This window comes from Fundulus heteroclitus, chromosome 20 (genome assembly GCF_011125445.2).
Source record: "Fundulus heteroclitus isolate FHET01 chromosome 20, MU-UCD_Fhet_4.1, whole genome shotgun sequence".
Taxonomy (NCBI): Eukaryota; Metazoa; Chordata; class Actinopteri; order Cyprinodontiformes; family Fundulidae; genus Fundulus; species Fundulus heteroclitus.
The window spans coordinates 41,161,989-41,435,339 of record NC_046380.1 but is presented as its reverse complement, the minus strand read 5'-3'; the positions used below and the strand labels follow the sequence as shown (position 1 = coordinate 41,435,339).

General features: G+C 41.4%; 3 protein-coding genes and 1 long non-coding RNA gene across 4 annotated transcripts; 3 read left to right on the top strand and 1 right to left on the bottom strand.

Moving 5' to 3' along the window:
- Nucleotides 1–7,699: 7,699 nt before the first annotated feature.
- On the top strand, nucleotides 7,700–13,144 carry LOC118556661. The gene is made up of 4 exons (XR_004927276.1): nucleotides 7,700–7,863; nucleotides 8,433–8,474; nucleotides 10,821–10,901; nucleotides 12,750–13,144. It is a non-coding gene; the product is annotated as an uncharacterized LOC118556661 (long non-coding RNA).
- A 16,977-nt stretch (nucleotides 13,145–30,121) lies between these two features.
- LOC105933956 (integrin alpha-5) lies at nucleotides 30,122–122,032 on the top strand. The gene is made up of 30 exons (XM_036151918.1): nucleotides 30,122–30,495; nucleotides 52,162–52,286; nucleotides 61,451–61,551; nucleotides 63,846–63,969; nucleotides 64,078–64,139; nucleotides 66,365–66,410; nucleotides 66,538–66,663; nucleotides 67,728–67,772; nucleotides 67,932–67,975; nucleotides 68,098–68,154; nucleotides 73,487–73,539; nucleotides 73,899–74,107; nucleotides 76,324–76,515; nucleotides 76,605–76,650; nucleotides 77,198–77,311; nucleotides 80,032–80,087; nucleotides 80,608–80,765; nucleotides 83,254–83,391; nucleotides 95,601–95,668; nucleotides 110,354–110,504; nucleotides 110,764–110,856; nucleotides 111,107–111,186; nucleotides 114,614–114,694; nucleotides 114,792–114,897; nucleotides 115,003–115,161; nucleotides 115,266–115,373; nucleotides 118,228–118,341; nucleotides 118,673–118,774; nucleotides 118,870–118,992; nucleotides 121,297–122,032. Exons 1-30 carry the CDS (start codon nucleotides 30,293–30,295, stop codon nucleotides 121,378–121,380), a joined length of 3,168 nt encoding a protein of 1,055 aa, XP_036007811.1. The 5' UTR covers nucleotides 30,122–30,292; the 3' UTR covers nucleotides 121,381–122,032.
- A 2,564-nt stretch (nucleotides 122,033–124,596) lies between these two features.
- Nucleotides 124,597–130,842, top strand: fbxo2 (F-box protein 2). Its single transcript, XM_021322788.2, has 6 exons — nucleotides 124,597–124,699; nucleotides 125,734–125,804; nucleotides 129,622–129,748; nucleotides 129,972–130,064; nucleotides 130,146–130,281; nucleotides 130,429–130,842. The coding sequence occupies exons 2-6, from the start codon at nucleotides 125,768–125,770 to the stop codon at nucleotides 130,561–130,563; spliced, it is 528 nt and encodes a 175-aa protein (XP_021178463.1). The 5' UTR covers nucleotides 124,597–124,699; nucleotides 125,734–125,767; the 3' UTR covers nucleotides 130,564–130,842.
- Nucleotides 130,843–133,696: 2,854 nt separating this feature from the next.
- On the bottom strand, nucleotides 133,697–136,147 carry LOC105934703 (small vasohibin binding protein). The gene is made up of 3 exons (XM_012874819.3): nucleotides 135,965–136,147; nucleotides 134,146–134,278; nucleotides 133,697–134,025 (listed from the first exon to the last, which is right to left on the bottom strand). The coding sequence occupies exons 2-3, from the start codon at nucleotides 134,257–134,259 to the stop codon at nucleotides 133,939–133,941; spliced, it is 201 nt and encodes a 66-aa protein (XP_012730273.1). The 5' UTR covers nucleotides 134,260–134,278; nucleotides 135,965–136,147; the 3' UTR covers nucleotides 133,697–133,938.
- Nucleotides 136,148–273,351: the final 137,204 nt, after the last annotated feature.

The window sequence follows — 273,351 nt, the reverse complement described above, 5'->3', positions numbered from 1 at the left end:
AACTATCCGGCCCCCCTCATTTGCAGATGGCGACGATATGCAGAGTCTTAACAAGGGAGCGTGAGAGTCCGCCATCAGAGGAGGCCAAAACTGAAGCCCCACCAGTTCCGCCCCCCCGCCAGTCCTTTCACTCCACAGACCAGCAGCCTCTGCTACCAGCCAAAGAGCAGGACGAGACGAAAAACAACGGGAAAAGGGGATGACTCGAGTTCCCAGAATCCACCAGGCTTTCTCTACAAGGTACACATTACTGCTTTCCAGTGGCAGTGAGTTATTAATTAAAAAAACTTATTTTTGGTTGAGTTTTCACTGTTTTCACAAACTTAGCATTGTCTGAGTCCTAAACCAGACTCTGCTTGAAAAAAAAACAGAGAATAATGCTTCGCAAAGTGTTTTGCAGAAAACTGCATACGATACCCCAGGACAGCAACAGCTTATAGTGTTTGTTGGGTTGGAATTAAAAATCTCTCTGCCCTACAAATAAAACATCACGAAACTGCACTTTCTCACTTTATCCAGTGTGGCGAAAGAGAGCATGAAAGCAATCTGATGAAGGGCCAGCTGCAATTTGAACAGGGGACGTCATCCTGGTGCTAGCTGACACCCAGAGGTTAGGGTGTGTGTGTGTGTGTGTGTGTGTGTGTGTGTGTGTGTGTGTGTGTGTGTGGTGCACTTGTCTCTCTATACTTGTGTGGCTCAATCCCTGACGGAAGACCAACATTGTGTGGAGATTCTCAGTTGTGTGGACATTTTGCTGGTCCACACAAAAATAATCATGCAATAGGCTCCTTTGACCCTAAAAATTACCCTGTAAATTTTTTACAGGTGGACCCCAGTGAGATAGGAGTCACTGAAAAGTGTGTGAATGACTCTGCTCTAGATCACCCTCTAATGGAAACTCTCTTGCACTGCAACGAAATAAGTGGGATTTTCTGATTGGCTTGTGTTGGGAATTTTCTGATTGGCTTGTGTGGGGAATTTTCTGATTGGGCAGTTCTGATCATGTGACACCATACTTAGGATGCCACTCAGAAAAGGATTCAAAGCCAAGTCCATTCTATATTAAGAAGAGAGGATGCTTTTTATCTAATGTTTTACTTGTTTTACTTGTTGAGATTAGATCTATATGGAGTTAACAGATTTTTTTGCAAATGGATTTCTTTTTAAAATAAATAAATAAATAAATGAATAATATTAATAATAAAATAATGATTATTAATAATAAATAATAATCATAATTACACATTTTAAAGGCAGTGGTCTATTTATAGTAGTATTTTAAAAGCTTGGCATCTAGTGTCAGTATTAAAAAATATTTAATTGACTTCCTGGTAATTATGACTTGAAACTTTTGGAAAAATATTTCCCACAACAAAAAGAAACAATTTCTGTTGAAAATAAACAACATTTTTGTAAAGACAATTATTGATTAAAAAAAATACTGTTATATTCAGAGGGTCCTTTGCACATATGTAAGTTTTTTTACATGTTTATTTTCAATTTGTGTTATTGAAATAATCAACTTAGAAGATATTTTAATTTTATTCTCACAAAATTATTTATCTTGGGTTGGAGATAATCATTAAAACTTGATTAAAAAATGACAACATTTATAATTTAATTTATATCCCCACAAGACAATATTGTAATGAGTTTTAAAAAAAAATAGTTTGTGGTTGCAAAAAACATATATCCCAGATATTTGTCACCAACATCTGATATTTATAAAATGTGATGAAAAATGGGCAAAACAAGGTCAACTACCTACATTTGTGAGGAATATTTTTCCTAACCTTCAACTCTATTGGCATTCTTCTAGTCTATCTGGAGCCCCTCAGGCCGATTGGCCATCCCCAGAAAAAGGGAGATTTTGACCTTTGGTGAAAAACAGAACTTTTTAAAGTTTTTTTTTTATCCCCCTTTCACAGTACTGCAGGTGCCCCAAGGTTCCAGCTTATGCCTTAACAGAAGGCCTCAGAAGCCTGAATCGGCCATTTAGGGTTGGGTTTTGGCACTTAGCAACTGGTTACGGAGATACTGGTGGTCTCATTTTAACTGTCTGATCAGGCCCTTCGCAACAACACCAAGTATGCCCCAATCGGACTTTCATAGCCCAAGCAGCAAGATCTAACACACTACCCTTTCTTGTATGTCAATGAAGCACAGCAGCACTGAACACTGACCATTTTGCGAGCTGTAGGGTGGAGTTAAAAGTTCATGCATGGGTCAGTTTTCTTGTCAGGTGTTCCCCTTTCAAAGGTGCCATGCATGAGTGCAACAAACTAACCTATGTGCAGAAGGAAGCAAATACAACTGTTTTACAAAATGGTGGATTTTTCCTCACAAATCCATTCAAAGTTATTGCAGTGCCCTAAAGAAAACGCCCTTTGGGACAAATCAAGGCTTATGGTGGAAGGTAGGAGTGGCCTTTCAGGATATTGGTGGTCTTTTATCGATCGTCGTATTGGGTTCTTTCCAACAGTGTTAAGCTCGGCTCAAAAGAATGCTCCAACGCTGAGAGGGCCCTCCAAACACACTCCCTTTTTGGACCTGTTCCCCTTAGAGTGTGTTTTCAGTTAACCTTTAAAACAGCTTCTCCCAGCCCATGGAGCAGATAGAGAGCCCATATTCATAGAGCACCTTCCTCTTGCAACCTAATCACGTTTGAAAGTTTTGGTAAGTCTATGTTAACTAGAATTTTCGCAGGTGTCTCTTTTTAGCAGCAATACATCTTCTGGTGCTCCTTTAACCCTATTTGGATCTGCAAGGGTCGACAGAATTGGTTGAGTTTGTCATAGAGGGCTGATTTTTAGAAATGTTGTTGTGGGTGAGAGACTAAGTGGATTCTGTGGCTTTGGTATCTCTGGGTCGTTTAGCTGGGTATGACAGAGGCAAGAAAGGGCAAATAATTGAACCTTTGACACCTCATAATTCAAAGACACCATGTCTGAGCTAGGCCAAAATCGGTATGCAGCTTCCCCTGCAAAGCCCCTACAGGCATGTAAAATACCAGCTCACAAGGAACTTCCTACAGCTACTTCTGGCTGGCAACATGCTAGCCGTTAGCCGCTAATGGGGTTATGTTCAACAACTCCTGGAGATGCCACTCCATGAGTTGGGTCAAAATCCTCTGCTGGGAACTGCCTCAAAAAGGAGGAAAACCCCAAAGGTCACGAAAGGTCAGTAATTAGATTGGCCTCCTTCAGCCACGTAGACTCACAGAATCTGGCTGCAAAACTCAACATTTAACTAAAAAGTGGTGTAGTGTCATTCCACACAGGTTGGTGTCACAGTGGAGCCTGGGTGGGATCATTGCTTGGGCGTCTGCCTCGTCTTAATGGGGTCAGAGGCCCAAAGGCAGTCTCAATCTGATATTGAGGGAACCCTTATTCAACCTCCTCTGCATGTCCCTGTGGTCTATCTGGAGCCCATCAGGCTGGTCACCCATCCCCCCTTTCACAGTACTGCAGGTGCCCCAAGGTTTCCAGCTTATGCCTTAACAGAAGGCCTCAGAAGCCTGAATCGGCCATTTAGGGTTGGGTTTTGGCACTTAGCAACTGGTTACGGAGATACTGGTGGTCTCATTTTAACTGTCTGATCAGGCCCTTCGCAACAACACCAAGTATGTCCCAATCGGACTTTCATAGCCCAAGCAGCAAGATCAAACACACTACCATTTCTTGTATCGTCAATGAAGTACAGCAGCACTGAACATTGACCATTTTGCGAGCTGTAGGGTGGAGTTAAAAGTTCATGCATGGGTCAGTTTTCTTGTCAGGTGTTCCCCTTTCAAAGGTGCCATGCATGAGTGCAACAAACTAACCTATGTGCAGATGGAAGGAAAAACAACTGTTTTGCAAAATGGTGGATTTTTCTTCACAACTCCATTCAAAGTTATTGCAGTGCCCTAAAGAAAAACGACCTTTGGGACCAATAAAGGCTTATGGTGGAAGGTATGGGGTGGCCTTTCAGGACATTGGTGGTCTTTTTCGATCGTCTTATTGGATTCTTTCCAACAGTGTTAAGCTTGGCTCAAAATAATGCTCCAACTCTGAGAGGGCCCTACAAACACACTCCCTTTTTGGACCTGTTCTACTTAGAGTGTGTTTTCAGTTAACTTTTAAACAGCTCTCTCCCAGCCCATGGAGCTGATAGCGACCCCATATTCATAGAGTGCCTTCCTCTTGCAACCTAAATCATGTGTGACAGTTTTGGTAAGTCTAACGTTAAGTGGAATTTTCGTAGGTGTCTTTTTTGCAGCAATATATCTTCTGGTGCTCCTTTAACCCTATTTGGATCTGTAAGGGTTGACAGAATTGGTTGAGTTTGTCATAGAAGGCTGATTTTCAGAAATGTTGTTGTGGGTGAGAGACTAAGTGGATTCTGTGGCTTTGGTATCTCTGGGTCGTTTTAGCTGGGCATGACAGAGGCAAGAAAGGGCAAATAATTGAACCTTTGACAACCTCATAATTCAGAGACACCATGTCTGAGCAAGGCCAAAATCGGTATGCAGCTTCCCCTGCAAAGCCCCCTACAGACATGTAAAATACCAGCTCACAAGGAACTTCCTACAGCTACTTCTGGCTGGCAACATGCTAGCCCTTAGCCGCTAATGGGGTTATGTTCAACAACTCCTGGAGATGCTACTCCATGAGTTGGGTCGAACTCCTCTGCTGGGAACGGCCTCAAAAAGGAGGAAAACCCCAAAGGTCACGAAAGGTCAGCAATTAGATTGGCCTCCTTCAGCCACGTAGACTCACAGAATCTGGCTGCAAAACTCAACATTTAACTAAAAAGTGGTGTAGTGTCATTCCACAACAGGTTGGTGTCAAAGTGGAGCCTGGGTGGGGTCATTGTTCTGGTGTCCGCCATGTCCTAATGGGGTCAGAGGCCCAAAGGCAGTCTCACTCTGACATTGAGGGGAACCCTTATTCACCTCCTCTGCATGTCGCTGTGGTCTATCTGGAGCTCATCAGGCTGGTTGCCCATCCAAAAAAGGATGATTTTGACCTTTTGGTGGATAACAGAACTTTTTTAAGTTTTTTTTATCCCACTTTAACAGTACTTGCAGGCGCCCCAAATTTTCCAGTATATGCCTTAATAGAAGGCCTTAGAAGCCTGAATTGGCAATTCAGGGTTGGGTTTTGGCACTTAGCTACTGGTTAAGGAGATACTGGTGGTCTCATTTAACTGTCTGATCAGGCCCTTCGCAACAACACCAAGTATGTCCCAATCGGACTTTCATAGCCCAAGCAGCAAGATCAAACACACTACCATTTCTTGTATGTCAATAAAGCACAGCAGCACTGAACACTGACCATTTTGCGAGCTGTAGGGTGGAGTTAAAAGTTCATGCATGGGTCAGTTTTCTTGTCAGGTGTTCCCCTTTCAAAGGTGCCATGCATGAGTGCAACAAACTAACCTATGTGCAAATGGAAGGAAAAACAACTGTTTGCAAAATGGTGGATTTTTCTTCACAACTCAATTCAAAGTTATTGCAGTGCCCTAAAGAAAAAAACCTTTGGGACCAATTAAGGCTTATGGTGGAAGGTAGGAGTGGCCTTTCAGAACATTGGTGGTCTTTTTTCGATCGCCTTATTGGATTCTTTCCAACAGTGTTAAGTTTGGCTCAAAAGAATGCTCCAACTCTGAGACGGCCCTCCAAGCACTCTCCCTTTTTGGACCTGTTCTCCTTGGAGTGTGTTTTCAGTTAACTTTTAACCAGCTCTCCCCCAGCCCATGGAGCAGATAGAGACCCCATATTCATAGAGTGCCTTCCTCTTGCAACCTAAATCATGTGTGACAGTTTTGGTAAGTCTACGTTAAGTAGAATTTTCGTAGGTGTCTTTTTTGCAGCAATATATCTTCTGGTGCTCCTTTAACCCTACTTGGATCTGTAAGGGTTGACAGACTTGGCTGAGTTTGTCATAGTCTCTCACCCACAACAACATTTCTGAAAATCAACCTTCTAAGTGGATTCTGTGGCTTTGGTATCTCTGGGTCGTTTTAGCTGGGCATGACAGAGGCAAGAAAGGGCAAATAATTGAACCTTTGACACCTCATAATTCAAAGACACCATGTCTGAGCAAGGCCAAAATCGGTATGCAGCTTCCCCGGCAAAGCCCCTACAGGCATGTAAAATACCAGCTCTCAAGGAACTTTCTACAGCTACTTCTGGCTGGCAACATGCTAACCGTTAGCCGCTAATGGGGTTATGTTCAACAACTACTGGAGATGCCACTCCATGAGTTGGGTCAAAATCCTTTGGTGGGAACTACCTCAAAAAGGAGGAAAAACCCCAAAGGTCACGAAAGGTCAGCAATTAGATTGGCCTCCTTCAGCCACGTAGACTCACAGAATCTGGCTGCAAAACTCAACATTTAACTAAAAAGTAGTGTAGTGTCATTCCACACAGGTTGGTGTCACAGTGGAGCCTGGGTGGGTCATTGCTCCGGTGTCCGCCATTTCCTAATGGGGTCAGAGGCCCAAAGGCAGTCTCACTCTGATATTGAGGGAACCCTTATTCAACCTCCTCTGCATGTCGCTGTGGTCTATCTGGAGCTCATCATGCTGGTCGCCCATCCCCCTTTCACAGTACTGCAGGTGCCCCAAGGTTTCCAGCTTATGCCTTAACAGAAGGCCTCAGAAGCCTGAATCGGCCATTTAGGGTTAGGTTTTCGCACTAAGCAACTGGTTAAGGAGATACTGGTGGTTTCATTTTAACTGTCTGATCAGGCTCTTCGCAACAACACCAAGTATGTCCCAATCGGACTTTCATAGCCCAAGCAGCAAGGTTAAACACAGTACCATTTCTTGTATCTCAATGAAGCACAGCAGCTTTGAAGATGGATGATTTTGCAGGCTGTAGGATGTATTTGAGTCTGGGTTGATTATCTTTGGAGCCTATTAGCTGTTCTTGAGGAGTAGTTCCCCTAATAAACCTAATATGTATATCCATTGCTCACTTAAAGTACAATAATGTTGTGCAGCAATGTTAGGAATATATTATTACCTAGTAGATGCCTAAAACCAGATAAAACATTTATTTTAAGAACAGGCAGAAATAAAATACAAAGTTTAAAATGTCTTAGTTCTGAATGGACTTAATTATTTTTGTGTAGTGGGGGAAATCACACTGAAATGTAGCGGAGGCTGAGGTCCAAGAGATGAGCTAAAACAAACTCTCTTTGGATTAAGATTATCAGATGTTTTTCTTCTTTTTTTACAACCAATTTTTTGCATCTGTATTTTATTTCAATTAAGTAATCTTACACATGTAATATGATGTGCATGCATTTATATCAATGTTTACACACAATATTATTTAACAAGTCACTCCTAAAAGTTACATACCCAAAGAAATAAACTATGTGTAGTTATTACATCTTTAAAATCAAGTTACTGTGACTTATAATGTCTTCCATTTCGATTTAGATTTTAGCAGACCACAGAAAAGTGTAAGGGAGGGGGAGGGGAGCCTTCAGTTGAACACCTGCACTGCTGACCTTTCAACAAGCCTAGTTGAATTCATGGGAAATGGGAATCTGTTAAACTAATACAAAATGGATCTATGCAATGTCTTCAAATGATTCTGCATCATGTAAAAAAACATATCTAAAATTCTAGTTCAACAAGATAATATGTTAGTAAAACTAGTTGTTGTTTTTTTTTTAAATAAATTTTCTTCCAACAAGCACATTTGCCAATAGGACTAAACATTCGTACAGGTCTTAAACGCATCTCAAGAAATGTATCAAAAGTCACTTGCAGCAGGAGCATGCAGAAACAGGAGCCAGGTCAAGAAACAAGTCTTGTAATCGGAGATAACAGCATTTTCCGAAATCTTGGGAAACATCATAGAAGGTATGATTTTTTTTATTTACATATCAAACCTGTTGTTGCTTTCTGCTAATAAGACAGGGAGGGTTGCTTTGTAAAGCAGTTCATATGATGTGATTTTTACACCCACAGCCCTGCAGTGTCTGTTGTTCTAATTACTACTCTGCAATAAAAACAATGCAGTAGAAAAGCTTAAAATACTGTAGTGGTGTGCTATGTTGAATTTGTGTAGAGCTCCACTTGCTTTCTGAGTTAGGCTAATCAGATGCTAACTGTGCTGAGTGCACCGGGAGTTGAGGCTTCATTTACAGCTTTGGCAGCTTGAAGTGCTACAAACATGTATATACTATATTGGTTTTAAGGGTGTAAATGTATTTTTTAATACCTGCTGTGAATAACCTTAAGTGCTGTGCATGTTTTGTTAAACATAATCAACATTTACTCAACCATAGACTTTGTACATTTTGGCTTTTGAAAGCTGCTGCAAAAATTTGTTTTATTTATATTAAAAATATATGATATGATATAAATATGATATTTATATGAAAGAGTTTATTTCTGTTTTTATATTTATGCAATGGTTTTCTCTGCAGATAATGATCAGCAAAACAAAGGAAGGATGAGGGAAGGAAAGGGTATGTTTACTTTTTCTATATTGTTATTATTATTTTTTTTATTTATTTTCACAACAAAATATAACAAACAGAATCCTGTTTCACTAAAAGAGAAGAAAATGTGATGGACAACTGCCAAAAAACCCTCAAGGGGCTTAATGAGTGGCAGTCTCCATAATAACAAATATATTTCAAGAAGAAAAGAGAAAAAAAACAACAACAAACAACAACATTTCAATATATAAAACAGTTAAACATTTAATTTAGACCACAAATCTATATGGAAAATTCAGACAACTAAGTAGCAGCAACTTTCCTCTCCGTTTAAATTCTTCTTTAGAAAGATCTGTCAGTGATGTGGGAAGACTGTTCCATATCATTGATCCTCTGTATAATAACTGTGTTTGAGTTGTTCAAGAGTAAGGAGGCCTGATAAGACAGCTACTACGAGTTGGATACTGGTGAAATTCATTATTAAAAGTAAAAAATTACAAAAGTGCTGAGGAAGTAACTTTTTATAGACCTATAAACGAATAAAGCTATTTGAAGTTGATTCACTTGATAAACACTAAAAATACTTGCCTGAGCAAACAGTGGTTGTGAGGGGTGTCTACGATTTACACAAAATATTAGCCTTAAAGCTCGCTTCTGAAGTCGAAAAAACAGATTCCAGTTTAGTTGGGTGGGTACTAGCCCAACCAACATTACAGTAATTGATATATGGATATAACATTGAATAATATAACATAATTGCAACTTTTTTGTTAATCAGGTGACAGATTTTTCCTAGTATACCAACCACTTTGGCTAGTTTTGTACTTATGGCACTAATGTGGGGTTTCCAGGATAAAGAATCATCTAGAATAACACCAAGGAAATGAGCAGATCTAACATTAATAGAAATATTATCAATTTGAATTTTCAATTGGAGGTTTAAACGTATCAAACTTATAACCAAAAAATATATAACTTGTTTTTTTATGTTAAGTGAAAATTTGTTGGACTTGAACCAATAGGATAACTTGTCAAGTTCTTCATTAACTACCTTTATTAAAATTTCAGGATTTTTATGGGAGTAATACACACTTGTATCGTCTGCAAATAAGATTTTAGAAAGTTTATCTGAAACATTAGGGAGGTCTTTAACATATATTAAAAATAACAAGGGACCAAAGATGGCCTCCTTATGGTAAACCGCACTAAAGAGTATATGAACTATAGAACATAGAACTTTACATTAGTGCTGCCAAACAAAATTTTATTCTTGCTTAACTCTTTTCTCTGTGCTGTTTGTCACAGCTTGCAACATTTTGCATTTTTGACATACTCTCACCTACCTCTTATGATACCTCTGAACACAGCCATTATTGTCTAAAATGCTGGCAACCATCTCTGAGCACACCCTTAAGTGAAAATGTCCAAACTGTTCCCAAAGTGTCAATATTTAGTGTGACTATTATTTTTCTACCAATGCCTTTGCATGGATTTCATTAGAGCTTCACATGTTTCCACTGGAATCCTTTTTCACTCTTCTGTGATGACATCCCGTTACCCTCAGTCTCTTCTAGCAAGGCAGTGGTCATCTTGTGAGTGTGTAAAGCGTAGTTATGTTTGAATACTGCTCTGCAGTTCAGTTTCCACAGTGAGGAAATCATCCTCTACTTCAGAAATGTCACAGTGCATGTTCCCTCAAATAACTTTGGTTCTCTACAGCCAGCAGCACCCATACAGCCCAAAACATGACACTACCACAACTGTGCTTAACTGTAGGCAACATACACTTTCTTTCCAGGGCTGTAAAGTACCATCCAATGAATTCTTTGTGACTCAATTTGGTCATTGGTGTTGCCAGATACTTATTTGGGTGGTAGATGCCTCAGTAAACAAGCTCTGTGCCCAAGGTACAAAACAACCCCCCCCCCCCCAAAAAAAAAAAAAGCAGCAGGGGCTCTTGAGAGTGTTCAGTGTAATTGTAGGTTTTACTCTGGTGTCCTCAGTAAAACCTAACGTGAACTGTGATTTGTGATTTTTTTTTTTCTTTTTTTCAAAGTAGTAGTTTTTGCGATCACCAAATTTCTCTACCTGAAATGAAACATGATGCACTTTTCAGACATTGATCATTGCTTTAATCTCTGGACACTGTTGCAACAGGTTTTTAAAAGTGGGACGTGTGAAATGAGAAAGGAGCATTAGTTAGAACTTTTATATTATGGACATATACAAGTTCTAACTAATGCTCCTCTCTCATTTCACACAATTTCAAAGTTTTGTAAATTCCTACAGAACACTTTTGCTACACAGGTTTATTTCTTTAATGTCTTTTAAACATAGGGGTGTTAAGGTGACAGGCATGTTCTTTTGTTCTAGAACTTGATGCAGTGACCCTAAGATCTCCAAGTGAGAACCAAGGAGAACCATCAAAGCAGTCTAAGCAGGCAGGAAAAACTGGTAAGCTTTTTTATTTAAACTATTGGATTCTTTGTTTTGATAATCCTTAATGCATTTTTTTAATTTGATTTCCCTTTTTGTAATATTAAAGTATGAAACCGAAATGAGTTTTTTTAATAAGTCCAGTCATATGAGAACTGAATTGGAGTCATCAGCCTTTAGCTGGTGTTCTAATTTATTTTTTTTGTGATATCAGTGAGACTTCAGAGATATGTTCCTTCTGATATACTGACAGTCCAGTGGCAAAATATCAAATGCTTTTTTTTCCAAGTAGCGGCAGAGGAAATTGTCCCAAAACGGGGTTTTACTAGTTCACTAGTCTGACAGAAATAATCCACAGTGATTTGTAAAACTTGCAAGGAACCGGTAAAAACAAAGTCTGGTAACGCAAACAACTTGTTTCATTACGTAAGCTGCTCACACCCGCAGCAGCGCGAGCTGTTTTAGCCCCACCCCGCTCCGCGTCATCTTCGGAGAAATCTTACAGAGCTTCTTCCAAAACAAAGCAGGTATAGCAGCTAAACTGAGCTCCCTTCTTTGTGATAAAATGGTATTGGTGTATTTATTTTGGTAATTTTACTGGTCACTTTAGTTTATTCTTTGTCAGTATTTAATAACATAACTCAGGTCTCGTAAGTTATTTTTCTTAAAAAATATCCGTTATGGTTAAAGTTGGTTAAAAAAGATTTAATTGAAATTCTGTGTCTGTGTTATTTATTAAAATGAAATCATTTAGCAATATCATAAAATATCCAGGCAGAGCTGCACATAAAATATGATATTAAATATTTTCAATAATTATCGATATCGATCAATATCCATTTTTTATCGATAAACTTTTTTTCTATATCGTTCAGCCCTAGTACAACAGTTACTATTGAATTAGCTTGTAAAGCGCAGTGCCTCACCGCACAGAGACATCACAGGATGTGATGTCAGGTGGACATTTTTCCCCAAATATGGGCAATAATGGCCGCCCCCCCTCCACAGTGATCAAGACGACAATTTATGCTTTTATTTTCTTATTGATTAACGCTAAATTCATTTAATCACCATGGGCGTATTAGTTTAAGGTATAGTTAATGATCCACTGATTTTCCCTTGTTGACTGGACTGGTCCTTTAAAAAAACTTATGATAGAAATTTCATGAATTTGATATATCACAAGCAGTTGGACATAAAAATATAATGATGCTCAAGGGCCCAGTTTTTGTCTCTCTATGCACTAAAAATTTTGTTATGTGCTTAAAGACAGCAGAGTGAGAAGAACTGGGCATTTTGCCCCCAGAAGCCCAAGTTTAGAACAACCTATTACCCATTTTCCATTCATGGTTCCAGCAGTACATGGCTCCACTCAGCTCGGCAGACTGCTGCGGTTCATATGCAATTAAACTTGCATATGAACCTTTTCTGGAGAGTTGGGGTCTCTGGTATGCCTAAGTGGGAGGTTCTTGTTGTGTGGAAGGAGTTTGTGTGAGATATTATTGGTCAGTTTGACTATTGTCGTTGATTGGTTGTATTAACTTGCCATGTTAGGTACACTGAAATGTAATTTAACTAATAATGTAATTTAATGTATGACAAACATGCAAACAAATAAGAGATCAGGTAGAATGCGATCACGTTTTCACACCAATGTATGGTAAAATGGTCATTTTGGCTGTAAATTAATCTATTGCTACCTTAATGTTTAAACTGATAAAATCATTGTGTCGAGATTGAGGTTTGGTATAATGGTTAAGAATTTAGATGACAAACCTTTGTTAATACATTGATGTAATGTAAATATTACCTACAATGCAAAAAATGCTAAAATGGTTTGAAGTATATTCTTTATTTGTGTTGCAGGCAAAGATCAGGATGTGAATAGACCAGCTATTGAACCTACATCTCATCGACGGCTTTGGAGTAAGGCCGAAAAGGCAGCAGTATGGCAACAGCTTTGCCAATATGTAACCTTAGAGAGTTCCTGGTAAAGAACCATGTCTTGAAGCACTTAAAGTTGAGCCTGCACTGAGAAGCCAAACTTGGAAAGACATAAAAAACAAGTTTACAATACTATTACTGTTCAAAAGCCGAAAAAACATTCTACATTAGATATGGTCAATCTTACATTGTTTGGTTAAAACTACAAAAGAAGTTGTAAGCAGTGCATATTTGGCAATGGTCCTTTGCCTAGTGTTTGGACAGCAGCAAAAATATGTATTTTTGTTCCATAAACAAATAAAATAGTTTGCATTCGGTCTCCACATTGTGTTCTTTAGTATTTAAAATGTTTATCTTAGTTCACAAAGCCTGTATAATGTAGTTAAATTGGCACTACTATATCTATAAAGGACAGTATATGTGAGAAGATATGATGCCGGGGGTTAAGGAAAAAAATAATTAATTATTAGAAGCTTAGAATGGCTTTTTTGATGAAATAAAGCTTGGCTTTTGGTGAGAAAAAACACATCCAAATCTACCCGGCAACAACAACTGGTCCACACAAGTCCACAAGAAAAAGATTTATTTTATTTTGAGCTTTTGGTTATCTAAGGTCACATTCTGAATCTACATTTTTTTCTAGTGGTGGCAATGTGTTTTGCACTGTTCTATATGCAGTGGAAGTAGTGGTCCACACAATGAACTATGAGGACGGCGTCCACACAATGTATTAAAGACATGTATGTGTGTGTGTGTGTGTGTGTGTGTGTGTGTGTGTGTGTGTGTGGGCGGGGGGGGCAGTTTCTTGCAGAGCATATCTCACCTTACATCAGGCTGCTCTTCACACTGAGTGTGACGCCCTTCCTGTAAACTTTTGACCCAACAAGTAATTTCAGGCCAGTGCATTATGAGTACTTGTTCTGTCTGAACCATTTAACTTATTAGTTGTTTTTTTTTATCAAATACTTTTGTTTTTTTGTCATCATCTCTGTAAATAATTTTTTACTGCAGATAGAATCTAAACATACAAAAAAAAACACACCAAAGATGTTCTAATTTTAAAATATTCTTTTTGACAATTCAGCTCCTCTTAATAATCTTTTAACTAAGGATGTCTAAACATGTTATCTTGCCTTGCAAAAGTTTTCATTCCCGTTTGAACTTGTAAACAATTTGTCGTGTTACAGCCACAAACTTCGTATTTTGTGGGGATCTTATGTGAAGGACCAACACAACTTGGCATCTGATTGTAAAGAGGAAGGAAAATTATGGCATGGAAATCTTTTGCAAATAACAATCAGAAGAGTGGAGTGGCCTGCAGCCAGGCTGGACTGTAGAAAGGGGTGCAGAGGCAGCCGCCTCGGCTCCTACATTTTAGTTTAACTCTTTTAATGAACACATTCATATCTCAAATATTTCCAAAGGAAAAAATAAGCTTACCAAGTGGATGTCCTCATGTGAATAACCAGTCACAATGCACACATTATCATTGTATGAGTTTAAACTCTAAATGAGCAGGTTTACCTACAGAAGTTGTACATCACAGTGTGCGGCTATGGTTCATGTATTATGTAATCTTGATGTCCACCACTTTTTTTTTTTTTTTTTTTTTTTTTTTTTTTTTTTTTTTTTTTTTTTTTTTGCACCGTAACGGCAAACATTTGGCACGTGCTCCACGCTTCCCTGTTTGCTTTGGTGTTTTTCAAAGACTGCGTTACATCGCCCCATACAGACATGGCAAAGTTCTCACATTTTGGGGCCTTTTTTGCATTTCTTTGTATAGGTTTAGACTTTTCTATGAGTGCCACCATGTTCATAGGGAAGTCTTTAGAAAATGCCCAAAAATACTTTTAGCACAGTCTCCAAATATCACTCTTTTGTCATCTGAGAGATTTTTTTTCCCCCCAGAGTTTTAGCTCCATCCATCTTTCTATCAACTGACTAGTTTCCTTGTACCTGCTGAAGGGAAAAAAAAACACACCATTAAGCCGCCACTGCTACGTTTCACTGTGGGGATAATATGTTCATAGTGATGTACAGTTCCATCCCCTTCACACTTCTCTTCACTAATCTTCCCTAACAAACGCCCATATTTGGTGCAGTCCAGCACCACCAAATGACCTAGACTTGGTTTGCCATTCTATTTAGGGGTCTCGGACTTAAGGGACTAGGGGGAGCACAACACTTTGCAGATTTTAATTTGTAATTTATTTCTAATAATTTATTTGAACTTTGTTCCTGTATTGCATACAGAGAATAAATGGGTATTTTGTGACGTGTTTTAGAAAAGTGTTGTTTCAAATGGAAAGTTGCACCTCGTCGCGTGGAATAAAGAAGTGATACCAGCTCTTCTTTAAGCAAGACCGATCCAGGATTAGAAACATCAGAAACGGCTGCATAGTTGGTGACGCTTTGCTTTCATATGAAGCCTATTTATGTCACACTTTCCCTTTAACACATTAATAATGGAAACAACTTTCATTTCAAATCTGAACTCCTTAGCTCCTTTTTTTTTTATTAACTCGTTGACATTTTTTATTTTTTACTTCTTGATTTTTTTTTTTTTAATTTGTCTAAACCTAATTAGAAATGTGTTGCCACACTGATTTAAAATAGCCATTTAAAGACATGCAGAAAACCTGCATTTCTCTAAGAGGCTTTGTGTTGGCAGGTCTCTGATTGGAATTTTGCTCAGATCAGACAGGATTGTAGTGCAACCGTTTATCATTAGTATTTACAGTGCTGTACTTGTTGACAATGTTTCTCTGGTTTAAGTTACCCCTACTTTGTTTTATATTATATTTTTATAATATTGTGGGTCATTTGATGCAATAATGATTAAAGGTATTCCATAATAATAAAAGGTATTTAAAAGAAATAGCAGTCATTCTCAAAGTTCATCTTTCACTGCAGTGTCACAGCTCCACAAATACAAAACATAAAATAATATAAACATACATCTTATCAAATAAGCTACTTTGGTACACCAGTTACTGCTAAAAAGCACTCAATTTCATTTTATATTTTCAACTATAGTGATATTTATTGATGCTCTAATAGAACAGAGGAAAAAAAAAAAAGTATGTCAGACAGAAAAAGTAAGAACTCTAGTTTGGAGTTTAGTCACCGTAAATCAGTTCGTAGGACAGTTTGTTTTTCATGATTGGGATAAACCAATGGATCTTATACACTCATAGTTTGGAAATGATCATAAAAATGCTCTGTGATTGAATAGTTTCCCAAGGTTTCTTTATTTCACTATAGAAATATGAAAGATTTTGACCCTCTCATCAATTACAAATAGATTGTGGAAAATTACTTTAAATCATCAAAACTGGTGCAAACTGCCGGTAGTTGGTATGAAACATCTTGTGGCTGGTCGCCCCTTTTCTGGATACAAAGAGCCAAAAATTATGGTAAGGTTTATGTAAGCAAAAACAAAATGGGGCCCAAAACAGAAACCTGAAGGATCCCTTAATAGGACTATAGTATCTGATGTAACATGATTCGTATTGAGACAGAAACAAATTAAATGATTTGGTTTAACTGAGGTCTTGTAATAGGTACAAAGAAGAATGACATCTGATCAAATATATTGCTAAAATGTGCCCTTACAGAATGTATATATTGTCATCTTGGAAGCACAAATAAATGCAGATACGTTCAAACTGTGAAGTGGTTAGATGTTCATGTGGAGGCATCCACACCAGAAGTGAATTTTAACCTATGTTTTCCATGTGTGTACTGTTTGTCTCTGGCAGCTGGACGGCCTGCTGAGGGGGATCAGGGAGGAGAGCTGGAAGCAGCACCAGGATCTGGACAACTACTCGGGGATCTTCTCTGACAAACTCATCCAGCCAGTACAGGCGGAGTGAGGCAACGGTCACTCGTCACCCTGTAATGTTTCTTCTTCCACTGAGCAGATGCTGAGAGAGACACACACACACACACACACACACACACACACACACACACACACACACACACGGAGTGATCCCATATGTTTTTGGGTGCAGAAGCTGTACAAACAAATGAGCACAAGTCCCTCGTGGCTTTCCCACATGCTATGATGATGACGATGTCGCAACCTGTGGAACAAACGTGACCGAGCTGAAGAACATTATACAAGTGTTTGGAAATGTTACAGTATTTTTGATCTGTTCTGTATGTTTTTACGATTTTTTTTTTTTTTTTTTTTTTTTAATGAGCCACTGTGAAACAATCCTCTTTTTTTAACCATGTTTTTAATCTTTTACAAGAAATCTCAATAAAGTTCTAAATGTCCAAAAAACAAGACTAAGACTTTAATGGCCAAGGATTTATGTCGTCCCATTTAAATAGTGGATTTTACAGTTTTCCTGAAATTATGTGCACGGTCAAAATAGAGGCCAATCACTGTAAGGATGTAAAAATATTCCAAAGTGTTGGAAACATTGAAAAGGTTGACTGAGGTATGCAGAAAGGATGTATCCAATACTGAAACCTGTAAAACGGATTTCCTTTAGACGATCAAAAACCACAGTGAGTTTGCTCATCAGTGCTTAGCTGGGGATTGGAAGAGGAAAGTAAGCGGTTTAACTGATTTAATGGCAGGTCCGTAGAAATTCAGTATTCATAACGAATGACGTGGATTTTTTTTTCCCTTCCACTTAAAACAGGTTCATTTTTGTTATAATGGCCTAACATGATACACCATCAGAAATTTGCTGGCAGTTTAGCAAAAGTATTTACCCCCTTACAGATTTTTTTTCTTTTTTTCAAATCACACTTAAATGCATGGGATCATGATTTAGTTTTTAAATTAATAACCGAAATAAACACAAAATGCACTTTGCAAGTGATGATTTAACCAACAAAGTATCCAAATTGAACAAGACATTGGCTTTGTTGTGTATTTATGAATTAACTGTGATTGATCAGTTTTTATTTTTGGTTGACTATAGACCCAAGAAACCTGTTTGACAACATGATGCTTGCTAAAAGATCTCTAAAAGCAGTACATCATGCCTTGATCTAAACAATTTTGAGAACAGATGAATCATTTAGTCTCAATAGGTTAGACATTTTTAAGGCTTTTATACTGCAGTGAACCAAAGTGAGCACAGTGAACATTTGATACTACTCTTTTCAGAAGGAAGGGCTCAACCCAAATCTTTAAAGAAGAAACTCTGTGTCTTTCTCTTGTTGACGTTCTGTTTCTCCGCTTCCTCTGGAGACAACTGGCTGGAACCACAGACGGAGAACTGTCCCAGTCCATTCTGGTCAAGCCACTATACCTGGACTCTGTTCCTGAGGAATGCTGTGCATTTTGTAATAAAAACCATGGCTATGCTGAAATTTTATCCGAGAATGAGAAAAGTGGAAGCACTTAAGGTTAGTTCATATGTTTAAGGGGAGCTCAGACTGCCGTAAAGCGGTGCTATCAGTCACATGACCCATTCAGAGCTAGATCCACACCTCTCAAGTTACATCGGTGAGTTTTTGAGAAGGGGTGCCTGCATTGAGCATCCATACACACAGTCTGTATATTGACATGACAAATAATTTAAGATATATTAAATTATTTAACTTAAAATTTAGGTCAAAACTTACACAGTGCTGCTTTAAACATCACAATATGTGGATTCCACTTTAGGGCAATTTTTCTTTTTCTTTTTTTTTTTATTTATATAAACAATGTTGGTAAAAATATTACAGATACTTGTACACGTTTTAATACTGATAACATATTAGTTTACTGCCATGCAAAAACGGTTCCTGCTGTGCTTGAGTGTTGCCACTATTTAGTCGGACTAGTACTAAATGCAGTTTGCTAACCAGAAGAACGTTCTTCCTTTCATAGAAACAATAACAGGTTCACCAATAGAGCATGCTGAAACATAAGTACCATGATGTAAAACTTGACAGTAAGCTCTCCTTTAAACCACATGATGAAAAGGTTGTAAAGAAGCTAAAGATAAAACTTGGAGTTTCCTTTAGAAATTGAGCTTTTCTTTCAGTTCATGGAAGCATCTAGTTTTAATGACCTTCTTGCCTGATTACTGTGATGTGTTTATGAATGCAGCTTCACCTCTCTGCAGATGGTGGATGCTGTCTATCATGGAGCTATAAGGTTCATAACGGGGTGTAAATCTTTTACTCACCACTGTAATTTACATTACTCAGGTGAACTGGTCATTATCAGTCCGTAGACTCATGCATCGGTACATTTTCATCTGTGAAGCCGTCCTTGGACTGTTACAACCTTAGCTATCCTCATGCTTGTCTCTGGAATGTTGTTCAGCCAGACTTTGCTCTCAGGACTTCCTCTCCTTCAGTGCTCCAGTAGTACGATCAGAACAACTGGAATTAAAGGTTAGATAAAAAAAGCGATGTACCCAGTGCTGACAGAGTAAATTCTAAAGCCTTCATCCTAATACGCAGACAGTGACAAAAACCATAAAGGTGTGACCTAATGTTAAATGGACTGAATTTATATAGCAGTTTTCACTATAGCCACACTGACACCAACTGCACTCATATTCATACAAAACCGTCATGCTAATGGGGGCCCCGGCATTGGACGAGTGGAAGCTGGAATCAGACCCACAACCTTCCGACTGCAAGACGATCACCCACTGAGCCACTATCGCCCGCAAAATGTTCATCTCTTCACATGGCCTTATGCAGCGCTTCATTGTATGGAGCTGTTAGTGAATAAAGTCACACGGAATTAGTTTAATACTGGTTTTGGATGAGACACCTTCCTCCTTACAGATTCTTTGAAGTCTTTTTGAGAGTTTGAAGAAAGCAGCAGGGATAAAGGCGGTCATTACCTCTAAACCACTGCGCTATATAATACACTGGAGTGCTGATTTTGGCGAAAAACTGAAGTCACTGGCCGCCATCTTGCTACTCCCCACTCTCACAGAATCCCATAGGATTTGGTTGCAACAACAAGCAGTTTTCTGGCTGTGTGAAAACATTTCACAGGTAATTCTACAGTCAGTGGATGTACTAACACTATCAACTACTAGGAAATTAGGTGCTGAAATATTTTACATGTTATTCATATTAAATATATATATATATGTATATATAAATGTGTGTATATGTATATATGTGTATATATGTATACATATATGTAAATATATGTTTTTGTATATTATTTATATATTTATAAATGTTTATGTATATTTTAATTAACAAAATGCAAAATATTTCAGCACATGACTTTCTCAGTACTTGATAGTTTTAGAACATAACATAAAGTATATGGTATTTGACATTTTAAAAGTCTTAAGCCCCCCCTGAACATGAGAAAATCATCGTTATTCCATGCTATAGCGCACATATTCCCTAGTTACTGGGGGGAAATAGGGAGTACCAATATGGCGGCTGGTGGCTTCAACGCGACTCGTTCTAACAGCGGGCTATTAGCACTCCAGTGTATAATTTAGCTCAGTGCTCTAAACGGACAAGACTTTGAATTATACAATTCAGAGAAATGTCCACTGGCAGGCCTGCAAACTTGCATCCATCATCCAAAAACAGATGGAGTATGGCTAACTTGGCAAAAGATCGCTTTCCACCCAAACTGGGTAAGGGCCGCAACAATCAGTGAAAAACTAACACTGAATGTGAGACACAGCGTTCCTAGAAGTGAAGCATGGTGGTGGCCACATCATGCTGTGGAGATGTTGGATGATTTTCTTTGTTTAAGCCCAGGAAAGCAAACCAGAGATTGTCCTAAATACAGGGCAAACCTGGAGGAAAACCTGTTCATGAAATTGGTTGACCTTTAAAGCACAACAAGGAGAATAGCCGAGTTGAAGTCTATCCTTGGAGGTAAATGAGAATCTGTGGCAAGGCTTGAGAACTGAGGTTCACAGAGACTCTCCACCCAATCTGACGATTAAGATATTTGGCATAGAAGAATGAGAGGGGTGGGAAGCTCAGCCTCTACATGTAAAAAGCTTTTAAAGACGTGCCCGTTACAGCTGGAATCACAGCAAAAAAATTTGCAACATGTTAGTTACAAATTAAATACAAATGTATGTTAATCTTTTCAGAGTTTTATTTGTTAGGACGTAGAAAACCATGGGTCATTTTCCTCGCTCATCACAGTTATGGTGTTATAATTACACTGGGCTGGTTCATCACATGGAATCCCCATAAAACACATTGAAGTTACTGTATGTGCTGAATGAGAAAATGTGAAAAATAAATACCAGAAGAAGACGAACCTGTTCAGTTGATCTAAAACAGCTGGTGATTCCGTATTGTTTTCTTGTTTGTTTTTTTTACCAGGGGGTTTATGCACACTGGCAGAAAGAGAACCTAGTCCGTGTTATTCCTAGACCGGCACAGCCACAAAGAGGATCACTTTAAAAGAAGATACAGTGGAGCACCCTGGCCTTTGCTCCAGTATGAATATAATTTATTGTTCTTTTGCTTTTTTCTCTCAATGAGGGGCCTCGGCTGGGTGAGAACATCTCAGGGGCCTGTTTCTTCTCTGCTGGCCTCGTGCTGATCTGCTTGTTTGCTCCTCCGAGGTTGCACAGGGCCACACGCTGCAATACGCTGCTCCATCTATAAGTAGCGTTAACTTGACGTGGCAGATAGTAGATAAACACAGAAAGAGCTCCTCTGACACCTATGGAGATTCAACCCCTGCACGGTCACATTCTTCACCTTTTAAAGTCCGCTCTGAGATGTGATTTGAAAGCCAGCTCACATCTCTGTATAAACACCCCGAGGTGATATGAAAAGTGATTTAAACTTCCTTTTTACTTCCATTCAACACTTCTTCTGAAACAGCAAAAAGCTTCCAGCAACAGCATTATGAACCGCCTCACATGAGAGACCACACGAGAACAAGTTACTCTCTGTGGAAATGAAGAGAGGAAATGTTTAATGTGCATTTCTTCCTGTTACAATATTCCTTTCCCCCCTCAAGCCAGGCAGATGACCGGTCAGGGCGAGGTCAGAGGTCAGGCTTAGTCGCAGTAAGAAAACATAATTGGGAGGTTTGAATGTGTGTGCAGCTCGGTGCCTTTGAAGCCAACACAGTTCTTCTTTCACCCGAGGATCTTTCACTAAAGCTGACGACTTTTTACTTGTTCTGCTAACATTATGTTAAATCTCATTCAGATTTTACAGGTTTAAGACATGAAAAGACTGGCAGTTCACATTTATATAAGGAATGTCCCGATCAGAATGTCCAAGATATTTAAGATGAGGGCAAAATATAGTCCCAGCCCCACCTTCCGTTAAAACTCATACCATGTATTGAGATACGTCATAAGCATCTTGTTGGAAAGGTAAATCTATTCTGGGAGTGGTGGAAGACTAATGAGCTGAACACCGGCTCCACCTCGTCAGCTGATCTGGTCAATCAGCTCATCATCAACACACCATCTTTGATCCTGCTGCAGTGCTGAAAATCTGCTGCAAAATCCCACATGTACAGACTGTTTTTAGTTAGCGTTTTTAACCGTTAGCTAAAACAGATGGTCTACATCTGACTATTCTGTTGGCCTACACCAACAAGCTCATGGGCATTGGACATCTTGCAAACTGTCACCCATATTAACCAGAACTTCATTTCAAAATTGCAAACTAAACCTTTAAATTATTCACCAAAGATGTTCATCACACTGCAGAGTTTGTGTTTCTGGACGGCAACAGATACGTTGTGACCACACATACAGCTACGTTTTCTACTGAGCTCATGCCTGCCCCTGACAATGTTTTCTCTACATGTGTGGCAGCGTCATGGAGCAGGCGGAGGGAGGCGTCCTGGGATGGGGAGTAAAATGACAGAGGAGCAGCATGCCCTCCCATGAAGCCAGCTCCCCCGCTAGGGGCGCCCCCATTCTCCAAAAACCTATCCGGAGATGGAGGCACCAGCACCACCAAAAGCTGTGCCCAACCCCCCCCCCCCCCCCCCCCCCCCCCACATAAGTATGTGAGTCTCTATACGGAAGACATTTTGCTGGTTAGGTTAACTGGATCCATAATAGAAGTGGTCGTTCTTTAAAGACTAGTTTTGCTTTAAGCAGGATGGCAAATGGAAGCATTAGAATCCTGGAACAGGTAGAAACCAATAAGCACCTCATTTACTGCCGGGATAAACTTGCTAGTGAGACCTTCTCTGGATCAGATGGATGAAGTATTTCATTTTTCTACTGTTAAGAAGTTATTTAACCATGAAGTCGTCCAAGCTGCTTGATGTCTCCACTCGGCCTGCACTTTTTATTCTTACAGTCTTAGTTGAATAGATGCATCAGTTTTAGATTCCTGTTATCTTGCAGTGTCTTTCTTTTTCTTTTTATTCAGTTAAAGTGTATTTATTGCATCATCTCAGTGCCTCTGGAATGTTGACTTAGGTTTGGATCCTTCACACCTAACTATGGGTATAGGTCCAGCCAGAAATCACTCCTTTTGATGAGGCCATCAAGTCATCAGCAAATCTGTTACAGAACCACTAGGCTCCATGTCTTCAGGTGGAGTCCGCTGAGTAAAAATCAGATGGTTGGTGGTTGGAAATGTTGCTTTACTTGTTTCTCATTTCATGTTGCTTGGCTTCTCCTTTTTTTTTTTTTTTTTTTTTTTTTCTTTCTTTTTTTACAGTTCTGGGAGTGACAGTGGGTTGCAGGGGCTCCACTTGGCCTGCCTCATGAATGGACCTGGGATGGAAGAGCTGAGTTGGAGAAAGTTTGGGTGACTCAGCTCCTCCAGACAAGTCTGGCCATTAACAAAGCAATCATTTGTCGAGAATTCCTGTCATGAAAAGTTCTCCACTTGGAAAGATTTTTTACCAAACCATGCTGTACATCTGTTCCCCCATCTGCCTGCAAGGAGCCAAAAGGTGTCCAACATAATACTTATTGGCAAAGAAAAGCAGAGCAGACTTACAGTGGCTGAGTTTCCATTGACCACCAAATTGCGCAAATTGAATTTACAAAAATAAATTTGCTTAATGGAAATTAGCCTATTTGAACAAAAAAAACCCCTAAAACTTACACACATCACTTGATCAACAACCAGATGTTGCTACTGGTTAAAAAAGACGAAGAAGACGTCAGGAAGTGGTAGAAGGCTGATGGCTAGGCACGTTATCGCGTGAACAAACTTATTCACAAGTGATTTTAATTGCATTTCTTATTCAATGGAAACGTTTTGCACACATTTGGAATGGAATCAAAGTTAGTGGGAAGACCAGGCTGTAGAATTCCTCCTTTAGTTCACTTCTTACTGTTTTTCCCAAAGGTCACATTAAGGTCCAAACAACTTCCTGCAACTGCCAGAAATTTGTCCAGAGCGTTAAAATCTGTTTGATCTACTGAAAAAAAAGATTAAATTAGCAAGTCTATAGAGCCACAATGGGCTCTTGAGAAGCAGGGTAAGCCTGATATCATGGCTCCAGGCCTCAGTCAATTCAGGCTGTTTAAATATGCACATGGTGACTTTAGAAAGTACTAGACAAAATTCCCCCAAACTCCCACATTAGCAACCACTTTTCTATTTTAATTGTGATAATCATGTGGCTCCCTGCGTGTGTAGGAGGCCTTGTGTATGTTTGAGTGTGGAGGGAAGAGTCTTCCATTATGCGGCACCAACAGCAGCCTGACTCTCCTGTGTTATGTCTCTTATCACCCATATTCTGACACAACCCAGACATGTTCTCCCAGTGTTGGAGAGTAGCGTTTGGCAGTCTGGTGGTTTCAGCTGTGAAACATTATAAATAATGTTCTCCACATGGCTGGTGAGATGGTTGTTGGAGAACGAAGCCTTTAAACCTAACAAGCACCCAGGTGGAAATGTGATTGCAGAAAAGCTGAAAAGGTGTTTCAGTGAGCTTCTGTTTCTCAGGCCTTTCCAATTAGCTTGCTAATGTAACTGGCAGAGCAGCTCTACAGCTTTTCACAAATTCACAGCCACCCTTAGCCAGGAACGTCCTGGTTTTCCTGAGACCTGAGCCAAATCTGTTAGGATCACCCTGTGCTCACTTCCCCTCCTATTTTCTCCTTTGAAAATTGTCTTACAAGACAGTCCACAGAGTCCATACATCATATGGGAATATAACTTCCTGTCTCCGTGTTTTCAAGCCAGATAGCTCTCTGTTTACTGTGTTTACTCTAGCTGACTGGCTATCAATCAACATAAAGTAATCTTTATGAAACCCAGGATTGCAAGAGATATCCGTCTTTATAACGACTGCAGCCGGGTTTCTGTGGATTTGTTCTGTTATCAAAAATGGGAAAAGCTAATGCTTCATTTGAGCTGGATGTGTATTTCCAGATTCACACACGGAAAAACAACGGTTGATTTAGAGCACGGCATGTGCTCTAATGTGTTTGCATCTGATAAGTTACTTTCAAAGCACAGCTGGGGTTTAAGGCCCTCGGCTGATGATTGGCTACTGTAATTTGACATATTTCAGGATGTTGAAACACACCACAGGAAGGGCCGGTTTAAAACTTAACCAAATACTGGATGCCACAGGAAAACAAACATTATGCAGGGTAAAGAGGACCTCTCCCCAAGTTCGTTACATGTTTTAAAAAGTATCCAATCACACCATTCAGGCAGCATTGAACTAGTTCACGTAATTAAAAAGTGTTTAAATGCAGAACAAAAATTTAAGAGGCAGCTTTTTTGAAACAAGGGACCAGATTTGGAAGTAGAACTGGAACTCCTCTTTAAAAGGTGCTATTGATAATTCACAGTGATCATTTAGCTCATCTATGCCCATATGGTGTTTAGGATTTTACACCTGATGGAACAGATTCCTTTCTATAGGGCTCCTAAATTTAGCAACTGAACAGAAAGATATTTATTCAGCACAGTTTAAAGAGATAGAGTGTGAGAATAACTGCCATCTAATGGTCCGTCTGTCATTTCAAATGTTTTGCAACCACATTTTCCAGAAAGACTTTTGTGACAGTATTTATTCCCCTTGCACAATTTTACTATGTCACATTCTAAATTGAAAAACTGAGATGTTCTTTTTCTTTTACAAAATAGGTCAGATTGGATGGAAAGTAGACCTGTCCAGGGTGTACCCTGCCTCTCGCCCAGTGAACGCTGGAGACAGGCACCAGCAACCCCCGCGACCCCATGAGGGATAAAGCGGCTTGGAAAATGGATGGATGGATGGATGGAAAGTATTTTCCATCTTTCATTTTGAAGTTTTGCTACAGATTTTCAACTGAACTGTCCAGACTTTGACTGGACCACTCTATAACATGAATACTGTTGATCTAAACAACTTCATTGTAGCTCTGGTTGTATGTTCCGGGTTGACTTCCTGCTGGAAGGAAAACTTTTGCCTCAGTCTCAGGTCATGTCAACCTCTGACACATTCATTTTCAGGCCTGCCTTATATTTAGCTGCATTTTTCTTCCCAGTTACTCAGACCAGCTTTTCTGTCCCTGGTGAAGAAAAGCAGTGAATAGAATGAAACTACTGCCACCACCATTACACTGTGAGGATCGTGTTTTCTGCTTGATGTGCTGTGTTTCTATTTTCCACATACACACACACACCCTTTGCATGTAGATCAAAAAGTTTGGCTGTAATTTATTGTATTTTACTTTTTATGAGTTATTGCTACAGGGCGCATTTTAATGTGGAGTGTTATTTTTACTGAGTTAACTCTCTGACTCCAAGTCTTGTTGCCTTTGGTCACCAACACATCATGACTTAGTATTATTCAAATCAGATAGGTTAACTCCACTCAACAACACCCCCCCCCCCCCTACAAACCAGACCCAAACACACATATACTCACATGTATACACATGCACGGTAGGACCTATTGATAATCACATACTGCATACCTGCCTGTCTGTCAGTTTGCCATGACAGAGAGAGTTTTAGCTCTGGCAAACTGCTGAGAGATGAAGCTGAGGAAGCTGAGATGAGGTTGGTTTTTGGGATTCCCCACTGGTCATGTTGATGTGTCTTGACATGTTGGCTTTGTTGGGGAAAAACATCCCTTTCTTACAGTAAGCGGTTTGTAGTTTGACTTGCTTTCAAGATAATTTATTGGCGGAAGATTTGCTCATAGTTCAGTGAACTGCTGGTTGAGACTAAACAAGGCTTGAAAAAAGATACGTCCCTCTGTGATGCTGATGTCTGAGGACACCTAGGGGCAGCCATCATCAGGACTTTTAGAATGATTGTTTGACCTTATGAGAGAAAACAGAGAATAACATAGTATTCTGCTGCTGAGCTACTCAGTCAGCTCAGTTATCATAAATTTTAGTGCACTCAGATTAAAATTCTAAAACAGTTCCACACCATTGATGAAATATTCTGGAGTACATTCAATTAAACAGCATCATGAAGACCAATGGGTTGTTGAAGAAAGATCCTTGTAGCAGGAATGTGATAGCACTTGTTCCTGTAATGTGTGAGAAAGCTAAGAAGTTCTGGGGGGACGGAAGTTGTGTACAACATGGAGTAATACCACTTGTTCCTTTGATGTGAGGTATGTATAAAGGTAGGATGGCATTAGGATGATTAGTGAACAGTGGGGATACTACCCACCTAATTGATATCCACCATTGCTGTACCATCTCCCAATAAAAATGGCCTTCACAGATTGCTCCATTGCCAACAATGTCTGTCTGTGCCTGCCTGAGAAGCTGCTGTGTGCAGTCTCATGATGGCCGACCCTGCTCCCTGTGCTGCACCAGCAATCAAGGTCTGAGCGGTTACAACTGCTGCAGCTCCAATTACTGTGAGTTGCTGCACCTGGGAGGAGCACTACATATTCCTGGCTCTCCCAGTGGATAACTGCCAGATTCTTGAAAGCTATTGTGTGAGTAGACCATTCAGCGTTCCTCGTCTGATCTCGACCCTGATCTCGACCTGTCTCGTTCCTGTTATCTCCTGCCTGCTTTGCCCCTGTCAGATTCTCCAGTTGGCTTCTGTGTTCTCTGTGTTCTCGCCACCAAGCCTGCCTACCTCTGCCCCTGTCTGAACCCAAGCCTGAACCTTGGACCTGTCTCATGTCTCTACCACGCTTGGAAACATCCGTGCAGTGTATGCGCTTCCTGTTACCGATGCTCTTGCCTGGATCTCGGATTCTGATTTCGCCTGGCCCTTCAAAAAACTTCAGTTGACACTTCTGGAAAACCTGTGGACTGTCTTCCTGTGCAAGACCCCTGATCTGATGACAACTTCCCTGCTAGGCTTTGCCCTGACTAGCCACAATGTGATTTGGATCAGTCAGTCAAGTGATCCGAATCATCTAGATGGAGCTGCTGGGATCAATCATCAGAGCCAGAGCCAGAGTCCTATGTTTAGCACTCATTGGGCAAGAGGCGTATTACACCCTGGATATGCCACCAGTCCATTACTGAGACACACAGGTCAGACAACCATGCACACACGTTCACACCCAATTACCAATTAACCAAACAGTCATATTCTTAGCCTGTGGGAGGAAGCTGGAGTACCCGGAGAGAACCCACACATGTATGGGGAGAACATGCAGACTCTATGCGACATTGCAACAGCTCTGCACCTCATCTTGCCATTGGCAGAGAAAAGTTGTCTAGTGTTGTCCCCATTTCGCTGCTTATTTCTACTTAAAAAAGCCTGGACTCGCTTGATTGCGTAATCCCTTAGTTGTCATTGTCAAATCACGTCAACTCATGATACATTGAGTGAAAAGGTTTTAAAAAAAAAAGTCAGACAGAAGTACATTTTGGTATAGTTCCTTTAAGTAAACTAGACTTAATGAACTTTGACCTTATGTACCGTGTACCCACACCTGAATTCGCTTTGGCCTGAGCATTGATCAGTTGAAGGCTGATTTGAGATGGTAGCTGGAGGTATAAATTATTTAAATAATGTAAGAAAGCATAGTGAGTGAATGAGAGTGAAAATCAAAGCATTGGGTTCAGGCCATGTTACTGGGGGCTGACACTCAAATGTAAAGATTTTAAAAGACAGTAAAGGTGGAGCAATGCATGACTAAGTTTAAATGTTAAATATTGTAGTACACTTGGATTAAGGCAACATTAAAAAAAGAAAAATAAAGGTGAAGAGGTGATAGGAGGTGGTCTCCTAACAAATGTGGATAAGGTGAAGTCTTTGGACGTTTAATCAGTCTATCCCATGATTGTCTCATGACTGTCTTGCATAGTGATGAATAAATGCACTTACCTGGAATTTGTTGTCTCAAGATGCCTGATTGTATTTCCTGTTTCCATTTGTTTCACCAAAATATAAGAAGAGACTATTTTTGAGTATATCTGAGTCCAAATTGGCCATAAATAACGGCCATACAGACGTGATCTCAGAACCAGAACACAACAGACAGGTCAGGGAGAAAGTTCTAGAGAAGTTTGGGGTCAGAGTTTAAAACAATATCTCAAGATTTCAGCATATCAGGAACCCATCATATAAGATTGGAAGGAGGACGTCACATCAGCAAATCAACCAAGACATGGCCATCCACATAAACAATAGGTTGTCCTGGGGACACAGCAAATATATAGAAGACGGCCCTTTGTTCAGATGAGACCAGTTTTACTTTGGCTAACACAACATACTAAGCACGATGTGTGCCATTGACATCATGGGGTGATTTTCGCCAGCAGGGACAGGAAAGCTGATCAGAGTTGATGGGAAAATGGATCAAGCTAAACACTGGGTAAATGGCTGCAGACAACTTGAGACTGGTTTGGACGTTCACCTTACAGCAGGACAACAATCAACCTCAAACATACAGCCAGAGCTTTGATGGAACGGTGCACTTAGAAGCATATCCATGTAAGAGTGCCCCAGTCAAAGTCCAAATCTAAATCCAGATGAGCATCTGTGGCTGGATTTAAAAATTGGTGTATGCATCCAGTCTAGTGAGTCTGTTTTTATTTATTTCTTTGCAATTGCGAGATCCCCCCCCCCCAAAAAAAAACACACACACACACACACACACACACACACACACACACACACACACACACACACACACACACAACAAAACAAAATTCCAGATGTTTTGAGTACAGACATAACCCCCAAAGACTTGCAGCTGTAATCACAGTAGTATTAAGGTTTCTGAATACAAATAGTAGGTATGGGGGTATGAATACTTTTGAAATCTTATGAGACTGCAACATCGAATAGGCTACTTTGTAAGATAAAGTCTCTCTCTCTCTCTCTCTCTCTCTCTCTCTCTCTCTCTCTCTCTCTCTCTCTCTCTCTCTCTCTCTCTCTCTCTCTCTCTCTCTCTCTCTCTCTCTCTCTCTCTCTCTCTCTCTCTCTCTCCCCACCCCATGTGAGTATTACATTTCTCCATCCACTCTGCGGAGCACTACACGGGACCTGTTGGAGCTGAAGTCGGGGCTTTTGGAACTCAGATTTAGGGGAAAGACCACAATGTGGCCGGGATAAGGGCCAGGACGGATGATGCGTGTTGCGCCGCGCCTCTTCCATGCAAGAAGAGTCTGTCAGCAGCAGAGATGGGCGCCCTTCCTGGACTCTCTCCTCCCCGCCGGCCGCGGGGGGACCGCTGCCGCCGCGCTGCGCTGCTCCTACCTGTAGCGGCGGCCGTGCTTCAGCTTTGCTCCGCTTTTAACCTGGACGCGGAGGGACGCGCCGTCTTCACGGGGCCGCGGGGGAGTTATTTTGGATATTCCGTGGAATTCTTCGGGAACTCATCCAGGTAAAAAAAAAGAAAAAAAAAAAGTTTCATGGCAACATCACGATGCTTGATTGCGTTTTAGCATCAACGTGTAGGACCTGAACAAAGAAATTTATGAAAAAAGAGAAGATCATTTTCTCCTAATTGGAGTCTTTTCTTTATTTTTACATTGTGGCCTTGGCTCTTTTAGGTAAATTTCGCACTAGGTAACATATTCGTCCAGAAATGTAAAAAAGTCACATCCCCCTCCTCCTCATATTATGTGTGGGATGAATTTTTAAAACAGATCTTTGACTGTTTCGTGGATTGCAATATTTGAAATAAAACACGCATCAGTCATTTGCACTTTGATCTCTTTCACACAGACCTACACGTGCACACACAGACAGAATTCCTGCGCGAGTCTGATTGGAACCAGACGCACGGGTCTGTGTGCGATTCAGCGAGGAGGGGGTTTAACCCGCAGAAAAGAAAAACACAACTCTTACCCCGGCCCGAGCTGGGCTGCAGGAGGACAGTGGGGCTTTATGATTGGTTGTTCTTTATTTAAAAATGTTACTTTTATTTTGACAGCTCGGGAACTGCTGAAATAGATGCAGTCAGAGATCAAAGGGATTACTCTTGTTGCCCTCTCTCTCTCTCTCTCTCTCTCTCTCTCTCTCTCTCTCTCTCTCTCTCTCACACACACACACACACACACACACACACACACACACACACACACACACACACACACACACACACACACACACACACACACAGAGACTAAGGTCCATCTCCTGGTTTCATGGTTGTATCTATTACAGATCTGATGTGCTTCTTGCTTTCATCTTAGGAGTATAAAAATAATAATACATTTCCTAAATTAAAAGAGGTGGCAGGAAACTGTGGAAAGCAGAAACTGTTGTATTTGCAGCTTTGAGGCGTTTAGAAAACCAAAACAGTTGCCCAAGGGGAATAAAAAAGGCAACACTATAGAAACTACAGTAGGTGGGTGATGATAAATTTGGCTCGGGAGACAAAATGATGCATGATATTGTGTTGCACAACATGAGAGGAGATTTTGCAATCTTGGGAAAGGTTAAAAAAAATTCCTTTTTTGTTTTCACAAATATCTTTTAAAAAAAATTGTATCAGTGTAGAATACCCTAGTCTAGATTTGACTAGATGAGGGTTCTGCAGGCAGCGACTCTAGAGACTTGAGGGAAATGTATCCATGGAGAAGGAATTGTATCCATCGTCTTTTTACAAAAGTGTTATGTTTCTAATTTATTTAAAATTTCTTTTTAAAAACTAAAAATAGAATAGTTTTTTTAAATGACAACACATTTAGTAGTTGACATTTGTGAAAAATGACAAGTAGTCTTTTTCAAAAGGTCACATAACCATTACTTCTCTAGACACACAGTGTTGAAGGAGGGCTGGTCTTGAAGTTGGTTCTTCACAGTCTCTCACACTATTTTCATTGGTTGTTGGTCTTCATGACTCCGCCCACAGCTCTTTATGAATTCTGTTCTTCCGTCTGGCTTGTGGTTTTTTTAATCTGTCCCAGCAAAGACTTGGTGCTGAGGTAGCGCCAGTCTTATGGTACCAGAGTTGGTGGAGACCCAGCACCTGATATGAAGCAGATGCTGGCACTAATTAGCTGTGGAAGCAGTTTACCAGTTTTACCTGAACCAGTTTGACTCATGTCGCTGTGCACACGACAGCGACCCATTGAAAACGTGATTGTTTCCCCATTTCTGTAAACACGTCTACATGACATTTTAATCGCGATCTCTGTATGCAACACAGAAACAGTAAAAACAGTGTAATTTTCCCGGCACTGTATTTTCTTTGAAACTCATCATGTGCATGCGTACCAACACTCCCTGCTGAAAAAGGTGTCACCACAACGGCATACTGCACATCTGCCAGGGCCTCTGCCAGGGCCTCCCCATACCGGACAAGTACGTTCACACTGTGAGGTCATTTCTTTCACAGCACAAATGACATTTAGGGCAGCAGTAATACTTAAAACATCATGCTGTGTTATTGCCGTAAGATTCTAGGCTGTAATAACCAGACAAGCCGACCACAAGCCAGAACCAAACTAACAAATCCATCAGAACAGCCATTTGGCTTCTCCAGCCACTGTTGCTGCTTGCTTTCCACAGCTGCAGGAAATCTTCAGAGGACTCAGTATACCACCTTAAGTCTCTTTTATACAGTTGTACTAAGTAAGGCCCCATTTGCTTGTGGCCATGAATTGACTTTTCACTTTGGGCTTTTGCTTACGCTTTTAAAAAGGTCATTTTTGTGGTTGAATAATGATACAAGCCATATATTCAGTGAGCTTTAGGTAAAAGAACTGGAGGCACAAAGCTGAATTTACTGTGGATTTTCTCTAATGCACATGGAGTAAAATTTGTGCAAACATCCCCATTAATATATCGATAAATATTGCTTTTTTTTAAGCCATCATCATGTTTCATTCTCATTGGATGTTTGACTACTCTTCTTATCGAAATTGTTAGTTAATTTGAACTTGTTGGTCTCCCAGTTTCTGCAACTGAGTGTTAACCTGTCCAGGGTGTACCCCGCCTCTTGCCTATTGACAGCTGAAGATAGGCACCAGCAGCCCTCGTGTTAGATAATGGATGGATGGATGGTTTCCCAGTTTGGACTCGAACTTTAAAGGAGCCATAAGCACAGTTTCAATATTTTAGATGGAAAGAACAAAAACATAGTGATGTGAAGAACTAAAGGTAATATTTCAGATGGACTATGGTATGATGTTACACCGCAGCTCTCTGCGTTGTTCTCCAGGCTCTTGTTTACATTGCCGGGCCGGCAATGTAAACAAGAAAGCATTATCAAGTTATGATTTACTCACTTCTTCACTAGACATGTTCCTCCGAAAGGTGATGCTGTTTTGCTGTGTTTTTGTCCTTTACAAATATGGCACAGGAGGCGACGCGTGAGAAGGGAAATGAGGGACTGGGTTTTGTTTTGGTCTACAGACATTGCTCAAGCACCACTTAGTGGTGAAATATCGCTTATTGCTTCTTTAAACATAGACTAAAAATGTTCAGTAGGGCTGAGATTGGGCCTACTCTGGAGCTTTTTGTAGAAGTCGTTAGAAGTCTGCTTTGTCTAATCCAGATATAATTTTTAGGTGTGTTTGGGACCATTGTCCTGTTGTTTTAACAATCTAACTCCTAGTCCTTCAGGCTAGTCCTGGTGGTCCAACAGGTCAATGGTTCCAAACATACATCAAACTGGTTTTGCAATTGATAAAACAGGCTAATAGTTGGCGTCTGGAGTGACAGACTTCAACTCTAAGAAATATTTGTGGACTTATTCTTTAAGGCTTGTTCTTGGTCAGGTAGCAAACCACCTTAAATCAATTCTGCTAAGAAGAGTGGTCTAATATCCAGGCAGTAGGATGGCTGAATCATGTGGATGTAAAGCATGTGTTTTTCTTGAAATTGGTAAGGCGCATTTCATGAATTTTAAGTGGGATTTGCTTATACGTTTGACCCCAAATGTACACTTCTGACCTTACTTCCTAACTCTGAGCACCTTTTGATTTTAAAAATCACTAAGGTTGTTTTTTATTACTCTCCAAGAACAAGAACGGATGAAATACATTGTTGAAAGAACAAAATTCATCTGGAAATAATGTTCATGATGCATGTATATAAACGTCTTGAGTTAAACTGTACATGATGAGAGAAATGCTCATGTCAAAGATGCTTTGCTGCTTTATGGTTGGTATAAAACCTGCTGAGGTGGGAAATAGAGCTTTTAACAGCTAACAGGCGAGTCTGCTCAAATCTTTAGCATGTACAGTAAATCCTGCATCCTCCTCCATCAGCCTCTGTTTCCTCTCACCAACACCATCTGGGGCTGAAAGGCGAAGATGTCGGGTTATGGTTGTGCATGTTTTCACTATTGGAAATTGCTTCAGATTCTCTGGGTTTGCTTTGTTAGGCCTGTGGTGCTTAGTGGGCTTGTTGTGGGCTAATTACTAAGATGTTGATTTAAACCCATTTGTTTTGAGGCAGCTGTATTTTCTTGCTCGCAGCAGTTATTAATCGGAACAATGGCGTGCTTTGTCCTCCGTCAGCTTCATGTGTTTTACACAGCCTACAATTGTTGCTGAACACGAATCCAGGCTGTTGTTCTGTGGGAAAAACGAAGTTCTACCAAACCCGTTCTTGCTGAGAGCATTGTTCCTCCGGGCTGCCGTGCATTCTGACGGTTATTAGGTTGTTTATCCGTAGGGATTATGAAGAGCAGCTCTTGTTGGTTCCACGCTAGCTCTTTTTTTCAGTTCTGCAGTGGCAAGCGTGAGTGTTGGAAGGTAGAGCGTCCATGCAAAGCCAAATGGGAAATAATTACACATCTGTTTAAGTCCTCACTAACAAGTACTCTGCTCGTGGTGAAGGACAATGACAAAGCTGCTGCGCTGAAAAACTCTCTGCTGGTTGGTTCTCCTAAAGCTCAGGCATATAACAAACATAATGTAGCTTTACCAGTTTTAATACAATCTAGGTTTCAGGACTTTTGAATCAATGCAGGTACTGACCTTTGACATGACTCAGTTTCCAGAGTGCTGTTGGCTGGTCAGTCTATGAGTTTGGTGGAGACTGAAAATGAGTAAATCTACCAGGCAGTAGGAGGTTCTGATTATACCTTTGAGTATAAATACAACAACATAATGCTATTTAGGACAATTAAAAACAAAATGGATAATATGATGCCACTGCCTTTATTTAACAGATAAGCAGCAGTTGTTCCTGTTGCTACTGGAATATTATCAGACTTCTACATAATATGTTAATTTTAAAATAAAGTTACCTTTAGCACTTTTTGTTTTTATTTTTATTTTGGGAGTATTGCCAAGGCTCATTGCACAGAAGGTTTTACCTTTGCCATTCTGCTCTTTATGGAGTAACATTGGAAGTCGGTTGGCCAATTAGCAGCTAAATCGTTTGTTTTATCTGCTCTGGTAGAGCCTGCCATCTGCTACATATCAGATATTCAGCTTGTAGCTTGACAGCTGTAGTTTTAAAATAGCTTTTTGTATTGCAACAGTAAATGTTTTCAAACAGCCAACTTTTCCTTTTTGGTTAGTAAGAGAAAAGCATTTTGGTGTTTTTGCAGCCAGCTGGGGGGCAGTGTGTGGCAGAAGAGGAGGGAGGGGCACTCTGGCCTAACTCTTGATTTAACCAGAGAAAACTCAGGTACCTTAACTCCTCTAAGGATGTAGCACACACAACCACCACCACAGGCATCGCTTACACACATGGAAGACACTTAAATAACACTATAAACAAGGGATTCTGTCGGAAAAAAGAAAAGCCCAAAAAAAGCGATTTCACGTTTTAAAACTAACCCAAAAAATGCAAACGGCCAACTCATTAAAGTTGCAAGCAACTTTAGAGAAACACAACCCCAAAGTTGCTTATAATAAGCAGACTATGCAACACTGAAGCTCACATGAATACCCCTAAAACTAGATAAAAAAATAGATTTAAAAACAGTTTTTCCCAAAGCTGTGAGGGCTATCACCCCCTGCTGAAGATCAAACAAACCACCAGCCAAGTTCATAGTCTGTTACATGTTTAGAAACACACCACTTGTTCAACAGATTCTTGTTCCATAGAGAACAATAACCTGTTTACATTGTTTCTCACATTCTAATGTCTATTTGCAAAATTCTGCTTTATCCATACAAACTGCACAGCTGTATAACTTGAAGATTTAAATGTATTGCTCAGCATTCTATTGTGTGCATGACTGTATCAAACAACAGAGAGTTTGTGTGATACACTCATCCCACTGCAGAGTATGTCTTTTTGACTCGAACATGAATCTAGGGCTGGACGATAATTCAATAACAATATATATCGATCGATAGACGTGTGGCGTGATAGGAAAAAATAGGGTTGATAAAACTTCGATATAGAAACAATTTTCCTTCCTTTCTTTCAGCCTATCATATTCGTTGATGCTACAGTCACTACTTCCTCTCAACCAATCGTAATCGCGGACCCAGGCACGCCGTCACAAAGCGGCGCCCTCTCAAACCACAACACAGAGCACGTGAAAATGTCGCAGCAAGGAGCGGCGGAGGAAACGGTCCTAAAACGGGGTTTTACTAGTTCGCCAGTCTGACAGAAATAAACCACAAACTTGCAAGGAACCGGTAAAAACAAAGTCTGGTAATGCAACCAACTTGTTTCATCACGTAAGCCGCTCAGCCGCTCACACCCGCAGCAGTGCGAGCTGTGTCAGCCCCGCGCGACACCGCGTCGTCTTCGTAGGAATCTTCTGGAAGTTCTTCCAAAACAAAGCAGGTATAGACCTAAACTGGGCTCCCTTAGTTGTGATAAAATGACAAAGCTTCCAAGCGGCATAAGGACATTACGCATGCAGTAACGTTCTTCATAGTGATGGATATGCTGCTGTTGTCTAACCTGACAAAAGCCAGCTGTATGTCGCTCCGCCTAGCTCCACTCACATACATCTGGGACACCGCCAGTAGAAAGTGATTTCTCCAACCAATTTTATGGTCTGGCCAATCAGGACGCAGGGCTGGCATTTCATAGATGTGACGTAGTGGAGACGCGACCATGACGTGAGACTGTTTTGATAGCAATGGCGGCTCGTCGAGGAAGCAAGCGTTAACATTGATGCTGCCATTTCTTCCGTGTTGTCCAATCTACCTAATATTGTTTCATTAAAAGAACATCAGAGAACGCCTCTGAAGGCTTTTGTTGGTGGAAACGATATTTTCGCCCTTCTCCCGACCGCATTTGGCAAGTTTTGTTTTCCGCTGCAGATGCGGACGCGCCCCGGAGCGGTTAGCGGTTAGCGCTAACTATATTAGGAGGCCTTTAGTCCTTAACGCGGTCGGCCCGGGATCGACTCTGACCCGCGGCGCTTTGCCGCCTGTCTTCCCCCTTCTTCCTGTCAGCTCACTGTCAATAAAACGCATGCCACTAGAGCCGCAAACACATTATTATTATTATTTTTTTTTTCCTGCGTCGCTATCATTGGCGTCACGGGTTAGCTTCGGTGTGAGTTGTTGAAATAGCACGTCAATAAAGATGACAGACAAGTGGCTTATCCAATCATATGCAAGAATTTTTGATAAGGCCCAGCCTTCAATAAAGGCAATTCCTATGGCGGTGTCCCAGATGTATGTGAGTGAAGCTAGGCGGAGCGACATACAGCTGGCTTTTGTCAGGTTAGCTGTTGTCTGCAGCTGAAAAACCTGGCTTCAAACAATTACTCGCCACTCTTGGTCCGCGATATAAAGTTCTGGGACGCAAGTTTTTCTCTGACAGCGCTCCCTAAATTGTGCAACTAGTGCAGAGAATCAGTGCAAATTGAGCTGCAATCTGTGTGTTTACACGCCAGAACCTCGGACCTCAGCCCTGCATCAGCCTCTCGATTATGAAACCTGAGGAGTAACTAGTGTACTATTCCCACCTAAATAGGCTGTATTATTTATTTATTTGGTATATTTATTTTGGTAACTTTTCTGGTCACTTTTGTTTATTCTTTGTCAGTATTTAATAACATAACTCAGGTCTCTTAAGTTATTTTTGTTTTAAAAAATTCTGTTATGGTTAAAAAAGTTAGTTAAATAAAGATTTAATTGGAATTCTGTGTTTGTGTTCCTTATTACAATTAAATAATTTAGCAATATCATAAAATGTCCAGGCAGAGCTGCATATAAAATATGGTTTTAAATATTTTCAATAATTATCGATATCGATCAATATGGATTTTTTTATCGATTTTTCTATATTTTTCTATATCGTCCAGCCCTACATGAATCTATTAGAAGCTAAGGACTATTTGTGCACATTAAACTTCTCAGAAAGCAGCAGTTGTTGTTGGTCAGTGCAATCAACTGAGATAATGAAGAAAAGTTTGGAAACATGTCTTGCTGTGTCTGCGTGTTATATGTAATCTGTTTCTCAGAAAGCAGCAGGTGTTGTTGGTCAGTGCAATCAACTGAGATAATGAAGAAAAGTTTGGAAACATTATGTCTTGTTGTGTCTGCGTGTTATATGTAATCTGTGGATTATGAGCTGGCGTCTGCCTCATCAGAAATTTCATTATGGTATCACAAAATGACAGGGTTTCCTGCAGCGCTGTCTTGGCGAGGCGGCCGCCTCGGCAAACTCACGCTACCATCTCGCCAACATTCCAAAAAAAAAAAACACAAAAAAACAAAAACAAACAAACAAACAAACAAACTCGATATGCATGCATGTTTATTTGACGTTAACACGCGTTTTTTTGTTGCTGCTTTCGCGCATGTATAAGTTATACTGAATGGCAGGGAAAAAACACATGGATACGCCCCCCCCGACCCCCCCCTCGGTCCGCGCAAAACTTGTCATCGTCTCTCCACTTCGCCAGTCGGTCCGCAAAAAACTTGTCGTCGTCTCTACCCCCCCCCCCCCACTCCGCCAGTCGGTCCGCGCAAAAATTGTCGTCTCCTGGTCGCCTGGTGGAGTGGAGCATGTTTTGTTGATTTCTACTTTCTTATAGACAGTCACACTACCCAGTTACATATTCTTTCATACTATACCGGTTTCATAGGAAATAGTTGCGGAATAGGGACTCCATTCTAAAGGTGTGTAACTAAAATCTGTGGTCCAGATAAATATTACTGGTGGGATTTTCTGGGTAATGTAAGGTCTCGCATCATTTCAGATTTTATAATTATCCATCCATCCATTCATTTTCTTCCGCTTATCTGGGGCGGGGTCGCGGGGGTAGCAGCTTCAGTAGGGAGGCCCAGACATCCCTCTCCCCAGCCACTTGGGCCAACTCCTCCGGGGGTATCCCAAGGTGTTCCCAGGCCAGCCGAGAGACATAGTCCCTTCAGCGTGTCTTGGGTCTCCCTCTGGGTCTCCTCCCGGTGGGACGTGCCCAGAACACCTCACCAGTGAGGCGTCCAGGAGGCATCCTAACCAGATGCCTGAGCCACCTCAACTGGCTCCTCTCGACGTGGAGGAGCAGCGGCTTTACTTTGATTCCCCCCCCCCCCCCCAAATGACTGCGCTCCGCACCCTATCTCTAAGGAAGAGCCCAGACACACTAAGGAGAAAACTCATTTCGGCCGCTTGTATCTGGGATCTCGTTCTTTCAGTCATGACCAAAAGCTCATGACCATAGATGAGGGTAGGAATGTAGATCGACTGGTAAATCGAGAGCTTCGCCTTTTGGCTCAGCTCTGTCTTCACCACAACGGATCAGTACAGCGCCCGCTTCACAGCAGACACCACACCAATCCGCCTGTCGATCTCCCGCTCCATCTTCCCCTCATTCGTGAACAAGACCCCAATATACTTCCTCCACTAGGGGTAGTACATCCTCCCCAACCCTGGAGGAGGCACTCTACCCTTTTCCGGTTCAAGACCACAGTCTTTGGAGGCATTGATTCTCATCCCGGCCGCTTCGCACTCGGCTGCAAACTTCTCTAGTGAGAGCTGTAGATCATGCCCTGATGAAGCAAATAGGACCACGTCATCCGCGAATAGCAGAGACACAATCCTAAGGCCACCAAAACGGATCCCCTTAACACCTTGGCTGCGCCTAGAAATTCTGTCCATAAAAGTTATGAACAGAATCGTGACAAAGGGCAACCTTGGCGGAGTCCAACTCTCACCAGAAACGAGTCCGACTTACTGCCGGCAATGCGGACCAGACTCTGACACCGGTCATACAAAGACCTGACAGCCCTTATTAAATGGCCTGGTACTCCATACTCCCGGAGTACCCCCTACAGGATCCCTCAAGGGACACGTTCGAATGCCTTCTCCAGATCCACAAAGCACATGTAGACTTGTTGGGCAAACTCCCATGCCCCCTCCAGGATCCTGCTGAGGGTGTAGAGCTGATCCAGTGTTCCACGGCCAGGACGAAAACTACACTGCTCTTCCTGAATACGAGATTCGACTATCCGACGGACCCTCCTTTTCAGAGCCCCGGAATAGACCTTCCCAGGGAGGCTTAAGAGTGTGATTCCTCTGCAGTTGGAACACACCCTCCGGTCCCCCTTTTTAAATAGGGGGACCACCACCCCAGTTTGCCAATCCAGGGGAACTGCCCCCGATGTCCACGCAATGCTGCAGAGCCGCGTTAACCAACACAGCCCCACAACATCCATAGCCTTAAGGTACTCAGGGCGAATCTCATCCACCCCCGGGGCCTTGCCACCGAGGAGCTTTTTAACAACCTTGGCAACCTCAGCACCAGAGATGGGAGGACCCAACCCAGAGTCCTAAGGCTCTGCTTCTGCAATGGAAGACGTGTTGGTGGGATTAAGGTGGTCTTCGAAGTATTCTGCCAACTTACGCATGAGGTCCCGAGTCGAGGTCAGCAGCACACCACCCCACACGATAAACAGTGTTGGTACTGCACTGTGTTTCTCCGTGGCCTCTCCGAACTCTTCCAATGCCCGAGGTTTTGCCTCAGTGACCAGGCGAGCTGCCTGCCGCTTTAACTGCCGGTACACATCAGCTGCTTCCGGAGTCCCACAGGCCAATAAAGCCCAATAGGACTCCTTCTTGAGCTTGATGGCTTCCCTCACCGCCGGTGTCCACCAGCGTGTTCGAGGGTTGCTGCCGCGACATGCACCGACAACCTTGCGGCCAAGGCTCCGACTAGACACCTCAACAATAGAGGCACAAAACATGGTCCATTCAGACTCAATGTCCCCCTCTCCTCCCTCGGGACGTGTTCAAAGCTCTCCCGGAGGTGGGAGTTAAAGCTCCGTCTCACGGGGGACTCTTCACAGCACGAGGGATGTTCCCAGCAGACCCTCACAATACGTTTGGGCCTGTCAGGTCTGACCGGCTCACCACCAGGTAGTGGTCGGTGGAAAGCTCCGCCCCCCAAGAGCACTGCCGCTTGCGGTTCCGCGTTGACGGACGTGGGTTACTGACCTGGTAGCTGTGCTGCCACTGGGTGGGTCCGGGGCTCTGGGGTCCCTGGGGTGTGTCGCCCTCGGACGGGTGCCCTTGCGGGGTTTTGGAGGTTTGGGTTCTGTGAAGTATGCCTCTTGGGATCTGGGCCGGTATATGCACCGGGTGTCTGGCCCTACCGGGGCCTCTGGTGTACTGGGGGGCCTCGGAACCTGTTGAGCTGGTAGGGGGGCATGAACATATCATGGCAGATGCTCTCCCCTTTATGGGTTGGCACTCTGCTAGTGGGGGGAGGGATGGGGAGTGGGGATTAACCCAACCTGGATGTCTATTGTCGTATGTGTGGTGAGTTGATTGAATGTCAGTGTGGGGGGAGGGTTACATCTTTCAGGTGGGGGGGTCTAGATGTGGATATTTGAAGGGCTCCGTGTCTGGTCCCCTATCTCAGTCCTGGTCCATGCCATCTTCCGGTGTGGGTTTCATCTGGGAAGAGGGTTTTTGCATGGCTCGGGCGGGCTGGCTAACCAGGGTCTTTTTTTTAACCTCCTGGACAGCCAGGAGGTTTGGTGGGTGGGTTGGGGGGGTGGAGGTGTTAGTCCTGGTGAGTGGTTGGCTCACGGGCCCTGCTGCCTGTCCCTGGCCCCCGGGCTTTGATGGTGCGACTGGCAGGGTCCCCCTCTCTGGGTGGGCTCTCATGGAACGGGGGTGCCTATTGGAGTCAGCAGGGGAGCTGCTCCCTAGGAGTGCAGTAGGCTCCCCAGTCCTTTTCTCCCCATCCCCAGACTCCTCCCTCTGCCTCCTCCATCACGCTGCCACACATGTATGACCTTGGGGAGGGGGCCGTTACTGGAGGGTCCCACTTTCTGATGACGTCCCTCACCCCAATTTTATTATGCATCTTAGACACTTTCACTCAAAACATTTTCACAACGCACATATATGTAGGGCATTGTTTGGGGGCTGGGGGGTAAAGACATCTGGGGAGGGGCTTTTTGTGTGGACCTCATCTCAGATGACTCCCTCTAGCCCCTCTTGCATTTAGACATTGAGAGTTCTGGGTAGTTGCTTGGAGGGAGTGCACTGGCACCAGCTTCCTTCCGGAGGGGGGGGTGGGGGGGGGGGTGGATGGCTCTGGGCACCCCCTTTGGCACTCCCAGTTTTTAACACACTTGAAAACAACATGCAACAGCACAACATCTGAGCGGACCCTGTTCTCCAATTGCTGCCCGGTGCCTGGGGCCTGGAGGAGGAGCGGGCCACCGTGTCCGGGTCCTTGGGGCCCATGGCCGGTTCCACTTCAGCGTAGCTCGGGCCGTCTTTCCTCTTCCCTTGGTGGGGGGGCAGATTTCCTGTGTTGGCCCCTGGGCGCTCTTGCTTTGGGCACTCTTGCTTTGGGGTTCCATTTGGGCGTCTGGGGTTTTGGGTCCCCTGGCGCCTGCCTCAATTCTTTGGCTCTTCACAACCACTATTTTCTTTTGGATAAACTTTACATACACAAGAGATTCACTTCTATACAGAAATCCCATATTTTTTAACTTCAGTTACCACATTATACATGTCAGATTAAATAATAATACATATAATTCAGCAATGGTATCAAGGTTTTACTTTATTGTATCTGTTATACTATATCTGTTGGTTGTGCTGTTCTTTTTACATCTCTCTTTGCAGGTGATGAAGCAGACTAAAGACGTTTTATCATTCTCTCCCCTTTATCTCCTCTTTCTTTCACCTTTTCTCCTTTTCTTTTTTTTCTTCTTGTTCTTCCTTTCCTCTCCTACTTTCCCATTGTAGTGTCTATATAATTTAAGATATTCCCTGCATGAATCATAATAAAACGATTTACAAGCATAAATCAAGCGGAGCACTATGACTTGTGAAAGTAAAATGTGTTGAGCTCTATGTGGCATTAAGACAACAATTCTCGTTGCTGTATTGCCAGACAGGACACTGAAAAAAAAAAAAAAAAAAAAGCTCCGCTCCTTCACCCGAGTGTCCAAGACAGACGGACGCAGATCAGATGAAACAACAACAAAGTCCTGGTGCCAAGAGCACATGTGGACACCCTTATGCTTGAACATTTTATATTTAGTGTGCACATTTTTTCTTGCTTTTTGAAATCATGACTGGATTTCAGTTAGCCATTTACAGTGTTGGGTAAGTTACTTTAAAAATGTAATCCGTTACAGTTACAAGTTACTTTGTTTAAAATGTAATTGTAGTGTAACTTTTTCGATTACTTTTAAAAAGTAATGTAACTAATTACTTTTGATTACTTTTTGATTACTTTGTTTTAATGAGTATTGACCCATGTTCAACATTTAATTTTTGAGAACTGAATGTGAACCTTAAAAAAGCGGAATTTCCTGTATATCCAATCAGTAGTTTAAGGACAAGAGTCAGCAAATGCAAATTCTGCCCTGTAAAACAATGACAGCACAATTGTTGCTGTATGATCTGAAGCCCAATTTGGAGCTTTTAAACAGGCTTTGAAAAACTTTGATAATTTGCTGCTGTAATATTATAGATTTTTTTAGAATAAAAAGCTAGCAGACGTGCATAATTAAAAACAACAGAAATACAATTATAGAGCATTCAGTATTGTAAGAAAGCCCTCACTGTTTCTGGATAAATACATTATTGTATGAGTTAAGTTCTGTTCCGTTTTCTGCCTTTTTCGTTGTAAAACGGCAACACTGTGAACGCTGAGCTGTCTGTGGACGCGCGTTTGATTTTCCGCTTAAGACAAAGTTTTGCAGTTTCACAACACACGTCGGCTCTCACTGTTTATTGTTGTGGGTGAATAACAAGAGGTGGCTGTCAACAAGCTTGAAGGCTGTCATTTTTGATGCGCTGCTTGAGCTGAAATAAAACCGTGAAACGTCCGCTCGCTTGCTGTTCTTTCAGAAGGCTCAGGACAGGATGGATCATCAGAGTGATAGAGACAAGGAGCCGTAGCGGGACACGGCGATACAGGGCGCAAAGCGCAAAGGTTTTTCTTTATATTTTGAAAAAAATGTAACTAAATTTGTAATTCTTAATATTTTCGGAAGTAACTGTAACAGAATTACATATTTTCTCACTGTAACTGTAACGAATTACAGTTACTCTTTTTTTGTAATTAAATTACGTAACGTCGTTACATGTAATCCGTTACTCCCCAACACTGGCCATTTATGGAAACTCAGTGACAATGAGCTTTATAGGACAGCAATGGTACAATTTAAAGATTGGTCACGTTATGTAAATATTTTACCTTACTGTTGGCACACAATGTTTTTTTTCTAAAATGTTGTGTTAGATTGATATACAATTTAACAAGACACATACCAAGAACAATTTCCCACTTTTGTCTCGCCAGTCCAGAGACTATTTTTCAAAAGTAGGGTTAATCTTTAATTAATAGGGTCTTGGGATTAATCTTTTTTTTTTTTTTTTTTTTTTTTTTTTAGAAAATGTCAGATAAGCCTTTTTGTTCTTTTTGATCCACACTGGTTTACTTCTTGGAATTCTCACCCTGTCTCTACCTTATTGGTAAATCCTGTGTTCTGTCAGAACACCATAATTGTCAGATTGGCATATATTGCTCTAAAGCGTGCGCAACATTTGAATTTGAGCCCTCAGGTCAGTATACTGACCAGCAAAAACGCTATACATGACGTTTATCAGAATCTTTTAAAGAGATAATCAGTCTTGACTGTGCTGTTGTTTCATGAAAGTAGAAACTGCCAGGTGTAAGTGAAATTTCAGGGATGTTAAGAGAAGAAGCCTTAATAAATAAAAACTAATTATGCAATGTAGTAAAAACGTTTGTGTGGGAATTTAAATTTAGTTAGTTTTTCTTTTTATGTTTAATCAATGCTTTAAATTGTTACTCGAGAATAATTTGGGTTGGATAAAAATAAAGTGTATGCCAATCTTACGGGTAGATTCAAATATCAGGATATCATATGGCTATTAACACAAAGGGTATGCCGATCTGACAACGTATGCTGTTCTGACAGAACACCTGAATCTAACCTGAGGCATGCAGTGTAGAGATGCACCGATCCGATACCCGCATCAGATATTAGCTCTGATATCGGCTAATTAGCTGGATCGGATATCAGATGAATGACGCCAATCCAGCATTCCGATCCAGTCATTTTTTAAATCAATATCATACACAGCAATACAGTTACAGCGATCTAGTCACGTCATTTCTGTGTTTGCAACACCATTAGTGGACCAAGCCAGGTCTGCTATTTGGAAACATTTCAAACTTGGTACACCAACAAATCTGACTGCAAAATGCACTGTCTGCAACATGAAAATTGTGAAGGGTGGTGATAATGTTGGTAAATTCAACACCACCAACTTAAATAAGCATCTCCAAAAGCACCATGCTGAAGAGCACACTGAGCTTTTTTTTTTAAACAATGTTTATGTCAAGCCTGATGCCTTCACTCACATGGCAAGGCATACGGTTCAGTCATTCAGCAGTAGTATTAGATCGGTATCGGGTATTGGCAGATATGCTCATCCCAGGTAACGGTATCTGATTGGATCGGAAAAAAAATAATGTCTAATTCAGTGCATTGGTTTCAACATTTTATGTATATAAAAAAAACTACAGAAAGGTGTGGCATGGGGGTTTGCACTCAGCCCCCTTGAGTCAGTACTTTTTATAACCATCTGCAATAATATGTGCAGGTCTTTCAGAGTGTCAACCAGCTGTGCACCATTCAGCAACTGACACGTTTTCCCCTTCTTTACAAAAATAGTCAAATTCTATCAAAGTTAACTTTGAGTCTGTGAGTCTTGTTTAAAATCCTAAATTAGATTTTGGTCAGGAGTTTTTTTACTGGATCATTCAAACACATGAATATGTTTTGAAGCAGATATTGCTTTATTTTTTTGATTGTTGACAATTTGGAAGATGCCCAGTCTTTGTCCAGTAGTAGACTGTATTTAGCTTCATCCAGCTTCCCATCAACTCTGACCAGCTTCCTGCTTTCTGCTGAAGATAATCCCTAACCCACAGCTTGATGCTGCCACCACCATGTTTCACTGCTGGGATGGTTTGTTCCGGGGATGTTTCCTCAGTGTGAGCACTTTCTACCACATACTCACTTTCCATATAAATCAGACTTTTTTATAGCTTTCTTTCAACAATGTCTTTCTTTTTGCCTCTTGTCTATTAAGGCCGGATTTGATGAATAAACTTTTTCTTTTAGTTTTAAACTTCTGTAATAGGCAGATATTTTCCCGATGAATGCGAGACTGAAAAGCTTTAATAGTGGTTTGTTTTTACATCGTATGCCAACATGTTTGACTGAAATCCATTCAGGGGAAAATTGCATGTTACATGTTTGACCTCACCCTGTCTGTGAGTCACTTCCCTGTGTGCAGATGTTCCAGCTGAAGAGCTAAAGGAAAGGAATCCTGCTTTCAGGTCTCAACAGATGCATCCATAATTCCACTGATAACTCAGTTTATTGTTAGTGAGTCAATCGCTGGCTGTTAAGTTCTCACTACTAGGCCCTTTCGTTAACTCGGTGGTATAAGTTACGACACCACATGAGCAGAGATCACAGGAAGTGGGTGGGTGATTAAGTCAACTATAGTTTTGAAAAAGAAGGTTCACTGAAAGCCTGTGCCATAGCTGCCTCAGTGGCTGCAGAGTGAGTATATTTTTTTTATTTTTTTTACAAGGGAAGGCTATTCTTCCGTGTAAATATTCCTCTTATGATCTCCAGATATATTGGGGGATGGGCGAAGAAGAGAATCAGATGGATTTCTGTTATTGTCATTAGTCACCGTTGTCCGTAAAGTTATAGCCTACGATTTGTTCTGGGGCAGGTTCTCAATTCCTTAAACACATATTAATGCATGCGCAGATGTGAAAGTCATACTCAGGCAGACATCAACTGCAGCAGTTTTTTTTTTTACAGTATTTCCCGCCAAATGTCAGGCATTTTATTCATGATAAAATGGGGGAAACCCTTTGAAGGTAATATTTTTAGAAGTGTACGAAAACGTCTCTAGTTCATTCTTCTGTAATCTCACGCATCATTTAACGTCCTGTAGACAGGGCGGATAAATGCTGACTGCTCAGCCTACCCAACAGAAAGGTAGGATGGCAGTGATACAGCAAGCCAATATTTAACTTGTCTTGCTTAGAAGAAAAATGTTAAATAACCCCAGTTATTAGCTTTTGCAAAATTGAAGTGTGTGCATGTATGGTTGTCTGTGTCTCTTCGTTTCCCACTGAAAGGATAAGCGGGTATAGACAATGAATGGGTCTTTTAGTAAGTGCCATTGGTGATGTGGCCCACCATTGGATAGTTTTGGTCCACCTTCAAGACTGTGCGTTCTCTCAAGCAGTTAACAGAGCTTTTCACTGCGTAAGCTCTAGTAACACCACAGAGCTGACATACAGCGATAGCAACCAGCCACAGAGCAAGATAGAGAGCTCAGTGGCCTGCAAAATGTCATACTACAGCTACTTCAAGTGATATCCCTTTGCAATTTGTGACAATGTCCAGGTTTAACGTTTCATGATTGCATCATGAAATAACTGTGACATAAACGTCTGTGAAACCTTGGCATACGTTGGCCTGACAAGCACATCAGTTATGTTAATAAGAAACACTTCTGATTGTATTTTGCACAAATGTTGCCAACATATTGTGCTGGAAGCATTTTATTCACAGCTGATATACATTTGAAAACCAGATGTTTACATATGCTGTAAGAAAAGAAAAATGACTTTTCCCCTTACTATCTGGCATTAAATCATGCAAAAGTTTTCCCTTTTTTTTTTAGCTTGGATTGCCCAAATGATTCTTTATCAACAAATGATGTTCAAATGATGTGACAGAAATTTTTCATAACTCTCTTCATAATCAGAAGTTGCATTCTGATGGACTCGCGACCTGTCCAGGGTAGACCTCGCCTCTAACCCAATAACTGCTTTATTTTGGATAAAAAATATAAAAATGTTAAAATCTCATGTATGATTTAATTGTGTATTTCCTGAAGATTTGAAATTACACCATAATTTGATTGATTGTGGTATAGATCCCCAATTTGACCAGGCTAAAAAATGAGAGATTAGGCACACCAAAATCATTACCAGTCTATTTATTGTTTAGCTAATGCTGATGGTTATTTTAAGATACTAGTTATGACAGATGAGCTTCCTTAAAAAATCTTTAAAAATAAATATGAACTCCATAGCTGTCAGTTAGACATTCAACAATTATAGCTCATCAAAGTCAGAACTGAGGAATATTCCTTCACATACAAAGGCTTGGTGGATATTCTATCCAATCAGCTTCTCGTTTTTATGTTCTTTTAAAAGTGGCTGTTTGTGTCAGCACTCTTGTGCAATGATTTTAATGCATAGTAATTTTACTAAATGTCAAAATTACAGTTGTAACAACGTAGTAGTGGTGGAAGAGATTTACCTCAGCTTAGATGTAACAGCTGGAAACTGCTCTCTTAAAACCTCATAAGTTGTGAGAAAACTTACAAGCCCCTTTAAGCAGAATCCTGTGGTGTCATTACTTCTGCCACCTTTCTGCACTTGTTTGTACTGTAATTGTAAATGTTTGACTAAATAAAAACAGCTAAGCATAAATTTAAAGCACCCATAAGAAATGGTCCGACTCAGATGGATCTTGGTACACATGTAGAGCAGTGATGGGTATGGAAAGGCTTGGATTTACAAATTTCCCAATATGTAGCTCATACAGATGCCACAGTGCTCCAATATTGGAACTGATGGATATGTGACGTAAGTAAATGTTTTTTTAAAATCCATATCCTCACTGTTTCCAACATCCAGCCACTGTGGTATCACATACTCACATGCCATTATGGTATTCATCTATATTAAGTGCTGGTTGTCTGGCAATAAGCAGGCGTGTTGCGGGTGATTTACAAAGATTGTGTCCGCAATTAATAAGACATGCAAAACCAACTTGGTCAACCCCATTTAAATGAGTAAACTGTGTGTGCTAACACTAGTTTGAGAGTGGCCCTGAAAGAAGGATTAAGTTCTAAGCAATGGACTTGCAATTAATAATGGTAATCGTTTTTAAAAAAAATCATGATAACATTGATAATAATGCTGAATATTACTGAGAGTGCAAGTACTGTATCTCAAAGTGCTACAAAAAATAAAAAAGATTAATATAACAACAGTTAAATTTAAAGTATTAAATATCTATCAAAAAACCTGGAAAAGCTTTTCTCTGACCCCCTCTGACAGAGTTCAGTCCCGGAAGGAGCTGTATGATCAGACTTACCTCGACATTCATCTCTAAACAGCTGGATCTACCTCTACCAACTCCTCACAACAGCTGCTTGTTGATGCTCTGTGTTGTGTTGCTACCATGTTGTCTAACACGCTTGGTTCCTGGCACTGTTAAATCTGTTGTGTAGCAGCATTTGGGTTGCTACGAGGAAAAGTGACTGAGAACATTTGAATGATTTGTAAACATTGTGGGAATACTGTGACAGCTGTTTGCTGCTAACAATGCTAGAGTTGGTGTCTGTCTCCTGGATTGGCCGATTGGTGAGTTGAGAAGTGTATATATATATATATATATATATATATATATATATATATATATATATATATATATTTGTATAACGGGCTATTTCAAGGCTGGGTTACATTTGATCTGGTTGTTTAGTAACCTTTGTCAGTGAGGGAAGTTTAGTCTTATCTTTGAACGGCTAACTGCTAAGCTAACCGGATACATAAACACTAGAAGTGCGCATGTGCAACCAGCAAGCGGAAACTAGCAAGGAATGAACATGCACAGTGGCATTATGTGAGTGCGTCAGGATGATTGGCATGTGGGACAACCAATAGATAAGGTGATTCCCCTGGAACTTGAGGGACAAAGGGGTGAGTACATAGACATCATATACGTAGACGCCTCGTCGGGCGGGTTCTGCCTATGCTGCGGATGTGTCAGAGCATCTGCCATGTTGAATGTGGCAAATCTGCAGTTAGTCTGAGTCACTTAAACAGTATCGGAGGGAGTTTAATCTCAGAACATACTTTATATTCTGAATATTTTTATTTTTGTAATATTACGAGTTTATTTTCATATCCCTTTGGCTTCATTCTCCTGACTTTACACTCGTAAAGAATAAAAATAATTAAAAAAATCTAACCTGGCCCTATTACTGCAGGACTGAGATAGTTCTGCAAACTGTGACTATTCTGGAAATGTCCACCCTTAATTCTCATAATATGACATTTTTCTCATAATATTACCACTTCTGTCTTTTTTTTTTTTACTTTATTGTCCTAGGACTTTTTTTCTCATATTAGTAACTTTCTCTTTATTATTCTCCCAGAGCGTCTGTTCCTAATCTGTGACTATACCAGATCTTAAAAGGTTCACATGTGAAACGGTTTTAGGAAATAATAATGAAGACCACAATTGACTTTTATATTCATAACACACACACACACACACACACACACACACACACACACACACACACACACACACACACATATATCTATATCTATCTATATATCTATCTATATATATATATATATATATATATATATATATATATATATATATATATATATATATATATGTATATGGCTAAATTGGACCAGCCTGGTGGCCAATTTTCATTAAATGCACATTGAACCAATAAGAGCAGAATGTGATGGTCCAATTAGCAGGGTAAGAGCACAGTTTTGCTCAAAATATTGCAATGCACACAACATTATGGGTGAAATACCGGAGTTCAAAAGAGGACAAATTGTTGGTGCACTTCTTGCTGGCGCATCTGTGACCAAGACAGCAAGTCTTTGTTATGTATCAAGAGCCATGGTATCCAGGGTAATGTCAGCATACCACCAAGAAGGACGAACCACATCCAACAGGATTAACTGTGGACGCAAGAGGAAGCTGTCTGAAAGGGATGTTCGGGTGCTAACCCAGATTGAATCCAAAAAACATAAAACCACGGCTGCCCAAACCTCAACTCTCCTGTTTCCAGCAAAACTGTCCGTCGGGAGCTCCACAGGGTCAATATCCACGGCCGGGCTGCTATAGCCAAACCTTTGGTCACTTGTGCCAATGCCAAACGTCGGTTTCAATGTTGCAAGGAGCGCAAATCTTGGGCTGTGGACAATTTGAAACATGTATTGTTCTCTGATGAGGCCACCTTTACTGTTTTCCCCTCATCCGGGAGAGTTACGGTGTGGAGAAGCCCCAAAGAAACGTACCACTCAGACTGTTGCATGCCCAGAGTGAAGCGTGGGGGTGGATCAGTGATCGTTTGGGCTGCCATATCATGGCATTCCCTTGGCCCCATACTTGTGCTAGATGGGCACGTCACTGCCAAGGTCTACAGAACCATTTTGGAGGACCATGTGCATGCAATGGTTCAAACATTGTATCCTGAAGGAGGTGCCGTGTATCAGGATGACAATGCACCAATACACACAGCAAGACTGGTGAAAGATTGGTTTGATGAACATGAAACTTTCTAAATCTTCTTATGCTGCTTCAAACATCAGGGGTCACCAAATATATTCCAGGCATAAAGAGCCTGACTGCATGGTACCTAAATAATTGGCCAATATTTATTGCAGTGCAGGTCTTAGCGATATACATTGTTTTTGCAATAGTTATATTGGGATATATTGTGCAGATGTACTGTTAATCAACTTTTTGATTGTTTTTCTGCTGCTTGTAAGACTGTTTACTTTTCTTTCTAGTATTGGTATATTAGTTGGAGCTCCGAAAGCCAACACCAGCCAGCCGGACATCACACAAGGAGGAGCTGTGTACCGGTGTTCCTGGAGCCAGAAGAACTGCAGTGTTGTCAGCTTTGACCAGCAAGGTTTGATGATTTTGTTTACACTCGATTAATGATGAATTTCGTTGCCCATTAACAGATATATGTATACGTTCTTAGGTAGCAAAAGCTAAATAAATGTTAGACTTTTTCAACTGCAGTCACAGTTTCCTTCTTTGTGTTTTGGCATATATGCAAATGTATGGGGAGAAGTAGTCAGGTGAAGCCTGAGAGCGTCAAGGAGAGATGGTGTGGTGGAGGGTTGAAGCTCTGCTGAAGAGCAGGAGAATCCATGGGTGGACACCTTATAAGGATACTTGTGGGATGATAGGATTAGGATTTGACACAGATTGGCAGGGGCACTGATGGTTGCTTGATCATTGGATGCAAGTGCACAGGGGGTGAGTCTTCCAGCTTGAACTTTCTTTTAAACTTCATTTCTGATTTGCACATTTTTGTCTGGGGCTTATATTTGGGATATTGGGTATAAAATTCACACTGTTCAACTCCATCAGGATGGGGTACATGACATCATCGTCTTGTTTTAGATTGTTAAGGATAAAACTGAAAAATGCAAGGCAATCTTTCTTCTCTGAGAGTATCAACAAAAACATTAATAATACTCGTGCTTTATTTGCCACGGTCAACAGGTTAACAAATCCCCCTGTGTGCGTGGCTTCTGAACTCCATTCCACCAAGATCTGCAATGAATTTACTGATTTCTTTACTGAGAAAATCCTAAAGATTAGAGGATCACTCTGTACATCCATATCAAGTTCACAACTAAAGCTGTCTCCAACTAGAACTTATCTTGACAAAATGTCCCAATTCAGCCAAATAAAGTACAAAAGCTTAGAAGAAATCTTTCACCAGCTAAGTTCCTCCTCCTGCTGCCTTGCTGTTTTACCCAAAGCTTTTTTTCATAGTGTCTGATTTGACTCAGATAATAAACACATCCCTTCTGTCAGGTGTTTTCCCCCAGTTCCTAAAACAACAATTATCAAAGCACTGTTGATAAAGAACAATTTGGACAAACTACTTCTGCAGAACTATAGGCCCATATCAAACCTCCCCTTTATTAGTAAGATTATTGAAAAAAGCTGTGTTTTAACAATTAAACACCTTCTTACAGTTTTTATTGATTGCTTTGACTTGTTTGAAGAAACTGGCAACCTCTCAGTCTTCATCATCACCATCCCAGCAGAGCAAAAGACACCTCTTGCAAATGAGTTAACCCATTCTCATTGGTTTGACACGTTTCCCCCACCCTTTTGCAAAACAGTTAACGCAGATGTCATTCATGCAGTCCAAACTTCATTTCTTTTGCTGTGGTAGCCAAACAGAAACCATATGTTCCAAGCTCTTAGAAACTTCTTGATCGGTGTGAAATCACTGAAGCACCTGTTTGACACTTCTTCACATAACTTTTCAATTTGCAGTCAGTCTGCAGGCCTTAAAAGGTGCCATGTTGTGTGTTGTTCTTTGCAAGCATGGATGGTCTACGGCAGATGAGAGTCAGAGTAAGAGGTAGATGGCTCATGAGAAGAGGAGTCCGAAGAAGAGGAATCTGTGTGCGAGGTAGAGGTGTAGCTAGAAGGGCTCAAGTTACAGATGAAATCCGGGCAACTGTGATTGATCATGTGGTAAATCATGGCCTTTCACTTAGAGGGGCTGGACAAAGAGTCCAACCTGTTCTCAATAGAAACACGGTTGCATCCATGGTAAGAGTTTTTCGACGGGAGTACAGGTAATGTTGCTATACAGTATATGCAGAGATATCTGTATGGAAGACGGAAGGTATATGATCTCCACCCCTAGGAGCAGATGCCCTTGCTCAATGCAATGACTGCTGCTGCCCAAGATATAGATGCAGAGCCATGTCAAGGATGGATCAGGCATGCAAGAAGACTCTTCCCTAGGTGCATCACAAGGGAAAATATTGAGTGTGATGTAGATGAGGCCATGTGGCCTATTCGTCAAGAGAGAAGAGACTAGAAGAGACAGACAGCACTAGTATCTTCTGTTGGAATATTTCATTTGTAGCCACAATCTGAAAAAAAGAATAATCAATGAAATTTGCATCACAGCATATCTGATTCTGGATTAATTTTTTGCAAGAAGGCAAATTTGACTACAAATGACACTGACATGTAAGCTGTTTACAGTTACAGTTTTTATAGATTGCTTTGATGCAGCAGTCAACTCAAAACCCACATTTTTCAAAACAGTTAACGCAGAGGCCTAAACAGTGGCACCAATGGTCAAAATTAAAAATTTTGTTTGCAAAAGGCTCCAACTCTGCCAAAACATTTAACATATGATCCAAAAGCACATTTTGCCCTCAAACAACACAACTTGCACACAAATGTTTGAGCCCTTCCAATCATTCGTTACACAAGGGGCAACAAAATACAAAACACCACACTCAATGTGAATCAGTGCAGCATTGCTGGTTCATTCTGCAGCTTACATGTCAGTGTCATTTGTAGCCAAATTTGCCTTTTTGCAAAAAAAGGATCCAGAAGCAAATATGTTGTGATGCAAATTTTATTGATTCTTCATTCTTTTTTTTCCACATAAACAAATGAAATATTCCAAAAAATGAAAGATTCCAACAGAAAATACTAGGGCTGTTTTTTCCTTCTAGTCCATTCTGTCCTGACGAATAGGCCACATGGCCTCATCTACGTCACATTCAATATTTTCCCTTGTGATGCACCTAGGGAAAAATCTTCTTGCATGCCTGATCCATCCTTGACATGCCTCTGCATCTACATCTTGTGCAGCAGCAGACATTGCATTGAGCAAGGGCATCTGCTCATAGGGGCAGTGATCATATACTTTCCATCACCATGCACTGAATAATTCCTCTATAGGAATAGATAGAGATGTATATACTGTATAGCAGCAAAACCTGCTCTCCCGTCAAACGACTCTTACAATGGATGCAACCATGTTTCTGTTGAGAAAAGTTTGGACTCTTTGCCCCGCCCCTCTAAGTGAAAGGCCATGATTTACCACATGATCAATCATAGTTGCCCAAATTTCATCTGTAACTTGAGTCCTTCAAGCTACACTGCCACCTCACACATGGATTCCTCTTCCTCATAATTTTCTTCCCCTGACCCATCTACCTCTTACTCTGACTCTCATCTGCCTTACGTTGACCATCCATGCTTGCAAGGAACAACACACTACATGGCACCTTTTATGTAAAGCCTGCAAACTGACTGCAAATTGAAAAATTGTGTAAAGAGGTGTCAATCAGGTGCTTCAGTGATTTCATTCTGAGCAAGAAGTTTCTAAGAGCTGGGAACATATGGTTTCTGTTTTGCTACCACAGCTAAAGCAATGGAGTTTGGACTGCATGAATGACATCTGCGTTAACTGTTTTGCAAAAAGGGTGGGGAAAATGAGTCAAACCAATGAAAATGGGTTAACTCATTTGCAAGAAGTGTCTTTTGCTCTGCAGAGATGGTGATGCTGAAAACTGAGAGGTTGCCAGTTTCTTCAAACAGGTCAAAGCAACCAATAAAAACTGTAAGTGAAAGGCCATGATTTACCACATGATCAATCATAGTTGCCCAAATTTCATCTGTAACTTCAGCCCTTCCAGCTACACTGCCACCTCACACATGGATTCCTCTTCCTCATAATCTTCTTCCCCTGACCCATCTACCTCTAACTCTGACTCTCATCTGCCTTACGTTGACCATTCATGCTTGCAAAGAACAATACACAACATGGCACCTTTTACGCAAAGCTTGCAAACTGACTGCAAATTGAAAAATTGTGTAAAGAAGTGTCAATCAGGTGCTTCAGTGATTTCATTCTGAGCAAGAAGTTTCTAAGAGCTTGGAACATATAGTTTCTGTTTTGCTACCACAGCTAAAGCAATGGAGTTTGGACTGCTTGAATGACATCTGCGTTAACTGTTTTGCAAAAGGGTGGGGAAAATGAGTCAAACCAATGAAAATGGGTTAACTCATTTGCAAGAGGTGTCTTTTGCTCTGCAGAGATGGTGATGCTGAAAACTGAGAGGTTGCCAGTTTCTTCAAACAGGTCAAAGCAACCAATAAAAACTGTATTGGCTACAATGACCAGCAATGGCACACTGATTCACATTGAGTGCGGCATTTTGTTGCCCCTTGTGTAATGAGTGATTGGAAGGGTTCATACATTTGTGTGCAAGTTGTGTTGTTTGAGGGCAAAATGTGCTTTTGGTCCATATTTTAAATGTTTTGGCGGAGTTGGAGCCTTTTGCAAACAAAATGTGTAATTTTGACCATTGTTGCCACTGTTTAGACCTCTGTGTCAACTGTTTTAAAAAATTTGGATTTTGAGTCGACTGCTGCGTCAAAGCAATCAATAAAAATTGTAACAATGACCAGCCCTCCTATATTGTGAAATATTACCAGATCTGCTTTACACTTCTTGCGTCTGATTTCCTGTCTGGCTCACCTGTTTTGTTTTAGAAAGTGACACAATCACGGTGCTGCTGGGAAATGTCCTGTTGACTAGAATGGCTTTTGTTTGTGACGTAACAGAGAATGCACGGACGAAGGAGTCTGTGTGAATGAGGGGTAAAAGACAGATCAGAGAGGGAAGAAGCACTGAAAGAAATGAAAAGAAAATAATACGGAAATAACTAACAATTCACCCATCAAGGCTGTTAAGATGGCTCTTTTTTTGTGTGTGTGTGTGTCCAAAACATTTATTTCTATGCCTTACAAATACTCGCATCCAACACTGAGAAAAATACCACAATCTTTCAGCGTGCTTCATCGTGTATAGGGCACACATTAACATTATGTATAAAAAAAATAAATAAAAATATTGGCTCTAACCCCTACAACATTGTTTAACAGGGGAGTCTACTACACTAGTAAATAATCATCTGTGTCCATTCAGCCATTACTGTAAAGTAGCTGAGAGAGGCTTCAGCATCCAAAGTTAGAAACTGCTGTGTTTGACCCTGAGGTCAAAAAGTCCTGCTGCTGCAACCCAGAGGTCCTTTGTTTAGAATAAAACCAGCTTTTCATGTTTTTTTAGTTTTGTTTTTTTAGTTTTAATGATTCCTAAACCCAAGCCCTAACCGCATCCTAGGTGAAAGGGTTGCGAATGCATCAGTTATTTTTGTTTTCTAAGTTGTTTTTTTCTGCTGGTCCACATGTTAAATTAGCTAAGACCCCAGAGGACGTGGGCTGCGTCCGACGCTGCTGGGGAAATAATCAGCTCCATCAGCAAGGCAGGAAGCGATATGGACCAATGTTTGAGGATCAGAGGGTGTAACTTATTGTAAGCATGCAGTTTACACAGAGCAAGTGGAAACCCAATGTACACAAATACACACCCAAAAATAGTTTACAAATATAAGCCGTCTGAGCAATGTCTGAGCGCTGAAGTAAGCTGTAACATCCAGAAGGTCTGCATGTCTCTCTGTAGACATAGGGATTCCTGGTGTGTTTGAGTCCAGGCTTCATTAAATGAATGGACACACCTTAAACGGCAATTAATCTTATAGTTTCCCAATCTTTTCAAACGCTCCCTTTGGTTCCCCCATAAAAACACTCTGATGCAAGTCGTTTCAACAAAATGTTTTTTTAAGCAACATTTTGTGGAGTTGGAATTTTGACCAAGTTGTCCAATTACAAATCTTTGCCAGGAACAAACAGACAGACTTTCTTACATATGCACCAACACTTTCTCTGTTATTGTTCCTACATTACTGCAACCACCCCTTCTAAAACCAAATCTTGACAATGAAGTACAGCCATTTGGGTTGCAGGGACAACATGGTCTCTTCAGGAGGTTTTTGTCAAGCTGTTTGATGTTGTAGAAAGCAGATTAAAGCTGCAGAACCCTTGGAATAAGGCCATAAAACATCTGTGTAAAAAGTCAACACATGAAGAACCCTCACACAGAGCGATGGCATGGTTACTAAATTAGAGAGCAGCCTCCATTTACAGATGTGGACTAATTTACGGGCACTCGTGGCAACAATGTGTAAAAACATTCAAATAAAGTTAACTTTTATGCAATATTTTGATTTCCATCTGAACTTTTGAAATAAAAAAATGTGAAAAAGTTATTGACAGAAATCGCTGAAGGTACAGTTAATGCTCCCTCTAGGAATCTCTCTAAAAATAAATGCAGTTATATATAACTGCAGACAGCGGGTAAGATTAAGACAGTTTAATAAAAGCAGATGTGGGTGAAACCAGTTTTACAGATAAGCAGTCTGGCTAGACAAGGTCAGGTAGGTTTGGTGGTCAGAATAGCAGAATCAAGGTCGGAACAAAAACAGGCTGACAGGCTGGACGAGGACAGGCAGGCTCGGTGGTCAGAAATTAGTCCAGATCGGTACACATGCAAGCAAACAGAACAAGGCAGGAAAGACAGATTACAGGGATCAGGCTGGCTCAGAATTTTCAGAGGCGAATCGGATCTCTATCAACAGGTCCATCAGAAGTATGAACGCTGGATAACATTCACCAAAAGGCTTGTAATGATCTGGCACAGAACAAAGGAGTGAAGCAGGTATAAATAGGGGAGTGAGCAGGTGAACGGAGTAGAAACTAATTACAGGAAAATCAGGTGGAACTAATCAAAGGAAGGGAAGTGAATGAGAGAACCAAACTGATAGGTTGGTGACTGGAGACTGACAGGTGAACAGATCTGACTAGCTGGTGACTGCTGACAGGGGAGTGACAAACAAACTGATTGGGTAGAGACAGAGAAGTGAGCTGACAGAATGCTGGCAGATGAAGAGAGCTAAACTAAACGCTTGCTGAACACTGACTGATAACCTAGTAAAATAAAGAAAAGTGCAAAACTAAACTGACACAAAACCCAAATCATGACAGTAATCATTGACGTTCTGTTTCCCTGGGGTATAAATTGGATGTAACACCAAGAGCCTATTCCTCTGGACGAGGGGCCAAATTTATCTTGCCACCATGCACACCAAGGAGGATGGTAAGGGAGGTTAAATAAATCTCCAAAGCTAATTTTTTGAGAACAGCAGCAACAGGGTGGCCTCTTGTGATCACCAAGACTACAAAAGAACCATTAGATGCCAACCTGTTTCCTGGGAGTAATGCTAGAGAGAAGCCATTGATGACCTACGATGAAACAATGGTATGATGGAGGATCTGTTTCTCTCCCAAAGTCCCTGGGAAGATTGTCAGAATTCATGTCATCCTGAACTCTTTGAAATACCTGAATAAATCTGGTGGATTCTGCCAGAAGACTGAAAACCTGTCATTATTGGGTCTTTCAGCAGGATAGTGATCCAAAACATATGGCCAGATCAACGCAAAAATGGTTCACCAGACACAACATCAACAATTCTCCATCGTCTCATTTCCTAGACCTAAATCCTACACAAAACCTGTTGGTTGAGCTGAAGAGAGGAGAGCTTAAGTAAGGAACCAGGACTCTGAATGATCTAGAGAGATTTTGTCAAAGAAGAAAGTTGAAAGATGCTCTTTCTCTGTACGTGCAACCTTGTTACATCATATAAGAATAGACAACATACATGCTGGCCGAAGTAGGTTGTATTAAGTATTGTCAGCAGAGGTCACAACAATTGTACCCCTGGTGATTTACTTGACATGGTATTCTAAATTAACTTGAATATGAAATGAAAAAAGTGTTACATTTTTATGTGTGAAAGTGCACTACGGCCGTAAAAGAGGAATTTAAGGTTTCATTTACAGTTTTTATTGGTTGCTTTGACACAGCAGTCAACTCAAAACCCACATTTTTCAAAACAGTTAACGCAGAGGTCTAAACAGTGGCACCAATGGTCAAAATTAAACATTTTGTTTGCAAAAGGCTCCAACTCTGCCAAAACATTTAACATATGATCCAAAAGCACATTTTGCCTTCAAACAACACAACTTGCACACAAATGTTTGAGCCCTTCCAATCATTCGTTACACAAGGGGCAACAAAATACAAAACACCACACTCAGTGTAAATCAGTGCAGCATTGCTGGTCATTGTAGCAAAAGACTGTACGCAGCTTACATGGCAGTGTCATTTGTAATCAAATTTGCCTTTTTGCCAAAAAAAATGGATCCAGAAGCAAATATGTTGTGATGTAAATTTTATTGATTCTTCGTTCTTTTTTTCCAGATAAACAAATGAAATATTCCAAAAAATGAAAGATTCCAACAGAAAACACTAGGGCTGTTTGTTCCTTCTAGTCCATTCTGTCCGGACGAATAGGCCACATGGCCTCATCTACGCCACATTCAATATTTTCCCTTGTGATGCACCTAGGGAAAAATCTTCTTGCATGCCTGATCCAACCTTGACGTGCCTCTGCATCTACATCTTGAGCAGCAGCAGACATTGCATTGAGCAAGGGCATCTGCTCATAGGGGCGGTGATCATATACTTTCCATCACCATGCACTGAAGAATTCCTCTATAGGAATAGACAGAGATGTATATACTGTATAGCAGCAATACCTGCTGTCCCGTCGAAAAACCCTTACCATGGATGCAACCGTGTTTCTATTGAGAACAGGTTGGACTCTTTGTCCTGCACCTCTAAGTGAAAGGCCATGATTTACCACATGATCAATCATAGTTGCCCAAATTTCATCTGTAACTTCAGCCCTTCCAGCTACACTGCCACCTCACACATGGATTCCTCTTCCTCATAATCTTCTTCCCCTGACCCATCTACCTCTTCCTCTGACTCTCATCTGCCTTACGTAGACCATCCATGCTTGCAAAGAACAACACACAACATGGCACCTTTTACGTAAAGTCTGCAAACTGACTGCAATTTGAAAAATTCTGCAAAGAGGTGTCAATCAGGTGCTTCAGTGATTTCATTCTGAGCAAGAAGTTTCTAAGAGCTTGGAACATATGGTTTCTGTTTTGCTACCACAGCTAAAGCAATGAAGTTTGGACTGCATGAATGACATCTGCGTTAACTGTTTTGCAAAAGGGTGGGGAAAATGAGCCAAACCAATGAAAATGGGTTAACTCATTTGCACGAGGTGTCTTTTGCTCTGCTGAGATGGTGATGCTGAAAACTGAGAGGTTGCAAGTTTCTTCAAACAGGTCAAAGCAACCAATAAAAACTGTAACATGTTTAGCAGATGTCCTGATAAATGTGCCCATCACTGCTGCCTACAGGTCCACCAGAGCTTCTTTCTGAATATACTTTTCTCCTCTGGGTTTCTGCAGGTGACCGGTACTTTTACATAAATGATGTGAAGACTCAGGTTGAGTTCAAGTCGCATCAATGGTTTGGTGCTATTGTGCGTTCCCATGGTAGCAGCATCTTGGTAAGATTACTTATGTGGCTCTGTAATTAAAACCTTGTAAAAAAAATGTTAATTTAAGCACTCTGCTAATCTTTTTGTGCTGCCTTGTTCTTTGGGACAATCTATGTTGTAACATAGATTTAAAGCTCGTCTTAAACCCCATCTATTTAACTTGGCTTTCAACACCAGCGAGATCTAGTTTAAAGTGTATGTCTTTGTTTTTAAACTACTTTTAATTATAATTATTTTTATTTTGTTGTGTTTTTGGATTGTACAGCACTTTGTATCAACTGTGGTTGTTTTAAAGTGCTTTATAAATAAAGCTGGTATGGTATGGTATGGTAATGCAGATTAATAGACATTAGAATTGCAATGGAAAAGGCATTCTCTTAAGACGACTTTCAGTGATACAAGAGCAATTCTAAAATAGTTTAGATTACATTTAATTTTAGAAGGACCCCATATAACACTGATCAGTAGTGGTGAAAAAAGTATTCTCTTTAAATTTATGTCTTGACTCCATATTTGCAGTGTTGATCCTTGTTCCATGAAACATATAAATCAGCCTGACGCTCCTGACTGACGAGAGCTCATTCTTGTGTCATCGGGTCTCGAAGTTGATCGCAATGTGCGGGTTTCTGTTTATACACCTGGGCGAAAGAATGGCAGATCCATCCTGAGTAGAAAACAGCTACTCTGAGTAGTTCTACCTCATGCTGTCATACTCTGTGTTTTCTGTTTCAGAACAGGTGATATCAATCAGGTAACTAAACTCAGCGTTTGATCAACCATGAGTTAAGCGCGAGCATGAAAGAAGTGTTAATCAATGGAATAAGATAACGCACTGCACCATGGCAATATCAGGAAATAAGAAGCCTGGAAGTGCACATTTCCCTCGAGTGGAATTAGAAATCTTTAATGACAACATAAGGAGAATATGAAGACACAATAAACAAAAAGAAACAATGCTGTAGCTGCTGAACAAAACAAGTTAGTGGCAGAGAATTGCTGAAAAAGTCAACATATGAGTAATTTGAGTGTTATTTAACAGATAATTAAAGCTGTTTTCTCACGCTGCACTCATTCAACACCCAAAAATGAGCAGGGGGGGGGGGGGGGGGGCACATTAATTACGTCTGTAGGTGCAACCTGACAGGCATTAAAAGGAAGTGGCAGCAAATCAAGATGAAGTATGAAAATACAGTTTAATCAGGTAAGGTCCAGGTTTAAGTTATTTTTATGTTTAAGTGTAATCAATTGAGAGGAAAACTATGAATGGTAAATTAAAGCTGGAAGTCTCAGAATTTGATAAAGAATAAATTCCTTCTTTCATTCTGTGTTCTTTTATTAATCTTGTGGTTCTCTGACTGGAACACCATGAAACTCTACTATAGCTGAGTGCAACAGTAACATTAGTGACAGCGTGACATACAGCTGTCTCTGAAAGATTTTCTGTTGTTATTAAAAAGCTGCTGTTGGCATAAAACGAAAGAGCAGCACAAATAAATTGTTCAGAACTGAGAGCGTTCCCTCGTTGTGTTAGAAGAGTGATATGCGGGCTGAGACTATTGAAATAAATCAATGACAGTGGCAAAAAACGGCAACGCTTGAAAATGTATGAATCCAGAAATGATAAGGCATCTAATCGGGGTCTGATCAGCCTCTCCTGACAGAGATTTCTGTGGATTATTTGCACTCCAGCATACAGGCTCCTCCAGAAAAGGACATGACTTTTCCGACACATCTTAGCTTAGAAGTAGGAATAACTCAGAGTTAGCCCAAACAACATCAGCTCTGTAGCAGGGTTGTTTCACAGAGTAGTTTGTTGTCATATTATGAGTCAGGGTAAAGGCTTCTGAGCTTTCTGAAACGGAAAAGCCAGGGTATGCAGGAATTCACCCCAGAAATTACTCTGGATATCCACTAACCCAGCTTTCTGAAATGAGGCCCTGAATGAACCAAATCTGGAGTCAAACTGGACTTTTTTTTTTTTTTTACCCCAATTCATTCAATTCAATGTTCAGTATGTGATGCAGCTTGGTAATTGACCTTCCATTGTGGAGGAAGAGGCACCGATTACCTCCAAATTGTCCCAAGAAATGAGTTTTTGCTAATAAGGACATTTTTATCCCATACATTATTCATTTTACCTCATGTATTTTTTGGGTCTGGAAGTGTAACAGGGTTTTCGCTTGCTGTTAGAAATGCCAGGTTTGCCAATTTTCTTAACCCCTTACTTTTATTTTTTGGTTTTATAAAAAAAAAACTTTCTTCTGCTTCAACTTTTTTTTAATCAACTGACATCTTGTTTCCAGGCGTGTGCTCCCAGGTATTACTGGAGGACAGAACACGACACACCCTTTTCTGATATCACAGGAACCTGCTACCTCTCTGTTGACAGTCTCAAAACCTTTGTGGAGTATGCCCCATGCAGAACAGGTTAGCAGCTGGATTGATAGCCCTACATGTACCACCACACCAGAGTTAGCTGTATAGTGCAAAGGTAAAATAACAGTTTTTGCAATGTGTTGTTGTCCCACACTGCAGAAAGACACGGCCCTGCTGGACAGGGCTACTGTCAGGGTGGATTCAGTGCTGACTTCACCAAGGTAAGTGAATTCTGTGCTGGACTATGTATCTTTTGTTGTTGCTCTGCTTCTGCTCGGCGTTTCTGCTCCGTCTGAAAATAAGACTTCATAGATATAGAGTGCCTTGCAAAAGTAGTCATATTGTTTTTATTGGGATTTACTGTGGTACACAAGCACAAAGTAGTACATCATTGTGAAGTGGAAGGAAAATGATACATGGGTTTCAGCTGTTTTAACCAAAACAAAAAAATCTGAAAACATTTTACACACATTGGTATTCAGGCCTTTCGACTCAATGTTTTGTGGGAAGATGTTTTTATGTCTTGACAGCTGCAAGTTTTTAAGGGTACGTGTCTACCAGCTTTTCACATTTAGAGATGGAGTTTTTTTTCCTAGTGTTTGAAAAACAGCTCAGTTAGTCAGATTGGATAGAGACCGTTCTGTGAGCAGATAGTCTAAATCTTGCTATAGAATCTCAGTTGAATGTAGGTCTAGACTTTGACTGGGCCATTTGAACACATAAATATGGTTTGATTTAAACCATGTCATCGTAGCTCTAGCTTTATTTTTAGGGCTGTTGTCCTGCTGTAAGGGGAACAATAACCCTGGTTTCATATCTTTTCACACTGAATGCGAACAAAGAAATTTGAGCGAGTGATTTACATGTTATCCCTATGTAAAGGCGCAATGAGAAGCAAATTAACAGTTGCCGATGCGGATGTGTTTCAAGTGATGCGAATACCATGGATTTGATGAGTAAAGCGAAACGAAACTGCAAGCGGCGTGGTGGACGCTCGACTAGAGTGAAGCATATTTTTGCTCGAGTTCAACAATCTGAACTTTTCTGATAATTTGTGTCACATTAACGGTCCTCCCCGTCCATTTATCTATTTCTTTAAACATTTTTTTATATGGTACATATTAAGACAGTACAGTTAGGCTATATTACTGTTGAGCAATGATTCATTAGATAGAGCGGCTATAGTTTGTGACCAGTTTTGTCAATCTTTAATGTTCCCTGGTACTATTTGCAGATATCAGAAGGTCATATTAGACTTAAAGATTTATTTTGAAAAACCAAACATGTCATCAAACATTACACAACTGTTTAGGATAAATATTGTAGACTAAAATCTTCAAGCATTACAAGAGAACAGAACAAAATGGACAGATACAAATAAAACAGGAACTGAAAACTTAGTGCTCTGCAGCTCTCTTTTTTATAGCTCTTTTAAATAGTTTATTGTAGTAGGGCATAAACTACTGCATTTGTGACATCTGTGTCACGGTAGAGAAAGCCAACTCTATCTGCTCCAGCCCCATGATTGGTCCATCAAGTAGCGACTTTTATTATCATTGGCTCCTCATCTTATCTGTGTGTTGAAGATCTATATCCACCCCCTCTCATATGTCTATTGGAAAAATATTTTAAAGATATATTTTGCTATCAAAACATAGTTGAGTACTCACCTGTTTTTTGTACCTGGATTATTGAGATGCATCAGGGGATGTATTGTTTTATCGCTCGGCTCTAGCTGCCGCTATTTGTTTAACATTGGAGTCCCTTCTTCTTTATGTGTGCAGTGTTAGTTTTCTACACATGCATTCCTCTCCAGCTTTGCATGTTTGCAAGATGAGACTAAAATCAATTCATAGGTTCAGTTTGGACCTTCTTCCACATGTCTTGAAGACCCTTTGTGGCTGCTAATGGGCCTGCTTCTGGCTGCTCCTCTGATTGATGCTCATCTTGCCCTGTGCATGTCAACTGCAATTCCTCCATGTCTCGGCAGATTTACAGAGTTTAGGGGGTTTTATAACCTGCCTGCTGTGTTCTTTGCTCTTCATGAATCTTTTTATTTGCTAATGTTATCCAACAAACCTTCACAAAAGAGCTGGCTTTAGTCTCAGATTAGATGCACACAGCTGAGTTAATTTGTATATGTTGCTAACAATATATTGGATTTAATCTTTGGAGGCAGAGTAAAAGATGCTTAATGCAAATGGTGGCCACATCTTTCTGATTTGTATGCCCCACCATGCGATTCTCCATCATATTAAATCCCGATTAAATACATTGAAGATTGCAATTGTAATATTAGAGAATGTGGAACATTTCAAGGTGCGTGACATTTTTACAAGGCACTGTAGACATATTCTTGCAGACTTTGTTTGGAACTCATGAGGAAATTGGAGCTGCATTAATTCCCCTGCTCTGCTACTGTTGTGTGTGTCTGTGTGTGTTACAGGACGGGAAGGTTATTCTTGGAGGACCTGGTAGCTTTTACTGGCAAGGTGAGCTGAGAGGAGTGTGAAGCAGCATGGAAGCCCTTTATTTCCCATTAAAGTAAAACAGAAAATCCCCAAGAAATTTCCTTCAGTAGCCAAAGTTAAAAAGGTAAAGGTTCTTTCCTTTCTGTAGGTCAGCTGATTTCAGCCACCACGGAGGAGATCGTTAAGGCATACTACCCCTCCTACTTCCTGCTTTCGGTCGCCGGGCAGATTCAGACCCAGCAGGTCCAGGGGAGCTATGATGACAGTTACATGGGTAAGAAAGTACATGTGAATAAAACCAGGCACCAACAAACATTTTAAGTTAACTTTCTCTGGTTTCTCTGCACCAGAGAAAACCTTCAGGTCTTCTTTGACCTTTTGACCTATCCCTCTGAGGCCTCCATCTGGACCAAACTGATCCAAATCCAACATGCATATTTTCTCTGTCCTTTAAGCATTCTTTCTCGGTGCATTCTTTCCATAATGGATAGAGACCACTAAGACTGCACCGTCATGCAACAGTCAACTTCATCACCCCCAAAATGCATTTCAAATATTTGCTGCTAGACCTTTCCTCCTGTTCTGTTAGAAGCATGCGCATAACTCATGACATCCCTCGAGATACTTTATGTCACAATCTAGAGGGAAGGTTTTTCACTAGACACACTCACACAGAGATCCTCTGCTCTTATTATTAATACAGCTTGTTGAACTCTCTGCTAGTACTCTGCACAGCAGCAATGTCCTGTGATTTTCTGTTGTTATGAACAATGCGCATGCTGGGAGGTTAGAGGTGGAAATTCAAACTTTGCTAATTAATATATGTTAGCATATAGAGTCATAATTGTGATGTCTTTGACCTTATTGAAAAGAGTATAAAATATCTCATTTTCATATTTTCATGTTCTAAAGCTTACGTTAGGTCTTATTACCCTGTTAAGATATGCATAATAGTTTTATCAGAGTCAGATTATCCAAATATGGAAGTGGACATTATCCTCTTAGCAAGATATAATAATAATATACAAAAGTATTATTACCCCTTGAACTATTTTATATTGCTGTGTCACTGGCATGGTTTTTAGATTTTTACTTTTAAAAGGTGAAGGTACTTATCCTAAATCTGTTCATGGGTGTTTTGGAATATTATTGATTACTTTGTGCTTCTAGAGGAAAAATAAACACTTATTCAGTGCTTCCACAACTTCCGGCTATAATTATGATCATTCCAAAAACCTCATTGTCTTAATGCCTCTCCACCTACTTGCATTTCTCAACCCCCCCCCCCCCCCCCCCCCCCCCCCCCCCCCCCGATTCCACTCTCCACCTCTCCTGCAGGTTACTCTGTGGCCAGTGGCGAGTTCAGTGGGGACAGTGAGGAAGGTGAGGGTCATATTTACTGTACAGAGAGCCAGAGAGCGTGAGCGAGCACAGAGTGCTGCTCAGTCACAACACACATGTTTATGTTGTAGCGGAAGGGGGATTATTAAGTCTTTCAGGAAGCAGGAGCACATGAGGAATAATTGCCTTTTCTGTTTGCAGATTTCATCGCAGGAGTTCCAAAAGGACTCATGCTGTATGGTTTAGTAAGGACTTTCCTCGTTACTGTTTTGTAGATTTTTAAAGTTGCAGTTTACAAAATCTGAAAGTGACAAATTGCTGTTTTTCTCCTTTATAAACATAGCCATCCATGTCTTTTTTGTTATAGGTGTCCATTTTAAGTGGGAAGGATCTGAAGTCTGTACTGAACCTGACCGGGGACCAGGTATGGGCTCATCTGCACCAAACTCAGCATTTAAATTTAGCAAAAGGAAGGTTGAATGAGGAATTTGCCCTGTAGTGAAGGGGCCTGTATGAGAGTCAAAGGTCCAGCTTACAGTAAGCATCGTTCAAAGTTTGTAAAAGCCCTGAATTAAAGCCATAAACACAAGGCAGGAAGATGGTGTCGATGTCGTCCCTATGTCCTTTCAGCATGTGCTTTTTAAATTGGAAGCCATACATAGAGGCAGTGTTGCTGAGGCAGGTTTGGCTGTTCAACCACATCTCTGAAAATAACACTCAGGGATGAATCATTTCGGAGAGGAAAATATCACTGGCTGCATTTAGCAGCAGCACAAAGTTACCCATTCATCCTCTGCCTTTATGATGGAAAGTTCCTACTGCTGACCTATGGCGTGAGGTGGTTTTTAGATTATGTGCAGAAGTTTTCATATGCGTTGTACCATTTTTTTTCTTCCATTGATAGCGTCACCATTAATAACAGGACTGCAACATACAGAACCTTGAAAATGTATTTATACCCCTTGAGCTGTTTTACCCTTACAGACACATACATCAACACATTTCATTGGGATTTAATGTGACAGACCACCACAAAGTAGAACATTATGTGAATTGGAAGTAAAAGGATGTATGGTTTTCAAAATATCCTAAAAATAAACCCTTAATAGTGTGGAGTGCAATTGTTTTTACCCCTATTTACCCTTTCATCCAGTGTACTTCCTTCAGAAGTAAGTTAATAAAACAAAAATGTGGAATTTTGGTTGAAGGTTAAAGCAGGGTTGGTTTGTTAAACAAGCCTTGAATATCTCATGGAGTCCTGTTGAATTCATCACCAGAAAATAGAAAGAGCTTGTACATCTGCAAACTTAGGTAAAGAGAGCATTTGGTTAGACACAGCCAAGAGGCTAATGGTAGTTCTGGAGGAGCTGCAGATATTTAAAAAAAAAAAAAGTTCAGTTGGGACAATCTGTTAACAGAGCAACTAGTTAGCCACAGATCTGGCCTTTATGGAATAGTTTGTTAAAAGAAAGCTAAAGCTGTACATTTCCTAAGCGTTAATCTGCAAAACCCAAGCAAGAGAAACCAACTGACCCCCTGAACACACGATCCCCACAATGTTACTGTGGAGTTTTTTTTTCTTCCTCGGCAGAGATGGGAAGCTAAAGGGAAGAAGGATGGAGCTAATCTGAGGCAGAGGTTCGCCTTCCTGCAGGACAATGACCCTAAAGATATACAGCCTGAGCTCCAACAGAAGGATTTAAATCAAATCAGATTTATTTTGCTTCTTAATTATGCACAGCTCTGTGTTGCTCTGTGACTTACGGTAAAATCCCTAAAACACAAGGTTATGTGGTTAGAATGTGAGAAACATGAAAATGTAAAGTTGTATGAATCATTTTATAAGTCACTGGCTCTAGAGTAAACATTTAATGTTTGACCTCTTGATAATGTCAGCCTCAGGGTGAAAGGTGAATAAGCTGTCATTGAAAGTGATCCGTGAGAAACTCGTGGCTAACTGAAGCTTTGCTCTCTGTGGGGGAACGCTGGCGCTCTGTGGGTGCTTGGTCTGTGCTGTGCAAGTCAGCTGCATAAACACAACTATAGTGCCTTTGTGCTGCAAGCCCTAGTTAGGCTAATAAACTGAACCAGCCTTTTGATTTTTTAAATGTCAACTTATAAATTGTTCTTGAGGAACCAAAGTGCAGACTCATGCTGCACCTTTTGTGCATCCAGACTGTCAAACGTCCTGCTTACGTTTGGCATCATCATGTTCTGGCCCACTGCTTTAAGCAAGTGTTCACACCTGCCAATAAAACAATATCTTTCCTTTTTGTTATGAAATCGGGACATTGTGTTAAACGTAAATAAAAATCAGAATACAATGATTTACAAATCCTTTTGAACGCATATTCAATTGCATAGCCTGCGAAGACAAGATATATAATGTTCAAACTGATAAACTTTATTGTCTTTTTTTTTTACACTTATGTTATTCATTGTTAATATTATCATTATTACTTATTGTTATTTTTGTTACTCACTTATGTTGAATTTGATGCCCCGCTGTGTGATCAACTGGGTGAGCAAATTGTCTTAAAGTTTAGGAACAATGTTTCTCAATATGGAATTAAAAGGAATTTGGGGATTTCATCATCCACAGTCCGTAATATCATCAAAAGATTCAGAGAATCTGGAGAAAACTATGCATGTAAGCGGCAAGGCCGTAAATCTACATTGGATGCCCGTGACCTTCGATCCCTGCATTAAAAACCAACATAATATAATAATAATAATAATAACTTTACTTTTAAAGTGCTTTCAAACAAAGTGCTGAACAGTAGGTGGTAACAATAGTAAAACAAGGAATAAAACAATACAATTTAAAAACCGGTGAAAACAAAAAGGAAACACCAAATATTAAACAACGTAACTTTAGGCTTTAAACTAAGCCGCATAAGATAAAGTGAAAAAAACCTCTACAGAACATGTCTGCCGAATGTCTAGACTCTAGAGGACGATTGTTCCACAAATATGGGGCATGAAAGGAAAAAGCACATCCCCTACAGTTTTCCTAGCGTTAGGAAAAGGCTAAAGGGTATCCCCATTATTTTACTGAGTGTAGTTGAGACTTTCAGCTGCCAATTTTACCAGATTCAGCTAGCTACTTATGTGCTACGCTAGTATTTGCCCTTGTTAGCCTCTTCGTATTTCTTTTCATACTCAGCTGGTGGGATGGTGACCGTTTATTTGATGTTGTGCTAAACGATGACTGACCTTTACAACTGAGTCAAAAGTTCATACTATTTTTAGCTGACTTCTAGTACCCACTGACAGCTGTTATTCTTGCATCTACGATTTTCAGCTACTGTGGGTGTTAGCTAAGTTTATAATACTCACTCTCCTCCATATGAAGGAGGAGAGTGACTCAACTCAATACAATTTTATTTATATAGCGCCAAGTTACAACACATGTCATCTCAAGGCACTTCAAGTCAAATTCAATCATATCATCCAGACAGATCGGTCAAACATTTCCTATCTAAGGAAACCCAGCAGATTACATCGATTCTTGACAAGCAGCATTCACTCCTCATGAAAGAGCGTACAGCCACAGTAGACAGTCGTCTGCATTGTCCATGGCTTTGCAGCAATCCCTCATACTGAACATGCATGCAGCGACAGTGGAGAGGAAAACTACCCTTTAACGGGAAATACAAACCTCCAGCAGAACCAGGCTCAGTGTGAACATTCAACTGCATCGACTGTCTGGGGGTTACAGAAGACAGAGCAGAAGCACACATTGATTCAGGAATCCTTTCTATGGTATATGGTAATAGCGGATGATCTGCCTCCCCTGGATGATGTCACAGTGAATAGAACACCAGACCAGGTGTACCTAATATAAAGAGAAAAATGACAGAGAGAACATACAATTAAATTTGAAATGACAACAAACATTGAAAATTGGGGAACAGTAGGAGAACTCAGCAGAGCGAGAAAAGAGACCCTGATGTCCTCCAGTAGCCTAAGCCTATAGCAGCATAACTATAGAGATAGCGCAGGGTAAACTAAGCCACTCTAACCATAAGCTTTGTCAAAAAGGAAAGTTTTAAGCCTAGTCTTAAAAGTAGAGACTGTGTCTGCCTCACGGACCAAAACTGGGAGTTGGTTCCACATGAGAGGAGCCTGATAGCTTAAGGTTCTGCCTCCCATTCTGGTTTTAGAGACTCTAGGAACCACCAGCAGACCTGCAGTCTGAGAGCGAAGTGCTCTGTTAGGAACATACGGGGTAATCAGATCTCTGATATATAATGGAGCTTAATTATTGAGGGCTTTATACGTGAGAAGAATAATTTTATATTCTATTCTTGATTTAACAGGAAGCCAATGAAGGGAAGCTAAAATTGGAGAAATATGATTCCTCTTGTTGATTCTCATCAGAACTCTAGCTGCAGCATTTTGGATCAGCTGAAGGCTTCAAACTGCATTTTGTGGACTTCCTGATAGTAAAGAATTACAGTAGTCCAACCTTGAAGTAGCAAATGCATGGACTAGTTTTCTATCAGCATCACTACTGGACAGAATATTAAAAAAAAAATGAAACCTGTTTAAACCTGGGATGAAACACAAACTCTGGTAAGGCACTGTGTAGTTGTATGAATAGACAGGTTTCCTACACAGTCTTGAACAAAATGGGATTTACCTTTCTCATTTACAGGTGTAACCAAACTATACAAGGCTAAAAACTTAGGAAGACAGGGCATTTCATTCTGTGGCTCTAAGGTTCATAGTTTTCCTTTCAGACTTTATATTGCTGGCTCCATGGACAATTATGGACAAGTGGACAACATTTTTGTTCTATCGCTTTTACATTATGATTTAACTGTGAATCTTTTCATTCGGTTTATATCGTAATTTTATTTTATTGTTGCAGTAGAGCACTGGGAGGAACATTTTATAAATAAACCCCCTACTTATTAATGAAAAACTAGTTTTACTGAAATCACAGTTTAATGACATAATTTATCTTAGATTAACCACATCACAAGTTTGAGTTTAACATTTAGACCATTAATATTTATTTATTTTGGTTTACAGATTACATATTTACTAGGCCTGGTATATATTCCAGCGAACAAAGCTTCAAAACTATTTCATTATTTCAGACAAAGTAAAGAATCAAGGATCACAGATATTGCTTTGAAGAACCTGTATTTTTTCCAACTATAACAAGTCTAGTGGTATAAGATCTACAAAGGAGAAGTTTGAGTTTGGAAAGGTTTGAAAGTTTCAAAAAGGAAGACATGTAACAACCCTACATACAGGAACGGTGCAAAATTTAACCTGGTTTCAACTGGCTTGTGTTTGGCTGTTTTCTATATGAATCCAATTAAATCTTGAGTTTGTTTCTCTTAAGACAGGATCTGACTTTTCATTAAATCCTTTCATAGCCGGACATATCCGGGATAACACAATCTGTAATAGTTTTTTATTTGTTTGAATTGAACACAAATAAGTAGAGTTGGAGGCAGTATTCTAGCTGAGTTTAGACTAATTTTGGTCTGCCAGCCCCCCAACATCTCGTGTTACTTCAATCTTACAGCAGCTCAAACTCTGAGCTTCCATGGAAAGGGAGAAAAAACACTCTGGGGGATTGTGGGATCGAGAGATTTGGAGCAAATCTTCTGGAGTGGTAGTGGTGGAGGGTACAGGAGATGAAAGGGACAGGCAAAAGAAAATGAAAGAAAAGAGCGGGATCTGTGCACCGTGGTGTGATTACAGGCTAACTCAGTCCTGTTTGAAATGTATTCCAGATGGGGTCCTACTTCGGCTACGCGGTGGCGGCCACTGACATCAACAACGACGGGTAAGTGAAGGGAGGCACAGTGACACAGATGATGGCAGAAAATAGAGGGAGGTAAAATGGTTGAACCAAGAGCAGAAGGAGAATATGCAAAACCAGCAGCTAAATGTGTGTGAGGATTTCACTGAAGCAGTGTGACTTTTTGAACACCTCCCATGCTTGTGCAGTCACCCTTGGGCATTCTGGCAGGCTGGGAAACCTTCTTCCTCCTGTATTTTTTGTTCCTTGTGAAATTCTTGAGCTGTTTTTTGCGTTCTTGAGCTGTGGGGCAGTTATAAACTGCAACGATATTCACTCTTTTCTAAGGCTTCCAACTCTCTGTATCTTGATTATTGAAGTTCTCCTTTCCATCCTGTTGACAGTTCGGATGACCTGGTTGTTGGTGCTCCAACATTCATGCGCCCGGGGTTCAACGGACGACTGGAGGAGCTGGGGAAGGTGTACGTGTACCTCCAGAAGGGCCCGCTGCATCTAGAGCCGGCTCAAACCCATCTCCTAGGCTCACATGTTTTTGGTCGATTTGGCACCTCTCTGGCTTCTTTGGGTGATCTCAACCAGGATGGCTTCAACGGTACATCTGCACCTATTTTTTCTCTCCCATCAAGGCTTTTAGTCTGTTTAAAATTAACTCTAGTATGTTTCCTCCTTGATGAACAAAGCAATTGCACTAAGCTGCCGAACAAAATACCAAGTATACCAAGTCCACATTCTCCAAATGGCCTTTGTACCACTCCAGATGAGCACTGGAGCGGTGCTTTTATTTTGTGAATGTGATCTGACCTTGATCCGACACAGCTACAGGTAACTGGTGGCAGCTTGAGTCAAACGCCTTCCTGTAGCCGAGGTTGCGTTGCATTGTGGGATGCGGTAGAGTAATGAAACTAATAAACAAAAGCTGTGCGTCTTTTCAGAATGCATAAATCCCTATTCAGCTTTCAAGATATATTCTCTAAATCCATCCTTATACTTCTCAGACAGTTTTACACGGAATAGTACCGATAAATAAACTATTGATATGATCAAATTAATTCAAATAATGCATTTTCCTCTAGCTCTGAACACAGCGCCTGCTTGCTGAATTTCCATTTGGTACTCCTACCCCAGACACCCCTGACCAATAGATCAGTTTGTGCTCGCGTGGTTAGTAGCAACAGGTTGTCATTAGCATGGAGTTTTCTCTGGGTGATAGACCATCAGGAAGCAGTGTGTGATTTGTTAAATGAAAGGAAAATGATACATGGGTTTCTTTTTTACCACTTATATTTGGGACTTTTTAATCTGATACCTCTAAATAAATCCAGTGCAGTGTATTGACTTCAAAAGTCACCTGTTTAGTAAATAGAGTCCCCATGTTCATATTTCATATATATTCATATACATTTCTTAGGGAACATTAGTGAACAAATCAACATCCCAGAGACCAGGGAATTCACTCAACAGGCCAATTGTTGAGGTGTTTAAAATGGGGTTAGGGTATAGAACAATTTCCCAAGGTTTTATATGGAGCTCTGTTTAATCCATTATCTGAAAATGGAGAGAGTATGGCACGGCTGCATACGCACCAAGAAAGGGACATCTACCTAAAGCGACAGGCCGTGGAGCAGATTAATGAGGATAGAAGCAATTAAGAGGCGCTTGCCAACTCTGGAGAGTGTTGTTCAACAGGATAGCTGGATGTCAAGCTCCCCACAAATCTGGCCTTTAATGGAAAAGTGGGAAGAAGGGAGTACGGTTCTATTTTATGTGTACCACAAGCTGTTAAAGGGACACAGTGAACATGTGTTAAGGAAAACAAAGTCTTCGCATGACCATGAGAACAGCGTTCCCCAGTGAAACGTGGTGTTGGCAGCGTCATGCTGTGAAGATGTTTTTCTTCAGCAAACACAGGGAACCCAGTCAGAGTTTGGAAGATGGATGGAGTTAAATAATGGGCAGTCCTAGAAGAGCATTTGTTAGGCAATGGGCTAGAGTTTCACCTTCTAGCAGGATAAAGACTTTAATCATACAGCCACAGCTGCAGCAGAATGCTTAAATAACATTCATGTTATTTGAAGGGCCAACAGCCTGTGCAAATTCTCAGTTATCCGGTTCATCTCAACAGCCAATGGGCTTAAATCGGTGGCAACTGGACTTTTGCTCAGTTTATTGTGAAAATGTTTCCACACCTCTCCAGGAGTCTTTGTCAATTCTGGTGGCACGGACTTGAGCAACCTGTAGTTGGTGCACTGCTGTTTTTAAGGACATGGAGGCTCATCCTCCTAGGCGCATTCTAAGTTCTAAGTCAGGTGAAAATCAATGACTGCCCTGGGTTGTTAGAAGCTATTGCTTGGTGTGAGGGGAGTACTTGCTGATAGAATCTCTTTGGAATGAATTGGAGGACCGAGCTGTAAACACTGGCGAGTTGGTAATGCAATCCTCCCTCTCTGTTTAGTTTGCTCTTGAAGTCCAGGAGCAAAGGATAATTCTGGTGGCTCTTAAGAAATTGACAAAGACTCCTGGATAGGTGTTGAAACATTTTCAGAAAAACTGAACAAAAGTCCTGTTGCCTCTGATTTAAGGCTGTTTGCTAAATGGCCTGAAGTCAAACCCTAGACTTCAGGCCATTGGTATGAATCAATGGTATGAATCAGGGCAAAATATAATTACTGATATTAACACTCTATTCACTCTGGATCTCCTGTCCTATGAGAAACTGCTGTGCTTGATAGCTCTCCACTTTTATAATCACAGCTAAAATACACACAGTAGGAGCTTTTATGCTGTTCTTTTGTCACCAAATGAAATCAGACATGGCTATCGGCTGTCCCTACGGAGGAGACCACCAGCAGGGCTTGGTTTTCATCCATAACGGTCACACTGGAGGACTGAAGGATGTGCCTACTCAGGTTCTTTCTGGCCAATGGGCTACAAGCTCATTCCCTGCCAGTTTTGGTTTTGCTCTGCGAGGCAACAGGGACATTGATCAGAACGGGTACCCAGGTATGACAGAGTGATATCCATTATTTTACCTCTTTTATCTCTTTGGCCTCATCTTTGATGCCCATATTTAACTAACTTTCCCATTGCAGATCTGATTGTTGGTGCTTTTGGCCTTGATAAGGCTGTGCTATACAGGTATGATTACCCACTTTCCATATTTTAGTGAATGTCTTCAACAGATTTTGTCACATTACAATGACAAACTTAAATGTGTTTTAGGATTTATTGTAATAGACCAACACAACGAATTTTGTACCTGTCAAGTGTCCAGTATGTGGTTTTCTGATTTCTTACCAATCATTGCTGCAAAAGGTAGCGCTAGGGCCAAATGATTCAATTTTGGTCTCATCTGATTAGATCATCTTCTTCCACGTGTTTAATGAGTCTCAACATAGTTGTGGGAAACTGCTAACATGTGGAGGTGGATGTTATTTATCAGAACAAAGGGAGCTGAGTGAAAAATGGTCATAACACTTTTTTTTGGATTTTTCTTTGTAAAGCAGCTAAGAAACCATGTTTGTCTTTCCTTCTAAACTGGGCTCTACTGGTCTGTTACAAAAAACCCAGTAAAATACAGATGTTTGTGGTTGTAATCTGACAGAATGTGGAAAAGTTGAAGCGATGTGAATACTTTTGCACAGGAATATCATGCCTTTGCTTCCTAATCTCTGTGTCCAATTAGAGCGCGGCCAATAGTGAGAGCCAGTGCTTCACTCACAGTGCAGCCAACCATGTTCAACCAGGAGGAGAAGACTTGCTCGCTGATCAAAGAAGGGAAAAACATCTCGGTTTCCTGGTATGGACTCCGCCTATTCAAGCTCATTTATGTATGGTCCCAACATATAGATGTTTGGATGGAAACCTTTTAAATTTAACAGCACCTTCAGAGTTTTTTGACACATGCTTTGAGCAGCGCAGGCGGAAAGGTTAACCCTTCCACAGTTTCAGTTTTAACTGTAACTGTGGAAAATCTTTAGGTTTGGTGTGTGACATCAACCAAATTGGCTGTGGTCTTAATGTCAGCCTTTTAAAGCAAATTCAAGGAAGTGTTGTTTTTGGCGCTTCTTGTCTTTTTTTGGTTGCCCTGGTAACAAGAAGGCAACAAAGGAAGAAAAGCGCTGGAATAGCTGGAAGTTGGTTAGAGCAGGAAATAGTGGGCAGAGAATAAAGTCCAGTTTTGCTGTTACTGTATGAGCCCAACATAAATTGTTAGCTTTTTAAATGTTAACAATGATTCACACCTCTTCACATTTATTAACCCATACAATGTTGTCAAAACATATTTACACCCATACAGATTTACCCCGATTTTTTTTTTTTTTTTTTTTGTCTGCCTTAAAAGTTTGAGATCATGAAACAAACCTTAATATCAGACAAAGACAACCTGAGTAAATACAAAAAGCAGTCTTATAGTGATCATTGCATTTTTAGGGGATAAATCTATCCAAACTAATCTGGCACTATGTGAAACAGTAACTCCCCCTGTTAAACAAGAATTGACTCTAATTTACCAAATTTGTTTGCTTCTGTTCTCTCAGACTACCAGAGGCCACATTGCTGCCTGACTTGTTAGTTAGTAACCTTGTAAAGCTGCAGTAGGGAGTCATGAAAGAATTGTGATAATTTGAATAAGCACAACTTCCAGGTCCCTACCCCTTGCTCTCTGCTATAGACCTCCCCCCACAGCGGAGTCTGCCGTGCTTCTCCAGTGTTTACCTGTCTTTATTTTCTGAGCAGGTGTCACTCCAGAAGTTAGGAGTTTTCCTGTAAAGCAGGTTGTTTCTCCACCAGCTGCAGCCCACCAGCAATCTTGAACTCGAATGACAGTAGCAGCTCTGTCCAGGGGAGAGGGTGTGAACAGCGGGTACACAAGAGTGACTGACACTGCTAAAAAACAATCAGAGCCAGGCATTCCCCCTGGCACTGATTGGTTGTTTCGGACAGGAAGTGGCGTATTTCTGCAGATGGCAGTAGGACCACTGGGAGGAGCCAGAGGAGCTTGTTTTCACAGATTATCTATTTCATATTTTACTGTTAGGACAAAGGGACAGTTTTAACAAATATGTAAAAACTACATTTATGAAAAGCACAGATGTCCCAATCTAATAAAGGTCATGAATAAATGAGCAACAATGTCCGGGACATCCATCACTTTGGAAAGGGTTAAAAAGTCATTCATAAAGGCCCTCCAATATGTCTGAATAAAAACAACATGCTGGCGATGATATGTAAAACCAATTATTAGATTGAAGGGATAATTACTTTTCTCACCTTATGCCAGGGGGGTCAGCATAGTTGCTTTACCTTTAATAAATGAAATCATCATCTGGAAACTGCTTTCTGTATTTACTCAGGGTATCTTTGTGTGACACCAACATTTGTTTGTTGATCTGATATGTTTAAGTGTGACAAGAAAGCAAAATCAGAAGAAATATTTAAGGGGGTAAACAGTTTTTCACATCTCTTTATGTTTTAACTGATTATTTCTACTGATTATTTGGGATCATGTCTATTCATTCATTTGTCCATGAATGCATGGATGGATGGATGGATGGAGTTAGGGATGGATAAATGAATAAATAGCCAGATAAACATTTGATGGCTAGGCAAATAAATGAATGGATGGATGATAATCGGTGCACAACCTGTAACAGATCAGCAGTGATGATGCAAGAGTAAGTTATGTTTCCTGCCACTGAGTCGTCAAACCTCGCTGTATTTCCTCTGTAGCTCAACCGATTACTTGTTGCAACACTGCTGTCAAAACAGGGAAGCAAGGTTATAAATTTGCCTCAACTTTTTTCTGCTTCTGACACACATGAACAATATTAAGATAAGAGCTTTTCTGAAACTTAGGCCAGTCTGGATAACAATTCCAGATCATTGGCAATTTAAGATCCTTCATCTAAAATACATGTCACTTCCCCAAGACAATCACATTACCTACAACTCCAACTTTCTCAAGGAGAAACCTAAGCATAAAGGGATGTGGTAGAGTTGTGTCATTTTGTGATTGCACTAGGATTAATCAGAATCAGAATCAGACATACTTTAATAATCCCAGAGGGAAATTGCTGTTTCAGTACAACCGGTATCATAAACATCACAAACATTTCAGGGGGAGACGATTTACTGAGGCCTTGCTGCCAAGGGCACTTACACGGTGCCCACAGGGCGCTGCCGTTACTCTGTGAAAAAAATGGGGCCACAAACAAAAGGAAGGTGGGAAGGAAAAAAACATATCACATACTTTATCCTATTACAGGATACAGTTTGAGATATCAAAAAAACCTCTTGCACAAAAGACACATATACACATATAGCAGAAGGATATCATAGGAGATTTGTCGTGTGTATGTTCATCTGTATTTGTGAGCATCAGTTATGTCTGTCTGTTTGGGTGAAAGTGTTAATATTTCCGTGAACGCTCTCCAGAGGCCATCACTGCAAATAACTGCAAATAACTCAGAGCCATGAAATGAAGCGTTTATTCTCAGATCTCTGTTCTGCCTGCAGTGTGAGCACCAGGTTCTGCCTGGAGGCTGATGGGAGGCACCTCCCCTCTCATTTAGGTAAGGCATGCTTACACATACAGTGGTTCACACGCACGCACGCATGCACGCACGCACACACACACACACACACACATGGTCCCCATTACCTTGCTTTTGTTGTGCAGCCACAAGTATGCTGGACCTCTCTGCGGTCAATTTGGTAGTAAGGATCAGGATGAAAGAACAGTTGTGTAAATACAGCGTAACGTTTAGAGAAGTGTGTGCTTATTCAAAGTACAGTGTTCTCTATTGTCTTTGCTGTCTCCAAAGTTTTTAATGGTCTGTGACAATGCTCTATGTCTCTCTTTGCTCTATAGAAAGATAAAAGAGAAAAGCCAGGCTTTCAAGCTATAATAATGATTACGTCTGTGCCTGTGTGTGTTTACCTTCAGTGATAGTGTTTGTCCTGACAAATGGGTGTTTGCTTAGCTATGCATATCATGACATGCATTTCTGTGTGCAAAAAGAACAGTAAGATGTGCTGATAATGAACTTTTTTCTTGCTATGCGTATTTCCACAACTGTGTGCACTTTGAAGACTTTGTGGTGGAGGTGCAACTGGACAACGCAAAGCCGAACCAAAAGGAGTCTGTCAGGAGGACATTGTTCCTGGAGAGCCAGCAGTCCACCCTGGTGATGACCTTAAACCTCACAATCGGTGAACGGGTCTGCCATGAAGCCAAGATCTACCTGCGGGTCAGTCTTGAAACTGTGTTCGTCCCTAAAGAACACGAATAATCAGACAGGTCAATTTTCATTGTGATCATAGCTAGTTTTCATGTAGGTACCTCAGAAAATACATCAACCAGATCAACCCTTATAACCTGTCTTTTTGGGTGATTTCTTTACAGCTGATTCTATGGCGGTGCCAGTGAGCACAGCAGACAGGCTTCAATCACAATCCCATAGCCGATATTTGATTTCCCTCTTTTGGAAAGCTTTGACGTACCGAAACGATTTTAGTTTTATACTATTAACACCAGAGAAAAAAGTGTGACTGAGTTAACCATTTTATATTAGCAATTAGTATGGTCAGTCTTGCTAGCAGTACTAAAACAAATAGTGTCCATATTTCCCTACTAGTGAACATAAATCAAGAATGTGGTTGTCAGCATGATCTGATTGAGCATATTTTGTATTCACCGATTAGAAAAATATAATATTTCTGACTTTTCGTTAGCGGCTGGTTGCTAGCCAGGGCTGGTCAAACTGCTACTTGTGTAATTCCAGTCACGTCCAAGTTTCTCGTTTCATCTTTGAAACACACTTTCAATATCTGTCGTACATAATTATTTCTAACTGTAACAACCCCAGAGTTCTGTTTAAAACCATAGATACTGTCAATGCTCTCAAGTTTGTTGGTTTGGACGCCTACATTGAAACCTGTGAAAGTTTCCTCCACTTTTTCACTGATAAAATTATGTCAACTACAGCTTTTAGCCTTCCTATGATCCTTCTATTATGTTGCACTATTCAACTATTTTTGATCAGTTTAAGTCAGTGTCCTCTTTTTTAAAGGACACAGTTAGTCATATGAGGCCCACCTCGCTTGTTTGAAGAGGTACTTACTACCATTGGACCAAGTGTACTTCAGATCATTAACAGTAGTCTTTTCTCTGGTACAGTACTGAGGTCTTTCAGGCATGCATTTTTCTTAAAACATAGGCCTTGACCCTTAGGTTAGGGGTTGGGTTAGCGGTTAGCTTAGCGGTTAGCCATTCATTGTAGCTCCACCGCTATCACTGTAGACTTTGAACATGGCTGAGAGTCGCATAAAACGTGCTGCGTTCATGTTTATGAGAAGAAGAGGAAGGCCTCAGTAGAAAGTAATAAGACCAGAGTGGATTTGGGACATCTGACCACATCACTAAGTCCTTTCATAATAGTTTCTTGTTGGTAAACATTCCACAGTAAACCATCGGTTGTATCATAATAAAGTTGAAGCATATTTAACAGTAAAATCAGATAGTTTTGACCTGTGGATACTGTGGCACTTAGTGTGCAGAGTTTGCCAAGTTTCTGCAGAATCAGTAGCTACACTTACGAAGTTCATCTGGCCTTTGGATTAATTTTGGGGGAAAGCTTAGAGAGCTTTATAAAATGGGTTTCAATATCAAAGCCTTACTTTAGCAAGTCCAATGCATGTAATTGGATGCAATGATCTATGACCCTAGAGCAGTGGAAATGTTTTTTTTTCTGGTGTAATGAGTCATGCTTCTCCGTCTAGCAATTTGATGGACAGGTCTGGGTTGGCAGATGCCAAGAGAGCTGTACTAAGTTTGGTGAAGACAAATTATGGTTTGGGACCTTTTTTCAGAAGCTGGGCTCGGCACAATTGTTCCAGTGAAAGAAACCTTATAGGAATGGTTTGGAGATGGCCCATTCCTGTTCCAACATGAATGTGCACCATTACATAAAGCAATGTCCTTAAAGCCCTGGTTGAGCATGTTTGATTTGGAAGAATTTTAATGGCTTCCTTAATCCTTAATTCAGCCCGAAAGAACACCTACTGGGTGAATTAGAGGGGAGACTGGGAGCTTGGCCTCCTTGTCCAACGTAAGATGTGCTTCTGGCAGAGAGGTCAAAATCTATGATAAACACTCTCGTAGACCTTGTGGAAAGGCTCCACAGAAGAGTTGAAGCTTCTCTAGCACCAAATTGTGGGCCAACTTCATAAAAAGCCCTATGGATTAAGAATAGAAGATCATTCAAGCTCTAGGCAATTTAATGCAAGTTGACATATCTAAATGGGATGAGGGATTCCACAGTAACAGAGAAGTAAATTAACCTATGAACAATAAAACCTGTTAAAGAGGTATAAAAAGATCAGAACACTGTGGCAAATATTTTTGAGATAAAAAGAAAAACTAATTGAAAAATGACCCAGAAATAAAAATTGAAACAAGGAAAAATAAACTAAAGGGAATGAAGAAATGACAACAAGAACTAAAAATGAAGTGATACATCAAATAATGAGGATCATGGTTGATGGATAAAGGACAGAGTAAGATACAATACACATATTAGTTTATGCCTCATTGCTCCCGTTAATCATTGTTGCTTCCTTTCACTTGTTGTTGTCTGTATTTATTTTCCATTATGGCAGATTTGGTACTCCATAACCACATATATACTCACTTTTTTGTTGCACATTTTGATTGTGTCTCTTATCTGTCTGCTCCAGGCTGAGGAGGAGTTTCGGGATAAACTCTCTCCCATTGACGTCAGTCTGAACTTCAGTCTGGATCCTCAGGCGGCACCGGATAAACACGGCCTCAGTCCCATCCTGAATTACCAGACAGAGCAACGTGTCGAGCAGAAGGTAGGATCATTATGTATATCCAAAATCTGAAATTATTGCCTATTCTTCTTAGCAAAATAGCTAAAGCTCAGTCAGATTTGCTACAGATTTTTAATTGCTTTAAGGTCTGGGCTTTAAGCCCAGCCAGATTTATAGGGGAGCTTTTTTAAACATACAGAATTAAGTCTTCCCACAGATACTCAATAGGTTTTAGGTCTGTACTTTAACAAGGCCATTCTACCGCATGGATGTGCTTTGATCTAAGCCCTTCCATTGCATCTCTGGTTGTATGTTTCTGGTGGTAAATGGACCACCGTTTCAGTCAAGTCTTAACTCCCAGGATTAGCTTGTATTTAGCACCAACTCTTACCAACACCTCTGTTTCTGCCAAAAAAAATAGCATAACGTCTTTAAAGTGTTAAACGCAGGATTGTTTGATTTTTCATTGCAGATTGACACACACAGGAACAAAGTGTGCGTAAACATTAAACAAGGGCAAACATAGTAGACAGACACATTCACTAACCTCAAAGTGTACTGAGGAGCTTTAAGAACACTTACTGTAACTTTATTTCTTCTGGCTCATGCTGCTGGGAGTTATACAAATGATCTGCTGAAGAAGAAAGTGGCCACAAACAGATTGTCAACTTGAACAACTACATTGCTGCAGGCCTGATTATGAGCTCCTGTAGAGACTGACTCACTGAGCTCAACAAAGTTTCTCGGTGGACAAAACCAGAGCTATTGTTAAGAAGTAACTCCTATTTCTATTTAAACTGCTGTTGCTTCCACCGCAAGTAAAAGTCGCTCAAATCGCATTTTCGGCACCTACGTGACCCTTATTGGATTTGTTTGTGAAAGGCTGCACAGCACATATCAAAGTTTTTCAAATCAGACCAAGAACACATTTATATGTAGTCATAAATCAGATGTGTGTGTGATGTTTGCCAAAGCTACCTGTCTTAATAGTCATGTTGCATTTCATCCAAACTTTTTCCCATCTTGCATAGGACTGACTCGCCATGTTGTACTGGAGGAGACATAAAGAGCAAACATAAAATGGGGAGCAAATAAGCGCAGCAGGTGAATGCTGCTCTGTTTAAATAATAATTTCCTGTGCACACTATTGTTCAGGGTTAAACTTTTCAGCTGCGTCTCTTTATCTACATACTGTAGAGCATACCTGTGTATTAAGCTCATACAGACGTGCTACGTGCTCGTCCTTACAGTCGCCTCCTTAATAATACAAGTCTTTGCACAACAGTGTTTATGAATATTAAAAGTCACGCTGTTGATGGAGCTAGTCATAACTTCATACACTCCGATTGCACATTGACTGTAGAATTGAGACTTACACGCTGACAGGTGAATTATCCATGTTCGCTTGCTTAAATTCAGCATGTTGCGTGCGACGTCTTCTGCTCATCTTCAGAGCTGTACGCTGTTCACACTGGAGTCTGATGTCAGTCGCATTACAATATAAAGCTAACATCCACTAGATTAGATCCACTAATACAAAAACTATAACAACAACAATAATAATACAATTGGATTTTGGAATGAAATATTGCAACTAGACTAGGATAGCACTGAAATAACTTGCTGCTCAGCAGAGTGGGTTTCAGTGACTTTTTAGACATTAGGACAAAAAGCATCAATTGCTTGAACATTTACTTGCCAGCCCTTTTTCATTTGTTCGTTTTACCAGTGATGGAGGCTTTCTATTTACAAAGGTCAGTTTGGTCCGGCATTCTTCCAGCTCTTTGTGAGATTTAAACCTCTGAGGTTAGAAAGTGTGAGGAGTTAGAAAGTGTGTCGGAATATTACATGACCACAGTAAAGCTGGAGACCACACCACTTATACGGCCATACGTCTTGCGATTTAAGACCTAAACAGATGGTCACCGCAAGAGCACAGCAGATGACGTAATGGATGTTCTGGTATGCAACAAACGTAGAGCTACGTACACTTTGACTCGCTCTCCACACACCAGCAGATCACCCAGTGTTACTGTTTAACACGGGAAATGTAGGTACACAGGAAAAATGGAGGTTGGGATTTCAAAAGGGATCAAATGTAAGGCTATTATACAGTGTACGCAGTGGTTAGATGATGATCCCTTAAGAGCTGCTTGTTGCACCCCTGAGGTCTCATTGGTGATGTTCGCATGTTTTATATATGCAGAAATGGAAGGCTTATGTTGGCCTCGTGGGTCATGGCTCTGCAAAAACACAGAGGAAGCTCAGACAGCTCAGTTTGGGTGGGGCGCTGCTCTTTTCTTGCACATATGCCTGTGGTTTATTTGTGCACGGTCCTCTCTTCCACCAGGAGATAGCTAGAGACTGAAAGTGAGCAAATTTAAGAGAGCGTTTCAAGGTGAAGCAAGTAAGGGATAGGATGTTAAAGGTGTGCATCAGCCGTTGTCTCTTGACTTAAATAAGTTTAAAATTCAAGAAATGTCACCTTCTTCTTTCAGCTTAAATGTTAGAAATTAACAGACTTTACATGTTATCTTGCTGCTTGATGTGTACAGTGTCCTTGAATACTCTGAAAGGCGATCTTAAAGAAAATTAATTATGATTATTATTATTATCATACATTGACGATCCCACCACCCAATGAAATGTAGTGAAAAATCTGTTATTATAAGGTTGGAAATAATCAGGAAGCTGAAAGATTTAGAAGTCTGAAAATCTGTGCTAGTCGTTGCATGTAAGCTGAGGCAGAAATATTTCAGAACTCTTTCAATGAGCGACTTTCCTTAGATACATCTGTTCACCTGTTGATTTGCAAAGATACTAGTACCCCACATTACAGCCATAACCTTCAATGTGTTTGATCGGGATTTTAATCCAAATCCAATTTATTTATAAAGCACATTTAAAAAACAGCAGATTGTATACCAAAGTGCTGTACATATCAATAACACAAATAATAAAAATAAAATAAAACAGACATAAAAACAAAGTACACAGCTGAGTGTTGATGGAAAAACAAACAACTCAAGCTGTGTTGAAGGCCAAGGAAAAAAAGGTGATGCTTTAAAAATTATTTAAATGAAGATAGTGAAGGTGCCTGCCTAACATACAGCGGTAACCCTCTCCACAACACAGCTGCAACCACAAACGCCCCATCACCTCTGAGCTTCAGCCTCCACCTTGGGACAGCCAGGAGCAGCTGATCAGCTGACTTTAGAGACCGTAGAGGATGATTTTAGGTGATCGCCCAACTCAAAGTAGTGCATAACTGTGAGGTATAGGAAAAGGACACATCAGGTTAACATTAAAAAAAAAGACAGAGTTGTGTGCATTTGTATTAAACTGCCTTTACTCTGATCCCTACATAAGCCCCATTAACCAATCACCTTCACAAGACACCTAAATAATGAATAATGTCCACCTTTGTATGGTCAATGACAAATATTTGCCTTTTATGGAAGAGTAACAGGGAGCAAGTGTTGAAAATAAGAAGCTCTGTCAATCTTTGGCAAATGTTTCACTGAACACAGACACAAAATGTTTGAGTCTCTAGGTGTGCAAAGCTGGTAGAGGCATACCAAAACACTTAGCTAATGGCATTGGATGTGGTTGTAAAAAGTAGACTCAGGGAGTGGGGATAACGATACATGCCACACTTGTCAGGTTGAAACGAATGTGTCGTATCACATTCCCTTTCACAATTATGCACTACTATGTGCTGTTCCGTCGCAATACATCCCAGTGAAATACATTAAGGTCGCTGGTTATAATGCGAAAAGCATGCAACAAAGTTCAAGGGTCGTTGCCGTTGTAAAGCTTCTCTCGAACTCATTTAAGGAAATGAATCTGCAAATGCCGACTAATACTAGGTGGCTCTGCGATGGTGGAAAATACTCAAACATGAAACAGACAAGAATGGAAAGTTTCTATCATAGCTTTCAAAAAAGAAAACCCACATTCAGAACTCAGCTGGTTAATAATGGAACCAAAACACAAAATCAGAGTGATTCAGAATGGTTGTAATGTTATTATACTAAAGGATTGATTCGAAAAACAGAGGACACCTGACCCAGACTTGAGTCATTTTATTGATACTCTGTAGTATACCTGAAATTCTCAGCTGTAGGACAGTGAAGGATATTTATATTTCTATTCTGCCTATTCTGGTGGAGGTCAGAGGGTCCGGTGGCGCCGATGTCTGGCAGCCTCGCCTCTGTCAGTCTGCTCCAGGGCAGCTGTGACTGCTAACATAGCTCACCACTGTCAGGGTGTGAATGTGTGCATGAATGGGTGAATGACTGATTGTAGTGTAAAGCGCTTTTGGGTTGTCAGACTTGATAAAGTGCTATACAAGTACAAGCCATTTACCATTCTACCATTTATGAGTTTCTGGTTTCTCAACAAATATGCCTAAAATTCTTTGCAAAAGTGACTTTGAAAGTAAATCGCATAAGCAGAATCCTCTTCAGTGACTCATCAGACAGCCGGTCCCTGACCTTGGTCCTATCCTTGCCAGCTCCTCTCATGGTCCACTGGTTGTCCGTCAGGGAAAAAACCCTTTCAACATATGCATTGTGTGAGGGAAGTGCAAAGACAAGCTGTGCAATCTTCAGTAATTCTGAGTAACATGTCATGATTTTGGCCGTTCCAAAATATTTGGTCCAATGCTGGTGCACCCTAGCCCTTTTTCTGGGTGTAACAACAAACTCAGTCAACTTGTGCAGCCTCTTTATCTTCTTTTTTTCTGTTTCCATGTGACCTAGGAGATCTCTGAAAGTTTTGTTACACACAGAAATACATATACCAGCTTTGCACACGGTGCACTTTGCCACCCATTAGTTGTGCCCGGGATAGTATGAGGGAAATTTCTTTTGTGGTTTTGTCGTTACAAAGGTTTTCCGATTAAGTTATTGTGCCCTGGTGGCTTATTGTGTTTTATTCCTGTTTCACACTTTGTTTTTTCTTTATTTGTTGGTAAACAGTGCTTTTGTCTATAGGCCCGTTTACACTACACTTTTTTAACCGAGCCGAGACCAGTCCGAGCTCGGTAACCGAGATAACTCTTGTGTGTAAATGGTCAGCAGACTGAACTGGACCGCTCTAAACATAACCGGACCGCGCTAACTGCAGACCAGTTCCTGAGCAGGTCTCGGACTGTTTTTTTTTATCCCGGTTATCTGATAACGAAGAGCGCATGAGCAGACCGCGTCATCCCCTTACAGTCCGCGGGTTTTTCCGGCGTGTCTGGCTGCACGTCCCGATTCACACTCCATTCAGACAAATTTCAGACATTCATAATAATACTAGCTTCCTTACCGTGCCACATGATTTCCAGTGATGATTCTGCTTAGCAGTGAGATGAACCTCAGTGTCTGTTGTTGTTGTTTCCTGCGTTTGTAAATCCTTATTAGACGTTCGTTTGTCGTATCCACGTCCCAAAAGCCGACTCTGTCTAACCATAACATTCTGAATGTTACGGGTGCCGCCCTTTTGATTTGCTCGGTCCCTCCTTCAATCCCAGAGAGCAGCAGTGCCACAGATCGTCACTAGGAGGCGAGGAGCAACCAAGGAACCGGGATAGTGTGGTGTGTAAACGGTCGTCTTGGCTTGGTTAACTGATCCAAGCTCAGACTGGTCTCGGCTCGGCTCGGTTAAAAAGGTGTAGTGTAAACGGGCCTATATATTTACCACAACCAGACCACATAACCGGAAGCACGATATTGCGCTTGCATGCATTGAGTAAACAAAGAGAAGCAATGGAGCCCACAGACATACATATAACGTTATAATGACATTATAATGAATAAATACCATCATATGTATATGTTCATTCTTACCTGTGAAAGGTCATGCCAGAACATCTGCTTTATACTTTGAATCGGTTGGTACAATTGCACGCAGAACATGAATGAGGCATTGTCTCCGAATCGCTCCACTATGACGTCACGTCTGTGATGGAGCCGAACGAGTCAGCAATGCTCAGTGAAGGTGCATAAAGAAAGAGGTTGAGTAACCCTAACCCTGTAGATCGGGTTGGTCTTCGACTACCCCAATCTGTCACTTTATTATTTGATAGGGACAGAAAAAAAAATTGTGCAACCGATGCCATGTTCATTGGTCATCTAGCTAATAGCTAATTTGCAGACCAGGTCCCTAAGACAAAACAAATACATCAGTAAGATATAAATATGATAAACATACAGAACATGTAATACAGACTATATACAAAAGTTTACTACGAGGCATTGCAGGATATCAAAACTGCAGAAGGTAACTCTTCTATGCTATTGCAAAGCCAAGACAAAAGCAACCTTTAGCTGTTTAAAATAACTCCAATCTTGAATTTCTTATGCAAATGCTATTTTATGAACCTTTAAACGGGCGTTGTGGTAACTGTTGACATGGAAGATGTGGGTCAGCAGTGCCTACTCCTTCCATGTTAAAAAAAAAACCTCAAACATAAGCTGTGTAAAAGAATGATATTACACTGGTTTAAGTATGCACTATTGTTTTTTTCACTCCTGTATGTTCCCATAAGACAGTTACATATTTTACCAGGGAAGGTCATTGCTATCAGCATGAATAACCACATACTTCTATACCAAATACCAAACAATAAGTAAAAACAGTCCTTTACAAGTGTAGATAGTAACTGATCACAGCCTTCTGACAGAACCCCACTTAAGGAAAACCTGAATACTGGTTGCACAGTACTGTGTGTGACTCATTTATTGAGATACAAACCATCAGAAGGTCAAATCAACATTATCCCACCTCTCCGCTTTATATGTATGGTAGCCACATTGGATTTAGAGGTCAGGGTAGGTGGAGAGCTTCTGACTTTTCTAATAAGACTCCTGACTTCCTCGGATGTTCCAGCTGTCTTATAAATCAGACATTCTTTCCAAGTACTAATTAACTTTTGTCATTGTGCAGCATGAGTGGAGAATTTTTAAAGAAAATTGCAATGGTAATTTTGACCTCTGCAGACCTAAAGAAGCAATAGCTGACCTAAAGCTTTGTAGGTCAGTATCTTCAGTACCAAAACACCTTTTTAGAGTGCTGAAACAAGAAAAGTTCCATCCTTCATCCTGCAGGGCTGTGTTACGGGCCCGCAGCAGAAAAATAATTTAGGTTGAAAAGACAGTCATGAAAACTTTGAGATAAAGTCAAACCCTTTCTCCTATTTTCTTTATTGGGCCATGAAACATCCAACATGGAAGCTTACTGAAAGATGAAGAAAAGAAAGTGGGCTTGACATACAAAATGCCTCAAAATAAAAGAAGATAAGTCTGGTTTTATCTCCCTCCTGTGATTGGTGTAAAGTGACTGATGGCCATCTCGATAAATGTAAAACCAGCAACTGAAGGAGGAATCTCCACTGAGACATCACTAACCATTGCCAGGCTTGTTCTTTGCTCTCTCTGACATTCGTTTTGGAGTCTAATGCCTCCCATATGTCAGACAGACGACCATAGCATCGCTGGTGTTATGGAGCTACAGAAAGACGAGACAAAAAAGCAGACAAGATTGAAGAAAGTGAAAAGATCAAGGGACCCAGTGGACATCTCAGTCCTGGCACATCAAATGCCATTTATGTTTTCCTTTAAGATTTTACAAAGTCAGCTGTTGCAGGAAACTAAAAGGAAAATTAATCCCAGTTGTATTTTGAGGTTTCAACTCTTTTTAGTGGAGGCTGTCCACAAAAAATGTCATTGTTTTGATGGAATTCCTCTTTTCACTTCTTTTCATCACGTTATTCCTTTGCTGTCTTCCCACAAAACAAACCAAGTTTCCTTTTATCTTGCAGACATGAAATGACACTCATTCTCAGCTTTGTGTGATCTGGTTGTTGCAACATTTGCAAGTTGAGTGCAAATAAAGAAGATATGAGTGGACATAACTTTTTTCATGAAATCCTGAGCTAATTGCTCTGGGTCCCATCAAGATCCGCTTGCTTTGAAGCTTTCCGCTCTCACATCTTTTCACTTATCATGCAGTGGGAAAAGTAAGTGTTGAATATGTCAACAGTAAATATGTTTTTAATATTTTTATTGGCCTTAAATTTACATCAGATGTTTGTAACAGTCCAAGCAATGCAGGCACACAAAAAAATCTAACAAATTAGTTAGTAAATTCAGTTATGTAATGAAGTGGAGTGGTACATTTTAAGAAAAGAAAAAGAAAAATACACGCAAAAAGCCAATAAACCAGCTAATATCTGTTAGTATTGGGAAAGTATTCCTGTCTGCAAATCAGTATCAACTAGTTTTAACAATAACCAACGGTCTATTAAATGTTTGTCATTACCAAAGACTTGCGCAGAATTATACAATTAGTAAAAGTAAAGAGATCGTCACAAAGAAGTCTTATTGTTGTAAGCAATACTAATACCAATAGTAATAGCCATATTGCTAAAGTTCTCAGTGCAACATTGGAGCCAACATTTTCAAGTGGAAAAAACTTAGTAATTTCCCCATAGACCAGCAACGGCCAGATGCCCCCGTGTAACATTTCTGACAGCACAGTCAAATTATTTATCAAAAGGCTTGTCCAATAGCCAAAGAGTTTCAGAAAGACCTGGAAATAGCAGGTACAGTTTTTCCAAGTTGTACTCCGCTCAGTCACAATGTCCTTTATGTGCTTTATGTCCTTAAACAAGACTCCTCTGCTGAAGAAAAAGCACGTCGTTGCTTGTTTGAAGTTCGCTTCTGAAGATTGGAACAAGCTAGTAAAATCCTATAATCTGGTTCAGACGAGGCCAGCACTGAACTCTGTGTTTGGAGGATAGTGGTCTTGCACAACACCATGCCAAAAGTGAAATTTGTAGGTGGTGACATCATGGTGTGGGCCATCTCACAAGTTATCGTACTGGCAGATTTTATTTACCTAAAAAAAAGGATGACTGGATGAATGTACAGGGACTATCTTGATAGGAATCTGGATCTGTAAGTAGTGAGGATGTCCAAGCAAAACATTAATTCCAAACACTGCCAGGGGAAGTCTTCATTGGTTTCCTAGACAGGAAGTAAAGCTTCTAGAATGGCATAGGCAGTCACCTGACTGGCATATTGGAAAATTTAGCTTTATGTTATTTGTACTGTATTTTCATTTGTTGTTGTGAAACATGTGAACAAAGAAGGAAGAACTGCATTTTCTATATATTGTGATGTTTAGTACAGTCTGTTTAAGGTTCCTGCCTCGGAATGATATAGATCTGTTTATTTACCACAGTCTGTCACTATAGGGACCCTAACATTGGTATTTACAACATAGAGTTTATGATTCACTGTCTTTCAATCTGTTGCTGAGCAGATAGGACTGCTGATTAAAGTGTTAATTAATCCTAGTAACTGCCCCTATGAAGGACAGGGATTTTGTTACCATGTGTTGCTATATATACTCTGGTACACATTTTGATAATTGTGAATCCTGCATTTTACATACAGTTTGTTGTGTGTGTTCTCTATATATAGAAATACGGTCTAGGACCACAAATATACCTTCTTGGTCTGTAACCAGGCAATCGATTTAAGATTGGTTATCTGGTCAGTTAACCTTGTCTACAAGTTAAATTCTCGCGTATTTGTGTGTTCACAAACACAAACAATTCCATCTTGTCCCGCTCCTTACCAAACACTGTTTTGGCCAGTCACATTGCAGTATTATGATTTTATGGCGGGACATACCAGCTGTGACAAAAGCAAGAGCAGTCTAGCAAACAGCTAAATAAGAATAAACATTGCAGTGCCAGAGGACGCACGCGTAGCTGCTGCTATCACATCTGTTTTGTCGGAATCAAATATTTCATTTTTAAAAGAAGAACAGCAAGAAGTGCCTTGACCAGGGTAACTTGTTGTGGTTTCTCATAGCCCTTGCTGCTTGTCAGTTGATACCGACCGTGTGTCGGTTCGTGGCCTTTTGAGGCTGGAGTTTCAGCAGGAATGATGACGAAGCGGCAGCATGTGGAAGCAGTAATACATTTATTTGTTGGTAGCAGCATTCACTCTGACAACCAACTAACAACCACCTAACAACCAACTTGGTTTACAGACACAATCACTGCCTTAAATACCCTCTGTTGATTAAGGGTTAAACCATTCTGCACTAGACAATTTACTACTAATTTTACCTATAAAATACAATATTTTCATAATACGCCTTTCAAAAGGTGTTTCAATGATTGGCAGTGGCTATAGCTGGGCTCGCGCCACGCCCTTGCTTGAAGTCAACTGACACTTTTCACGGGAGCTACAAAACTTAGAAATCTGAGTATACATTCCTGGCCAACCAAAACGCCTGCTGATTCTACTTAGTGTCTTGTGAAAAGCCATTTGACCTGCCCAGGGAATTGAATGTCCCAGCTCCATAACTTTAAGTCTGAATTGCTGTGGGAGGGCTAAAGCTTCAGACTTTCCCCTCTTCTGATACAAGATGCCCCCTTTAATTACAAAAACAGTGTCTTGCAGGAAGTTTACCCGGCCGTGAGGAGTTCCCTCCACCCCTGTCGCCTTTTCAAACCAGGGCTTTAGAGTACGATCCTCCTTCTGGAGTGCCCCTATATCTGAGGGAATGTCAAAATCAAAGAGGTTGGATGGTTTAGCCAACTGTGCTGTCCCCTCACTACCTGCAACTTTAAACGTATCCCTTCTTTTCTGAGCACTAGACTTCTTAGTCTTTCCCAGCTCTGCTTCCAGAGATTCACCAAAAAAAGGCAGCTCTTCAAGATCTTCCCTTGCACTTTGTGCTCTTGTTACTTCTGGTCTCTGGCAGCTTGAGAATGCCTCAAAAGGCCACGAACCGACACCGTGATTGGCTGAAACCAACCTTTGGTAGGCGGGTACTAGGTGTCGCTTCGCCCAATCAGCTTGGAAACGTCTGCTGAATTTCCCTCCTTTTGCCAAATAAATTTGATGGGAGCAGTTTCAGATTGATAATATGCAGAACGGAGAGTGCTACACATTATCAATCTGGCTTGCCAGGTTAGTGGTCAGTAACCAGCAGTGATGGAAGCGTAAGTTCTTTTGAGTGTACGGAATCACTTGAATGAGTTCTTTAAAATTGTTCAAAAGATTTTTTCACTAAATCATTCAGTTCATGTAACTGAAAAGTTTCTATTCTTTTACATTTAAAATGAGCAATAAGCGTAGGTTAAGTGATACAAAGTGCGCTATTTATAGAACTTTAACTGCCTATTTTTATTTACTTATTTATAAAATATTTTTACAGTTAAAAAAGTAATCAGACAGACTTTTTAGGCTCTCTTCTGACCTTATTTTAAACTTCTAGCAACCGGTAGTCAGTGAGCTGAGATGGAAAAAGTACATCTTCTTCAAATATGACTTTTGGATCAAAAATCTATCACTTCTGAAAGCAATATAATTCGAAATTACATCCTAAAAAAATCTACTACATAAATCACTGTATTATCTAGTCCAAAACATATCCGTCTGTTGTTTCAAAGTCCATTAGCGTAGTATGTGAGTGACAGTACACTACCTTCAATTTCAGTATAGTTTGCATACTGTGTGAATCTAAATTGCCGCAACACAGGCTTCCAAGATTGGGTCACAGTGCAAACGACTCAGCCTGCTTCGTTCGTTCGTCCGTAGAATAGCCACTGGAGATATTTTAAAAGGAATCTCCTCACCTTATTATTTTTTGCAGCTGTTGGCCGTGACATCATCTCCTCTGTGGCCCCTTTGCCAAATAAAAAAATCTAATAAAAATCTGCTTCCAGGTCGAGCGGAAACACCAGTTCTTAATGACACCAGTTCTTAATGGCACCTTTGCGCCCGGTCCAGTCCTTTTTACCTTGGAGGAGCCTTCACACATTAAATAAATAACTTCTTTAGTAGGAAATGATGCGTTACACAGAAACTATACTTTAACACTTTAACCCATCCCTTAGGGAGCAGTGGCAGCTTCATAGCCCACGGGGACCAATCTGGTGTTTTGGGGCTTGCTTAGGGACCCATAGTAGCAATCTGCGGGGATCAAAGCTTGTATCTGCAGCCTTCTTGGAATACAAGTTTGAACATATTTGCTTTAATTTCTATTTGTGGATTACTTTGGTTGTTTTCAACATCTGGTGTAAAGTCTATGTCAATAGAAATACTAGAAATATATTTACTGAGAAAAACACTGACGTGTTTAGTACTTATTTTACCTGCTGCATGTATCTGTCAGCTCTCCATCTTTGTATCTGTCAGCTCTCCATCTTAACCCATTTATCTCTTTTTTCCCAACAGGCCCAGATTCAGCTAGACTGTGGGGAGGACAACATTTGTGTCCCTGACCTCAAGCTGACTGTTAGTGGGTGAGAAGAAATTATCATTCTTGCTATGCACTGTATGATTATTGGAAACAATGATAAAGACATTCATAATGCAACTGACCAGTCCGCTCCCTTAAAAAACACAAAAGGTGCATTGCATTAATTAAAATGTCATTTAAAATTGAAAAAGTTGTTTTTCTCCAATAATTCAATAGAAAGCAATGTCTATGAAAAATGAAAATCATATACAGTAATGCAGATTAATCAAATACAAAGCAATATTGTATTTCAAACATTTATTTTTATTCTTTGTATTAATTTCCATGATTGTAGCTTCCAGCTTTGTAAAACTTTTCTTACAAATTTAGAACAGTACAAAGAAACAATAAAAATGGATGTTGTAGGATAGACATGTTGCTATACTGAAATGTACTGCGGTACAGCACATGCCCTTCAAAAGTTGGTCAGGCTTCCTTCTGCATGAATTACTACATCCATGCAGCGTGGCATGGAGGGGATCGCTGTGATTCTGCTGAGATGTTTACCTTCAGCTAATCTGCATGGTTGGCTCTGGTGTCTCTCATCCAACTCCTGACAACGGCCAGAGATCAGGGGTCTTCAACTACAGTCCTCAAGGGCCTGTGTCCTGCAACTTTTATGTGTGTCTCTGCTTCACCACACTTGAGTCAAATAATCAGCTCATAAGCAGGACTCTGGAGAACTTGACGGCATTCTGAGGAGCTGATTCAGGCATGACTGGAGTTGAACACCCCTGCCATAGATTATCTATGGGTTTAGGTCAGGCCTGTTTGTTTTTATTTTTTTTAATTTCAGCTTTTGAACTGTGTAGTTTTAGGCCCATAAATAAAGACAAACTCAGGGCTTGTGGTCAGAACATGACAACACGTGCATCCACGTCAGGCGCGGATTCAGGCGGGGGCGCAGGGGGCGCGCGCACACCCTTTTGGAGACCAAAAATGATTTTTTAAAGAGCCCGAAATTTTAAACATCCTTCTTAGAATTAAGATTAATGCCAGTACCTGTCATTTAGAACGCACTGTGACGCCGGCGCGGCATAAATTGTGGTCGCAATCACCGATACTGGGGGCGGCATTTAGTGCCCAAATATGGGCAGTAATGACGGGCTGACGTCACATCCTGTATTGTTTCTTAGCAGAGGCATTGCACTCATACAGCTGCGATAAACAACAAATTTTCTAGAGCTATTGTTGAAGCAACAATGCCTACGTGCATGGCAGTTTGATGTTGCAATACATCGGGTAAAAGTAGAAAAAACATCACAAAAATAAGGAGGCCGCTGCTGCAGCAGACAGATTCAACTTACATTGTTCCTTTTTGGTCTCCTTGCCTCAAACTGGGCTGGATTTTGTCAAAAATCAGGTTGCTGTCAAGAAAGTCTTCTATATATTCCAAATCGCTCTCAGATGATGATGATAAATCCATGAAACTCCATCACTATCGCTAATTTTTTTTTTTTTTTTTTTTTTTTTTTTTTTTTTTTTTTTTTTTTTTTTTTTTTTTCCCCAGTGTCCTGTCTAGCAATATGGCAATAGGAATTGATATCTCAATGCCAGATAGAGCTCGACAGATTTTGCTTTTACAAGTGGAGCAAACAGCTTTCGCCATAGTGCTCCACTTGATTTATGCTTGTAAATAGCTTTATTATGATTCCTGCAAGGAGAATTTCAAATTATATGGACATGACAATGGGAGAGTAAAGGAAGAACAAAAAGTGAAAGAAAAGAAAAAAAAGAGTAGAGGTGAAAGAAAGAGGAGATAAAAGGAAGAGAATGATAAAACGTCCTCTGTCTGCTCCGTCACCTGGAAAGAGACACAAAAAGAACAGCACAACCAACAGACATAAAGCAACAGATACACTCGAATAACACCTAGATGCCATTGCTAAATCATATATATTATTATGTAAGCTGACATGTGTAATGTGATATTTGAAAAAAGAAAGTGAAAAAACATAAATAAATAAATAAATAAATTATAAGATTACTGTATATAAGTGAACACTTAATACCTGGGACCCAGCACCTGTGGGAGATGTGAAAGTGCACTAGTTTAGGTGAAGATTATCCAGAAATAGCTTGATAGTGATTGTGGAGAACCGAAGACCCACCTTCCCCGAGCACAGAGGCAGGCGTCAGGGGACCCGTAACCCCTGACTCCCAAGGGGGTCCCTAAAGCAGATCGCCCAGGAGGGGCCGACACAGGATATCTGCAACCCCCCCCCCCCCCCCAAGGAAGGAGCAGAGACGACCCCGAGGAAATCCCCCAGCCACCGCAATGCCGACGCCCTCAAGAGCCACGGAGACGAGCCCGTGGGCTCCGCCGGCAGCTAGCCCCGCTGAAGTGGTCCCGGCCATGGGCCCTGAGGGCCAGAGGCCCCAGGGGCGCCCCGCCCCCGCGACTAGGGCCCCGGCCGCCCCCCGGGGGGCCAGGCCCCGCGAAGAGGCTGCCGGGAGTGGGCCGGCGCACGCCCGGGAACCCGCCCCAAACCCGAAGCCAACCAACGCGCCAGGGGGCCAAGGCGCCCGCCAACGAAGTGGAGGAGGGCAGGACGTGGGGGGATGGGCTCCGCACCTATCGGAGACTTGAGATGTTCTTGGGAGAGGGAGCAGACCACACCCATACCTGGAAAAAAAAAAAAAAAAAAAACTCATTCACCCCATCCCTCCCTTGTGCCCCACTCACCACACACACAGAAAAAAAAACAAAAAAGACGCTGTACACACATTCCCACAAAACACTCACATCCAACACTGACCAAAGGGGAGGGGGGGGGGGGGGTCACCCCAAATCGACTATACGACTGCTTGTGCCCGACCCCCGGCCCCAGACCAGACGCCCCCCGGACCGGGCCCCCCCAAGAGGGCGGGCCAACACGACCCGCACGAGACACCCGGCCAGAGCCCCCCCTCCCCCTAAATACCTAATAAACCCCCTCCCTCCCCCCACCTTACCCTTGCCATCCCTGCCCCCCGCCCCCTGGGGGGAGCAGAGGCATCAGCCCCAGACCTGGCAAGCCGCTGACTGCACACCGCAGCCCCCCGCCAAGACCCCGGACACAGTGGCCCGCACCTCCTCCAGGCCTCAGACTCCTTGCCGCCATCGGAGAACGGGGGTGTGCAGAAGACCCCGACCCTCCCTGCGCCTGCTCAAATGTTGTGTTGTTGCATGTTGTTCTCAAGTGCGTTTAAAAACTGGGAGCGCCGAAGGGGATGCACGGCACAGCCCACCCCCCTTCCGGAAGGTAGCTGTTGCCAGCGCACCCCCTCCGTGTGACTGCCCAGAACCCTCAATGTCTAAGTGGGAGAGGAGGTGAAGGGAGCCGTCCAAGGTGAGGCCCACACAACATAAGCCCCCCCCCCGACGTCTTCCCCCCACCCCCCCCTACCATGGCCTATATGAGTGTGCGATGTGAAAAATGTTTGAAGTGAAAGTGTCTAAGATGCATGATAAAATTGGGGAGAGGGGCGTCACCGGAAAGTGGCAACCTCCAGTAACGCCCCCTCCCTCATGACCTACATGTGTGGCGGCGTGATGGAGCAGGCAGAGGGAGGAGTCCGGGGATGGGGAGCAAATGACGGCGAAGCCAACCCTGGGAGCCAGCTCCCCTACTGACTCCAATAGGCACCACCTCTCCCCGAAAGCCCCACCCAGCGAAGGGGGCCTCGCCAGCGGCACCACTGTAGCCCGGGGGCCAGGGAGAGGCCGCAGGGCCCGCCAGCCAACCACCCACCAGGACCAACACCTCAGCCCCCCCCAGCCCACCCACCAAGCCTACTTAAACTAAATAAATAAATAATAATAATAATAATAATAATAATAAGAGGGGGGGACCCTGGCCAGCCGGCCCGCACGAGCCATCCCAAACCCCACCCCCCAGGTGAAACCCGCACCGGAAGACGACACGGACCAGGACCGGGACAGGGGGCCGGACACAAGCCCACCAGAACGTCAACTCCCCCCACCCGTGGATTTAATCCCTCCCCAACACTAACGTTCAAACAACTCACCATACATTCGACAGTAGACATCCAGGCTGGGTAGATCCATACTCCCCCTCCTTTCCCCCTCCCCCCACTGGCAGAGTGCCTATCCAATGAAGGAGAAGAGCATCTGCCCAGAGGTGGTAATGACCATGCCCCCCTACCAGATCAACGGGCCCCGAGGCCCCCCAGCGCACCAGAGGCCCCGTGCAGGGGCGGACACCCGGGCGCGCGCCGGCCCACACCAAAAGCGGCACACCCCCCGGAACCGGAACCCCCGAGGCCCCGCCGGGGCCCGCGCCCGAGGGCGGCGCGCCCCAGGGACCCCAGACCCCCATACCCACCCCGGCCCCACCCAGCGGCAGCACAGCTACCAGGTCAGTAACCCACGTCCGTCAACACGCAGCTCCCAAAGAGCGCCGCAAGCGGCTGCTGTAGGCCACCCGTAGGCCTCCCAAACTCCTCCCAGATGGGGGCAACAGACCCCGGAGCCGGATCCACCAGGCGCCCTACTCCAAGTGCCCCCAGGGCCCCAGGAACCCCTCCATCCAGCCACTGCGCCCTGCAGGAAGCAACCCACCGCCCCCTATTCCACTAAGTGATGGTGTTGATCAGAGGAGCGAGACCAATCAGATGTGGAAGCAGATGCTGTCTCTAGATTAATATGATCCAACAAAAGATCTCTATACTGATTGATACTGAGATTTTGTTTACTTTTCCAATTCATGAGGATAGTTTTCTTTGCGATGCATAAAGCAGTAAAAACCATGTAAACTGTTTCTTTTTTCAGAGGACTTTCCTCAAAATTACCGAGCAGGCAAACTGAAGGGGATGGTGTAATTTTACAGCTCAAGCACCTTGATAAGTCCTTACATATCTGTGTCCAGAACCTCTGGACTGGTGTGCATAACCATAACGCATGAAAATAATTATCAGGATGATTGCCTATGCAGTGTGGACAGATATTAAATTGTGCCAGACCCATCTTGAATAATCTTTGTCCTGTGTAGTGTACTCTGTGAAGGATTTTGTATTGTATTAGTTGTAAGTTGGTGTTTCTAGTCAATTTGAAAGTTCTTAGACATGTCTGAGCCCAGAAATTTTGTTCAAAGGTGCCTGATAAATCTTTTTCCCACTTCATTATAGGAAGAGATATCGAATCATCTATTTTAGTCAGTGTCCTGTATGATTTAGACAGTAGTTTGGGGGGGTTAAATCTAAGAACTCTATTATATTGGTTGGGACTTGTAAACCACCATTAATATGCTTATATTTATTTTTAATTATAGATTTAAGTTGTTCATATTCCAAGAATTTATTTTTACTAATGCCATATTGCATATTTAGTTTAGCAAAATTGATGAACTCGGTTCCGTCAAGTAGATGTTCCAGATATTTAATACCTTTATTCTTCCAGTATGTAAAGTTTATCATTTTATTATTTTGTAGGATATCAGGGTTATTCCAGATAGGTGTACGACTGCATGGGATAAGGGATGACTTTGTCATTTTGAGGAACTCCCACCATGCTGTCAGAGTAGAACTAATGTTGATATTTTTGAAGCATTTATGCCGTTTTATATTTGAGCTTATAAACGGCAGATCTGAAATCATGATATTATTGCACATTTCCTGTTCTATATCTAACCAAGGCTCATCTAAAAGACTATTTTTTTATCCATTTAGAGATGTATTGTAGCCTATTTGCTAAGTAATAGTTATGGAAGTTAGGGAGATCTAATCCTCCCCTGTCTTTAGTCTTCTGTATTGTCTTTAAGCTAATACGTGGGGGTTTATCTTTCCAAAGAAATTTAGAAATGGCAGAGTCTAGAAATTTAAACCAGTCAGATGATGGTTTATTGGGGACCATTGAAAATAAATAATTTATTCTAGGTAGGACCATCATTTTTATTGAAGCTACCCTACCCATAAGTGTGATTGGAAGCGATTTCCATCTTTCAAGGTCCTCTTCTATCCTGTTTAAAAGTGGGGCATGGTTAAGTTTAAGTAAATCTGTTAATTTATTCGACACAGTAATACCTAAATATTTAATATTTCCTGATTGCATTTGTAAATTTAGGGAGTTTTCGAGAGAGCAATTAATTGACAGTACCGTAGATTTAGACCAGTTTAACGAGTAATCTGATACTTTAGAGAAAGATTCTAGTATTCTAATTACTTGTAAAAGAGAATTATTTGAATGCTGGAGATAAAGTAATACATCATCCGCGTACAGACTAATCTTGTGCTCTATTTTCATGCATTTTATACCTTTTACAGCTTTTGTTTGTCTGATTGTTGCTGCTAGAGGTTCTATAAAGATGGCAAAAAGTGATGGAGAAAGAGAGCATCCTTGCCTGGTGCCCCTCTGTAGACAAAAACTGGAAGATATTTGATTATTTGTCCTGACACAGGCTGTTGGAGAATTGTATAGAATTTTTAACCAGTTTATGAATAAATCGCCAAAACCGAATTTATGAAGAGTAGCAAATAAAAATTTCCAATTTACTCTATCAAATGCTTTTTCTGCGTCTAAAGACAATATATTGGTTTTAATGTTTTTACTGTAGGAATAATCAATTAAATTAAGTAATCGGCGTGTATTTGTGGATGACTGCCTTCCTCTGATGAAACCAGTTTGATCTGGATGTATTATGAGAGGAGTTACTTTGTCTAATCTTTTTGCTAAAGCTTTACAGATTATCTTAATATCCATATTAATTAAGGATATGGGACGATAACTAGTGGGCAACACAGGATCTTTGTCTGGTTTGAGCAGAAGGCTGATGGTGGCAGAGTTCATATTAGCTGGAAATCTACCTTTTTCCTGTATTTCCTGCAACATTCTGTGGAACGTTGGGGCTAGAATATTCCAGAACTCTTTATAAAACTCAGTGGGGAATCCATCTGGACCTGGAGCCTTTTTATTATGCATGCTTTTAAGAGCTTCCTGGGTTTCAGCTGTTGTCAGCGGGGAATCCAGTGTCATTCTTTGGTTATCTGATAATTTAGGAAGTGTAATTTTATCCAGAAATTGCTTAATATCCTTCTCTGATGGATTTATCTGTGGTGTGTATAAAGATTTGTAGAAATCGCGGAAGGTATTATTTATACACTCTGGTTCACTTACTGTATTACCAGTTGAATCTGTAACTGCAAATATAGTAGTTTTCTCCTTATTTATTTTAAGCTGATTAGCTAGAAAGCTTCCTGACTTATTGCCATGTTCAAAATTTTCTATTCGGAGTCTTTGTATTAGAAATCTATTTTGCTTTTCAATATAGTGGTTTAGTTCTAATTTTACTTCACGGATTTTACCTAACTTCCCTTCTTCTTGAGATAATTCTAGTAACTTAAGTTTTTCTTCTAATTCCTGAATCTTTTTGTTTTCTTTTTTCTTTTTATGAGATGAGAAAGAAATTATTTTACCTCTCATCACTGCTTTTCCAGCTTCCCACAATATCGATGCCGATGTACCTGGTTGATCATTGTATTCTAAGTATGAAGCCCAGTTCTTTAATGAATTTTATAAATTCTTCATCTTTAAGCAGTGATGTATTAAATCTCCAGCTTTTGTTTTGTGTGGTTATTTTTTTATTAATTAAGGTGAGAGTAACAGGAGCGTGATCACTGATAGCAATAGGATGAATTACCGTCTCTGAAACAACCGACAGCAGTGAGCTACTTATTAGAAAGTAGTCCAGACGAGAGTACGAATGGTGAACATTTGAGAAAAAAGTGTATTCTTTATCATCACTATCGCTAATTAATCCATCACTCTCTGCCGCACCGGTCGTGGCCATCTTGGATAATAGCGCGCAGTGACGAGCCTGTTCTTCTTCTACTACTACTTCTTCTTCTTCTCTTTTTTTAATAGTGGTTGGCAAACAACTTTTAGGTGCATTACCGCCACCTTCCAGATTGGAGTATGGCTCAACCTTAATCTTATATTCTCCCCACAGAAAAAAAGTATTATGATCGTTAGAAAATGTTGATAATGAGAAAACATGGGGTTCTCACAAGTTGTGTAAAGTTGTAAAGTAATGCAATTTCAGGAAAACTTTTTCAAGTAACGGAAAAGTTATGAAAATTAAATTTTTGTTGCAGTTTTTGAAAAGTAATGAAAAAAGAGTGTAAAGTAAAAAAAATAGTGGACATTGACACGCATATAGTTATTGTGTAGTGTGTATTGTCTGATCTAAACCTTTTAGTGCCACATGCGTTTTATTGTTAAAACTAAGAATCGTCTCCTTTATGAAAATATACTAGGCTTAAAACTATTGCCAAGCAACTTGCATATGATGAACGATGAGAGTGAGAAAGAGATCTTTACATGATATAAAGATGATCTACCATCAGGATCAACATTCAGGCAGGAAGTGAAGTTGTGGCACACAAAGTGGTCATCAGTGGAAAAACCCAGCTCTCTCCCTGAAATTCTAAGGATAACAAATATGAAGTGCTACCCGTGCTACCCAAACATTTCTATGATTCGTCACCTTCTGTCAGTTATACCTTTTACGAGTGCTTCTGTGGAACGTGCTAACTAGGGCCATTAAAGCAGTGAAAACTTTGCTGAGGTCAACAATGGGACAGGAAAGGTTTGTGGCTTTGCTACTTATGTATGTCCACAGGGACATTCATTTAGACATCAACAGAATCATTGACATATTTGCCCAGAAGCATCCTAGAGGGTTGACATTCATAAACCCATTATCATCGTCATCATAAAGTTGAAGGTGTTGTAGAAGAGAACAATATTCTTTGTCAAGTCTTACAGTTCTATTATAGGCTTATGGCTTAACTTCACCGTACATGTTCATTGGTTTAACTTACTTTAAAGAATTTTTTTCTCAACATGGTTTATCTTGTTAAAATATGTTAAAAAATCCTTTATCACTTGAACTATACCAAACTGTTCTTAAGTCTTTGGGTCTTTCTAAGTATTATTTTTTTCTTAATATAGTTTATATGGTTAAACTATATTGTTAAAATACATGTATATTTTTAAACTCTTTTGTCACTTGAACCATACTAAACTGTTCTTTAGTCCTTGGGTCTTTTTATTTCATTTTCTGTATAAATATCATTTCTGGAAATAAAGAAAATCTTTGTTTGATTAATTGTTGATAAGGATAATTTTTTCTTCAAACTACTTTTTAACCTTGTGCATGCTGTAAAAAGTACGAGATTTTGGCTCTGTCTCATTCCGAATACTTCCGTCAGTGCACTGCTAATGTGCACTGACCACTTACTGCCGTAGTGCCCACTTTCGATCGTTAGTATTGTTCCAAAAAGAACACTTATGTAAAAACGCTTACCGGAAATGACGGGATGACGTGACGAACACAACACACGTGAACGCGAATTTTCAGCCCACCAAAAATATATGCTGGCGGCATATATATCAGCTTCTGTCAGTGAGGGACATGTAAGTGATGCATTAGACGAGAGTACAATGCCTCGTATTACCACCATTACTTACATTTATATGATTGCGGTGTCGCAGCTCCGGCTGTCTCGGCTGAATTGTCCGCCATTATTTTCAAAATGGGAACATCTTCCCGACGTCCCTAGTCTCTCCCTTTCCGCTTTGTAGTCAAGATGGCGTCCGTTTAGTGCGAGTAGGGTCCATCGTTACACACTGCATTTTGTGACCGTTTTTAGGGGGTCATCCGGGTACCTTCAGCGCACTGACTTTTTGTGTTATCTACACTATATACTTAAAACTAAGTGTTCGAAGTGTAGAAGTAGGCAGAATGAGACAGACCCTTTGACTTTAAAACCCATTTTCAATTACAATAAGGCAATCATGCTAATTCCACTTATGTTCATCCAATAAAATTAATATTAATTAAAAAACCCTTAGATAAATAATTAGGGTAGTGTGAAAGAGTAAAGATGGCATTCTTTGTTCATTTAGCCTCACATTGTCTCGACCCCATTAACCCTTGACCCCATGACCCTTAGGTGCGAACCCCCCTTTGAAAAATCCTGGATCCGCCCCTGCACGTACTAGCTGAAGTCGGTAGCACGTGGATGCTCCGCAGAAGGTTTACAACCAAATCCAGTGTGAATATATTAAATCCGGCAACATATGCAGGCAGACACCACAGAGTTCGATCTAAAAATTATTTTAACTCACAACAGGATATTCTGGAGATGGATCATAGCCTTGCAAAGGTTAGCGGGTCTGCACCTCCAACGGTGTATGTTTTTGGTGGTAATGGTCTGACAGCTCTGCCACCTGCAGCATCAAATGAAAGGCGTACATCAGCAATTCAGTATGTTAAATTGCACCTAGTTTTAAAGTTAGGGCAGAAACTGAGCTCACCGCAAACCCTTTTTTTATTCAGCAGCCACGATATGCAGGGCTCCAGCGAGATTGCTTCTAGTGCCAAGAAGATCATTTGACCATAACTGCTAGAAGGACAATGAGCATAACAAGAGTTACTGCTATGCTAAAATGCTTGCTATGTCTTATTATGTAATGCAGTAGAAGAGATCATCTTTAAATGAGCATCATCTAATTTAGTGCTACGAAAGACAAGCATGACTTATTCCCAGGTAAAAACAAGGGTCTATGCAGCTCGTAATCATAATGCACCAGGTTGTGTATTTGGCTGAATGATCTCCTGCTCTTCTTGGCACAATCAGATAAGATAGAAACTTGATCATTCTTTGTCTGTGAATGGACACCAGAGAGATATTATTCAGTGTGACCCCCTCCCCCCCAAATAAATCACCATTCACACGGCAAACGCGCACACTTTGACTTTCCCCTCCTTGCTATGTTATGAGGAGGGTTTTGAATTATGTAGCCATGTGATTCCTGTTTGCTGCAAAATACAATCAGTGCAACAAGTTTCCCATGAAAGCTCAGAGATTTGCATGGAGAGCCGCTTCGGGGCTCAGCTTAAATGATTCAGCACATGCATAAGCATTTCTCTTCGCTGTAAAACACAGTAGTCCCCTTCCATGGGCCAGCATTCCTTAAAGGCGGGCTGTTTAACATTCATAGTAAACCCAGAGGTTTAGCACCGTGCATTTGTCATGCTTTAACTAATTTGCTCCATTCACCCTTATTTTCTTTTTCCTAACAGATGAATTTCTTGTTCAAGGTCTCAGCGGTAGGCTGCACTTTTCTTTTGACTCTCAGCATCTGTTCAGAGTTGATGTTATTCCATCAGCGTTGCTTCCTGTGCATTCGCTATACCTTGGCCTAATTAAAATCATCTGCTTGTTTTGCCTGGAGAGGGGTCACTGCGTCCAGACTCTGTAGAGACGGGGGGGACGGAATGAAAGAAGACCCCCAGTTCTAACCCTCGGCAGACCTCGTTGCGCCTTCTGCTCAATAGAAACAGATTTACAACAGAGCAGCAGACTGGGAGGGGCTGCTGTCGGAGGGTGTCGAGAGAATTTATCACAACACTAAAAATATGCTGGGGCTCGTTACGTGAAACATGTGGAATACATGGGGGGTCGGTTTCCTGAAACAAATCTCAGCGATCATTTTTGGCTTGGTTTCCAGGTTGGCAATAGACAGACATGTCACAGAAAATGGTCTTCAGGGTGAGTCTGAAAGACCAATGCATTGTTTCCACATACTGATTTTCATTATCTACTGGATTGTGCTCATGCCCTTTTGACCCTTTGGATGAATTTGTCAATAGTCTGTTCGTGTCCCTCATCACATCAGTGCCTTAGGATGTCTTCCTATGTTTTGGTGTTAGTGTGCAGACCAGTGTTGGTCATTTTGCCCTGTCATCGTCTAATGCAATTTAAATTTCAGGAGTTCTGTTGCAGATTTTTCACAGAATTAATTGGACCTCTCTGCCAGGGGAAGTTATGTACCCACCATTCATCAATTAGTTCCCTGGCTGGGGGATTCTTTGCACCTGCTTTGACACTGAACAATTTATATTGATTTTCTAAAATTTACTAATCATCTACTGTTAGGAAATGTTATTATCTGATCCCCACAAATGATTTCTTCCAGCAGGAGGTCACTTAGAGCCCAGTATATGGGACCCATATGGATTTTGCTCTGTCCTGGTGGGTATTAAGTGGGCCTGGACTGTATATATGTCTTATATGACTATATGTAAGTCTTAATGTAGTTTCAAACGAGTTTTAGTGAACACATCTTGAGTAAATTCTGCTCAAATGTGTACCAAATCTTAATCAACATGGTTTGACTATAAAACTTGTAGACAATTGTGCCTCAGGCCCATTTCCTACTCGTTTGGGTTCCATATTGTGACAAGAAGCTGGGCAGGCAGGACTCTAACGACAACTCAGACTCAGACAGTTTCCAAGATTCGGATGTTTAATGAGGGTCCACAGGTCAGTCACACAGGCAGAGGTATCCAAAAACACTGGGCAGAGGCAGAGTCGAAGCAAAAACAGGATCAAAAATCACTAGACACTAGAAGCTCGGGAAAAAAGGTCTGGAACGCTTGCTGGGAGAAGCTAAGACGAACTGGCAAGGAAGGAAGGGCCCAGACTGCTTAAATACACAGGAGGAGATGATTGGGAGCAGGTGTGATCAATCAGGCTAGGGCAGGCAGCAGAGGTGGGGCAAAACAAGTTGCCATGTTACACATATGTAATAATGTTTTTTTGTAACTGTCAAAACCTAACTAGAGTAAGGCCCAGTCCACACAGAGACTAGATTAGATGTATCAGCAAAGGTATTTTGTCGTTTAGGCTGTGCATCCACAAAGATCTGGCATTTTGGAAGACCGCAAACAATCATTTTTGAAACTGGGTCTCAGAGTGGAAACATTTCAAAATGCCAGTTTCATGACGTTGTTGCTCCATCTCTCTCTATAACCAGCATGCACCTCATGCTTAATAACAGAAAGCACGGTGCTGTTCAGTGTTGCATTCATGCTAAGGTACATATTGGCTTTGTTATGGCCGTTAGTAGCGCTGTTGGACCCGCTCAACATGGTGTGTCCTCTGCCAACCCATATAAAGATCACCTTAAACATGCACGAGTTCTTGTGTCTGATCCTGACCTGATCTTCACCGGAGTTGTCTACACATGCCCAGTGTTTATTTCTTGTTTCTGTGGCTGTGTCACAGCGCCACCAACGGGCCTGGCCTACCTACTACAGTGTTTTTCAGTGGTGCTGCATCCTCTCATGTGGACGCATATTTAGTCTTAATCGTTTAGGAAACTTTACTGTGTTCATCGTCATGTGGACGGGGCCTAGGTTTTCTTTAATGTCAAAATGCAGTTTTACCACAATCCCTTTTGTGGATGGTGCTCAGCATGCTAAAAGTGATCTGAATTAAATTTACCTCAGCATAATACTGCATATCTTTCACTATAAAACCCATCTTCTACAATGGCTCTCTCTTTCTTCCACTGTCAGTGGACACTGGGGTAATTTCTTTATACATGAGCCAACATCTTGGAAGTGCTACACAGTTACTGCTGTTCCAGTTTTGTCCATCACGATTCCTGCTGCCACTATAAGTAGCATAAAACCCAAAATGATCCAGCACAGCAAACCAAAATGATGTAGCTGTGGATTTATCTTCCATTTCTGGGCCTCCTTTGTTTTTTAACACTTGCCAGTCCCACAGATCCCTAATTAGATATTAAGCCTTGCTGAATTCCACGGGATTTAGACTTAGACTTAGACTTAGACTTTCTTTATTGTCATTTTGTAGCACAGAGTGCATACAGAACGAAATTTCGTTTTTTCATACAGCTCAGGGAAGAAGCTGCTAGGTGTTGCTTCTCAATAGTACTATATTAACTGAATTTCAGCACATAAAACAATCTCTGCTTCACAATTTGTTTCTCTGGAGCATAACTTGTGTGTTAACACAACACCTATTAGGAGAGACACCAGTAACAACCTTGGAAAAGCAATTGTTGCTCTCCTGATAATTTAAGTCACACAGTTAGGAAAGGTTCCACACAAAAAGACAACATTGAAGGCAGTTCATCTTCCCAGAGTTGAATGTCCCAGCATATTCAGACTAAGGTCAAACTCTGCACTCTCAAATAAACTACAAAAAACAGGCAACCACAAGACCTCTGGAACAATGTCCCTTGAACAGATTAGATCAAGGTAAATTGTCTGGACATCCAACACACACAGCACCATGTTTGAGAAAAACAAAACACAGTATAGTTTCATAGGATAAGAGTCAAACACGATGGCTAAGAGCTGACGAGTTTGTCTTGCTTTGTAGCCAAGGCACCTGAGCGTCTTGCAGTCATTGAATCGACTTTTATCTTCTCTGTATACAAAAATACTTAAGAGGTGAATTTAACATTATCTGTCCAACAGCTGAAGCTCAGTCCAAACTGATTGATCAGCAGGGCAATGTTGCCAAACCGCTTAGAGAGAGAGAGAGAGAGAGAGAGAGAGAGAGAGAGAGATACTGATACTGTATTAGTTTAGTCAAAGTCCAGAACTCAACTCAGTTGACAGGCTTGTATAGGACCTTAGGAGAGCTGTGCAAAAACTAATGCCTGGAAACCTTGCAGAGCCAAGGACATTTTCTCACTCAGTTCTTCCCATGGCTGTATTGACAGTCATGAAAACTTTCCATGATGGTTTATTCAACAACTGCAAAACAACCTTTATTGTAAATTGATCGAAAAAAAGCTACTAATGAGTTGTTTTTTGATTCGTTTGGAAGAAGCATGGTGCCAATGCTGGTGTTCTCTTTTTTCCAGTGATAAGTCAGAGGTCTACCTGGGAGATGAAAATGCCTTGAGCTTGAGCTTTAATGCCAGGAACGAGGGAGAGGGAGGGGCTTATGAGGCAGAGCTCTACGTGATGCTGCCCCCAGAAGCCGACTACAGCGGGATTGCACGCGACAATGAGGTATCTATATTTCTTTTCTGAAATGTTATTCTCAGTCAAGTGCAATGAGAAATTGTTGGCTTTTGTATCAATGTCCAGCAAGACTGCTTTATTTAGATTGCAAACTAGGTTGGACTGTGATGCAGCACCTTAGACTATGGGATACAGTTTCTATTCCCAACATCAAAATTCTTCCTGATGTTCTGACTTGTTTATTTCGGATATTGTGGATATATTGTGGAGCAATTATTGGAATTTGATTTGTTTTTGTCCTTTCCAGAGTCTGACTCAGCTGACGTGCAGCTACGAGTCCGATAACCAGACCCGCCATCTGGTGTGCGATCTGGGAAACCCCATGAAGTCTGGTACCAGTGTAAGAACCGGAAAAACCGACAAGTTGTTGTTTTTCCTTTATTCAGTCTTCATTCTCCGTACATAATTAGTCAACTTTAATTACGCACACCCAGATAAACTCAGCATGTTGTGACACTGATCTGATGTTAGCCGAAATCCAGATTTTTGAAATCTATTCTTGTTTACACTTGCTGATGATATCTAAGTTTTTCTTTTAAAAAAGAGTCCAGGCTCTTTGGAAATTATTGTGCCTGTTTTTCTGTGTGTAGTTATGTGCCGGCCTTCGATTCACTGTGCCGAGACTGACGGATGCTAACAATGTTGTCCAGTTTCAGCTCCAGATACGAAGGTAGGTTGATACTCTTTGGTGGGATTCATTTTTGTTAAGGGATAACCAACTAACTCTATAATGAAGCTGCAAACATGATGGCCTCCTACAAATGTTGCTTCTGTTTAATGGTCGGCTAAGCAACAAGTATCTGGCAAATATGGAATAACTACTCTTGGATGTTGTTCAGTTGGTAGTTTTGCTTTGTGGCAAGCACCCAAAAATTTTTATTCCACACTGAAAAAGGGCTCTACCTTTGAGTGACTTAACTTTTGCAAGAGTGATTTGGTTCAGCAACTAGAAGATAATCAACAAATTATTTAAACTATCTCACATTTCCTCAATTTTCTAAAGAACCATGTTTTCTTTTGTTAGAGTCTCATTCAGAAATGTATTTATTCTATTAATTTTATTTCCCGTAATCCTTCCCAATAAAAAATCAAAGAAATCAATCATCTATTGTCTACATCACCACCCATCCATGCATGGTTGGTTGGGCAGTCAGGGCTGGTGCCTATTTCCAGCAGTCATTAGGCGACAGGCAGTATACACCCTGGTCAGGTCACCGGTCCATCACAGGACAACACAGAGACATAGGGGAAAAAAGACATGCACCCACACCAAAGGAGAGACCAATGAACCTAAGGTTGGTTATAGCTGGAGTACCCGGAGAGAACCCATTCATGCACAGGGAGTTCATGCAGATCCATGTAGAAAGACCCCTGGCAGGATTCAAACCCAGGACCTTCTCGCTGCAAGACAACAGTGCTAACCCCTGACCGAAAACTTGATTGGGAGGCGGAAAAAAACATTTGTACATAAATGTTTTTTTTTTAAACGAGGTTCTTTGATATTGATACAAAATTATTACAAATATGTTTTTTTACAGTTTTTATTGATTGCTTTGACATGTTTGAAGAAACTGGCAACCTCTGAGTTTTCATCATCACCATCTCAGCAGAGCAAAAGACACTTCTTGCAAATGAGTTAACCCATTCTCATTGATTTGACACATTTCCCCCACCCTTTTGCAAAACAGTTAACACAGATGTCATTCAAGCAGTCCAACCTGCATTGCATTAGTTGTGGTAGCAAAACAGAAACCATATGTTCCCAGCTCTTAGAAACTTCTTGATCAGTATAAAATCACTGAAGCAACCTTTTGACACTTCTTTACACAATTTTTCAATTTGCAATCAGTCTGCAGGCATTAAAATGTGTCATGTTGTGTATTGTTCTTTGCAAGCTTGGATAAGGCAGATGAGAGTCAGAGCAAGAGGTAGATGGCTCATGGGAAGAAGATTATGAGGAAGAGGAATCTGTGTGCGAGATGGAGGTGTAGCTGGAAGGGCTCAAGTTACAGATGAAATTTGGGCAACTGTGATTGATCATGTGGTAAATCATGGCCTTTCACTTAGAGGGGCTGGACAAAGAGTCCAACCTGTTCTCAACAGAAACACGGTTGCATCCATTGTAAGAGGTTTTCGACGGGAGAGCAGTTATTGCTGCTATACAGATATATCTCTATCTTTTCCTATAGAGGAATTCTTCAGTGCATGGAGATGGAAGGTATATGATCACTGCCCCTTGGAGCAGATGCCCTTGCTCAATGCAACAACTTCTGCTGCCCATTATATAGATGCAGAGGCATGTCAAGGATGATTCAGACATGCAAGAAGACTTTTCCTTAGGTGCATCTCAAGGGAAAATATTGAGTGTGATGAAGATGAGGCCATGTGGCCTATTCGTCAAGAGAGAAGAGACTAGAAGAGACAGACAGCACTAGTATCTTCCGTTGGAATATTTCATTTGTAGCCACAATCTGAAAAAAAAAAGAATGAATAAGCAATAAAATTTGGATCACAGCATATCTGACTCTGGGTCCATTTTTTGCAAGAAGGCAAATTTGACTACAAATGATACTGATATGTAAGCTGCCTACAGTCTTTGGCTACAATGAACCAGCAATGCTGCACTGTTTCACAGTGAGTGTGGTATTTTGTATTTTGTTGCCCTTTGTGTAATAAATGATTGGAAGGACTCAAACATTTGTGTGCAGGTTGTGTTGTTTAAGGGTAAAATTTGCCTTTGGTTCATATTTTACATGTTTTGGCAGAGATGGAGGCTTTTGCAAACAAAATGTGCAATTTTGACCATTGTTGCAACTGTTTAGGCCTCTGCATTAACTGTTTTGAAAAATGTGGGTTTTGAATTGACTGCTGAACCGTTCCAGAGCTCACTTCAACCGAGCTGAGACCGAGGTTTTGAGGCGGAGCCTAGTTTGCTTTTTTTGTCCAGATGAGAGTTCGGATCAAACAAGGATGGTGTGGATGCACCCTTCGGATAGGTCTACGGGCTACACAAAATATGTTCAAAGTCCTTCTCAGATAATGAGAACCCCCCCCAGTTTCACCTATTTTGAGCTTGTTTCAGAATGAGCTGTCACGTTTATGCAAACAAGTTGTAGTTGCTCCCTTATAGCGCTAGCATCCCTATTGGATTTTTAATGTAAATCAGCATCATGGTAACCTTTAGTTGTCTTTTCAGCTGTAGTTAATCATAACTACAATACAACAATACATTTTTCAACATGTATTGATGCCAGTGTTAAGCTGTGTATATGATTTGTTCCAAAATAATTATAACTTCAATCTAAGATGTGATATAAAAGTCATGTGTTAAATTATTGTGTTACAATTTTACATCACTTGGGTTGCTAGGTTGAAGGGTTGGACTTGACTGTGGGCGCCAGGGTCACTTGGTGAGGGGCAGTGTCCGCCGATTGTGATGTAATAATAATTTTTCCAGAGACCAACAAAACAAATTGCCAAAAAAACAGCTGGATGTTTTTTTTTAGTGCTAGGACTCTTTCTAGAAGCAATGATCCAAATGGAAGTACAAAAAAACCTGCAAAAAGGGAGTTTTTCATAATAGGTCACCCTTAAAGCTAGGAACGTGTTAAATAAAGACCAGATATATGATGGAAAATCTGTTGGATCACCTGAAGAAGGCTTTGGACAACAATCTGACATACTTGGAGAACTTTAATGGGGCAGAGTGGATGGAAATGACCAAGTCAAGAACCGGTATGCTGCATAAAACAAAAATGTAAAAAGTAAAATTTTAATACAAAAGACTAAAATGTTGCCTGTGCAACCAGGCTGTTGCTGTTTTTTATTTTCTACACACACACCCCCTCCCTAACAAATGTCTTTGTTTTCCAGTTGAATATGACAGGATAAATGTCATATTAAAGGTGGAAAATGTTTGAAATTGTTTATCATGCGCTTAGTCTTTTAAGTCTCAAAAACCTGGAATTTTGGCAGGAGTGTTTGTGCAAGACAGTGTTATCATTAATGCCATCATCCAGAAGCCTTTTTAGAATAACTCATCTTTGTAGTTTGAGTCGATTATAAAAATGTCTGTACATTTTCTCTCTGTGTCGTAGTAAAAACTTCAATAACTCTGAAAGTAACCAAGTGCTGTTGGAAGTGCAGGTTGTTGCCAAGGCTGATGTGATCCTGCAGGGGTAAGGCTTCATTATCACCCATCCTACAGTACATTTTCACTGTACTTTAATGGTAATGATTAGGACTGCAGCTAAGGTGTGACTGTGGATCTTGCAGGGTTTCTCGGCCAGACAAACTCATCTTCCCTCCTCCCAACTGGACCGCTCACCACAAACTGTGGGAGGAGCAGGATGTTGGCCCCGAGCTTCAGCAGGTTTACGAGGTATAAAGGGATTTATAGTTCTTCTTGTTAGCTGTTCTATTTCCTACATTGGGATGTCAAGTAAAGGACGTTTAGATATCCTCTGTTGAAACTGTCGTCTCGCAGTTGGTGAATAACGGCCCCAGTGTTGTGAGCCAGACGACATTAGAGGTGAGGTGTCCCCTGAGCGTCCAGGGCCACGCTCTGCTCTACCCTGTGGAGTTGGTCACTGTGGGGCCCCTCAGCTGTTCCTCTAGAACAACCTTTAATGCAAAGAAACTCAAGGTGAGGATACACAATAAAAAAAATCTTGATCTCTTGGAATCTTGGTCTGTTTATGTCCTTGAACACGAGATCCTATTTGCCAATGAGCCTTCCCATGTGCGCAGCTTCAGGCTCCAGTGTCAGAAAGTCCTACGTCAATGAAGTCCAGCGCCGAGCACAACATCCAGAGGAGGGAGGTGTTCAGGGATCCTCTGGCGGAGCAAGGAAACCTGGTGAGACTGCGTGTGAAAGAGAGACAAACCAGTTATGAAGAATGAGTTTTAAAACGGAGCATATGTTCTGGAACATCTGTTTTAATCCTCCCTTTTTTACATCCACATAGAAAATGACTGGTAAATGTGCTGAATGCGGGTATTTTTAAAAGAAACTACCCCCTCTTTCAATTCTAGGGTTTTCCATACCAGTGCATAATGAAACAGGGTGTACAAAAATATACATTTGATCACTTTGTCACTATTTGTTACAGTTTTTATTGGTTGTTTTGACCTGTTTGAAGAAACTGGCAGCCTCTCAGTTTTCAGCATCACCATCTCTGCAGAGCAAAAGACACTTCTTGCAAATGAGTTAACCCATTTTCATTGGTTTAACTCATTTTCCTCACCCTTTTGCAAAACAGTTAATGCAGATGTCATTCATGCAGTCCAAACTCCATTGCTTTAGCTGTGGTAGCAAAACAGAAACTATATGTTCCAAGCTCTTAGAATCTTCTTGTTCAGAATGAAATCACTGGAGCACCTGATTGACACTTCTTTACACAACTTTTCAATTTGCAGTCAGTTTGCAGGCTTTACGTAAAAGGTGCCATGCTGTGTATTGTTCTTTACAAGCATGAATGGTCAACGTAAGGCAGATGAGAGTCAGAGTAATAGGTAGAGGGGTCAGGGGAAGAAGATTATGAGGAAGAGGAGTCCGTGTACGAGGTGGCAGTGTAGCTGGAAGGACTCAAGTTACAGATGAAATTTGGGCAACTATGATTGATCATGTGGTAAATCATGGCCTTTCACTTACAGTAAAGGGGGGGGGGGGGGGGACAAAGAGTCAAAACTTCTTTCAATAGAAACATGGTTGCATCCATGGTAAGAGTTTTTCGACAGTAGAACAGGTATTGCTGCTATACAGTATATACATCTCTATATATTCCTATAGAGAAATTCTTCAGTGCATGGAGATGGAAGGTATATGATCACTGCCCCTATGAGCAGATGCCTTTGCTCAATGCAATGTCTGCTGCTGCCCACGATATAGATGCAAAGTCATGTCAAGGATGGATCAGGCATGCAAGAAGATTTTTCCCTAGGTGCATAGCAAGCAAAAATATTGAATTTGACGTAGATGAGGCCATGTGGCCTATTCGTCAGGACAGAATGGACTAGAAGGAAAAAACAGCCCTAGTATTTTGTGTTGGAATATTTCATTTTTTGGAATATTTCATTTGTTTATCTGGAAAAAAAGAATGAAGAATCAATAAAATTTGCATCACAACATATTTGCTTCTGGATTAATTTTTTGCAAAAAGGCAAATTTGACTACAAATGACACTGACATGTAAGCTGCGTACAGTCTTTGGCTACAATGAACCAGCAATGCTCCACTGATTCACACTGAGTGTGGTGTTTTGTATTTTGTTGCCCCTTGTGTAATGAATGATTGGAAGGGCTCATAACATTTGTGTGCAAGTTGTGTTGTTTGAGGGCAAAATTAGCTTTTGGTTCATATTTTAAATGTTTTGGCAGAGTTGGAGCCTTTTGCAAACAAAATTTGCAATTTTGACCATTGTTGCCACTGTTTAGGCCTCTGCGTTAATTGTTTTGAAAAATGTGGGTTTTGAGTTGACTGCTGCGTCAAAGCAACCTATAAAAACTGTAAAAAAGGGAAATCAGGCTATATTTAAGAAGCTGTGTGTGAAAACAGGAGTAGCTACACCCTATGATTTAGTAAGCTGAGATCCCCTTTATTAGCATTAACTCTTGGTAGCTGTTGTTCTGTTTGACTTTATGAGCCCCTCAATGAATGCTTGAGGATTCTTGGCCCAATCTTGATTACATTATGACTTCAATTCATTGATATTTGCAGACATTTGGTTCTGCACTGCTCTCTTTAAGCCCCACATCATTTGAATTGGGTTAAGGCCTGGGACTTTGACTGGACCTAACTGAACCATTGCAATGCCTTGATTCTTTTCTCTTTCAGCCATTCTGTTGTCGATTTGCTGCTGTGTTTGGGATCATTGTCCTGCTGATGATCAAGTTTGGAGCATACTTTAGCCATCAGATGGATGGCCTTACACGTGAGAGTGACTTGTCTTAAAACAGCAGAACTGAGATCACAGCGGCACTCTTAAAACTGCAAAATAAATTAGAAACGGGCTTTCTAGTCAACCTTGGTTTTAATTTGGACTCTGTGTGTCCTCTAGACACATGGAGGTTTCCCTCCTCCTTGCCTCAGAACGCTGTGGGACTGATCCCACGATCTCTGACATAAAGACACTCCACTGGATGTTCAGTCCTAGAGTTTGTTATGGTGCTGTTTTTATTACAGCATGGTTCTGCTTACCAGGGGTTTGCATATTAGTGTGGTCCACCCGGAATAACCCAATAATACCCTACAGGAGGTTCTGCCATCCAGACCAAATGTTTAAATCCTAATGAGGTTGTTTGCTTTTAGAGAGGAAGTGGGAGCAGATATGATGAGCACCGGTTAACATCTCACAATGTCAGCAGTAATTCTTTATGAACAGAACTTCATTAGTTCAGTGATTACTGAGTCATTTTGGAGCGACCTGGGTCAGTGACTGGGTCAGTGACTGGGATGTTTGGCAGCTCATCTTTGTTGCTATTCACATTTGGCCTGTAGAGGATTCAGCCACTCAAAGACGTTGCTTTTTATTTGTCTCCCACTACATTGGATCAAATTCCAGCGTAATTTCTAACCTGAGGAGTCTGCAGCTTTGCTTGTACAGCATCCACTGTGTAAAGCTTCTAGTCCATTGTGTTTAGTCTAGTGATTAAGTAAAGAAGAATATGTTTAATGTTTGCCTCTGACCTTGCTGACTCTGTCCTTCTGTAGACGTGCGGCTCAGTGGAATGCTGGAAGCTGCACTGTGACGTCGCCAGGCTGCAGAAAGGAAGCAGCGTCATCCTGACAGTACGCTCCAGACTCTGGGCTAAAACCTTCCTCGAGGTGAATCTAGCTGGCTTACTCTTGTGTGCAGCACTGATGCTCATGATTAGTTCAGGTCAGCACTAAAAATGCAGAGTGGGGGGTAAAACCAACTCAGCTTGAAGCCATCTGTTTTCTCATACTGCCCCCTTGTGGATGTTTGCGCTGACAGAACATGGAGACGTGTTCTCTGTAAAATAATGCTGAAATCCAACAGTCAGTGAAGTTGATCATGTTTTACAAAGTCCCTCTAGATCTCCATATTATCACTCCACTGATAATAACCATAACTGTGTTAAGGCTTTGCGCAGTGCTCCAACCTAGCCCTTATCTGCCATTTGCTCATCCACAGCGCCCCTACAAGCAGCACATCCTGGAGTGTTCTGTTCGGTATGAAGTAAACAAGATGCCATATTCCATTCCGCCCAAATTCAAGCCATCTGGCTCAAAGAAGGTGAAATCCTAAAGATTAACACTTAACCGTTTTCCTTGTGAATGTTATTCTCCTGTACATGTTGACGCCAGCTGCACTGTGTTTCTGCTGGCCAGGTGGTGGCGTCTGTGCTGTGGAGCAAGCCGGACAATCAGTTCTCCATTCCAGTGTGGATTATCATCCTGGCTGTTTTAGTTGGGCTGCTGTTGCTGGCAGTGCTGATATATCTGCTGTACAAGGTAAAACAAGCTGATGTAGAACCCAACACAAGCATCCTCCAGTCTGAGTGAGATTACCCAAAATAAAGTTAGAAGTTCGTTCTTATCCAGGACAGATTCGATATCAATGTTTCCCTGATCTATGATGGTTCCTACCAAAGTTTACCATATTGAGGAAGTCATGAGAGATAATTTGATACTTGTCAAAGTAAAGTCTAGGTGCATCTCAAGGGAAAATACTGAGGTTTACGTCTTTACGGACTGAGATGTTACCAACATGGAAAGAAATAGTTTTTTTCCAGTTGACTTATGTTTAATCTTGACTACTATTTGCTGCTGCTCACAAGGTCAAACCAAATGCCTTCTGGAGTAAAAAAGATAATCAGACGAAACGGAGGTTGAGCTATTTGGCCACAATGACAACAAAACACCCTCAACCAAAAGCATGGTGGTGATGTCATGTCTTGATGCAACATTGAAACAAATTGGATGCTACAATGAAGACTGAAATGTATGACATTTTGTATAAATTACCAATGAAGAAGCCAGAAACACTTTTACAATGCCTTGCAAAAGTATGTGGTCACTTTTGAGCCACAAAATTCAATTTATTTCAATAGAGGCTTATGCGAAAGCCTGAAACAAAGTAATTGTAAAGGCAAAATAAAATGAAACATGGCTTTAAAATGCTTTAAAAGGGGCCATGTTTTGTGGTCTGTTGTGCTCTGATGAGGCTGTGTGAATGTCAAGAGCAGGTGCTAAAGGAGCTGCTCTTGTTGTACAGTGCGATAGACAGGATTATCCTGTCCTGTCAGGATGAGGGGTTCTATTGGAGAAACAGCCCAAATATGCAACTGCATGTTCAAAAGTCACAAAATTTACCAGCGACTTTAGAAAAAAAGCAAGCCCAGACGCAGAGTTGACAGCTCTGCTTTTGTCACATAACTGCAGCGCAGCGTATTAATTACATGTAATCCCAGGTAAAACAAGATCCGTGCGAATAGGGGACTGCAGGCAGGCAGCCCAGCAAAGCTGAAAAAAAAAATCCGCTCCCAAGCCTAGTGCCTCAAAAAGAAGGACAAACATGCATGTGGGGCATTCAAAATCCGGACTGTCACCGGCGTTAAGCCGTACGCGTGATCACCCTACTGTTCTTTTCTTTTGTTATTGCAGTTTTCCAGTTTTTGTGTACCTCTGAAAGATTTGGCTATGTATGCTTTGTTTAATAAAAAAAATAGAAATAAAAATTAAACAAAACAATGGAGGGTGACATAACGTCCGTGTTTCTACGTCACATCCAGTAATGACGCGCAGTAGGAACGCCCACTGTAGGAATGCCCACACAGCGCTGCAGTTATATCTTACTGGTTCAAGCTGACATAGAGAGGCTGATCTGGGGCTGCTGCTCTCTGTCTGCCCGCTCGCTGCAAAAGCGATTGTCCAATATTCAACCAAAAACGAACTGCACCGAGGTCCGATACAAGACTGTGTTATGTTGATATGTTCAGCGCATTTTACTGAAGACTGTTCAAAAAAACGTATGTTCCAACACTAAAGGTGGCGACCACAACGTTGTCATCACCCGTCATTTTATTTCATTTCTAAATGCTGTCTTAGCTCATGAGCACTCTTTGAAGCAGCAAGGCAGCGAGCTCTCTGCTGCGGTTGCGGTGGAGAGCTCGCTGCCTTGCTGCCGTGGACCGGTCCCATTGTGTCCATGACTTTGTTTAGCAGTTGTGTGGCAAATAATGACGTTATTGTTCAAAAATATTTAATAGTAAACAGAGAAAAATGAACAGATTGAAAAATGTGACCCAAACAAATATAAATATATGTACGCAGTTCCTAGACAGACTACATTCAAATGCTCTGCACTCCTAGAGACTCCAAATACACAACAAACTATATTTAAGGGTTAAAAAAGTGGATTTCATGTGATATGTCCCCTTTTTAAGACTGTGAGTAGGTACAAATACATACATTCCTTCACTGCACCCAGGTAAATGTGTGTATAGTATTGGAATGAAGAATCTGTTAACTGTTCCATCCACTGCAAGCCTATGTGTATCCAAGACTGGGGAGCTGCATGAAACCCGACCCGATTGTGTCATACTGAAACAGCAAACCTTCATTCTGATAAAAGAAATCCTCAATATCCCTATACTAATGAGAAACTTAGGGTATTTATTTAGTTTTACTGTGTTTGCTATGCGCAACTGCACCCTCTTAGGTTTTTTAATTTTAGAGCCACTGCAAAAAAAAAAAAAAAAAAAAACATTTGGATATCTCTGATTTTAGTTCTTTGCTCTTCATATTTATCTGCAGATGGGCTTCTTCAAAAGGTCAGATCCGTATGGAACAACCATGGAGAAGGCCCACCTTAAACCCCAGGCATCCTCTGAAGCTTAGATCCAAGAAGGAGGTTCTCATCCTGCAGCTGTTCCACAGAACTGGAAAAGCACCTTCCCCAACCAGGGACGAGGCTCACTGATCATAAGCTGGCACCCCTTTTGTGCAGGGTGATTTATGGGTGCTGGATCACTGGAATCATGTTTATCTGGTGCTGCACTAAAATACCAAAGCAGAAGAGATGGCTTGGGCCATGCAACTGGAGAAGCAGTGCTGTTTTGGAAGTCAGTTTAGACAGTGGGGGCCTCATCAGAAGCTCCAGCGTGTTGAAAATGTTCCTCCTTGGTCAATCCTGTGTGAACCTAAAAGAACAAATGCACCTCCATCAAACATCACTAAATCTCCGGCTTTGCTGCATTCTAAAAATGTTGCCTTTAAACCAAGCTTGGCTCCGCGTTTGAAAACTGTTCAGAACTCCAGCTTTTTATTGATCTGAACACCACTTGTTATTTATGGCCCAGTGTTTTTCTATTGATTGTTGAATGTTAGTGTGTATTGTCTGCAGGAAACCTGATCAAACTGCAACGTCTGACTTGAATCATTCCTCTCCCATATTGGGAGGTTCTGTGTGTATGATGTAATGTATTCACTGTGTTGACCTCATTGCTGTTGTGGCTATAAAATAAAGCTGAATTTTGTGTAATCACCCAAAGCAGACTTCATGGTTTTCATCTGTGAGTAAATGGCAACCAAAAGGAACCACATGCTGCTGATAGGATCCCTAGACAGGATGACTGCAGTTCTGTAATGCTTTTTGCAGATGATGTGATGATTTCAGACAGTGACCTGGATTTTGAATTGGAACAGATTCTTGCTGACAGTGTAGAAGCTGGACTTACACCAAAGTGTTCAGGCAGCAGTGAGCAGATGTGTAAAGTTAAGCCTTAGATTTACCATTGGGTAGAGGATTTAAATAACTTAAAATAGAGCTAAGGTCATTTATTTCATCAACGCAGTGGGGGGAAAAACTATAAAAAAAACTCCTATGTAGATTCATTACATACACAGGGAGCTTTTTTAACATATGATCAATGTTAACTTTGACATTTGCGGCTTACGCTAACTAAAAATGAAAGTTCAACTTACATAAGACCAATACATTTTTGAAATTATTTCTCGTAATACAGAAATCTATTATGGACATATTATGGCCTGCACAAACATAGGATGACTGCTGTCTTGATGGTTTTCTAGCATACAGGCACTGAGACCATCCACAAAGAGAATAAGCCAAAATAGGCGAGGAGCGCTGTATTCACGTATCTTAATGGAAAGTTGAGTAGAATTAAAAAACTAGTCGAAAAAAGGTGCACAAACAACAGAAACCGCAGCCTTAGGAGGATTGTTAAAAGCTCATTCAAGCATTTTGGAGACCAACATTACAGCATTGAACATGCTTTATTAAAAATTGCGCTTATATAGTATAATTTTCCGAGAAATAGAATTTTGGGTTGCTGCACATATAACATTGTATAAAACATCAGTTTTTATAAATCACTGACATTTGTGGCTGTCTGCTAGACAAGAGTCAAGTCAGCAGTCGCCCCCCCAAACGCCTCCGCTTGGATGTTCCCCGAAAGAACCATCCTATGGGAAAACTTCATCGACTTAGCCAACTAAGAACAAAAGTCTATATTGTAGAGTCAGCACCTAGCAGTCATCAGTGGTATTGATCTCCACAGCAGCAATTAAGTCCATTTTATTTTAGTCTAAGCTCAGTGCTTTACGCTGCACTTCAACCACCTTAGAGCAACACCAAGCTAGCATGCAGGTGTGATCAGAGGTTTATATGAAATCATCACAGCAATGACTGTCATAATAATTTTGGACTTTTGATACTTTATGTGAACCATAATTTTTTTTTGCAGGGCAGAATGATTACACTACCAACCGATCCTGAAGATTGTTTTGTAAATAGGTGCAAATGTTGCAAAGGAAATAGTTTTTTATGTTCAGGAACCACCGAGCCTTCGGTGAAGTGGAAAGTCCTGAAACCATGTGTGGCCGTGTCCACACTAACGTGAGGTTTACGTCTTTACGGACTGAGATGTTACCAACATGGAAAGAAATAGCTTTTTTCCAGTTGACTTATGTTTAATCTTGACTACTATTTGCTGCTGCTCACAAGGTCAAACCAAATGCCTTCTGGAGTAAAAAAGATAATCAGACGAAACGGAGGTTGAGCTATTTGACCACAATGACAACAAAACACCCTCAACCAAAAGCATGGTGGTGATGTCATGTCTTGATGCAACATTGAAACAAATTGGATGCTACAATGAAGACTGAAATTTAGAGAAAATTAGAAATAATTCACAATAAATTAAAACTTCTGCACCCAATTCTTTTTTAAACAAATGATTTGTGTTGTGTGTATGATCATTCCACCCTAAAAAAAGAGAAATTCAGGTAAAGTATCAAAAACCTATCATTGTAACATCAATGACAATTATGAGTTTAGGTAAACGGCCGATCACAACTGTAATTTTTAGAAGTGTTAAGTGTCTTATAGATGGACAGATTGCTAATTTTAGCTTTCCTTCAAGCATCACTGGAAAAGGAGGCAGGAAGTTGAGTCTGATTTCACAATCAAGATCTGTTCATTCAATTATTTTATGGAACTATATGTTTTTTCTACTTGGAACACAGTTTTCAATTGTTCTAAACCTGTGAAAGTCGTCTAGCAGATTTCCGCTTATCTCAAATTCCTAGCTTAGAAGATGTGAACAAAGTGGATGAAGTTGTTTTAAACTGCAAAAAACTCACAGTGAGTCATGTCCCAAGCAGCTGTTAGCTTGGCTTGCCAGTGAAAATATCTCCTTGATTCTCCCAACTCAGATCGCCCCACTTCAGTCTGGATAGGCAGGAGACGGTGGAGATGTGTTCAAGAGACAATCTTTTCCCCCTTTCACTAGATCAGTACATTTACAGTAATATGAATAAGATCACTCTCTAATTTATCAATAATTCTAATAGTTGAACTTGCTAGAAATATCATATATATATATATATATATATATATATATATATATATATATATATATATATATATATATATATATATATGATACAAAGTCAGGTTGTTTGTTCTTCTGCTGTAGCTGATGTGTTGACTCCTGCATTTGTGCTGAGTGCATTGTTGTGTTGGTCTGCTGAGTGTTGCTGAACTGCCCTTCCTGCGGTTCTAGTGTTTCTGTCCTTGCTTCTCTGCACCTCCCTCTTCCTGTAAAGAGACCCGCAGCCTATAAAAGCCTCTCTGGTGAGGGAGCTGCTTTGCAGAGGGGAACGGAGAGAACAGGACGTTTGTCATTTTCTGGCTGTGAGTAAAACATCTTTATGCATTTAGACATTAGAACCTATTATTTCTGCTTAATCATTTTGTGACTGGACTGCCTTCTTTTCTTTGACTTTGCAGCTGCTGATGACTCAGCAATTTTTCAGCAGCAGTTTTTCTGTCTTTGATGTAAACAGTAAAAATGAAAGCAAATGGACAATTTAATCAACCCCGTCTTTAATAGAACCCTCGGGGGAAGAAATAAGTATTTTAAAAAGGAGGAATTTCAATGAAAGGTTTTTCAGATTCAAATCAATTAAAATTCAAAAATACTTTATTTATCCCAAAGGGAAATGAAATGTTGATGTAACTCAATTTGTCAAGGAGATAGAAGGTGATGGCTGTGGGCAGGAAAGATCTCCTGTAACCTGTGAGACTGAATTGGCATTTTGGGGGTGCTAGATATACTAGATGAAAATATGGCTCTGCCAACCCCAGTTGTTTGTCCTACTGAGAGATATCTGTCTAAACTCTGGATGATCCTACATGATGCCTCCTATTCAGAAGGACAGAGCTTGGCTTTTAGCCTGTCTGAGTCAGCATACCAGAAAGTAGTTTTTGGAATCGGTTCAAGCACCAGACTCTACTTCATATGAGCTCAGTTTAAATCCTGTCTCTCGTAGTTAAAATTAATCACAAACTATTGTGTTTGTTGGTCTAATTCAGGGGTGACCCACTTTAATCCTCAACAGATGGTGTCTTACATGTTTCATTGGTTGCCTAGCAGCACCCCATTTGACTAAAATAGCTAAACTTTATTCTCCAGAGGCCTAGTAATTAACCATCATTTGGTTCTGGTGCGTCGAACCACGGATGGATCTAAGTTGTTCCCGATATCATCCCTTGAGGACTGACGTCATTGGTCTTAGCAACCAATGCCCACACATCAAAGATGGCTGCATAAATCACAAAAGAATGAAGACACTTTTCAGAGAAAGTAGAGGTTGTAATGGTGAAGATTAATGCAAAGACATACGAGTACTTGATTAACTGGTGATCTTCTGTGCTTTTCTGTGCAGGGCCTGAAAGAAAATCAATGTTTATTCAGTAACCATGGCTAGAAACCTGTTAAAGAATCCCAGTGGGGAGGGTGAGATGTCTTTTTTCTTCTTCCTCTCACATGTAGTTACACACAGCAGCAAATCTTGTCCACCCATTAATCTGTGAGAACTAAAGAGCAGCATTGTAGATCATGTGGGCCAAGAATGGAGCCTTGGGGAACCAATATGATGTTTTATAATTAAATTTAAAAAACTATAAAGATCTAAAAAGTCCTGGTCTGAAATTGGAGGTAGGTAAAGGCTATGCCATTTTGGTAACTCAGCTTAATAAAGAGTTTTCACTGCATTTTTTTTCCCCACACAAAGCAAAACGATTTCATTAAAACTTCACATAAAATATATTTTGCAGGTTTAGTTCAAGTCATTATGCTCACTTCCACCTAGAAAGTGCTCATTACTTCCCTAAACCCCCAGATGTAATGAAGGGAAAGCATGCTAGGAAACATCTTCAAGGTTAATATATTTGAAATAATTTTACCGTCTTAAAAGCCTCAGGAAAAACGCAGATTTAACATTGTACTTTTTGTATATTGTTGTGATATTAAACAACCCTCTGTCTGTTAAGTATTGTCTGGTGATGATCAGCTCTTAAGCTGATATCAATACAATGGTTGAAAGGAATGAATTCAAGCACTGGCGATCTTTTAACAGCAAAACCTGCACACACATAGAATGAAGGAGTGACAACTTCTTTTCAAGTCCAAGAATTTAATAACAGAAATAAAATGAGCATCCAGAGAACATCACTATATAATGCTGTTTATCTGAATTAACACAATATTTCGATTAACAAATCCTCTCTACTAGGCTAGTGAAACTTAACTAAACTACTAAGCAAAATGAAGATAAAAAGAAGCTAAGCTAAGGAACTATTTACATGCAAAAAAAAAAACAAACAAAAGACAAAACAAAAGTGGTTGGTCATAATCAGAATAATTCGGTGAATCCTTGTTCACTGCAGATCTGATTAAAAACACATGGAATGGAGTTAAAAACATTTGGCATGTGTTTCAATCCATTCACAATGCAAAGCCCAAGTTAAACAAAACATTATTTGATGAAATAATATTTTGTTTAAGTTAAAGAACCAAAGTTCACCTTAAAGAATGTGAATCTGCCATGACCTGGAATAATAAAGAGCCACTAGGGGTTCCTGTGGACAAGGGGATTCATTCAAGGTTCAGTTCCATCAGAAGCGTGTCTCTGGGAAGGATTGAGGCATCAACAGCGGCTGGAGCAAGGATGTGTCAGTGATGCAGCAGCCCTGTTCTCCTGACCTGGAATCCTTCATCATAAACTGTAAGCCTTTTTATTCACCCCGCGAGTTTGCTTCATTCATTCTGGTCGGTGTTTACATCGCGCCAAACGCAAACGTGCAGGTCGCACAGCGCACGCTCGCAGACCAGATACTGAATGTGGAGCAGAGAAATCCGGACTCCTTAGTTATTGTCCTTGGTGACTTTAACAAAGGAAACCTCACTCATGAACTTCCTAAATATAAACAGTTTATTAAATGCCCGACCAGAGAGGAGAGCATTCTGGATTACTGCTACACCACAGTCAGAGACGCTTAACACGCTGTCCCCCGTGCTGCACTGGGCCAATCTGACCACGTCATGGTTCACCTGATTCCTGCTTACATGCAGAAACTAAAACTCTGCAAACGTGTGAGGACATCAAAGAAGTGGACCAGTGAGGCTGTGGAGGATCTTCAGGCGTGTTTGGATTATACTGACTGGGACGTTTTTAGGACTGCTACCACCTGTCTGGATGAGTTCACAGAAGCTGTGACATCATATATCAGCTTCTGTGAGGACTGCTGTGTTCCATCACGAACCAGGGTGAGTTACAACAATGATAAACCCTGGTTCACAGCAACACTCAGAAGGCTAAGGTTGGACAAAGAAGATGCCTTCAGAAGTAGGGACAAATGCAGATTCAGAGATGCAAAATACAAGTTTAGCAAAGCGGTGAAGGAGGCTAAACGACTGTACTCTGAGAAGCTGAAAAACCAGTTTTCAGCCAACGACTCTGCTTCTGTCTGGAAAGGGCTTAGGCAGATAACAAACTACAAGCCTAAAGCCCCCCACTCCATGAACGACCGACAGTTAGCCAACGACCTGAACAACTTCTACTGTGGTTTCGACAGACAAAGGGACAGTCCTGCAACCACCCCCCACGACTCCACCCAACAGATCACCTCCACCTCCACCTCAGTGACAACTCTTTCCATTCACGAGAGAGACGTTAACAAACTCTTCAAAAGACAGAACCCCCAGAAAGCTGCTGGACCAGACTCTGTCTCTCCATCCACCTCCATCAGCACTGTGCTGATCACCTGTCTCCAATGTTCACATTTTAACACCTCACTGGTGACATGTCATGTGTCAGCCTGCTTCAAATCCTCCACTATCATCCCTGTTCCCAAGAAGCCAAGGACCACAGGACTTAATGACTTTAGACCCGTCGCTCTGACCTCTGTGGTTATGAAGTCCTTTGAGCGCCTTGTGCTTTCACACCTAAAAGAAATCACCGATCCCCTCCTGGACCCCCTACAGTTTGCCTACAGAGCCAACAGGTCTGCAGACGACGCTGTCAACCTGGCCCTTCACCACATCCTCCAGCACCTGGACACTGTAGGAACCTACGGCAGGATCCTGTTTGTGGATTTCAGCTCTGCCTTCAACACAATCATCCCAGCTCTGCTTCAGGAGAAGCTCTCCCAGCTGAATGTGCTCGACTCCACCTGCAGGTGGATCACAGACTTCCTGTCTGACAGGAAGCAGCACGTGAAGCTGGGAAAACATGACTCTGACTCACAGCTCATCAGCACTGATTTCCCCCAAGGCTGTGTTCTTTCTCCTCTGCTCTTCTCCCTGCTCTTTTCTCTGATGGTGATGAGTCCGCCTACAGGTGGGAAGCTGACCATCTGGTGACCTGGTGCAGGGAGAACAACCTGGAGCTCAACGCTGTGAAAACAGTGGAGATGGTTGTGGACTTCAGGAAGAACTCAGCCCCAGCTACCCCCATCACCCTCTGTGACTCCACCATTGACACTGTGGAGTCTTTCCGCTTCCTGGGAACTATCATCTCCCAGGACCTAAAGTGGGAGCTGAACATCAACTCCCTCACCAAAAAAGCCCAGCAGAGGATGTACTTCCTGCGGCAGCTGAAGAAATTCAGCCTGCCAAGGACAGTGATGGTGCAGGTCTAGTCCTCCATCATTGAGTCCATCCTCACCTCCTCCATCACCATCTGGTACGCTGGTGCCACCGCTAAGGACAAGGGCAGACTGCAGCGTGTCATCCGGTCTGCAGAGAAGGTGATTGGCTGCAATCTTCCATCTCTCCAGGACCTGTACGCCTCCAGGACTCTGAGGCGTGCAGGGAAGATTGTGGCTGATCTCTCGCACCCCAGTCACAGACTATTTCAGCCACTTCCCTCTGGCAGGAGGCTGCGGTCCATCAGGACCAAACCTCACGCCACAAGAACAGCTTTTTTATTTTTGCCCGTGACACTGGACACTGCCTCTCTCCCCAGTTCAGGACTTATAAGCTTCTGCGTTACATTAAAGTACAGTTTACTGAGTGTGTGTATATAGCTTCTGTATCTACTTTACTTATTTTATTTTGTCTGCACCATCAACACCAAGTCAAATTCCTTGTAAGTGCAAACCTACTTGGCAATAAACCTGAATCTGATTCTTATAACCTGATACACGATGGTGAATTGTAGTTTTGACTGAAGGTATATTGATGAGCACTGGTGTCCTGAATCTGAAAGCTTAATTCCAGATAAGCTACCCGGTTCTGTGATTGTCCGTTTGAGACTGAATTTCCCTCCTAGAGCAGCTGGATTTCTGGGACCTGACAGAAAATGGCGGGAACCTGTGGAGAGTGGAGGACATGCCGGGAGACTGTGGTCACGACTTCTGCAATGAGGAAGTCACAAAATATTTTGCAACTTCTTTTGAGTGAGTGTTTACTGTCATTTGTGCCGTATAAATAAAATTTAATTGAATATTACAATTGTACCACATGCAAGCCAACCCTGTCATTCTAACATTTAAATGGTTAGCAATCCTGCCTGCATCTGGTAGCAGTTTCAGCGGGACATCTGTAATAAGCTGAATGTCTAAATTTTGCCCCTCTAAATCTCAATTAATTTCTAACAATCATTCCCATGCAACACCCTAGGCTTTGCTTAAAGAGGCAGGTGATTGACCTGTTAGAGGAGGGTTACAGCCCAGATCAGCTGGATGCTCAGCCTGCTGTCACAGTGGAAGACTGGTAAGACTCCAGCGGACAGGCAGGCACAGGGTTGCTTCGGTGATGTGTGCTGCAGATTACAGTGATGTTGTCATTCTGCAGGTTTTGTGGCAGAACCGACTGTGGCTGCACCTATCAGATGACCTCCTGTCTGCTGGATGAGAATCAGGAAGTCCTGCAGGAGTATAAACATGGGCCGGAGACTCTGTGCCCCGAGGCGGACTGCTCATGGAAACAGGTTTTTCAGCTTTTCTAATCTTTTAACAGAGAAATAAGACGAAAATATCCTAATAACTAATTATGTATTAATGTGGATTACAAATTGCATAGAACATGGGCACCCCACTGCAATAATCACTGTTTTCACTCTTCTTTTGAACTCCAGGTCAGTCATACATTTTCTGACTACGGCCCTGGAATGCGTTTCATCTCATTTGAACACGGAGGACACGACACCAACTTCTGGAATGGGTGGTTTGGAGTTCGGGTCACTGGGAGCTCTGTGACTCTGGATGTCTGAACCAGAGGAACAACAAGAGGAGGAGAATGGAAACAACTATAGCCAAGAATCAGAAAATAAAACAAGGAGGACCATTTTAAACCTTAGGATTCTAAATAGCTGCTTTGAAAATGCTACAATGGCTATACTATTGACTACACCTTAACTTTACTAACATTTACATCAACCCACAGCTTGCAGCACTGATCTTTAATCAGCCTCTAACTACTTTTTGCAATATTCAATTCAAAGGTTGATCACAGTGATGGAATAAATTGGGCCATTGATTGTAATATGGAATCTGTTGATGCCTTCCTGAATTATTGCACATTGTGTCTAATTACCACCACATGCATTTTACTGGGTATTATGTGATGGAACAACACAAAACAGTGCACATTTGTCATATGGAAGGAAAATGATCTTAACCTGAAATTACACATGATCTTCACTTTTTAGTTTGGTGTGCATGTGCCCCCCCCCCCCCCCCCCCCCCTTTACTCTTATAGCACTACATAAAATCCCTGTCAACCAATTTAACTTCCAGACGCTGCCCAGTTCTTAAATGTTCCAACTTTGTTTTATCCTAGTACAACTTAAACTGAGAAGGTTCCAAATGTCCTGATGCATCTCAGTAATCCAGAAAGAAAAATAATAATAATAAAAAAAGAAATTGGCAGACAAGAAACCCAAAGAGTAGTTATCTCCTGTGTTGCAGGAGTTTCAGAGAAACTGAGACGTTTATTTTCTTAACATGACGTCCCAGTGGCTTTCAAACGCCAAAATGCATTAGGGCAAAGACTTGTTCCCTCCAAAAGATCCAGTCCCCAGGCACAATCAGAGCAACGTTGTGCATGTTACATGCCAGGAGGACTATGACCAGGTATACACTGGGGAAACAAAAGCAACCCTTGGTCAAAAGGATGGCCCAGCACAGAAAAGCAACATCATCAGGCCAAGTTTCGGCAATTTACACTCATCTGCAGGCTGGAGGTCAATCTTTCAGGGATGAAGATGTTCTCATCCTACATAGAAAAGAACTTTGATTTGGAAAGGGAGTAGAGGGAGCCATTTTTGTGAACAGAGACTGGCCATTGTTAAACAGGAGTGGAAAGATTGAGAAAGATGACTCGGTGGGATGATGTGGGGGAGCTCCTCAGTGAAAACAACTTTGTCTAAGCTAAGAGAGATACAATTGGGCCAGGAAACAATGTTAGTAAAGATATCACACAATATTAAGAAAAAACCCTTTTTATTGAATAAAATTTTTATAACAGCATAAATTGGACAGAAAATATAAATCTTTAGGCTATAAAGTTTGTAACAGCATATGGAAATCGGTAAACGGTGAAAACGTGTTTCCAAATGTTTTTTCGCAGCCTAAGACTGTTAGAAGCAGTGGCCCAACAGTAACTAATATGTTTATGAGTTAGAAGGCATCACTATTCTTAAAGTAAACTAAAAGATAACTCATAAGCACCCCACAGATCCCTATAGAGCAGGAGTCCCCAACATGGTGCCAGCAGGCTCCAGGTAGCCCCCAAGGATCACATGTGGTGCCCCTAGGCCTGTTCTAAAACTAGCACAACCTTCCAGTGAGCTGCATCTAAAGTGTTATTTTAGTATGTTGCTTTACGTTTGTAATCACACTTGTATTTATATATATTTAAAAATTACAATATCTTTACAAAAAAAAAAACAGCATTGCTAATATGTTTGTTGATGGCTGACTCTTCTAATTCAAAGGTCAGTACTGGTAGCCCTTCATGTGACGAAGCTCTCCGTCTCAAAAAGGTTGGTGACCCCTGCTATAGAGCATCAGAATATTTGATTAAGTTTTAAAAGATATCACACCAAATTATTAACTCTTAAATCATTTACACGGGTGCTAAATATCAGTAAACTAGCTACCAAACTTTGAATTGAATACAGATTCTACAAAAAAAAAAAAAAAGTATTTAGGCCACAATCTATTTACTAAAACAGGTCAAAGCAAACGTGCCGTATAAAAACCCGTTTGCTTTGACCCGTTTTAGTAAATAGATTGTGGCTGAAATAAAACGGACCCTTGCGATGACAAAACGAAACACATCAAAGTTCTTTCACCTATTAAACTGGTGATTCTGACAGAGTTAACAGAACCTCACAGAATCTGTTAAAACCACAGGAAGGTGAATCTGATTATCTCCGATCTGCAGCAAACATATCCTCCTTTGAACGCAGATGCTTCCACTGCTGTCAACTTCAGGTACAAGTTGGTCTGAGCAGAACACAATTAAATGCTTTACAAAGGTCTGAATCAGTTTAAGCACCAAGTTAATAAAACAAGTTCAAAAACAAAAACATCAAACTGCTCTCACTCATAACAAATCATTGGTGATCACTAGAGGGATACTCACACAGCCCAGCCGGGCGCTAATGAACCCCGGCGTGTGCCAACGAAAACCTCCAACGTTTCATTTTACACCCCGTTTGTGCAGCTAAGACTTCAGCGTTGTGCTTCTTGTGTTCGTTAACAGAGAGCTCAAGGTTTCCAGACGGACTTGATTCAGTCAGAGAAAAAGCAATGAAGCGTTTTGGAGGCAGTAAAGTTGGACAGATTCTCACTTTTGAAATGTTTGTAAAAATCCTTAAAATTACACATTTGTCCCTATATAGCCGTCCCAGTAACACAGACACGAGTTACTGAAGTTACTAATTATTTCTATTCAGTGGTCCCACGTGGCAGGCTTTAAGTTTCTTAAATACTGTAAATTTGCTCCCACAGTATTTAAACAGCGTTAGTCTTTCTACATCTTCATTTCATACCTACGTTTGCAGCTAATTATTTAAATAGCTTTTCTGGAATCTACTAATATTTATAATTCGATAAATATCTATGAGAAGGAAATGGTTTAAAGCCATTTTGGTTTCCTTCCAAAGTCATAAAATGTCATATTTCACAAGCGTCAACTAGTCCAAAGAGGACCCGAACCAAGACAAATGGAAATAGGGTGTAATACAAATTCTTCAGAAAATATACCATAATTAATTTACAATATATGTGAGATTTGAGTATTTACTAATTATCTTTGTAATTTATCAGGATTGGCTAACAATGGTTGTGGCCAAGGATATCAACTTGTTTCTCCATAAGGAGGAATTAAATGGCATTAAATGGCAGCGCATGTATGAAAACGGAAGAACGAACTGACCCAGAAACAGATCCGTACATATACAGATACTTAAAACATCAGCACTACAGCTTCTGCACCTTAAGAGCTGTATCATTAACGTGTTACAGCAGAGATTTTATGTCCGTAACAGTTTAATTAAGAGCAAAGTTTGTCTTGTCTTTTTTTCAGCAGAAGAACAGAAACTACTTCATGTGGAGCAGTTTCTGCAGAGCTGCTGCTGTTATTCTCCTTGGGACTGCATCTGTTTACAAAAGGCCTCAAACTGCTGCTGCTCCAACTCTGTCATCACCTTATTCAGAGCATATATCTGAAAATAAGAGAGCAGACACAAACAGGAGGTAAAGAAAACAACAACCAAAAGAGGTTTGGAATAACTACAGATGTTATAGTGAGGAACAGAAACTGGAAAAGCGATCTGCCTGGATACCTCTGCTCTCTGTCGCTGTTTGAGCTCCTGCTGTGCAGACTTCTGCTTGGCTCTGTCTCCTCGGGTCGGGGTCGAGTTCAGTTTTGGTTTGTCCTTACGGCAGGCCGGCTCCATGATGTCACTTTAACCCCACCTGGAAAAGTTCAAAGAAGAAACTTTAAATGTGGAACATCTGAAGGGGCGGATGGTGACAGACTGGCAGCTGTAGTCAGGAAAAGCTTTTACATTACCTGCAAAAGTATTTAAGAAAATTTTTGAACGCCTTACATTATAACCAAATTTTCCAACAGATAGAGAATGGAGAGGTCTGTGATTTCCAACATAGATACATTTGTGAGAGACAGAATCTAAGAAAAATAAATACAGAAAATCACATTGTATGATATTTAAATAAGTAATTTGCATCTTATTGCATTCTGGCTCTCACAGACCTATTAGCTCATCTTTAAGACCCCCTCCACTCCCTACCTGCATTAATTGCACCTGTTTGAACCCTTCAGTTGTGTAAAAGGCACCAGTCCACACACTCAGTCAGACTCCTACCTCTCCACCATGAGCTGGACCAAAGAGCAGTCGAAGGACTTGACAACAACTGTTGGTCCAATTATTAGAAAGTGGAAGAACCTCCCTCAGACCGGGGCTCCATGCAAGATCTCACCTTGTAAAGCATCATTGGTCATTAGAAAAGTGAGGAATGAGCCTGGAACTACACAGAAGGACCTGGTCCATAACCTGGAGGCAGCTGGGATCACAGTCTGAAAAGTTACCATGGGTAACCCACTACACCGTGGATTAAAATCCTGCAGTGTGCGCAACGTTCCCCTGACCAGGGCAGGACAGGTCCAAGCCCGTCTCATGTCTCCCTACAACCATCTGGATGCTCTAGAATAGGGGTCACCAACATGGACCACATGTGGGGCCCTCAAGCCTGTTAAAAAAATAGCACAACCCTCCAGTGAGCTGCATTTCAATTGCTATTTTAATCAGTTGATTATTTGAATCATACTTGTATTTACACAGATTTAAAAATTAAAAAGCATTAAAAACATATTTATATAACAAAGTTAAGGTGAGCTTGTAGTGCAAAGGTCAGTACAGGCAGCCCTTCATATTACACGGTACCGATGAAGTAGCTCTCAGGTTCAAAAGGGTTGGTGACCCCTGATCTAGAGGAAGTCCTGTGGTCAGACCAGATCAAAACAGAAGATCTTAGTATAAACTCAACTTGCCGAGTTTGGAGGAGGAACGCAGAAGGATGAGTACCATCCCAACCATGAAACACAGGGGTTGAAACATCCTGCTCTGGAGGGGCTTTCTGCAAAAGGGACAGGATGACTGCGTCCATGCGACGCGCTGAGGAGAGGACGGATAGATTTCCCCTTTCCGCACCATTCTGTGTCAGTCTATCTGATACAATCTCCACACAGAACACATCAGCTTATAGCTGGAGCGGAACAACACGCAAAAGAACACACGAAGGAGTGTGAATACTTTTGAGGTTCTACCTGGTTTTTACATAGACTGGAAAGTAATCAACAACCATTTGGGAGGGTGCCTAATTTAACTCAAAGCTAATGACGGGGGTCACGTGAAAACGACAGGTTCCCATGGCAACAACGTAGGACTCTGATTTCAAACTACCAGAGGTAATCTGACCGCGCTTTATTTAACGGGGCTGGTCCGGCCTTTAAACCTGTTGGAGCCATTCGGTTCAGCCTCTTTAGCCAGCTGAGCTAACATTAGCGTGCTGTCGGTGTGTTTTTACAGCCTGGCGTCTCCAACAGAAACAACATTAGCGGTCTGACAGCGGGGAACTCACCTGATATACCAGCGCAAGTCAGATGAAGCCACGCGCGGACACTTTCATTGGCCTTTAAGGCGTCAAAACTGGCTATAGGCTACTGGCTGAAGACACAGCTGTTCTCCGTGTGTCACTGATAAACAAATCCGTGGTCAGTTGTGTGAAGCTCAATGGTTCCGGCCAGGAATTTCCTTTTCCTTCTTTCCCCCCCCAGATTTAATGGCTCATTACTGCCACCAACTGGAGAGTGGTGGTAACAGTTCCAATCAAGTAGTAACGTTTTGGCAGAAAGACATCTTTTCCTGTTTTTGGGGGAGATGAAAATTTCTGTACTTTGTTGACTTTTTTTTAACAGTAATCCGAAAGTCCTTTAACAGAAAAAGTGTACCTTGTAATTGCAATTGTATGTTTGCCATTGATCAAATAACTTTATTTTAGTGGCTACAGTCATCATCATCACACTGGAAGCCGTTAATCTCATAAGAAAACTGGCAGACCGACATAACATCATTGCAATTTCTATTTCTATCCGCCTCTTGTAAGTAATAAAAGTAAAGACTAAGAACAACAACAACAAAAAAGCAAATTTAAAATGATTGTCTGTACACCGAGGCCATAATGTCACTAGTTTTGATCAATTAGTTACTTGTTTGAATGACATAGGGGATTGATTTTTAAGAGAAAACCTGAACAAGTTACCCTTTAATCCACAACGGGTCAAACATACTTACATATAGGCTACATCTTTATATTGGAGAAATCAAACAACCTCTCCACAGACGCATGGCTCAACACAGGAGAGCTACCTCCTCAGGACAAGACTCTGCTGTCCACCTACACCTTAAGGACAAAAGTCACTCTTTTGAGGACCAAAATGTTCACATTTTGGACAAAGAAGATAGATGGTTTGAAAGAGGTGTGAAGGAAGCCATTTAAGTTAAGAGAGAAAAACCAACCTTAAGCAGAGGAGGGGGCCTTAGGTTCCAACTCTCAAAAACTTATAATACAGCTATAGGATTAATTCCAGCCAATCATCACCTCAACTCTCACCCTCATTCGGGTGATCAAAACATTGTTCCTGCAAGCCAGGCCAATAACAACCCTAACGACTCCTTGTTACAGAGGAATGGACCAGTTTCGGTTCAGTCTGCTGGCTTAATGTCTTTAACGACTGCCCATTAATAAGGGGGTGGACCTGTTTCTGTTGAATTTGCAGTTTATCTAAGCCATTACAAGGCCTTTGTTGGGCAGTAGTATAAAGCTTGATGCTCCATATTACTCCAGACTTTTTGAATTGAGAAAGCTTCCTGAATAGGAAGCGAAACGTCTTCAAACTACGGAAAACAAGTCCAGTTGTTTTGTTTTTTACTCTTTTTGGAATCTCTGGGCAAGTTGCACTTCATGCTTATTGGTGTGAAGTTAGCTGGATATTGATCATTCTTCATGGCCGAATTTATAGAGTTCTTTTAAAATCAGTCAAAAGACCTGACCTTTATGTTTAATCCACTACTTGTCACGGGGGTTGAAGTTGAGGCTTTAAAGACGTCATTGTATGTCAAAGTCAACCAAGTTTATGCACCAAAGACAGTTTGGGCTTTTGAGACCCACATTGATCTGTTGGATCACTCATTTGCATCCAAATTCCAATCAAGTTAGCTGGTGAGTTGAGTTGAATTTAAGAAAATTGGAAGTAGTTGGTGTTTAGCAGTTTATAAGATCAAGCACCACCATGGTTGGCAGTTTATACAGTGCTCTAAATTCTCAAATCCTCACGGTAACTCCTCAACTTTGTTTCATCCGATTGCAAACCTTTGTGCGGAGGGCATTTGGCTTGTCCACATGGGCAGCTGGAAATATCAGTTGAAGATGTCAGTTTTGGAGCAGTGGCTTCTATCTTAGTCAGCGCCTTGTCAGCCCATGGGAATGTAAAACTGTCTTCATTGTGGAGAGTGACACAAATTTTAATCAGTTCTAGGTACTAAACTGAACATCCTCACCTGTTTCCTTTGACCTGCATGGAACCATTTGGGTCTTCTTACAGTGCTAAAGTTGGAACACTTTAAAAAATCCGATACTTCTGTATATCTCATCAGGCAGATATTTGTTAGCTCTTGTTTAGAAATAGTACTAAAAAACGTTATCGTCTTGTGCAAATCCCTAATTATGATTCTCAGTTCTTCCATGAGTTCCTTGTTCTCTCCCAGTGTTTCCAGTTTTGGTCAATGAGTGCTGTCAAACAGTTCCTTTTTATACACGTGACCCAAAGATAAACTAGCAGCAGTTTCCATCATGATGATGATAACACACCTTAGTGGTCTTGTTGAGTCAAAAGTCAGTGAAGAAACATTTGTACTTTTGGATTTGACTGAAACCAAAACAGCCATCAAGATTTAAGTGAACAAATGTACACTGCTCTCCACCATTGTTGGCATCCCTTGTAAAGATGTGCACAAAAGTCTAGAAATAAATGGTTGTTATGAAGTCTTGGTGTTTCTTCTTGTCATTTAACTCATGTTTTTTCCCTGTCCAAATCGCAACCTTCTGGATTAGTTTCTTTGACATGCTGTCAAAATCCTCGGAGTAATTGTACACGTATATCCAATGATCACCATATTCAGGATTCCTAATAGCTCATAGGTCCTGAAATGACACCTACCATGTTCCTGTTAAAAGTCAGAGAACCAGTGGGATATACTCATTTCTGTATTAAGTGTCAAGCAAATTACTATTTGCAGTGTCAGCTAAAAAACTGTATATTCCTTTGTATTTTAAGCTTTCAAAGACCAAAAGACCACATTCTCTAACAGATACACCATGTGTGTAAAGAACTTAATGTGACACAACCCATCAGAATTGCAAATAAGTTATTTGGAGCGGCTTCCAACACATTCTAAACATCCAGCAGTCATTTTGGATTTTGGAGGTTGGAGTTGGTCAGGAGAATCCAACTTACTCACTTTATTTATTTTATTTGCAGTGAATTTCTTTTATTTCTGATTTTTAACCTTGCTTGTGTGAAACACTTGAATTTTTACATGCCTGTTGGAATGGGGCTAAATTAATGAAAACTGACTAAGGTTAATAGAATTTTGACTTCAGAGGATCCTGTCTATATTTTACAACTTTAGAGTTGTCCTGCTCACCACACAGGACATTGAAATATCCAGAAAAAGATTTCATTCCTTATTTAGTCTTTTGCAACCCGGGCAATAGTAATTTCTGTTGCATAAAGTAATTTTACATTAAGATAAGTTAAACATATAGGTGTACATCTTCGCAGTTAAAATACAGCTCTGACCACCAGATGTCACCTTTGTATTGCAGATTACACCTTTTAAAAGCCTAACCAGGGACGAAGGCTGCAAATTAGCCCATGGCTACAAGCCTTATGTACTTGGACATCGGCCACCTGTTTGGTTGCAATGTTTAATTGTACTGTCCCTGTCAAATAAATAAATAAATAAAAATAAATTATCTTCGAACAATGTGACATGGCAAATAATTAGAGGAAAAGTCTAAAATGTGAATCTTAGTGAAAATAACTGCTAGTCAAAGTGTCTTTTAACACTTTAGCCTTTGATTTCATTTTTGATTTCGAACAGTCAGTTCATGAGAACATCTCGGGCAGGGGGCATGCAGTGCAGACTCCCCTCAGGCCACCTCCCCAGTGCATAAATCAGCTGGGTGGTGAGTGAGCATGATGGCAGTCGAGTCGAGGGGTGGTCCGTGACACATTTATCACCACTGAAACCAAAACAGCCATCAATGACGGCACAGGATAACTAAACACCCTCACATACAAAGTGAGCAAATTGTCCCGTCGTGCCAAACAACCTGACAGTGTCTGCTGCTGCTGTGGAGCTGAAGGTCTGAATATGAGCTTCTCTGGCAGCTCTACACAACAGAGAGTAATCAAACAGCCTACCAACAGTTTACCTGGATTTCTTGCCCAGCAGCTCTGCCTTGGAACAACATCCTGCCAAGAATAACTGCTGCTGAACTCAGCTGACAACAGCCAGCACTGCTGCTCCAAATGCAGCCCAGGATAAATAAAAGACACACTGCTGGAGTAATATGTGGTCTGCTTTTTGCTTACATTTTATTTTGTTTTGCCAAAACCTAAAGCACGTTCTCAAACATTTTTATTTACTTCTGCAGTTGATGCAAGTTCCTATGATCTTCTAAAGCCCATGTATAACAGTAGGACAAGTGGTCCACAGGAACATGGGCATGAGGTGTCTTTTCTACATGGAAGGTACTTCTCAGTTCATGTCAGTGACACAAGGGAACAAACTGGGAACTTAAAGTCATCATCACTGCCACCCACAGAATATCCTGGCTGAAGGACGTCACAGCACTGACCGCACTGTATGACTGACAGGCTATTTCTAGGGAGCAAAAAAAACACAAACAGCTGCAGCGATGACTGAACGAAACGCTGCAAAAAATACATGATGAACACACAGCAGCTTTGTGGAACAATAACTAACCTGCTTATGCTGTGTAGCTCATATGTTATTTTTTACATTTAAATATTTCTTCTCAAAATGAGATTCAACAGAAATTTAGTGGGGCAACCAGAACTGGAAATATGCCACAGTGCTTTAGTATCCATTTTTAAATCCATCCATTAATCAATGCTTGTCATTACCATGGGTGGCACAGGTGCCTATCTCCAGTGATCTAGAGACTGATAGACTTTCTAAATGATCAAGAATAAATGACAGACCTTAAATCCTTTTATTAATATTCTTAACATTCAATTCTCAGGCAATAAACATAGTAGCTTGTAGAGTAGAGTCCTCTGCTGCTTGTCTGAGAACAGGTTACAAAGGTAACAAGTCTGCAGGGGAAACCCAGCCTCCTTGTGTCCAGTGACACTCATTCTACAGGATTATGATGTTCCTAGTACCAAAGGGCTATATGATCTTTCCAGCAATTTCTGGATTTCCACCTGTGTCTCTCCGCTATGGGACATGCCTGAAAAAGCTCTAAATAGAGGCACCCAGGAGGCCTCTTGACCAGATGTCCAAACTGTGCCGACTGACTTCTATCAATATGAAAAAGCAGCGACTCTACTCCAAGTTCCCCCTGGATCATGGTGCGCCTCACCTAACCCCTAAAGGCTAAGCCCGGCCCCTCTACTGGGGCCACATTTCAACTGCTTTTATTGGGAATCTCGTGATTTTCGTGATTCATGATTCGTTTCTCATGAGCAAATGTGAGGATTGAAACGTTTACACATGGAGCAGTAAATTGGCAGATCAGAGATGAGCATTTGTGTAAACAAAGCTCCAATCCGTCTAGACGTGAATATACTTGAGCTCCCCTACTCAAGGCAGAGACTGTCATATTTTGTGATTGAGGTGAACCCAAATAAAGGGAAGACAGTGGGAGGCACATGATGATGAGAAAATGTATTAAAGAAAACAAATGAAAGGAACCAAGAATGTCCTGAGGACAAGGAACCTGAGTGAAATGAACAGAGAATCCAGCAAAAACAATGAAAGCAAAGAGCTTAAATTACTAAGGAGGTGTTATTAGAGACAGAGAAACCAGTTAAGTGCATTCTGAGAAATGCATTGCAGCTGGGGAAGAATCAAAGCTACTGAGGCAAGGTGACCAATAAACACAGAAATTAACATAAAAGCTTCAGAAGCCACAAAGGAGGTCTAGAGGATGGCCATAATGCCACTGGAATCTACATTGGTGCTTGGGAGGGCAGTGCAGTGGCCACTTAAAAGCTTCACAATGAGCTTCACAAGAGGTTAGCCCAGGGACTGCACAATCCATCGTAGCAGAGCTGGTAATCAGCCAGGAGGCCACTGTTATGCCAGAAGCTGTTTGAATATGATTATTATTATTAAATATAATTTGGTGTTATAATTTTAATAATAGATTCAAACTCAAATAGTAGCTATAACAAAATATGACTCAAATGGTGGTGATTATAAGGCTCTAAACTTGTAATGACTAAATACCACTAACGCATTTATTAATTAGCTGTTATGAACTCATTTATGCCGGAACAAGATTATCCGATGAGCTTCTGACCGATGAGATTTATCCAGCAAGCTATGAGAACCGCAATATACAGTAACTGCAATTAGAGTTTAAATCCTTACTCCATATCACCATCCAATGAGTGTGTCTCTGTCTTAATGTCAGATGTTAACACGAAAAGTGGTAACTCTATATTCTGAAAGACCATACAACTCTGAATTGGAATGAACACAAACAATTACTATTCCACAGGCTGTCTTTTATTGAACCAAAAGCAATTCCCTGTTACAGGAATTCTCTGATTCAACAACCTTGGAAGCTCTACTCACTACTAAAATGAACATGTGAAAATATATGAAAATAAACAAGTCAAAAATGGATTAAAATGAGAGGTAGCAAATCTGCAAAGTTCAACTCACAGTTGTTTAAACATCACATTCAAAACAGCATTCGACGTAGCAGCATTGAAAGGCAGAAGTAGCTCTGAGAACGGGGATGGACGCTTCAGACACTTTTCAGCAAGCTAGCTACAGCTTAACCACATTGTACCTTCCCAAGATGGCGACTATGACGACACGTGACCTACAACCTTGCATGATACGTAAAGAGGGAGGTCTTAATGACGTAATCAACGCTTAAGCTAATGTGGGGTGGTACTTTCATTAAGAGGGCGGCCTGAATGAGAAATTCAAGGGGAGGCCACGAACTGAGGTTTAACAAAGAGATTCATCTCACTGATAAGAGGACAGAACAAGAGAGAAAACGGGAAAAAGATGGAAAAACGACCCGCGGCGGAGTCACTTATAAGAACCGCAAATTAACACAGCCAAAATCACTTTCCAAATGCATGCACATACAAACAGAAAAATATTCAACAGTTAAAACAACTCCGTCTTGGAGTAAACAAGAATTAAACTAAACTCCTACTTCTGCCCAGGCCTGAGTACAAAGTTTATCATTCTAATTTGTCAATAACACTGATTGACACACTGACCTCAGAATATAGGTCAAGTAGCACTGTAGGCTGCAGCCAGGCTTAACTAAACCCCAAATAGATATATTGTTTAAATATAGGGCTTGGGATCCGCGTTGCATTGTAGGACGTGGCTGCCATGTAGATAGCAACGCAACGTTAAAATACCTCTGACTTAACGTTGTTGAACGAAGAGACGTAGAAGTAGAATAGATAGAAAAAATATGTTAAATTCCCGAAAAGGATCTGAAATTTACCATGGCACATTAAATAGAGAAGCCAGGGACCGGTATATTGGCAAAATCAGCATTATTATGGAGCGCCAACAACGACTTGTTGCCACTGTTTTGCATATCAGACGTCTTCGGCTACCTAGTTTGTGGTGTGATCGCCTATACTTCTGAACAGTTCCAAAGCTACAAATCCTTGGAGTCTCATGTGCAGTTTACGAATGGATGGGTTCAGGAGCTGCAGCTCATAGAGCCAGCAAACAGTGGGAACACAGTAATTTGTACAAAGGTAAGCTGTGCTTAGACGGGCTCTGGAACCTGCTAACCGTCAGTGCTAACAACCACTCACGCATGTAATATACTTTTAACTAGCTGCTATGTGTTGCAAAGGTTTGGTTAATAACGTTAACTGCCAACCCTTCCTAAACCCTCCGGGTTTCTCACGTATTTGAGCCTTTTCCCGCTGGTTGAAATCAAGTTAAGGTAAAATTAATCAAATTAAAACACGGCTGAGAGGTGTAATAATCCCTGCTTTAAGCCAGGCCTCTGTGATCCCGCCTTCAAACTCTGGTCAGCCAGGGGTCTCTCCTCTCTCAAGGATCTTTTTATCAATAAACAGATTTCATCATACCCTCAGTTACAATCTAAATTCAATTTGTCCCCAAATGATTTTTTTCGTTATTTGCAGGCTAGGAGTTTCGCAAACCAACTTGCTTTGAGCACAAATCAGCTTTCAGCGCAGCATATTTTTTATGATCTTCTTATAAAACCTCCCACTTCCAGATGTCTAATCTCACTGTTTGTAAATGTTTTCTCTATGCCAACATCATCTACTCATATCAGAGATGCCTGGTCAATTGATTTGGGAGTTACTATTTCCACTGCGCTTTGGGATCGTGTGCTGTTGGGAATAAAAAACTGCTCTATTAATGCCAGATTGCAACTAATCCAGTTTAAAGTGGTGCATCGCCTGCACTACTCTAAAGCAAGGTTGAATAAAATATTCCCTAGTCATCCAAGTTCATGTGACCGATGTGGACACCCCAAGGCTACCCTTGGACATCAATTCTGGCACTGCCATTATTTAACAACCTTTTGGTCTGACATATTTAATCTTTACCAAACGGCGTACAAACATCAGATACCTTCGGACTGTCTCATTGCTCTGTTTGGTGTCTCTGACTCCTGCTCTGCTCTGCCCCTGCCTGTTCGAGAGGCTATGGCCTTTGGGATGGTCGTGGCTAAACGTGTCATTCTTACAGAGTGGAAGTCTGCCTCACCTCCCTCCTTTAAATGCTGGCTGAACAACATGGCTTCTTGTTTACATCTTGAAAAAATACGCTACACTCTCAATAATGATGTACGCAGATATGTTGGGACGTGGGGGCCATTCCTTGAACTTTTGAATGGTGCCACTGGACACGTGTAGTGATGGATTGGCGTCTGCAATGTGGCTCTGCTGCTTCCCCGCCTGTCAGAAAGCCTCTCGGTTGGTAAACAAGGGACTTAATACACCCTTACGCACTCATTTCCAGCAGTATGCGGAGGAGCTGAATATTTTATTTAATTATCATACTTGTTTTGGTTATACAAATTAACCTTCCCTTTTTATTTTATTTTTTATTATTATTATTATTTATTTATTTATTTTATTTTTTTTCTTTCTTCCCCATCTATCTTTTTTGCTGTTCTATCTTCTATCCTTGATAACTTGGGGTGGGTTGGGTCAGGGTATCACTGTTTTTGTTGTTTTTATGGTTACATAAATTATAGTTGGGCAGCTGTACTCTGGAATTTATTTGTAACTGCAATCTTGTTTGGATTCATTCACTAATGATGTCATTGTAGAAGATCTCAAAGCCAGCGTCTACCGACGCCAATTAGTCATTGCAGTCTGATCGATGTTCTGCATATCTTTGTATTTTGATAACTGTCCTGCAGTTTTGTTAATTTGTTGAAAACAATAAATATATATAAAAAAAATAAATAAAAAAAACACGGCTGAGAGAGGGAGTACAGTACGCGGTAGTCATAGGCAGTAGTCTGAGTAGCGGCGGTGGAAGCAGTCGACATGGCGGCCACGGAAAGTAATACGTCATGACGCCCAAGCCCTATTATTAATATATTCTTACATGTTTTAAATGCTTAACAGTTAATTACCTGTGACAAAGTGAGCACTGCAGACTCTGGCGTATTCCAGCTTAACACCGTCCAAATCGGACCTGGATATCCGTGTCAGCCCTAGGTGACGGCGTTGTTCAGAGAGCTGTTTTGTGTTTTCACATTGATTGACGATTACGGCTGGTAGGCGATAGAAAGAGCGTTGATCTCCACCTCCACGGACCGTGCAACCAACAATTAAACACGTTTTCACCATTTTTCACTGTCAATACTGCCTAAGGCGTCATACAATGCAGGGTCAACGGTGCGAAACGACTGCCACCCAATATGGCGGACGCGCTGAGTAGTCACGTGAGCGTGACGTCACCTGAAAACCCCCTATTATAATTTGGTATTATAATTTTAATAATAGGTCATTCAAACTCAAAAAGTAGCTATAACAAAATATGGCTCAAATGGTGGTGATACCAGGCTATAAGCTTGTAATGATTTATAACACTAATGCATTTATTAATTAGCTGTTATGGACTCATTTATGCTGAAACAGGAGGCCTGATCGGTTTCTGGCCGATGAGATTTATCCAGCAGCGTTGATAACTCAAATTATAACTGCAATTAGAGTTTAAACCCTTACTCCTTATCACCAATCCAATGAGAGTGTCTCTGTATTTATGTCGGATGTTAACTCAAAAAAAGAGAGAACTCTATATTCTGAAAAAACATGCAATCCTGAATTGGAATGAACAAACCTTAATTATTCCAGACGTTGTCTTTATTGAACCAAAAGCAAATACAGTAATTCTCTGATTCAACAACTTTGGAAGCTGTACTCACTACTAAAATAAACATGTGAAAATATATGAAAATAAACAAGTCAAAAATGGATTAAAATGAGAGGTAGCAAATCTTAGTTCAACTCAGTTGTTTAAACATCACATTCAAAACAGCATTCGACGTAGCAGCATTGAAAGGCAGAAGTAGCTCTGAGAACGGGGATGGACGCTTCAGACACTTTTCAGCAAGCTAGCTACAGCTTAACCACATTGTACCTTCCCAAGATGGCGACTATGACGACATGTGACCTACAACCTTGCATGATACGTAAAGAGGGAGGTCTTAATGACGTAATCAACGCTTACGCTATTGTGGGGTGGTACCTTGATTAAGAGGCGGCCTGAATGAGAAATTCAAGGGGAGAGCGCAAACTAGAAGAGGGGTGCACAAAGAGATTCAACTGATGAGAAAGCAAAGAGAGTGGGAAAAAGATGGAAAAATCGGCTCTCGGCGAAGCCACTCAAATAAGGTGACCAGATCTCTGAAATCAAATCTGGGGACATTTCTAGCTCGTGTATAAAAATCAATACATCTCATCAAGATGAAATTAGGAAACAGGGACAGTAATGGTTTCATTTATTTTTACATATTTATCAATATTTAAACAATATTTAATATTTAAACAAAATATTAAACATATTTAATAATATTTAAACAACAAAAATCAAGTGTAAAAGCCAGGAATATGCCTCTCCACACTTTATATCTATATAAGATTAATATAATTAATAAATCAATAATGTTATTAATAGAAAACTAGAACTGTGTCTCTGGGTTGGGGCAAAGTGGTGGGGGTGGGAGTGGAAGGGTCAAGGGTGGTTGGCAGGGCTTTCTAATTTTGTGGGGCCCAAAGAGCTCTGCTGCCTCCTAAGGGGAGAGTGACATGAGGAAAAGAAATACAGTAAATACAAACATTTAGCCTGTGGCTGTCTGTGGTGACAGAGGTTCCCCACCTTCTAAAAAAGTGCAACAAATACTTATTCTGTTCACATCTACATACCTATGAGCAATAGGTTTTTCTGCATTAAGATTTAAAAGAAGTAGAGGTCAAGCCCGCAGGTAAAGGATGATATATGTTCCTTACTGTTTTGCGCATGTGCAGTTATTTAAAAAGGGACTCTGGGAAACTTCTGGAAAAATCGCCGACCCAAACTTTAAAGACATATCGGAAAGTCTTGTATAATTCTTGTAAACAATATCAATAAATCTTTCAAGGAATCTGGGGGAATTTCAGTGCTAAGTTGTATCTTTATGAGCTTCGATACTCCTGGCTGTAAATCATCAGGAACCATGATTTATTGATCGCTGATGGAACCACATTCACAAAGAAAACCTTTACAAATAAGAGTTACAGTTCAGGTCTGAATAAAAATGTGTCATCTAAACAAGCCAATTGGAATATTGTGATCGGATTCAGCTCAGTCGGAATGAAATTGTTTCTAATTAGTGGTCGGTGTGAAGGCTTTAACATATTAAACTGAATTAACAATATTCTCCCTCTTTCAGTTACAGTTAACAGAGAGCATAAGCTTTACACTATTTTAACTGAGTTTACTGAATGACAATGTTAAACAAATTTAACCATTATAACATGCTTAGCATTCTCCCTCCACAAAGCTCCATTCAAAAAACCTGGTAAATGAAAAAGTACTACATTTCCTAGCTAGTCCTTTTTGGAGGATTCCTGAGACATCTGAAAAAGTCTTCAATTTGATTTCACTGCTTTCCATGTATGGTTATGTGGAGAAAGAAAATAATATTTCTCAGACTCTATTGTGTATTCTATTGTCTAAATGTTGTGTGCTCCCTCTATCCTTCATGCATTGAGTCCTTTATTTTCTGTCTCTCTTTCTCTCTCTTCTTGTGTACCATTGATGTTCCCTTCCTGCTTCCTTCCATGCAACCTTCCTTATGTCTTACATGGTGTCATAGGCTATTCACAATTTAAAAATACAACCATATAAAAATGTCCACTAGTGTCAATTGTGGCTAAACGTGAAAGGTTATAAGATGTTTTATACATGATATAGAAAACGTATCTATTGCTATATAAATTAGATATGAGTAACCTGGTAATGTGATGCAGCATAAAAATTTACAATGTGCATTGACAGAGAAAGATTTTTAGAAATGTTCATAATAACAATTATGATTATTAAAATGGTCCTAAAAATTGTAGATGTTTTAGGGCTGTGAATGACAGATGCTAAATTATAATGAATTTTAGGAGGGGTTAAGAGAGGGAAAAGTTGTGAAGTAAGAGGGGTTAAAGGTTTCTAAAGTGATAGAGAGGACTGGAGAGTGCTTGATAGTTCAAGCATAAGGTGAGGAGAGACAGACCAGGTAGAGCGCACCGGCGCAAGTGTGTGTTAGGAGCCTTGTTCTTCTAAATTAAACTCTCTCTCCAGGGGTAAGCACAGCTCTGACTACTCCTTCACACCAGCAGACCTGAACATACAAACTCACCACAACCTCCTAACCCCACTCACCAGTCCCTGGCCAAAACACACACACACACACACACACACACACACACACACACACACACACACACACACACACACACACACACACACACACACACACACACACACAGTGCATGAACACAGGCCCAAAGCGCAGTGAGTACAAATCCCCGTGGACCTGCGCATATCCATACACACAAAGTCTTTCAGGTATAAAAATAAATGACCATGGTGATGGTGCCTAAAATAACTAGTGGCACATGCAAACACACGCTTACTGTACACACATACAGTATGAAGCCAAGACATGCACGCGTGCTTACTTTTTGAAAACATAAACCCCAAAAGCCTTGGAGCCACTAAGGCAAACATCACATGGCCGCCAGAAGAAGAAAAAAAATGAACAGGATGTGACCTAACAAGAAGAGGTCATTTCAGTGATGTTAAACAAGCCTATACTACAGAAAAAAAGTAAATCACAGTTAATTTCCAAAGTTTCAGTTTTCAGATTTTATTCCTTCTTGATAATTAGTCCCCCTGCCAAATCCCCCTGCCAATCCAAAGTAGCTCAGCAATGTCTTTAGAAAGATAGTAGAAGGTCAGAAAAAAGTAAACAAGAGCAAATGAAAAATATATGGCTGAAAAATATATCTTTAAAGCCATATCCTAGTTTCACCCCCAAGGTGAAGTTTAAATGAAGTCTTATCTTTCAAATCCATATTAACAAACTTTCTGAGATGATAATAAAAGTTTACAAATGTCACAATGTCTATGTATATTTCAACACTCAAGTCCCAAGTCCTTAACGCTGTCAAAGGCTCAGCAAAAAATCCTAAAATCAAGCTACATTTCCTGTTCTAACAATGTCAAAGTCTTAGTCACGAGCCAATCCAAACAATGATGTCAAGGAGTAAATTTGTGTAAACCCCAGCTTTCTCCTCAGGTCCTTGTTGTCCAGTTTACATCTAGTGGCAAGTAATGTTGCAAAAGCATTCACGCCCCTTGACTTTTTACATATTTTGTTACATTCCAACCTGTACTTTGGAAATGTTTTTGGTCTTATTTTATGTGATGGATCTGCACAAAATAGTTGGTGAAGTGAACTGAGAGAAAATATATATACAGAAACATCTAAAAAAAAAAAAATCATAAATTTTATAAAGTTAGACACAGAGTGATATATTCCAAGCCTTTGGTTCTTGTGATTATTATGTTACAGATAATGAAACCCAAAATTTAGTGTCTCAGAAAATTAGACTACTGTGAAAACGTTCATTATTGGTATTTCACGGTGCCGCTCTCTAATCAGCAAATCAATTCAAAACAATTACAAAGGTTTCATGAGGCTTTAAATAGTCTCTCACTCTGGGTCAGTAGGCAACACAATAATGGGGAAGACTGCTGACTTGACAGATATACAGAAGACAATCAACAACCCTTCACAAGGAGGGGAAGCCACAAAAGGTAATTGCTGAAGAAGCCGGTTGTTCACAGAGTTGTGTATCCAAGGAAATTAACAGAAAGTTGAGTGAAATGAAGAAGCATGGAAAGAAAAATGCACCAGCAACAGTAAGAACTGCAGACTTGACCATTGAACTCCATTAAAGAATTTGGGATGGCTTCCCAAGGAGTGGACGGAGGCTAAGGTCAGTGCATCAAGAGCTACTATGCACAGATGAATACTAGACATGGGCTAAAAGCGACTTACCTGGGCTAAGGAGAAAATGATCTCGACTGTTGCTCAATGGTCCGAAGTCCTGTTTTGTTATGAAGGTCAATTCTGCATTTCATTTGGAAATCAAGGTCCTAGAGACTGGAAGAAAAGGGGAGAGGCCCAGAATCCATGCTATTTGAAGTCCAGTGTGAAGTTTCCACAATCAGTGATGGTTAGGGGTGCCATGTCATCTGCTGGTGTTGGTCCAAAGGGTTTTCTGAAGTCCATAGTCAGTGCAGCCATCTACCAGGAAATTCTAGAGCACTTCTTTCTTCCCTCTGCAGACAAGCTTTATGGAGATGCTGATTTTACTTTCCAGCAGGACTTGGCACCTGCTCACACTGCCAAAAGTACCAAACGCTGTTCTTGATTGGCCAGCAAATTCCCCTGACCTGAACCAAATTGAAAATCTCTGGGATGTTGTAAAGAGGAAGATGAGAGACACCAGACCCAACAACACAGATGAGCTGAAGACATTTATTAAAGCAACCTGGGCTTCCAGAACACCTACACAGTACCACAGCCAGATTACCTCTATGCCATGGTGCATTGATGCAGCAATTCATGGAAGAGTATGCCCAACCAAGTATTGAATGCATAAAAATAGAGATCATTTTCAGAATCTTAAAATTTGTGCTCAAAACATTCTTTGTAATTGGTCTAATGTTCAGAGACACAGAATGTTGGGTTTTCTTTACCTGTAAGCCTTAATCATCAAAAATAAATAAAAGTTTGAAATATTTTACTCTGTATGCAATAGTTTCGCAATGACTGGGAATTTTTTTGCACTTTTACGCAATTTTGTTATTTTTTAGATGTATCTGTACATAAAAAAACAAAAAAACATTGGCATTAAGAAAGCCATTCTAAGTGTTAGTCAGCCAGACAGGACATGTAAAAAAAAAAAAAAATGTCATGTTCATGACCCCTTTTCTGTGAACTCCTAAAACACATCAGCGGCTTGCAGTTAAGTCTGGTTCTCCCTGCAACTCCTGATCAGTTTGGTTCTGCCTGCATCTGGTCAAATCTGTCACTGCTTGCTGCATGGTATTATCAGGACTGCTTCTGCTGCTTCATCTGGTCATCTGTTGGTCTGCCTCCACCTTCACTTCCACAAGTGTCCCTCTGTATGCAATTTAACACAACTTGTCAGCATAAATACATCTTTCCTAAAAGGTCCCAACACTACTGGGCAAACGGGATCACACCATGAAGACTAAGGAACTCCCCAAACAAGTCAGGGACAGAGTGACTGGTCGTTAAATTAAAAGGGCATAATTGGAGTTTGCCAAAAGGCATATGAGTGACTCCCCAAATGTATGAAGGACTGTGCTCTGGTAAGGGGCAAACCCAACACATCCCATCACCCCAAGAACATCATACCCATAATGAAACATAGTGGTGGCAGCGTCATGCTGTGAGCATGAAGGACCATGATCCAAACTATACTGCTAAATCATCACTCGAGTGGTTTAAGGGGAAACATTTAAATGGATTAAAATTGCCTAGTCCAGTACTCAAATCAACTGGCAATCTGTGGTTAGACTTGAAGATCACTGCTTTCAAGCAAAAAACATCCAGCATGAAGAAATTGGAGCTGTTTAACCCAGAGGAACTGTAAATCTCCCAGTGGCAAGATGAGGTGAGCTCATAGAGACTGTTCCAAAGCAGCTAAAAGCTGCAATTGCAGCAAAAGTTGGACCTAAAATGTACAGATTTTAGGTGTGTGTGTGTGTATGTGTGTGTGTGTGTGTGGGGGGGGGGGGGTTGAACAGTTATAAATGCTGATGTTTTCTGCTATTTTGTCCTATTTGTTGCTTGCTTCACATCAATAAATAAATAAATAAAATAACACCTCTTCAAAGTTGTAGCCATGAAAGCGCGCAAACTCAAACAATCCATTTGAATTCCAGGTTGTGAGGCAACAAAACATAAATGTACAATGCACTGTGCATTAATAGGACAAATGTTTACATGAATAGCAGAATTTTCATGGGAGCACACCCTCACTGATCAAATAGGACTTAAGAGGGATAGTAACAGTCACTGTCTACCACTCAAATGCATTGGAAGGATGGATGGATGGATGGATGGATGGATGGATGGATGGATTGACAATCCCTCTGTGAGGAGGTTAAAGAGAAAGTGGTTTTACAGCCAAATTTACAATCAAAGCTTGATTTTAGAGTGGAATGAAAATAAAGGCCCAGTCCTGGCATCAACCGAGCGGTCTGAATAACACAAAATTATTAAAGCTGGACGTTGTAATAGTAGCCAACAAGGATACAGGAATAACTCACATAAACCATTAAAATAGACCAAAACTGAAATGATAGTAACTAACACTACTTCAACTCCTTTTCTGTACCACAAGAGGTCAAGATTGTGTTTTAGCTGCCGGTCGTGCACCTATGTGGACAAACTTATTCAGCATAACTGGCCTGTGCTTCCCACACACATCCAGAAATGTCCCTCTAATTGCCATCACTCACCTCCTACAAACCTCCGTCTTACACCTCAGCAATGAACTGAGTGGAGGGAGTCAGGCACCGGAAGGAGTGAGGAGGAGCGAAGGGTGAGGCTGATGAGGGTGATGGTGGTGCTACACAGGAGGAGGACAGAAGGGGAACAGAGGGTCCTTTAAGTCCACCCTGGGAGACAGCGGGGTCAGTGTGTTTGGCCTGGCCAGGTTTCACCCATCTCTGCCTCTCACTCTCACTTTTTGCTCTCTGTCCCAGGAGCTGCTTCTCATTAAGCCTGTTTGTTTTGGCCGACTCACACTGGTACTTAGCAGCAACACGCTTGCTCGCATGTGCGCGCTCCGACGCACTTAGCGTCCCACGCACACATGTACACGCAGTTTTTGTTTGTTTTGGCTGTGACCAGGTGCCACTTAGGAGAGCCTCTAAACGCCAACGATCAGCCAAACACACCACAGTGTTTACTTTTGCCAAGCTTGGACTCATTCATACACATGCACACAAACATGCACAGACAGAGCTGTAAACATGGAGGACCAGCTAAGAAAATTAATGCAAAAAAATTATTTGTTTTTAAATCACAGAAGTTCAATGTTAACCCTTTAGTAAAAACATGTTGGTTGATTTTTCTTCAATAATTAAATTATGGTTTGTGGATGAGTTTAATCAGCATTTCAGCATCCTTTTCACTTTCTTTCAAAAATACCAATCTGCCATATAACCTTTCCACACTATGTCTATGGCTAGTAAAGGGGAAGGAAAATGATACATACATACATATACATATACACACAAGTTTAGGAACACACTCTGCATCCTTTTCTCCAACCCACAGCCAAGCAGTCGTCACATCCTCCTTTGACACAAAACTTCTATGTCAAACCTCAGATTTTTTTATCTTCTGCCTCAGACATAGACCCTACTGCTTCAGCAGGTATGTTCTCAGCAGAAGATGGTGCTTCTTCCTTTAGCTTTCACTTTTCTATGTCAAGAAGTCCAGCAGTGAGGCAGCTGGAGAGACTGAACCGTAATAAGGCTGCAGGTGGATCCTTGCAGCTTATTCAGTCACCTTGCCTTTGGCTGCTTCTCTGATTTATGCTCTCATAGCTTGACCTGTCAGTTTAGGTGGACGGCCATAGAATCACAATCAGAAAAAAGTTTGTTGCCAAGTAGATTTGCACTTACAAAGAATTTGACTTGCCTTGACTTGATGGTGCAGACAAAATAGATATTGCTCTGGCCATCTTTTCATTCTCTTCATTTTCAGACAGATTGAATAGTACTCTGTGTAATGCCCAAAGCTTGGGATATTGTTTTATTAAGTAACCCTTCTTAAAACTTCGCCCAAACTTCATCGCTGACCTGCTTGTTGTATTCCTTGGTCTTCTTGACGTTTTTTTGTTAATGTTTTGTTAGAGTTTTCACACAGACCTCTGCAGCCTTCAGATAACAACTGGAACTACTGAGCTCTGTTTGCTAAATGGGTGACTTGAAAGGGTGATTAATTGGACTTGATTTTATTAAGGGGTATCATGTAGACTGCATACAAATTCAACACTGACTTTTTAAACAGTTTGAAACTGGAAAACTTTTAAAAAAAAAATTCCACATTAGTTAAGCACCCCTTGCTTTGGCCAATCTCATAAAGTTGTAATAAAAAACATTTTAATTTGTGTTTGTAAGGGGACAAAATGTGTAAAATGTCTAGATAAGATTACTGTTAAAGGCCAAGGAGAAGATACACAAATGCAGACACCAAATAAGACATACATAAACCAATTTAAAACTATATATTCCATAAATTGATAAAACAAAAACCTAAAGAGGACTCCCAGTCAACTGACTTTATCAATTTGAACTTTAAACAGTTTGCATCTATACATTGACTACTTCATTATTATTCAATGCATATAATTTTTTAAATACTATTTTTAGTTTAGATTAGTAATAGTCTATCCCAGAACACAGAACAGTTTTTGTTTTTTTTACCCAGTAGCAGCATCTGTATTTCTCCTCTGAGGAACACAGACACCAATTTTGTTTCCATAGAACTGACATCAGGCCTCAAAGAGCCTATCACAATACCACTGCTCTCCTACAGTTGGCTGAACCAGAGAAAACCATCCAGCATAAAGCCACTACACTCTACAACACAGACTTAACACACTGTACATGTGGCAGGAAACAACCTCCACGTTCTTTAACCGAGTGTAATTTGGACCCCAACCCTCCCAATTTTCTGTCTGGAACGGACAGCAGAGAGCTTACAACCCTGTTAGGTTTAAGTTACCCCATTCACCCAGCAGGGGAACGTTAACAATACGATCATTCTCAGGATCTCACTCGTATGTCTGACACGTGCTTCTACATGCACCCACCTCCAGACAGTAGATGTGTGGACAGCCTCCAGTAGTTATAAAACTATTGTACGCAAGTACAATAACCTCTCTCACTTACATATACAGATAGCTGGGTCATGGACACATGGTCCATTCAGTGAGCACCCTGTAGAGCAGTGTTTTCCAACAGGAGCCAGGCGCACTGCAGCTCTGTGGTCAGAAATATTGCTCAACGAAGGAATTATAACCAACAGCCACTCTTTTCTCTGGAAAATATGGAGAATCCTTGTGCAAGTGTAAAATGATACACTGTTGATACTAAACGGCAATAATACCAGTCAGGTGTCAAAATAGGAGGAATTAATTATGTTAGTTTAAATTATATAGCAGTATCAGCTTTTCTGCACAGTTTAGTTACTAAGTCTTTAAATTAAATATTGTCCAAGAATCAATGCAAGAATAACCCCACAGTACCACACATTAACAGTTTCAGAAAGGTATTGATACTGAGGCTGGGAGGTGGATCTTCTACATGAACAGTCAGAACTATATATATCCCCTGATCTTAAAAATAAATCCATCCATCCAGCCAGCCAGCCAGCCATTTATACATATATACATCCAAACAAACAGAACATTTGTTTGAACTTTGTTATGTTTCTCTGAAGGTGAAAACAAAATAATTTTAGAAGGGCCTAGCCAGAGTTTGTGACTATGGAACCTAACCGAAAATCTGTGGGGTTACAAGATTACAGTATTACAGTATTAGTTTAAAGGTGTGCATACTTTCGCAGCCAAACAAATTGCTCTTTTTCTCCTATTTATGCCTAGTTGATTAGCCGTTTTTTTTTATTGAGTTGTACAGGTTCACATGTGAAATTAAAGGAACAATAAGTAATAATGGCACCTAGTGGTTAAAATCGGAATAACACACACACAAGGCCCTTCACGGACACCCAGCAATTACTCAACGTTCCATTGTTGCACTGAATCTTTACTTCCACAGGATAGGTATATGATGTTGTATTATGTTCTATTTCTGGTCTGCTTCTCTTACTGGCTTCCATGTTTGCAGGCTGCGGCTGTTTTGCCAAGATAAAATACCAAATGCTGCGCTCTCTTTTGAAAACACTGGGAACGTTCGTATGATTGGCTTGGGAACCAGGAAGTAAACACAGGCTACACTCTAAACTGAAGTAGTTCTGGACCATACCACTAGGTTTGAAAGGAGAAATGATTGGCATTGCTGATAGAGAGGGCCGATTTGTATATGTGATTGTGGCAAATGAGAAGGGTTTAGGTTGATTTTAAAGTAAATATCTTACTCAGTGCTCCTTTAATGTTAGAAACAGTGTTTGGATATGTTTTAAGGTTTCAGTTTTTTCCTTCACACAAATGTTTTACACCACACAAATTTTAACTGGAGTCTGTAGATTTTTCATATCCACTGTACACGTCCCATGCCTGCAAAGAATCAACAATTCTCAACAAATTTCTTAAATGTGGCATGTCAGATGATTAAGGCATTTCTTTGGAACAGTTGAGGACATTGTGCTGCCTGCTTAGAGACAGCTGTTAAAATAGACACACACACACACACACACACACACACACACACTGTAAATGGGAGGACCATGCCTTCACTTCCATTGCCCTCCAAGCATTTGTGAAACTTTCTACGGCGTTACACTGACCGTAACTCTAAACCTAGTTGACACCTTGGTGCATGGGTGTCCAAACCTTTCAGTACATGGGCCAAAATTGTCAAGTCAAAGGAACTCGAGGGCCAAAACATGAAAAACCAAAAAAATTATGTTCTTTTTTTACCTGCTCTACAAACTATGATAATTTTAAATAAATAAATTAGTCAGATTTTTTGTAGGATATGAATGTGTAAATTATTATAGATCCAACATTTTAAAAAGGGTATTGCTCATTTGTTGTATTTATCCAGTTTACAATTTTTTTGAATAATTTAATTTGACTCTTTAACAATAATAAACAAATCTTTTTGGTCTAGCAATGTAACAGTATTTTGGTTAGTTGTTCTTTGAAAACACTTGCTGTAATTAGTCAAATTTTACTTTGTGAATGAATACTTTGTGTTGTTCTTAACATTTTCAATTGTAGGATTTTAACATTTCTGTAATAATTTTGCCCTAATTAAAAACTAAAATGCCAGCTCATCAGCCACCTGTGCTGGTGGGCCAAATCTTTATTGAAATGCAGTTGGGGGCCACCCAAAATCAGTACAGGGGCCACAATTGGCCCCTTTGGACAGGCCTGCCTTAATCCAATAAAGTGAGGGCCAAAAAACATGTCCTGACTTTACATCAAAGTCCCCCCCCCCCCCCCCCCCCCACACACACACACACAGCCTTATTTTCTATACTTATTGAGGACTGTGGCTTGACTTCCATTAACTTTCACTCACTTTCAACCCTTTTCTAAGTCATAACCCTGACCCTAACCTAAACCTAATTGGCATCTTAGTCCTACACCTAAACCCCGTACATTAATTTGCTTTGCATCAGTTGTGTGCATCAGTGGTTTATTGTGTACGCAGGCAGGCCCTCAGGGGACCAGCTGTCTGTGCTGAATTACCAAATAACTTGGTACACCTATTGAGGTTGTCACCAAATTGTGTGTAAAATGATGTGTGTGGCAGAGACTTTTTTTGTGAGGTGGTCAGGGCACTGTATGTATGAATGTGTTGACTCAGTGAGATTGGCGGCTCGGTCCCGAGAGAGTTGTGGCTCAGCCGTCGGTGGCACAATGTCAAAGCTAAACACATCTAATTGAGGAGGACGCCCACTGGCCCTCCTCTGTGTGTATGTGTTGGAGAGAGAAAGAGAACGTGTGCGTTGGACAAAAAGCTATGGACAGACCTGAAAACAGCAGAATTGCTTCAGTAAATATACTGGGGTGGCTGTGTCTGAGGCTTCTTGAGCCCACTTTTTAACAGTGTACTGTTGTCTGCTGGGTAAATGAAGTGCTGGTATTCAGAGATCACTGCGACTGCCTTTAGATTATGGTTTTTTTTTTGTTTATTTGTGATGTTACTATTTTAACTTATGTAAGACTACATAGGGAGGAAAAAATAAATAAATGATCAGTTTGATCACAATATATTGAGTCTTTAGTGACATTTTCCACTCCAGGTCTTGAATTTCTGAATATTTTCAGCTATGCTTTTCTCTGGAACATTTGTTGCTTTAGTTTTATGGACCAGGTTTTCTTACTCAACCCTTTAAACGATCCAGTGCTAATTAATTCAGACTTTTTTTTTTTTTTTTTTGCTTTTCTTGGTTTCCTAAAATTTGGAAGCAGAGCCATAAAAACAAAAGATAAACTCACCTCTTAAATCTGTAATGGACTTTCTCCAATCTAGACCGGAGAAAAATAAACCCCTACACTAACATTTTGGTATCCGGTCCCTTAGCAAGCTGCACTTTAACCCCAAACTTTTTGTAAACAATTAAGCTTCAGAAATAATTACGACAGGATATTAGATTGCTTTTCTCTGTGAAATCCAAAGGAAGTCGTTTCAATTGATTGGCTGTCTCTGATTTTCAACATAGAGCACCCATCTTTGATAGTCAGGACTATTTCAGAAGCTTTATATAAATCTACTATGTCCATTTGAAAACCTGTTTGGATCATGGTCCTGTTGAAACATCTAATTTAACAGGACCACTTTGTAGCTGTTCGCTTGAAGTAAAGTCAGAGATTTTTGATGTTGTCCTCCTTCTTGTGAGGCCATCAGCTTTGGGCAATACACCAGTATAACAGGAAGCAAAATAGACCCTCTGCATGATGCTACCATCACCATGCTTGACAATTGGAACACTCTATTTTGGTGAGAAAGGTGTTGATTCTAGAACAGGAATTATTTCTGCTTGCCATCCTCCTATCCCATTGCTGTGTTAAACAAGTTCCAAAATGTTCCATGCAGTAGATGGTAGGGTTAACTTATGATAGTTCTGGTTTAGCTCTTGAACACCTTAAGCAGTTTCCTTTCATCTGTTCAGCAGTTTGACTATTTTTCCAGACCTCATAAAGTAGTCACATTTCTAAATAAAATGTACAGCCAAAACAACTGTTTTAAATGATGAGCTTGGAATTTGCAAGAAATGCAGTTTTCTGTCTAATTACAAACACACCTAACATCAGTTATAGAGAACCTAATTAAACTGAAATAAAGTTCAGCTGTCTTAGTAGAATCTGACATTTGCTCATTTGCATAATTTAGCTAAATTCATAGATTGCATAGGGATGAAAACAGATCCAAAGGATATCATGAAGATATACATATATAGAGCTGACAAAGGTTTCCCCATCATAATATCAGACACTGACTGGGGTATTTTACTCCTCAACCACCTCCACTTCTTCTACCAAGATGGAAATAGGACTTGAGATAACCCTGTTTCTCCTGAAAGCTACAATCAATTCCTTTGTTTTGTTCAGACTCAAGATGAGATCATTGTTCCCACACCATGCCACAAAGTGATCTAGCTCTGATACAGCCGACAACTACAGAATCATTTGAGTATTTCTGTAGATGACAGAAGTCGGACTTGTGCTGGAAGTCTGATGTGTACAGAGTGAAAAGGAACGGTGAGAGTACAGTCCCCTGTAGTGCTCCAGTGTTGCTGACCACCTGGTTAGACACACAGTCCTTCAGTCTCACAAACTGTGGTCTCTTTGTCAAGTATATATATCCAGGTGATTGTTGAGGCCTCTACCTAAGTCTCCTGGAGTTTCTGACAAAGAAAATCAGGCTGAAATGTGTTAAATGCATTGGAGAAATCAAAGAACGTGATCCCCACGGTGCTGCCTGCTTTGTCCAGATGACAATGGGTTTGTTGAAGAAGGTGTATGATGGTGGCTTCAACTCCAAGGCGATAAGCAAAGTGCAGGGGGTCCTGATATGTCCTTGTCTGCTTACTCAGATGGACCAACAGGAGCCCCTCCAAGGCTCTCATGTTGTAGGATGTCAGGGCAACAGGTCTGTAGTCGTTAATGACTGGAAAGTGAGTTTTCTTTTGTACCAGAACAAGGAAGGGTGTCTTCCACAAGAAGGGGAACTTCTCTTGGGTCAGGCTAAGGTTCAAGAGATGTTGCGGAATCCCACAGAGCTGCTCTGAACAGACCTTCAGGACTCGGGCTGAACCAAATGAGGAATGTGTTCAGCTCATTGGCTCTGTCCAGACTTCCATCTATACAATCCTCCTTTTGCTTGAAGCGTGTGATCTTCATCCCTGATCACAAATCTGATATTGTTCCTCTGCAGTTTATTCTTCGGCTTCTTCTTGTACTTCTCCTTGCTGTCTCTAATCTTGACTTTAAGCTTCTTCTGTAAACTCTTCAATAACTCCCTGCTTTGCTGCCTAAAGGCTCTTTTTTCTTGTTTAACAGTTCCTTCCGCTCGCTGGTGATCCAGGGTTTATTATTAGGTAAGCATCTCACTGTTCTGGTGGGGAGGGTGTTGTCCACACAAAAGTTTATGTAGTCAGCCACATGCTCAGTCATGACATTGATGTCCTCTCCATGTGGCTGGCAAAGAGAAGACCAATCAGTTGCTTCAAAAGAACCCTGTAGGGCTTCTTTGGCTTCCTGTGACCACATTCTAACAGTCATCTTCCTAATAGGTAGTCTCTTAACAAGAGGTTTATATTGAGAGCAGAGAAAAACAAGATTGTGATCAGTTTTCCCCAGAGCAGGTCTCGGTTGGGAAATATATGAATCCTTGAGATTAGCATAAAACAAATCCAATGTTTTGCTTTCTCGGGTGGAGCAGCTGACAAACTGGGGAAATGTTGGCAGTGTTAAAGACAGTGAGACATTAATAAAATCCCCAGATATTGCCACCATGCATTGGGATGTTGTGTCTTTATCCTGGCAACAACGGAACTGATGACCTCACATGCATTATCGGGCAACAGCTGAGGGTGGAATGTAAACAGCTGTAATATGGATGGAAACTTACTGCCAAGAGTTCAATGTCTGGACTGCAGAGAAGGCACTTCACAGCAGCATGTCCCGGATGACAACATCTGCCATTCACAAGCACTGCTAATCCACCTCCTTTCCTTTTCCTGCTGCTCTTTAAATCTCGGTCTGCTTGTATAGTCAGGAAGCCAGGCAGAGAGATGTTGGAGTCGGGGATATAATCCTGCAGCCATGTCTCAGTAAAACCCATTACATTGCATTCTATATACTCCTTCTGAGTCCTTGTTAGGGCTTGAAGTTCATCTATCTTGTTAACTAATGATCTCATGTTGCCCGTTATGATGGATGGAAGAGATGGTTTGATCTCCCTCCTTCTCTCTCTCTCTTCTTTGCTCCTGCTCTGCACCACAGCGCCTCCTTTTCAACTCCTCTGGGATGTCTGGCTTCAGTTGTTGTATTATTTCAGCTTTTCCAATGTTAATCAGCTGCTCCACGTTGCAAACCATCCTATTGCTATGGTTACACGTCATAACAAAAAAGCAAAAGTATGAAGAAAATTGCCAACAATCAGTCCTACTACAAAGTATGCAGGATAAAAAGCAATGGATGTCCAAAAAAAATATTTGCCCTCCAGAAAGGCAGGATTGACGCTTTGAAAAAGACAAAATCTCAATCAAAAGTACAGAGCTACTCCAACGTGCTGCCACCCTGAGAGGCACAATTCCAGAAGAGCAGAATATTTAAATTCATGCATTAAATCTTCTTCTTCTTCATGCATTTAAATTGTCTTTTTCTACAATGAAAGCCATGCTAGTTCGCACCTGCTTTCAAGCCATAGAGCAGTCATCACCCACCTGCCTAAAAAGGGAAACTTGTGGATATTAAGAACTGGGATCCGGTGTCTCTCCTCTGCACTGGCTACAAGATCTTCTCCAAAGCCTTGGCAGCTTGAATGAGAGAAGCTATGGAGTAGGTCATCCACCAGGACCAGATCTACTGCATCCCGGTGGATGACCTACATCAGGCCTTAAAGAGCATGAGGTTCATGGTAGATAACATCAATCTAATTCGGCATATTTTGGAGGTGTCTGGTCCATTGGGTCTAAGAAGGCCCTTGATTGCATTAGATCAAGAAAAAGCATTTGATCGCGTCAAACATGGCTGGAGAGGTTTTGGATTTGGTGCCAGTCTGACTGCCAAGATCCAGGTGATGTGCAAAAGCATTTAGAGCGTGTTAATGATTAAAAATTGCATAGAGGTGTTTAAAAAGGCTGCGCGCTGTCTGGGATGCTCTACGCTTTCTCCCTGGAACCCCTCCTTCAAAAGATACATTCAGGTGTTCACGGTTTGGTTTGACCTGATTTTAATAGCAAAGGGGTTTCATCTGCCTTTGCTGATGATGTCACTGTTTTTATTAGAAGTCAGCTGGATGTAGATCAACTGACCGAGATAAGCAATAAGTTTTCTCTTTTATTTGCTGCAAGGGTGAACTGGGGAAAAAGCGAAGGGCTCCTGGTTCTCCCATAAGGCCTTTTATGGAAAAGAAATGGTTTTCTGACTCCAGCCTACTCTGCATACCCAGATCGAGAACCAAACATGGAGAAGCAGAATTTAGTTCTTATGCTCCACTTATCTGGAACAAACTTCCAGAAAACTGTAAAAGTGCTGAAAGCCTGAGTTCTATTAAATCAAGATTAAAAACATATTTGTTTAGGATGCCTTCGACTGTTCTAGTTAAACTGTTAGCTGAAACATCATTAGTTTATGTTTGTAGTACAACTATTTTGCTTTTAGTTTCCATTTCCCCATGTTTTATTTTGTTTAAAATTTTCTACATTTTATTCCAACATTTAATTTTTATTTTCCTATATTTTAATCATGTAAAGCACTTTGTATTGTCTTTGTACTGAAATGTGCTATACAAATAAATTTGCCTTTGCCTTAAATATCTTGGTCCGTTTTTAGGAGATGAAAACACTGAAAAAAAGAACTGGGAAACCATGTAACAGAAAATTGAAAGCAAACTGACAAAATGGAAATGTCTACACTCTCACATGACTTTTAGAGGAAGGAAATTGTTTTTTAATAATCTCAATGCATCAAAGCTGTGGCACAAAATTTCCATCTGGTTTGTTGGCCAGCATACAAGCGAAAATGGTAAACTTTTTTTGGAATGGGTGTCATTGGGTGCCACAGTCTGTGTTGTTTTTACCCAGAGAAGAGGGGGGCCAGGTCCCTTTCCACCTTGCCGGACATACAGCAGCTTTTAGATTACGTTTGATTCAGAAATACCTGGCAGGGCCCCCTGACTTGGTGTGGAGGGACGTAGCCAGCTGCATTTTTAGACGCGTAAACAACCAGGGGCTGGATCCTGCTCTGTTTTTAACAGATGTAAATCTTTTAAAGTTAAGGGGATCACCTAAGTTTCATCAGGGTGTTTTTAAATCTTGTGCCCTGTGTAAACTAAAACCATCCCAAACGTTGAACTCTCTGCACTGGCTTTTACAGAAGCCTTTAATCTGTGGGTGGAGACTGGACGTGTGTAGCGGCGCAGTACCAGGGGTGTCGGAGGCGCTGCACCAATCCACCGACAGCTGGTGGAGACTGCCGGACCGTCAGTCTCCAAACTCAAGGCCACGAGTTCCGTGATGGGGGTACGGTCTGCCAGGCTGGTGCGGCGCTTCCTGGACCTCCAGAGGGGAAAGCTGTTGGACAAGGAGAGGAGCCTCATCTGTGCTTACTGTGAGGGACATAGCCAACCAGATCCAACGGACTCCTGGATCCTGACTTCCCGGAGAAACGTGGACATCTGCTCTCTAGCCAGGACCCACAAAAAATGTTTTTATTCAATATGGAACAGAAAGTTGTTTACCAAAGCTGCACGAAGATGATAAACCAAAGACACCTCCACAACAGAGCAGTCTGCGTCTGGACAGATAAACTCACAGGAAGAGCACCCCAGTGGAGGACTTTGAACAAGCCTCCAAAAAAGAAACAAACTGGTGATCTCCAATGGAGGATTTTACATGGTGTCATCGCCACAAACTGATTTTTATCTGTTATTAATCCAGGTGTTTTAAACGAATATCCTTCCTGCAGTCTGTCTGAAAATGTATTTCATGATTTTATGGACTGCATCAGACCAAAGATCTTTTTCAGCTTTTTAATAAGTGTTTTTAGTCTTTTTGGTACAGTTTTGTATTAGCTATATACTGGAGGAGTCTGCCAAAACAAAAGAGACAAGCCAAAAGCCCGGCTTTTAAACTTTTTAATCAGTGAAGCAAAGATGGCCATTTGCTTGTCCCCGAGAGATAGACTGCAGGAAGGACCTCACCTTGATGCTGTGGCTCTGTGGAGGTGCAATGTTAAAGCCAGGATCTGGCTTAAGTTTCACTTCCACAGATCCACACAGAACATGGTGGATTTTATACAATTGTGGGGTTTTAACAAGATTTATGTGTCAGACAATGGAGAACTACAATATAACAAGCTCCATATTTAAGTAATTTCTTTAAAGTTATTTTAATGTGATACTTGTTTTTAACTAAATTGTTTTTGTATAATTTGACTCTTGTAAATAAAGTGTAAAAAGTAAAAAAAAAAAAAAAAGTCTTCTTCTGCTTATTGGGATTGGGTCGCGGGGGTGGGAGCCTAAGTAGGGGGGCCCAGACTTACCTTTCCCCAGCCACTTGGGGCAGCTCCTCTGGGGGATCCCAAAGTGATACCAGGCCAGCCGGGAAGCATAGTCTTTCCAGCGTGTCCTGTGTCTCCCTCTGGGTCTCCTCCCGGTGGGACGTGCCCGGAACACCTCACCACAGAGGCGTCCAGGGGGCATCCTTAACAGATGCCCGAGCCACCTCAACTGGCTCCTCTCGACGTGGAGGAGCAGTGACTCTACTCTGAGTCCTCCCCGGATGTCTATACTATCTCTAAGGGAGAGCCAAGACACCCTGCAGAGAAAACAGATTTCCGGCCACTTGTATACATGATCTTGTTCTTTTGGTCACAACCCAAAGCTCATGACTGTAGTGAGGGTAGGAACGTAGATCAACTGATAAATCGAGAGGTTTGCCTCCTGACTCAGGCCTAAAGGCCCAGTATTCAAAACAAGGATCTTCTTGCTACAAGACAACTGTCAGTCTATGGAAGGAGGAACCCCTGTGTTCTCCCTCCATCTTATAAAAAGAAATGTTCTAATGGGTCATTAAAGCCCCCAATGCACGATAGCTGTTCCCACAATGAGTGAACTTTCTCACACCTGTAGCTGGAGAATCAGAGTCATCATTGCTGGCATGCTAACATCTGGGCAGAGCAGGACCGCAGTGCTTCTCTGTGCTCTGTTGCACAGGCTACTCCATGTGAAACAAATGTTTACTCAGCAGAAGGTAGTTGGCATGCTCAGCGAAAGCCAAGTATAATGTAGTGCACAAATCACACATTTTGTTATAAATAAAGTACAAATAATTTTTATTCATTTTATTTTCCCATTTGAGATAGTCTGATACAGCTTGTGATACACCAGTGTACAATGGAACTGTTTTCATGACCCTTTTTCATAATATCTGCAAAGTTGTTGCAATAAAACATAATGTAGGATGTTAAAAAGTCAGGATTTTCAACCCTTTAGTAAGATCATGACAGTAACATGCTAATTCCACCAAATCTGACTCCAAAATGAACAGGCATAAATAAACAAATTGCTTTAATTGAAAACTCATACAGGATTCTTGCCCTATATTTTAGGTGGCAATTTGAAGAATTAGAGTCGTCTGGATCTGTTTCCAAAAGCAATCTGCTTCAGTTGCCTAAACAAAACTGTTTACAAAGATATTTCTTGGCTGAATTCTAATACGAACGTCCCCTCCAAGCTGGAATCTCAGATTTTCTGCCACTCCCATATGACGTGAATGGTGCGTGAAACGGGACAGGTGCTGCAGGTGTTGCAGATCTGCGCTGGACCGCCTCACTTACTGAGCTCCATTCAATGCGGGCACTGTTAAGTGAGTGCGTGATTTCAGCGTTTTAGCTGCTCCCCTGGCTGCTGCCCTAGGATGATTGCGCCAGCAGGGTTTACTTAAGGATTTGAGCGTGACAGCTGCTGGAATATCTCTGCCCACAGAGAATGGGACATGGGTCATACCAGCGCTACACTCCTGCAGGCCCAGGCAGCACGGTTCCACTAAGGAGCTCAAATGGGCTGTGGATCAGAGCTCATTCCAAACTGACTACAGATGCTGCCATGGACTGAATAAAATAAATGTCTTGCAGAACATTTACATCTGTCTCTGACGTTTACAGACAGTGTTTTACAGTTAAACCCTAAATTATTCTTACCCCAGGTGCACTTAAATTTACAATGACTTTAATTCAGTCAGGATCTTGGTTTCTGATAGGAAACCAGACAGGCATCTCTATAATATCTAATAAAACAATCTACATTTTTTGGGATAAAAAAATCACTGTTGCCTTTTTTATACTTTATTCAAAAATTACATTCTTTCAAAAATTATTTCTGCCACATTTCTTGGTATTACAGCAATCAAATCATTCTTAAAATTGCTGATCAGCTTTATGCACCTTTCCACTCATAACATTCCTAACTTGTTTTTGGTGATAAGCTCCAAGTCTTTAAGGTTTTAAAGAGCTTCATTCCAATCATCCTAACCTTACCTCTCAGTTGAGACTTGGGCTGGGACACTCCAAAACGTTAATATTACTTCCTGGAAGAAGACACATGATGGTAAAACACATTTCACACAATTCAAGCCCACATTGGATTGAGAGTATTTTTTGACTTCAGTCTCAATTAGATTTAGGTTTTAACTTTAAATGAACCATTCCAACATACACTTTGATCTAAAAAATCTGATTCTGATCTGAACCCTTCCCCTGTAATTTGTATAGGGTTATTTGTGCTGCTGGAAGATGGAGCTCTTCAGCCTCAGGTTTTCCTCCAAAATTGTCCTCAACTTTGTTCTATCCATCTTCTCATTGACGCTGACTAGCATCTCCACTGCCTGAATCTGCCACCATGTCCCACCGTGGAGTTAGTGTGTTCAGGGCGATGAGCAGCGTTCACACCATACAGAGCGTTTTGCATCAAAATGTGCAGTTTTGGTCTCATCTCACCAGAGCACCTTCTTCCACTAGTTTGTTGTGTCCCCTGCATGGTTTGTGGCAAATTTGAAAACAGAACTTTTTATTGCATAACAGATAGTTGTTCCGTGAACAGATCCTCCCAACCAAGCTGTGGACGTTTTAAGGAGCTGCACATATATACCTCTTCACTCAGGGTTTGCAGGACCAGAGCTAAACAATGAGAGGCAGCTCATCTGTGCTTCTTAACTCTGGAATCAACTTCCTGAAAGCCTGACAAAATATTTTTTTTGTAATCAGGACTGAAAATATTTTGGCATACTGCACCTTTTACATAAAGGTCAAACATAATTTCAATCATCTATTTTATTACCCCTTTCCTGTAAATAAGGCCTATATTTCATTATTTCTAATGGATTTCTTGTTTCTAATCTTCTTTACCTCTGTCTCACATCAAATGGAATCACAGCCACTGCCCTTTTATGTTTTTAACCTGAACATTACCTAGGAATTGAGTTAAAATATGGATTCACACCATTGTGAAAACAGCTTATTCTAAACATCCGCTAATCATCTCTTTGGCCCTCCGTGCCGGATGAACACTCCTGTCTCTGAACTCCACACCCCCTCGTCAATACACCTAATTTCCACGCTGAGGTCACCTCAGTGACACAATCAGGGTTATTTTCTCTGACATCAGGGCTCCTCTGGAGCCACAAAACATATAATCTGATTGCTTTCACATGGGGAGTTGTACTGTCCATGATGAGTAAAGACTGTGGATTTTCTAACAGAGGGTCAGATTTTATCAAGGTATTTTAGTGAAAAAAATTCTGCTCTGTAGCTGGTCAAAAATATGTTTATGAATGGTTACATCTGTTGCTTCTAAACATTTCTAATGCAAAGTCATGGACTTTTTTTGAAGCCATTGACAGGCATAATGTGTGGTTTTAAAAGCTTGTTGTGACTTTGTGTCGGTCTGTTGGCTCCTGACTATGGAAGCTCACCTGGGACCAAGTGTAACTGGAAGGTATGTTTGGTCAGCAGACTTGTCCAGCTGTATTTATTTCCTGGCTGGCAGTGGCAGGATGATGACGGTGGTTCATGTTAGTCACGGCCTGGCTTCCTCACAGCAGCCAGAGAGAGTTACTCTTGGCCCAACTTCAGTCTGGACTCATCGGCCTGATTGGGCACTCAGGATGCAGCCGGACGGATATTAAGACTCTGAATACGCTTTCAGAACTGTTATGCCAGAAGCTGTTTGAATGTGCTTATTATTATTATTAATTATAATTTGGTATTATAATTTAAGTAATAAGTCATTCAACTCAAAATTCCGCTATAACAAAATATAGTTCAAATGGTGGTGATGTTAGCTAGAAGCTTGTAATGATTTATACTACGAATGCATTAATTAACTAGCTGTTATGAACTCATTTATGCTGGAATAATAGATCTGGTCGGATTTTAACTGGCAGACTGAGAGAACCCCAATATAACTGCAGTTAGAGTTTAAATCCTTATTCCTTATCACCCATCCAATGATAGTGTCTCTGTATTAATATCAGATGTTAACTTACAAAAGGAGGTAGCTCTGAATTCTGAATAACCATGCAACTGTGAATAGGGGGTTTTCAGTGACGTCACTGGTCAGCTTCTGGTCCGCCATCTTGGGTGGCATATTATCATATCATATCGCGAATGGATAAGTATGCCAGCACGCTAGAGCCACCAGATAAGGACGTATATCTGAGGAAATGTTCCGTGATCGACCATATGGACCCCTATGCCCTCCACGGTGCCTTGTTTAGTACTAATCCAGATGATTGGCCAAATGTAGAGCACGGCGACATAGTGCATTACCTGGTGTTCAGTGAAAACCCTCTACACAGTCTTGAGGAAAGGAGAGCTTACAAGGGTCTAGAGGCTCACAACCAGTTCACATCTGGTTGGGTACGAGATGTAGAAGTTATGTACATGAAGGAAATCGCCATCATACGTGGACGGGTGAGTTTTAATAAGATGGTAAAAATGTAAACAATCCGACGCAAATGCGACGAAAATGCGTGACAGCTTCTGCGGTGGCTGATGGCCGGCGGTGCGCAAAGGCGCTTGGCTGCAGGGACGATTGACGCCGCTCGCGGCTTTAATTATTTAAGCAGAACAATGACCAGTGCAAAATTAAGTTGTATTTACCGTATTTACCCGGAAGTAGCGCGGACGTCACTTTGCATATCAGACGTCTTCGGCTACCTTGTTTGTGGTGTGAGCGCCTATACTTCAGAACAGTTCTGAAGCTACAAGTCCTTGGAGTCTCATGTGCAGTTCACGAATGGATGGGTTCAGGAGCGGCAGATCATAAAGCCAGCAAACTGTGGGAACACAGTAATTCGTACAAAGGTAAGCTGTGCTTAGACGGGCTCTGGCACCTGCTAACCATTAGTGCTAACAACCACTCACGCATGTAATGTACTTTTAACTAGCTGCTATGTGTTTCAAAGGTTTAGAACACACTCTCATTGACATCGGGATACTGTGGAAAGTTATGATCGGTCGTCTTAAAGCCGCGATCCAAGCGAGCCGTCGACTCTTCGCTATCTCTGACACTTGTTCTCCGTGGTTGCGCCTCCAGGCAGGAAAGCGGTGGAAAGTTAACCCATTTTCTATGTTTTTCCCATGGCGATCATGTGTTGCACTGTTACAACCCACAACACAGCAACGGTTTACCATGGTTGAAATCAAGTTAAGGTGAAATTAATCAAATTAAAACACGGCTGAGAGGGAGTACAGTACGCGGTAGTCATAGGCAGTAGTCTGAGTAGCGGCGGCGGAGGCAGTCAACATGACGCCCAAGCCCTATTATTAATATATTCTTACATGTTTTAAATGCTTAACAGTTAATTACCTGTGACAAAAACAGACTATGATGACGTATTATCTACAAATTTGTGTGATGCGTGAGGGGAGGTTCTAATGACGTAACCACGCTTACGCTGATGGGGTAATACCCACTAAGCTAAATAATACACTGGAGTGCTGGTTTTGCCGAAAAACTGAAGTCACTGGCCGCTATCTTGCTACTTCCTACTCTCACAGAATCCCATAGGATTTTGTTGCAACAACAAGCAGTTTTCTGTCTGTGTGAAAACGATTCACAGGTAATTCTAGTCAGTGGATGTACTAACACTATCAACTACTAAGAAATTAGGTGCTGAAATATTTTACATGTTATTCATATTAAATATATATATATGTATATATGTATGTGTATATGTGTATATGTAAATATACGTTTTTGTATATTGTTATTTATACATTTATAAATGTTATAAATATATATTTAAATGAATAAAATGCTAAATATTTCAGCATATGACTTTCTCAGTACTTGATAGTCTTAGAACATAAAATAAAAATATATGGCATTTGACATTTTAAAAGTTTTAAGCCCCCCCCCCCCCCCGAACATGAGAAAATCCTTGTTATTCGATGCTGTAGCGTACATTGTCAGGACTCAGCCAGCAGAGCCGTACAGTTCTGCCGGCCCTGTCCTCTCTGCTTCCCTCCGCAGGTGTTTGCGGTTGACTGGTAGGCGGGGCACACACACCTACGGTTGGTTCAGCAGCGTCGGGCCGCGCTATATGAACTGCGCACGGACAGCAGGAGGATGCCAGAGTATTAACCTGAGTGGTATGCGAAAGGCCGCTGTCTTCGACAGATCTCCAGTTTTCTACAAACTGATCCTCTCTGTGCTCTCCAGGTCTCACCTCGAGCTCCCCTGATCGCCCTTCCTGGCGGATCTCCCTCTCGAAGTCACCTGTACCCGCTCAGTACGGTTCCTCGGATCCCTTCCCCGTGCCAAGTCTCCAAGCTGAAGCCCCTCGGGACTCACCTGGTTCCTCCTGCTGCTCCCGGACCTCTGGATTCTCCGGCGCTGCTCGGATTCCGTTCAGCCTGCGCCCGCCGGTCACTCAGACACCTGCCACCAGCTCCACCAGGCAAGGTTGAGTCTATTCCATCCTCCCCGGTCTGGTTTCCTGCGCTCAGTGGTGAGCTTATGCCAAACTTTAACGTTAATAGGTTCCATCACCCCATCTGACGTCTCTCTTTCCCTTGCAGCGTCTGAACGCGTCCTGGTCGGCCCTCGTTCCCGCTGTCACTGATACACTGATCGTCTGTTAAAATAAATCCTTTAAAACTGATCCCTGCTGCCGTTCGTGTCCTGCATGTGGGCCAAACACTTAAAACCAGCCATGACATGCATATTCCCTAGTTACTGGAGGAAAATATGGAGTACCAATATGGCGGCTGGTGGCTTCAAAGCAACTCGTTCTAACAGCGGGCGATTAGCACTCCAGTGTATAATATACAGTAGCTCAGTGGTAATACCTCGCTTCAAGAGGGCGCGGCTAACCGATGAGTTTAAAGAAAAACCACAAACTAAGTCCGCTCCGTTGTTAGGGCGGCGGCCATTTTTGGGCCGTGTTGCATGATGAGAGTTGGTGACCATTTTGACCACATTGCATCATGGGAAATGCAGTCCGTCACGTCCCGAATTGATGCAGTTTCGTCACGTCTGAACTGGCATTACAGAACCAACACATGTCGACGACTTTCTTTGCAATTCATAAAATGTGTCAAATGGTTTACTGATGCACCTATAAGTTAATATTCAGAGGCTAATGAACAGCAAAACGTGAAAGGAAAAAAATATATATTTTATTTGGAGGCGTTCCAAATGTTTTTAGTTTGGCTGTTAAGTGTTCTCACGACAGTTTATTCCTTCAGGCCATGGGAGAAGAGAGTTGGCTGGGGAACATTGAGATAAATTGCTCAACATGAAAGGCGGGGAGGTCCAGTGAGGCAACTGACAAGGTGAACTGCTGATGGAATAAGGTTTTATGTAAAACTTTCATGTGAGATATGACTGGCGCTCATTCAGTGTTAGTTTATTAATAAACACAAACAGAAAGATTGATACAGGTCCAGAAAGGAAGCTGTTGGCATGAATCTGTACCCACAGCCCTGTGTGTCACGCTCCTGTTGCAGAACAGATAAGAACTCTCAGATCTCTAGAGTGACGGCAACAGAGCTGCTTGGCTCACTACATAGAATGCCGGTTAAAGGGATTCATGTCTTTGGTATTACATTAGTATATCCAGGTCTGAGTTTTGATGTAGATAAACTATATCGCAAATATACAATATACAAATATACTGGGGTACTTCAGCAGTCTAGATAAGTCTGGGGAAAAATATGGAAAATTAAAATCTGCATATGCACAGTAATACAAATGAGTCATTGACTTAATACAATCAGCTGAGTTTCCTTAGACATAAAACATTTTAACAATTTAAACAATAAACTGTACTTGATCACCTTGTTTGACAACTAGGATCAAACTGGATTGTATGCAGCTGTATGTAAGTCAAGTTTATTTTGATAGCACATCTCAATAACAAAACAATTCAGAATGCAATACTTCTCTTACATTAGATTGAGATGAAGATTTTTTGAATGGTGCCCTGAGACAGTATTTGTTGTTAATTGATGCCTTATAATTGAACTGATATCTATAAATACATATTTCCCTTTATAGTCCCTTCATGTCTCTGCGTTTAACCCATCCCTTAGAGAACAGTGTGCTGCCACACTAGCTATATTTACATGCCCAAAATTTCACAATCGAATTGAAATGTATTTGGATTAAAAAAACAAAATAATTCTTTATATGGGCATATAATCAATTCATCTGATCATAATGTGTGTTTGCATGCACCTGGCTGTATTCAGAATAGAACCACTCTGACAGGCGAAGTTGTCACATTTCCCTTGTAAAAAACACAGTACTGTCGTCTTTGCTGAGCAAAAAAGCAACAGTGTAGCATAGCTTTAATTATGGTTGAAACCTTACTGAATAAATAATCATTTTCAACTTTTTTAATGTTTTGGATAAAAAGGTATCGGGAGCACGGCCAGTTTTGCTCCCCGACATATTTGCACCACTCAAAGCAGAAATGCGTCATGACATGAGGTGCACATGCACACTCAGGTCAGCTTGTCACATTCAGAACAATTTGATTCTGACAAGCGTTAACATGCACGTTGATCGGATTGTCAATCAGCATAAACCACCATCTCCCTCGGAATACAGTTTCATTCTGACTGAACTTAATCTGATCACAATGTTCCAACTGGCTTGTTTACATGACAATTTTTTTTCTGATTACTTTTGACCATGTAAACATAGTTATTCAGTGGTACACAGGAAGCACCCAGAGTGACAGACTGAGTTTCAAACCGCTGACTTTTGAAGCCTCTCCAAGACGCAAATGCTCGGCTCTATAACCACTAGGATACCAGTCCAACGCCCATGTACACAATATACAGTTAAACCCAGAAATATTTGGGCAGGGAAACAATCTTGATGACTCGGGCTCTGCATGCCACCACGTTTGATTTGAAATGAAACAGCTACAATGTAAATGAAGTGCAGACTTTAAGGTTTAATTCAAGGGTTTGGACAAAAATATATGATTAAACATATAGCAATTGTAGCTATTTATATACAAACAGTCTTCATTTCAGGTGTTCAAAAGTAATTGGACAAATAAAGATAACCCTAAGTAAAAAGTTACCTTTGTTGAGAATCCTTTGCAGGCAATGACTGCCTGAAGTCTGGAACTCATGGACATCACCAAATGCTGGGTTGCCTCCTTTGTGATGCTTTGCCAGGCCTTTACTGTAGCTGTCTTCAGTTGGTGTTTGTTTGTGGGTCTTTCTGCCTTAAGTTTTGACTTGAGCAAATAAAATGCATGCTCGATTGGATTGAGATGTGGTGATTGACTTGTCGTTGCAGAATATTCCATTTCTTTGCTTTAAGAAACTCTTGGGTTGCTTTTTGCAGTATGTTTTGGATCATTGTCCATCTGTACTGTGAAGTGCCGTCCAATCAGCTTTGCTGCATTTGGCTGAATCTGAGCAGAAAGCATATCCCTATACACTTCAGAATTCATCTGGCTGCATCTGTCTTTTGTCACATCATCAATAAACTCAAGTGATCCAGTGCCATTAGAAGCCATGCATGCCCATGCCATCACACTGCCTCCACCATGTTTTACAGACGATGTGGTGTGCTTTGATCATAAGCTGTTCCAATTCTTCTCCAAACTTTCTTCTTCCTATTGTTCTGGTACAGGTTGATCTTAGTCACACCTGTCCAAAGAATGCTGTTCCAGAACTGGGCTGGCTTCTTCAGGTGGTTTTAGGCAAAGTCAATTCTGGCCTTTCTATTTTTGAGGCTGACTAATGGCTTGCACCATGTGGTGAATTCTTTGTATTTACTCTCATGAAGTCTTCTTTTTATGGTAGACGTTGATACTGATACACCTACTTCCTGGAGAGTGTTATTCACTTGAGTGGATACTGTGAATTTTTTTTTTCACCATGGAAAGGATTCTGGGATAATCCAATGCTGTTGTCTTCCATGGACGTCCAGGCCTAATTAATGAGGAGACACTAATTCAGCAGGGGAGCTAGGAAGAAGAATGAAGTTAATTACAGGACGACCCTGGAAGCAAACCTGTCAGAGGTAAACTTGACAGATGAAAAAAGTTGGTAGAGTCAAACACCAAAAGTTCTGTGGCAGTAATTGCAGCAACAGGAAGGCTAAAAACAAATGCATGTCACACTTTCCAGATGTTACTTATTAACAGTTACTTGATATAATTTTCAATCCACTTCAAAATTTGCAAAAGTGGTTGTAATGGGACAAAATGTGTAAGAGTGTGAAATCTTTTGCAAGTACCTTACAAGCACAGAAGGTATAGCTTCTGTTAATTCAGCTTTTAGCTCTTGCCAGTAAAGGGCACTGAACGCTGAGTCTGATCCATGATGGATTAAAAATCTGGAGAAGCTAGATGGACTTGGGCTGTAGAAAAACCGTGCACACCGTGCATACAGAGCTGTCACAGTCTGATGATGAAGCATATTTTATGCTGGAATCCATTTACAGCAATTCCTCATTAAATGGTCTCCAACAAGGTTTAAAGTTGTATCAACATTGTGTCAAAATCTCCAAATCATATCTGTCATGACTCATGACTCTGTTAGATGTTCACTTGACTACATTTGATGAAACTACAAAAGGGCCTAACGTGTCAGGCAGGAAGGCAGACTGCAAATTAACAGAATCATTCCACTAACTGCTACTTTATAAGCCCTCAAACACACAGGGTAAGTAGAGAATCCCATTCACTGAGTCCAATTCTGTATTCAACTCTGTCCGACCTTACAGACTAACTCAAAAGCGTTCCATCTACATGGGACTTTCAAACCAAACGTGTCATTTGCAGAGGTTGCTGTAGGAGTCTGCAGTGAATGCTGTTGACCTAAACTGAAAATGACACCAATGGCGCTGTGCTCTGTTCATCCACAGCAGAGTACAGGGAAAAAAGGGTGGAGTTGTCAAAATAACAATTAGATACTGGCTACTTTTTTCTGCAACGCTGCAATTGTTTCTTGAGCTAAAACCAACAACGGAACTATGCCCATAAGAAATCTTAAAATGCTACAGTCAATAAAACAATCGATATGATAAAAACACAAACAATGCAATGCGGATAAGAAAACACCAGTAAAAGGAGTGAGTGCAACGAGAAATAAAAACAGGACAAAACATTTAAAAAATAAACAATTAAAAGCATTGGGTGAAAACAAGTTTTCAAGCCTGCCTTAAAGCATGTCCACAGGGGCAGCACAGGAGATGTAGCTCTTTTGGTGATGAACCATGGCTCAACCCAAACACCCTTATAGAGTAAGGACTCTTCAGCCAAAGCAGAAGTGTGTCAGCGGTCACCATGCTGTCTGAATAGTGCAATCAGTAAGGAAGGAGGTAGGAAAAGTAATCTGTATGCTCCTTCCCGCAACTAGTTTTGCCTAGAAACCCCACAACGTCCCATATCGGCGCTAAAAAGGCTAAAGGTATCCCACAATCCTTTGTGTGACATGACGAATCAGCACAGCCCCTCCCAGAAATCAGTGAAAATGTCTGGAGAGATGAGAGCGCAAACTTTTAGATCATTTTTTAGACCATTAATGTGGTTCCATCATGTAATGACGTTGGAGTTAAAGGCAGTCCGAATTCGGCACAGCGGTCCGAAGCTCCTTTCCTCCCGGTGATAGAGTTCTTACTATTGACCCCTTGAAAGGTCAAGACAAGAACTAGAAGCTATTATTAAGGATGTTCAGATGGAACCCATGTTTTCATGAGGATGAGGGCTGGAATGTGCTAAATTGAGTGCTTTGGCTTTCACCTACCCACCAATGCATATGGAGCCCAAATTTGACTATCCGTCTGAAGCTGCCTGCACCATGGACTGTGCTGGACCGTGAAGACAGGAAGTGAGCGGCTTTGAATTCGGATGGTCTAGCCTTCAGATTTATTCCCACCCTTGCCTCTGCATTTATCTACCATGACAGTGCAAAACGTAAGCTAGAACAAAGATCACATTTTTGCTGAGCTTTCTCATTACTTTCTTAATTTGAAGGGGGAGCTACAGGAGCTTTATCGTCACCACTGGCATGTGTTATATCTCTGGCTGAGAGACAATCATTTTCAGGTAAATTAATTTCGTTTTCTCAACAAACTTTCACCTATTGCATGCTTTCAGTGACTGAAAGGCTATAGTATATCGATTTGTATTTAATAAATAAAATCTAAATATATTTCTAATTTAGGACGCCATAGAATATCTTTTGTATTTGGTCTTATAGCTTCTTTATGTGCATAAATTGGATGTAAAAATGTTGAAAACAGGGTGTTTTCACTGTGAATCAGTACATTTACCTTGAGCCTAATAATTGTAATAATGCCTTGATATATTCTAAACAAATTAAACCATACGTTTAAACTTTAAAGGTTTATGTTGTTCTCTGCTTTTCCCTAACCAGACCAGAACCTTGTACTGCAGGGTTAACCTTAGTGTCCCAGTCATGGACTGTTTATTTTTAACCAGCAGATCCCAGACCAGCTTCAGACTAAGCAGGATGTCTCTGGCAGTGTAGCCAAATCTCCTGAACATAAATTGACGGCATGATTGAGGTGACACAATTGAGACCTTGGTGTTTTCTTTTCTACTGCATCATCCATACACTTAAAGAGGAAGTGGTGGCCATTCCCCACTGGGTCATTCACCTCCTTAAAGACTGCTCCCTTCTGTCATCCTGCAAGCAGTTTGTTACCATCAAGGCCTAGTCAATGACGTGTACAGAGGCTGGCCTGGGTCGGTGCACAATTCCAGGGTGCTTTGCCACAGCCCTCCTCCAGGGCATTTCATCCTTGCAGATAGAGAGTGCCCATGCCTCCAATGTCCGTCCCCCTCATCACACCCTACAAACGCCTAATTCAAGACGTGGAACCCAGCACTTCAACAGCCATCATTCCAGAGCATGCTCCATTATAAACTTGCTTTTGTAATAATGAAGACAAGGATCAGGGCCATCTTCCTGCAAAAAACAAACAAACAAGAAAACACACACACATATATTATTATTATTTTTATTTTTTGCTTTTTACCCGTTTTGCAGGTTGTAACAACATGTTCCTCTCCCTGTAACATCTGAGGAAGATGTAGCTGAGGATGAGGGGAGGCTGGGTTGTAGGAAGTCAGCGGTGCTCTCTGGTGGGACCTACTGTCTGCTGAGGGGTCTGCCATGGTGGAACACCACCACACCATGACTACTGTTAACAGGCAAGTAATTCACAGCGAGCAAAATAAGTATTGAATGTGTTACCATTTTCCATAGTAAACATATTTCTAAAGGTTCTAATTACATGAATTGTTCACCAGGTGTTGGTAACAACCTAAATAATCCATACATAGATTAAGTAAAAAGTTCTGAAGTTAAGTTATGGGTGATAATGTTAAATGACACAGGGAAAAGGTATTCAACACGCTTTCTGGTTTTTATGTAATAATTTGTCTAAAAGCCTTTGTTGGTAATCACAGCTTAGTTTATGACAGGGAACAATTTTATTGTGAGATGTTCATTGTCTGGGTGCTTTACTATCTTTCCAAATGTTCAGTGGTTTCCTGTTTATACGTGCAGTTTTTCACCCCTATGCTACACATATTCACACATCACTGAGCACAAGACATACTGAGTATCTAGTATAGTTTTTCCTTTTTCTCTACAGCAACCTTGACTTTTATTGTCACTCGTGCGTGTGTGTGAGAGAGAGAGAGCGAGAGCAAGAGAGAGAGAGAGAGAGAGAGAGAGAGAGAACTGATAGTAACCTATGTTTTGAACAATGTTGTGAATGAAGATTAAACCGTTGTGATTCTCCTCATATTAGGTCGTCTTGGTATGTTGAAACAATCATGGAAGAACAGTTGTGTCTTTTTTTCTTTTTTAACCCACTTGCTTAACAATAGTGTCAACAATCCTATTTCACTTTTTTACCAAAAGTAAAACATCTCTACTTCCATGTCTAGATGTTTAGTTGGTTAAGAATGAGACAGAGTTGACTGGATCCACTCTTCCAGCGTCCGGTTGGTGTGACAGTGAAACCAAACTACTAATACCTCCCCCAACAGAGGTCTAGTGATAGCCCAAAGAACAAGAAAGTAAAGTTAGTAAAGTTTTGTCAATTACGCTTTCTTTGATACAAACTTATAGACTGATTTTAGGCGAGAATGTAGCTATGTAAAACCAAAATATCTGCTTGGTTTGTCAAGATATGGCTGAGTTGGGAAATGCCCGTTATGTCCATTCTCGCTGTGCTTCCCCCAGCTATAAACTGAGGGAGCAATCATGTTCCTCAGCACCAGAGTAGGCGTGGCCTTTGGTGGGTGGGTGGATAGTTGGTTGGTTGGGGTGTTGGGGTTGGGACTGTTTTGAATCTGCAATTCAATCGGATGATATCTAATGGTTAATACTGGGTTTATTTCAGTGTTCATTTATCACAAAGATTAATGGTTGAGAATAAAGTGAAGCTACATGATGGGATAGTTTTATTTAACTTTAATGTCTCACAAGAGCTATGGAGTTTATTTAGAAATAAATAATTTGCTTGTTTTTAATATTGATGCTAATTAAAGAGATCAAGCCTGACAGCAAACATGTTAATATGATCCCCTTTTATATACTAGGTTATAGTTTAAAATCTTTTTAAACATTAAGCAACACTTGACGGTCAAAATATTGTCTTAAAAACATTTTTACAGTATTTTTTTTTTTTACTTTGATAGCAATATTAAAAATAGACTAAGACTTCCCAAATGACAGATAATACCCCAATTAACCACTGATTAGCCAAACATTGAGTATCTTATACATATTGGAGCTAATGACCTGGCCAATCAAAAATTAGAAATTCTGTAAAATTACTTTACTCATCTTCTAAGCAGAGTCAGAAGTCTGAAAATGAAGGTGTTTATCAGTGGACCGATACCACAAGCTGGGCATGGTGATGAGAGTTACAGCAGACTGCTTATGATTAATAAATGGCTTATTAAAGAATGCTCTGCCAGCTCCGTGAACTTCATTGGCAATCATAAGATTTTCTAACCTGACTCTCACCAGATGGATGTAGTTCCGCTGAGCTCCGCGCATCCATCTGGGATCGCTCAAATGAAGATGTATTTCAGAGGAAGGCCCTTATTAAAAATCCTTGCATATGATTGGATCAACCACTTGTCCGTCATCTTTACTGACGTGCTACTAGGTCTTGTCAAACCCGGTCGGGAGAAGGGCAAATAAATAATTTCCACTAACAAAAGCCTTCAGAGCCGTTCTCTAGTGTTCTTTGAAATTATTAATATTTGGTGGCTTGGACAACACTGATGAACTAGCAGCATCAATGCTACCGCTTGCTACCTCGCTGCGAGCCACCATTGTTTTCTGAATCCAAACAGTAGCTTCTCTGATAAGGCACATCTAAGAAAATCCTGAAAAAGAGACTTTACAACCATTTACAACCAGTCACTAGAGGATTTCCTAAGTTTGTAAATTTGTGGAAATTTTGGTTGTCTGATTGTCTTACTGGCTGAGTTCTAATGGAATCATTACAATTAATTTCATCATGCAAGGTTTCCTGGTTCTGTAACTGAATCCTCAGGATGTCCATCTGGCATGGTGGTGGTTTATTCTTCCACCAGGTTGCCAATTCCCACATTGTCTTTCTCCGGTATGTCTCTAACAGGTAAGTGATCAGCAGGTTCATCTTTATTTGCATCTTACTCCACACTCAGTTCTGCATTAGCAGTGGTTTCAGATAGGTCACAATTACAAAAACTAGTTTGTAGGGAGTAAACCCTGTTATGTCATTATGTGTGCAGTTGTACACATGTACTAACGGCATAACGTATTCTTTCCATTGACACTTTTGTATGGATTCAAGCCTTCCTACCATGCTAAATAATGTTCTGTTGAATCTTTCAGTGGGGTTACCCCGTGGGTGGTATGGGGTGGTTTGTATTTTCTTTATGCCTGAGATCTCATAACTCTTTTATTCGTTTTGCCTCTAAATCAGGACCCTAATCACTGTGCAGGCACTAAGGTATGATATAGTGAACAATGAATTGATCCAACTGGCACCTGGCAACCGTTTTTGTCTTCTGATTGGGGGTATGCAACGGAAAAGCAAACTTGGTAAAATGATCAGTTATAACAAGGAACTTGTTTTACTGTTGTCTAGTTCCAGACTGAGAAAGTCCATGCAGACCAGTTCGAGAGGTCGTGTTGGGGTTATGTTGCCTAGTTTAGTTGCTTTTACAGGTGGATTCTTTCTTTGTATGCAGGAATCACATGTTTTCACTTTCTGCTCAACCTCTGTTGCCATACATGGCCAGAAGAGTCGTGTTCTGACTAGATTAAGGATTCTGTCATAACCTAGATGACCCATGTCATCGTGCAAGCTTTGGAGTGCTGAAGCTCGGCACTCCACTGGAAGAACAAGCTGGTGGGTCACTTGCTCTCCATCTTGTCTTCACCCATAGAACACCGCTTTATGCATCTAAGCAAAATAGGCAGTTCACACAAGCAATAGTATACAGACCAATGAGGGCAGGGCGAGAACAGGTCCACATGGATAGCAGGCTGAGCGATGATGCACTGGAAAAGACCACACGTGGGCAGAAGGATCAGATGAGAGGTTCTGGCACTGGGAGCTTGACTGAAGCAGGTATATGTGGGGAGAGAACCAGGTGGAATGACTTGAGGTAATTAGTGGCAGCAACAGCTGGAGCTGATTAAGTGCTGAGTGGTGGCAGGAATGGTGACTGGGAAGGGTGGAGCATGGAGTGAGAGAAATGTCCAAAAACAAAAACCTAAATCATGAAAGAAAATGTATAATTTTTAAAGATTATTGGGACATTTTGTAACTATATAAGTATATATAGTTAGAAATGTTCATATATATATATATATATATATATATATATATATATATATATATATATATATATATATATATATATATATATAAATAAAATTAGAATCAACTTTATTGTCATTACACAGGTACAGGTACAAGGCAACGAAATGCAGTTTAGGTCTAACCAGAAGTGCAATAGCAGCAAGTGCAGGATAAACAATGGTTCCATATGTACAGGACATGTGTTTTTACTGAATAAATTTAGAGATGTATACTATTATAGACAGAATTTTACTGATAGATTTGTCCTATGAGTATAATATATAGATAACTAGTATTGTGAACTAAATTTACAGCTGGGAATGTATCGAATATAGTATACAGATGGGTATTACTATAAATAGAGTTTTACAGATATGTACGTATATATAGATAACTAGTATTGTGAAATTAATTTACCGCTGGATATGTACCGAATATAATATACAGGTGGATAGTACTATAAATAGAGTTTTAATGAGTATTTTGACTCCTAAAATAAGATAATTAGACATCCTGCACTTGAAATAAGATGATGGAGATGAGTTGTTCCTATTTTAAGTGCAAAAATCTTATTCCATTGGCAAGTCATCTTATTTACCTGCTCAAATCAAGGACAAATACACTAATTTTAGGAACATTTTACTTATTTTAAGTTCTGTTTTTGCAGTGTATGAGTTTAAAATATTTAACAGAAAACTAAGTATGTTTCTTCTACCTGTCTGAATTTATTACTTTTCATTTTGCAAGTTTGTTAAAGAAAACGTGGCGTCATTGTTTGCCAGATTTCTTCATGTGAGCACCTCCAGCTGACGTTCATGCTACTGGCAGAGGAAACGCACGGCAGCATCAGATAACAAAGGTGCTGGAGCGTGCATGGTTATGCACAGGTGAGGAGAGTGTGTATCTCAGGTTTAGTATAGCGTGAAGAGAGCAGAGCAGTGCCGCAGATGAACTAGATAAAAAGATTATTAGTTTATAAAACATCTCACCTACACAGCTGGGCCACCATCATGAGGAGACCTCTGCAGCCAGCAGTCAGGAGCTATGTGGGTACTGTGATAAATCTCTGTTCAACAGCTCATCTGATTGCCTTCCTGGTCTGGTCCTGGTGCTCCTTCCAGGTTTGCTTGTTTTGGTCAGTGGATGATACTTTTTGTCTATGGCTTTGATTTTGTCTACAAAGAATAAACATGTATTAATGAAAAACAAACCTCTACTATTTTCCATGTTTAAATGAAAGGTACAACATGTTCCATATTTACCCCAATTTAAGGCTACAACATTTCTGTAGTGTGACGAGTATACACTTTTAATATTTTGTAACATTACAACCACGGATCTCAATGTATTTTTGTGGGATTTTATGTGATTGATAAATACAAAGTACTGCATAATTGTGAAGTGGAAGTGAAATTTGCTTTGATCTGAAACATTTAATTGCAGCTCTGCTTGTATGTTCATAGTTGTTGTCCTGCTGAAAGATTCAGCAAACCTGCTGAAGAATTACTTCCCCACAACATAATGCTGTCACTTGCATGTCTCACAGTAGCAATGGGTTGCAAAGAGAGAATAATGATGCTAGTTTTCTGCTAAACCACACGAGGGACCGAATTAGAATAATGTCCCATATGGCCCCTCATAATATGGCCCTCATTCATAATGGTTAGATTTGTGAAGCACTCAATAGTTTTGTCAACACATTGGATAATTCGTAGGGGAAACGCTACTGGAAATGCGGAAATGGCATGTTCAACTGCTTAAACCACCAGAGTTGAAACGGGGCGATTACAGCATTTAGCTCGACTATTGCTAAGACATTTCATCTTTTCCAACTTAAACATGCTCAAATCCTGACCAATCACAGAACAGTAGTCGGACACCCTGAGAGAAAAAGGTCCTGCCCAGATGTTGTGTTGAGAACAATTACCGTCCCAGAGCAGGACTACGAGACAAAATTATGTAATTTGCTTGTGTCACTTCTCATGGAGTATGTAGCAGCCTTAAAGTGCCTTGCCTTGGGGCAAATGGACATGCGACATGGGAAAGCTGGAATCAAACCCACAGCCACAACCACCCAAACACTAGTGATGGCGAGATGAAGCCTCATGAGGCATTGAACCACTCAGCCAACTGGTTCGAGAAAAGGTTCATTTCTTGACGGTTCATGTGCACACAGCACCACCTACTGGCAAGTTGTATAATCACAGCCAGCTGTATCTTAACACGTGTGATGCATATCATTTTTGTCTATTATGGCTCTTGGGAATGACTTCACAGAAGGTGTAGGACAAAATCATTTGTCTACATAAATTTTGTAAACACATGTGTACAATAAAATATTGTTTGAATGTATTCTCTGTGTGTAATTATTCCCAAAATAGTAGTGACATGATATGGCATGTTGTGTAATAATGTTTTTCTGTGACTCTAGAAAAATGGCATGGGCTTAATCAGGCAGAGGACAATGAAAGTGCTTGTGGAACTAGGCAGGGGGTAGTGAATAGGCTAATGCTTGTGTAACTTGGATGATTTCATGCATTTTTATTAAGAAACAACAATTTCTCCACAGTTTTTGGTTTCAAATGATTTCTCTTTTTTGATACTACTTCTCCAACCTTTGAAAAGACACGCTCACATGGCACAGATGATGCCGGGGTGCATAAATAAATAAGTGCAAGTATGTACAGATTGGGGTACTGTGACCAATGATTAGCCCAGTACTATACGGTCCCACAGTTTCCCCTCAGCAGCAACACTGAAGCACACAGAGGTTCCCGCTGCGTCTTTACGCACTATCCAGCTGCTGATGTCTCCTCTCTTTTCAGCTCAATGCACTTCTAGACAGTAACAGTTTATAACCTATATCACCTTTCACAGCAACAGGTTTCTCATCTCAGTCGACCAGACAAATCTCTATTGCTCTCCTCAGTGCGCTCTGGGCAGTGAGGTGGAAGGATTTTACCCGATGGTGCGCTGCGTGCGAGGGATAAACGGGGGAAATGCATAAATAAAAACTGTAAAGGGCTCCTATACAGTGATCATAGGAGCTGACCGGTCTGAGATCAGCCTCCTGATGTTACAAGTTCTTTAAAATGAAAGCGCGCACCCAAATTACAAGTAACGTAATTTTGCGCACCTGAAAAAAGCGCACAGCAGAAGCGCATCGAAGCGCTGAGGCACAGAAATACGGTGCATGTAGTTAAAAAATGCAGAATTAATAAAAACAACTTATAACCAGACGTAGCGTTTTAAACTGCATCTGGTGAGCAGAACTGTTTTATGATCCAGAGTGCAGCCATCACTGGTTCTGAATGAAGGCAATATCTGGCAGCAGCTCTCTTCCCCCGCCCCCTCCCCTCCTGTGTACGTAGTACAGGACCTTACCGGCACACTTTCAACCGCTGGTTAAGACTAAAATTATTCATAACTCTGATCACTCTTCCTGCTGCTCTGTTAACATGAACTGCAGCAGGAATTACTGATGGCCACAAGCTGTGAAAGAAGCTGAAACATCTCAGCAGAAGGCGGAGTTTTTATCGTCCGCTGCCCAGATGGGCGTTGGGATTTTTATGCGTGAAAAATGCCATGTTTGCGTGTGACCGTGTGAAGTCAGTGACGGTCAATGCGTGATAGTTGAGAGCACTGATCTCCTATCTATCTATCTCTCTCCTAAACTCTCCAAACACCAAACTAACTGTCTCAAACTAAATAACCACTATCCAAACTCTGCTATCCAAACTATCAAAACTCTATCCACTCTCTCAACTGACCACAACTCGCCTACAACAACCCACATTTTGAATGGAGCCTGTGGGGTTTCTAAAAGCTGTCGAAGCCGCGCCAACATCTGAACCACTTCCCGAAGCAGTCACGTGGTACAGCCGGCCAGCGAGGCTTCGGACGTCATCTTTTTCGGCTCCTCCCCTAAATGAAGCAAGCCTCGATACGCGCTTCACGGAAACGCCCCCTCCATTACTCGACACACGCCTCGAAGCCTCGGCACATAACGTAACATCACTACCAAACACAAGGTTATCCTCCATCAAAAACAAAGCAGTATAATAAAATCTTCACACAAAGGAATTAATCATCAGTTGCACTGGTAAAAATGGCAGAGAAATAACACATCACAAAGACTAATTGGGAATGCTTGAAAGAAAGTCTCTTTTGTTGCTGCAGTTGCACCAGTGGCCTGTATTTGAAAGTTGACTGACAGGAAACAGAGTTGAGAGAAGGAAGGAAGACACATGGCAAAGGTCCATGGGCCGGTAGTCAAAGCTGGCAATACTGCATTAAGGACTGCGGTAATAATCATCATCATCATCATCATCATCATCATCATCATCATCATCATCATCACCTTTATTTGTAAAGTGCTTTAACACCAGCCAAAGCTGACAAAAAGTGCTGAACATCAAAAGCAATGAAATGACACTATGGCATAAAATGGAAAAACTAAGCACACAATAAAAAATAAAGAAACTTGTTACAAAACACAATAAAACATTGCAAATACAGATAAAAACTATAACAATAAAAATAAAGTAAAATCAAACCTCAGTCGGGGTGAAGGCCAGTGAATAAAAGTAAGTTTACTCAACATTTAGAAATGAACAGTGAAGGGCCCTGTCGAATGTGCAAGGGTAGAGCGCTCCATAACTTCAGGGCCCCAGTAGAAAAGGCCCTGTCTCCTATAAGCTTCGTATTTGAGCTGGGAACCACCAGGATCAACTGATCAGCGGACCTAGGAGACCAACTGAGGATGTAGTGGTGGAGAAGCTCAACCAAGTAGGGCAGGGCTAAGTTATTTAGGATCTTAAAAAAACAGGATTTTAAAATTAACTGTAAAATGCACTGGGAACCAATGAAGAGAAGCCAGGACCGGAGTACTATGCTTTTAGGTGTTCCTGTTAGGAGATGTGCTGCATAATTTCACCACACATGGGTTTAAAGCCCCCCCCCGTGCTCAAGTTATCTGGTCTCTGAATCTTACCTGAATGTGGGTTAGAAAATGACTATTTCCTAAGAGAAAAAGGCTGGTAACACCTTAATGGGTTAACATCCCAAGACAACCAGTTGTGACAGAAATTGTTTAAATGAATGCAAGACCTATAGTCTTTACTATGTTTTTCTTTTAATTTTTTCAAATCTTTTTTCAATGTTTTTCCAGCTTTCCTAATCTCTTATCATCACTGATCCTCTTCCCTCTTAAATCCTCATTTTTTCCAATCTACATAGCCTGTCCTATTTCCTCACTTCACTGTATCTTAGACTTCTGCTTTATTTCTTTTCTTTTTTTTTAAATATCCACCACACACACCCACCTGCTTGGGCATCGTTGTCTTTCTTGGACATTTTCCTCTTTTTTTGTCCTTTGTTAAATTGTCTGCCTTTTCTTTTCTTTGACTCATCCATGTTTCTTTCTTCCCTGTACTTCCATTTTATCCTTTTTAAATGGACATGTGCTAATGTTCTGTATTGATGGAACCATGGTGTCTGCTGTCTAGAGCAGGGGTCTTCAACCCTGGCCCCCAGGACCCACTGTCCTACATGTTTGATATGCGTCTGCTCAACCACACCTGAATCAAATGAATGCATGACCTCCTCAGCAAGGGCTGCAGAAGCCTGTTAATAACTTATGTGTAATGATCATGTACATAATGAACCCGATAAGTCAACCGAACACAGTGTAGCGTTTATTTTAAAATGTTTTATTTAAAACAGGTGATGGTGGTAGATGAGAAAAGCAGGCAGGAATGGGCAGGAGACGAGATGATGCAGACGGAGACTGACTTGACCAATTAATGCAGGCAGGTGTTGCAGACAGAACCAGACTTGACCAGGAGATGCAATCAGCAGCTGACTTAACCAGATATTGCAGGTAGAAACAGGCTTGACTAGAAGTCACCAACGTGTTCCCAGTGTGAGCAGAGCGAGACACAGAAGTCTCAGGAGAAACCTTTACCAGGCGGTGCACACAACCACTAGTTAAACAAACTAGCAGGGGCAGGATGAGAACAGGTCCAAAGGATCAATAGGCAGAGCGACGAGAAGACACTGGGGAACAACACATGCAGGCATCGAGACAACTGATGAGTGAGACAAGTATAAGTAGGGAGGTGAGTGGGAGGTGACTGAGAAGAGTGGATCACGGAGTGAAAATGATCAGTCCAAAACAAACAAAAACCTAAATCATGACACTTATCACTCATTTATTTAAGTCAGGTGTATGGAGGCAGGGAAACACCTGAAACAGGCAAGACAGTGGATGTTGAGGACCAGGGTTGAAACCCCTGGTCTAGAAGATAATACTGAAAGAGATTTAGTCAGGCAGCAGGACGATTAACTTGAAAAACATTAGCAAGCCATCCTCAGATAACAAAAAACACACTAACAAACAAAAATGAATAAATAAATTAAATTAAAAAACAAGCTTTGGCATTGGCCTACTCAAACTCTGGACTAAAATCTGATTGAAATTCCATATGCACCTGATCCATTTTAGGATACGGATGGTGTATGATGTAGTTTAAAGACACAGAAATATCTGCAGCACAAGTCTTTGGTGTGCAAAGAGCATAGGGACCACGGGAAATTCCAGAGTTAATCTGATTTGAAAAAATAGTGAAAAGCATCTGTAGATAATATGCTGAGGAAAGTTTTAAAATGAGAGTGTAACTCAAGGGGGATATAAGGGTAACCTAGGCTAGTAACTTTGGCAACCTGAAGAAAACAGAGGAACTGAATCGAAAGTGTATTGAACAATGTTGGATGATTCACTTGTAGTGCACAGAACAGAATATGTACATGTACTGTGATATTGGATGACCATAACTATGCACATAACAAATATGAGTGTGACAGTTTTGAGGCCATTTGTATTGAATTTGTGCTGTGTGGGAAGGGGACCAAAATCCGAGAGGCCTGTCATCGCTGAAAGTGGACTGCTCGGCTCTGCTCAGCACCCACCTCTCTATAATAGCTTCCAGTCGCTCATAAAAACAAAGAGCTGTGGGAAACCAGGACAGGCTTGCGGCCAGAAGAACCTCCACAGATAGCCCAGCTGCCTGTACGTGCTGGAGCCATCACGAGTCCTCGTGTGGTGGTGGTGGTTTGTGTGTGTGTGTGTGTGTGTGTGTGTGTGTGTGTGTGTGTGTGTGTGTGTGTGTGTGTGTGTGTGTGTGTGTGTGGTGTGGGTCAATGGTGGTCATAGTCTCTATGACAGCAAAAATCAGTTTACCAAGGGAACACTTCCTCCTAAACATGTTGGCTCACTACCTCTAGATATTTACAAGGTTAAATTTTGCAGATCATTTCTAGCAGAATTTTTCTGCAGCTATGACAACAAAACGTCCTAAAATAATTGCCAAGAGAAAATTCCCATTTTTACAGGATCTTTCTCACGTTCGTGCGACATATTTTTCTCATTATTACAAGGCACCATTTTCCATCTACAAGGAGCAAGCTCAGGCCAGTCACTGAGTCACTGACGATCACTGATACCACACACATACACAGTGGGATTATGCATGGACTCCCAAAGAAAATAAAACTGTCTTGTGTGATTGCTCTGAAAATCTGTGTGTCTTCTATGGCAACAATTCAAGATTTTCTTGTTTTATCTCCAAAGAAACTTTAAACACGAGTAAGTAATTTGAGGGAGGATCAGATTTACAAACATGCCAGTCACAAACCCTGCATAAGTTTAGGAGGGGAAAAAAGTAGCATCAGGATTTATTCAAGGTTTTGGAGAAAGTTATATTGGTAAATGGCACAGCTGAAATATCTTTTCATTTCAGACTAAACAATCTGGGGAGTAAAGCATAATAAATAATATGGTGTCTTGTTAAAATTTGTATACCGTGTATACTATTATTTCTACATCTTGTCACATTCCAGTGATAAACTTAATTGTATTACTGATAGAACAGCTGTCTCAAACTCAAATCCTCCTGGGCTGGTGTCGCAAATGTTCAGTCTGGGTAACACCACATATGTATACGTGGTGGTAAAAATTCAGCTTAGCAAGGTCATTGTTCACAGACTCAGGTCTGCGTAAGTATGTGGGATCCTTTACAATAGGCCTCATGGCAACTTCTATGATTAATCTTGTTGTGCCATTACGAATGTTGTTAAAGCTACAATAGGTAATCCTGTTTAGAAACACTTTTTGTTATACTGGGTAAAACTATCCTTCCATCCTAGTTAATACATTATTTATTTACAAAAAGGAGGTTAAAATCTATCTCTGTTGGAGCTGCAGGCCTTTAAAAACTATAACCAGTCTCTGCCGTTTGGTCCGAAGGGCATGGATTTGTCATAGCTTTTTTCCTGCTCTCACCCATAGACATTACCCCCTCTGTACCTTAAGTTCCTGGGGAATCGCCTTATCTATTGGTTGTCCCACTTGCCAATCTGATGCGCTCTTTCCTTCCTAGTTTATGCTTGCTGGCTGTGCATGCACACCCCTAGTGTTTATGTATTCGGTTAGCTCAGCGGCTAGGTTAGCAGTTAGCTTAGCGGTTAGCCGTCCATTGTAGCTCCGCTGCTGCCCTCACTGTATATATTGAACATGACTGAGAGTCGCAAGAAGTGAACCACATTCATGTTTATGAGAAGAAGAGGAAGGCATCAGTAGAAAGAAACAAGACCAGAGTGGATTTGGGGGAATTTTTCTTCACGTGAACCCCCTGAAGAGTGGAAGAGCAAGGTAAGATGGTCTGCAGTTATTCAAAAAGGGACTTGGGTAAAAATCGCAGACCCTAGCTAAGTTATTTAATGTTGGTTAAATAACTCTCCAGTGAATATCAGCCCAAACAGCTGATATCAGGACAATAGTTGAAAGGATTATTCGAGCACTGGCACTCTTTTAACAGCAAACTTTGCACAAATATGAAATAAATGTGTGATGTCTCTTGAAGTAAAATAATTTATTAACAGCAATGAATAGATACCCAAGCATACCCTGCATTAACAATATATTTCAGTCAACAAATCCTCTCTACTAGGCTAGTGAAACTCAAATAAATTACTAAGCACAATTAAGGTTAAAGAAACTAAGGAACTACAAACACACAAAGCAACAAAAGGACAAATAAAGATAGTTGAAACCGTCACCATAAGAATGAGTCAGTGAATAACTGGTTCATTGCAGATTTAAGTTAAAGAACCAAATTTAATGGTAAAGAATATGCAATGAGGTTAAATTGGCTTAACTAATTTAGAACAACATTTGGTATTTGCTCAGCCTATTCACAATGCAACTCCAAGTTAGATAAAACGTTATTTGAGGAAATAACGTTTTTAAGAATGATTTGCTAAATAAGAATCTATAACCCTTAAGAGACTTGATTTTTATTAACATAATTATTTCTCCAGAAAATAGTTGGTAACTTAAGAAGCTAGAGGGCGCTGTAAGCGGATGACCGACCGAAAATGATGTGTGTCAGGGCACATCTGGGCCAAGTCGTCATTTACTTCATGAGTTAATCTTAAATTACACAAAACTTGGCATTACTGTTTCCACTTTCGCCCCATTTTGAAAGTGCTTATAATTCTTAGCACAAACCTTTGTTACAAAGCCATGCTGAATCATCCAACATCTCAGGGTGCTATTCATGCAGAACAGCACCATACTCAATATATGAATTCTAACATTCACTTAATGAATAATCCTACTTACCCTCTCAGAACGTGTGGGCTTAACGCTGGTACTTGGTGCTATAGCTTCCTTCTGACTCTGAAGCTGGGGCTACCAGACAAAAATTTGCAGTTATGTGTTGTTGCATTATACTGTTATTTAAACTATATAACATTACATCATGTGCCACAACATCACAAAATTCAATGACTCATAACTAACTTATATGGTGGTTTACAGGCAAAGTTCAACATATTTCCCTACCAAATGTCCCCATTTGAGATTAGAGAGAGAAGCGGGAAGGCAAATAAAGAAGTACAGGTCAGAAGGAATTGCATTTTGTTTTTGTAGATTTAAAGAAAGCACTTGACAGGGCACTGAGAGAGAAGCAGTGGTATTGTACAAAGACGTCTGAAGAAGTTGAGAAGTATGTTAGAGTGTTGATGTATGAAGCTACAAGGCAGTGGTGAGGTGTGCTGTAGATGTGACAAAGAATTTCAAGGTGGAAGTGGGACTGCATCAAGGATCGGCTCTCAGCTCTTTCTTGTTTGTCGTAGTGATGAACAGGTTGTCATATGAGGTTAGACAAGAATATCCATGGACTATGATGGATAGAAAGGAAATTAATGTAGACTAGCCATAGCAAGACAGAATATGTGTCTGAATGAGAAGGATCCAAGTGGAGCCACTTGGTTACAGGGAGCAGAAATAAAGAAGGTGGAGGATACTTAGGGTCAGAAGTACTTAGGGTAAACAGTCCAGAGCAATAGAAAGTGTGGAAAAGAGGTGAAGAAATAGATGCAGACAGATGACTTGCTGTGGCGAGTGTGGGAAAAGTAGAAAGAAGAGAAAGAGGTATTTCAAACTTGTCTCATATTTACAATGATTTGCTCTGGAGGTACTGGTTTCAGAAGCAATGAAAAAGCAGGTGTTGCTGTTACGGTCTGAGGATCTCACAAAATAAAAGGACAGTATTTTAGAAAATCTCATGATAGACAGTGTTTACAATAAAAGGGTTAAGTAATGTTTTTGGCAGGTTCAGCATTTTAGAGCTTACTGCATTTGACTGGAATATATTGTCACACTCCTCCCTTCTGCAGCCAAGAGAATATGTGGTCTGCCACACATACAGTTTTGTGGTGGGAGAGCATGTAAAAAAGGCCGGACTCCCAAAGAAGTGATTGATTTTATCTATGCTAAGGACTTTGTGGTGTGTGGGTGTGTGTTTGGTGTCACATTCTCTGCTGTGCTTTGTGTTAAAGACACATGTTTGATACATTACTTGATTTGGACCACTCACTCATGTGTGGCAGACACTGATCAGAACTCTGATTACCAGTGTGTTTGCCAAAATTTCTATTTGTGTGTGGCTGTGTATTTGCGTGCGTGTGGATGGGTGGATACAAAGGGACAAAGAGGACTGACGCATGCCAGAAGAATATAAAATTATGAGTTATGAGACATTTGCTATCATGAGCTTTCTCTCTCTCTCTCTTGCTCTCTCTCTCTCTCGCTCTCTCTCTCTGTGTTTGAATGAGCATTCTTTGGGAATCTCATCACTCACTGAAAAGACAGAACATTACTGTATCAAGTCTCTATGTCTGTGATGCATTTGGCTTATTTGATTAGCTGCAGGCAGGAAAACACCAGTACTGAAAATAGATCTGACAAGTTCCACTGACACATATGTAATTACACATCAAACATTTTTATATCCAACAAATAAACATGTGGGCTGCACAGTGGACAGTGGGTAGCGCTATTACCTTGCAACAAGAAGGTCCTGGGTTTGAGTCCTACCTTGGGGCATGGAGTTTGCATGTTCTCCCTGTGCATGCGCGGGTTCTCTCTGGGTATTGTGGCTTCTTCCCACAAAAACATGACTGTTAATTGGCTTCTCAAAATTCTCCTTAGGTGTGAGTGTGTTGCCCTGCAATAGACTGCCGCCATGTCCAGAGTGTACCCGGCGTCTCACCCATTGACAGCTGGAGATAGGCACCAGCACCCCCTGTGACCCCACAAGGGATAAGCATGTTAGAAAATGGATGGATGGATTAAATAAACATGTGGACAGCTGACAAACAAAGTTTTTATGAAAGATTATGACATCCTGCTGGCGTATTAGTTATTATTTTGATGTTTTATGCTGTATTTCTGCTCAGTTTATTAGTAAATAAAGCTGTTCGTCTTTATTTACAATAAAAATAGCTGTACGACACTGTGCACGTGGCGCACACACTTTGATTAGTATCTCCAAGTGAAGTACTGGAAACAGTGGTCCAAGATCCAGTGAAAGAAAAAAACGCAAGAAATATACGATTCCAAGAGGGAAAAGAATGAAATAGAATTGGAATTAAAGCCGCAAGTGGCATCGATCGGCCCTCGCAGCCAAGCGCCGCTCTGGGGTTCGCGCAATGCCAGCCGCCAGCCACCGCAGAAGCTGTCACGCATTTTTCCCGCCTGTCCACTGGGTGATTCACACAAACGCGTTGGGCAGCGCTCCCCCACGACTCAAAAAATCGTGTCGGTCGATGCAGCAAGGAGATAAGGCCGTTGAATAATGATAATGCATTTGGCCACCGGACCGGACTAAATAGTTCGGCGGGCCAGATTCGGCCGTATTGGCGCTAAATATGTGTATTTTTTGCTTTTGGTCACTAGATAGGGCTGTTGGGTCCAGTATAAGAACCGACAGGTGACAGGTAGCAGACAGGTGTTGAACCTGGAAGGACATACAAGTTTTTGACCGCTGTGGCGGAGTCATGGTGAACCAATGTTGCCATGATGGAATAAATCGATACCTTCATGATGGTTCATCTGCCTGAAACAGTTTTTTGGACACAAAGAAGAATGCTGGAATTCGTTTGACAAGCAAACAACAGGTACAACGTTAGCCGCTCAGCGCGTCATAACAAAGCAGCAACGGATCAACACTAAATTAGCCCAGTGTTAAACTGGCTACTATAGGCCGTACGTTTGACACCCCTGATTTAAACATTAGTATACCAATTTAATCAAAGGTATCTTACAAGCTGTTAATCCAGCTTTATGTGAAAAGTTAACAAAACCTTTTTTAATTATTTAAAGTTAGTTGTTATTATATGTGTTTAAAGGTTTCATTTCTTGCATTAAGACAGCTTTTATGAAAGTTTGACATCTAAATTAGTGGATACACACCCAAAAGTAATAATGTAAAAGTAACACTTTAGCAATATTCCAATTGCATATGTTGTGTACCAACTTTCGTAATTCCTAACAGAGCACTTCACTCTCAGACTGCAGGTCTTCTGGTGGTTCCTAAAGTCTCCAAAAGCAGAATGGGAGGCAGATCCTTTAGCTATCAAGCTCTTCTCCTGTGGAACCAACTCCCAGTTTTGTTCGGTGAGGCAGACACCATGTCTACTTTTAAGACTAATCTTAAAACTTTCCTTTTTCCATCCATCTATCCATCTTCTTCCGCTTATCCGGGGTCGGGTCGCGGGGGTAGCAGCTTCAGTAGGGAGGCCCAGACGTCCCTCTTTCCAGCCACTTGGGCCAGCTCCTCCGGGGGAATCCCAAGGCGTTCCTAGGCCAGCCGAGATACATAGTCCCTCCAGCGTGTAATGGGTCTTTCACAGGGCCTCCTCCCGGTGAGACGTGCCCGGAACACCTCACCAAGGAGGCGTTCAGGAGGCATCCTGACCAGATGCCCGAGCCACCTCAACTGGCTCCTCTCGACGTGAAGGAGCAGCGGCTCTACTCTGAGTCCTCCCCAGATGACTGAGCTCTTCACCCTATCTCTAAGGGAGAGCCCAGACACACTTACAGAAAAAACTCATTTCGGCCGCTTGTATCCGCGATCTCGTTCTTTCGGTCACGACCCAAAGCTCATGACCATGAGGTTACGAACGTAGATCGACCGGTAAATCGAGAGCTTCGCCTTTTGGCTCAGCTCTCTCCAATCCGCCTGTCGACCTCCCGCTCCATCTTCCCCTCATTCCTGAACAAGACCCCAAGATACTTGAACTTCTCCACTAGAAGCTGGCTCTTGGGACTTTCCTTTTTGACAAAGCTTATAGTTAGAGTGGCTCATGTTATCCTGAGCTACCTCTGTAGTTATGCTGCTATAGGCTTAGGCTACTGGAGGACATAAGGGCCTATATTTCTCACTCTACTGAGTTCTACTGTTCTCCAGTCTACTGTTCTCCAGTTTTGCATGACTTTTGTCATTACAGCTTTTAACTTGTTGTTCTCTCTCTTTTTTTCTTCATAGTAGGTACACCTGGTCTGGCGTTCTGTTAGATGTGGCATCATCCAGGGATAACTGATCACCCGCTATTACCATCTAATGTAGAACAGATTACTGTATCAATGTGTGCTTCTGTGCTTCATTGTCTGTCTTGTTGTGTCTCTGCTCTGTCTTCTGTAACCCCCAGTCGGTCGAGGCAGATGACCGTTCATACTGAGCCCAGTTCTGCTCAAGGTTTTTCCTTCCTGTTAATGGGGAGTTTTTTTTCCCGCTGCCGCTTCATGCTTCAAGATTTTTTACTTTATTACCAGAGGCCACATGTGGAATATTGCTAAAGTAACACTTTAGCAATATTTCCAATTGATAAAGTGTTACTGTTACAGTATTTCCTTTGGGTGTTTTTCCACCAATTTAACTGTCAAACGTTCATACACTGCATGAAAAGTGTGATTTTCGTCACTATGCGGCACTGTATATTGTCGTGGAAGTTCAGGTTAACGGCTGTTCACGGTAATTTGCAGGCAACACCGAAAACTGCCATGAATTGTCAGAAATTGACGTGGGCTTTCGTAGGCAGTGGTACCCCCATGACCCACCTCCTCCTAATAGGGGGTTTTCAGCTGACGTCACGCTCACGTGACTACTCAGCGCGTCCACCATATTGGGTGGCAGTCGTTTCGCACCGTTGACCTGCATTGTATGACGCCTTAGGCAGTATTGGAAGTGAACAATGGGGAAAACGTGTTTAATGGTTGGTTGCACGGCCCGTGGAGGTGGAGATCAATGCTCTTTCTATCGCCTATCAGCCGTAATCGTGAATCAATGTGAAAAAACAAAACAGCTCTCTGAACAACGCCGTCACCTATGGCTGACACGGATATCCAGGTCCGATTTGGACGGTGTTAAGCTGGAATACGCCAGAGTCTGCGGTGCTCACTTTGTCACAGGTAATTAACTGTTAAGTATTTAAAACATGTAAGAAGAATATATTAATAATAGGGCTTGGGCGTTATGACTTATTACTTTCCGCGGCTGCCATGTTGACTGCCTCCGCCCCCTCTACTGCCTATTACTACCGTGTACTGTACTCCCTCCCTCAGCCGTGTTTTAATTTGATTAATTTCACCTTAACTTGATTTCAACCATGGTAAACCGTTGCTGTATTGTGGGCTGTAACAGCGCAACACATGATCGCCATGGGAAAAACATAGAAAATGGGTTAACTTTCCACCGCTTTCCTGCCTGGAGGCGCAACCACGGAGAACAACTGTTAGAGATAACAAAGAGTCGTCGGCTCGCTTGGATCGCGGCTGTAAGTCGACCGAACATAACTTTCCACAGTATCCCGATGTCAATGAGAGTGTGTTCTAAACCTTTGAAACACATAGCAGCTAGTTAAAAGTACATTACATGCGTGAGTGGTTGTTAGCACTAACGGTTAGCATGTGCTAGAGCCCGTCTGAGCGCAGCTTACCTTTGAACGAGTTGCTGTGTTCCCACTGTTTGCTGGCTTTATGATCTGCAGCTCTTACCGGCGCCAATACGGTAAATACAACTTAATTTTGCACTGGTCATTGTTCTGCTTAAATAATTAAAGCCGCGAGCGGCTTCGATCGGCCCTGCAGCCAAGCGCCTTCGCGCACCACCGGCCGCCAGCCACCGCAGAAGCATGCGACACATTTGCGTCGGATTGTTTACATTTTTACCATCTTATTAAAACTCACCCGTCCACGTATGATGGCGATTTCCTTGATGTACATAACCAGATGTGAACTGGTTGTGAGCCTCTAGATCCTTGTAAGCTCTCATTTCCTCAAGAGTGTGCAGAGGGTTTTCACCGAACACCAGGTAATGCACTATGTCGCCGTGCTCTACATTTGGCCAATCATCTGGATTACGGCTAAACAAAGCACCGTGGAGGGCATAGGGGTCCATATGGTCGATCACGGAACATTTCCTCAGATATACGTCCTTATCTGGTCGCTCTAGCGTGCTGGCGTACTTATCCATTCGCGATACGATAATACGTGTACGACAACTAGATATAAGGAAGTGTACCACCCAATATGGCGGACCGGAAGTTGGCCAGTGACGTCAGTGAAAACCCCCTATTCTAGGGGAGGCTTTAACATGTGTTAAAGGATAAACGCAAATCAGTGTTGCAGGGGGAGGTTTCGCCTTTCTTAAGCCGGGCGTACACTGTACGAGTTTTTCCCCTTTTCGGGCCGATTCTTCAGTCGTGCGAGCATTTTTAGAATCGGGCCGAATTTCAGCTTGATCGTAGAGGGGGGGAGGAGGGGGGACTGGCTTCTCACGACTACCTCCCGATCAGGAATCGGACGATCGTGAAAATCAAACATGTTTGAAATTCAGTCGGCTGTCGTGAGGTTTTCGTGAGCGCATCCTGCTGTTCAAGCAGAGCTACGAGGGGGCGCCCTCCCCTCCTCTCCGTCCCCGCCAGCGGAGGGAGGGGAGCGGGCGTCCCTGAAGCGACCTCCGCCCGGCCCGCTCGCGGGGGCATTGGGGAGGGCGGCAACGCGCTGGCTGCCTGTTTCGGCACTCCTCCGGGGTCCGCTGCCTGTTTCAGCACTCCTCCGTGGTCCGCGCGGCCGCCGGTGCGTCTCGTCCCTCCTCTCTCCCCTCCGTTCCCCCGACGCCCGGTGCCTCCTGCGGGCCTCGCCAGAGCTGGGCTCGAACCCCTGCTCTGGGTCCCTGTCACCTACCGTCACTCGCCTGCCTCTGCCACCACAGCGAGCGGTCCCAGAGGGGACACGACGTACAGAGTGAGCAGTCCGGTCGCGTCCGAGCGTCGCGCTGCACAGATTGTTAGCGGTGAACTTTTTAAACCCCGCGGTTCCGTCGCACAGTTTGAGATGTATATAAGTACCACGACTGAAAAACTCGTACAGTGTACGCCCGGCTTTAGCAAGACAGAGTCACATTTCTTCCTTAATGCAGACTTTAGCTGTGGGTGATTGTAGAATGGTATGTGACCACAAGTCTTACAAACCTTTGTGCCATCCCGTCTGAGCTCGTAGGTTTCAGTAAGCATGTATACTGTCATACATTTTGGACAAACCACATACTGTAAGAAGTTGTCATGGAGGACACCAGTCCATTTCCTCAAGGAGAATAAAGTCTTTGGAATATTGCTTGCAAAGGCAGTGAGGGAATTAGCACACACAGACAACATTTCCAAGTATCCACATGAAATGTTTGATGCACAGAAGAAGTGATGTGATGGCATTGTCAGAAATCTTGAAGGTTGGTTGCCATGACAAAAGCATCATGGCCAGAAGTTTCATCAACAAGTCTCCTGGTTTTTCACTTGTGGACTGATCGCTTCGTAAAATGTGTTATTTAGTTAGAAGTTATAAATTTACTGAAGGCTGTTGCTGGAAATAATTGGGGTGCAGATAGACAATCATTATTAAACATATATAGGGCTTTCATGAGATCAATAATACATTATGGCAGTTTCATTTATGGAGCAGCAGCTAAAACAACATTACAAAAATAGATGGATTACAAAGTAGGGCTTTACGTATATGCACAGGAGCAGTGAAAACAACACCTATCGACGCTCTTTTAGTAGAGACTGGAGAAACTCCACTGGAATTCAGAACAATGAAATTAGGTTTAGTATATTGGATGAAAATTAAAAGTAGTATGGATGAAAATGTAAGTTCAACAATTTTACAAACTTGTTGGGAATAAAAGGACAGGCCAAGAATTGAGTCTTAAAGGATTATTGGGAAATAAAGGAAATATAAAGGATATTTATAGATTAAGGAAAGCATTATTTATTTATTATTTATTATCTTCAGAATACAAAATTAACAAATATAATTTAATAGATGTAAAACAGTGTTGCTACACACTCATGAACAGTAGGTGGAGGTATGCACCTTAAAGTTGCTTGTGATCCGCCATGATAGAAGAGAAGAAGAAGAAGAAGAAAAAGAAGAAGAAAAAAAAACGTGCTGAGCGCTCCGCTCCTGAAGATGAAATAAAACCACAAGGAAAAAGGAAAATAGATACGGATAGATACCGATCATAACTGTACATTTTGTTTTCACAGACTAATCTCGCCTCATAATGAGGCGGTGACCTCCTATTTGCTCGGAGCAATAACTACAAGTCCAGATTTACACGATGTTGATAAAGACGACATTGTGTGTAAGTGACTTGTTTTACTGTTTTCTCCTTCCTTGTTACTGTGACTTGCGTTTGATTTTTATTCATACCACTCTCATTTAATTGTTTTCCAGCCGCTTGTAAGACGTATTATGAGACGGTACGCAGGAGCTGAAGCTGCCAAGAGTTCAGCTCGGAGTCGAGCTAGAAGAAAGAGGGTAAGACTTTATTTGGTGACTATTTTTCAGGTGCATTGATAGATGTGTTGTGTCCATACGCAGTGCATCCCATCGCATAGTTCTGATTCATTGTTTTTTTTTTTTGTTTTTTTTGTTTTTTTTACAGCTGCTGGAATTGAGGCAGAGTGTGCAGGCGGATGTGGAAGTGGAACTCTGGAAGTCCGCCACCGTCGACCTCGTGTCTGGCGAAGAAGATGGCGTCGTTGGCGGGGTCTCTGGATGGATTGTACGGCCGCCGTCATTGCGTAGGCTGGATCTCTCTGAACTCTGTGTGAAGCTGCAGTCCCGGTTAGAGGCGACGCCGAAGTACAGAGCCACGCACAGTAGGCGTCTGCACATCGGACCTGCCTCAGAAAGAACGCTGCCAGTTACCTCCAACCCCGAGGAGGCAAACGGACAGTTCACGGAGTTGTAATTTTTGGATACCTATGTGTGGGCAGATCCTCGCGTTGTATATAGTTGTGTTTGTTTTAATAAAGCTCTTTCTTTGCATAAACATCTTCCTGGCAAATGTTCATTTCCTGTATAAATTCATTCATGTCCTTGATGGTAGCCTAATAATAGTGTAGTAGTGTAGGATAACATGAATATACAGCATAATATGAATAAATAAATATATATATGAATAAATATATATATATGAATATATATATATGAATAAATATATATATATATATATATATATATATATATATATATATATATATATATATATATATATGCCAACCAATCACGAGCGATTTTATTCAAGCCTGGCCTGGCCACGTGTGGTTTTGCTGCCAATCACAAGCGATTTTACTTGTTTGAAATAGTGGTTTCAGCCAATACTGAGTAGGTTATTCAAGCCAGACCTGGCCAGCCGTGCGGGTTCGCTGCATTCATATGCTAATTAGGGCCATTAGTACAGCTGATCGCTCTCCACATACGTCATAGTCCGGTTCCGACAATTTGTGGCACTGACAAACGGCGACAAGCGCGGGTTGCAAATTGTCGTTAACTGCCGAAAATCAGGGAGATCTGCGGTAGTTTACGGGGACGAAAATCTCACTTTTCATGCAGTGATAAAAGCTGTCTTAATGCAAGAAATGAAACCCTTAAACACATGAAATAACAATGAACTTTAAAGAACTAAAAAGGTTTTGTTAACTTTTGACATAAAGCTGGATTAACAGCTAATAAGATACCTTTGATTAAATTTGTATACTAACGTTTAAACCAGGGGCTCAAACTTATGGCCCGTGGGCCGGTCCTGGCCCGCAGAACGATTTAGTCCGGCCCGATGGCCAAATATAATATCATTATTCAACGGCTGTATCTCCTCGCTGCATCGACCGATCTGCACCAGATTTTTTGTGAGTAGAGGAGGAGCACTGCCGAACACGTTTGTGTGTACCGCCCAGTGGACGGGCGGGGAAAATGCGTGACAGCTTCTGCGTTGGCTGGCAGCCACGATGCGCGAACCCCTGCAGTGGCCAATAGGCCAGAGCGGCGCTTGGCCCCGAGGGCCGATTGACTTGCGGCTTTAATTAGGCCCGAGCAGCAAAGCGCTGCGAAGGCCTATTGTATCTGTACTGTTAATTATTATTAGGCCCGAGCAGCGAAGCGCTGCGAAGGCCTATTGTTTCTGTACTGTTTCTTCTTCTTATTATTTTTATTCTGCCCCCCTAAGGAAGGGCCTTTTTGGGGGCTTTATGATATTCAAAAACTCACCAAACTTGGCAGATGCATGGAGACTATTTAAAAATTTAGTATTTTAAGGTCGTCACAAAAATCTAAAGAAAAATGCCTCAACGGCGCCACCTAGAAATTTTCAAAGGACCCTTTGCTATTGACTTACTTCATCGTAGATGATATGATATTTGGTACAGTTGTAGAGCTCAACAAGATGCTCAGAATTTACAAATAATGTCATAGTGCAAGTATCACAGGAAGTTGGCCATTTTAGATTGAAGGTCTGATCATAAGACATGGCCAATTAAAAGTTATCAAAACGGTGAGTTTTTGAGCATGCTGAAGGGGTGATAGCAGAGGTCAAAGTTCACCTATTCGCCACAAAAAATAAAAGTGTTATATTTTCTACACAGAAACACACAGAAGCACCAAACTTTCCATGATTCATCATCATCGGGTCTTCTACAATATCCAATGGTCAAATGATGACATTAGTAAGGCCAAGTTATCTTGTTAGGTCTTTGGTTTCCAAATATATTTAATTTTAAAGCCTGACCAAACAAAAAATAGTCAAGCAACTCTAATTTTTTAGAATGTTCATGTTTAATAAGCTTGAAAACAAAATCCAATTAATTTTTTTTTGCCATATCCTTATTTTTATGATATTATTTTTGTATCACATTTGATACGGTAGGCTTTTGTTAGAACTTTTGGCTCACAACAACATGACTTATATATAAAAAAACAAATCTTGCCTAAACATCTAGAAACTAAAGAACACTTCAGGCAGTTTTTCCTTTAGTTCTTTTTAACCTATAACTTTTTACAGCCATTTATTTTGCATCGTGGCAAACACCAAAATTGTGTCTGTCATTGTTTAGGGCAAAGACGTACTTTACACTTTTTTTGCACTTTACAAGTTCAGCTTCAGATCTTCCGGATCTGAAGCTGAACTTGTAAAGTGCAGATAAAATATCAAGGAGATCAATACCTCCCATGAACTTGTTAAATGTTTCAACAATGGCTGGTCTGGGAGCCATTATATGAGTTTTGGATTTGCGATCCCAACGTTTCACATTTACAACAGGTTTAATACCAACAAATATGTACAAGCCCCATATGTCTGTTTGATCTGCAATCCCCAGGAGCATTTCATCAGTGACAAACTGCTTGAAATACATGTATGGTGTCATGTCACACCTGTTCTCTCTGCCTTCCTCAACACTTACAATGAGATCGAAAGATTGCGGCTTGATATTGTATTATCCTTCTTTTGTTTTCTTTCCTTTTCACATTGATCTTGACTGAATCATTTCTGACTGTGTCCAGAGTTGCTGTTTGGACCTCAACTTCCATGCCTATCTGGGCTACACTACAGAAGACAGAGCAGAGACACAACAAGACAGACAAAAAAGCACAGAAGTTCTACATTAGATGGTAGTAGTGGGTAATCTGTCTTCCCTGGATGATGCCACAGCTAACAAAATGCAAGACCAGGTGTACTTACTATGAAGAAAAAGAGAACAAAAAAAGGTAAAAGCTTAAATGACAACAAGCAATGCAAAATTGAAGAACAATAGACCCTGATGTCCTCCAGTAGCCTAAGCCTATAGCAGCATAACTATAGAGGTAGCTCAGGGTAACATGAGCCACTCTAACTATAAGCTTTGTCAAAAAGGAAAGTCCCAAGTGTCAGCTTCTAGTGGAGGAGTTCAAGTATCTTGGGGTCTTCTTCTGGAATGAGGGGAAGATGGAGCGGGAGGTCGACAGGCGGATTGGTGCGGCGTCTGCTGTGAAGCGGGCGCTGTACCGGTCCGTTGTGGTGAAGAGAGAGCTGAGCCAAAAGGTGAAGCTCTCGATTTACCGGTCGATCTACGTTCGTAACCTCATGGTCGTGAGCTTTGGGTCGTGACCGAAAGAACGAGATCCCGTATACAAGCGGCCGAAATGAGTTTTCTCCATAGTGTGTCTGAGCTCTCCCTTAGAGATAAGGTGAGGAACTCAGTCATCCGGGGAGGACTAAGAGTAGAGCCGCTGCTCCTTCACGTTGAAAGGAGCCAGTTGAGGTGGCTCGGGCATCTGGTCAGGATGCCTCCTAGACGCCTCCCTGGTGAGGTGTTCTGGGCACGTCCCACCGGGAGGAGGCCCAGGGGAAGACCCGGGACACGCTGGAGAGACTATGTCTCTCTGCTGGCCTGGGAACGCCTTGGGTTTCCCCCAGAGGAGCTGGCCCAAGTGACTGTGGAGAGGGACGTCTGGGCCTCCCTACTAAAGGTGCTACCCCCGCGACCCAACCCAGGATAAGCGGAAGACGATGGATAGATGGATGGAAAAAGAAAAGTTTTACGATTAGTCTTAAAAGTAGACAGGGTGTCTGCCTCACAGACAAAAACTGGGAGTTGGTTCCACAGGAGAGGAGCCTGATAGCTAAAGGATCTAACTCCCATTCTAGTTTTAAAGACCTTAGGATACACCAGAAGACCTGCAGTCTGAGAGTGAAGTGCTCTGTTAGGAATTACTAAAGTTGGTACACAACATATACATGTGAAATATTGCTAAAGTGTTACTTTAGCAACATTCCAATAGCCAAACTGTTACTTTTACATTATTACTTTTGGGTGTGTATCCACTATTTTAGATGTCAAACTTTCATAAAAGCTGTCTTAATGAAAGAAACGAAACCTTTAAACACATATAATAACAACTAACTTTAAATAATTTTGACATTGTAAAGTGCCTTGAGATGACATGTTTCATGATTTGGCGCTATATAAATAAAATTGAAATGTATTGAACAAGAGTAAGTTTGTCAGTTTTCAAGCAGGATTTGTATATCTGTTCAACATAAATATATTTGGAAACGAAAGAGTTAAGATTACTTACTTACCAAGATAACGTGGTTTGTGGTTTATTTGTGGTCTCTTGCTGCCACCTGCTGGACAAGTTTGATCAAATACCAATGCTGTAAATGTCAAAACCTTCAATCAACCTCAAATCAGACCTTCAATCTAAAATGGTCAACTTCCTGTGATACTTGCTGTCATGGTTGAGTTTTGACTTAGTTTTCTGTTTAATATTGGTTTTCAGTTTTCATCTCTTTTTAGGTTCTAGTTATGATTTGACTTTTATTTCTGTTAGTCTTAGCTCCTCCCTTCCCCTCACTTAAGCTTTCCCTTCACCCCCTTTACAGTCAGTCACACTTGTTGGTAATTAATCAGTCAGACGCATTTCACCTGCTAGCCTCCCTATTTAAGCCTCCCTTTGGTCTCACTCTAGTGCCGGTACGTCTTCTGTTATCCACCTCTCCATGCCAGTCCCCATTTTGCCTTGGAAGATTTCTCTTTTGCTTTCTTGTTAAGGTTAGTCCTGCCAGTCACTCTAAAGACTATTCACTCAACTGTTTGTTCCTGGAGAAGTTCTGCTCTGTGTCCTGGTGTCTCCAGAGAGCTGCTAACCTGACTAGCTGCCCTGGAGAAGCTCTGCTCTGTGCCTTGGTGTCTCCAGAGAACTGCTAACCTGACTAGCCACCCTGGAGAAGCTCAGCTCTGTGCCCTGGTGTCTCCAGAGAACTGCTAACCTGACTAGATGACCTGGAGAAGTTCTGATCTGTGCCCTGGTGTTGCTACGGGGTCTGCTAGCCATGCAGCACTGAGCTTCACTGCCACCCTGATTATTATGGACTCTCGCTCCGGGCCGTCAGCTCCTGCCATCACCTGCCATCACCTGCACCTCTGAGCCTCTGTAATCCTGCTTCTCTGGTTTTATCATCTGCCACCCATCATCTTCCCTTCAATAAATCTCTCAAACTTTTGTCCCATGTGTGTGTTCTGAGTTGATTGGTAAACAAATCCTGACAGTGCGGGCCGGCCACAGGATGAACTCAGACACCACATGGGACTTATCTGCAGGGGTTGACGACCCGGAGATCCTCGCATATCTGGACATGTGCGAACGCCTGAGGAGAGAGAGGTATGCCAAGATGGCTTCTGGCCGGGACCCTGCGCCACCGATCAGGGCCGACTCAACTCCCCAGGTAGTTCACGTGGGTGTTGTTATGGCTACCCCGGAGCACAGGGAGAGAAGCCACTCGTCGTCTCGGTCATCACCTGCATGACTCGCAGCTGGCCCCCCGAGTGAAGCTCGTCGTTCCACCTAGCATCAAGGAGAGCCAACTGTGGGGTTTCTACTACGGTGACCGAGACGACCTTCTGCTCTGCGGGCCAGCTGCTACCCCCGAGACTGCCCCGGAAGGTCCGTCAAGGACGCGCTTCTGCCTCCGACCTCACCCTCCGAAGCCTGTAGCCCGGCACCGCCCTCCGAAGCCTGTAGCCCGGCGCCGCCCTCCGAAGCCTGTAGTCCGTCACTGCCCAAAGCCGCCGAGGGATTTGTTCTGCCTCTGTCCAAGTCTCACGAGGAGGTCCAGGAGGACCTGCCTCTGTCCAAGTCCCATGAGGAGGTCCAGGAGGACCTGCCTCTGTCCACGCCCCACGAGGGGGTCCAGGAGGACCTGCCTCTGTCCACGCCCCACGAGGGGGTCCAGGAGGACCTGCCCCTGTCCACATCCCACAAGGGGGTCCAGGAGGACCTGCCTCTGTCCAAACCTCGTGAGGGGATCCAGGAGGATCCGCCTCTAGCCTCGGTTTCCGCCGAGACCTGTAACCTGGCACAGCCTCTGACTGATCTGTTTGGCCGGAGCCGCAGACTGCAGTCTCCGCTCATCCAGACTCTGCCTCGTCGTGGTCGACCTTCTCGACGTGTGCCTCAGACTTTTCCGCCCCAGACTGGGGACTCCGAGCCGTTTGACTTTGCCTCGTCGGGGCCGTCCACCACGGTGCTCGCCTCTGACTTTCCTGTTCGGCCGGAGCCGCAGATTGCGGACTTCGAGCCGCTCGACTTTGCCTCGTCGGGGCCCTCCACCACGGCGCCCGCCTCTGACTTTCCTGTTCGGCCGGAGCCGCCAACCGCGGTCTCCGGGCCGCTTGACTTTGCCTCGTCGAGGCCGCCCTCCTCGAGGGTTTAGTCGGGCGATGCTGCTCCGCCGTCTGCCTCGTCCAGGACGACCTCCACGAAGACTTTTGTTTTTTGCTTAGCAGCCGTTTTTGCCTGCGCCCTTAAGGCCAGTGCCTTCTGTTTATTATGTTAAAGCTCGGCCTTAGTTTTGAGTTATTTAGTATTCCTCAGTTTGGAATTATTTAGGGGGTTCTTTGTTTTCTTAGAGTTCTTAGTCTCTGTTTTGCTTTTTGTTTTCCCTGCTCTGTTTTAGGATTCTAGACTTTGCCTTAGTTTTCTAGCTTTGCTTTGCTTTCTCATTTTAGCCTTAGTGCTCTGGTTTTCACGTTAGTGTACTTGTTCATGTCCTAGTTTTCTTGTTTAGCTTTAATTTCTAGTTTAGCTTTAGTTTCATATTCTGCTTTAGTGTTTTGTTTTGATTTAGTGGTTTTGCTTTACTTTTTCTTTTGTGTTGTTATCCCTGCTCTAGTTTTGCCTTTATTTTCTTGTTCTTGGTTTGATTCATTATTTTTATCTTGCGCTCTCAGGTTCCAGCGCTCCTTAGGTCTTAGCACTCGTTTAGACTTCTGACCCCTGGTTCTGAGCTGTTTCATGCTTCTTAGCTTTGGCTGGTTCGAGCTTCCTTAGTTTTGTTTTGGTCTCCTAGTTCCTCTGTCTCTAGGTATTTAGATTTCGTGTTTCCTGGCGTATTAGGACGCCCTCTTGTTCCTGGCGTTTAGATTTTTCTTTTGTTCCTCGGCGTGTTAGAACGCCCTTCGTATTCGATTTTCTCGGTTCTCTGGTGTGTTAGAACGCCCTCCATCTCCTGATATTAGATCTCTTGGTTCCCCGGCGTATAAGAACGCCCTCAGTCTTTGATATTTAGATTTCGTGGTTCCTGGCGTGCTAGGACGCCCCCTGTCTCCTGGTGCTTTGACTTCTTGGTTCCCCGGCGTATTTGGACGCCCTCGGTCTTTGGTATTTAGATTTCGTATTTCCTGCCATATTAGGATGCCCTCTAGGTCCGGGCGTTACATCTTCTTTTTTTTCCTGGTGTGTTAAAACGCCCTCTGGTTTCTGCTAATTAGAGTTTCCTGTTTCTCGTGTTTTAAATGTTCCTGGTTCCCTCACGCCCCGGTGATCTCTTCCCTTGCGCACCGGCATTTTACTCACGCCCCGGTGGGTTTTCCCTTTGGCGTTTCCATACGCCCGTTCCTTCCCTCTGGCGATCCACACGTTAGTTGTGCTCCAGCATATCTGTACGTTTGGTGAGCCCTAGCGTTGGTGTATGCCTGTCTTGTCCCTCTGGTGTTGGCGCACGCCTGTCTTGTCCCTCTGGCGTTGTCGTACGCCTGTTCTTCCCTCTGATCACTAAAAATCCCTCGGAGGAGTTCGATCAAATACCAATGCTATAAACATCAAAAATGGGGTCAAAATCAGACCAATCTAAAATGGCCAACTTCCTGTGATACTTGCACTATGACATTAATTGTAAATTCTGAGCGTCTTGGTGAGCTCTACCACTGTACCAAATTTCATGTCTCTACGATGAAGTAAGTGAATAGCAAAGGGTCCTTTGAAAATTTCTAGGTGGCGCCGTTGAGGCATTTTTCTTTAGATTTTTGTGACAACCTTAAAATACAAAATTTTAAAATAGTCACCATGCATCCGCCAAGTTTGGTGAGTTTTTGAATATGATAAAGTCCCCAAAAAGGCCCCTCTTTAGGGGGGCAGAATAATAATAATTAACACTACAGATACAATAGGCCTTCGCAGCGCTTTGCTGCTCGGGCTTACTAATTAACACTACAGATACAATAGGCCTTAACAGCGCTTCGCTGCTCGGGCCTAATAATAATAATAATTAACACTACAGATACAATAGGCCTTTGCAGCGCTTCGTTGAAAATTGCTAGGTGGTGCCGTTGAGGCATTTTTCTTTTGATTTTTGTGACAACCTTAAAATACAAAATTTTTAAACAGTCTTCATGCATCCGCCAAGTTTGGTGAGTTTTTGAATATGATAAAGCATTCAAAAAGGCCCCTCTTTGGGGTGGCAGATTAATAATAATAATAACTAGAATCGTTCAACTTCTGAAGAAGTTGAAGAAGGCGCCCACCTGGTGGTGCTCATGACCGTCAAAGGCAAAGCTTCCGAGTTCCTTGGTCGTAGGCTCTTATCGCTTGGGGATTTTAAATCAAACCTTCTGAGTGAAAAGGATTTGTCTTCATCAAAACCTGCCGACCAGGAAAACTTTGCGTCTGCAGAGCTGCAAACTGCGTAATTTGATCTGAGACGCAGCTAATGAGCTAATTGGCGACAGCCGACAGTCAATGTTTCCCATTCATTTGCTACGGTAGTCCTAAACCACTACTGACATAATACACTTTTTGGCCACAAGCGTCATTTTGGGGGCGTTGTTTCCACTTCTTTTCGTAGAGCCGTTTTTAATAGAAAGAAGAAAAGGCAAAAACGGTCCAAACAAAAGGTAGTAACGTTTACATTTGTAACCTCTGCCTTACATAAACACTAGAATTAAATCTTAATAAATAAAAGTATAGACAATTATTTCAGTAACTCAATTCAGTAAGTGAAATACACTATATACAGGGGTTGGACAATGAAACTGAAACACCTCTCATTTTAGTGTGGGAGGTTACATGGCTAAATTGGACCAGCCTGGTGGCCAATCTTCATTAATTGCACATTGAACCAATAAGAGCAGAGTGTGAAGGTCCAATTAGCAGGGTAAGAGCACAGTTTTGCTTAAAATATTGCTATGCACGCAACATTATGGATGACATGGGTGAGTTCAAAGGAGGACAAATTGTTGGTGCACATCTTGCTGGATGTGTCAAAACTTTCTTGACAATTGAATAAAAACAAAACTGAAGTAATAATATTTGGACCAATAGAGGAAAGATCAAAAGTTAGCACACAGCTTCAGTCGCTTCAGCTAGAAACCACTGATCAGGCCCGAAACCTGGGTGTAGTGATGGACTCAGACCTGAACCTCCAAAAGCATTTACAGACAGTTACAAGGTCGGCTTTCTATCACCTGAGGAACATTTCCAGGATTAAAGGACTAATGTCTCAAAAGGATCTTCACTGGCTCCCTGTATCTCTGAGAATAGACTTTAAAATACTTCTGTTAGTCTATAAATCCCTAAATGGCTTAGCACCTAAATACATTACAGACTTGTTATCAGTGTATCAACTTTCCAGACCACTAAGGTCTTCTGGCTCCAGCCTATTCTGCATACCTAGAAAAAGAACTAAACAAGGAGAAGCAGCATTTAGTTCCTATGCTCTGCTTATCTGGAACAAACTTCCAGAAAACTGTAAAAGTGCAGAAAGCCTGAGTTCTTTTAAATCAAGATTAAAAACACATTTGTTTAAAATTGCCTTTGACTGTTCTAGTTAAACTGTTTTACTGTTTTTAATGTTCTTCTTTGTTTCTACATTCTATCTCTACTTACTTTTATTCTATTTTCTATCTACATTTTATTCCTACTTGCGTTTACTTTGCTATATTTTAATCACGTAAAGCACTTTGCATTGTCTATGTACTGAATTGTGCTATATAAATAAAATTCCCTTGCCTTGCCTTGCATCTGTGACCAAGACAGCAAGTGTTTGTGATGTATCAAGAGCCATGGTGTCCAGGGTAATGTCAGCATATCACCAAGAAGGACGAACCACATCCAACAGGATTAACTGTGGACACACGAGGAAGCTGTCTCAAAGGGATGTTCTGGTGCTAACCCGGATTGTATCCAAAAAAAATAAAACCACGGTTGATTTAAATGTGCACCTCAACTTTCCTGTTTCCACCAAAACTGTCCGTCGGGAGCTCCACAGGGTCAATATACACGGCCGGGCTGCTATAGCCAAACCTTTGGTCACTCGTTCCAATGTCAAACGTCGGTTTCAATGGTGCAAATCTTGGGCTGTGGACAATGTGAAACATGTATTGTTCTCTGATGAGTCCACCTTTACTGTTTTCCCCACATCCGGGAGAGTTCTGGAGAAGCCCCAAAGAAACGTACCACTCAGACTGTTGCATGCCCAGAGCGAAGCATGGGGGTGGATCAGTGATGGTTTGGGCTGCTATGTCATGGCAATCCCTTGGCCCCATACTTGTGCTAGATGGGTGCAACACTGCCAAGGACTACCGAACCATTCTGGAGGACCATGAGCATCCAATGGTTCAAACATTGTATCCTGAAGGAGGTGCCGTGTATCAGGATGCCAATGCACCAATACACACAGCAAGACTGGTGAAAGATTGATTTGATGAACATGAAAGTGAAGTTGAACATCTCCCATAGCCTGCACAGTCACTAGATCTAAATATTATTGAGCCACTTTGGGGTGTTTTGGAGGAGCGAGTCAGGAAACATTTTCTTCCACCAGCATCACATCGTGACCTGGCCACTATCCTGCAAGAAGAATGGTTTAAAATACCTCTGACCACTGTGCAGGACTTGTATATGTCATTCCTAAGACAAATTGACTCTGTATTGGCCGCAAAAGAAGGCCCTATACCAGTCAAACTCATTTTGGTCTAGGGGCCGCATTCAGCTTAATCTGATCTCAGGGGGGCCACACATGTAAACTCATTGCAAGATTAAATAGAACTTATAAAAGTGGACTTGTTGTTTTTTATAATAAACAAATTTCTCTTTTACACAACATTATGAATAACCTCAGAGTTTAAGAAAAGTATTTGCTATTTCAACAATACTTTTACTCAGTTAAACATTTATTTAAGTGCATTATGCATAGAAACTGGTCACAGTGATTGTAAGATGTTGAAAAACATTTACTCACAGTTTTTGGGACTTAAAAACACTGTCCTACATGACAAAATACATCAAACAGATAAAATATTAAGAAATTATTTAAAATCAATGTTCTACATCTGAAGCCCAGTGCTGCTGTTGAGGTTGAACTGCCATCCTTCCAGACTTCCATAGGCCATTGACAAATTTAATGAAAAGTAACTTACAATTATCCTTAAAAGACAAAATTTAGAAAAATCAAAGGGCTTATTTAACGCTTTGAGAACATATCTTCTATTCGGCCACAAAATCAACCAAAATAGAATGATCTTTTAAGCTATAAGACCATTTTTAAGATGCCAATACATATATTTTAAGCTGGCGTGTAGCCTAGCCACTTAATTTATACCATAATATAAAAGCGACATAAAATAAACAACTCACCGTCGAGTGGTTGCAAGGAAAACACCCAATGGAATCCTTTGTCTGGGTTAATTGGACTTGATTCAACAATATCCTTCAGTAATTTAGGAAAAACGGCAGCACTAGCACTGCTAGCACTAGCAGCAACAAGATGGAGGAGTTCGCCTCTGACCCGGAACTCAAAGAGTACTGCATGTTGTCTGCTCTGAATAATACACAGCGCCACTCGTGGACAGTATAGAAACTGCAGGTTTTCAATTGAACGAAGTACGTCAGTAATCATTGTTGAATGATGATAATGCATTTGGCCGCCGCGTTTGACACCCCTGCTCTATACCATACTAATAAATGATTGTGGTCTACAACCAGGTGTTTCAGTTTCATTGTCCAACCCCTGTAGATGACTTATTTTCTAGCGATGATTTCTGTCACGAGGACATAATGCAGTGTTGTGCTGGCAGCCATCCCAACTAATAAAAATAAGATTTACAATTAAAATAGTACATTATAGTAGTAAAATAAATACAATTATGTTGGTTTAAGGACAAGTTTGGTACCTGCATTAAGGTTAATTTCAAAAGGTACTTGTCATTTTCAGACTAAAAAACATTCTAAAAAGATGTTCTAATTCAGTGAATATGACTGGATATTTAAACAGAAAATAATAATGAAAATAATTATTCTTTCAACTAGCAGTTTTTGAGTATGACTAAAATTTGAGGCAGTGAAGGAGGGTAACTGATAACTGATGGCTGATGGTGGAGAGCTTACAGGCCTGGCTTCGGTGGAGAAGCAGCAAACAACTGTGGCAGGAAATGTGACTTGACAAACAATCAAGTTTTTAAATAAATTGTTGTGTTAAATAATTAACACTACAGATACAATAGGCCTTCGCAGCACTTAGCTGCTCGAGCCTAATAATTTACACTACAGAAACAATAGGCCTTCGCAGCGCTTCGCTGCTTGGGCCTAATTAACACTACAGAAACATTAGGCCTTTGCAGCACTTAGCTGCTCGGGCCTAATTAACACTACAGATACAATAGGCCTTCGCTACAATAGGCCTTCGCAGCGCTTCGCTGCTCGGGCCTAATAATAAGAAACAGTATAGATACAATAGGCCTTCGCTACAATAGGCCTTCGCAGCGCTTCGCTGCTTGGGCCTAATAATAAGAAACAGTACTGATACAACAGGCCTTCGCAGCGCTTCGCTGCTTGGGCCTAAATACAGTTGTTGGTGTTGACTGAAGTGGAAGCTAAAGCTAAGCTGCCAGGATGTGATGCTGAGTTGTTCTGATTTATACTGTTATATAAGTAAAATATAAGTAAAAACTGTAGAGGCTAAGAAGAGCCTCTACAGTTTAAAGTAAAAACAACATTACAAATAGATAGATAGATAGATAGATAGATAGATAGATAGATAGATAGATAGATAGATAGATAGATAGATAGATAGATAGATAGATAGATAGATAGATAGATAGATAGATTGATTCTTACCTTGGTGCTGTGTCCACGTTTGCGTTTATGAACGGGAAATTAATTTCTCTGTGATGTTGTGATATGAGGCGCAGTTGCTGTTAGATCATTTTATTTCATTAATAACTGTTGGTCTTCGATCATGCCGTGCGACCACTTTACTGCGAGGCATTTCAGAGGGTCAGGCTCAGTTCGGTATTATTATTAGTATTATTATTAATGATTATTAATTTCTATTTGATTTATTTTGCTTTCTGATTGTTCTGAAGTACTACTGGTAGATGCCGTCACGTCTGTTTGTATCTGCTCATTGTGCCCAGTGCTGGGGTTATTTTTAGGCTCAAAAGGACTATCAATAAACTATCAGGAAGGATTCTTGGTGTATATAACCTTATTTTATAATGACCAAACAGTTTTGATCTTTTTTAAGGCATATAATGTGGCTATATACCCTTAAAGTCAGCAAACCCCTGATAACATGCCAGGTTTTTGACACTTGACAAAACTGAGACCACAAAAATGTACAAACCTTGTCACCTTCCAAATTAATTTGGAAGTGTTCGCTTGGAAGCGTTTGGAAGCTGAAAGTTTTATGTTCGCTCAATTCGAAGGCTAAAATGTGCAAGATGATAGATAAAGAAGTGAATGGAGAGTTAATAGTTAGAATGGAGTGTTTGGATTTTTAATGAATGGTCAGAAGTAGGCCAAAGCTTATACTTTTTTGTTATTTTTGTTTTGAATTATGCTTACACCTGGATGCCTTATTTTTACTCTTTATTTCTTCAGTGGTATGTAGGTATTGTTTACTTTTATAAGCACAAAAGTACATTCTACATGAAATGGTGTGACCCCTATTTAATTTTACTACAAAGGTATTTATTTTATGTTATATTTCTTGAAAAGCACACGTTTAATTGCTTATACCAATTTTGTAGCTAGCTGCTACCTGCTAATGTGTAATATTAATAAAGTTCTAATAGCTTGGATATTCATATGTTTACATAGCCGTTTGGTAGCGGTTAACCATCTACAACTGTACAATCTTCTGTTTCCAAAGAGAAAATAATCCAACCAGCATTGGACAACTTTGTGAAGGTTCTAATAAATTCCAGTAACCCAAGGCACTGTTTTTCAAACTCTTGGACACACTTTGGCCACACACTCATTTGCCCACACATAAAACAGTAAGAACAGCAACAGAGTGAGGGGGATTTATTTTGTATAGTGTAAACCTTGGGGTCTGCCGTTGGTTAAGTGGGACTGAAATAAAGCTATTTTAATAAGACTTGATGGGCAGTATAATCCCTGGAAGAGTTATGCACAAATACTTCATTTTGGAGAAATATTCTCTCTCTTCACATCTTTCTTGATCTCCATTTCTTTCATAGTGATTTACGTTGTCAAGGTGCAGGTGTGTGTGCAAAGGGAGAAATATTTATGAGGGCCATTTCAAATCATTTGTCTCAAGTTGCACACGACCTTTTGCAATCTCTGCTTAGTAGTGAACAAGCACCCATTCGTTTTACAGCCCAGGGGATCAGGTCTCTGTGTCTAAACCAAGTAGGCAGCCACAACAAACATTAAGCCATTGACTTCAGTGTGTGTGTTTGCAAAATCCACCTGATGCAGTTTTATTGCCTTTTTTACATTTGTTTGATTTTCTCCTCTTCTCTGTTCTCTCATAAACTGTATTATAATGTGCTTGCAAAAGAACTTTTGTTGCATTACAGCCACATACTTCAATACATACAGGCTTTTTTTTAGACCAACACAAAGTAGTTCATAATTGTAAAATGGAAGGAAAACGGCACATGGTTTTCAGAAGAGGGTGGTGTACATTTGTATTCCACCAATTTTACTCTGACACCTCCACCAATTGCCTTTATAAGCCACTTAATTAGAAGAAAAGCCCTTATCCGTTATACTGAAAACCACACATTCCAGCTTAAAGAGCCAGAGGTGTGTAATGGATGAGTCTCTGAACTCATCCATTACACAGGCTCGGGTTGTCTGAAAAATCCTGAGAATACCTGTACATACCCCAGAGTGACAATTGAGTCACTTGCAAAGCGCCATTGTGTAAGATTTTCACGCTAAATGAATTACAAACTACCTCGCCATTAAGCGCGTAATAACTACTACAGAAGCTGCAGAGTATCAAAAATGTGACAATGTCAACATGTCCTCCATGTATTTAATTCAATTTAATTTTATTTATATAGCGCCAATTCATGAAACATGTCATCTCAAGGCACTTTACAAAGTTAAGTTAAATCATATTATACAGATTGGGTCAGATTATACAGATTGGTCAAAAATGTCCTATATAAGGGAACCAGTTGATTGCATCAAAGTCCCGACAAGCAGCATTCACTCCTGGAGAAGCGTAGAGCTACAGGGAGAGTCGTCTGCATTGTACATGGCTTTGCAGCAATCCCTCATACTGAGCAAGCATGAAGCGACAGTGGGAAGAAAAACTCCCCATTAACGGGAAGGAAAACCTCCAGCAGAACCGGGCTCAGTATGAACGGCCATCTGCCTCGACCGACTGGGGGTTACAGAAGACAGAGTAGAGACACAACAAGAGAGACAAAAAAGCACAGAAGCACACATTGATCCAGTAATCTGTTCTACATTAGATGGTAATAGCGGGTGATCTGTCTTCTCTGGATGATGTCACAGTTAACAGAACGCCAGACCAGGTGTACCTACTATGAAGATAAAAGAGAGAATACAGAAAGTTAAAGCAGAAATGACGACACGCAATGCATAATTGAAGAACAGTAGAACTCTATAGAGTGAGAAAATTAGATCCTGATGTCCTCCAGTAGCCTAAGCCTATAGCAGTAAAACTATACAGGTAGCTGAGAGTAACATGAGCCACTCTAGTTATAAGCTTTGTAAAAAAGGAAAGTTTTAAGATTAGTCTTAAAAGTAGACAGGGTGTCTGCCTCACGGACCAAAACTGGGAGTTGGTTTCAAAGGAGAGGAGCGTGATAGCTAAAGGATCTGCCTCCCATTCTACTTTTACAGACTCTAGGAACCACTAGCAGACCAGCAGTCTGAGAGCGAAGTGCTCTGTTAGGAACATAAGGGGTAATCAGAGCTCTGATATATGATGAAGCTTGATTATTAAGGGCTTTATACGTTAGAAGAAGAATTTTAAATTCTATTCTTGATTTAACAGGAAGCCAATGAAGGGAAGCTAAAATATATAAAAACTCAAGTATAAAAGCAATACTTGAGTTTTGCTAATTAAAAGCCAAATTAGTTACTGTTAGGGTTATTAAAGATAACCCCTTTTATCCTAGAATGAAAAGCACACAACACAAGTTTAGACTGTTCTATAGAAGAGGACAGAGGATAAACCCAACCGGAGAACTTCACTCCCTGAGAGTTTGGGATCGTCTGAGTCGGGTCATTTCTGTCCTCTTGTCTTTATTGTCACACATCAAAAGAAGAGGGTCAGGAGGTTTCAGGAATTCACAACATGAAAACAAACATGGGGGTTGAAAAGAAACAAGGGAGCAAGCTTTGTTGCGGCCTTATCTGGGAGAACCATTTGTTCTCCCTGTCTAAGGTTAAATACAACAGAACCTTCCTGAAAGCAAACTCTTAAAACAAACCAAATACCTGTAACTTGATAGAAATAAAATGATTACATTCATAATTCTCCAACATATGCCTCCTGTTAATCATTTTATTGAAAGCTTAACTTAACCTACCTCTAAGTATTCTTTTCTTGCATTCTGCATTTTCGATGCATTTTGTTAAGCATTTAACAAGGGAAAAGTTAAACTACAGGGTGTATTTCTTCAAGAAAGATTTGAGAAAGCATTTGATATTGAAATATTACATTTTCCATAGTTTTAGCAATCATAGACTTTAGGCATGGGATTACACAAACAATAAAAACACAAAAAATAATAAGAACAATATTAATGGGTGTCATTATTTTCAGCAAAAGGTGCAACCACAATCCTGAAAAGAACCAGGAGAGAAAGTTCATACTTAGAGCAACAGCATCCAGGGACATTGCTTGATGCAGATTCTTTAAAGCAGACATCACTTCAGTAACATGAGTTTAATTTGCGTCAGAAATGTACGTACAGCAGGAAATTCCAATCATTACACATACGCCACCTTGGCTTGCAGTTAACATGTCCAAAACCATTCTGTTATGCAGTACCATTAAACGCATTTTACTTAATTGTTTGTTTTGTCCTTTATTAATGTCCATCGTCATGTTCACCAGGGTCTTCATTCTGTAGTCCAGTGTCTCAATCATCAGCATAGATTTACCAACTCCAAACCACGGGAAAAGTGAAAGTCCTACTTTATTTGCTGTACTCCAGTGTTTATGTTCAGAGGGAACGTTGGAACCCCACATGGGATCATGGGTTGGAACACTGAGCTGGAGCTGAGTTCTCTTCTCCTCCTATTAGCGGAGTGATGGTCCTTCACAGCCTGAGCTGAGATGATGATAGTGTGGTCAGAAACAAAAACAGGAGCACATGTACCTGACCAGTTTATAGGCAATGATGGACAGATGCTGTCTCCTCCACACAGGATCCAGCCACCCTCTGTAGGAAAGTTGAGTTGTGGTTTCCAGGTAGAACAGCTGGTGTACGTTCCATTTAGGGGGATGCCGCAGACAAAGTCAGAGTAAAGGTCAGTGATGGTACTCTGGCATCCTGCTGCATGTCCAACCTTCACCGTAATTGTTCCCTCTAGGTGAGCAAATACACACTGGATGTTTCATTCCTTTAGACATGACAGCCTTCATCTTGGTGGAATAGCCTGTAACTTTGCTGTAAGAGAACAGTGACGACTTTACTCCTTTGCACACTTGTTCCATCATAATCTCCCCAGTCGTGGCGTTCATTAATTGAGCAGGCATAAACTGGAATGCATATGATGCAAAACAAATAGCCTGTGAGGTGTTCATGGGAGTTATGTACAAGGTAGGCTGCTTGGTAGATTTAGGCATGACAGAACACACGTAGCAATCAGTCTTGTTATGGTGCTGCACTACAGTTCTTGCATACGTTTCCCATATGTTGTCATCCTATTGGTTTGGGATATTACCCAGCCAAATCTTAATGGCAGTGGAGTGGATGAACCTCTTTCCTCTCTCACTCATTGGATCTGGACTCAAACAGATAATGCATGCAACAGCCACAACGCAAAAGAAGCCCCATCTCCATGGGAACCCCATTTTTGCTAGGTTAACAGAGATGTTATTTTTACCCAGGACTCTAAAGAACAGGGATCAGTTGATTTCTTCACCGACGTTGAGACGAGTGGTCCTAAAAAAACAAATCTCTTTGTAATCAGACTTCTTCACTGAGCCAACCTTAGGCGTTTAACACTCTCTGTAACTTACAGTGGCTGAGGTGAATCCAGGAAGGTCTTTCAGCAATCTTCACAGCTGTTGGCGTGGTCAGGAGCACTTGGAATGGTCCTTCCCAACTTTGGCTCGCCCAATCCTTCCTTCTGATGACTTTGACGAACACCCAGTCTCCTGGTCTCACTGCTTGTGGATCCTGTGGAGACAAAGGTTCTCCTGGCAGTAAATTTGCATTGGACACTTTTTTAGACTGCATCATTTCTCTCATATAGTCTGCTAGAGTTTTTCCTTCCTCCTTAGGTGGCGTCTGTATTGTGAACAGCGGTAATTTATATGGTCTGACATATATAATTTGAAACGGAGTCAAACGACTGCTCGTTGGAGTTATTCTCATGTACAGTTTTACTAAGTCCAGACATTCTGGCCATGGCCTTTTTGTTTCTTCCATGCACTTTTTAAGCCTGGATTTAAATGTCCCATTTGTGCTTTTCACAAGTTCTGCACTTTGTGGCACGGTGTTTCTTTAAGGTTATCTGTAACCTGCTTGCCATTTGCTGAATCACCTGATTCAGAAAATGTGTCCAATTTTCACTGTATATTTTCTGTGGGATGCCAAACCTTTGCATATTACCTTAGCTACTGTCAACGCATGCATCTGCGTGCTTTGCTAGAACAATTTCAATCCATTTTGAAAATGCCGCAATCATTACTAGACAGTATTTGTAAGGGCCACTTTGTGTCAGTTCAATAAAATCCATATGCATCACTTCAAAAGGTTCCGTTAGTTCTGGAAACCTTCACTGTTCTGATCTAAAATTACCCTGAGGGTAATTTTTAACACAAATCTTACAGGCTTTACAAAAAAATATTTTTTTGTATGAATTAAATCCTATGTTGCTGTATTATAGCTGTATTATATGTATTATAGTTTTCCCTACCTTTTTGAGACATGGCAATTGCCCATGGCTCAAAATAGCTGCTTTTAGGGAGAACTGCTTTGTCACAAACTATAGAATCCTTCTGATTCATTGTTGCTACATTTTTTTACCCACATTTGTTTTTCTGCAGTTGGCGCTGTTTGTCTATTTAACAACACTTCTAGAACAATGATTTTTTCAGTTTTTTGCTCTAGGTAAATATCAGAAAGACCGAATTGTAATACATCTACTACATGGGGGTCTAGTGGTTGAATGAAACCAGACCACTTCAGCTGAACTTCCTACAGTCATGGTAGTTGCTCAAACTGCTTGCAGACATGGGGGTAGCGCTGCTGCTACAGGTTTGAGCTTATCACCATGGGGCTGTAAACAACACAGAAGTCGTAAAACTAGAGCTAAGACAGTTGCTGAGATAAGCTTTACTTTTAGCTCTGTGAATTGCTGCTCTACTTCTGAGGTCCACTGTATTGTCCCTGACATGGCCATCGGTGTGTCATGAATAAGATTTAAGAGAAGCTAAGTTTTCTCTACATAATGTAAAATCCAAGCTCTTAAGTAATTACACAATCCTAGAAAAGACCACTTGTTTTTTAGGCTCATCTACTACAGCAATTCTTCACTTCCTGTATCTTTTTACCTTCTTCTGAGATAACATGGCCTGTAACAGACTTATTTCTGCACCCACTGTATTTTATCTTTGCAAACTTTGTTTCCCATTTTAGCCAAAATGATGTAGCAGCTATTTTAAATGCAATTAGAAAGCCATCTATGTACATTAATACTTTACTTCCATGCTTGGTATTAAAGCTTTTTAAGCATGTTAAAATAGCCAGTTACCTATTGTCCCTTTAAGGTATGACATTGCATGTTGGTTTGTTAACTTGATTTTTAGATTTTAACTTTGATAAAAATGGCAGGAAAGATTATGGGCACGGCAGCTCCTCTAACTCCTCAACAGTTGTTTGAAAATAATCCTCAGACAGGCTTACTGTACGTAAGTTAAAGTTTATAAGCTGATGCTATTATTGAACACTAAGTTTGAGATGAACATGTCAGGAAGAATGCAAAACTACCTAGATAACTGATTCCTCATTAACCAGTTTATTTCTTAAGTTATTTATTTAGAGGTTAGAGGAGCAGGTGGTATTTTTGTGGTTGCATGGGTTCCTTCAGTTTTTTTTACAGTAAATATGAAAAGATAGCACTGTTAGAAGCAACTTAAAGGGGACATATCGTGCAAAATCCACTTCATTCTATTCTGTTGTTTTAGAAATAACTTTAGATTTGTTTGTTTTTCATTACTGATTTACTGTGTATTTCTGTCTACCACTGTCATGTCCGAATTTCCCCTTGTTGGGACAAAAAGGGTATTTTTTATACTTGAAGGACAACTGTAAGAGGCAGCAAATGACTAGTGAACGTTTTGGTGGTGGAGGCCAGAGGAGAGACGGAGTCAGGTGAAGCCTGTGAGCATGAAGAAGGAGATGGAGTCGAGGAGGGTCCAAGCTCACCTGAAGACCAGAAGAAGCCATGAATGAAGTAACCTGACCCTAGCCAAATGAATTTCGCTCCGCCTAGCTCCACTCATCCATCTGGAACAGATCCATAGGAATGGCGTTCCAGAAGACTGGGCCTTATCAAAAATCCTTGCATATGATTGGATAAGCCACTTGTCTGTCATCTTTATCGACGTGCTATTTCAACCACTCACACCGAAGTCAACACGTGACGCTGATGAGAGTGACGCAGGAAAAAACAAAACAGAACAGCCATCAAAAGCCTTCAGAGCCGTTCTCTGATGTTCTTTTAATGAAACAATATTAGGTAGATTGGACAACACGGAAGAGATAGCAGCATCAATGTTAACGCTTGCATCCTCGATGCGAGCCGCCATTGTTGTCTGAATCAAAACAGTCTCACGGTCGCTTATCCACTACGTCACATCTATGAAACTCCAGCCCTGCGTCCTGATTGGCTGGACAACAAAATTGGTTGAAGAAATCACTCTCTATGGAAGAGGTCCCAGATGGATGTGAGTGAAGCTAGGCGGAGCTAAGCGGAACGAAATTCATCTGGCTTGTCAGGTTAAGAATGAAGAGCCTTGTAAGCAGAGTCTTGTGGGAAGATAGGATGAGGACTTGATGTAGATTGGCTGGCACGCAGACGCATGAGCAGGTGATCAGTGGAAACAGATGAGTCTTCCAGTTTGAACTTTCATCTAAACTTCATCACACAGCCAGACCTAGATGTGGAATAGTTTGTATCAAAGCACATTAATGCACTGGAATGACTCAGCAAAAATCCAGATCTTAAAGGAGAATAGCGTAAATTCCAGAGTTTTTGCAGATGCTTTCCCCCTCTGGCAACAAGTTGAAATGACACCAGTGTTGTGCACATGCTGTGATGGCAAAGGTCTTTTGTTTAGAGGCATGATGGCTTCTGAGGTAAGAAAGTTATAAATATTGAAGATAGTCTGTGTTCTCTCTCTAACGCTCCAATTCTGGCGGAGACTCAACAAAATAGCCAAAGTAGCACAGCGTGTCACACCCACAAGCACGGCCAGAGGATTTGGCCCAAATCACTCATGAACTGAATATCCAGCCTATAGGGGCAACTGTGAAAAAATGAGGATAATTCATTTTAAGGGCATGTATGGGAAAGAAAAAACAAAACAAAAAAACTTACATCTATGGCGACGGTGACACAGAGGTTAGGGAGTTCGTCCTGCAATTGGCGGGTTGCTGGTTCAATGCCCCACTCTGACTGTCTCCATTGTTGTGTGCTTGGGCAAGACACTTCACCCACATTGCCTGCTGGTTGTGGTCAGAGGTATGGCACCCTGCCCCAGGGCAGCTGTACCTACTAACATAGCTCACCGTCATCAGGGTGTAAATGGGTGAATGACTAAACTGTAGTGTGAAGCGCTTTGGAGGTCGTCAAGACCAGTTAAAACGCTATACAAGAACAAGCCATTTACATCAGAACTTAGCACTTGTAGCAAAAGGTGATTTGACGAAGTGTTGAATCAGGGGGGCTGAATCCAAATGCATGTCACAATTTTCAGATTGTTTTTTTGTTTGTTTTTTTAATTTTGAAATCAGTGTAATATTCTCTGTCCACTTTTCAGTGAGGCACGACTAACATGTAGGTCTAACATGTAATACCAGAATGAAATACACTGAATACAAAAACTGGTTAAAAAACAAAACAACTGGACTACTATTCTGAAGCTGAAGATGTTTCGCTTACCATTTAGGAAGCTTATCAAATCAAAATGTCTGGAGCAGAGTGGAGTTCTAAGCTTCATAGACCTGCTGGCGAGGCCTCGTTAGAGTTTAGATTCGCCTGTAGATTAACCTGGAACTGATCGCCCCTCTCAGTGGAGAGTCATTAGGATTATCATTTGTCTGGCTCACAGGAGAAATGTTGTGGTCACATGCATGGAGGTGTGAATTAGAGTGAAACTTAGCAGGAATCAAATTTCGTTGGTGGCAAGGAGCCAACACCGAATACCACCGACTGCAGCATCTGTGCAGGTAGGCTATGTTTATTTGGTTAGAAGCGACCATTGTATTACAGTGTGGTGGCTTGGTTGTTGGGCTTTTTGCACTTATTTTCATGGAGCAAGTCATATGTTTCCCTCACAACATTGGTGATCATTGTGCGTGTGTGTGTGTGTGTGTGTGTCTGTGTCTGCGGAGGGTACGTGTGTCAAAGTGAGATGGTATCTTAGTGTCTGATTGTTGGTATCAGATGATTAACTTTGCAACTTTAGAAAAGAAGATGTTTTATTAATAACAGTATTAATTATTTTGAATGAAATGCCTCTCCATCTTTGGCTGCAGGTGTTATGCCAGAAGCAGATTGAATATGATTATTAATATTAATTATAATTTGGTATAATAATTTAAATTAATTTAAATTTAAACTAAAAAATGAGCTATAACAAATATGGTTCAAATGGTGGTGATGCCAGAGCTAGAAGCTTGTAATGATTTATACTACTAATGCATTTATTAATTAGCTGTTATGAACTCAGTTGTGCTGGAACAAATGATCTGATCAGACTCTGACCGATAAGATTGATCCAGCAATGGTAAGTGTTATGCCATGATAGTGATCTCAGATTGAACCCTGAACAGTGGATGATTCAACAAAGAAAGTCCACTCCTGCTGCAAAGGATAAGGGGGGGGGGGGCAGGAGAAGCCTTCCTCTCCCCCTCTCTCTCGCTCGTCCCTTCTTCTCGGCAGGAGGTCAGCTGTGACCACCTCCTCACAGATAAAAGACACAGCACACCTCTGCCCGCTTTCTTCTCTTCACTCTCTTCTCCTGACTCCAAGCTGCTGAGACACAAAGATGACCAGCTCTCAAGGAGAGGGGGGAGCCATGTGACTGAAGGCCTCCCGGAACCATCGATGGGGCCTGGAAGAGGCCGCGAGCAGAAGGGAATGAGCCTTTCTGAAACTCAGTTCCTCCCTGGCATAGGGAGAAACTGCCAGCCAATTTAAAGATAAGTCTCTCACTTCTGCTTAAAACAGATGCCGAAGTGAAGGAATCCGTCTATGCCAGCTTTGTTCTGCTTCCTCAGCGCACCACAGACGGAGCTGGTTCCAGGCAACGCAGAGCTGAAAAGCCGGCACAGAAGCAACGTCCCCATGCCGAGGAGAGATCTGCTTAATTTGTGACTGCAACCGGGGTCAGAGTCTGCCTGGAGGACCAGGCCTCCGACCCGACCACACCGTTAGCCACATGCTGCTGTAAGGCTAACGCTAGCCTGTCAAGAGCCAAGCGCTAGCCCGCTAGCGCTAACCGACAACTTCCTCCTTCAACGCCCCTTCCGTGAATGGCCAAACTGAACAGAACTGAAAAGGACAGGTTTGGGCAGCGGTCTGAGGGTGAAGTTAAAAAGGTTATCACCAATCCAATAAAAATGTCTCTGTGTTGATATCAGATGTTAATTCCGAAAGGGAAGTAGCCCTGAATGGTGAATAACCATGCAATTGTGAATTGGAATGAACACAAACAATTACTAATCCACAAGTTGGCTTTATTGAACCAAAGCAATTCCCTGTTACAGTAATTCTCTGATTCAACAACCTTGGAACCCTACTCGCTACTAACTAAACAGGCAAAATATATGTGGAAATAAAAGTCAAAAATGGATTAAAATGAGAGGTACCAAATCTTAGTTCAACTCACGGTTGTTTAAACATCACATTCAAGACATCGGCATTTGACGTAGCAGCATTGACAGACAGAACAGCTTTGAGAATCCCACTGGACACTTGTTTTGCATAAGCTAGTTCAGCTGAGCTAACTACAGTTCAGCTACACGACACCCCCCCCAAGATGGCGACTATAATGACGTAGGATCTACAACCTTGCGTGATGCATGAGGGGAGTTCCTAATGATGTCACCACGCTTACGCTAATGTGGGGTGGTACTTCGGCCAGAGAGGGAGCGCTTGCTGAGGAGTTTAAACGAAGACCGTGAACTGAGTTTTAAACAAAGTGATTGAATCCACTGATAAGACAAAGGGAAGAGAGAGAGAAAAAAATGGAAGAAGATGGAAAAGATGGAAAAATCGACCCGTGGCGGGGTCACTTATAAAGCACAGACCAGCACGTCCAAAAATCACTTACAAAAGGGCATGCACATACAACAGCAAATGTTCAACAGTTAAAACAAACTCCGACTTGGAGTAGACACAATTAAACTAAATTCTAACACCTGTCCAGGCAGATCTAAGCCACCCTGTGGGTGAAAAAGAAATAAAAGAAATAAAAGGGGGAAAACCTGTTTACTAGACGCTGTCCCGGCTGGGTCCGTGAGCACTCCGAGTCCGCGGGTCTGGTCCAGCTCAGCGAGCCGGTGCGTTGGCAGGGGGGGGGGCCCCGGGAGGCGAAGTTCCTTCATCTCTCTAGGCGTTAGACGCTGTGTTCGGCCAAACAAAAGCAGGATCCTCTTTCGATCACCTGGAGATAACAGCTCTCAGTCTTTGATCAGAGGGAATTCAAAAGTACTTCTTTTTAAGTCGACCTCCTGCATCGGCAGAGCAGGGAATGGAGTTTGCGTCGGTAATCTTCGGTCCAGCAAGGAGTTATCGAGCACGTGGCGTGGGGGGGAGGGGGGGGTAATCCACGGAGTAGAGCAGCTGCGTGCCTTCCCTGACTGGCAGAACGCCAAGAAGAAGGAAGATTTCGGTCTGCCGCTGGGTTTTATACCTTTCCCTAGCAACGTTATCTCCTCACTTCGTTGTTAGGGTCGGCGGCCATTTTGGGCCGTGTTGCCATTTTGACCACCTTGCACCATGGGAAATGCAGTTTGTCACGTCCCGAACTAATGCAGGTTGTCACGTCGGAACTAATGCAAGCTGTCACGTCCTGAAGTGGCGTAACACAGGAAAAAGTTAGAAGTGGCACAATGTTTTTCTCCTCTTTGCTGCTTTCTTCCTCTGCCCTTCACTCAGTCCTGTAGGTCAACTCATGCCATCAGTAATGAGTCAAGACTGTTAATATTGTTCTACTTCCAGCTGGAAGAAACTTAATTTACGCATTGTCCAGCTTCCAAAATTCCAGTTTTCACCTTCCGACATGAACCACCTATTTAACAGCCTTAAAACTTTTCTTCAACTGTAAGAGAGTAAGACTATCTGTAACATGAAGACTATGAAGAGATTTCTCCAAAAGAAAAAAAACAAGTGTTAAGAAATGTTGTATCTAAAATAATGTAGGCAAAACAGGGCCAAAAGGAAAGGAACCAATTTCACATCCAGATGAAATCTCTAAGCTTAAATACTTAATGCTAAATAAACATTCTCCATCGTAAACATTGGAGGATGGTATTGCCATCCTCCATGGTCTGCTGTCACGTAAATATCTATTCATTAAATGTAGACTTGAACCTAAAGAATTGAACACCATGCCATTTGATGACAGCCTCATTTGATTTGATTGAGGCACATAATAATAATAATAATAATAATAATAATAATAATAATAATAATAATAATAATAATAATAATAAAAATAATAATAATAATAATAAAAATAATAATAATAACTTCAATTTATATAGCGCCTTTCAAGATACCCAAGGTAACTTTACAAGAGTGGGGGTAGGGACAGGGTGGGGGTTTAGGGAGGATAGGCAAGAGAGAAAAGGTGTGTTTTGAGGTGCTTTTGGAACAGTGTCAGGGAAGTGGCGGAACGGATAGGAGGGGGCAGGGTGTTCCAAAGGGTAGGGGCAATTACACAGAAAGCCCTGTCACCAAAGGTCTTGAGTCTGGTGCGGGGTATGGAGAGTAAGTCCTTGCTGGTGGAGCGCAGGGACCGTGACTGGGTGAGCGGGTGGAGGAGGTCAGTGATGTACTTGGGTGCCAGTGAGTGAAGTGATTTGTAAGTGAGGAGGGGGATTTTGTAGCTGATGCATTGTTTGATTGGCAGCCAGTGGAGTTTCTTGAGGATGGGGGTGATGTGCTGCCAGGGCTTGGTGTGGGTTAACACCCTGGCGGCTGAGTTCTGGACATACTGCAATCTGTCTAAGGATTTGTTGGGCAGCCCAGACAGGACACCATTGCAGTAGTCCAGGCGGGAGGTGACAAATGCATGAATGAGAGTTTCGGTGACTGAGTCGGTAAGTGACGGCCGGAGTCTTGAAATGTTACGGAGGTGAAAGAAGGCAGATTTGGTGATGCTCTGGATGTGAAAACTGAATGAGAGTGTGGAGTCCAAAATGACGCCCAGGTTCCGCACTTTGGGCGATGGGGAGGTGGGACAGCCGTCGATGACCAGGGTGAGGTCTCCAACCTTCCTGAGCAGTGGTGCTGGGGCCACCAACATGAGCTCTGTCTTGTTGGTGTTGAGTTTCAGAAGGTTGTTGGTCATCCAGGTTTTGATATCATGCAGACAGTTGTTGAGTTGTATTTGTGGGAGTTGTGAGGAGGGCTTAGTGCCGACATAAAGTTGGGCCACCTGCATATAAATACCAGCACAAAAAAACCTTAAACTACACTGCTGTAGACACAGTATGTGGAATGAGTTAAATGAACATTCTTGAGACAGGGGGGAGCTTCTAACAGAAGCAGGTCTATTCAGACAGCTGCAGAAGCATAAATTACACCACATACAGACATGACTTCATAGGAGGAAATGGATAGCAGTAAACAGATGATTACTCTTAATTTAGCCAGAGATTGGACTTTTACTATATAAAATAGGACGTGTTGACATCTTTAAGTGAACAGATTTGCTTTGGCGCATTCCAAAACGTCTGCCACAATTCCATTACACCTAACATAAACATATACCGCAGTCCTTTGCAAAGGCATTTGTACCACTTGACCCTTTTCATATTTTGTCAGAATACAACAACATACCTCAATTTATTTTGTTCTGACTTTGTTGGGTTAGCAACACAAAGTAGTGCATAATTGTCAAGTGGAAGATGAATAATTTAGAACGTTGTTTCCTAATACGAATCAGAAAAGTAAGGAGTGCCTTTTTATGTAGTATCCCTACATAAATACTTTGTATAATGACCTTTTGAGGCAATTACAGCTTCAAGTGTGTAGGACTTCTACTGGATTCCATGCAACATAATTGGTTATTGTTCTGTGTAAAATAGCTCAAGCTCTGTCATATTGGATGGGGAATGTCTGTGAAAATCAAGTCTTGCCACAAGTTCTCAGTTAAATTTAGGTCTGGACTTCGGCTGGGTAATTGTACACAACCTAACCCATTTGAGGTTGCTGTCCTGCTGGATGATAAACTGCTTCCCCAGACTCAAGTCTTTTGCTCCTTAGAAGTTTTCTTACAGGATGGCCCTGTTTTCAGATCCATTAATTTTCCAATCACCTCTGACCAGCTTCCCTGTCCTTGCTAAAGTACACCATCCCCACAGCCACTTTCAGATAGCACTCTCACAAAATCATGCAGCCACGAGCTCTTATTGCAAATCACTTTGTTCTTCTACATCCACTGAGATTACAGGCCATGGGTGCTTTAAGAGCACCCTGATCTGCTGTCCGGTGCTTTTGAATAAATTCGTTGGTCTGTTATTTGAACAATTGTTTGATCAAGGCACAACTTAAGAACTTGAAAAAAACAAATTTGCTTTGGTGTAAATTGTCCTCCAGTTCTAAGAATTGGTCAGTGTTTGCACATATCCTGTGAAATGTCAGAGACCACTAAAAGCAGCAACTCTTTTGCTCGAGCATTTATATTTTTTGTCTTCATTTATACTTTCGTTTTTTTAGACTGTGTTTTTTATATTTGGAGTTGTTTTTTATATTTGGAGTTGTTTTTGTTTACCACTGTTCTTAAGATTTACAGACAGATACACACTCTCTACTGGGATTAAAACCAGTCTAACTGGTGTTTACTGTATTAATCTGGTCCAGGGTCAAATATAGACCAATCCCACCATGGGTTCATGAAACAGCATTGTCGTTTGTGGGTTCAACCCAAAATACTGAGTTGGGTTCTCCATCAAAAAATAGCCTTAAGTGATGGATATCTAGCATGGGGTGGGTTGAGAAGAATAACCCAGTACCTGGATTACAAAACAGGCAATATTTGGTTGAACAGTTCAGTTTCATTCTGTATCTAAAATTATCGGATAAATAAAACTAAGAAAGCCATCTCGTAATGTCTGATAAGACACGTATTTCAATAATTTCTAATAATTTCAAATCTGCTCTGAAGACACACCTCTTCTCTTTGACTTTTGGACTGGTATAAATTGTCAATTCATTTTTACTTTCTATTTTATTTGATGTTGCTACTTTTATTTTGATTTAGTTTACTTTTATTTGTTATTTTATTTGTTTTAAATGTTAATGTTTTTTATTTATTTAATTCTTTTGTCCATTATTTCGGTCACCGCCTGCTATTTTGAAAGTGCTTTATAAGTAAAGTTGTCTTGGCAAGTCTGGGAAACATTTAAGAATTATATATATTTTTTTTGAGTAGGTTGAAAAAAGCCTGCATATTTTAGACGCGCTCTTCCCTCTCTCTCCCTCTCCCAGTCAGATGTTCTTGAGGTGAGTTAGTATGTTTTTCCTCTCCAGCTCCCATGAAGAGATTCTCAACATAACAGAATAACAACTTTACTAGCTTGCAACCTTGTCTGGTAGATATAGGCCGTGGGCCAGAATCTGTAGGATGACTTTTCGTGGGAACTGTCAGGGGGCAACTTTCTTCCACCGGGATAAGTTGCTACACATAGCAGTGATCTCAAAACACCAATGTTCCCACGTTTTCACTTGCACATTAATAAATTATTGCTGATAAAAAATCTAAACTGTTGTGCTCCGGTCCAAGAGGTCACGTGATTTGATTTTTGCTGCTCTGCCAATCAGATCGCTGTATTGTCAGCTGAGCACGGTCAACCACTTCATCATGGTTGCGCCCGTAAAGGGTTGTAAACCTTCATTTCCAGACGAAGAAAGCCCAATAATAGCATTTTCTGGCACCAGTTGGCAAAGATCTTGATGGCAAGGAAAAAGAAATAGCCCAGACTGATAACGGCCACGGAATCGGCCATCAGGAACAACAATCTGGCTGAAACAGAGGCAGAACAACTCAGGATGAAAATAACAGCTACCCTATCCAACGCCAAACCACCTCCCTCTAATCTCACACCACAGGAAAGGAAAGCCATAAGATCGCTTAGCCAGGACCAAAGCATCACATTATTACCAGCAGACAAAGGAAGATGCACCGTGGTCCTCAACACTTAAGATTACCAGGACAAAATTTACTCTCTACTGAGTGACACCAATACATATGAGTCTTTGAAAAGGGATCCTACCAACTCCTACAAAAAGAATATCACTGACTACCTACAACAACTAGAAAAAGACAAGGTAATCAATCGCTCATCTTATTATAGATTATATCCAGGGGAAGACATTCCATGCTTATATGGACTCCCAAAAATTCACAAAGAAGGAACACCACTCAGACCCATTGTCAGCAGCATTAATTCAGTAACATATAACATTGCAGGGGATAACAAGGGAACATAACAGGGGAAGATGGAGCGGGAGATTGACAGGTGGATTGGTGCAGCGTCTGCTGTGAAGCGGGTGCTGTACCGACTCACGCCAAAAGGCGAAGCTCTCGATTTACCGGTCGATCTACGTTCCTACCCTCATCTATGGTCACGAGCTTTGGTTGGTGACCGAAAGAACGAGATCCCGGATACAAGCGGCTGAAATGAGTTTTCTCCGTAGTGTGTCTGGGCTCTCCCTTAGAGATAGGGTGAGGAGCTCAGTCATCCGGGGAGGACTCAGAGTAGAGCCGCTGCTCCTCCACGTCGAGAGGAGACAGTTGAGGTGGCTCGGGCATCTGGTCAGGATGCCTCCTGGACGCCTCCCTAGTGAGGTGTTCCGGGCACGTCCCACCAGGAGGAGGCCCAGGGGAAGACCCAGGACACGCTGGAGGGACTATGTCTCCCGGCTGGCCTGGGAATGCCTTGGGATTCCTCCTGAGGAGCTGGCCCAAGCGGCCGGGGAGAGGGACGTCTGGGCCTCCCTGCTGAAGCTGCTGCCCCCGCGACCCGACCCCGGATAAGCGGAAGAAGACGGACGGACGGACGGACATATAACATTGCTAAACAGCTTGCTAGTATTTTAGCCCCCCTGGTGGGGAACACACCACATCACATAGAAAACTCCAAGGACTTTGCAAACAAAGTCAAACATTTAAAGATGGCACCAGGGGAAACTCTGGTGTCTTTCGATGTCACTTAACTTTTCACTTGCATACCTACATCAAAGGCAGTAGAAACAATCAGGAAACGTCTTCAACAAGATAGTGACCTGTCATGATTTTGGCACTGTTGTCTAGTCTCTTTCATGTCACACACCTGTTTAGCTCCACCCATTCCTCATTACTTCAGATCTGTTCCACCTGTCCTCACCAGTATTTAACCAGCTCCTAGACAAGACAACAGTGCCAGTTTATTTCGACCCTTGTGTGAGACTTATTCCAGCGTTTGTTATTCTGATTCCTGATCCTGACCTGTTTGCCTTTCGACCTCTGAGCCTGCTTGTTCCCGTCTGATTCTGTTTGCCCGATCTGACCTCTGCCTGTCCTGACTACCCGCTGGATCTCTGACCTCTGTGTATCGAACCTGGAACTGTGACCCGACTCCGTCCTGGATTATCCTTTGGTACCTCACTGGCTCTCTGACCTCCTGGCTCCGACCTTCGACCACGTCCCCGACTTCGCCCTCCCGGTTATCCGTACTGGATTAACGACCCGTTGCCTAGGATCTACTGGATCGGAACTGGACATTAAGACCAGGTTAGTGACCGACACGTTTGTGTGCAAACACTCTCAGATAAGCGTGGTCACTAACCTGCTGTCTCCTCCTGCAGAGGATCCCGCTGAGAACGCTGACGTCTCCCGCTCCAGGTCTGATTTCAATAAACTGTTAAACTTGAACTGTTTGTCTGCCTTGAATACTGAGTCCACCTGTTATGAGCCTGACAGAATAAACTGGCCTAACATGGATTCATCGGCAGATAAACAGTGGCGTTCAGGGATAGAGAGCTCCGTTTCTCAACTTGAGTCAGGCGTCGGGGAGATTCTGGCTCGCTTACGCAGCGAGTCTGCTCCCGCTCCGACATTTCCGCATACGTCATCAGTGGACGCGTCTTCTGTTGCTAGGTCAGCTTGTCAGGAGCCCCGACTGTCTCCTCCAGAATTTTTCAGGGGAGATCCTGATCAATGTAGAGCTTTTCTCACCCAGTGTGAAATTTTTTTTGAACTTCAACCCTCTGCTTTTCCCACTGATCGGTGTAAAGTAGCTTTTGTCGTCTCCTTATTAGCAGACAAGGCTAAACTCTGGGGAACTTCTCAGTGGCAGAATAATTCAAGCATCTGTCATGTTTATAAAGCTTTCGCTCAGGAGCTAGTTTGTGTTTTCTGCCCAGGTCTTCCTTGTCGAGAGGCTTCAAGGGGACTTTTTGCACTCAGGCAGGGCAACAGATCAGTGGCGGAGTATATTATTGACTTTCATCTTCTGTCTTCTGAGAGCACATGGAATGAGGACGGTCTTATGGATGTTTTCTACCGGGGTTTGAATGAAGGAGTCAAGGATGTACTGTCTACTCGCGAGTTCCCGCAGACCCTGAAGCAGCTGGAGGACCTGGCCACACAGATCGATCTTCGGTTGACTGAGCGTCGCAGAGAACGGGGAGCGCCGGCGTCTACTAATCCTCGATCATCTGTCTACATACCTGTGATGGTTCCTACTCCTGCCCGTACACCAGACCCCGAGCCGATGCATCTGGGACGGACCCGTCTGACGCCAGAGGAGAGGAGCAGACATTTTCAACTTCCTGTCCAGTTAAAGGGACAGTCTCAGTAAGGGAGGAAGGAACCTTATTGAGTCGAACCAGGATCACTGCCTCTCCTACTCTGTTATTCCCAGTGACTATCCTGGTTAACTCTAAGAGTCACAACTTATCTGCATTGGTGGACTCAGGCGCCGACACTGAGTTTTTGAATGAGACTTTGGCTAGACAATTGGGTATTAAGTTACTTCCAGCCCCAGCTACTCACAGGGTGGTCGCCTTAGATGGTCACCAAATTAACCAGTGTCAATTGGTCTCAGAGCCGATTGAACTTGTGGTGGGGGGTAACCATACTGAAAAGCTGGTTTTTCTTTTAATCAATTCTCCACAGGTTCCTGTTGTTCCTGGTTATGTAAACATAACCCCCAGATTGATTGGCAAGGGGGGGAGGTTCTTGGGTGGGCTCCTGCCTGCTCAGGTTCATGTTTACGATCTGCGCAGTCATACCCTACAACCGAGAATGAGGTCGACGCGACCTATCCGGACCTCTCCAAGGTCCCGGAGGAGTACCACGACCTGAAGGAGGTTTTTAACAAGAGCAAGGCTACAGCCTTACCTCCTCATTGACCATATGACTGCAGTATTGATCTTCTGTCAGGTACAACACCCCCTAGGGGTAGGTTGTATTCTCTTTCTGTTCCCGAATCCCAGGCAATGCAGAAGTACATTTCAGACTCTCTGAAGGCGGGAATTATCCGCCCTTCTTCCTCCCCAGCTGGGGCAGGTTTCTTCTTTGTTGGCAAGAAGGATGGTTCTCTCAGGCCGTGCATCGATTACCGGGGTCTTAATGAGATAACAGTTAAGAACCGGTACCCGATTCCTCTGATTAACTCTGCATTTGACCAGATTCAGGGGGCCAAGGTCTTGACTAAGTTGGACCTCCGTAATGCCTATCATTTGGTGCGAATCCGGGAGGGGGATGAGTGGAAAATGGCATTTAATACCCCTACCGGACACTATGAGTACTTAGTTATGCCTTTTGGACTTACGAATGCACCAACAGTGTTTCAGCATCTCGTTAATGAGGTGCTCAGGGATATGGTGGGTCAGTCTGTGTTTGTGTACCTGGATGATATTATAATTTATTCCTGTGATCTGGAGACCCATAGAGGTCATGTTCGGTCTGTGCTTCTACGTTTATTGCAGAACCAATTGTTTGTTAAGGCTGAAAAGTGTGAGTTTCATGTTTCCACCATGTCTTTTCTGGGTTTTGTGGTTTCTCCTGATCACATCGCTATGGACCCTGCTAAGGTCAGTGCCGTCACTGATTGGCCGACCCCCAAGGACCGGAAACAGTTGCAGAGATTCCTGGGGTTTGCTAACTTTTACAGAAGATTCATCAGGAACTACAGTTCGGTAGCTTCACCCCTTCACGCTCTCACGTCTTCCAAGATTAGGTTCTGCTGGAATGAACAGGCAGACAAGGCCTTCCAGAGACTTAAGAATTTGTTTACGGCTGCACCTGTTCTGATCTCCCCGGACCCTGAGAAGCAGTTCACGGTGGAAGTGGATGCTTCCAGTACTGGAGTTGGGGCCGTTCTCAGTCAAGAGGCTGGGGATGGGAAGATGCACCCCTGTGCCTTTTTCTCCAGGGTTCTCTCTAGCGCTGAGAGAAACTATGATGTTGGAGATCGGGAGCTGTTAGCAGACAAGTTAGCATTAGAAGAATGGAGACATTGGCTGGAGGGGTCCAGGATCCCCTTCTTGGTTTGGACTGATCATAAGAACCTAGAGTACCTGAAAACAGCCAAGAGACTGAACCCTAGACAGGCGCGGTGGGCACTGTTTTTTGGTCAGTTTAACTTTTCTTTGTCTTACAGACCCGGGACCAAGAATGTTAAACCAGATGCACTTTCTCGGATGTTCGAGGCGGACGAAGGGAGTACCGGTGGTGCTGAGGGTTTTATTCTACCGAAATCTGTAAGATGTGCCATTACTATGCTTGATATTGAGAGAGAGGTTAGAGGGGCCCTTAGTAATGTTCAAACCCCACAGTCTTGTCCTGTTAATCATTTGTTTGTTCCTGATCTTTTAAGAAAGAAGGTGTTAGATTTCTGTCATGGTTCTCGTCTGTTCTGTCATCCCGGGGTTACCAGAACTATTCGGAATGTTCGGACTCAGTTCTGGTGGCCTTCTCTGTCTGCCGACGTGCGGGAGTTCGTGGCAGCTTGCCCCCAGTGTAATCAGGCTAAGACCTCCAGACAACCTCCATCCGGCTTGCTCCGACCATTACCTGTTCCGTCTCGACCGTGGTCTAACATTGCCATGGATTTTATCTCCGGCTTACCATCTTCGGAGGGTAATTCTATCATTCTCACAATCATCGATCGGTTCTCAAAGATGGTCCATTTGGTTCCGCTGCCCAAACTGCCGTCCGCTAAAGAGATGGGGGAAATTTTGGCTCGGGAGGTTTTCCGTCTTCATGGAATCCCGACGGACATTGTGTCAGACAGGGGTCCTCAGTTTGTGGCGCAGTACTGGAAGGAGTTCTGTGCCATGCTGGGGGTCTCTGTCAGTTTGTCGTCGGGATTCCACCCCCAGACGGATGGGCAGACAGAGAGGGCCAACCAGGAGGTAGAAACTAAGTTGCGCCTGTTGTGTCAGTCAGATCCCACTAAATGGGTCAGTCAGATTCCATGGATAGAACATGCACTTAATTCTACTCCTTCTAGCGGCACTGGTCTCTCTCCATTTTTTGTTGTGTTTGGTTTTCAGCCACCGGTGTTTACTATCCAAGAGAGGTAGGTGGCAAGACAAAGAAGATCAGATAAAAAAAGATTAGATTTCTAAAAAAAAAAGTGTTGTTCTTCAAAACATGCACTGATTCATGGATTTCCTTTTACCGCTGTGTGTTTGGTGCCACCCTATGTATTGAGTCCTATTGTCACTAGGCTGCACACAGGTGGCCCCCTCAGATGGACATCTGGAAGGAGTTCTGGTGGAGTCCTAGTGATTTCTGGTGGAAAGGTACATGTAATCAAAAGTTTGACAGTGGTCGCAAATATTAGGACGTTTTCAAATTCTGACAACTCAATTTTAGAAAGTGACCAGCTAAAAACTAAATCTGCAAATGAATTTAGATCTGCAAACCAGCCCACCCCTACAGCTTCAAAGGTTGGAGCGTCTCCCTCACTTGCTTTGCATAAAAAAGTCCCTGTGGATGAAGAACAAGCTGAAGTCCAGTTTTCTTGTTTATCAACCTTTTATAGATTTTCCATGTTCTGCGTGACTGCATAGCTTCACTAGTCTGAACATTTTTAGCATTATTTTGGGTGTTAAAATTTTTTTAAAGGCCCTGGTGTCAAAGCACTTACAGTTCATAATCGTCTCAACAAGCAGCCCCTCCTCTGACCTAAAGCACTCACAGATGGTCTAGTTGTAGCACAGCACTTCATTTAAATTTTATTGTTAATGTCAATGTCACGTTCTCAAGCAGAACAGGCATTACAGTATATTTGACTGAACTCCCAGAGTCTGTGTAGATGCAAAAAGTGCAAAAACAGAGGAAAAAAGCAAATACAGTTATTCAGAGAAGTAAAGCCTGGGCCTGAATTATTACACTTTTTTCAAATATTTCTTTTTTTTCATTCTAAGATTAAAAGTTATTTTTAGTCACAGAAACTTGTTCTTTATATTAACGTGTTTCAGTCTTAATCAATGAGGCCCTCTCTGCAGCTTTTTCTGTGGTGATATGCTGAGACCCTGATGGATGGGTGGTATAAATGAATGGCTGTCTCTATTTATTCAGGGTGGGGGACACAGACGCTCTGTTGTTAGGACAGGACTCAGACATGACCCTGTGACCCTGTATCTCATACACCCACACACATCGAGCTTCAGGTGGTTCCATAATGAGTGTGTCTCAGTCACAGCAGCCTCTTTCACCTGACCACTAAACACATTGATGCAGACACAAATAGGTGCGGATCAGTCATCATGTCTCTGCTTGCTGGAATGAGTTAGAGGGACTTTGATAAGCATGCTGCAAATGACGACAGGCTGGAGCAGCCCGGTGGTGGAGAACAAGCTCATTTCTCAGTGCAGACCCTGGCACCCAAAACTCCGTGCCACTTCATTTAAAAGACATCAGTGTTCAGAAAAGGAGGCAAAATAGTTCAGGAGGAATGGATGGATTGCGCCAACTGCATAGTAAAAAGTAAACTGCATAGTAAAAAGTCATGTGACTGACAAAAATAAGGTAAATTATTAAGTTTTAAAAATGGATTAACTTGTAACTGAGCATCAAATAAAGCATGTGTTATTGCTTCTTGCTAAGAAGACGTGAAGCAATGTAAAGCCGGGTGAGTAGAAAGGTCCTGATCAAGATTGTTTGTCCCCAACACCAAACTAAATCATATAAGAATACAATTGCTGATACTGAATCAGAATATCAGGATATATTTGTAAAACTTCTGATCTTCAAAGATATCAAATAGTGACCAATAAATTGTGTGTGGCGTAAAAAAAACAAAAAACAAACAAACAAAAAAAGATGTGCAAGCAATAAGTGGGCGTGTTGTGGCTGATCTTCAAAGATTGCATCACAGTGGATAAGACGTCCAAAACAGATCTGGATCCAGGTTTACAGCATTCTGAAAAAGATTTTTTTTTTTTTTTAAATGGGGGCTCTCTTCTTTCTGTACATTTTCATTCATTTCCATGAGGTGGGCTGTGCTAACACATGTCACGCAAAAATTGTGGGAATCCTTATAGCTCCATAACTAGTAAGGGTAAGGGACCTCGTAATGTTCCTATGCTAAGGGAGCTATGACATGACATGAAGCATACGGGCTCCTTTTCCTACCTACGTCTCTACTCACTGCACTATTTATGTGCTTGGCCAAATGGCCAATCACATAAAGGCTATGCCATCATGTGAAAAACAGAGAGGGTGCAGCTGTGAGTAGAGGGCGTGTTTGTCGCTCTCTTATAAAATAACTATGAGGGACAGGAGAAAACAAAGCATCTGGTTGTAGTTTAAATATGTTGGAGACAACAAAGCAGAGATCTTCTCTGCAGAATGAAAATAACTTTAAGAGCAGGTTTCACTAAACACCTGCAGAGACATAGAGCTGTCAATTTAGGGGACAGTTTGGTTCTGTTCTGTGGATGTCTTTGCAGTTTTTTGTTAATTTGTGCAACAAAAACAGCACAGACTGAAGCTGCAAAAAGAGGTGGTTATGCAAAGTATTGACTCAAGGGGGGCTTAATACAAATTAACTTAATACAAAACTATATACTGCCATTTTCCTAAACCTTACCTTACAAATATTCATGGACATTTCAGGTCAGAAAGAAGCTGTCATGATTTGTGTACTGAACCAGAACTGAACCACACACAGAGCTTAATTTGTGAGTTTTATTGAATGATGAGTAGTGGAAGCAGGAGACCAGAGAGACAGAACCAGGCTGGATCAGCAAGCAGTTAATGGCTGGAGCTGGCAAGCAGGATGAAACCAGAGCATGTAGGCAGCATAACCAGAAGCACAGCAGAACGGATACTTGGAACCAGGCTTGATTAGCAGCCCGACTGGATGAATACTTGCACGACTAGACAGAGCAGGACCAGAATCACAGCAGACAGGCAGAGAACTCAAGCTGGACGAGAACCAGATGAAGTGAGCAGCAATGAGCAAAATCAACAAGAGAAAACAGAAACCAACAGAACAAACCAACGAGGAAGGACTGAATGCAGGCAGCTTAAATAGAGAGGATGACAGGTGAGATGAGTTCTGGCTTGATTAGAGGCTGACAGGTGTAGATGATTACTGAGGTGGAGAGGAGACTAGGATGTATGGAGGGTGAATAGTGCCCTGAAATGTCCATGGTGCAGCAAGCAAGGCTGCAGCATGACAGAAGCATGCAAGCAGGTTTGATCTGATTTTAAACGTGCAGTGGAAAAGTGAACCAAAGAAAATGATGATGCAGAATTTTTCAGCATTTCAGTCAAACTGAGTCTCTTGGAGAATGTTAAAGCGCCCTTACATTTAGGTGTAAGGGGAGGTAAGGAACAGCCTAAGCAGGTTGCACGTCTACAGTATCACACAAACAACTCAGAGACCTAAAAGTAGTGATGTTACGTTATGTGCCGAGGCTTCGAGGCGTGTGTCGAGTAATGGAGGGGGCGTTTCCGTGAAGCGCGTATCGAGGCTTGCTTCATTTAGGGGAGGAGCCGAAAACGATGACGTCTGAAGCCTCGCTGGCCGGCTGTACCACGTGACTGCTCCGGGAAGTGGTTCAGATGTTGGCGCGGCTTCGACAGCTTTTAGAAACCCCACAGGCTCCATTCAAAATGTGGGTTGTTGTAGGCGAGTTGCAGTCAGTTGAGAGAGTGGATAGAGTTTTGATAGTTTGGATAGCAGAGTTTGGATAGTGGTTATTTAGTTTGAGACAGTTAGTTTGGTGTTTGGATAGTTTAGGAGAGAGATAGATAGATAGATCAGTGCTCTCAACTATCACGCATTGACCGTCACTGACTTCACACGGTCACACGCAAACATGGCATTTTTCACGCATAAAAATCCCAACGCCCATCTGGGCAGCGGACGATAAAAACTCCGCCTTCTGCTGAGATGTTTCAGCTTCTTTCACAGCTTGTGGCCATCATTCCTGCTGCAGTTCATGTTAACAGAGCAGCAGGAGGAGCGATCAGAGTTATGAATAATTTTAGTCTTAACCAGCGGTTGAAAGTGTGCCGGTAAGGTCCTGTACTACGTACGCAGGAGGGGAGGGGGCGGGGGAAGAGAGCTGCTGCCAGATATTGCCTTCATTCAGAACCAGTGATGGCTGCACTCTGGATCATAAAACAGTTCTGCTAACCAGATGCAGTTTAAAACGCTACGTCTGGTTATAAGTTGTTTTTATTAATTCTGCATTTTTTAACTACATGCACCGTATTTCTGTGCCTCAGCGCTTCGATGCGCTTCTGCCGTGCGCTTTTTTCAGGTGCGCAAAATAACGTTACTTGTAATTTGGGTGCGCGCTTTCATTTTAAAGAACTTGTAACATCAGGAGGCTGATCTCAGACCGGTCAGCTCCTATGATCACTGTATAGGAGCCCTTTACAGTTTTTATTTATGCATTTCCACCCTGTTTATCCCTCGCACGCAGCGCACCATCGGGTAAAATCCTCCCACCTCACCGCCCAGAGCGCACTGAGGAGAGCAATAGAGATTTGTCTGGTCGACTGAGATGAGAAACCTGTTGCTGTGAAAGGTGATATAGGTTATAAACTGTTACTGTCTAGAATTGCATTGAGCTGAAAAGAGAGGAGACATCAGCAGCTGGATCGTGCGTAAAGACGCAGCGGGAACCTCTGTGTGCTTCAGTGTTGCTGCTGAGGGGAAACTGTGGGACCGTATAGTACTGGGCTAATCATTGGTCACAGTACCCCAATCTGTACATACTTGCACTTATTTATTTATGCACCCCGGCATCATCTGTGCCATGTGAGCGTGTCTTTTCAAAGGTTGGAGAAGTAGTATCAAAAAAGAGAAATCAGTTGAAACCAAAAACTGTGGAGAAATTGTTGTTTCTTAATAAAAATGCATGAAATCATCCAAGTTACACAAGCATTAGCCTATTCACTACCCCTGCCTAGTTCCACAAGCACTTTCACTGTCCTCTGCCTGATTAAGCCCATGCCATTTTTCTAGAGTCACAGAAAAACATTATTACACAACATGCCATATCATGTCACTACTATTTTGGGAATAATTACACACAGAGAATACATTCAAACAATATTTTATTGTACACGTGTGTTTACAAAATTTATGTAGACAAATGATTTCGTCCTACACCTTCTGTGAAGTCATTCCCAAGAGCCATAATAGACAAAAATGATATGCATCACACGTGTTAAGATACAGCTGGCTGTGATTATACAACTTGCCAGTAGGTGGTGCTGTGTGCACATGAACCGTCAAGAAATGAACCTTTTCTCGAACCAGTTGGCTGAGTGGTTCAATGCCTCATGAGGCTTCATCTCGCCATCACTACCTAAAAGACCAAACAAAATAAATGATTGAGGGACACACCCATACTTAGAAAAAAGTTAGGAGGAAACAAGATTACCTTGACAAAACCTTTGCTTGCAGGGCAGAGCACAAGAAAACTCCACAGAGGAGGTTTTTTGGTCCAGGGCTTTCTTTATGTGATGTGTGTTAACAGTGTTAATGATTTACCTCTTAAAATAAGAGGTAAATCTTATCCTTCTTTAAATGTGAAGTAAATTAGACATAGAACTAAAACTGTCTTATATTTTAACATGTTGCACAGAGTCCGCACAACTAAACAACATACATTTTACCAACATGGAGGTGAAGGGATGGAGTCTGATGGTCTAGGAGGTGTGATGTTTTGCTGAATATGAGGGGCGTTGTGATGGAATCCCTTTCCCACCATTTAGCGTAAATACTTTAGCATACCACAGTTGGCAAAGGCTGTCTGTTTGCCAGTGTGCACATCTTTGTGTGTGTGTATGTGTGTGGGTGTGAGTGTTTGTGTCATTTTGTGGTTATATGTCAAGCTCCATACCAGGTACAGCAGATACAGATTATTTTGATATGAAAGCAACTTTTCTGGCTGTGTACAGGAAATTAATTTAGTGCAAAATTCTCTAGAAGAGCACACAGACACGCTGAGACAGCTGAGTGCTTCATTCATGAGGAAAACCTTATAAAGAGGGGTCTATAGAGGGGCAGCAGTCAGTCCAATCCTCTTTATTTGCATATATATATATATATATATATATATATATATATATATATATATATATATATATATATATATATATACAGGACTGTCTCAGAAAATTAGAATATTGTGATGAAGTTCTTTATTTTCTGTAATGCAATTAAAAAACATGAAATGTCATACATTCTGGATTCATTACAAATCAACTGAAATATCGCAAGCCTTTTATTGTTTTAATATCGCTGATTATGGCGTACAGCTGAAGAAAACTCAAAAATCCTATCTCAAAATATTAGAATATTTCCTCAGACCAAGTAAAAAAAATATATAACAGCAAAACAAAATCAAACATTTGAAAATGTCCATTAATGCACTCAGTACTTGGTTGGGAATCCTTTTGCACAGATTACTGCATCAATGCGGCGTGGCATGGAGGCAATCAGGCTGTGGCATTGCTGAGGTGTTATGGATGCCCAGGATGCTTCAATAGCGACCTTTAGCTCATTTGCATTGTTGGGTCTGGTGTCTTTCAGCTTCTTCTTCACAATACCCCACAAATTCTCTATGGGGTTCAGGTCAGGGGAATTGGCAGACCAATCAAGGACAGTAATGCCATGGTCAGTACACTAGTTACAGGTGGTTTTGGCACTGTGGGCAGGTGCCAGATCATGCTGGAAAATTAAATCATCATCTCCAAAGAGCTTTTCAGCAGATGGAAGCATGTAGTGCTCTAAAATCTCTTGGTACACAGTTGCATTTACTCTGGACTTGATGAAACACAGTGGACCAACACCAGCAGCTGACATGGCTCCCCAAACCATCGTTGACTGTGGGAACTTCACACTGGATTTCAAGCAACTTGGATTTTGCGCCTCTCCAGCCTTTCTCCAGACTCTGGCGCCTTGACTACCAAATGACATACAAAACTTGCTTTCATCTGAAAAGAGGACTTTGGACCACTCTGCAACTGTCCAGTGCTTCTTTTCCATAGCCCAAGTCAGGCTCTTCTTCCGTTGTCTTGAGTTCAGAAGTGGCTTGACCATGGGAACACGGCTATTGTAGCCCATTTCCCGGACACGTCTGTGAACAGTGGCTTTTGATACCTGGACTCCAGCTTCAGTCCACTGTCTTTGAAGCTCCCCCAAATTCTGGAAGCGGCTCTTCTTCACAATGCTGTTAAGGCTGCGGTCACCTCTCTTGGTTGTGCAGCGTTTCCTGCCACATTTCCCCCTTCCAACACACTTTTCGTGAATGTGCTTTGAAACTCTGTGAACAGCCTGCTCTTTGAGAAATTTGGAGGGTATCAATGATGGTCTTCTGGACAGCAGTCAGATCAGCAGTCTTCCCCATACTTGTGATTTAGTTTACTGAACCAAGCTGAGAGTTTTTCAAGGCTCGGGAAACCCTGCAGTGTTTCGAGTTAATTAGACGATTCAAGTGATTAGTTGAATAGCCTACTAGTATACTTTTTCACGATATTCTAATATTTTGAGATAGGATATTTGGGTTTCTAAAGCTGTAAGCCATAATCAGCGATATTAAAACAATAAAAGGCTTGCGATATTTCAGTTGATTTGTAATGAATCCAGAATGTATGACATTTCATGTTTTTTATTTGCATTACAGAAACTAAAGAACTTTATCACAATATTCAAATTTTCTGAGACAGTCCTGTATATGGATGGCATAACCCCGCCTCTCACCCAGTGAACGCTGGAGATAGGCACCAGCAACCCCCGCGACCCCTTGAGGGATTAAGCGGGTAAGAAGATGGATGGATGGCATATCATCCAACTAACCTATACAGTGACTATAGATGTTTGATGATTCATTAAAACCAATACTATTTATCTGCTTACAAACTCAATAGTGTGAAACTATAGTAAAAAAAACACCTATTTACCTCCAATCTGACATTTATTAAAGGCTGGACCTTTCTCATGCACTCAGTGAATTTAGGCGTGATTACATCTCAGGTTGTACAACGCGTTAATTCTTGAAATTTCCTCTCCACTTACCATTCCATGTTCAACTAATGGAGATACAGCATCACTGCAAAGTAACCTTTGTAAACAGAGGTCACCATCCTTCTGCAGACTCAGTAGGTAATGACCGCCAAACATCATCTGGCCTTCAGATTAGCTCAGGAACAGCGGATAGAGAGCTGTCCTTAGCCGTATATCCATATGTGCAATGTAAAGCTTTAGGTGCAGTGGTGTAAAGCACCCATGGACTCGGGCAATGAAGACATGTTCTCTGGTGTAACATACAAGGCTTGTTGTTCATCTTGCAATGTGTGGTAAAGTTTGGTGGAATGGGGTTGGGCCAAGCTCCTTAGTTCCAGTGAAAGGAACTCCTGATGCTTCGGCATTATCCTTAGGCATTTTGGATAATTTGATCCTGCCAACTTCAAAAGAACACTTTAAAGATGACCCCTTCATATGAATAAATTAATGTGTAATTATTTTTGATGATTTAAATACAACAAAATGGTTTATTCAATACTAATCATGGTTATCTTTCTCACAAAGATAACCAATATCAGCACATTAAAATACAACAGAACAACCAATTAAATACTCAGTACTTAAAATGCATCTAAAGTAACCTAAGTATACCAAACCACTATTTTAATTTAGCTATAGTTATATTTTGCTACACTACCAGTCAAAAGTTTATTTCCTTATTTTTGTGACTTTCTAGATTGTAGATCCATAGTGAAGAATCAAAACTATGATCCAAAAGTATATAGAATTATGTATCAAATACAAAATTATGAAGTAACTCTAAACATATTGTGTATTTTAGCTTTTTCTACTTACCTCTGACCCCCACCCCCTTTATTTTGATTATTACTTTGGTGACTCTTGGGCTTTTCTCAATAAGCTTTATGAGGTCAGTCACCTGAAATAGTTTTCCAGCTGTCTTGAAGGAGTTCCCAGAGGTAGTAATAACAATAAAGGCAAACCACTGAATGAGAAAGTGGGTTCCGACTTTTGACGGGTAGTGTATATTTTTTTTAAAGTAAATTTTTTTGCCAATTGTGCTTCTTTTAGTCACGTTGGAGTTTTACATAAACAAACAGCTCTTTTAGAGTTAACGGTCTATGTCCTAAGTATGTGTGTGTATTGCTAGAAAAGGGTGGCCATAATAATAAAGTAGTAGATATTTGCTTAATCCAAAGTATGCACAGTGCATATACAGTTAGTTTTTAACTCATTGCATTTTATCTTCTTAATTTGATCCATTTTGTTTCTAAAAAGAAAAAAGAAAAAAACTTTCTGAGCAGGGACCTCCAGTTCATGTTCCACGAGTGACCTCATGGGGACTATGCAGATCTTTTATATGCAGCTGTCTGTTTAAAAACCATTAGGTGTATTAATACAATTTATATCTGTGTAGAAAGGAAACATAAATCGTGGATTTTGAGAGCAAGTGGGAATGAAAGGGAGCTACATTTGCCTAGAGATACAAACTGATGCTATAAATTTTTTAACTATTTTCAGTAAGTGACTCTGTGATGGCCTCAGCCCTACTCTACGCTGTCGTCTGCCGGGCCCCTGGCAGCTCAGAGCGGGAGAGAAAGAGGCTGAATAAGCTGGTGAGGAAGGCCACTTCTGTCCTGGGCTGCACTCTGGACTCGGTGGAGGATGTGGCTGAGAGGAGGGTGTTGTTCAAGTTCACATCCATCATGGACAACACCTTTCACCCCTGCACCAGACTGTAGAGGAGCTGAGCAGATCCTTTAGTGACATATTTAGACATCCTTAGGTAGAATTAGGTGTTTTTTGAGCTGCTACTCATCATCCCGTCACTATTTTTTTCCTGTCCATTGTGGGAGGAATAAGAAATCAAAAACTTTGAGAACTCCTGCTCTCTATATCTGTTTGTAGTTCCTTTGTTCTTTTGCTCTATCTTTCTCTCTCTCATCTTGGGTGAGGGGATTTCTGGGAGATTGTTTTTTAAAACAACCTAATACACATTTACATAAGGTTTCATTAAAGGAGTGATAAGCACAATTTCATCACTAGGTGGGCTGTTGAGCACTATCTGTAGACCAAAACAAAGTGTGTGCTACACCTCTCTCTACCTCCACGTCCAGCTGCAACCCGGCCCCCTTTCCCCTCCCCTTCTCACCTGTCGTATATTAGAAAAGGATAAACACACAGCAAAACAGCATCATCTTTCAGAGGAACATGTCCAGTAAATAAGTAACTCATAACTTTATAAGGCTCTTAGCAAGAGAATGTTTCCGTTGGCTGGACATCCTCTCCACCATTTTGCTCCTACTATACACTGCTATGATGGTGGCATCTTATGAGCAGGGAGGGGCTAAGCCCTGAATGGCAGCTATTCACATGAACAAGAGATTGGAGAACATCACAGAGAGCTGGTGTGTGACGTCATACCAAATTGCTTCTAAAAAGATATATGATATTGATGAGGAGGAGCAGTGCCTCCATTTCAAGCTCCCTCCGAGCTACTTACCCTCTATCTCAAAGGCTGAATCCGGCCACCCTAGAGAAGAAGATAATCTCAGAGGTTTGTATCGGAGATCTTGTTTGTTTGCTTTTTGGCAACAGAACAAACAGAACAAACAACAGAACAAAGCAGCACCAACATTACTGCAGATGAAACCCCAATCTGTCTCCCCATCTCTTGTTCCATTCTACTTTCCTTTGTGAACAAGACACAAAATGCTTAAACTCTTCCACTAGAGGCAAAGATAGATCACCATCTCAGAGGAAGTAGTCCACCTGTTTTCAGCCAAGATCCTTGGTTTTTGTCTTGTTCTGGCCAATCTGTCTGCTTGCTGCCACTCAACCTGCACCTTTACAATAGAGATTATCTGATACACCTGTGAGCTACCTCCCTTGGCAGCTCAATCAAGCAAATCTCTTTCACCTGCTCATCAGCCTATATATACTGCAATTCAGCAGGTAGGCAGTCTTAGATTATTGAAAGCCTTGTGTTATACATGTCCAGTGGTTTTTCCTGCCGGGTCTCTGTTCATGACCTCAACCACATTTTCACAGACTTTCCTGTCTTTCTGAGTCCTTCTTAGATACCTACGCTGCTTTCTGTTTTTTGGACACAACCTAGATTAATCTCATGACTCCTAGCCTTGCCTGGCCCTATGGATCTGTCTGCTTGATGACCCCAGCCTGTCCTACGGAACTGATTCTTGTCTCTGCCCACCGCCTGTCACCTCCTTCTGTGAGCTGCCTGCACTCTCCCTGCTCCTGCAGAGGGGTTTCCTTCCTGAACTAGGTTTTGGCTTTATTAATAAATATTTTTAAGCACAGTGGAGTGTCTGGTTTGAATATTGGGTTCTCTGTCTTATCCGGCATAACAGCCTCAGATTTAGAGGAACCAATTCTAACCCCAGTCACTTCACACTCAGCTGCAAACCACCCGGTGCTCACTGGCTGTCATGATTTGACAAAGCAAAACAGAACCACATCATCTACAAAAGGCAAAGATGACAACCATAGGTTCCCGAATTAGACACCCTCTTCTCCATGACTATGCCTTATCATCTAGTCCACAATTAACAGAAACAGAACCCAAGGATGGAGGAGCCCTGCTGCAATCCATCATGTACTGGGAACAAGCTCAACTTTGTGCTGAGAATGCACACACAGCTGCAATCATAATGTTTAGAATGAGACCATTGTATAGATAGCAATTAAAAAATAGCAGTAAGTTTGGGACATATGCTTACTGAGATATGGTGATGAATGAGTTTTTCAATTGAATTAGGGATGTAACCCTTAGATGGCCACTAAAGGAAGAGGCAGACTGTTAGCTCTCAGTAAGCCACAGGAAATTTAGTAATAGTTTTGTAATTTAGACAGCTGTGTAGGTGATGATGGCTGATCCTGGGAAGGTAAGTCAACCCACTGATCTAAGGTTGACAAGAGCTTATTGTTTGATATGCTGGTGATGATGATCAGGTTTCTCTTTCTAGGTAGGATTCGAGGTGCAGTGGAGAGGAGGAGGGTGGACGGGCAGGTGGATCGGATCAAAGAGGTAAGACCTCAAGAGGCAGATATCAGGAGGACCAAAGATGGTTGGAGCTCAGCAGGAGGATTCGGCGAATTCTTCGTCAGACAGATGCTGAATAACAGCGAGTGGCTCCAAAGACCCTTTATCCAAGAACATTAGAGCAGGTACAGATATGGACGAAGACGAGGGATGATCAAAAGACAAGCCAGCAGCAGAGAGAAGTGCTGAAAGATGAGCCTGATTACTGCTCTAGTGAGCAAACAATCTCGCATCTGACTCTGGGATCCAGCTTCTCTTTTAAAGCTCTTCTTAATGAACCTAACAAGATGTAGTTGCCAAGTTGCACCTGCCCATCAGACCCTTGAAGGTGAGAGGAGAGACAAACACCAAACTACCTGTGCATAGAAGCTAGGGATATGACAGTTGCTGTTGGCATGCAAGGATCAGATAGCACTTTATAGCCAACCAGATGCCCCACACTTCCTAACATATTCTTGTGAACCCAATATCATACAGACCTCTTGTGAGCTGAATATACTGTTATACTCCTATTTGTAAATTCTCAATTCAGTCTTACTTCAAAAATACCAATTTTCTTCGTCATTATTTCCTAATTTGTCATTGTATGTTTTGCTTATGGCACAAAAGCAAGAAAACATTGTATAAAATGGTTTAAAAGACTTATCAAACATTGAATTAATGGTAACTTGTCTTAGTTGAATATTTCAGGAATAGAAATGGAAAAAAGAGAAGACTGGTCAGGAGAACTCAGATAGGTCTTGAAAAGTTTTAATGGAATAAATGTCTTACAAATCATTTATGGAACACAGGCAACAAAGGGTAACAAGAAATGAGATAAGACGAATCATGAAAAAAGGGAGTGTCGAAAAGCTGAATGCGGGTGGAGAAAGACTACACTCTAGGTTCACTATGACATCTATAAAGAGAGACTTTACAGATATAATTAACACTGAAATATGCAAGGGAATCTTTCTTCTCTGAGATCATCAACAAAAACATTAATAATACTCGTGCCTTATTTGCCACAGCCGACAGGTTAACAAATCTTCCTGTGTCTGTGGCATCTGAACTTCTTTCCACCAGGGTCTCCAATAATTTTGACAACTTCTTTACTGAGAAAATCCAAAAGATTAGAGGATCACTCTGTACATCCATATCAAGTTCAGTACCAAAGCTTTCTCCAATTGGAACTGATTTTGAATAAATATTCTAATTTCTGAAAAATGAACTACAAAAACTTAGAAGAAATCATTCACCAGTTCTTCCTCCTTCTGCCTCAATGTTCTACCCACAACTTTCTTCAATAAAGTTTTGCCTGCCATAACGTCCGGTTTGACTAGGATAATAAACACGTTCCTTCTGTCAGGGGTTTTCCCCCAGTTCCTAAAACAACAATTATCAAACCTCTGTAGAAAAAGAACATTTTGAACAAACTACTTCTGCAGAACTACAGGCCTATCTCAAACTCCCCTTTATCAGCAAGAGTATTGATAAATCTGTGTTTCAACAATTAAATACATTCTTAACAATGACCTTCACATTTTCTAGTCAGGTTTCCGTGTTCACCACAGTACAGAGACGGCCCTTGTCAATGTGTTTAATGACATCCCTATAAGTGCAGACTGTGGAAGAACCACTGTGCTGGTATTATTGGACCTGAGTGCAGCATTAGACACAGTTGATCACTCCATTCTATTGGAGCCCCTGGAAAACTGGGTTGACTTTTGTGGTGCAGAACTTGTCTGGTTTAAATCCTACTTAAAGGACAGGGACTTTTATATGTCAGTAGCTAACTTTACATCAGAGATGACAAAAACCAGATGCGGGATTCCCAAAGGGTGTCACGCTTTAATGCAGGTGAACCCAATTTTCAGCCAGACACTGAGTTACGTTTTAAAGGGTTTATTGAAGGGGTGAATAATGACAGATGAAGCAGGTAAACAGTCACAGTCTTGGCAGAAGAATCCTGGTAGAAAGTGCTGGTTTATCGGGATGAGCAGAGAACCAGGAGATGTAGGCGGCAACAGAACCAGCAGGCCATGTGGACCACAGAACCACCAGAGCGGGTAAGCAAGCAGCTGGGATTCACGGAGGAACAGGTAGCAAAGCTGCCTGGAGCCTCAGGCAATCTCAACTAGGAGAGTTCAGCTGGCAGAGCACACAGGATCCGGTAGAGGAGGAAACTGCAGCATGCAGACACTGGCAGCTTAGCAGGAGAGTCCAGCTGGCAGAGCACACATGACCAGGTGAAGCAAAGGCAAATCACACGGGAAGAGCAATGAAGAGAGTGAGCGATGAGGAGCAGTAAGAAGTGAGTGAGAAGTTGTGAGCAGTGGTGAGCAGATGATCCGGTGGGGAAGAGCAGACTGAGGTGAGTTAATGTAGGGAGGATGGCAGGTGGATTAGTAGCAGCAGGTGTCAGAGATCAGCGGTGAAGTGGGAACTGGGCTGTATGGGAGGGGAAAGGTGCCTGAAAAATGTCCAGGGATGTCAGCACCCAGACATCACCCCCCCTTAAGGTCGGCTTCCAGACGACCCCAAAAAAACCAAACCAACCCAACCAGGGTGGGCAGACGGAGGCTCAGGACGGGGGCTAGAGTCCAACAAAAAAACAACCCAACCAGGATGGGCGGAGGACGGCTCAGGACTAGGGTCCAACAAAAATCTACCCCAACGGGGCGAACAAAGGGAGGCTTGGGATGGCTGGTGTGGGCGTTGCAGAGATCGACCTCCAGGACTCCGACTAGCGGTGGTTCCACCTGGACCCCCTCCTGGAACCTCGGAGCTTTCGGTAGCTGGCGGAGCAGGAACAAGACCCTCTGATGCCAGCGGCAGCAAAGCAACAGGACCCTCTGGTGTGCACCACATCCTCGCAGGCTTGGGCCGTGGTGATGGTGAGGAAACTGGAGCAGGAAGTGCAGCAGGCGGGGCGTGAGCAGCAGTGGCAGTAGCGGCTAGTAAGCTGATGAGCGGTGGTCCGGGTAGAGATGTGTCGGGAGGTTGAGAGACTCCTGCCCAATAGTCCCAATCTACCTCCTTCAAGAGACCAGCTATTACGGGGTGTCCAGGAAGTGGCGGCGACAGAACCAGCAGGCAATGTGGACCGGCTTGATTAGTAGCGGCAGGTGTCAGAGATCAGCGGTGGAGTGGGAAACTGGGCTCTTTAGGAGAAGAAAGGTGCCGGAAAATTGTCCAGGGTGCAGCAGGCAAAACTGCACCCTGACAAAGGGTCCATCTTGGCTCCCCTACTTCTCAGTATCTACACGCTACCTCTACTTCAGATCATGAAAAACAACAACATAAGTTAACATAACTATGCAGATGACACAGCTCTACAATACCATGTCACCAGGTGACTATGAACCCATTTAAGCACTGAGTAAATTTTTAGAAGAAATCAGTGCATGGATGTGCCAGAATTCTCTTCAGTTGAATAAAAACAAAAGTGAAGTAATACTTTTTGGACCAATAGACTGATCAAGAGTTAGCACACAGCTTCATCTGCCTCAGCTACTAACCACTAATCAGGCTCAAAATCTGGGTGTAGTGATGGACTCAGACCTGAATCTTCAAAGGCATCTAACGACAATTTAAAAATCATCTTTCTGTGCATGACAGAAAGCCGATTTTTGGTCAACTCCAAATTTAATAGACATCAAATTGCTGAATATTTTATTGCTCTAAGGAAAAGTGGTGTTTACAACCTCTAACACACACACACAAACAAGTCTAAGGTGATTACTGAAAAAGCTATGTGCTGACTTCATGTGTTTCCAGTCAGAATTATCCAGGAATGAAGACTGACACATTCTGGATTAAAACTGACAAGAAATTACAGTTAACCATCTCTGGATTTACACACACACACACACGCACGCACGCACGCACGCACACACACACACACACACACACACACACACACACACACACACACACACACACAATGTTTCACTTTAGAGCCAGATTTTGAGGGCAATTACATAATAAAATGAAACTGAGTACGACAGGGGATTGTGTGTCTGTGTGACCATGTCTGTGATTTCTGCATTACTCACAGACCAAAATGATGATTTAATTGCATGTAAGTAGTTTCCAGAGAGAGGTGTGTTTTTTTGATACAGTATAGGACTTAGAATTACAGTTTTTTTAACACACATACACAAACTCACACACACTCACATTTGACCACAAATACCACACTGTCAAGGAAGCTTCTGTCAAATTAACGCTGAGCTACTGAAAACCAGACAAGATTTTCACTCCTTTTCTTTTCGTCCGTTCTATAGGTGCACTGCACACTATGCTGGTGCAAAATTCACATTTCTTTGGGGTGAACACCAGAATGGCTTGTAATTCATATTCATTCTGTTTTTTTCTGTTTGTTTTTTTACTACAGCTGTCAGCAGGGGTCTGTCTTGTGTCAGAGAGAGAGAGAGAGCTCATGTTGATCCTCAAAGGGCTTCCCCATATGAATATTACTTTGACAAAGTTATCATCTCCCATTTTTTATTGACTGTGTTGCTGCTCTTAAAGTAGACATTGCCAACATAAAGAATATCTGATTAATTTGGTAGGTGATTCTTGAAAATGCATATTGGATGGGATCATGTAATCTAATGGGAAATTTTCTCTACATTTGCTTGCAAGAATACTCATATCCTTTTAACTTGCTACATTACAATCAAAAGCTTCAATGTATTTTCAAGGGATAGTGTGTAAAGATATGATTTATGGCTCTTAGAAGGGATCTGTAGATTGGTTCCTTTCAAACAAACTTCCAAAAGACTTGCTCAGTTTGTTTTTTTAGCAAGTCAGCCTTGAGTAACAAATTTTATCTGGGAAATAATCACTGGGAGGAATGACATATATATACATTCCATTCTCATCACAAAAGCACATATGCTGCTACACCTTTTTTGGCACAGATTAGTCATTACATCTTCCCGAGTCCCCAGATACTCACTTTAAATGCAGCATGTCACAATGTCCTCCCTATGCCTAATTCATACTTCTCAGTCTGCTTTACTTTCCACTCCACCACAAAGACTATGAGAGATAAATTTCGTCATCTGTACACCTGCTGCCCGGATCTGTGTGTGGTTCAGTTGAGCTTAAAGGGGACATATCATGCTTTTCAGTTCTTCCTTTTCACATTGCAATCATTCAGTTGTGGTCTATATAAAGTAGAATTGCAGTGCTTTTGTCTGAATTCATCATTAATTTCCCCCCATTTCCCCCCTTTTTACCACTGCTCTAAGGTGCGTTTGATAGCAACTCATTTTGGTTTGGTTTTCTTAAACGTAAAGGAGGCACTTCAGACTGCACCCCCGCCCAGTTGCAGAGCGTTCCACTCCATTCCATTTGGCCATTTTTGGAGTGTGCTGGAGGGCGGTGTAATGAACCAAACATTTATCCAGCTCTAGCTTTGGCATCCTTAAGCTTGCACTATGAAATTGCTCCGACAAATAAAAATGATGGATTCATAAAATTAGTTACCAGGTAGTTGTTTAGCAGTTCCGCAGTAAATACTGTGACGTAGTTGTTTAAAATACATAATAGAATACATAGAAAACTGAGCCGCTTAAAAAATATGTCCCAAAAAGAGTATAAATATATATATACTCTTTTTGCAAGATGGCCGACGGTCAGCAGCGTCGGGCAGATCCTGGTGCGTTTGTGCGCACTAAACCTGTGATTTATCAAACTTCCGATGGTCTAACAATTGTGGAAGATGAACTTTCTACTGATTAAGCCGAGAACTCTTGACCAAGATAACATCATTTAGTTGGTTAAATCTAGCTTCAGTCAACAACGCATTGAAGACTCGAAGGGTGTGATGGCAGAGTTGTTTCCTAACAACAAACGCTGGTCCTCCCACAGGGGAGAGAAGAAAGATGAGCTGTACATCAAAATGTGCCTGGCTGTCTTCAAAGAGAACGTGGAGTTGCCAAGATTTGTCTCGCATTACATTGATGAACTGCCTCCCATCTCATTTAAGCATGTGGATGTTTCTGCGCTACTGGGGCGGATTATGCAACTAAATGGTGACATTGAACTTTTGCGGATGTCAATCACTTCACAGGCGACTGCTTGTGAAAAACTGCTGGAGATATCAGACTCCCTCACCCAACGAATGGCGGCGGTGGAAAACCATAAAATCAGTGGGGTGGTGAGCAGTGGGAGTGCTGACTTCCCCACTGCTGGTCAGCCGGCAGTGTCTACTCCTCATTGGTCTGACGATGAGGATCCACGGCGTAATAAAGATCCACGACCAAGTAGGCCTGTGGCTCAGACGGAGACGGATATGCCCGAGTTGGTCCATCCCCACAGCGGGAGGGACCAACTAGAGGAGCATCAGCCTTGTTGGCCTCTGCATGCGAGGGGGAAACTGCCCAGGAAACAGCTAACAAAAATAGTTGGAGTACTGTGGTAAAAAAGGGCCACAAACGGTCTGTAAAAACTTATGAAGGGAAGCGATATACACGAAAGATGACTGGTATCACTGGGACCGCGGTGATTAACAACGATGATTTGTCAACTGTGGGCCACTAAATTTACTCTGCGTCTTTTTCTTCAAGAGCAGATGAAGCGAGAGGTGAAGTGTAGGAAAATAGACATCCCTAACAGCAGATTCAGCTCCTTCTGTGTTACAGCAGAATGGAACGAGTGGCAGGAAATGTACAACCCTGTGTTTTGGCCTGCTGGGTCAGTCATCCGACGCTACTTCAAGCCCCGACGTGCCAAAGAGGTAGGCGGGGTATGTCGGTCCCTTCACCGATTGCACGAACCAGCGGCTCCGCTGGTATTGACAAAAGTGCGTAAATGCGTGTGGTGTCCTACAACTGTCGTGGCCTCCGAGTTGGCCACACGGCAGCTGACAAGGCCAGGCGCCTTGTTGTTGACGCTTTGCTGGGTGACAGAGATGTGCTGTGCATTCAGGAGAGCTGGCTGGCCAAACAAGACTTGGACAAACTAAATGACTTGCACCCCGACTTCCATGGTGTGGGTGAATCAACTACTGACCTCAGCACTAAGATCGTAAGAGGTAGGATTGCTGGAGGTGTGGCGATCTTGTGGAATGTAAAATATGACTCTATGGTGAAAGTTGTGCGTCTCAACGTGGACTGGGCCATTGGTTTAGAATTTAATTTTAATGGAAAGATTTTTATTATTCTAAATGTATATACACCCTATCAATCATATGTTAATGTGAATGAGTATGTTAGCAGGCTTGCTTGTATTCAGTCTTTCATCGAAGACAACAGCTCAACATGTATTTATGTCTTAGGTGATTTTAATGCTGACTTGGCAGATAGCAAGTCTTTGTTTTATAAACCTATGTTGAGATTTTCCATAAATAGTAACCTTGTCATCTCCAGTAAAACCTTCCTGCCTGACACTAGTTATACATTCATTAGTGAAGCTTGGAACACCACTTCACGGCTAGACCATGTTTTATCTACTGCTGATGCTCATGCCTCCTTACAAAGCATTGAGATATGTTATGGATTAGCTTCCACTGATCACATTCCTATATCTATGGTGTTGAATGTGCAAAATGTCCCCAAGGTAGTTAAAAATGAAGAGGCTTACGTGGCCAAAATAAACTGGGGAAAACTATCTGAGGGTGATGTTCCTAAATACTGCTTTAATTCTAATGCTGCTATGAGCAAATTGCAGCTACCTATGAATGCCATTTGGTGCACCGATATGAATTGTGGGGACACTTCTCACAGGCATGGTTTATGTGATATGTACAATGACATATTGAAAGCCTTAATTGAGGCTAGTGGGTCCTTATTCACACAGACCAGGAAAACCAGGAATATAAAGCCTGGGTGGAATAATTTTGTTGCAAACCATCATAATGAGGCCAATATGGCTTATAAAACCTGGGTTTTAGCTGGGCGGCCCAGACAGGGACCTGAGCTTGAGCACAAAAAGAAAATGAATGCCAAATATAAATATGCATTGCGGTACATAACTAAGCATGAGCAGGCGCTAAGTGCTTCCTCAATGGCTGACTACTTGCTTAAAAATAACATGACTAATTTCTGGAATGAGGTGAAAACCCTTAATAGAACCAAGACCGCTCTCCCATGTAACATTGAGGGGGTGACTGTACCAGAGACATTGTTGACCTCTGCAGGCAGGGACGGACTGGGATTAAAAAACGCCCCTGGCATTTTCACCAACCTGCGGCCCACATGGGGACGCGCACGCGCGTGCTTGTGCCCGCAACACACAGATATAACTTCACATGCACGTGACGGAAATAACAAGCAAGTTTGTAGCCCCATTGGTGTTGAACTCTAACTTTAATATGCATAAAAACTGAACCAAGAGACGTGTGGCTTATTAGTGGGCCAAGAGATAATGTAGGCCTACAATGAATAGGGTGAAAGGGGCCGCGCACACCCGACGATCATGCCGCCTCGTGATTGGCCGGCCCAAACGCCCCATGAGGGCCCGCGGCTCTTCTGGCATCTGCCCAAATGCCAGACTGTCCAGTCCGTCACTGTCTGGAGGCAGCATTATTCAGCATTATTTAACTGTATAAAGAGTGAGCCTTAAGATGTTGGTGTGATAGAGGACAAATATATCTATTTTCTTCCAAATGAAGTTGTTAAGGCCATAGGGCAACTTGCCAACAGAAAAGCTTGTGGCATGGATAACATTGCATCTGAGCACCTAAAGTTAGCTGGCCCCAGGTTAGCAGTGCTACTGTCTATTTGTTTCTCTGGGCTGGTGTGCCATGGAATATTATAATATGACTCCATGATGTCAGTCATTCTGGTTCCAGTAATCAAGGACAAAGCTGGTAAGGTTGGGAGTATTGATAATTATAGACCGATAGCCCTTGCCAGCATTATCTCAAAAGTTTTTTAAAGTCTTCTTGATAAAATAAATCACTATATCTACCACTAATAATCAGTTTAGCTTTAAGCTCAAACATAGCACTGACCAATGTATCTATGCACTGAAAGAGGTTGTTGAGACATATAGAAGTCAGGGCTCTACTATGCTTTTAGGTTTTATTGATGCGTCCAAGGCGTTTGACCGCATTAATCATGTTAAATTGTTTAATAAACTCATGCACAGGGATGTCCCCAGCAGCCTGGTACGAATCTTAGCCTTTTGGTACTCTAACCAGAGTGTGCGGGTTAAATGGGGAAACACTCTATCTACATCTTTTTATGTTAGTAATGGGGTAAGGCAGGGGGGGGGATTTTATCTCCAGCCTTATTTAATGCCTACATGGATGACCTGTCCAGGCAGTTGGGGACATGCCAAACCGGCTGTATGGTTGGAGAAATGTTGATAAATCATTTCTTATATGCAGACAACCTAACCATTCTATCACCAAGCAGCAGTGGGTTCCAACAGCTACTTAACATCTGTTCCGAGTATGGGGTAAAATTTGATATTAAATATAATGCAAAGAAAAGTGTGGTTATGATATGTAGAACAAAAGATGATCTAAACATTAAATTCCCTTCTTTCTATCTATCTGGAGATGAGCTGGGAGTAGCTAATACCACAAAATATCTGGGGCACATCCTGACAGATAAACTGGAGGATGATGCTGATACAAGCAGACAAAGGAGAGTGCTATATGTACAAGCCAACATGCTGGCTAGAAAATTCCATCACTGCACTACAGATGTTAAAATCAACCTGTTTCGAACTTACACAGCTCCTCTCTGGGTTAGATATAAGAAGGAGAGCCTGCTTAAGCTAAAAGTAGCTTATAATGACTGTCTCAGGATTCTCTTGAAGAAACCAAGAAGTACTAGGGCAAGCCAGCTGTTCTGTAGGCTGGGTTTAACTACTTTCATGGCTTTGGTGAGAAATCTCTCTTTCAAGTTTATGAACAGGCTGGACCGATCCATGAATGAGCTTATTGTTCAGATAGTAGATCCAATCTGCAGCTTTGTGAGGTACATGTCCAAAATATGGGAACACAGGTATATGTGCCTTCATTAGCTCTATTCTCTTGTTCTTGTTATATAGAATGTGTATATATGAATGTGGCTTGTTTTATTGATTTGTGTACAGTATTGTCTTTTGTGGGCCTTGAGCCTGTAATAAAGTTGAGATAATATAAAGATGCTGTATCTGTGGAGCTCCTGGAAAGACATACATTCAACTTTTCTGCACTCAGGTATACAACAAAATATAAAGACTAAAAATATAAGGACTTTTTAAGGACTAAAAAAGTGGATTTTGTATGATATGTATGATTTTAAATTGTATGAACAGGGGAGCTTGCTTTTCCACATTGCTTCTCCACATTGCACTATGTACTCTGATGCACTATGGAAATTCGCCACTCAGCCACACCAACAGTATCAAGCCAACTGTTAACGTTCAGAGCAGGATTCAGCATCAATGTGTTTTGTTGTTTCACACTTTGCTTGAAAGTTGTAAGTGTTTAAAATAAGGATATCCAACAGTGAAACTGGCAATTTCCTGTTTTTAAGTGGGTGGGGCTAAAGTGATCAAATGAGCACATGACTGTAGTGAGAATTTATGTCAGATTACTCACAAAACGTTTGGTGCTGCTGCAACCTAGTATGTTGAAGTTATCACGGCTTCGTCTTTCATGGCGAAAAGTCAAATTTTGAGGCCTGGCCACGCCCACATGCTTTCATGCAGCAAAAAGCTTTTGATAACTTTTGATCCCCAATAGGTGAAGACTATTCTAAGTAATTTTGAAGTCTATTTCTCTAAAGCTGTAGGAAAAGTTTGCTCAAGTACGACATGAGAGAAAGGGACAAAATGGCGGCTTTGTTTTAAAATGGTCGAGTTTGTGTAGGGTTTGGACCATCGCTCTAAGAGACTTTTTTGTAGTGTCCTGAGAAGTTGCATTAGTGTACCGAATTTCAGAATTTTCTGACAAATAATAGCTTGGGGCTTATTCTTTTAGTGCTGTTGGGGGTGCTGTGGAGGAAATAAGCCACACCCACCAAATGTTGGGGTGGATTCTTGTGTGGGGCTGGACTAAGATCGACCACACTGATTGTGGTGCAGATCCGATGATCTATGTGGAAATTAGAGCCAAACATATGGCCATGGCACGCCGCCATGCTTTGCTGCCGCCAACTATCTGTGTTCCAAACAGAGTAAGACCAACATATTATCTGCTTTCTGACACAGTTTCAAGTTGATGAGGTCAACAGGGACCGAGAGGGACCTTTCCAACCGAAAACACTGACAACCTGTTCCCAGGGGGCGTGGCTTTGATGAGGTCAGCATTTGACCCTATAGGATTGTTGGGTATCTAAGAGGGATCAATAATACTAAATTTGGTTCAATATGGGTATTCCATATAAAAGTTACAGCATTTGGAATTTTCTGGCGAGAACGTCAACTTTGAGGAAAACAAAATCTCAAGATTTTGATAACTTTTAATCCCCCATGCCTGGACTGCATACTGACCAAATTTGAAGCTGATATCTCAAAATCCCTAGGAGGAGTTTGTTAAAGTTCACATGTATGAAAATGAAAAATTGGGAAAATGACATTTGACCCAAAATGGCCAACTTCCTGTTGGCTTTCAAGCAGACCTCCAAGAGACTTTTTTTTTAATTGTGTGTGTGTGTGTGTGGGGGGGGGGGTGGCTCTACCTATACACTAAATTTCAAAACTCTAGGACAGTTTCTCTTAACCTGACCCTAGCCAGATGAATTTCGCCCGCCTTGCTCCACTCATCCATCTGGGACAGAGCCATAGGAATGGCGTTTCAGAAGGCTGGGCCTTATCAAAAATCCTTGCATATGATTGGATAAGCCACTTGTCTGTCATCTTTATTGACGTGCTATTTCAAACACTCACACCGAAGCCAACCCGTGACGCTGATGAGAGCGACGCAGGAAAAAACTAAACTTTTTTTTTTTTTAAATGTGTTTGCGGTTCTAGTGGCACGTGTTTTATTGCCAGTGAGTTGACAGGAAGCGGGTGGAAGAGGGGGGAAGACAGGTGGCAAAGCGCCACGGGTTGGAGTCGATCCCGGGCCAACCGCGTCGAGGACTAAAGGCCTCCTAACATGGTTTGCGCTAACCGCTCCGCTACGGGCGCGCCCCGGAAAACAAAACTTGCCAAGTCGGGAGAAGGGCAAAAACATGGTTTCCACCAACAAAAGCCTTCGGAGCCGTTCTCTGATGTTCTTTTAATGAAACAATATTAGATAGATTGGACAACACGGAAGATATAGCAGCATCAATGTTAACGCTTGCTTCCTCGATGCGAGCCGCCATTGTTGTCTGAATCAAAACAGTCTCACGATCGCTTCTTCACTACGTCACATCTATGAAACTCCAGCCCTGCGTCCTGATTGCCTGGACAATAAAACTGGTTGAAGAAATCACTCTCTATGGAAGATGTCCCAGATGGATGTGAGTGAAGCTAGGCGGAGCTAGCCGGAGCTAAGCGGAATGAAATCCATCTGGCTAGGGTCAGGTTAAGTTTCTCTATCTCATGTTAGGGTACGCTGTGAAGCTGATTGGCAATACCCATTCTGAATTCCATTGCAATACTAAACTTTCACACGGGGACCAACGTTGGGTAAAGTTTGGTGAGTTTTCAAATATGTTTAGGCCTACAAATAGGCATTCCTTTTCCAAAGAGAAAAAGAATAACAAACAATAGAATTACAATAGGCCTTTGTTATTACGCCCAATCAGCGAAAGTGCTGCAAAGTCATTCATACTAGGACAGCTATTCTGAAGTAACATATATTGTGCAGATATTCTAATTTAGTGATCTTCACAGGAGCTAATCTAACACATCACTTGACTATTTCATCTGTGATCATCATTATTAAAGGTCATCCTGTGGCATTTTTTCCAATGACTGTACTCCATTTAGATCTTGTGGTGGTATCATTGTTATTCCATACACTTACAAACCTGGAATGTCTAAATTTCTACTTTTTTAAAAACTCATGTCAATCTTTCCTGCCATGGCCCTTTCATGACTCCAACGTAAACACCAGTGACCCGGTACTGTGAGTCAGTGCGATGCAGGGAAAGTCTGCGTCAGAGTTTTTCTTGATGATTTAGCCTTGTCTACTGCTTACCTCTGTAATTGAATTAGGAAGTGGTGGGAATGTAAAGAGCAGCAGAAAAGGTTGCAAGTAAACAGACATGGCCTTTTAATCCCGACCTGTTTGAAGTGAATAATCCCCGAGCCCTTTTACGAGGTTTACTGCACTCAATGCTGTGTGGTGGAGGTTTGAATTTCACATTCTGGGTAAATTGGTTTATTTTACAACAAAGCAATGAGGGTGAAGAGACTTGAGAAAAAATACTCAAAATGGACAGAACAAGGAGGAGAGGGAAATTAATATTACATCAATGAGAAAGAAGGAGAGAACAGGAGAAGTCAAACAGGGAATCAGGGATTTATAGGTGGTCAATCACTCCCCGAGGTCAGGGTCAGATGTGAAAACATGCTGGCAAAACATAACCTGACAAAAGCCAGCTGTATGTCGCTCTGCCTAGCTTCACTCACATACATCTGGGATACTGCCATAGGAATTGCCTTTACTGAAGGCTGGGCCTTATCAAAAAATCTTGCATATGATTGGATAAGCCACTTGTCTGTCATCTTTATCGACGTGCTATTTCAACCACTCACACCGAAGCTAACCTGTGACGCTGATGATAGCGACGCAGGAAAAAAAAAAAAAAAAAAAATTATTTGTTTGCGGCTCTAGTGGCATGCGTTTTATTGACAGTGAGCTGACAGGAAGAGGGGGGAAGACAGGCGGCAAAGTGCCGCGGGTCGGAGTCGATCCCGGGCCGACCGCGTTGAGGCCGAAAGGCCTCCTAATATGGTTCGCGTTAACCACTAACCGCTCCGGGGCACGTCCGCGTCCGCGTCTGCAGCGGACGCGCCCCGGAAAATAAAACTTGCCAAATCCGGTCGGGAGAAGGGCGAAAACATCGTTTCCACCAACAAAAGCCTTCAGAGGCGTTCTCTGATGTTCTTTTAATTAAACAATATTAGGTAGATTGGACAATACGGAAGAAATAGCAGCATCAATGTTAACGCTTGCTTCCTCGACGAGCCGCCATTGCTGTCTGTCTCACGTCATGGTCGCATCTCCACTACGTCACATCTATGAAACTCCAGCCCTGCGTCCTGTTAGGCCAGACAATAAAATTGGTTGGAGAAATCACTTTCTATGGGTGATGTCCCAGATGTATGTGAGTGAAGCTAGGCGGAGCGACATACAGCTGGCGGAGTCAGGTTAAATGTGCGCAGGAAAATAATTCCTTTTTTTTTTTAGTTAATTAGGCAACGAAAACTTTGAGGAACGAAATAAAACCGGTATTAACCGGTTACCATTATTTTTAAATAAGTGTTCCAGTTCCAGAACATAAAAAATAATAACGTTTCCGGTTTTGTTTCTGCTCCCTGTAAAATACAAAAAGTTCCCGGTTTTCGTTTTCATTCCTTGAACCGGTTCAAAGCCCTGGTCTCATGTGACTTCCTTGTTTATTAATTTAATAGTGTAAACCTGATACAACTCATATATACATGTCTTCCTTACCATTTTCTGCAGAGCATTGCAAAACACTGAATGAGAATATCAACTTTCAAAACCAAAACATTAATGTTAAATTAATTTCTAATCAAAAATGTTTAGTAAATATGAACAAAATAAACCAGCCAATGTACATAGCATATAACCAGTAACAAGCATGCCTAAAATTTAAATACCTTTAATGGATGATATTTTGGTACCTTCCACTTGTTTTCACATTATGGAAAGCAGGGAGATTAAGTGAGCAACTATGTTTCCATTTTTTCAAAGAACTTACGGTAAAGTCATGTCTTGTGACATTTATATCTGTGCCATTCGTTTGACTTTTAAACCCTACATAGTGTGAGGTCTTGAAGCTATCAGCCACTTCATTTATGACAGGGGGCCCCAACTTTAACTTTCTCTTTAAACAGAAAGGAGAAACATGAATCAGCCTGATGAGTGAGCAAAATAATGAAGAGAGATAAGATTGAGTGGAAGGGATAACTGTGTATATCATTTTGGGAACAATAATTCATGGATATAATTTGGCAGAACCCTGTACACTGAAGATGTGGGTTTTAGGGTTAGAGTTCCACCATAGGAGGCTAGATGGTGTAGTGCTTTCAGAAGCTTATCAGAATAGAGCAGCATGTTGCGCCAACTTGACAAGCCACAGCAAAACTTCTCAGGTAGCAACCAAAGCTTTTCTAGTTCCTTCAGTACAGAGGAAAGCCAAAGACTGTGGAACCTTTTACTACAGTTAGTTAGTTTCATTGAATAGAAAAAACAAAACAACAATCCTTGAAAAAAGGTAAGAAAAAAATTATAAATGAAAAGGAGCAAAAGGATGTATAAACGTATGTTTGCTTCTATTCACACAACAAATGAATAAATAAAAATCACAAACTCAAAGATCCATGGGTAACACACCGAGAAAAGTTTGAAGAAAATAAGAACAGCAGTCATGTGTCTAGGATTTTTTCCCTTTGTCCTAGTTTATAATCTGAGAATGTCATAAAGGTAGTTGTGGCAAAAGAAGGAAATATTTCACATACAAATGAAGCAGATTCTGTTTACCAGACCTCACATATTATACAAGAGAAGTTCGCTGAGTTCTAGATAACCTAGAACATCATCTGGAACTTGGAGCCTATAGGGCAACTCATCAGCAATGCAGGAAGCATCAGACACTGCACATTTATACTGTCTGGCTACCAGGTCTCCTATGCTGTTTTCTCACACAGAAAATTATATGATAATAATTCATATGACATTTTTGCTGTGAAAAACAGAAGAAATAAAAAGCCACAAAACATTGCATCTTAAATGTGCTCTCTTCTAAACCAATAATGCAATTTTGGTACAATTTAGGCATTTAGGCTTTAGTTTCCCTGACAATGCAATTTTGCATTCTTTAGGCCTTGTTCACATGACACTGTCTGGTGAAAACTGAAAAGCTTGCTTGTGTTTTTACTACCACAACATTGTCGAATGTTTCTTCTTACAACGGCACAGTTTGCAAACGAGTTCCACAGTCTAATGGTTTTTAACTTTTCTTTCAGGGAATCCCTGACTCATGCGCAGTATGACAGATTGGTAGAAATTAATCCACAGGCACAACATTACAGCTTCCTACAATTTTAAAACCACAGAAGAAGAAAAAAATGCAGCTAGCAGAGTACTGTTTTGGCTGCTGATATTTATTAAAATATAACCACGGCTGGACATGGATAAAATTCAAAGGTATCTTAATCAACAATTGAACTTCACTGTCCCTAGAAAAACTTTATTCTCTGCCATATTGAAGGTTGATTAGTTGTGGCAGCTTTTAGGCATCATACATGCGCACTGCTCTCAAATCCCACACAATAACCGCAAGACAAGCATTTTCCTGACCTCACAAGCACACACTCCACACATAATATTACTCACGCTGTAACAGAGCCCATACTGAATGGGCTGTGAGTGTCACGACTTGAATTTTGTATTATTTAAGTTTTGCACTTTTTATCAGTCTGTGTTTTACAAGCATTTAGTTCAGCCCTGTTCACCTGCCAGCAATCTGCCAGCTCACTTCTCTGTTTCCACCCTATCAGCTTGTTTGTCACTCCTCTGTTAGCAGTCACCAGCCAGTCAGATCTGTTCTCTGTCAGTCACTTCCCTTGCTTTGATTAGTTCCACCTGTTCCACTTGTAATTAGCACTCTGCTCTGTTCACCTCCTTATTTAAACCCACTTCATCCTGCTACAATCTGCCAGATCCTTTACGAGCCAGTGGTGAGTTTTGTTCCAGCATTCTCTTTTTCGATTGACCTGTTGATGCAAACCCGATTGTCTCTGGATTCTGAGCCAGCCTGACCCTGAACCTATTTTTCCTGCCTTATCTGACTGCCTGCCTGTTTTGCCTGACCTGGTTCTGTTTATTGGAGTTTCTGAGTCTGTCTGATCCCTGCTTGTTTATTCCGCTCTACTGTGTACCGATCCTGGACTGTTATATGACCACTGAGCCTACCTGTCCTGGTCCAGCCTGTCAGCCTTTCAGTGTACCGGACCTTATTCTGTTTCCCGACTCTGAGCCCGGATTCTGGTTTGGAAAATCTAGCCTTTCTGATTACCCAGTTTTGACCTTGGACTGTTTAGTCGGATCACCAAGCCTGCTTGCCCCTGTTTTTGCCAGTCTGAACATAGAGTTCAGTCTAAGCCCTACCTTCTGCAGAGCTGTTTCTGCCTTTTTGACAGTGTAGTGGGCAGCTGTAGTTCCTGCCACTGTTAGCGTAAGAGTAGTAAAAGAGCTGATCACCTTCCCCCCACCGTCGACAGCACCTCCTTGCGGGAACCTTAACCACGCTGAACCTATTACACAACTTCAGAGTATGTTGAGTTTTAAAGAACACTATATGTTGTGTGGCATGGAAATTTCACTGTTTTTAAGTTTCTACTGTACTGTGTAAATGGAGATTGTAATTAGTACATTGTCATGTAAACATGTTGGTGAAGATTCTCAGTCATCCAGGTCATGATCAATCCAAAAAAGGTTAACTGGAACAGAATAGAAGTCCTGTTGTTTTATTTTTTAACCTTTTTTGGATTGATCATGTAAACATGTTAACAGAAACGGAACAGAAACCAAATTTTCAGTGGATTGTTGTCATATAAATAGGGCCTTTGCCAAACTTAAAGTTTTTAGAGATTTGACAAACGATTAACAAGATATGCTTTCACCAATGTACCAGTCAGGTGAGTGTTACAAAAAATGCATGCACTGATCAAAAACGTAACAGAACACTTTAAAACCCCTCAGATTTCAACTAGAAAGAAAATGTATTCTGGATATCCATATGGAATATGTAACGTGTTTGGAACAAAAGGATGTGCTGTCACTTGATAAAAATTATCAACCCACAATGGGTGAAACTGAAAGACAGATGCAGCAGGGTGATCCAGTTTGCTGAAATGTCATTGCAGCAACTCATAATGGCATGGTGTCGGAGGGACCTAAATATGACATCCTAGACACATCTATAGGATTTAGGTGTGTGGAGGCCAGTCAATGGTATCAATTCCTTCATAACTTCAGGAACTGTCTGTATATTCTTCCCACATCAAGATTGGCATTATCATGCACCATACCCACTGCACCAGTGGAGGGTCTAACACTAGTTCTAAAGATATCATCCTGATACCTAATGGCAGTCAGACTGCCAGCATTTATCCTGTATAGGTCAGTGTGTCCCTTCATAGATTTACATTCTTGAACCATCAGACTACCCATCACCAAACCAATCATGCTTAGCAATCAGCAGGCAGCATTACGCTCAACACAGCTTCTCCCAACCCTCTCCTGTCTGGCACACAAGCTCAGAGAAAACCTGGTCTCATCTGTGAAAAGAACGGGGCACCAGTGCTGAACCTGCCAATTCCAGTGTTCTCTGGCAAATGCAAGTCAAGCTCGACAGTCCCGGGGACAGAGCACAGGGCCTACTAGAGGATGTTGGGCCCTCCGGTCACCTTTATGAAGTCTGGACATAATGTTTTGATCAGAGACAATCACGGCAGTGGCCTACATGTGGTCACTTTGTAGGGCTCTGGTAGAGCTCATCCTGTTCCTCCTTGGACAAAGGAGCAGATGCTGGTCCGGCTGATGGGTTAAAGACATCCAATGGTCCTTTCCAACTCTTCTAGAGTAACTGCTTGTTTCCTTCAAACTCCTCCATGCTCTTGAGACTGTGCTGTGAGACACAAACCTTTCAGCAATAGCACATATTGGGCAATAGCACATTTCTGGGCGGATTTATTAGTTCTCCAAAATGCTGATAACCCAGGGTCCAAACCAGGAAGCAGGACCTTAGTTAAACACAGCTTTCTGCAGCTTCTGTACTGTTACCCACCCATTACCCTATTTAATTCAATTCAATTCAATTCAATTTTATTTATATAGCGCCAAATCATGAAACATGTCATCTCAAGGCACTTTACAAAATCAAGTTCAATGATATTATACAGATTGGGTCAGATTATACAGATTGGTCAAAAATGTCCTATATAAGGAAACCAGTTGATTGCATCGAAGTCCCGACAAGCAGCATTCACTCCTGGGGAACCATAGAGCCACAGGGAGAGTCGTCTGCATTGTACATGGCTTTGCTGCAATCCCTCATACTGAGCAAGCATGAAGCGACAGTGGGAAGAAAAACCACCCATTAACGGGAAGGAAAACCTCCGGCAGAACCGGGCTCAGTATGAACGGTCATCTGCCTCGACCGACTGGGGTTACAGAAGACAGAGCAGAGACACAACAAGAGAGACAAAAAAGCACAGAAGCACACATTGATCTAGTAATCTGTTCTACATTAGATGGTAGTAGCGGGTGAGCCGTCTTCTCTGGATGATGTCACAGTTAACAGAACGCCAGACCAGGTGTACCCACTATGAAGAAAAAGAGAGAGAGCAAAAAGTTAAAAGCTGAAATGACGACAGTCATTTCAATGTAATACAATGCAAAACTGGAGAACAGTAGACTGAAGAACAGTAGAAATCAGTTGAGTGAGAAAATTAGACCCTGATGTCCTCCAGCAGCCTAGGCCTATCACAGCACAACTATAGAGATAGCTCAGGGTATGAGCCACTCTAACTATAAGCTTTGTCAAAAAGGAAAGTTTTAACATTAGTCTTAAAAATAGATAGGGTGTCTGCCTCACGGACCAAAACTGGGAGTTGGTTCCACAGGAGAGGAGCCTGATAGCTAAAGGATCTGCCTCCCATTCTACTTTTAGAGACTCTAGGAACCACCAGCAGACCTGCAGTCTGAGAGCGATGTGCTCTGTTAGGAACATACGGGGTAATCACAGCTCTGATATATGATATTCAATTCAATTCAATTCAATTTTATTTATATAGCGCCAAATCATGAAACATGTCATCTCAAGGCACTTTACAAAGTCAAGTTCAATCATATTATACAGATTTGGTCAGATTATACAGATTGGTCAAAAATGTCCTATATAAGGAAACCAGTTGATTGCATCAAAGTCCCGACAAGCAGCATTCACTCCTGGGGAAGCGTAGAGCCACAGGAAGAGTCATCTGCATTGTCCATGGTTTTGCTGCAATCCCTCATACTGAGCAAGCATGAAGCGACAGTGGGAAGAAAAACCACCCATTAACGGGAAGGAAAAACCTCCGGCAGAACCGGGCTCAGTATGAACGGTCATCTACCTCGACCGACTGGGGGTTACAGAAGACAGAACAGAGACACAACAAGAGAAACAAAAAAGCACAGAAGCACACATTGATCTAGTAATCTGTTCTACATTAGATGGAAGTAGCGGGTGAGCCGTCTTCTCTGGATGATGTCACAGTTAACAGAACGCCAGACCAGGTGTACCTACTATGAAGAAAAAGAGAGAGAGCAAAAGTTAAAAGCTGAAATTACGACAGTCATTTCAATGTAATACAATGCAAAACTGGAGAACAGTAGACTGAAGAACAGTAGAAATCAGTAGAGTGAGAAAATTAGACCCTGATGTCCTCCAGCAGCCTAGGCCTATCACAGCACAACTATAGAGATAGCTCAGGGTATGAGCCACTCTAACTATAAGCTTTGTCAAAAAGGAAAGTTTTAACATTAGTCTTAAAAATAGATAGGGTGTCTGACTCACGGACCAAAACTGGGAGTTGGTTCCACAGGAGAGGAGCCTGATAGCTAAAGGATCTGCCTCCCATTCTACTTTTAGAGACTCTAGGAACCACCAGCAGACCTGCAGTCTGAGAGCGAAGTGCTCTGTTAGGAACATACGGGGTAATCAGAGCTCTGATATATGATGGAGCTTGATTATTAAGGGCTTTATACGTTAGAAGGAGAATTTTAAATTCTATTCTTGATTTAACAGGAAGCCAATGAAGGGAAGCTAAAATTGGAGAAATATGATCCCTCTTGTTGATTTTCATCAGAACTCTTGCCGCAGCATTTTGAATCAGCTGAAGACTTCGAACTGCATTTTGTGGACTTCCTGATAGTAAAGAATTACAATAGTCTAGTCTTGAAGTAACAAATGCATGGACTAGTTTTTCAGCATCACTCCTGGACAGAATGTTTCTAATTTTGGCGATATTCCGGAGGTGAAAAAAGGAAACTCTGGAAACCTGTTTAATATGGGATTTAAATGACATGTCTTGGTCGAAAACAACACCAAGATTTTTAACTTTATTACCAGAGGCCAAGTTAATGCCATCCAGATTAAGGGATTGATTAAGAACTTTATTTTTTGAAGACTCTGGCCCAAAGATTACAACTTCTGTCTTGTCAGAATTTAAATGCAGGAAATTTAAAGTCATCCAGCTTTTGATGTCATCAAGACATGACTGCAGTCGAAGTAACTGATTGGATTCATCAGGATTTATGGATAAATATAGCTGAGTGTCATCAGCATAACAGTGGAAATTAATCCCATGCTGTCTGATCATTTTGCCAATCGGAAGCATATATATAGTAAATAGAATTGGTCCAAGGACTGAACCCTGTGGTACTCCACAAGTGACCCTAGAGTTTGAGGAAGATTTATTATTAACATGAACAAACTGGAATCTGTCCGACAGATAAGATTTAAACCAGCCTAATGCTTTTCCCTTAATCCCTACAGTATGCTCAAGTCTTTGTAGGAGAATATTGTGATCAACTGTATCAAATGCAGCACTGAGATCTAACAGGACAAGTATAGACACAAGTCCATTATCTGAGGCCATGAGAATATCATTGGTGACCTTCACCAGAGCTGTTTCAGTGCTATGATGAGCTCTGAAGCCTGACTGAAACTCCTCAAGTAGGTCATTATTTTGTAAATGTTCACATAGTTGATTAGCAACTACTTTCTCAAGAATTTTAGATAAGAAAAGAAGATTAGATATAGGTCTGTAATTTACTAACTCATCTTGATCAAGAGATGGTTTCTTAAGTAAAGGTTTAATAACAGCTACTTTAAAAGCCTGTGGTACATATCCATTTACCAAGGATAGATTAATCATGTCTAAAATAGGACCACTGATCAGAGGGAATACCTCCTTAAACAACTTGGTTGGGATTGGGTCTAACATACAGGTAGAAGGTTTAGATGAAGCTAAAATTTTAGATAGCTCAGAAAGCTCTACTGCTTTTAAACAGTTCAGACACTGCGCAGGTTCTAAGGATTCCTCCAATGCTGCCTCACTTACTGAGGATGAGGTAATCATGTTTGGGAGGATGCCAATTATTTTATTTTTAATGGAATCAATTTTATTTATGAAGAATCCCATAAAATCATTACTGCTAAGAGCTAAGGGAATGGATGGATCAACAGAGCTGTGGCTCTGGGTAAGTTTGGCAACTGTACTGAAGAGAAATCTAGGATTATTCTTATTCTCCTCAATTAATGATGAAAAATATGCTGCTCTAACTCTGCGAAGGGTCTTGTTATACAACAATAGACTGTTCTTCCAGATTAAGTAGGATTCCTCTTGGTGTGTAGAGCGCCATTTTCTCTCCAATTTCCTAACATTGTGCTTCAAGGAACGCAGCTCTGAATTAAACCAAGGAGCCAGCTTCCTGTGAATAATCAACTTCTTTTTCAAGGGAGCTACATTGTCTAATGCAGAACGCAATGACGAAGTCATACCGTTTACAAAGACATCTATTTGTGAATTGGAAGAAACAACATTGCTGCCATCTACAGGGCATTTCTGCAATACGGAGGATATTACAAAGGGGACAGACTCTTTAAGTTTTGATACAGCATTATCCGATAAAGATCTACTATAATGGAACCCTCTTTTGGGGGTGGAGAACTCAGTTAGATTAAACTCAAATATTATTAAAAAATGATCAGATAGGACAGGGTTGTGAGGAAATACTGTTAATTCTTCACAATCAATGCCATATGTCAGCACAAGGTCTAAAGTATGGAGCCAAGAGTGCGTCGGTTTATGCACATTTTGAGCAAAACCAATTGAATCTAGGATAGTTTTAAAGGCTACACTAAGGTTATCGCATTCTGTGTCAACATGGATGTTAAAATCACCCACTATAATAGCCTTATCAGTATTTAACACCAAATCAGATAAGAAATCTGACAACTCATCCAAAAACTGAGTGTAAGGGCCTGGTGGACGATACAAAACAACAAACAGAAGAGGTTTTATTGCTTTGCAGTTTGGATGAGGGAAACTGAGGGTTAAATGTTCAAAAGAACTGTAGAGCTTGATTATTAAGGGTTTTTTACGTTAGAAGGAGAATTTTAAATTCTATTCTTGATTTAACAGGAAGCCAATGAAGGGAAGCTAAAATTGGAGAAATATGATCCCTCTTGTTGATTTTAATCAGAACTCTTGCCGCAGCATTTTGAATCAGCTGAAGACTTCGAACTGCATTTTGTGGACTTCCTGATAGTAAAGAATTACAATAGTCTAGCCTTGAAGTAACAAATGCATGGACTAGTTTTTCAGCATCACTCCTGGACAGAATGTTTCTAATTTTGGCGATATTCCGGAGGTGAAAAAAGGAAACTCTGGAAACCTGTTTAATATAGGATTTAAATGACATGTCTTGGTCGAAAACAACACAAAGATTTTTAACTTTATTACCAGAGGCCAAGTTAATGCCATCCAGATTAAGTGATTGATTAAGAACTTTATTTTTTGAAGACTCTGGCCCAAAGATTACAACTTCTGTCTTGTCAGAATTTAAATGTAGGAAATTTAATGTCATCCAGCTTTTGATGTCATCAAGACATGACTGCAGTCGAAGTAACTGATTGGATTCATCAGGATTTATGGATAAGTATAGCTGAGTGTCATCAGCATAACAGTGGAAATTAATCCCATGCTGTCTGATAATTTTGCCAATCGGAAGCATATATATAGTAAATAGAATTGGTCCAAGGACTGAACCCTGTGGTACTCCACAAGTGACCCTAGAGTTTGAGGAAGATTTATTATTAACATGAACAAACTGGAATCTGTCAGACAGATAAGATTTAAACCAGCCTAATGCTTTTCCCTTAATCCCTACAGTATGCTCAAATCTTTGTAGGAGAATATTGTGATCAACTGTATCAAATGCAGCACTGAGATCTAACAGGACAAGTATAGACACAAGTCCATTATCTGAGGCCATGAGAATATCATTGGTGACCTTCACCAGAGCTGTTTCAGTGCTATGATGAGCTCTGAAGCCTGACTGAAACTCCTCAAGTAGGTCATTATTTTGTAAATGTTCACATAGTTGATTAGCAACTACTTTCTCAAGAATTTTAGATAAGAAAAGAAGATTAGATATAGGTCTGTAATTTACTAACTCATCTTGATCAAGAGATGGTTTCTTAAGTAAAGGTTTAATAACAGCTACTTTAAAAGCCTGTGGTACATATCCATTTACCAAGGATAGATTAATCATGTCTAAAATAGGACCACTGATCAGAGGGAATACCTCCTTAAACAACTTGGTTGGGATTGGGTCTAACATACAGGTAGAAGGTTTAGATGAAGCTAAAATTTTAGATAGCTCAGAAAGCTCTACTGCTTTTAAACAGTTCAGACACTGCGCAGGTTCTAAGGATTCCTCCAATGCTGCCTCACTTACTGAGGACGAGGTAATCATGTTTGGGAGGATGCCAATTATTTTATTTTTAATGGAATCAATTTTATTTATGAAGAATCCCATAAAATCATTACTGCTAAGAGCTAGGGGAATGGATGGATCAACAGCGCTGTGGCTCTGGGGTAAGTTTGGCAACTGTACTGAAGAGAAATCTAGGATTATTCTTATTCTCCTCAATTAATTATGAAAAATATGCTGCTCTAACTCTGCGAAGGGTCTTGTTATACAACAATAGACTGTTCTTCCAGATTAGGTAGGATTCCTCTTGGTGTGTAGAGCGCCATTTTCTCTCCAATTTCCTAACATTGTGCTTCAAGGAACGCAGCTCTGAATTAAACCAAGGAGCCAGCTTCCTGTGAATAATCACCTTCTTTTTCAAGGGAGCTACATTGTCTAATGCAGAACGCAATGACGAAGTCATGCCGTTTACAAAGACATCTATTTGTGAATTGGAAGAAACAACATTGCTGCCATCTACAGGGCATTTCTGCAATACGGAGGATATTAAAAAGGGGACAGATTCTTTAAGTTTTGATACAGCATTATCCGATAAAGATCTACTATAATGGAACCCTCTTTTGGGGGTGGAGAATTCAGTTAGATTAAACTCAAATGTTATTAAAAAATGATCAGATAGGACAGGGTTGTGAGGAAATACTGTTAATTCTTCACAATCAATGCCATATGTCAGGACAAGGTCTAAAGTATGGAGCCAAGAGTGCGTCGGTTTATGCACATTTTGAGCAAAACCAATTGAATCTAGGATAGTTTTAAAGGCTACACTAAGGTTATCACATTCTGTGTCAACATGGATGTTAAAATCACCCACTATAATAGCCTTATCAGTATTTAACACCAAATCAGATAAGAAATCTGACAACTCATCCAAAAACTGAGTGTAAGGGCCTGGTGGACGATACAAAACAACAAACAGAAGAGGTTTTATTGCTTTGCAGTTTGGATGAGGGAAACTGAGGGTTAAATGTTCAAAAGAACTGTAGTTATTAATTGGCCTGGGACTAATTAATAAATCAGACTGAAAGATGGTTGCCACTCCTCCTCCTCTTCCCACAGATCTGGGAATGTGGAAATTTGAATAATTGGAGGAAGTTGACTCATTTATACTAACGTAGTCCTCTTG

Excerpts from the sequence above, each read along its gene's own strand:
- LOC105933956 (XM_036151918.1), top strand. The coding sequence starts at position 30,293 with ATGGGCGCCCTTCCTGGACTCTCTCCTCCCCGCCGGCCGCGGGGGGAC. Across the intron at positions 80,088-80,607 it reads GCACCTCCCCTCTCATTTAG|ACTTTGTGGTGGAGGTGCAA; the intron begins GTAAGGCATGCT and ends TGCACTTTGAAG. Across the intron at positions 114,695-114,791 it reads GCTGATGTGATCCTGCAGGG|GGTTTCTCGGCCAGACAAAC; the intron begins GTAAGGCTTCAT and ends TGGATCTTGCAG.
- fbxo2 (XM_021322788.2), top strand. The coding sequence starts at position 125,768 with ATGGCTAGAAACCTGTTAAAGAATCCCAGTGGGGAGG. Across the intron at positions 125,805-129,621 it reads AAAGAATCCCAGTGGGGAGG|AGCAGCTGGATTTCTGGGAC; the intron begins GTGAGATGTCTT and ends TTTCCCTCCTAG. Across the intron at positions 130,065-130,145 it reads GCTGTCACAGTGGAAGACTG|GTTTTGTGGCAGAACCGACT; the intron begins GTAAGACTCCAG and ends GTCATTCTGCAG.
- LOC105934703 (XM_012874819.3), bottom strand. The coding sequence starts at position 134,259 with ATGGAGCCGGCCTGCCGTAAGGACAAACCAAAACTGAACTCGACCCCG. Across the intron at positions 134,026-134,145 it reads AACAGCGACAGAGAGCAGAG|ATATATGCTCTGAATAAGGT; the intron begins GTATCCAGGCAG and ends TCTTATTTTCAG.